Source organism: Aphelocoma coerulescens, chromosome 2 (assembly GCF_041296385.1).
Source record: "Aphelocoma coerulescens isolate FSJ_1873_10779 chromosome 2, UR_Acoe_1.0, whole genome shotgun sequence".
In the NCBI taxonomy this organism is placed as follows: domain Eukaryota; kingdom Metazoa; phylum Chordata; class Aves; order Passeriformes; family Corvidae; genus Aphelocoma; species Aphelocoma coerulescens.
This window is the reverse complement of record NC_091015.1, coordinates 47,056,787-47,335,171: the sequence shown is the minus strand read 5'-3', so window position 1 is coordinate 47,335,171 and position 278,385 is coordinate 47,056,787. Positions and strand designations below refer to the sequence as shown.

The 278,385-nt window shown below is 39.6% G+C and overlaps 1 protein-coding gene across 4 annotated transcripts; it reads right to left on the bottom strand.

Moving 5' to 3' along the window:
• Positions 1-60,402: 60,402 nt before the first annotated feature.
• Positions 60,403-277,726, bottom strand: LOC138106537 (ubiquitin-conjugating enzyme E2 E2). 4 transcript variants are annotated; one of them, XM_069007273.1, is made up of 6 exons: positions 277,642-277,726; positions 272,275-272,463; positions 264,135-264,185; positions 97,131-97,263; positions 83,195-83,342; positions 60,403-61,186 (listed from the first exon to the last, which is right to left on the bottom strand). In XM_069007273.1, the coding sequence occupies exons 2-6, from the start codon at positions 272,448-272,450 to the stop codon at positions 61,089-61,091; spliced, it is 606 nt and encodes a 201-aa protein (XP_068863374.1). In that variant the 5' UTR covers positions 272,451-272,463; positions 277,642-277,726; the 3' UTR covers positions 60,403-61,088. The 4 variants fall into 4 exon arrangements, with proteins under 4 accessions (XP_068863374.1, XP_068863375.1, XP_068863376.1 ...); XM_069007274.1 differs by lacking the exon at positions 277,642-277,726 and adding an exon at positions 277,556-277,611; XM_069007275.1 differs by lacking the exon at positions 277,642-277,726 and adding an exon at positions 276,675-276,977 and having other exon boundaries at positions 272,275-272,458.
• Positions 277,727-278,385: the final 659 nt, after the last annotated feature.

The window sequence follows — 278,385 nt, the reverse complement described above, 5'->3', positions numbered from 1 at the left end:
GGGGGTGAAACTCTTCAGGCTGGGGTCTGGTAGTGGGTGCCCGTGGCTTCTTTTGGGGTCAGCTGTCAGCCGGGATGCCTGGGGATGCTGAGCCCTTCCTCCATGGGACAGCAGCTTCGCACTTTGTGACTCAACACAAGGATCTGGTCATGGCACTGATCTTTCACCATTTATCTCCTGTAATCTTTGAGCCAGAGGTACCCCCAGAGTGGACATCCGTGCAGGGAGAGTCTTTTCCTCAGCAGCACCTCATTTCCCCATGGCCAATCCCCAATCTACCTGCACTCCCCAAATTTGCTGCCTCTTCTCCTGTTTGAGCCGTGCAGTGTGCTAGATATGTACACCCCAGTGCTACTGTGAGTGTCACCCTGACAACAGAAGGAATTCCACTGCAGTGTCACACTTAAATGGTCTTTGTGTGTGGGTTTTGATTTTGGGGCTTTTTTTTCTGCTACCCTTCTTCTTCAGTCTTTATTACCTCTGGTACCATGTATTAGGCCTCAGTGAACTGTCTTCCAAAAGCAATTTGCTAGCAGAGACAACCTGTCCAGTTTGACCTACAGGAATGACACTCGGGAAGCTATGGTCATCCTACCTTCTAGTAACTGTGGAGCTGTGGCGTCTCCACCATTGACCATGGCCCTGAAGACACATAATAAATGTCATGAAAACTGGCATTTAGGTAAAGGTGGGTGATCTGATTACTTCATGCCCCTCCCTGAAGAAACGGGGTCAGAATTCAGCTCCTGAAAACTTTGATGAGCCTCTCTGTCAACATTTTCCTAACTGACCCAGGGGGCTGTGGAGGATGGGGCTGGCAGTATGGTGCTATGTGTCAGGTGACAAATGCAGAATATGTGAGGACACAGAGCAAGGGGACCAGGCTTGACAAATTTCACTGCTTATATGGAATAGCTCTTTTAAAACAGAAAATCTTCATTTTCACCACAAAAAAAAACAAAACAAAACAAAACCAAAACCCTCCAGCCCTTTCCTGTCATCACAGGAAACCTTCAGCAAAGTCAAGTGAGACAACTGATATTAATAATGAAAGCCCTCCACTTCTGTAATAAGGGGCAGGGAAAATGTAAAGATTGCTACAAAATCACACAGGTGCTTTTGCTATATTATGTTACTAATCTTGGTAGGGGGTTATCTGTTGATTAACCTTTTCTGTAGCACACGATCCTTGGTAACCTTATTCAAAGTAATAATACGATAACCACTGGCAGCGGTTATTTACTTTGAAGCCTACCCAGAAATGCTTTTGCTGAAAGCACCTACTAATGTCAGCGCTCGAGCAGCTGTTACAGTGGCAACTCCCATTTTATGACTCACCTTCTAGGTCACGGCTAGGATCAGCAGTGGGCTGTTCTCCTGTGCTAGCCATGCCATACCCAGAGCACTGGAGAGAGAGGGAGCCAAGAGGCTGACTTCTATGCCCAAAAATGTTTTTGCAGCTTGCCGTGCTTCCATGCTTGGCCTCTCAGCTCTGCACAGACACGGAAAAATGGGAAGAGAGAGTAATACATGATTCTTTTCCCACCAAAAAGAGCAACCTCCTCCAATCAATCTTGTCCTGTCTTGGGAATTTTGACAAAACATCACCGATCTGCTTCTATTTCTTTCCTATAGTGTGTGCACTTTATTGGGTGAGCTTTCCTTCTTATCAGTGCTTCCTCTTCCTGTCTCCTTAGTTTGTTTTTTTTTTTTATTTTCTTGGCCAAGTTTTGCAAAGAACTTGCAGAAGAAAACTGACCCAGATTATTCATATTCCCTGTTCCCCACGCTTTTTTAATCGATGCCATTAGTTCAGTGTAGCAACTGAATAGGATTAGTCACTTTTCCCTCTGGATTGAGTTTGGAGGAGGCTGCAAAGATAGATGACTGGAATCGAGTTGCCTTTGGGGCTTTGAGCTTAATTCACAACAGAAGGTAGCCAGTTCAAATCGCTCTGAGTCTTCTGCTAAGGGAAGGTGACTTGGATTAGTTCTTTAGTACCATCTCAGTTCCAAATACATTTTCAGCAATATTTCTGACTGGTCTGTTTGGGTCTGAGCCAAATCTCCTTGTATTTCCAGCAATTCCAGTGAGTTTTGCATCAGACCTTTTGTGGGGAGCAGAAAGAAATGCTCATCTCTTTGGCTCTCCTAATACCAGCTTGCCGGTAATGTCGCACTTGCAAGTGACAGTGGCAAAGCAAGAAATATACTGATATCTCACACAGTCCTGTGATGACACACTTTGTCCTTTCTGTGTGACCCTGTCATAAAAGGTGAGGTGGCAAGGAAAAGTTACAATAAGCTCAGGACTTAGGATACAGCTATTTGAATAAAGCTAGACAGAAACTCTTCCAAAAGAGGAAGGAACTTCATTCAAATGAGATAAAACATAACAGAGAATACACAAGTGGCCTATTTGTGTGACATAAGGTAGTGAATTTACCCGTTGGTTTCCCGCTCGCAACTATCTTGCCATAACTTAATAATGCTGTCCAACTTCCCTTGCTGTAATTTTCTCACACAATACAGCTCTTAGTCCTTAGAATTATATCTTTTTCAGTTCCTTACAGAAGAATGGAAGGGTCCACAAGCAGAAAAAGACTTGTTTCATCTCCTTTTATTCCGGTACAAAAGAGGACTTAGTTGTGAAGGGAAGGTTTAGGTCTCATGGTCATTACCACTTAGGTTTGGTTCTGTTTGAGATCAGTCCTGGGACCTGAAGGCCTCGCTGAGAGACTGTCAGTGTGGACAGAAATACCTGAGATCTGTTTCATGTTTTTGCATTGTTAAAGTCCTGGCTGAACCCCTATAGACGTGGAGACTGGCTGGCAATTAATTCCAAAAGCTTAAGCAGAGAGGTATAGCTGCATGTAAGTGTACATATCTTCTGCCTCTACTGTGCTTCTTTTGTGCATCTCCCAGTATATGGTCTGGTTCATTTTGGTAATTGAAAAACTGGAAATGCTTAGATCAATTCAATTTCACAGCATCGTAAGAAGTTTCATGAGATGTATTTCCAGGGGCTCCTGCCTCACTTCCAGGTGATGAGATTGAGTCTTAAAATTGCTTTACCTTGAAGATACAATGATTCACTGCTTTCTCAGTTTGCCCAATCTATAGCTATTACTTAGCAATCAAGACTGAGAGATATATGGTGCTTCCCTTGTCTGTGTCTCTAGCATTGACTCCATATTTCTGATCTTCATTTTCCATCCTGTAAAAAAAGAGAATGATATCTGGAATTAGACTGATAGTATAGATAGAGGTGCACACTCAGACTTCACCCATAGCAACTCATTAGACTTTTTTGTCACTTCCTTTTTTGTACCTGATGGATTGATCTCCTTTTCTGCAGAATGCTGCCTCTCTGTTCTTCCAGTGGTCTCTGTGCTTCCTTTAGGCTTTGCAGTAGCTGGCTATGCTTTTCTTTGTAGAATCATACAATGGTTTGGTTGGAAGGCACCTTAAAGATCACCTAGTTCCAGCTCCCCTGCCATGGGCAGGGACACCTTCCACTGGAGCAGGTTTCTCAAAGCCCCATCTAGGTTCCCTGGATTGCTGTATTCCAGACTCTTTGACTTTTTCTCTTTTGGCAGTGCATGCTCCCCTAGTTCAGATGTCTTCCCTGTTTCTGCCTATTTTTTAGTTTACAGGAAATCTTGCTTTATTGATCATCATCAGCTTTCCATTTCTACATACCACTTTTCCTTGGCAGCAGTACTCAGGTTCTGAAGAGACTCAGACAGTGGAGGGATTATACTAGACTGAGCAGTAGATGGACTATCATCAAACAGTACTGCCATAGGAAAGATCCCAGGGTGATGGCATTCCTGTTGTCAAGAGCTCTGGAAGAGATGAAAGATGTGGGCCAACATGACCCAGACAAATGGACTGCTGGAAGTGATGGGTCAAACAGCAGCAAATGCACTGCTTTTCCCTCTCTTCTTTTGCTAGCATGCAGGAAAGTAAAACTTGACATTTAAACTTGTGTTTGCTTTTTATTTGTCACCACTAAGTGGCCAATGACAATGTCCACTGCTGGAGCAAATCCGTAGCTGAAGTACAGTTAGGTTATGACATGCCTATGCTGGCATAGCACCAGGTGTAGCCCAGTAAAAGCCAGTCTAAAAGACTGGTTTGCCAGCACAGACTGCACCTCCTGACGCTGCATTTTGTCTGTTCAACTGTAGTGCCTGCAGAGCCATCCAAGAGAACTTCTTCTGGTGTATGCTGAACCTTGGAGTGTCTCTGTCTTGAAACAAAATAGTCAGGTAGGAGAACTTCTGTGGATAGCTTATTAATAGTGTATGCTCACAGTTTATGCCTCTGCCTTTGATAATATCAGATGAAAAAGAACAGTATTTATCATATGGTCACTAGGATGTTACAGATTGACCATGGAATACATACCCTACAAAATCACTCAGTGTGGAGATGTCAGTCAATTGTACTAAATGGGCTGTTTAAAAACTCAGTAATACATGGACAAAGTAATTTTCCCAGTATTTGAGATAAAAGGGTTTCTCTCCTTATAAATAATATTTACACCTACAGTCCTTTCTTTCTGTGCTTTCAAATGTTTCTGAGTGTCACAGTAAGTGAATCTCTGGCTCACATGGGTTAGTACAAGAAATTCTGCTTTGCTTGCTCATACACTGAATTGGTGATACTCTAGTTTATTCTTTCTATTAAAAAATGAGAGATTTCCCATCTGCTCCAATTCTGTGGATTTCTAAATCCATGTGAGGAAAAAATCTACATGTCCTAACTTCTTAGAAAATGTATTTAGTGAGGATTTCAATTGAGTCTTTCAACCTCTGCTTCCTCATCTAACAAAGGTTCTTCTCAACAGAGAAGGATCAGGAGAGGTGTTCAGGGCTCAGTAATTTCACTCTGTGGCTTGACTACAGTTCAAGACTTCAATGGTCTTCAACTGCAGTTTTTCTCCCTAGGCCTTCTTATTATTAGAGCCCTTCAAAAGGAAGCAATGGAATCACTCAGACTTTTACAGATCCCTGATGCTGCATTCTCGGGAAACCAGTGTATTGCAATTCTTTTCTTCTCTTTTTGTCTGACCAGTACATGAAAGCAAAGAATAGAACATGCATCTGATTGTTAACCAGCACTTATATTTAACACCTGAATCATATAGTTTTTCATCTTTATTGAGTGGTAAAGTATTCTTCATTTCCCATGTAAATAATTAAAACAAAAAGGTGTAAGTTATTAAAAACTCCAGTGTTAGAGAGCCCTGAATTTCAAGACTTCTTGAACATTATTGTCTATTTTTTTTCTTCCTGATATAGGCCATGGTAACTCTTAGATTATACCAAAGGTTATAGAAGTGTTCACAGCATGGACTAAAGCCTCACACGTAACACTTTTTCATTATCCATTCTCACATTCATGTTCACCGAAGTTCCATGTAGCATATTCAACAATTGCTGACATGGAAATATAAGCTTAGGAAACCTAAACATTTCTGAGTACCTATAAAAGTCTTCTTTTTGTTGTTGTTAAATAACCTTGTGTTGTTTTGTTCTGTTCCCATATCCTCATAAAAGGTGTCTTTGAAACATGACTTCTTGCTAAGCTAAAGAGCATCATGTCTATGGCCTGAAGGGCAGCTAAATATTTCAGACTTTATCCACACAGACACATTTCACCCTTCACATCAATATGACCATACAGATACAGTTAAACAAGCATAACCCTATCTGTGAACTCCTGTCCCACCATTAAAATGCTGTCTCCAGTTCAATTAATAGCCTTTCCAGAGCAATATAAGTCAAAATTGGAAAAAGGCTCACTTCTAGAGTGTTCACACAAGGTACTGTATCAGTATAATTATATAACATTATATAATATAATAACCTCTTTGGTTGCACAGACATGCTTTGGGAAACTTTAACCGTGGTGTAATGAAGTTTCGTTGCCAATCTCTTCATTCAACATTTCTGCTAGAACTGGAACAGGAGGAGCTTCCTTTGGTGCTGTGTTTGCAACTCTTTCTCAAAGAATTCATTGCAGCTTTTCTACCCCTTTGACTTTTTCTTTGCTTTCTCTCTCCCAATAGCCTGAAGCACTTTCTTTCTCCATATTTGTATGACTCTGGGATTGTTTTTTACCTTTTCCATTTCTTCTTCCTTTTCTCTGTCTTTACTTAACTCTCTGCAAGTGGTTCCCTGAATTTTGGCCAGTATGTCCAGTCAGCCAAATTTTTTTCTCGCATCTTCTCCAAGAAGCCAAAGTGGTCAGTTAGTTCCTTTCCCCCATTCCTTCCCTAGTAAATGCCACTACACATGGTCCTTCTCCATATTTCCTGTTTCTTCCAGGCTTCCAGGCTGCTCCTTGAAGTGCCTTGTGACTGTCCATGGAAGCAGCTTTCTCTCGATGGATTAGTAACACAGCAAATGCTGTACAGCCTCACAGGTCCATGGAGGCCTATAGTTTGAGAGCCACTACCTATTGCATCTGTTGATGGGATAAAAATAGGAGCCCTTTGGACATGAACCTTTCATTCTTACAGCATAATTGGCTTTGGGCATTACCACAATATGAACAGGATGTAATAACGTAATTGCAGAATTTCAAGTCCTGTTTCAAGGGTTTTAACTTTTTTTTTTTTTTTTATAGAAATAAATCTATTTTAGTAAGACATCTCCCAGCCCAGAGACGTGTGTCTGGTAACAATCCAGTGGTGTGTGTGCTTAGAACAAAGCAGAACATCATGCCTCCTATCAAGAATACAATGTTCAAGGTGTCAGTGAAACTGCACAGCTCTGTGGCATTTTGGGTGGCAATCGTACCCCACCCTGGAAGGGTTTGTTTGCAAAACTGAGGTTGAAAAAAAATATAAAAGTCACTGAACAACAGATGTCAAGAGTACTTCCTCTGCTAGGTATAGTCAGAAGGAGAGTTGCTCTTTGAAGATTTTCACATAAATTGTTGTGTCCTCAAAAATGAAATTTGCATTTCAGATACCAGAATTTATGTATTGAAACTACAGGCAGTCTTTGCAGCGTAGGCTGGTATGAAAGGCATATTAATATGATTTTTTAAAAACAGCTAATAAGGAAATGGAGTATTACCATTTTTTCTAGGAATTTGTTGGCAAAGAACATGGAGAATTTTCAAACAGCAGAGACAGGACTAACACCTTTCCAATGTCACTTCTAAATTCTGCCATTAATTTTGCTTTAAATATCTGCTAATCTCAGAAGATGCCCGTTTACTTTTTGTCCATGTCACAGAAAGGTGACACTCACCCTTCTAAATACACAGTGTCACACAGGGCAAACAATGCAGTACTATCCTCTGCAATCTGGGAAACTGGGTTTATTTACCATGACAGTATTTCACCAGTTTACCTTTTATTTAAATTCATCAAGCCTCATGTACTGACTGATGAAGTCAACAAGATTCTTTTCAGTAGTTTAATCTGTTTCAAATCAAGCCATTGGATAGGAGCAGATTTTTAGAAGCAACTTATTAGTGGAAATGCTGCTGCTTTCTGCAACTCGAAGATTGCCATTGGGGAAATCCTTTAGTTGCCTTAACATCTGTGCTGTAGCTGTGTGTTGTGGATGTGTTACCCAGGTATTGTGGGTTTCTTTAATTTAACTGCCTTAATATCCATTCTGTTATGTTTTTTCCACTGCTGTGAAATATTATTTTCCCATCTTCCAGTTTCTGTGCTATTGGCAGCCCTTCCTCTGTGCTTATCAGAAAAGCAAGAGAGAGGACAGTGTCACACTTGAATGATTTTTTATAAGGTTGGGATATACTGTGGGTTTCACAATAAGACAGCCTGGCCAATGGAGTTTGTATATATAGATTTTTCAGTTTTGTTGCAGCTATGGGATTAGGCAGCACAGTAAAAGAAAAAAGTGAAGAGAGGGATTCTGACTTTGCCTTGGCATAACTCTATTGAGTTCAGCAGGCTTACTCCAGATTTACACTGGAATAAAGGGAGCTCAGAGTCAAGCCCAATAGATCAGTTTACAGTGCTTTTGGAGGCATCAATTTACTCAGCCAGCTGGAATATCTTACTCCCCTACTGCCAGGGATCTGGGACAATTCACAATTCTAATATATTTGTGGGCCTGCTCTTTGTGGTGTGTAGATGTGTTTCCTTAGTAGAATTAGGAATCTGTTTAACAAATTTCATACAGCAAACCCTTCCTTCTCTTATGCTGAGGGACAAAGTAGAAAATAAGATGCGCAGGGAATTTCCTGCCCCTGTAGAAAGACAAAAACCTAATGAGTGCTGCTGACCTGTAGCAGACCTGGATTTAGCCTTCCAGCCACTGCTCGCTTATGCAGCCCTCAGAAGCAAACTCAGACACAGGTCTGAGTGCTCTTGTTCATGGGGAATAGGATGCCAAGAGCCTGCTGTGAGGAGCCCTGTCCTGACTGATAGGATTTCTCCCACGCTGAGCAGAAGCTTTTCTCCCCTTCATTGGATGGATTTTGCTTCTTCTATTAAATGGCTTAATATGCTACCCTTGTTCCTAGTGGCACAGGCTTAAGCAAGCTTGGAGGTGTGGGCAAAAAGGCTGTTTGTTTCCTGTATCAGTGGCAGTTACATGAAGTAAACTTATATGTGTTGCTGTTTGTTTGGAGGTTTTTTTGACAGATTTTTCTTTTTTGTTTTGGTCCTCCCCAAGGTGTGAATTGCCACTTGGCAAAAAGTATCTGGACACTAGAATGTGTCATTTGGTGCCCTGCATGTTTACGTCCAAACCCCTGCCACTGATGACACAACATGCTGCAAGAACAAAAGTCTGTTGGCTGGAGCCTGAACTGGTTTCCTAATTCACACCTGTGCATTGGCAGACAAGCAGCCGTCAGTCACAGACTCTCGCGTATCCTGGTGTCTCGGTTTGAGACACTCTTATGGGCAGGGCTGGAAACATTTCTGAGTGCTCGTAGGAGGGGTTGGGTAGGAAAAAACAAAAGAATAAAAGTAAGAAACCAAAGGTAATGGATTTATAGGAGACAGGGCTGCAAGGGATATCAGGAAGCTGGATTGACTATACTTGTGTAATTCCTGACAGATGAGATTTAAAAGATAAATCTCTTTGAAATGCATTATGGCCACAGAGCCACAGATACAATTTGGTAGAAACAAATTACTCTCTGCATCTGCAAAATCTTAAAGCACCTTCCCAGAGTGGTAGACAGGAGTTTGAATTGCTGTACAAAAGTTGCTATCTCTTGTTTTATTTGAGTATGTATAAAGTATCTGTATAAAATATTTATCTACAGGATGGAGGAGTGTAGATGTGCATGATTTTTGTAACACTCTGACAAGAATTGGAATTTTCCTAGAGTAAGACTTGTGTAGCATGCTGAAATTGGGCTCATAACCAGCTTGTACAACTTTCAAGTTTATAGATGGATTTTGTGTTTAAGAAGTAGAAGTAAATAAAAACAGATTAAAAAAAAATTGACTACTATGCAGCTAAATCTTCTTTAGAAAGGTATCAAGGCCAGGTCTCCTCATTAGTTTCTTTCTTCATTAGTACTGGAAGAACAAAGAACAGCATTTACTCTATATTCTAAAGATTAATTGAAGTGGGGGGTGGAGCAGTGAAATTGAATTAGTAAATTATTAACCAATTTCTAAGTAATAAGAAATAATCTATTACAGAGGCTATCCCTCCATCTAGAGATTTGTCTTAAGCATTTGTCTTTAGGAGAGTTGGAAGGAATAAAGGGATACAGACTAGAGACAATCCATCAAGTCAGCTATTGGAACATGAATAATGAAGACCTTTGAACTTGGCAAATCTTCCAGATATCTCTCTCTTAACTGTGACTTACAGATTTTTCCAGGGTTGCTGCTTAATCTAATGGTTTCTTTTTAATTTTGCACCCCCCTGTTATTAAAAATGCTCCTGTTATAATCTCAGCATCTGACAACGAAAGCAGCAGTTAACAAGGCCTGAATCTGGCAGCGTGTCAGCTCAGGAACTCCCTCCAGCCTGCAAATACAACTCCACCCACTCACATTTTCAGAAGAGGAGCCTAGTGCCAAGGCAGCGCTGGCAAGGTGGCAACTGGGGAAGTGGAGGTTCTGGCTTCTTTGATTTCTGAAGCTGCCTATGAACAACCAGGTTCTTTCTTCCTTTTTGAGTCAAACCTCACTTTGATGGCTGGAAGGTTTCCTCATTGCCTGTTTCTAAGATTAAAACTCTGATTTAGTTTTAGAAACCAAAATAAGTAACACTAGTGTCCGACTGAAACCAGCAGACTTGCCTCGTGTAGTGTTCTGACTAAGAGGAAAGGTCTGGCTCTCACTAGGAATACTTCTGAATAGCCTTGTGGTTTAAAGGTGTTTTGAAGCAGCTCACGGGGGTGAGAATTTAATCTCTCCATCCCTCCTGGCTCCTGGCATATGGGATGTGCTTCCAGCATGTGTGGAAATATCGGGAAGGAGGAAAGGAAAAGGCTTTTGGGGTACTCAAAAGTACCTCCACCCACCCCAACTGCCCAATGGAGGTTATGGCTGTTCTAAATCCACCTGGTCCCCTGGTCTGGGAAGGGCTCAAGCCCTTACACTAGATGTAAATCTCTATTCCTCTCTGCCTGTATGGTGGTCTCCTTCTGCCCTGCTTCATATATGTATCTCTCAGCTCACAGCTGCAGCCCACAACACAGACAGTCTCTGCTCAGAAGTACAGATGTGTTTTGTCCCAAGGTCTAACTGTGCTCCACAGTTTATAGGGCCCAATGAATGGCCTTGATGGATTTTAGGGATGGGAGGGGGGAGGCCAGAATTTGGATTTTTTTTGGAAACCATCTACTCAGTGGTACCTGAGCTGTGCCAGATTTCTGTGGCGGGGCTGCAAACTGTGCAAACACACATTGCTGTCTCTCAGACTCTTGCTTAGGCTTTAGTGCAAGCCCACAAATAAAGTACTTCATTCTTTACTCCCACCTCCAGTGTTAAATGAATAGCTGCTTGACTCATTGTACTCTATGCAGAGCTTTAATGAATCACTTCAGCTCCAGGGGTGAGCCTCTCTCCCCAGCCTCCTTCCCTGTGTGTCAACGCCCCTGTCTCCTCCCTAGCCTGGTCCAATGGCTTAGACCATCTTCCATTCATTTCCAGGGCCTGCCAAGAGTAGGAAGTGGCAAGGACACAGGTAAAATTGTTCTGTGCCTGGGTTCATTTTCACCTCAAATGGTGCTCCTCTTGTTCCCTATTAGCCTACAAGAGGGGCCTGGGTCCAATTTCTCCCTTCTGCTCTTCCCTCCAAATGAGTGTTGGCTCTGGTTTGTTAACAAGGGACCAGCTACATACCTCAAGCAGCTGGTTCAAAGTTTCTTCAGAGTACACTCTACCTCTGAGAAACTGAGAGGAAGCTCTTGGACTTGTTCTGTTCAGCTTCACTGTGTAATTGGGCTCTAAACCACGTCAGACCCAGGGGTAGATCACAGTGATTGCCTGTTGTCTGGCAACACTGACTGGTAATGATTTCTCAGCAGAGCTTTCACTTGGAAAACTTAATTCCTTCTTAAAATGGTCTCACGACACTGTGCGAAGATGAGCTTCAGTAGCATCCACAGCAGATGCACTTCTGGGTCTGGCTCTCCCATCCCTCGTGCCTCATGCAAAGTTCTGCTCTTCCTCCTGCTGTACAGAGGCACACTGCATCTAGAATACATAGACAGGGAGAGCCTGCTGAAGAGTCAGAATTGTTCTGACTACAACGCATGTGGTGCTCTCTCTCAACACTAGTCTGCATTCACTCTTCCTCTGTGACTTGGGCAGGCTTGCAGTCTCTGAAAAATTCTGTTTTCTCCTTCTTATATCCCAAGCCCTTTGAGTTAAACCATTACAAAGGAAGATACAGAGATTGCAAAGAAACAAGGGATTTTCTTGTAATTTTAGCATTTATTTCCTTCTTAAAGATGGAGTTGTATAAAATAAGTGATGTCCTGGCAAAGGCTAGTGTTATGCTGTGCCAGACAATTTTATCACCCCAGCCCATGAAGGCTCTAGTGTACAACATAAAGCTGCTTTGCTTTCCAACATGCCAGTTTTTTCAGTGCCAGGCCTCCCTTGGCGGCGCCAAGGAGTTTTCCTTCAAAATCAGCCCCTCTTCAGCATCCTTCTGCCCTGCTCTCGGTACCACCGGTGCCGAGCCGGAGCCGCCCCGAGCAGAGCCGTGCGGGACGGCACCGTCTCGGCGACAGGAGGGGGAGCTCGCAGCGCGCCGGCTTTAATCGGAGACTTAATTTAGCAACGCTGCAAAATCACCACTGCGGCTGAGATGTCCACAGGGCCTTTCTCCACACCTCCTCCCCCACCCCCCGCAAAAACAAACTAAAAAAAAAAAGGGGGGGGGAATAAGGGGGGTTTATTTTGGGATTCAGGTTAGGATGGAGAATTAAACGAAATTAAAGGGGAATTGAGAAGCAATGCGGCAGCTGGGAAGTGATGGAGAGGGCGGATCTCCATATATATTTATGGTGCTAGCAGTGCTGAGTAAGATGCTCCCAGCGGTCAATAACACCTCTCCTCTGGCAGGCTGGGACAGCTTCACTGCTGGTGTAGGCTCCTCGGTTCAGCTGAGGGATCAAGGGTTGTGCCCACTTACACTAGCACTGAATTTACTTGTTTATGTGCTAGGAGCCCTGTGAAGGGAGCAAACCCCATGCCAGGGGAAAAGTCTTTGTTTCCAGAAGTGAGACAGAAAAGCATCAGCTACCAGTCTCAACATAAAATCATGAGACTCATCAAGCTCTCCTCTTGAGTATGAATTCAAGAAAAGGGTGCTCAAGTTTGTGCTGTTACATGGAGTAATAGGGGCAGAATTTGGGTTCATGAACAGACTTCCTGCCACCCCTTCTGGCCTGACCCAAGGCTCAGCCCAAGTCAATATCAAGCTTCTCGAAGTTAGGATGCTTTTCTTAAAAATTTATCTCAAACTTGGAGGCACCTCACTTTTCTTCTTTTGCGTTTGCTGTTTTTACTCTTTTCTCTGAGAAGTAAACTGAAGGCAGAATCTGGGGAAAATTCCTAACTTGTCAAAGCTCTTTCCTGAGGACATTTGTCCCCAAGAATGCAGAGGAAATTTCAGTTTTCGGAATGCATTTGTCCAGACAAAGCTAACATGAGTTTTTATGGAGCTAAGCCACAAGGAAAACCTGCGTTGGCTTCACAGCAGTGGTGAGAGCAGGTTTTCATGGTGGTGAGACCAAGCCCTGCCTGCCCTCGTGCACAGCCTGCTGGTGCAGTACTGCAGCTGAGCTTGTCTCTAAAGTGGGCAGTGGTTTTCCTAGTGCAGACAGCCCTGTGGAAAGTTAATCTCCTAATATTGTAGTGACAAATTGGAGAGGGATTTCTTTTATGGCCCCCCTAAGTGCCTGCATAATTCTCCTGTATAAAATCCATGAAAATTCCCAAATTTGATATCCCGCAATCTCTCATGAGGTGGTTTTTAAGGTAAAATATCCCCCTCCTTATCTATAAGCTCATGACCCTCATTATTAGTGCAAGCTAAGCCTATGACTAGTAAAAAAGAGCTTACCTCTTGACCTAGAGGAGAAAGAATCTAGAGAGATCAAAATATATAGTGCCAAATTAAATAATTTCCTGATGAGCTCTCACAGACAGAGGGTTGCATCTTCCCTTGCTGTGGAAAAGGAGCAGGTTCTCTGCAGGCACAGAAAGCTTTCCACAGATACAGCCCTGTGATACATTTAAACAGAATGAACCTCATTCTTAAACCTATCTAAAAATGTTAGTAGAATCATGAACACTGACCTTAAAATGAAAAATGATTTGCAACCTTTGCAGAGGTGTCTTTATCATAGTGCCATATTTTAAAGTATTTTATCCACTCAGCTACACAATCTTACCATTCATTTGCCGTTGTCATTTTACCTACAAAAGAGTTCACTTAATATCCCCCAAAGCAAGAGAAACGTAATGAGTATTACAAGAGGAAAATTATTACCAGTATATTATATAGAAAGGCTGTAAAGTTCAAACAGAGGGAGTTGTGTGTGCACGCCACGTTTCATGCAAATTACGCTTAATAGTTTAACGCTGCATTAGATTTTGCCTCCTGAATAAAAATGCATCTTTAGTTATTTTTCTAATAATCTATGTAACTTTGGGGAACTAATTAAGGCAAACCATTTCCAATGTGCCTGTTTAGCTGCCTATATCAAGTGGCCTGATTTTCAAAAGTGCTGACTACTGAAGCTATAGTAAATATTTTGCATCCCTCACTACCTGGTAATTTTTATGTGGTCAGTATAAATTTAGGATCCTTATGTCAGCTACCTATGTGATACTTGCGTTTTAATTATTCTAAGTGTAGGGCCATAGCTCACAGTAAGAAAATTAAATCTAAGAAACTTTTTTAGTAAGCTTATTTCTCTTTTACTTCCCCCCTTTTTCTCTAGAAAAGGATGCCAACCTATAAGACTTTCAATGTATAGGTGTTTCTGTAGCTGCAGGAAAATGCTGATATTGCTTCTTGATTGCAAAAGGAGCATGTGATACATAATTAATCCACATATGGACAAGGATGTCTTCCAAGAGTGGAAATGGAAAACTAATCTAGAGCACGTATGACACACTGGATCCAACACACATGCTTCCCTAGGACTTCTTGGCTGCTTCACATCTGGCTGTCTTGGAGTGCAGGCAGAGCTGCACAATGCTGCCTGCCTGCTTTCATGGAGATGATTGCTGGTCTGAAGCCTGGCTTTGCCTCCAAGGCTTCAGTTTCATCAGCTCAGTGAGTGCTACAGCACGGTTTATCTTGCCTGGACTAGGGTTTTGAATGTATTCATTTGCTTCCAGTGGACTAACACTATCCAAAATGAATGTTTTTAATCCTAAGCCTTTGACTTGATGCATATACAGGTTTTGTACTGATGTAACTAACAAAAGTGCTAACATAATTTTTTTAGTTTAGTTTTTTTTTTTTAAATCCAAGGACATATCCTACAGAAGAAAATCCCTGCTGGCAACTGACTTGAAAACTGCAAACCGAGACCTTATTTTGACTACTGATACAGATGCTGATTTCTCATTGACTTTAGCAGAGGATCTGCTTTAGAAAGAAGGGAGGTGTTATGTTCTATATCACCGTATTGGCTACTGGAAGCAGCTGTGCTTTCCAGTCACAGGGAGAATTATTGAGGTCTCAAACAGGATGCTGATGTTCCCATGACTGAGCACCTCTGGAAAGATTTAGATTTGGTTTCCCAGGAACTTACATCTTTCCTGAAAATGTAGATGAACAGGAAGACAAACTAATTCTTCATTCCTGGATGCCATATGTTATATAAAGATTTACAGAGCTGTTCATAGCAGGTGCTTTGGCTGTGCTGTTTATTGCTTCAATGAGAGACCAAGTAAGATTTTTATATTCCTCTCCCATAATATTTAATGAGCAATATTTATGCTTATGTCAGAGATATGCTTTGAGCCGTGATTATTGTCTGCAATTTTGCTGTCTAACACAATGTCCAACTTCAATACTCACTGTTACAAGGCATCATTACAAGTCAGTGGTCCTTGTCATCTGATCTTACAAAATGTAGAGAGTGGTTATGGTTTAGGAGGTCTGTGAATGTGAGTAGTGAATTATGAAACTGTTGAATTTTTGTGTCCTGAATCTGAAGAGCAGCCAACCAAAGCAACATACCTACAATATATATATATATGCACACTCATAAAAATGCACATGTGCACACACACAGGAACAGTACAGGTATGGAGACAAAAATTCAACCTGCACGTGGGTTCTGAATAAAATATAGTAAAATAAATCTCAACCTCATTGTCTCAAGAGCATCCCATAAATAGAAAAGTGCTCAGACATGTTTGACCCTGCTAGCAGGGTACCATGCATCAGCTTCTCTGTAATACCTCACTTGAAGTATCTGACTCATCATTCATGCTGCCTCCCTTTTACAACAGGCCAAGGGGATGGACACAATCTCCCATCTCATGAGATGCTCTTTGTTGGGCCCTGTATTGAAGGCAGGAGTCTGAGCTCTGTTTCTGAGGGAAAGAGATGAAACAAGACTAATTTAAAGGAAACATAAGGTACAAGACCTTGGTGGGGCCAAAACACTGTAAATGTATCAAGTGGAAATTTGCATCAGCTCAAGACAAGGACTGATGTACTTTGAAAACCAAGAGCCTTAATGAAACAGGGCATCATTTCTCTTTAAATATCTGTTATCTCTTACAGGTCAGATTCAATCAGCACTCCAAAATGCAATTGATAGGCAAAGACTGAAAAAGTACTTCAGGCTTCCCTCAAATATTCATCTTAGTAGAACTGTGTTCAAAGTACAAAACTTCCATTGATATCTTTGCAAAGAGGCTTTTAATCCTTCTCATGGAAAGGTGGAAAGAAAGGAAAGTAGAGAGTGAGCAACACTCATGCACAGGTTTGTGAGAAGGGGAGGGAGGGGGTTTAATGTCAGGGAAGTAGTCAAATCTGGGAAAAAACTATTGAAAAGGGCTTTCACAGTAGCTCTCTTGGGGAGAACAGTCCTTCAAGCAAGTTCTCTTGGGGCTGAATCACACAATTCATTAGAGACAATTGGTAGGTAAAATAGTAGCAATGATCTTTGAAAAAGAAAGTCCAATTTGCACTTCCCACTTTGTCATATGCTGTCAGGAAGTGTTACACAGTGCTATTAAACAGCCGTTGCTGTTCCTCTTAAAGACGGGTGATGTAATGCTGGTAGAGAGCCTTGCTGTCAGGAAATCTGTGAAGCGGGATGGAAATACCCCTGGCCCCCACCCCATAATACTGTGAAATCTTAGTTGCCCTGGCTTCCTTTCTGAATTCAAGAAATTCCATTTTGTTTCCTGGGGCATTCCTGGGCTGGATTTTAATATTTTTCTTGCAGAGACAGGTTCTGTCACCAGCAACTGTCACTTTGAATGGTTCCAGGTCTGGGTGAGGAGGCAGTGGAGAAACAGGAAAGAGGATGGTGGGACAGGAGATGATGGTCATTCAACTAATGAAAGCAGGTTTTTTAATAGCTAGTCCTAGTACTTCAGCATGGTTTTTTTTTGTCTGCCAATAGGCAACAGTTCTGCAGTGACATCTACACTCTGTTAGGAGATTTGGAAAGGAATTAAGACTGCACTTACTTTAAACAGGGTCTGACTAGCTCTTGTTGACATTCTCCTGATTGACGCCAGCATAGATGAGAAGAGAACCAGTCCTTAGGGCTTATAAAAAGCCTCCACATTACTAAACTAATATTTTTCATGTAATTAAAGCTGGCAGAGTGTTGGTGCTACCTCAGAGAGAACTGAATCAGTACCTAGTAACTTTGGTCCACATTCCTGCTATTTTTCAGGAAGTTGAACGACAATGAGAGGGGGAAGGAGGAGCTGTGATGGATGTGCGGCAAAAAGCACCAGAGTGCAAGAAGATGGGGGAAGAGGCAAGCAATTCCCTGCTTCAAAGCACCACCCAGCAAAGTAACTAACTCAGTGGTGCAGCTGAGGCTGTCAGCCCACATCTGAAGGAGATGGTTTGGATGGCTACACTGAGTTGTTCAGTGTTCACTCCACTGCATGAGCCCAGCTGGTGCTGTGAGGTTTGTATGGCTGTGTCATCATCAGTGCTGTCAATCCACCGCCAAACGGTCCCAGCCGGCAGAACGCTCCTCCCACTCAGAGTATCCTACCTGCAGCAGCTGGGGAATGCTTTTTGTTGCAAGGCACCACTAGGCACATGATGGGTGAGTCTCTCACTCGAGACGGACCTTGTGGGAAACTGCAGTGGAGAGCCTTGTTCTTTAACAAACTCAGCATCTCCTGGGTTTGTGTACCAAGAAGACATTTTTATGCCTGCATGCAGATAGTAGGTGTTACTTTGCAAGAGCTTGTATTTTAAGATCTCACAGTCATTAGTTGAAATGGACTGCCAATTCAGATGCTCCTTGCATCACACAGCTGCAAAGGAGCTGTTATTGGGACACCTTTACTGCTGATCCAGTCCAGCAGCAGACTGTGCAAGCTGGGACTCTTAAGAGGAAACAGCCAGGCTCAGTCCCACTGCCACTGAAGACAATGTCTATTTTCAGAGTGCAAGGGATCAAATGCCAGTGGGAAGAGCCAAGAATTTTCAGGCTTCTCAGAGGAATATTATGAACAAAGCAGAGTAAAAGCAAAGGTGTATAAAATGCCTTGACAGTGCCTTTTAAGAGAGTTGCCATGTGTTATTTTAGCCAAGCCTTTATTCATTTCTACTTAATGTTGTGTGTTAAAGTTCTCAAAGCTGCTGGCAATACTCAGTGGAATAATTTTAGAGCAACCTTAATAGAATGAGCAGAATAAAGGATTGTTCAAATATATTGTAGCAAGATAGCTTTTTAATAGAACAAGTTATTCAAAACACTGATGGCTAGGGCTTGTGAATGGAAAAAATCTCCCTTGAGTTTAATTACCCCCGCCTGTCTTTATTTCCTTCATATAATTCTAAACACTGTTCGCTTGTGCTGGATGTAGTCCAGTTGGAAAGTTGGTATTTGTTCAACGATGTGTCCTATTCACAGGCTGGAGGTCCAAACAGGATGTCTACAACCAACCACCCTATCTGACCTCCCACATAATGTAGGTTATGGCATTCCACCCCGCAAAACCTGCAGTGGAAGGAATTACTCTTTGCCGCTATTCCGGATTCAGGAAAGCATTTCTATTTAGAGCAGTCCTTAAGCACACACTTAACTTTAATGATATGCTTAATTCCCATTTAAATATGCAGTTAAGTGCAACTTTTGAGTTTGCACCTTTGTGAGAAAACATTATGGGGTCCAGTAACTTGGTCATACTGAAAAGTGTACTTTATGATTCCCAGAGCAAAGTTAAATCTGAGGAGTTTATTCAGAAAAGTCAGATGGCTTGCTGATGTGACTTCCAGAGAAGTCTGTTTTGTTTGGGGATTTTCAGGCCCATAGGGCTGCAGTGGTGTTGCCAGTTGCAGTATGAAACTGCACAGGAACTATAAGTGATATCCCTTTTCATTTCACTTACTAGAAAGGATATATGAATCAATAATATTTCATTAATTCAGTAACAACCTCTGTTAAACCTCTCAAAAGACAAGGAAGAAGAGAAGCTGATTTTGTCTTAATTTCCAAGGCTTTTTTCACTTGCTTGGGGAATGGAGAAAATCTCTGCTGCACCATAATACCTTACCTAATTGAGCTCTTAGATTAATGTTTAAACTTCATTTGCAAGTCCATTACCAAATCTAATCAGCTACAAAGGTACCATTAAGGAAAGGATTTTTTTTCAAATCCACTTCTAATTCACATTTCCCCTCACAACTGTCCAAGGCACTGGCAGTGGCTGCAAGTACTGTGTTGTAGATATTGTACTTATACCAGGAGGGAAAAAGAAACTACAGAATATTTTCAGTGGAGATAATAATACACAAAATTACATTAAGTTCATATGCTGGTATGAGCCAAAAAGGGATTGGTTAAATCTTGAATCTACTGAAATTTTCAGTTTTCAAAGGAAAACAATACTAATGTTCAGCCTCTTTTAAAGTGATGATACCACCTTTGAGAAGGTGTTAGATTGACTGCACTGAAGGCTTTTCCATAGATCTATTATCTGCAAGAGATGTGCAGCATTATCCACAGCTTCTTCCTGTGAACTGAAATCCTGGCACAGCCCAGAAGTTTCAGGTCTGCTTAATTTTCAGTGCTCTTGTAGTCTTCAGCCTTGTTGTTGATAAATGCTCTTCACATTCAAAGTGAAATGTTCCTTTTGAGCTGCACATCAGAACAGGACCACCAGCTTCTCAGTACTTGGGATAGCAGACAATATAAATGCTAACACACAGCTGACCTGACTAAAGCTGAATGGGTGATTTCAAGCCAAAGACTGTCTCTCCCATTACCTAATCCCTGAGACATCCAAACTCCCATCCTCATCAGCACTTAAAAAAAAAAAAAATCTGGATTTTATTTTTATAACTGTTCTCAGAAGATAAACAAAGCTGAAATGAAGATCTAGAAATGAGCAGTATGATATTATACAGACACCACTACCTTCAGGCAAATCAAAATTTTGCTGTTGTGTCTGTGTAATTGGGGAAACCTCTGCCTACCCAGGATGGTTGACCCAAACTTTAGAAGGGAGGGCTGTTCAGAGGTAGTTGCTAATAGTCAGGGGTTTAGTGACCTCTTCTAAATCTCCTGATGCATATATTAATTTCCTTATCCCTATGCACCCTTTGCAGCCTGCTTGCCCATCAGCCTAGTAATCTCTACAGAAAGCAGTGATTGGGAAGGAGTTTTGCAGAGTGCTGAGAAGAAAGTAACCCAGTTGCTACAGTAAAGATAATATCGTGCTGTGCTGGCTTACCCACTAAAACGAGGATGTCTTCTGCTGGTCAAAAGTTCTCTGATTATGGACAAGAGAGGCCTTTCCACGAGGCTTCTTGGCTTTAGAAGCACATAGCATAAAACTGTGGAAACTGTAAGGTCTCTCCCATCCTGTACCACTGGCCTGCTGTGTGCCCTTCGGCTTCTCTCTTATATCACTTGTCTGGTTTGACAAAAACAGGAATGATAATTGTTATATTATCACTTACCTATGTAGAGCACTTGGAGATCTGTGGATAAAAAAAGCACTGTGTAAGTACTTCTGCAATGATATGCTGCTGCCTTTCTGTCTCCCTGTGCAGGAAAGAACAAGAGCAAAGAACAAAAAGAGAAGCAGGTAAAAATGATTAATAAATATGCAGCCTATGATGGCCCCTCTCCCCAGATAAATGTAATAGTGACAATGAATGCAGAGGAGGAGAGGGGCCAGCGTATGGCAGAAATGAAAGTGTAGACAATGCCAGTATTATATCCACAGATCCTTGTCTCCATGGACTTCAGTTACCGCAGTGTGCTTGAAGCTGGTCAGAAGAATCCCCAGCAGAGGTATCTGACTACACGCCCTTAGCACAGGATCACTCTGCCTGCTTTAAACATGAAGTAAAAGGAGGGAGGAAGAGCCCCAGGGTTCAACGTCAACAAGATCTAAACTACTTGACATTCTCGTTCTGAAATGCCAGCTCTTAAATTATCAAGGCCTTTTTTCTTTCTTTTTTTCCCCCCCAAGTGCTCTGTATTTCCCCATGTAGCAGTGTGCAAACATTTTATCAGCAAATACCAAGGGGCTGGGGTGGGGGTGTGTGTGTGTGAAAAATCGGCTATCTTGAACTGATAAAGCAATTTGGCACAGACACAGCAGCCATCACTTTTAAATGGCTATGGGCTTTCCGAGGTTTAACAAGTTGCAGGGATAAAATTCTGGGGATTGACTGCTCTGAGGGTGAACGGGAAGCTGTGCTCACTCGCCCCATGACATTCCTGCTTGCTCCACTGCCTGTGTTACTGAGACTGTGCCCTAATGAAAGGGGTTATGCTGCTCTGCCGTATAGCAACAGTCCGTGACACTGTGCTAACAGCATGCTTGGGACCATTACTTAAGTGATAATCTCACTGCTCCTTTGTTTTATGAGGCAATAATCTGATTCCCATGTGCATAAAATGAGGCCAAAGGGTAAATAGTTTGTTATAATGAGGGAACAACATTAAGACTGATGAAAACTAGAGGTCAGTGTTATTATTTCTGTTATGACACCCATTCATTTAATAATCCTTCTGTTCATATCCTAACAGCAGGGACCATGTCCTGGCTTTTCAAGTCAGTATCTGTCCCCTAATAAAGGCAGATATTATCCTGCTGTCTCTCGTATCTAACTCAGCTCACTCTCGATATGGTTCCTCATTACAATCACATCTGAGAGACTCCCAACATGGCTGCATGGTGAAGGACTACTGGAGAAGGACCAGAGACACTAAAGAGACATTATCTGCATGGCCTCGAGGTATCGGTGGCAGGGAACTCATCACAGGTTTTCTGTTTCCCGATGAGCTTCCCACTTACAGGATTCTCCTTCCTTTCTGCTGCATCTTCCCCTCCCCCCAAAGTATCTACTATCTACTGGCAGTTTACCATTCCCAGCTGGGAAAATATTCCCAGTATGTGTTAGTACATCAGTGATGCATTTCTACAGATCTTTCTTTGTTTCTTTTTTTTTTATTATTATTTTTTCTTTTTTTTTTTAGAGAGAATAGGAGCATAGTTGTTATACTTAGAATGGACCTGAACATAGCAATATTACTGGGTGTTCTTAATCACAGAATAAAGTAAGCAGTGTCAGGCTTTCTGAATGGGAAAGCTTTCCATGTGTATGAAATGTATATAATGGTAAATATAGTTTTGTAAACCATCTAAATAAATAAAACATTTTTATACAGACACTTGTTATACAATCTGCAAGTATCCTTATTCTCTTGTCACCCAGTTAACCTCCTGTTAGGTAAATTCCTTCTTTGTCTTAATACTTGCATATATTCTTCTGCCTGTAGAGTGTATATATATATATATATATATGTAAATATATATATCTGTAATTATTATTACTGTTGCTATCATCATCATTATTATTACTTATGATCCTGTGCTGGCTAGCAGAGGCAATGTACTGGAGTAATGTACATGGAACAATAGGTACATCTCTTTTTTCACATCAGCTGTGGGCAAGAACATTATTATAAAAACAGATTGGTGATCGAAAACACCTGTCAATGAATAGGGGCCTTATTGTATGTTTTCTAACTCATTTAATGTACAATATTCGATATTACTGCCACTTACATTAAAAAAATCCTTACTGATAATAATAGTGAGAAAATTTGACTTAGAGTTCCAGTGAAATCAGAAGTAGAGTTGGCTCTAATGTTCCATATCCAAGATCTTTACTTTGCTTAAACATATTTTTTTCAGGTGGTCCTAAAGGCCAAGTTTTCAACAGGTTGGATGAAACAGAGAGGCAGGTAGGACAGACAAAAAGATCATTTTAGAAAAAACCATTTTTATTATAGGAGCTAAATGAAAACTTTTGGGATTAATTCCTTTCAGGTCTTCTAGAATATTGTCTCTTGCTTTTGGGGAAAATAGGAAAGCTGAAAAACCAGATTATTTGGTACTGGTATTGTGAAACTGAACTTTATGATGGAAGTCAACATTCTCCTAGTTGTGGAAAAGATACTGTGGAAAGTTGTGGAAAAGAATAATCAAAATCCGCAAAATATAAATTGCTGTGTGGTTTATTAAAAAAAAAAAAAATTCTACGGAGTGCAGAGTTTGAACTAATGCAGGTGGGCTTCCCAGGTGTGCATCCAGATCTATGCCAAAGTAGCAGAAGTCCATTCTATTGACCAGATGTGGACCAGAAAACTGCATAATGACTGACTGAATGTCAGTGAATCTGATAAAACTTCTACTCAAAAAACTCTGTGGAGACTCCCTCTAATTTCAATGGTCCTTGGACTGGGCTTAGTGGTAGCTATTTGTCACAGATAGTAATAGGAACCTCCAGATGATTTGTTTCATTTGCTAAGCAAATGAAGACATTTGTTTAAGCAAAAATTGAAAGCATAAATTTTGAGTTAAGAAAATAAAGAAAATTTGTTTTCCAAGCCTGTTGGTAGGAAAGAATTTAGCAATGGAAATTCTCACCCCTCAAAAATAAATTAATTTCTTGCCCTCTAATATTATTACTGAAGAGTAAGGTTATAACTAAAGTAGCAATCTTCTATTTATTAGAAGCATCCTCCACTCCTCCCAAGGTGCCAAAAGTACCAGTTCATCTTCTCCCAGTTGACAATATCCTGTAGTACCAGAATCCATTCCTTTAATTCACTGATGCACAGAAGTTAAGGTGAAAAAGGATCATTAGATATTTGGCATAGCCTCCTGTGCATCACAGACCATTAAATTCCTTGCAGTTATGTCTGTAATGATGCCAATAATTTGCATTTGGCAAAGGCACAGCCTGATTTAAAGATGCCATGAGACAAAGAATGACTTGTTCCTTTGATCATGTGTTCCAATGGTTGACCACCTTCACTGCAAAAAAAAAAAAAAACAACAAAACAAAACCCTTACTTTTTAAATTTGAACTTGCGTGGCCTTAGTTTCCAGCCATTAGTCCTTACTACAATCTTCTCCACTAGGCTGGGGAACCCTTCTATTTCAATTTCTGCCTACAACAAAGGTACTTTGTGCTATAATTCAGTGCCTTCAATATGCTTTGCAACAAGCTAAAACACTAAGCAGTCACATCTCTTGCTGCAAAGATTTCTCTCCTTTTGGATTTGTTTCAAATACCCTTTAAACCCATGGACACCAAAACCAGATGTTGTATTCCAATATAACTTGCCTCAGTGTTCTACCCAGAAAATCACTTCCTTAGTCCTACACAGTAATCATCAATTTGGAAGTCCCAGAGTAAGACTGCTCATGTTTTATCACACAATTGCCTTTGGAGTCCATGCTGAATGGCTCTTCTGCTATAATCATTTTCAGATCCATTCTTCTACAGGATGAAGTCTATAACTTTGGCTTGATTCCATACTGCTAAATGGATTGCTTTACATTTTACTGCATAAACCCACATTTTCTCAGAATGATCCAGGATTGCTAAGCTCTTGGTCAGTTTGTATGAGTGGTCTATACTAATAATTGTCTTGATGTCATCTACAAATTTTATTAGCAGTGATTTTATATTCATTTCCAGGGCATTAATTTAGAGATGTTGAATGCCCTTGATCCTAATGTTGATGCTTACAGAAACCCGACAGAAGCCCCTCAATACCATGTCACACAGTTATTATTTCTTTTTGAACTCTTAGTAGTGTGTTTCCCAGTCCACTGTAGGCTTACTCTGTGGAAATTGTATAATGTTAAATTTAAACAAAATGGCTTGAAGCACTATGTCAAACATATCAGCTGGTAAAAATAACTATGTAGCTATAACACATTCTGTTTGCTTGACCTGTTTTCCACAACGTCTGTTGATTGGCAATTATTATACTTTAGTCCTCCAATTCATTATTAATTGAGCCTTGTATCATCACTTTATTTTTTTTTTTTTCCCCATGGGATTGAAACCAGGCCAAACAGGCTATATATCATGTGGTGACCCTGGAACCTTGGGGTGATATCTGCTAATGACCAACACAACAGCTGTGCAATTTAATAGTCTGATACATATTCAAACCTAACACAGGGCAAACCTCATCTATAAACTGTATTCATGAAACTTCTGTAAAAGTGAGCTCTGTAGCAATTGAACTTACAGGTGCTCCTGAAGACCAGGCGCAGCTCACCATAAAATACCTGAGGACACAAGGTATTATTACAGATGTCTGGGGAGCCAGCCAGGACTGTGTCTTGTGTGGTCTTGAGATGCCTGGAGTGGCTAGCACAGGCCCAAGCTGCAAAACTGGGACAGACTGTCCTGCATCACACTGGGACCCCTTCCAGCATCCAAAGCAGGCAGGACCATGGGAGCATTCAGGTAGCTCTCTCTTCCCAATGACAAGAAGTTTTCTGCAGCTCCTCTCAGCATATGTTCAGGTGGGTTTTTCTGCCTCTGTACTGCTTGACACAGATGTGTATTAAGTATTTGCTGGCACCTTTCACAAGGGCTAATGTGATATTTTCTCTCTCTCTCACATTCATCCCAAAAATAAGTGACACAAAAAGCATTAAAAATAACAAGGTGCCTGAAGACATGAATGCCCTTAATAAACTGTATACACATCATAAGACATACAAGCAGTACTCACAGGCAGTATCTTTTGTCCTGTCCAATCTACAAGTCATTGCAATTCCGAGTCTCAATTTCCCCAATCTGTACCTACCCAATAAACAGCCATTAGCACCAGGTGTATTTTTACTCTGCGCTTGAAAACAAAAAAGTGGTGATAAAAATAGAAAATCTCCACTAGGAAACACACACTAACACTATTTAGTATTCTGAATAAAACTGAAACTTGCTGGAACCCTACAAGTATAGCTGATGTGCCAAGAGTACATCATGAGCCTCCCTGGGCTCAGTCAAGATTTTCCTGGTTTAGCTGGAAAGAGCAAAGCCTACTTTTTTTCTTATTACTTGTATTTATTCAACATGAGTATCCAATTAAAATTGCCTGGATCGGGACTCTGATTTGTCTGCAGTGCCACTGGTGGAGAAGCTCTAACTTGAAATTAGGCCTGAAGTGTGGTGGTAGGAACCCACCAAAAAGGTGTGCATGGAACACCTCCTGAGGGTATGTGTTGGTAGCAGGAATGTTGAAAGTACTACATGTAGCTCCACAGATGAAGGAAAAGAAAGCCCAGTGGTTCAGCCCAGGGGATTAGGAAACCATGTGTCTGATGATGAAGGGCCATGTTTTACAGTCAAATGACACAGACAGTGTATGATCCAGATGATGATGGACAGAACAGGATACTGAAAGACAATACTGTAGTCATCAGCCTTGCTACCGGAGGTGCTGTGAGCTTGCTTCTCCACTGCCAGTCTTGTTTGCATTAGGCAACACAGCTGTTTGTACTTTTAAAGAAAACAGAAGCAGCAGTATGGTATCGCAAGGTCAGCTGCAATCGTACGTGTTATTGGTGGCTATCTGGAAACACAGGAAACGACAATCTCTTTCCTCACACCAGCTCAGTGCTGCCTTCTTGTGTAGCAACAGCTTGCAGATGAGGAGCCGAGAGTGGGTTTATTTTCCTTCTCCTCCATGCAATTCTTTCATGACTTGTGCAGCCTTATGTCTTGAAGAGTAGCTCCTGCAAATTTCGTCCATTCCCATGAACTGTTCTGAAGGCAATTGAAGTGGAGGTGCCACTGTGGGAAGCACCATCCCTGCACCTTCTGCAGGTTTTAAAGGAGGTGTGGGACCAACAGTTCAGAGGATGGAGAAAGAAGTGGTGATGGCCTTCTCCAGTTCTTTCATGACTTGTCCAACACACACAGCAAGGATGACAGCAGGAACATCTACCCGGCAAGGTGTCGACCAGATCTACCTAGTGTTGGTCCTAACAGCAGGTTGTCCCCAAACAACAGAAATACCCTCCTGCCTCTGTTTCCCTGCCTCTATGGGAATCAATTCCTTGCAACAGATTAAAAAAAGTTTTAAGGCAGGATAGTCGCCCTTCTTTGATGGGTGGTACGTGGAGCCTTGCAGGTGTGACAGCTGCAGCTCCTGCTGAGTCACCTCTGTCCCCAGAGGTGAGGCAGGCAGCAGGTGCTGGTGCTGCTGGCGTGGGCAGCCCATGGTTTCTGTAGGTGTGCAGCCTGTGCAGGGACTGCTGCCACAAATTCTTTTCATGGGAGGGACAGGAAATGGTGTTTCTGTAGCGCAGTGGAAAGCAAACCATTCACTGCTGTCAGGGTTTCATATTCTCACAAATAAGATCTTTGTTTAGAAATGTGGCTTTGTAGCTCTGTGAGAACCAGTAGAGTTCCGCTTCCAGGAAAATATTAATGATTAACCATAAATAAGTAAAGAAGGATGAGATCTTTGTGGTGTCTGCTGAGAGATAGCAGTTATTTTGTCATAGCTGACAAAAATCCCAAGCCTGTGGCCTGTGAATGATTAGCTCAATCTTCCACTTACCCAAAACAAAGGCACATGTCACATAGCTATTCTCCAAATTTATCCAGAAAATTTCTTCCCTCCCTTCAGTACATAACCCTGGGAATTCTTACCCTGAACCTCCCCTTGCCCCCTGTAGCAGGTCAAGGGGCAAGGACTCAGATTTGCCTAGATTCAGTGAAACTGGACTGCAAAGTTTATTAATTTTTCAAAGGTAGGAATTATTATCCATTCTTCCTCCTTATTCCTCCTCCATCAGCACCAGCTGCTACAATGTGCATTGCCCTATAATACACTTTCTGTTGGATTCTGGTGCCCTCAGGTGCCCTTCTCCTCCCCCATCCTCCCAGATGAACACCTGTGAGAGGCAGATGGTACAGCTAATCCAAAATATATTTCTTGAGTCCATGTAGACAAGCTGCCAAGCTGCTGATTTTTTGGCACCATGCCTTGTGGCATCCATGGCTGGTGAGAGACGCAGATGCTGCCTGAAAACAGCTGAAGAGGAAATTCTCCCAGTGTCTCCAGAGGTCCAGGGAAGGCATCTGCTGCTGCTGCAGGGTTCGTGGGCAGACGTCCCACTGGAAACCTCGCTGGGAATGCCTCATGAGCAGGGCTTCTTCACTCATGTCTTAATCATCTCTTCCTCCAGCTCCTCTTCAATGGGCTCCATGGGCACTGCCTCGCCTTCTCACACTGAAGGGTGAGAGGCCACTTCTGGTTGGACATGGCAAAATGAGGAAATGTGTTTGCAGGGAGCTGGGAGCTGTTGTTTCTGCCTGCAGTGTACATGCACACTCAGAGACTCCAGCAACAGACATCTCTGTTCATTTATTTTCAGGAAAGATAAGCACTGGCACATATTTATGTCTGCCAGGGGTATATAATACTCACTCTCTTAACCACTGAGCTTTGTCAGAGTGGTTGCACAGGTAAGCAAGGGCAATTCCTCAGCAGCCATCACCCCCAGCCCTCTGAGCAGCAGTGACAGGGTCCCTGGGACAAACCACCACCAGTAGTGGCTCAACTCCTTCCTGATAGGAGAAGCACCTTTCCAATGTGTGATTGTGCCTGGGAAGTAGCCTGGTTCCCACATGAAGAAATGAGCTCTGGGGTAGGATTCATACCCAGGCACAGCCACAGCACCCCCCTTGACATTCAGATATTCATGAGGACCTATCACAACTGAAGCTGGAGGCCAGCAGTCATCAGGAAAAGGAGCTGAGAACAGTGCACCAGCACGTAAGGCCAATAAAGAGTATCAAAGAGCCAAGATACTATGCTCTTCCTATTGTGTGGGACTTCAGGGCAGCGTTAAGTCCTTGCACTACCTGGCTGGTTCTGAAAGGCACATTCTTATTGCCCAGGATCTGCCAAACACTTTGTGGACAGGAAGGAGAGCACAGTTCTTGCCTGAAGGGGGTAATGGTCATTGGCAGACTAATAGTGAGGAAAAGGAACAATTAAGATGAAAAAGGCATGTCAGTGTTGGAAAGTACGTGGTTTGCCCCAGTATATTTTGAGAAACTGGAAGAAAATGATAATTTTTTTTCCACTATTTATTCTTCACAAGTTCTATGGCCTTAAGACCTGTAACTCAGGGTCTAACCTCCTTCATTTCCAGTTTTCAATTATTTTATGCACATTTTGCAGAAAAATACCTCTTGCTCCTCCCCCAAAACCAGGGTACTACACCCAGCTCCTTAAAAACACAAGGGGACCTAACCCCACTGGGATCAAATAGGCTTAACCTGATTTAGGTGCCTACATACCTTTGAGGATCTAGGCTTTAATCAACTCATTTAGTGGGCTTCTGTGGTCAAAATGCACAAACAAGGTCTTAAAGCCAGTGGCTCTGAGACCCAGTGCAGAACAGGCTCTCCAAATCCAGACACCAAGGCACAGGGTTAGGGAAAGTCCCAGAAAGCAGTACTGAGATGGATGCAGGTATCCCATTTCTGAAGCAGAAACACTGTGTCTGCACTGGGTGATGTAGTAATGATCAAAAAGTGCCATGCAGTATGTGCAACAGACCCGCTTTCTGCATTCCCTGTAAGGCAGCCCCTCCTGCCTCTGTTTTCAGAAAGAATCTGATTTCTTGCTGAAGAGCAGGTGATCCAGAAGCAGGAAGGCACCATGGAGAATTTCAGCTGTGCCAACACAGTTTTGTGAAAATCCTTCTTCCCATTAAAGGACACGAGTAACAAATCAACATCAGCCACAAGGAACTTAGTATAGAGGCTGGAAGGAACTCACAGCTGTGACTGCTCTTGCTGCCTTACCACAGAGTGGAAAAGAAGCCACCTCTTAAAAATAATAATGCTGTTCTCATTACCACAGAGCTTGCACACCAAACCCACTCTACCACAGAATATAACTCTGCCAGATACTCTGTAAACAGAAAACAAAATCAAAAGGAAGAAAAAAGGTGCCTTTTGGCTGGAGAAGTTTAAAAGAAGAATAGATGTGCTATAAGCAACAAGAAGCAGTATTCCTGTTGCAGCAGCTCAACCACAATCAAGAGTGGGCTGTGTTTTTTGGTAAATTCTCATAAGAAGAGACAGGGAGAAATTTCAGTAGGAAAACAGATTGCTATTTCAGTAGTTTATGGGTAGCCTGTGGGTATGAAAATGTAAGTGATGAGGGCTAAACTGTACTATGCTATGAACTGTGGCAGTGCCAACCCCAAGGCTCGGTGAGGGCTCTGCTCTCCTGAACAGATGGCAGCTGAGCATGAGGACACAGACATGCATGGCAGCACCCAGCCTCTCCAGGAAGTCACTTATCTGCTTCCTTGCTCAGGAGGTCTGACACAGCCATATATACATGATTCATGCTTGGGTTGCTTTGTTGCAATGCAAACAGGTGTTACAAAAATTTGAGATAGTCCTCTATGCCTTTCACAGACGATCTTGGCTTTGATCATATAAGACACCAAAATTTTATATTATTTTATATTATTCAATATTTTACCGCTGATGGATCTCAGGAGCCTTTTCTAACAGTGGTATCGGGCTGGGGAACCATGGGTCCATGACTTAAAATAGTCCTAGACCAGAATAACAATTTTCACTGTGAGTTTATCTAGGAAAAGCCACTTCTTGGTATTATTACACAGAAGGGTTCACTGATACCAAGTTATGTGTGTGACCTTGGGAAACAAAGACAATTTAACAATGTCTAATCCAGGAACTGATTTCCACAATAATCAAGACAGGTGATAGTACCAGTAAATAGTAGCAGTTATCCATGGTGAGTCAAACTCCTGGATTCACTTTCTCGAAGAAATGTTGAATGAGCTAGAGATATGAATGGAGGCAAAGCACCAGGTCAAGAGCTGGCAGAGATGTCTGCTTCTCTGAGCTCCTCAGGCAGGACTGGGGTGTAGAAACTGTTTTGTAAGGATTGCAGCATTACATGAGGCAACAGAGAGCCCTTCTATCTAACCACAGCATGACCCTTCAGCCTTGCCTCCTGCACCTGAATACCCTTCACTTTAACCCACCACAGGGCACAGTTCACGGGGGTTGGTGTTTATCAGGTAGCAGTGGGCTTTGATACTGTAGCAATGTCTGCAGGATACATTAGAAGGGGCAGAGGGAGCTGGGATAACTGCAGCTTGAGTAATGGCAGTTCTTGGAGGAGCTGACACTTCTGTTTTATTCAAGAGGCACTTGCCAGGCCTAGGGCTGTGCTGTGTTTTGGCATATTTCTTAGATTGCTTCCCATTCAAGTCAGCACCAGCGTCCACTCCAGCCCTTCTCTTGCTCTAAATGGTGTGAGAATGCTCAGACCAACAGACCTGGAAAAGAGTAAATGGCAGCAGGCACCTTTCCCTGGGCACTTGTGGAAGCATCACTACACCTGACAGTACTCCAGGCTACTGCTGTCTCTAAGGACCCTACTCATTTTGAGGCTTCTAGCCCAACCCTCAACCCTTCTGACACAGCAGCTTGGATGAGAACCACCTGTTCCTTCAGATGCAGCCAAATCCTGCTGGACAGCCTGATCCCCTGCTTGCTGGGGTGGCAGGATTGCTCAAATTAGGAAGGTACCTGAAGACCAGTTTGGCACTTCTACAAATTCTGCAGAGTATTGATGCAGGAGCAATGCTGAACTTTTGAAATCAAGGAGAGCCGAGGACTAAGCCTAAAGAGACATTTTTAGAATGTAGATATCTTAAAAACATGTCCCATCTGCATTTTTGGGAAAATAACCTCCTTTCAAGATCATCCTCCATGGTTTCTTTTTCATTCTAGCAGTGCTCAGGGTGTTAGGTAAATGTCACAGCAGTGAAAAGTGAAAAGAGGCACTAGTGCAAATCATAATCAGGCCTGAGGATACAAATCCTCCCTCCAGGTACATCACTGTGACCCTGACTCCAGGGGGGCAGTGCTCCAAGCATAAAATGGGGAGTTCCCTAAGGTCAATATGGATTAGAAATTCAACTCAAGCCCCACACGGCTGCACTGTAACCAGCATGGGAATCCCTGCATACATATTCACCTTTTAGGTTAGCTTTCACTGTAATTAATTTCCTTTTATAATCTCCATTTCATGTTTACCAGCACCAGATTCTGAGCTGATGTAGATCAGCAGCCATCCATTGCTGTTGAGTGGCATTATTTCATAGCTGTTGAGGGGATGGCCCCTAGATATTAATTTTGCCTTTCTTCTCTCTCTTGACAGGAATAATCTCTTTTAGTATTTGAGACTAAATAAAAAATCACCCCTTGGATAGCTGAATCCTGTAATTCCCTCCTGGCCTCCACTTCTGCTTGCTGCTTATGGAAATGAAGAGTGCTGAGCACCTGGCAGGATCAGGCCCTTGGGAGGCTCAGTGGCTGTGCCAGCTCTCTAATTCTGGGGTAATGATAATAATCGGGCTTGCACTGAGTGTTGACATATATTTATTAATTGCAAGGTGCGGCTGGCTCTGCACTTTGCTAAGACAAACATTCACAGAACAATGTGCACTGAGGAGGCTGGAAGACGTCCAGCCATGTGTCAGCAGCAGCTGAGAGGGGAGGAAATTGCTAACTGTCCTGCACAAGGAGGCAGGGCACTCAAAATCCACCTGGAGATGGAAGGATCTCCTTTTCTTGAGCTCAGCTTTCCGTTTGGAGAAACCTTTCCTGTTTCACCACAAAGCCCCTGACCTTGCCGCGGCCCCAGCAGCTTGTGACACAAGACCAAGATGACACAATTGGAGCCAGGCTTCGTGCCAGGGCTGGCAGTGATTTAGTGATGTTCCTAGAGAGCAGGGGGAGGAAGGCCCTGGCCCACAAGCTGAAGGTTATTTGAGCAGAGTCATAAGTTTAAGGTAGGAATCACATGAATCCCAGAGCGGTAGGAAGGGAAAGAAGCCTGCCTGCCTCTGGAGTGGCTTATTCTACAGGCATAAAATGCTGCATGCTCAAGGGAGAAACAGCAATGAGACTAGGACAGAGAAGAGCTTTCATTCTTACTTCTGGTACTAAAATGATAAGTAACAAGTGACTACACTGAATTTATTTACTGCTCTGTAAATGGAGCCCAATGACTCACTCCTTTTAGTGCTTTCCTTTATCAGTGATGAAGTTACTCTCTCTTGTGAGCAACTACTTTCCTTCCTTTTCCTTCAGCCAAAGGATTTACATAGAGCAATACCAGATAAGCAAAGACAGTGCAAGACAGCTCACTGAGTTTATACCTCAGCTTTGGTTGAGTTATGCCTGGCAAAACTGCAGCTAGCTTGAATGTGTCTGTGGGCTCTTCCTCACTATGCCTCTTCCTGCTTTCCCACACAGCTGAGAGCACTTTGAAGCTGCACTTACTCATGTCACTTAGAGCAATTTTCAAAGTCCACTTAACTTATCTGCCCTGTCACAGCCGTGACCAGCCTGGCACTAATCAGGATGTTCGAGAAATATCAGCCAGTTACTCACAGTTGTCTGAATCAGCGAAGAGGAGAAACTTCCTTTCTCATTTTAAGTAGTTTCTATATGTCTAGAGACGTGTTACAGAAACAGAAACTATACCTGCTAAAATGCCAGCATTAATCCATTTGATGTATTTAAGTGCGGCTGTTTAACAGCAACATATCAAGTTAATGTGATACTGATGGAATAAGAAATGGCATCAGAGAGTTTCAAAAGATTTCTTATCACAAGGAAAAAAAAGGATTTTGACTTCCCATTTCATTTCTCAGTGAATGAGAACACCTTTGCTATTTACATTATTTACTGTTTACCATGGTAGAGTCACTACTGAAAATCAAAGTGATTTGCAGAGCCCTGCCAGTTCTTTTTATATCTCCTTTGCTGACTCAATAAACATCTGACACTCCAGGATTGTAACTAAGTGTACTGATTTTACCCTCATTGAAAACATCTTTCTAAGAGAAAGGAATTGTTCTGCTTCTGCTTAAAAATGTGATTTGTCTGGCGAAGCATTTGTAAAAGCTTTTCTCCCCCAATGTTACTGTGGCAATTGTAAGCAGTTAGGCATGTACAGTATCTTGAGAAGCTATGTGAAATCTTCTGATATGCAAATACACTGCTGTATACATGGCAAAGAAGAGGTTTGGGCACATTCACATGAAACGGAGTTGCAATAACAAACTATTCCCTTACATACCACTTTGAAATAAAACTTGATCTTGAAAAATGATGCAAAGTAAATATTCCACAAAGCCTGTGGTAGTAGGGAAATGGTTCTGAGTTCAGACCAGTTTGGCCCCAGGCTAGTTCTCTTTCTCCTGGTATAGCCACTCTTAAATAAAATAGAGGAGGATTGAAGCCAAGGAGCCTGAGCAAGGCACAGCAAGGGAAGATATTCTGGTAGCAGCTGGTGAGGACAGGGCATTTCACATCTCACCCATCACTTGGCAGAATCGAAGTGGAATTGGGTGTTAGGTAAATGTCACAGCAGTGAAAAGTGAAAAGAGGGTGGGTGTCCCTATGGGAAAAGGTGGCCTTCCAGTCTGAAGAGGACACATTGCATCTGGTCCATATCCACTCTTACATACAAATTCAGGCAGGGAAAAGACAATGGGAAACCAGAAAGAACAGTCTAACACAACACCACTCTGGTGTTCTTGGATGCCAGCCATAGGCGAGTCTTCCAGGTAAGCATGGAACACAAAGGAATTTATGAGCACATAAATCATAGGAGCTGAGGATGGGAAAGGCCACTGGAGGACTAGTCAATGCAGGCCTGTTTTCTACAGGGAATTTCCCAATTGACAGTTTAAAAAATTTCAAACAATAGGGCTTTAACTTTCCTTTGGAAGCAATTCAAGGTGGTTAGACACCTCTCTGAACCTTTCAGCATCTCGGTGTGTTTCATGCGACTAACACTATATAGATTCCTAGCAGCTCTTCCTGCAGGCCATTAGGTTCAGATTTCTTTTTTGCTGTTTATTCCAGGTTTATTCTATAACAAAGCAAACCCAGAAGTGGAGGTAGTCACTTCAGGCTTGCCTACACTGCTTGCTTCCCCATATTTCCTCTCAGGTAAACTGAGTCAACAGGAAGTGGTGGTGTAAAAGGTCCTTGGATGAACAATGTGGATTACAGTGAACTGGGGAAATGCATTAAAATAATGGAACAAGAAATGAATGTAGCATTGTTGTGGTGTGTCCGCAATGTGTTGCAGTTAACCATAATGTAGTCTGTGCAGCACGTCCCTAAGATTTGAGCCACTTCCACAAATTGCTCCTAAAAGCTAGGCTGAGTTTCAATAAGGCAGATCACATCTTCAAAACACCAAGCTTCACTGGTCTGCACTAGGGCAGGCTGTTCATCATAAGCTACTCCAACATAGATTCCCAAAGAGGAAAGAAAGGGCACACAGAAAGATTGAGGAAACCACCTCTGCCCCTTTCATCTAAGAGTAAGACTGTTAGAACAGGAAGAGAGACCTGCCTGTGCTTAAATTCCACTTTGTTTCCTCTGTAGAGATGAATAGAGTCTGTTGGCATTTTGCAATGACTGTGAGGAATTTCAGTGGTTAATTATATCCTCTGTTTCTTGTCTTGCTATCTCTATGCACATTCACACAAGTCCTAAAAGGAGTTTACTGTTCAAGTGCCTAGGCTCTGGGCCAGGAGCAGTGCCTAGATAGAATACTGTGAAACATCTCCTCATGTGCTGTGATAAAATGCTTGGGGACATACTATAAAGAGCTATGAGTATGCCTGCAAAGTCATGAAACGTTATGTCATCGGTCCTGTGAGCGCTGCAAGGTTGTGATCTCAGAGCAGGCTCTCAGCCAGAGTAAGAGAGTAACAAATCTAAATGGCATTAAGCATTCAAGGACTGTGTCACCATTAAATGGTTGTACATTTCAACTGGCTGTGCCAAGGGTGGGACAGAGGTGGTTGGACAAAATATGCAGGTTAGTGCAGTGGGAGAAGTGGGGGAGTAACGTGGTGGGTGACAGGAAGGAAAGGGTGAAAAGCAGGTGACAGCAGTAGTGGCATAGTGGCAGGACAGGGGGAGGCCAACAGAAAATTCCCAAGGCAGTGATGTACTTAACCATTTTTTCTTGCCCCGGGTTGGTCACTTGCTGTCGGTGTGTGAAAGGGAAGATGGAGGTGTGCCACTGTGGTGTGCCAGGTGAGAGTGAGGAAGTGGGGGAGGAAGGGGATTTGGAGTGTGATAGTTTAGCCACATCTGGAGGAAGACAGCTTGTGTTAGCCTATGGTTTGTTTGAATTGATCACCACCCTTCACCTTCCCTTTCACATCAGTCTCACCACCATTTATATTAAAATGCTAATAAAAAGTAAAGAAGGACAGACACTTCCTACTGAGGTCCCTCACCCTGGACTGGCAGTCTGCACATCCATGCTCGTGCACAATCTGCCCTCTCCACGCGTCTCTCCCTCCTGTGTTACAGGGAGATCCTTGATTACAAGCAGGGATGCTCTTGGGGCCCAGCCATGGAGGCTGTTCCCTGAAACCCTGGACAGGTGAGGGGAGAAGAGCAATACAGTTAGCTAAGATAGAAAGCAGTAAACACACTCAATGATGAAATGGAAGAAGGGACTTACCTCCTAGCTTCCCTCAATATACAATTCTCTGGCTAGGTCTCACCAGATACCCCACCAGTCCCAAAGTATTCAGCAGTCTTGACTAACCTGAAGCAATCATAATATAATATAGTTTAGTAGGAATGATCCATGCCAAAGCCCCCTCTCACCCATCAGAATTTGGCAGGTAGCACAAACCCTGCCAGAATCTGACTTCTTTCTTTACAAAGCACTTCACTTCCAAGCTCCTGATTGAGAGTTACAAGGTGCCCTGACATGTTCTTGCTCCAACAGTTCATTAGCTGTGTCTTTCAGCAATGATTGCTGTATTGAAGTATTTCTTCAGGGCTTCCTGGCTCTCCCAGGAGACAAGGAGATGCAGGATCAGCGGTGGGGCGGTGCATCAGGCAGTGCAGTTGTGTCCACAGCGGAGCTTTGCTGCTGATTCCAGCAGATTGCATGAGAGCATCTCATGAGAGCACTGCACTTGAGTGCAGTGCTGGCACTGAAACACAGGCTTGGCCATCTGGCTACGTGATTGCAAATGGATGTGCAGGTACTGATCCATTTTGGCATGACACAAAAGAAAGTGGGAGGGCAACTGGAGGCCAGTCAAACCAGCTGAGAAGCGTTAATCCTCACTCACAGCGCGCTATTAGTGAGCAGAGCTCAGACTCCAGTGTTCATACCCACTGGAAACTGCAATGTGTGGGTGCAGGGAATTTCAGTGAGGATAGAGCTGAGATTGCTGGGAGTCTTATGCCAATAGGCTCTGAGAGTAACAGCAAATGTGGGAGACAGGAGGTATGCTGTTAATTTCTGTGGGTTTCCTGAGACCAGGCCCTTCCTCTTGGCTTTTTGCCCTCCTCCCTGGTACTGGGACATAGCGAGTCCTTTGGAGCAAGTTCTGTCCCTTCAAATGGATGTGAACACAGTGGGTTGAAGATCTGGTTTGGATAACTTCATCTGCACACGAGTAAGTTCAAATATTAATAGTGAGGTCCTTTCTTGCTTAATTGTCAACCTGTACTAACCCCTCTGCCCGTGTATCTGTGTCACAGTGGCAGATAAATACGTGGCAGGAAAGGGTTAACTTGTTGGGGGGGCGGTGGTGGTTTGCAGGCAGAAGGGAGGAGCAGGGTAGTATTTCTGTATTAACATGCAGCTGGTTAATGCAGCTGAATAGCCCTGGCTCAGCTGTTACCTTTCTCAAAGCCAATGGCAAATGATGAAAAACCGTGGTAATATCTATTAAAAGTTTGTGGAAGGGGCCTGCTCAGTGGGAGCTTTTCCATCTCACATACAAGTGATGATTTAGAACAGAAAAAGATCCCCTCGAGGGGATTTTGTGAACCATGCAATGCTAATTAACTCCATTGTTGTATTTTGTTTTGAACATAAGAGTCCCTCTGGGATTGCAGCACTCTTTCCTCCTGCAATAGATTTCCATTTTGCACCACTGTATAAAATCTTCTCCACATCCCATCAGCAAAAGGGATTAACAATAGGGAGAAGCATATGTGCATAGTTTTATGGGGTTCTAGGGAAGAATGTCTCTCCCTTCACCTCCCAGATGCATTTTCAATGGGGGTCATTTTGTACATCCTTGCTTTCGCTGTTTCTTGAACCTTGAATTAAGAACAAGTGTACATCAGACACTGGGTAGCATCTCCCTTTGATCTTTAGCATATTCAAACCACTTCTAAACATGGTGTGCTGGAGTTTGTTTTAGTGGTTGGGCTGTTAGGGCAGAAATGCAAAAGTTAAAAAAAAACCAAAACCAAAACCCAGCCCTACCAAAAAAAATCAACAAAAGCTGTCAACACCAAGAGTGGAAGCACTGATGAATGAGTGATTTGCTCATATACAGAATATTCTGAAAGAAAAACAAGAGAATAAAAGCTCTCATCTGTTTGAAGTCCTCACTGGCTTGTGCCAACAATGTTCAGAAGAAATTTGACTCCCTCTGTGCTGGATCAGCTCTTCATTTTCTGGACTTCTGGTGTCCCACTTCAGTTTGCCCCAGCTGGTCCAGACCCTCTTCTCTTTGCTCACTCCTTTTGTATTGAGCAAAGTGGATCCTGACTGGCCCTGCTGCTCTGGCTATTACAATTTAGCAACAACTTCACTGAAGTCAGAACAAGGACAATAGCGAGATCTTTCAGGTGAAATCAAATGCCTTCTTAATTTTTTAGCTTCAGGCTCTGGCCTCCCTCCACTCTGAGAAAGCCCAGATCTTCATAGGGTGTCTTGGATATTCTCTTCTCTCCACTGCCTTATGTTTCAGCTCTGTACAGGCCAAAATTTAGAGTGTTGATTCCTGCTTTAGGCTATTCTGTGGTTTCATGGTAAGAAATACTTAGCAATCTGTCCCAAGGGAGAAGCTATTACTGGAGTCTCACTCATGTCTTCTGGATGGTACTGGAACTGCACTGGGAGCTATCTGCCCCCAGCTGTAATGGAAATATTGCATGAACTTGACCAAGAGAAGCAGGAATTTGCAAATATGAGACTTTTTTTGTGCACCTTATAACACTGTAAATTCTTAAGTCTTGACTCTTAATTCATTCTGGAATATATTTAATTATAATCAGGGCAATTTTTGACTCATCTGAATGAACTGAACAGATATTTAACATCATCTTCAGGAATGTAAATAACACAAGTCATAGAGGAGCCCAAGCACTACTGCCTTTGCACTCAAGACCCTGACAGCATGACTGCTGCCTCCAGACCCAGGTGGAACTGCTGTCAGTCGGAGACACTGCAGCTCAGCAGAGACCCTACCCTCCCACCACATCTTCAGTCAGCTAAGCACAGTCCTGTGTATATTAAACAGCTTTATCAGAGATCCTGTGGGGATGCTCATTGAAGCAACAGCCTCTGTGGCACTGGTACTAGACTGATGAAGTAAAAGTTTTCATGTAAAACTTCCCGTTCTCCCCACAACATCCCTCACTTCCCTGCCAATCCCTTTTTTTGCTTTCCAAAAGGAGGGGAGTCAATTAAAAATATCTATACTGCCTCTACCCCAAACCTTCCAGCAGCACCATTGCTTGATGGGTTTTCTCTTGGAATAGTGCATTCAGTGATCCCAGTAGAAGATGCTCCTGAGACCCCTCTTGTTCAGGTGTTATGATATTGTCTTACTCTGTAGGCTCTAGAGGGCTATTACCACATCAGTTGTACTTGTCTGGTGCTATACTGGTCTGCAGACCATGCTAGTGTGTGTAAAGCAACATACTGAAAGGATGAGAGTAATTCTTTCTGAAAATGCTGCCTAATCTTTTCTGCTTGAGTGTTACAGGTCCATCTAAATACATCTTTTTCTCCTTTTCTTTGCAGTGCCATTACAGAAATTGACAGAATCAAAAAGGCAAAATTCAAGGGGAGGGTCTTGCCATTCTAAAATCCTTACCTTATTTCAAACACATATAGTGTTGTAGTGACCTCAACATCTTCTCACCCACATCCGTAAAAAAGGTTTAACCCACTCAGCATGCAGAGAAGGAATGGTAAGAGCCATCCCATTTTTGAGAAGCATTTCCAGTGCAGGGCTCTCATCAGGATCAAATTTTTCAAATCCTGCTGCTTTTTTCACCCTTTATATAGCTACAAGGGAAAATTTCTGTGAACAGAAAACAATCCCACAAGTTATTTTTTTCTAGTCCACCCTCTAAGCTGATCTTCCTTTAGCGCTTGCTGACCACTGTCTTGTTAAGGAGCAGGAGGGGAGAGCAGTGAAGGCTCTGCCAGCATGGTCCTCATCATGCCAGCCTGACAAGTGTGCAGTGGGGACACCAAATACCATGGGAGGAACTGAGCCCCTTGTTGCCTCCTGAGATCAGAGTGAGCCACAGTGCAGTGAAGGTTTTCCACAGATACAGAGAGCATATTTTGGTTGGAGCTGCTCCTGCTCCTGGCACCACGGAGGCATCACGCTCCTCGCCCTTTCTCTCCCAGGCTAAGTATAGAAGACAGCTGAACTCCCAGAAGTTTCATTGCCACTTGGAGTTTTGCAGCACAGCTCTCAATGAGTAATCTCATCAGCCCAGGGAGGTGCCCACCAGCTTCTCTGGGGCTCTGCAAGAGGCTGCACATCCCCAGCGTGCAACCCATAGCTGGGCCTGCCCACCTTTGGTTTCCTTCTTTCAGCAGCAACATGGAAATATTTTTGTAGCTTCCGTGGTATGGATGCATAGTGCCAATGTCCATTTGTCCTCTGTAACTTGTGATTTTCCACACCCTGCTAGAATGAGTGAGAAGCAACTCTACTGCTACTTGAGCAGCTTTTGCATACTGTGAGGAAGAAGCTGTATGCACAGAAGGGGGCACAAGGAAGGTGGGAGCTTATTTCACAGCCCCTGAGCTTTCTTCCAGGTAGTTTCTGAGCTTTGCATTTCCATGTGAACATTTTTCCCTGTCAGACAGAAAAGAATGGAAAGACATCACGCCAAGCACAGGGTACTTACAAATATTATTTTAACGTGTCCCTGCTCTTCCCTATCTTGCCCTAATATTTGCTGTAGATAATTTTTAAAGCCTAAATAACATAGGCTTGTGATTGAACCGGCTTTTTCCAAGCTGAAATCCACCCCGTCCCTATGTAATTGCTTTGTCTCAGTTCCCCTTGTTAAATCCTCAGGAGAACAGGGCAGAGGTTCAACCTCCAAATCTCACAGCCAAGACAATCCCCAGTGGTCACCCCCATGTGCTTGGGGGTTCTGAGGTCTCCTGTATCACACCTCAATACATCCCTCTGCCTTCCTCTGTTCCTTTCCACTCCACCGTCACGAGTCAAACCCAGATTTTTTCCCCAGGAGAATAGGGGTGCCCTGCCTGGTGCTGGCAGCCCTATAGAGCTCCTCCAGGTCAGGTCCCTGAGGTGCCCAAAGTCTCCCACTCAGCCGCCAGCCAAGTGACAGGAGGCAGAGGCGGGTGTCACGCCAGGATGCATTTCAAAGCAAAAGAACCCTTGTTTCAAGTCTGTGCAACAACCTTTCTCCCAGAAGACTGGCGATAAAGCTTTTAAAATTAATTTGCATAATTGGATCTTTAGTTCTCTTTAAATGGAAACCAAAATGGCACTGTTCTCAACAAAAGAGACTTTCTCAAAAGCAAGGATTGGTTGCAAGGTGGAGATGTGTTACTGAGCTGAAACTAAGTCCAGATAAAAGATAATTAGGCAGACTGAACCAAATTCTGCTTACAGACAGAGGGGAAAGTCTGAGGTAACAGCATGGACTTCAGTAAAATGACTTCACATTCATGTCAGCATAACTGAGCCTTGGTCTGCAGTAACTGTTTTGAACACTGTGGTTGATTAGCAATCCTTTTCATTTATGTGGGGGTTTTTATTTCAAAAATGTATTAGATTAATAAACACTGCAGATATTTTTTTTATATTTGTGCAAAAGACCAAGACACCAATTGAGTCAATCTGGCTGTGGTCGTTTAATTCAGTGGAAATTTTGGCCCATGGAGATCCTATTAGGAGGGCTGTGCATAGAAAACCAGAAAGAGTTCAGCTAGTAAAAAGCCATTTTCATGTGCTTGTAAATGAAAAGCAACCTTTCTGTTGAAGAGCAATGTATTTTATCTCCCATCCCCCCCCGAATTACATGTGAAGCTTTATATGGTGTTTTTACCTTAAAATAAAATTTTTTAAAAAAAGGAATGCAAGTACATATAATCCACCACACTTGTTTCTGAAGAGCTGTTTTTATTGTTAAACATATCCAAATGGCAAGGTACAAACATGTTCTACAAGAGAGCTTGGTTTTCTCCCCCTGCTTGCAATAATTAATTATTTAATCAAATACAAAGAAACTCCACTGGTGTCCTCTTCTCACCAGGGCTGTTAGCTACCCAAAGCCTGGGCATCAGCTAAAGGCATATGGCCATGACCTCCTTAGCCTTTGCTTTGAAACAATCGTGAAATAGAAACAGAGGAGCTGAGGCAAGCTGGCAGAATACAAATGGAAGATCTCTGTGACTTGTCAGTCCTCCTGGACTCCATCACTGCTTGTGCCATGGAAACGCAGTCCAGGCAGCAGGAGCACACGGAAGCCCACAGCTAAATTCTGCTCATGAGTAGCCCGGTGTAAATCCAGAACAACACCAGCAGAGCCACTGGACTTAACTGGGATTTTCATCTGGCCAACCACAATGCCTGAAGAAGTACGACATAGCTGGACTGCTGTAGACACTGCCAGGAATAAAGCTGAGCTGTCAAGGTTAGTTGCAAGTACTGCTACTTCAATCAATTTTAAATAGTTTACAGCTTTCACAGGTATCAGTATTGCCCTTTTTTTGTGGGGGGATACTTTAAAAAAAAACATTGTAAGAATAAAAACTGTGCTGCTATAAATTAGAAAATCCTCATGAAATACAGCGAGAGCAACACATACCGCACTGTGGCACCAGGGATGTGATCTGTTTTAAGAAACACATGGCTTTATGTTTAATGAAGGGAGCCTGTTGAAGGATTGCAGACCAGGAGGGCACACTAGATTTGTTGTTTTATTAGGTTCTGGGTTATGTACTTCTCCTTTTGCTGTGTATCTGACAACATACGCCATTCCTCTCAAAACTGAATGGGCTGGGGGACGGAGGGCAGACAAAAATCATTTATGGAGGACTGGAGCATTTTATTTTCTACCTTTTGAGAAAAGTGTCAAGGAAAAAAACTGGTGTTATTTTGTCTAAACTAGAAACAGAAACAGATGGAAAGAAAAATGGAATTTAAGCAGATGGAGAAGAACAATCATTCTTCACAAGCACAGGGAAGGAATTGTTAGAAATACTTCAGTACACTCACCAACATCCAGTTCTTTGAAATCATGTCCTTTAGATGCAGCAAAAAATCTTCCAGAATATCAGGGCGAGATCTTGAAAATACTCCCTGGAGGATGAATTGGAGGCACTTTCCATCACACATAGGACAATTTGCACTTTATGGTGTCAGAAACTGCATGGCTATGATCAGACTGTGCTTACAGTTATGTGCTTCACGGTCCATTTCGAACTGCCTGAAACTAGGGAGTAAAGGGCACTGCTGGGGCTGGCATTTGCTGCCCCTCTTCATCCAGCACCATGCTAGGATGCTGCCAGAAGAGTCAGTCCTGAATTCCTCTCTAACATTGGCTGCCTGCAGGGAGGTGTCCTCACCACATTATTTGGATTTTGTGATCTGGCAACCAGTGCTGCTCCATTTCAAGTTTTCCTGGGTTCATTTCTCAGAAAACTGTTCTTTCCAGACGTGCCCCAGAAACCTCTTGATATCAGGTTAGCAAGTTTGCATATAGTTGTTTAGGAGTGAGATTTGAGGCAAAAAGTGATGAGCTGCAATCTGGGACTCAGGCACAGGAAGGGCTGGATCATCCCTTCCAGCAACAGCTCACATAGGTGTAACACGAGGCCATATGTCTAAAATGTGATTTAAAACACCCCTCAAGATATCCAGGCCCCCTGCCTGTACACTATGGAGCTGTCAGAATGGTCTCACAGAAAACATGAACAAAAGTGGGCTCCAAAATCCTTTTCCAACCCCAAACTTTAGCATTGGAGGTCAGCTGAAGGAAGGTTCACTTCTGCTTGTTTGAGTTTCATAGTCCCAGGCCAACTCCTGAAAGACATAGAAACTCTCCTTCAGCTTTTAATATGACAGCCTTCCACTTAAGACAATGATTCGAGATACACAGGGACTTGGGCTCATCTCCCTTCAAACTCAGAAAAGAGTTAGACCCATGCCTCCTAGAAATTTAAGGAATAGATGAGAGTGAGGACAGGGTATCCTTCTCTTGATAGTCTAGCACTGTGTGGAAATGAACGTGGACTCACAGAGTCACAGCTAAGCAGAAAGGAGCAGCAATCCCCATCTCCTCTCCTAGGTCACTGATTTGGGCAATGAGTGTGAATACAAATTGCTCTTCAGCTCTCCTCCACAACCCATATCCACACCTGAGCCTGGTCACCTCTTCGGCATATCATGGGTTTCATGCATTTGGTGCTTTGGTGCCAGCAGAGCACGTAACACTGGCAGGATTTTGCCTAGCAATGGATTTGGTTGGAGTATGTCAAGCTTGTTGCACTTATGGTACTGTGGTTCCATGACATCACCACCTCAGCTGGCAACACTTCCCACTCCCTTGTTGAGCCCCATTGGAGAACACCTTTTAAACTGGTATGAGTATTCTACACAGGCTCCAGAATATTAAGAGTTGGATTTTCTCACTCCCCCACAGTGCAAATACCCTTTTATTAGCTGCTAGAGCTACTAGATATGCTGATGACAATGTCATAACAAAGCTCTGTAGTTCGACTGACAGACCCCATATTTACAGCCTTCATAAGGCTCTGGAAATGGAAGATTTCCCCCTCACTATTGTTGCCAAGGAATAATCAGTGAAGAAGTTGGCCAGGCAGAAGTGTGGGGGTCCCCTCTCTGGCGCCCCAGGCTTCTCTCTGGCAGGGAATGTGTGCACCTTTCTGGTAGAGAGCTGCATGCAGCAGCACTGCAGAGATGGGTGTCCATCCCCTGGGATCACACATGGGGGAACACCCTTCACTTTTAGTGGTAGAGGCAGATTTCAGTTTTAAATCCATGCTACTTTTTTTATCATGAGCTCAGAATAATAAGCTGTGATACTTCGGTGAAAAAACCTAACACATTTTAACATTTCTGTGAAGACATTCAGAGAAAGTTCCAAGCCCATGGGGTCTGGTTTATAATTGCTGCCAGACTGATAAATCCTGGATACAGAGGCATCTATATAAAAAAAAAAACAAAAAAACACCTTCCAGTAGCACAGGGAAAGTGTGCAATACCAAGCTATCATCACCTTCTGATAGACAAAACATTTATAGTTTATTGTTAGGAGGACTCTGGCTACAAAGCCTTTCCCTGAGCCAGGGTAGACTGACCTTTTGCAGTAGGAACAATAAGGCAGCAAACATGGCTGAACTGTCAGAACTTCTGCAATAACCCCAAATCCTTTTTGATATGGGGAATCAAAAGCACACAGCTCTCCACCACCTCCTAATAATGCCCACGACCTCAACAGTGCCTTACCAACCTGCTACCTAGTTTGAGCACTAGGTGCAGCACTTGCTTCCTTGCAGCAGCCATTTGCTTTCCTCTGGGTAGGTTCTTAGGAATCTCACATCTAGTTCCCCAAGCATTAAGTAAGAGAGTTTTCATTTCCTATCATGCTATCCTAATGCAACCTGCCCAAGAAGCCTCATCGATATGACAGCAGCAAATAGCTTGACAACTTCCTCCTAAATAACATCCTCCCACTCTGCTTTGTGCTCTATGGCTCATTCCTCACTGGGTATTTTAGGAATGCTGTATGTGTAGTTGAAAGTATGTAGTCTTTAAGAGTCAAAGTGTATGGCCCTTACTCCTACCACCTTTTGAGGCACTGCTTAATAATGAAACAACTCAGAGAAGGCTCCAAACAAACCTGAAATGGGTACAATTGCTCTTCCCTCTGTAGTGCATATGTATATAAATACATATAAAATAATAGAAACATTTAGGTTGGAAAAGACCTTTAAGATCATTGAGTTCAACTGTTATCCCAGTGCCACCATGTTCACCACTAAACCATGTCCCTGAGTGTCACAGTCACATGCCTTTTGGATGCTTCAGGCTTCACAATTCCACCACTTCCCTGGGCAGCCTGTTTCAATGCCTGACCACCCTTTCAGTGAAGATATTTTTCCTAATATGTGTATATATACATATATATGTATAAACCCTGCTGCATCACATTAGGGAGTTTAGCAACTGGTCCTTGCACTGACCTAGCCTACCATAAAAGCAGCAATCCATTCAAATCTCTTGGTTAATTTGCATTAAAAGGAGACTTTTTTTATTTCATAGAAGTTCATTAATAGGGGGAGTGAAAAAGAAGAGAGAACTTAGGGAAAAAAATGAGAACAAGCCAAATAATGAATCATGGTGGGAAATTACCAGGCTTGAGTGGTGGACATGAAATGCAAGTCCACATTTAGAACATTGCCTAAGCATGTGTTCAGCTGTCAGCTCTAGGGGTGTTTAAAATCAAAAGGCACTTTAAGCTTTTTGGGTTTAACTGCTATTTAAATTGGTTTAAACTGTTATTTGGATATTTGAGTTCCACAGATCCCTAGAAGTCCCTAAGTACTCACTACATCAGTTTGCTCAGTGCCTTCCTTACACTCAAACCCCTTCTGGTGCTTCAGTCATTCCTCTGCCTACTTGGGGGGTCCTTTGCAAGATCATCCTGAGCCCAAATAATTTTGTTAAATAACTGGATATTACTCCTCTCCTTAGAAACTAAATGCAAACTCGATCCAAAGAGGATAGGAGTTCTTCCATGTGTCTTTGATTCAGGCAGTGAAATCCTAAGTACAAGGCAGGCTTCTCTGTTTCACATTTTTTGTTGGCAAAGTAGAAAATTCTCCATTCAGCACGCAGAATTGCTGCAGTTTGCTTAGACACCAAGTCTCCATCTGCTCTACCAGGGTTGTAAACCTCTTGGCTTGAGTCTGGCTTCTGCTAGTCCTTTACTTCTCTTGCCTTCTTTCCTTATCTGAGGGTAAGAAACAAACCATAGAATCATTTAGGTTGGAAAAGACCTCTAAGACCATTGAGTCCAACTGTAAACCCATCACTGCCACGTCCACCACTAAACCATGTCTGCAAAATGCACATTAAGTATTCAGTTCCTGTCTGCAAAAGGAATTCCAATTAAAATAAACAAAAATGCTGAATGAAAGTGAGGATAATAGCATTTTATTGCTGCACAGCAGGGCTGTGAAGGTAATTAAATATTCAGAGGTTGGAGTAAAGGGAGATGTATATGTTCCCTAGATAGATGCATTCATTTTCATTTTCATTTAAAAATATAAACCCAAAAGATGACTGTGACTGTACATGTTTCCCTCCTTCACCCTGGACAATTGAATCCATTTACCTGGAGTTTGATCAAGTTACAGCACAAAAAAAATCCTATTTAAAAACAAGGCCCTTCTCTTCCTCTTTTTACTCACATCTTAATGCTTTACAAAGCAAAACTCCAGACACTTTGTGAGTCACATATCACTACCAAATAAGTTGCAGTCATTGAACGGTGCCTCATAAAGGAGGCAGGAAACAGGAAAAGCTCAAAATAAAGCTGTTTGTAAATTAAAGAACTGAGGGGAAGAATGGATAGGAAATGAGTCCCTTATTTCTTCTTCAAAATTATTCTGATTAATGAGGAGAAAGATCAATAGCCTATCTGCAGCTGCCATGGGGAAGACAGGGTGAAGAGTGAATCCAGATCCAAGTATCCCCGTGGTGCCAACACATCACATTCTGCACAAGCTCGATATAATGAGCTGCAGGGTGAGATCTCATGCGACTGCACTACTTTACCTGTCTGTCCATTCAGTTCCTCATTACAGCTCAATGTGCTCAGTTACAGGGTACCAAAAGGAGAAATGTATGGCATAGATTTGTGAGTAGGCAGAGAAAGGATTGCTTTCATTCCTGTGGCACTGCTTTCCTCCTGCTGTAACAAGAGCCCCAGATGCTCCGGGCTTCCCCCTGCACTGCTGCGGCATGCAGCTCGGAAGTCATGTGTACGAATTTTTCCACAACACGTGGCAACATCCAGGCCCACAGCATACTGAAAGCAGCTAAACATTCCCACTGATGGTTTTGGAGTTTGTTTTTAAATCAACCCCTAAATGAAGCACCTCAGATATTGCTGCTTCCTTTATTAATGTTTGGTTTGAGGACTTCGTAATTATGTTTAGTAGCTTTTGTGGGCCAACAGATTCCAAGACAAAATGACCTGGCAGGGTGCTGAGGCCATTTCCACTGTTTTTGGAGCGCTGTGTAAGGACAGAATGACTGTTTTTTGGATGGAGACCCTGGGTGAAACAAGGCAAGGCATCATGCTCCCATCCACTTTGGCTTGCCCCAGAGACAGGGAGAAAGTACCCAGCACTATTTCATTAGGGTTTTGGCATGTCCTTTAATGGCGTTTGTGGTAGTTACAGGCACAAAGGAAGCATTTATCCCCGGTTGTTTTTCCCATCTGCAGCCATTCATTTGCAGATTTGCCCAGAGATCAATTCACACTGGCAAGAGAGATAAGAGGGACCCCTGACGCTGGACTTCAGAGATTACAGCAGCCAGGCTGCTCCAAGGGCAGTTGCAGAGCCGCAGAAGGGTGCTGTATTTTTGAGCATCCTCTAATATGAGCATCCCCTGACACATGCACCCCACGAACGCTATCACAGTCGACCTGCTTGCTCCAGGCTCTGCCGAGAGCTGATGGACACCAGAACTCAGATGCAGTTAGGGAGGGATTCCTCCTTTCTGCAGCAACTGGGTACAGACAAAGCAACACACAGAGAAAGGCTAGTGACAAAAATTTTTACCGATACACATTTGGAAGAGAAAACTTGGTTTCCATTGCCAGCTCTCCAGAAGACATGGTCTCCTTTTTGGCATAACCCTGCTCCAAACGGGGAGGCAATCAAAGGGATTTTAGCAGAAACCTCTTAGCAAGGGGCACTGCTCCCGCAGCCACAGGAGTGACTAGCAGTCAATGGGACACAGCTCTTAAAGAGCTGCCTCCCTGACTATAAATACTTTGAACATTTAAAAATGCTTAATGTGATGTTTGTGAAACCGAGGAAAGCAGCTATACAATGCTCATATTTAGATTCACTGAAGAAAATATTTTCATTTAGTACTTAACTGTATCCTTACACTTGGGTTTAAGCCACCCCTAAAATTGGCTCAGGCTGCCACAAAACAACAGCTTAAACCAATTTAATTGCTGTCTGCTGCAATCCCACCCGACTTCCCACTCCTGGATGCACATTCCCCATCTTCTTTCTTACGCCAAGTCTCTTGCTTGTCTAACCCTGGTCTGAGCCATTTGGGCATGCAAGCCAGACACACACCCTCGACACCTTAAAACCCACCCCTTTTCTACCGATTTAGCATGCTGGAGTGACTCGACACCAGGTCAGATGCACACTAGAGCCAGTGAAAAGAAAGGCGTGGAATTGCTCAATTGAGGCAGGGTGGGACCACGAGGTTCAGAAATATGACATCTCATCCCTGTAGTCCTGCTCCCTCCACCTCTGCCCAGCCCGTTTAATCCCATCCCGTGCTAAATTATCCAAAGTTTAACCTGACCCTCCTCCCTAGACACACACACACACACACACACACACACACACACACACACACGGTTTCTGCGAGGTCACTAAATTCACTCAGCTCAGCAAGAGTCCTTACCAGCATGGAAATGCATGACTGGAGGTGAGAAGGGCTTCTCCCTTTCAACATCAGGGAGCCATTAGATGATCTAAGCCGTGCTGTGGTGCTGTCAAGCCATATCCTCAGGCTTCTGCATGCATTTGAATCTCTGTTACCCTGAAATCCGGGCTACAGAATTAGAGACAAAGATTTAAAATGAAGAGAATCGAGGAGCTGAGCAATAACCATGCTTCCCAGGGAAGGGTCCCGCAACTTCGGCTGTTCCTCCCTGTAGCAGCTGTTCTACCTGGTCATTCTAATAGCCCTGTTTTAAGATAACGATACCAAGGACTAAGTCAGATCTTTCTGGAGGAGATGTAAGTCAATTTATGGGAAACTCAAAGACACTGAAGTAGCTGGAACCTAATAAAAATAAATGGAAAGGGAAAAAAAGAAGAAAAGAGAAGGGAAAAAAAGGAAAAGGAAAAAGAAAAGATAAAAAAAAAAGGCAAGAAAAAGCAAAGCCCTACAGCAAGAAGACAGCTGAGATTTCTGACAGGATACCCTTCACCCAGTCTGAATTTACCAGTGTTTTGTGACATAGACAGAGTCTTAAATATGAAGATAAGTGCTCATCTGTAAAGAAGTTTTCTCATACATTATGCAGCACCCTTTTCCATACTTCATATATATCTGTCTGTACCTATAAATAGAAAGGATGTCTCATGTACATTATCATATATTACAACTTCTGATGAGATGGTAAAGAAATAAACAAAGGAAGTAGTGTGCTTCACCAGGGCATGCAAACTCCACAGGGCTTTGGTTAGCCAGCATCAGGCAAACCAGTGCTGGAAATAGTACAAAAAACCTGTGGAAAAGCAAAAGAGTGGGAGAAAAGACAGTAAACCGATGGGTTTGCTGCATGTCAAACAAAAGACCAAGTAACCTTGTGAAGAGGCTAAAAGACCAAAAAGAATCTTAGTGTGCTTAAAACTGGAATATTGCACAAAGTGGCACGGCATTACTAGGGAGAACAGGCCAGAGCAGGTCTGCTGGGCAGCACTGGGAGGAAGAAGACAGGATCTGCAATTCTGAGGCCAAATTCAGAGTCAAACCCCAACTCTCAGCCTGAAAGAGATAGGGGCTAGAACTGCTAATTGCTTTCCTTTTTCAGAATGTGTCACCTCTGCATTGCTGGAGGATTTCTTCCTTCAAAAAGGAAGAAAAATCTTCATTCTCACACATTTTATGAACTGATGAAATATCTTCACAACTTGTTTTCATCAGTGTTTACTTGTTTAGTATTTCAGCTTGACCACTGTGCCTACGGGGCTAATGAGCTGTGACTGGCAATACAATTAAAGATAGATTTGATGGCATCCTGGCGGACAAAAGTGTTTTAATTAAACTGAAAGAAAATTGTTGTTTATGGGCCAGGAGCCCATACTGAATAGAAAAAAGTAAGCCTTTTGATAGGAAAAATCAGTGCCACATCTAAAGGATGGGGAAACTGAGGTTTAATTCTTGGCTCTAGCAGACTTCCAGCAGAGCCCATTATTTCAGGCCAAGGGCATGTTTTGACTTGTCTTCTGGAAAATGTGGAGAGTTCAGTCCCAGCCTCCCTGTAACTTTCTGGCTATTTTCACTAGGGAGGGCTGAGCAGAGCCCAAAGGAAGCTCCACACTGGTTAGAATCAGCGCCACTTCCTAGTTCTCCCCACAACTTCACTTAACTGTAAAACTCAGCTCAGTTGTTTAAAGGCCAAGCTAAATCTGAACCAGCCAGGGTTACATTAAAAACCACAAGATTTATAAAAAGCAGTTCTCTCTCTCACCCTGCTAAGGCTCAAAAAACTAGCAAAACTTACTTTGACTTTCCTAAGAGTAAAGTTAAAATTTCCAAGTTTGCTCTTTTAATCAACTTCAGTTACTTCTCACCAGCTCTGAAAATAGTATAGTTTTGAGCTTTGCTTGATTCATTGTGGAAGGAGATGGAAGGAGATTTTGGACAGAGAAAGAATGGTAATGAATCAGTTTCTCCAAGGCAGAATTATCACATATAGGGATTTCAAGGCCAGGTAGTCAGCTTCCCCTATTGAAGTTGTGCAACACGTTGCACTTAAATACTATATTATCACTTGCTTCACTTTGTCAGCTTTTACTGCTTGGTCTGAAAGTTCTCACTGGATGCCACAATCAAAAAGACACTTTTCCTGTTTTTATTCAAGGAGTTCCTTTTGTTTTAGCCTTGTCAGAAAAAAAAAAACCAAAAGAGGGAAAAAAAAGGAAAAAAAATGTTTAATATTAACAATGTATATACCTCCACAGCTGTAATGGTATAGTTTATATCTGGAGTCTGACAAAACAATGATGTGTGAAGTCTGTAAAAGACAAAAGAAAACTAAAGTTACAAGACTGACAGTGTAGCCCATCCGAGTTCACCATGAGTGAATGAGAAGTGTAGAGGCAGAGGCTGATTTACACAAGAACTGAAGTTGATTCAAGGCCACCATTACCTCCCAGTGATCATCTCTCTTACAATTTAGATTTAAAAGCTATGGTGCTTTGCAGGTCTCTTATAGCTTTGCAGTCTCTCATACTTTCTGTGGGTGTCCTTTAAGCTGCAGGTAAATCCATCCCATTTACAGTAAGCTTTCACCTGAAACAGAAAATACATCCTAAGGTTTTACCAACTGACATCTAACAACTGAGGCACCTCCTGGGGCTTCGGTTGCTGAAATGAAGCAGTGTTTTATTTTGCAAAAAGGCTCATACATAGAAATACTCATGATCCTTTTCCTCATGTGACATGAGAGGTCAGAAGCATTGGTACCTCCGGTCCACAACCTCAGATGACACTGTTGCCTAAATACACATTGAGAATACATGGTTTTAGTTGGAGTCAACTCAGGAGCAACAGGAACACGTTTAAGCTCAGAGAGCCAGTCTAAAAAACCCAAAAATGAAACTAAAAAAAATTGCAGCCAAATTTCAAAAAATAGAAACGGAATCATGCCATTAGGCAGCTCACTTTAACCTCAAGTAAAAGTCCTATTTACCCTGGCTCAACAACCAACTTTTTTGCTAGTCTTCTATGCATGACCTGGTCAGCATGGAAAGTCTTCACCCCTTACCCACTCTTCATCCAGCTTCCACCTCCAGGGCCGCCTGTTGTGGCCATCAGACCCAGAGGACAGGCCACAGAAAATCTCTGGAGCTCACTCCTCCACTTCCAGATCTCTTCCTCCTGGCAGAGCACAGCTGGTTAGAGCACCAGCCTGAACACATCATGTAGTAAATCAACACCTCTCTTTGCTTATGCTGCTAATGACACCCCAGATTACTAGCACTTAATTGAATTTACTTTTCAGTGTGTTTTTTTACATTTTGTTTTTCTATCAGCTGAGACAATAAAAATCAATTCCTGTAGGGCAATTTAATTTAGGTTTACATGGTGTTATATATTCAGATTTTCAGTTTTGCAACATTTGCGTGGCAAATCCATGCAGGACTGTTTTTTAAGTACTTCTGTGAAATTAAAGTAAAGCCAGACTGAGGGTAGACACTTAAACAAGCAAAATACTTAAAAACAAGTTAATATGAAGGAAAAACAATTTAAGGGAGAAATGTTATTTGGCCAGCTGAAGCAGATTGGTTAGAGAGATCTCATACATATGCAAGAAATACACTTCTGTGTATAAATATTTGGAGGACACAGATAATTAGGTTTTTTTCTGATGAGTTTTGTATTAGAATTGATACAAAATACCATTGAAATCTTCCCCCCTGGGCACAACTACCTACCATATAAAAGGTCTTGTTTGTGAAAAACATCTTCACATGCTAAGCTTTGTGGCTCAAGGATGGCTGTGCAGATCTACAGGTTGTGTGTAACTCACAGGGCATGAATTTAACCATGGAGCAGGCTGGTTGAGACTGTGCATGGGTCTTGTGGTCTGTCCCTCCTGCTCAGGAAGGGTGGAGCAGTGTGGTAGCTGCTGTAGGGAAAAGGGAAGTAATTTCAAGCAGTACTTAGCACCCTAACACTTCCCTGGAGAATGCCTGACTCTAATATATTTTACTTTTCCCAAATGATTTAATAAAGACCTGGAGATATTTTTTTTCTCCTTGCAGATGGGCTTTGCTGCTTTCTGGGAGCAGGAATGTTTATTTGGAGGAACAGGTCTTTAAAAGACAAGTATTTAGCATCGGGAAGTTCAGCCAGAGGAGTGATTTTTACTTTTGCAGATTTAAATATTTCTAATAACTTTAATCATTCTTATTCAACAGCATGTATGAATTAGGTAACTAACGTTTCTCTCTCAAGAGACAAGGCTAAAAATTTCAGGGCTATGTACTAGGTGTCTAGTGGAAGTGGCTTGTTCCCATTTTACCCTGGTGTAGTGCAACACTAGACAGAGAAAAGCTGCTCTGTACTTTGGGATAACCATCTATGACTATTTTGATCCTTAATTCACTTATTCAGACAAGTTTACTTCTGCTAAACCTACAGAAAGTTTCCACTGACATTTCCCCCTTTTTGAATTAATAAGTGCCTCACCATTAGTTCCTGTGAGTGTTATTTTTTTGATTTCACCTTCTGCACTGATGGAACCACCCTTCCCTTGTGGGCAGCACTGGAGATTGTTGTGCTTTCACCCACCACCACATTGTTGGGGGCACTTGAATGTTGAACCAAACCCTCTTTGGTCTTGGAGGTGCCAGCCTCTGTCCAGAGCAGGGATATGTGTATTAAAAATGCAACGATACACACAAATATCTGCTCCTGGGGGCTCAGCAGGGGAGAGGCAGAGACGAGAGGAAAGGAAAGGATGTACACATTGCTGGAGGAACTTCGTAGTGCATGAGTGCAGTGTTTATTTCTGTAATTATTTTTTGTTTCTTCTTGACATCTGACTGCATCTCTTGTCCTTCTGCCTCCAGCATTTCAGTGCCACTTCTGAAAATTAGACAGAGTGGTCACACCTTACAGCTCCAACCAGCACATTAGTGGGGCTCAAGTGACTACCAGCATTATTTGTTTGCAGACTTCACCCAATCTTTTATTCAAATCGAAAGGAAGAAGTTACAAATAGGATTATGTTTTTAAGACAAGTAAGTCCACACGTGCTACACTGCAAAAGAAACAGTCTTCTTCCTCTAGAAAATTATTGATCAAAGTTATTATAATCTGCATTTATTTTAAGTAGATAAAATGGCAAATGTACATGGTAATGAAATATAGTGTTTTATGATGTATATTATGAAATAGAAGAGAATGAGATTATTTCTTTAAGCCTATCAATTATTAAATTATCATTAAAATATATGTATATAAATAATTCTAAGAGACTTTCTGATTAGATTACCTTGATATGACAGAACACATTGTGATTATTCTTTGATGCTTTGCAATAGGGATTTAAATTCTAAGTAGATTACAGGAAGATTTTCTTTTGAAACAGCAGCAAGAGGTAATGGGTGGACAATACCTAATGAAGCAGAACAGGAAACAGAAGCGACTTTTTAATTGACTCAGTTAGTTTCCTGTGTAAAAGATGACGAACTTACCACCATACAGATTTTTTGGGGGAAGCTTCATTCAGTTAATTAGATATTCAACATTCAGGGCATTTAATACAAACCGTTCTGCTACTACTTGCAATATTGGAAGACCAAAGGAGAGTGCTGTTGTGAACTTTGAGATCAGGAGATCTGCAGAGAGAGGATTTGTACCTTAGTGTAAGTGCTGAGCACCAGGAGGATTACATGCTCTTCCACAAAAAGGAGAATAAAGCAGGTTTTCATCTCTCATTTTGCAAAGATGGCAGCAATCTCTAGTGCTGGGGTGGACTTTTTCCTTCTTCAGTGAGGTGTAGGAGCACCACACTGAGAGAGTGCTGGGCCAAAAGGAGCTTGCAGCAGAGGTGACTGGTGTTTGCTGGGCTAAACAAGGAATTTGGGTGCCTGAAGCCTGAGTGAAGAAGCAGATTAGGAAACGGGGAGCAGCAGAGAGGAGCAGGGATGAAGGCTGGATGTGGTCTAAAGGACAAAGGAAGCAGGATTTTTGCAGATCCTTGGCATTGAGCAGTGATTACTAGAGAAATGTTCACAGAGGTGTCTGAGAAATGTAAGCAGGAGAGTTTGAAGGTAGGCAAGCGCACAGCTCAGCTGTGCTATCAGCAAGGTGTTTCCAAAGCTGATGAGCAAAACACTTCCTTTGCCCCATTTATGACAAGTGAAGAAAGGAGCAGGGCTCTATTGAAATATGTGTGGTAGGAGCCCCATTCATGTGAAGAGGCTCCATTCAGGGCCTTACAAAGGGTATGAGTCAACTGCAAAGAAAGGAGGCATTTCACAGAAACTGAAGTGTGACCCTTTGTTTTGCCTGACCCCAAGGTCCTCAGTGACACAAAAGGGGACCCCAGCACTGATTCTGCAGCAACAAATGCCTGTTGTGAGTAAGTGTATTTGAGGAGCAGTGACAAAAAGAAATGACCCGAGGTTCTTGTTTCCAGCCCTTGTTTCCCAAGGGACTGTCAAGGAGGGAGTCCTGAGCGCAGCCTCACTAAGGTGAAGAGATGAGGGTGCTGGAAAGCTCTTCCTAGTGGATGCATTTCCCTTGAAAACCTCTCCCGAAATGCATGATCTGATCATCCACATGTACAATCAGGACACCTGGGTAGTGAAGTTTTTGGATTTCAATCTGCAAAGTCTATAGAAGTAAATGCACCTTTTATTCAGCTGTTACGTGAAGTGGGATTTTTCTAATTTAGGACTGGCAAGGGATTAGAGTGTTTTAGTAACCCTGTCTTTGTCTTAACCTTCCATTAGTCTATGACTACTTTCTTTCACAATCAAAGTACACATTAAAGGGATGTTTTGCTTTGCTCTTTTCATTATTCCAGAGAGCTGCAGTCCCTATTAAAGTTCATGATGGCATTAGGGTGCAGAATGATGGATTTAAAGGTATCATAAAACTCTTCCTGGTAAGTAGTAGTCCCCAAATATATTCCAGTTGTGACCAGAGAGAGGCTGCTGGAGGCATCCCAAGCAGCCATGCACTGGCGCTCTGCAGATCCTTTGAGCTGAGGAAATTCATTTGCATATGGATGCCATGCTAAGGAGGCCAGCCCGGATTTCATTACTGCTAATGATGTGTGTGGGACAAGTGATTTAGTTTATAGCCAGTGCCAGGCATGGCACAATGAGGAAGTATTTACTTCATGCAAAGCTCTTTCTTGCTTCTAAGACCTAAAATTCAGGGGATTTCAAGCAGCTCCAGTGTTACAGACCTGGTGTGTTCATGACCATGAACAGAGCTGTGACTGAGGCAAGGGAAGGAGGGAGAAGGAAGCATCAAGATGTAGTATTGATGCCATGGAGGAAAGGACAGGAGGAGAAATGAAGGGGAATGAAAAGCAGAAGAGAAGAAAGACCAACAGAGGATGGAAAAAACCAGCAGGGAGAACTGGCTGTGCAGGAGTTGTGGCTGCCAAGGCTGGACATTTGGACTTGGGAGGTGACAGAATTTTCACTGGGTCTTTGCTATAGTTTTCACAACTCAAAATGCAGGCAAGCACTTTGGGCCAGGGTAAGATGTAAGATCTTCAGAGACAAGTTTCTGAAAACTGGAAAGGAAAAAAAGGACCCCAGGATAACACTGGAGTTAGAGTAGCTGGGAGTTGCTGCATTGCCTGAAGGCATCTTCCTACTCCACCGGAGTCACCTCTGCTTTCCTGTTGTAATAGACATTGCCTCAGGCAAGGGGGATTGGAGAGGGGCCTAGGGGCAGATTCTTGGCATCTGCTTCAGGGGTCAAAGGGACTACTATGCTCAGGCAACTTCAGGAAGGGCTTTTTGAACTGGGATCAGTGTCTTGGGTGGCCTCTCAGCAGTGCGTAATAAATCCATCAAGCAGAAGAAAGGATCCAGAAAGAAGGAATGAGTGACTGAGGGGAGTAAATAAGAGGGATTAAGGCACACCATACCAGCAAGCTGAGAGTGTCTAGAGCATGCACTGCCCCCAGAGGATGTGTCAGGACAGAATTTAAAACGTTGAGAAGGCTTGGAGCAGGAACCCAATTCTGGGGTTCATGGGTCCTAACATCCCTTGTGCTTTATACTCTCCCTCTATCATTTCACAGGGTAGCAGGGAAGAAGGCCTGTGAGCTGCAGCCCATATCTTGGGCATGGGATATGACCATCCATCTGCAGCTCACAATATGAAAACCTGAACAATGGTCTTTCAAGAGGAATCACTCCTGCCTTATTCATGGCACAGCAGCTGGTTGTAATGAATTTCAACTGTTTGGCTGCAATCACCCACAATGCATGCAATCAAAAGGGTTATGGCCCTGGTCACTCCTTCAGCAGCCTGGAAATGCTATCTCCAAAAATACAGGATGGTTTTGGGAACCTTGATTTAAGCATTGTTGCTTTGCAGTTTTCTGAAGAGGGAAATCAGCTGGTCAGTTGGACAGGGGGATGTGAACACCACTTCAGTCATCTGTGAATGGGGAATGCAGTTTGGAGAGCTCCCTGATTTCTGCTCCGAGTTGAACTCAAAGGGAATGGAACAGTGACATTTAGCTGGGGTTACTAGAAATTAAATATTGTTTACTTGATATTGCAATTGAATTCAGAACAGCTGTAAGATGTCTGTAAAGAACAAGCCCCAGTTTTAGCATTTGTGTGTCCCTGAGAAAATACTGAGATTTGCTGAACTGATGGCCTTTGTATGTGGTTTTAGGCCAACTGTATGCTCTTGAATGTTTTAGTATGTGCAAGTAATTTGAAGATCTTCATACCCAGCTGTCTGGAAACAGCACACAGACTTCACCAACTAGTAGAAATTAGAAAGGTTATTTATCATAAAAGAAGAAGCACAAATCAGCTAAATTTAGAGAGGATCTGAAGAGCAAAGGTGAGACAAAATAACATGCCTTATTTCCTAGATCCAGGGGAAAAAAAAGGAGAAAAAGAGGTTATGCCAATGTGTTATTTTTACTGGGCCTCTATTGGCAGACAGAATTGTGTTGGGGATGGCTCATTTCTCCTCAGCAATAACAGCAGGTTTTAAATAATGCTTCATATTTCCCAGGTTTAGCAGATGAAGAAAAGTAATTACTTGGGAGGCAAATAGAGCAGATTTGCAAATAGAGGAGAATGTTTTATGGCCAGACTTGCAAAGATTTGGCTCCTGCAGATGCATCTGCTTTAATCAATGTGGGTTGATCCTGGCTGATTATTTTTTTGAGATCTTCATGGTTCTTAAGGCAGTAGTTTTATATTATCCAGGATAATGTGACTGTACAGCTTCACAAAGAAGGCAACTCACCTGAAATTTCAAACTGCACAGCTTTTGAACTGTAAGAACTTCTGGCTCAGAGAAGTCTGGGGTTTGTGTTTTGTTTTTGAAATGTCATTGTTCTTTCATGTCTGTATTTAGGACCCATTGGCCTCTAAATGTTGTATGGCTGGGTTTGTAAACACTTGGCTTCTACAGACACCAGAAGACTCTCTATTTGCTGTGATCAAGAGAATATGATTATTTCTTTGAGATCCCTGTGATTCTTGGGGTGGTAGTTATAGACCATCTACAACTACATCAATGTTCAGCTTTTCTTCATGAAGAGGGCAACTCACCAGCAGATTGAAGCTGAATGTCTGCTCAGTTTATTAGCAAATGGCTGAGAGAAAAACAAAAGAGCCTGGAAACGCTGAGCAATGCAGTGGTGGGTGTGGAGGCCCTGTGGTGTCACCTTGACTGCTTTAGATTTCATGACGATTGAATTAGGGTGGAGTGTGATGGGATTGGGTCTCCTTGTATGTTTATAGTGACCCTGTTGTAATGTATCTTCTTTAAGATAAGATCTTCTTTAAACATAAGAGGCAAGGAGAGAGGGGAGAGGGCAGGCAAGCACTGTATATAGCATCTGTAACGTTTAATTATATGAGACAGGGATTTTCCAAGATGCCTTGCAACACAAAGAACATTCAGCTATCAGCATCACACTATGTATTTTCTAAATCACAACACCCACACATTTCCTTAGCCAAGTAGAAGTTTTCCCTCTATGGCTGCATATCTAAAATTAGCCTGAAGGTCAAATCTGAATAGAAATACCCTTACCATTGAATGTGCTGGGAATGATTGGTGCAATGGGCTCAATTTTCCCATTGAAAACCTTCATTTATTTTTTTAAATAACAGTTACTTTTACAGTCAAAGAGCTTGGAGAAAGGCAAAATGAGGCCTGCTGTATAAAATCAACATCAATATTCTGCTTTCACTGCAAGGCTATTTTTATAGCCAACTATTTTAAATGTAACAAGATGGATATAGTGAAGCCACAGTGTAAAAGATGCAGCAAGAGGCTTCTGAATAGCAAGGCTGTGCACAGACAGGTGAAAGAAAGGCCTTGAAATTTGGAAGATGTTTGTATTTGAAGACAGATACAATGAAGAATTCTAAATTAAGGAATGCATTGATGAGAAGTGAATAGTTCAGGTCTAAAAATAGTTTTTTAACCTGCAGTTGTATTATGTGAGGACTAAGCAGTCTATGCTGCATAAATGCAAAAGCACCGTCTTGCAAGAAGTGCATTTATCAGCCACAGTGTTTTATTGAGTGCTTTAATAATACAAGTGTACATCAACTGATCCACAGTCAAAAGTGGCAGGTCCCTAAGAAATTTACAAGCACTTTTTTTTGTTTTTTAAGTAAATCAAAATACATATTAATTTGTTCAATGCAATAGCCTTTTGTGTGGGAAACAGAAGGCTAGTGATAAACACAGTCTTAGTAATGCACAGTGATTCTTGATTTTAAGCTTTTATACAAAACTTGTTCCCAGTAGCATGCACCCACCATTAAAGACTTCAGTACAAAAAAATAACCCTAAACACTACATTTAAGTAGAAACGAGATATAATTCTGAATTTGTTTGTTTTCCCCAAAACCACATGAAAGAAAAAAAAAAACCAACCCCACACATTAATACAAAGCTTTGTGATAAAGCTCTATACTATTACAGATCCAACATTCTTTGCACTGATAACCAAAATTCCCTGTCTACATTTGAGGGAAACAACTTTCAAGTTAACAGAACAAAAAAAACCCAGAACAAATAAAAATAAAAATAAAACAAACAAACAAAAAGAAGTAAGGACAACCTTTTGTCACAAAATGGTTCAAAATTTAATAAAAAATAAGAATGAAGGGAAGGGCTATTGATGCACTTAGTGAATGTGCTTGCACAGGTCCAGCAAATCCTAGAGGAGGTTCCTATGTGGCGTATCTCTTGGTCCACTGTCTGGCCATTCTGTCGTGCTCTGCTCTGTTAGTCATGTACTGAGTGGCAATGCTTCCAACCAGGGGGTCAGCTGAAAAGGAAACACAAACCGTGAAACACACGTCAGCCTTGGGAGGATGAAAAAGCTATTTTCAGATCCACATTCCTTCAGTTCTCTTAGGTCTAAATGCGACAACAAGGTGCCTACATATAAGAGCCTTGCTTTCAAAGCATGGATGGAAGAAGATCAGGGGGAAATGGACAGTAGTTAGCTATACATGTCTGATAAAGATACAACTGAAACAATTTTCCAAAGTTCTACATCACAAAAAAATGGTCCAATAATTTTATTTTGAGCTAAAATTCACCTTCAGGTGATGTAATTTATTTATGGTATTAGACTCCCACAAGTATATATATTCTCACCTAAGAATGAGATCTAATTCTATTATCAGGTTCAATTTTTTTTTTTTTTTAATACTTTTAGTTTCAAAGCATAAAGAAATATAAGGAATTAGGGCAGTAAGTACTATTTTGAATGCAACAGAAGTTAATTCCAAATTTTGGGAATTGTTATTTAATTTATGGGATCTTTCTGAGCATTCATATGGCCAGAATGCTGCATGATATGACCTCGATCTATGAATTACTTCACAAGTAATTAATCTAAACCAATCAGTCCCCTGAGAAAAACAGTCCAAGACAAGACATTCCCATGAGTGACTGTATTTCATCAACATTTTTCTCTTTCAGACAACATTTTCCTATTCTCACTTTAAGCAGACAAAATGTAAAGAGTTTTTCCCTTTTTTGAGGGGAACCCATACTCTTGATATTTCTGCTGCAACTTTCTGAGATTGTACCATACAAGTCCAGAGGCACGGATCCCACGCTTTTCCCTGACTTGGGACAGATGAATACGACTTCTTGTGAGCGCCAGGTAATGATCATCTTTTATTTGTCTGAAGATGGTGCCATTGAACAACATGAACATCAGCTTTGCTGGTACAGTTGTAATCTGAGGGTGGTGCTTGCACTATTAACCACCGAAATTCTCAGGACAAGATGTCAGGCCTTCTGTCAAGCAGATTAAATCTGGGCTTTTTTGTTTGGTTTTTGATGATAAGAGTTTATGATAGGGGAAGTACGTTGGCTTAGCCAAAAAATAGTTTGATTGGCTGACTGCCAACCTCAGCGAATAATAGTGAGTAATATCTCATGAAAAAAATTCTTTTGCTTTCCATGCATAACCTGCATTTTCAGGAAGAGCCTGTGATTTGAATGTTAAGTTTGCACCTTCTAAATTAGTAACACAAGTTACCACTGTGACTGTAGTGTACTACATCCCTGTAGTCTCAGTCCTGCAAACACTTACTGCGTGTGCTTACCTTTAATATCTTAATATATCCAGAGGAGGTCACTAAGGCCTCGACTTGATTATTTTTACATGCATGAGTGTAAAAGAAGCATATCTGGTCTAAGATAGATTTTAGAAGTTGTAGACTAGAAAGTATATCCCCTTTAACTCCTCAGCCAAGGAGAAAAACTGTGTAGGGGATTACCTGAGGGATTTTGTCCTGTGCAAATAGGAGGCTAACAATCTACAAGCACTTAAATAGCAAGAAGTTATTAGTGGCTGGAATGAGATTTGAGAAGCACTGCAGGGTAAATGGGGAACCTGGGCAATGGGAAAGGGCAACATTTCTCTTCACTTTAGATTTCCCTACATACCAACAGGGAAACCTTGTCGTAGTGTAATGGTAGCTTGGGGATGAGCCCGAGAGCACTGCTGCAAATTCCCACACCCTCCTCGGACACAATGCCCCTGTGCAAAGGAACACTTCCACAGACTCCTGGAGAAATGGAGACTAAGGGTTGAACTTGAAAGGAATCTCTGAAGCAAAATTTGAAGCATATCCTGGTTTTCATGCTTGTTGGGGAAGGTGGGGTTCGGCCTCTGAGGCATCTGGCTGGGAAGGGTTGCAAGAATATCACGGCATCACCATCTGGAATGCGGCAAGTTCTTACTGAGGTTTAGTGTGTATTTAAAGTGATGCCTCTGAGATCTTTATAAAACCTTGTATGAGTCAGTGAACAGTGATGTGCTGTAGTAAAGGTTTATCTAGTTCAAATCTGAAAGTGCAGGATGACTGTTTCTGTGAAAGCCTGTCTTTCACATTGGGAGCTGTAAATTAACTTCCTTGATAAACTACAAGGATACTGAGGATCACATCATCATCCCCAATCCTGCATGGTAATTAGAAAATTTGGTTTCCTAGTGTGGGGTTCCATCTATATCTCCTTTCAGAAGCAAGAAAATACTTCAACAGCATACATCTTTACAAGGCTTTGGAAGGTACAGGCTCTTCCCCCCACCTCCTCCTAGAATGGGAGGGTGTCTCCTTTCCTTTGGGGTGAGACAACGAGTGAGAAGAGTTCTTGGTAAGAAGGTGAGGAAATCTGTTGAAGCCCAGTAATGCAGAGAACTGGGCTGTTTATTTATCCACATGTTCAAGCCTTTGTCTCTGCAGTGTTTTGTTTGGCAGTTGAGAGAGTGGAGGTGATGGCCTGTAAGATGTCTGAGGTCTACAAAGCTTTTGTTGTAGGTGTGTAAATTCCTGCTGAGTGATCTAAGAATCAACTATCAGTCATCTCAGGTGCTTCCCCCAAGCCAGTGCCTCCCTCCATAGGTGTCTGCCTGTATGAAGCAGGACTGTGGAAGCAAAGAGAGGTCCTTTCTTGCTGTAGCATGAGCAGGACCAGCTGCACCCACAGCCAGCTGCCAAGCAAAGGCTACTGAAAGGTACTATCAGTAATTAGAGAAATGACATTGATTTTTTTCAATTTGGCTGTATGTTTTATTGGTTATAACAATATTGAATAAAAAACCAAACCCACAGTTTGGGAAAGCCACTTGCTCATTTGAGACTGCAAACTGAAGGAATAGAAAAATAGTTATTGACAGTGAGGCTCAGCTATTTCACATCTCTGTCAGAGGGTCTGGAGGTGTGTTATACGTAGATATTTATGAGGACTTCAAAAAGGACACTTCAGCAGGTGTTTGAAGAACTGGCTTATTTTAGCAGTTGCTGTGAAGCCATCAGGAGGCACAACTGCTTTGTTTGAGAAGCCAGGACAGCTGGCAAAGAGGGCCATTTAAACTTCAGACCAGAGCCACACAACCAGGGGCACACTGGCCAGTTTGAAGCAGCATGCCACATTTGTGCCACGGGATGTAAGGACAGTGTGAGAGCTCCAGAAATGCCATCGGGCTCTCCCTGCATCTGTGTGGGCAGCTCCAGCCAGCCAGCAGGCCCTAGGAGACACATCTCAACACTTCATGAGTCATGAGTCACCACTGCTGTGTAATTCGCCGTGACGGGCCATAACACTGAGATTACAAGATAAATTGAAGCATCTTAATTAAAACAATTAAAAGATTTAACTCCCAACATGCACAAGCCTTTTTTATGGGTATCCAAGTCCTACCAAATATCAAGTATGAGGAAGAAATCCTACAAAATACCAAGTATGAGGAGGAAATAATGGTCCCCATTTACCCCCCTAAGCTATGTAGCACATGGCTGAGCACCACCTGGTGCTCAGCTGGGCTGCACTGTTTAAGGGGTATTGTGAAATATCCATTAGTAAGGCCAAATATGTATTTATAAAACAACCACTGCATAAACTATCTAATTAAGAGATGAAAAGAAAAACCAGATCCCAAAATTCATAACATTTTCCCCTTGTTTCCATTTCTCACTACCAGCAAACTGTTTCTTATTTTCCATTTGTATATACCTGTGGTTTTACTGTTTCTGTAATTAGTAAACTACAGTAGTTCTCTCTCCTTTTTTTTTTTTCTTAAAGAAGTAGCATGATTCATCAATGAATCAGGATGCATTTCACAATTTGACTCTAAATGGGACTGTGTCCAAATGACAACAATAACCAGGGGATAAGAGTATAAAGCCATGCCAGAAATGTGTTACCCAACATAGTGAAAGAAATGAAAATAAACCCACAATAAATTAATAAAAACAGCATATCTATGCAACTCATGTCCTGGCAGGAGAAATGTACTCTTGGATCACCAGAACCATGGTGGCTGTCTTGAGAGCTGGGATGGCACCCTCTGTGCACAACTCCTTCCCTGTCCTGTGGGCTGGAATGGGCTTCCCAGCCTTTGGGGTGCTGGTGGCTGTGCCAGCCAGGATGAGGCAGGGTAACCTGTGATCCTGTGTGGCACTCAGCAGCACTGGACCCCGGGAGCAGGTTTGCAGGTGGCACTGGCTGTGATAGCCACATGTAGGGAGCACGGGAAGTCCTGTCCTGGCACACACCCTCAGCTCACCAGAAGAGCTGCTGCAACTCTGTGGACCTGGAAATCTTTAAGGCCTTGTAGTTTACTGTTCTTTCCAATCTCAGACTCTGAACTTCTAAAAACCCACCCCAGGATGCCTCTATAACCTTTAACTTATGTAAAGGAAATTTTTTATCCCATACTCTGATTAACGCCATGCAAAATATTAACACACTAGGAATTACAGCATCAAATCTTATGTTAGAGGACAGTGCACGAGCGACAAAAAATATAAAAAAGGCACCATCTTATACAGGCAAGGACAGGAGCTATGGTTCAGCAATGTAGTTTACAAGGAAAATGTCAATCAAAAGAACTGGACTATGAAAAAAATCTTTAGGATGATTTATTGGAAGACTGCAGCTGCTAAATCCCTCCTCACCTCACCATATGTAATCCTCATGTTACATCAGAATTCATGAAATTGCCCTGTATGTATGTGGTTTTGAAAGCTGGGTGAGCTGGAGCTTGTCCCTAGCTTAAAAAAAGGTCGGATGCACTGCTCTACAATACCTTGTCATCTTCTTTTGCAGCCACTTAATATGACTGTATAAGGAAGAACATTTGTGTCTCATGTCTGTTGTAAGGCTAATCAAATTTACAGTTCAATTCTAGGGAGTTAATGCTATTGGGGATTTGGATGAGCTGAGGTTCGGTCATTACAAAATTACAGCTGTGTTTAATGCCAGTTAAACTGCTTTATCATTCAGAAGACAGACTATAATTCTTCTTTAAAACTACTTTCCCCCCAAATAAATGAAAATATATTGCTACACTGTATTTTTCTCGGCTTGTATTTTTACAGCTATTTCTATGTCAGCAAATAGCAATTTCAGAGCAGAATTCATCTCCTGGGCTTTGCAATGCTCTTTTAAAAATACAGCAAACATACTCTAGTGAAATAAAAAATGGAGATGGTGTGTTTAACAGCTTGATTTCAATGTGCCTTCCCCATCAACCACACAATATGCAATGAAATTCCAATTGGTAATGCCAACATGGTTAAGGAGACACACATTTAGACTTAAAACGTACATTAGGGGTGTTTGTATGCATTTTATATATTTTATATGAGCATATATAAAGCAGAATTATATTTCCATTGCAGTATTTTGCAGTTTTAATAGAGAACAGCTGATGGAGCCAGTTATTACACCACCACAAGCGGGTTCTCAGAAAGACTTTTGGAGTACCTTAAAACCTAAAAAAACCACAGCCCTATGAAAATCTCACAGTTTCTTCAGCCAAATATTTAGAATGGACTTTTTTTCCTGGTCCAGGTTTAGATTCAGCTCTGTATCAGGTTGCAAAGAGTTGGGCTCCAGCTGAAGGGCAGAATTAAAGTGGAAGAATTCCCAAAAATTAGATGTAAGTTGCAAGGTCAGTCCTTCTCCTGAACTAAACAACTCCCTGCTCATGGCTGTGAGAGCATCCCATTGATAGGCTCTACAGAACTACCTGTACTAAACCACCAGTCAGCAAAAATTAAATGTTTCCTATTCTTTGGACAGGATGTGCGATAAGAAACAAATAAGTACTTTTTTAGTTATTTTAACTTCAGTGACACATTTAGAAGAGTTTTTGGTTTAGGTAACACTACTTTTTTTTGTTTGTTTCTTTTAGGACAGCCTCTCTTTCCAGATACACTGTGTTTGTTTTTCAATTAAAAAATGTGGAGTGCTTGAGCTTTTTTTTTATGGAAAAGTCAATGTGCTCTGTATGTCATCTACAGGATACCTGCTTTGGAGTCATCTTTATACAGCAGTACAGGCAGGACTGGTTACCCCAAAATCAAACCTCCCCAGAACAAAAGTTTATATTTCCAGTGACTACATTTTGTTTGGTGGTTTCATTGCAAATAGCAGTGCAGGACAGAATATATTTCCATACTAGCTTGCAGTGAAAGCCAAGATTTTTGAATCCAATTTTTGTAGCTTTTAATATTGTACCAACCTTTACTTCCCAAAAGGTAAACAAACAAACAAAAAAATTAGGATTGGGGCAACAGCAGAAACTAACACTTTACTGAAACACCAGTTTTCTTAACAGCAAATGCTGACAGCTTGATTCACACCAAAACCACCCTTAAACTTAATTTAAAAATTATTTAATATATAATTATACTTTCTTATGTTGTTTTCAGTGGTATCCAGGTTACTGTTATAAAAAGACCAGCCAGTGCAAACTGCAAAGGCAGTGTGAGCCATGCTATACCAAATATGTCACAGAACAATTTAGTACTCCAAGAGGAAGGGATTAAGAGAAGATGAATTGTTTGTGAGTAATTTTATTTATAGTGTCACTTTGCCTCGGGAAGTTTTCATAGTTAGCCACATATCACCTGTTTCAAACTCAGTGAACTCCTAGAAGACCATGTTAAGGATACTGCAAGTCTCGATATAGAAAATGAGATATGTGAAATGCATCATAGTGATCATAGAGCAGCAGTGCTGCTCTCTTTTTCTATCATTAATAATAATGCACAGACTGAGTAATTCTTTGGAAGCAGAGACAGGTGAAGTGGCACACTGAATTACTCTACTAACCTTTCACCTTTGAAAAGAGTGCTCAAACCCAGGGCACGAGTGAAAAGGAGTGCGGCAGCACTAATCCCTGTTTGTGCGGCAATAAAACAAGCTCGCGGTCGGGAGCCTGATCAACACACGCGCACGAACTGGAACAACAGCGTGATTCAAGGCAGAACAAAGGGTGGTAGCAGGGCTCTGAATTGCTTTACACAGCCTACAAGCTGAACTACAATTTATTCCTGACTTTCACAAAATCACAGTTTCAACTATCCACACAGAATAACCATCATCGGGGCTCTTTGAAAGCCATACAGAAGAATGGTAAAGTGATCAATAAATACTGTAGTAAAAAAGGAGAGCAAATAAAATTAATTGTTTCAGTAAAGAAAAACGGTTGTCACTAGAGGAGAAAGGAGCAAATTCTAGAAAGATGAAATGCCTACTAGGAAAAAAGTCAGTGAAGCTATATTAGTTTTAGAAACTATAGTTCACAGTAGAAACCATACAATATGACATAATCAAGTCAGCTTCTCATTTCAGGAACTAGTTTTGCAGGTATGCCTGGTCCCTCCTCAACATTCAATAGAAACATTTTAATGTATATAGAAAGAAAGTCAAGTGGTCTTACAGTGGTGCCTTAGCTTCCCATCTGTGAAGCTGGACTAAAGCTTTTCCATCACCCAGGCTAAAAACTGCAAGGTATCTGGATACTTTCATAAATGTGGCTGTACAGATGTATATCACAAAAAGACTGCTATCCATGACTTGACTCTAAATTTTGAGCTCTGTAGAACTGTCAGAAACACGTGACTGTTAAGTTTGCACAGTAATTGCAGTTACACAAACATTAAGGCATACGCAGTTTGGACTTGATTACTTGATGTCCAAATTGTTCTCTGGAGAAAAAAATGATACCTATCTTGAAAAATAAAAGAGCTCTGCAAATCTAGTTTAAGAAACATCCATTTACTAAAATATCCATTTTGTAAGCATGGAGGGAGAAATTCATTCCTCTCTCTAGACTTGTGTTTGATTGCTGTCAGGCTACCTACCACAGACCCGTGTGAAATATGAGGCTGCCTAAGAAAAAGATGTTTCAGAAATAAGGAGTATTATCTGGCCCAATTTTATTAACGCAGCTCTTAAAGGAAAGTGTTGGCAGTGATTCATCTCTGTATCTTGCCAAGGGAAATCATTCTTGTTTAAAGAGAAAGATTTTTTTTTCAGTCTTCAGTTTTTAGCAGGATTTCTATAAACTTCACTGGCTGACTGGGAGTTAGCTGAGACAATCACGGATCAGCGAGGTACAGTGTACTGATCTCGTAGAGTTGTCTTTAATTAAGGAAGAACATGCACCTATTAGAAGTGCCAATATGCTAGAACAATTAAAATTCTGAAATAACACACTTCACTTTGATGCTTGGATGCGTCTCAATATTAAAAGCACAGACACATTAGCAATGTATCTGTTCATAGTAAACTCAATTGAGAAGCAGTCGTTGTTATTAGAAAAAAATTAATAAAAAGGTGTTAGTAACTGTAGAACTTAATTTGAAAGACATTACATGGCATGTGGTTTGATAAAATTTGAAGAGGTTACAGCAATATGCATTTACCTTGTGGAAGATGGCTGTGAGTGGATAATAAGAAAACCACAGCCCTCGGATCTCAACATGCTGTCAAACAACCAAAATGCTGAGACCCATAACTAAACTGGCTTTTATTCACAGGGTCATAACTGTATTTTCAGAAAAGCACCACGGATGTGATTTTTTTGGTGTGTCTGAAGACTTGCTAAGGGAGGGATAGCTATTCTGTAGGAATGCTCATGTGTTTGGCATTTCTTCCATCTAAAGATAATGGAACCAGTTTTCTTCTGGATCTGTCCCTCCTTATTTCCCACTAATCACCTCCTCCAGGCAAAGGATTGACCTATGGGTCTTACACATCCTGAACAAAGAGTTTAACACCTAAGCAACGGTGGGTGGGTAAGGCTCTTCTGTGTGACCATGCTTTGTGTGGCCTTAGACATCCTATAATCACGTGTACCAAAAGTAGATTGCTCTGCAAGAAAACCAGGAGGTCCTATGGGACCCACTTACCCTGTGGATTCCCAGAGGACAGGAAGGGGAGGAGGTGTTACTGCATGGTCTGGTCTTTTAGACACTGAGCGAGAAATGAGTCCTAAAGCCATCGTCACTCTTAGAAGAGTGTTTAAATGTGAGCAATATCAAAAATCTTCAACTTAAACATACCCCTTTCAGGTCAGATGTAGGAGTCATCTGAATCCTGCTCATGAATCTATCCCTTTTTACCTTTATTGCAATTCATCTTTAGAAAATAGAAAAGCCTACATAAGTTATGAATGCTGCTTCTTTTGGCTTAATCTGATTTTCCCCTTCTTGTCCTATTAAATCTCATTATTAATTTGTCAAATTTAATCCAAATCTCATTATTAATTTGTCAAATTTAAATCCAAAACTGCTATTAAGAATCCCATAAAAATGTCAAAAGAATACAAGAGGCCTTTATTTACAAAAGGTGGGGTTAGTGAAGAATTTTATCCCTTCTAAAGGCCTACTAAATAAAACTCTTTCATAGCCCAGGGCCTGAAATCCCTTGGCAAGTTGAACATCCATTGGAACAGGAATAGGAACTTAGGTGTGCCTTGCATGAACACACCTCTTACTGTTACCCAGTAACACAAAAAACAGTCAGGCCTCTCCATTCCCTATACAGGCAGTGACTGAGGAATCAGCAGGTGAGTGAAAAAACAACCCCATTTTAGCAACCAACTGGACCATCCACTTCTAGATTAACTTCAGAACATGAATATAATTATGCCTAATTATGACCAGGCTCTAATAGGACTAAAAGGAAAAAACAGGTTAAACAAATAATTAGTACTCATCATGTAGGCAAGTTTTGCTCCTGGATTAGTTGCAATGAAGTTACATGGCAATGCTGAAAAAAGATTGAATTTGTGATATTTTACAGCAATCATTTCATATTTAGTAACAGTTAAAATAACTTTATTTGGAAATCTTATCTTTCCTGCCTGAGGGGTCACATTGACTCCACTGGCATGCCTGACTAAATGATAATCACTTTGCAAAATGATTTCAGGCATTGGCATAAAGAGTCCCAAGACTGAGCCGTAGAAACAAGCTATACAAGGTAGAGATGAAAAGACATGGAAGGTCATGAAGGAATTCCTTTTGCTAATATAATATTATGTCTTACAGTAAGTTCTACTTTCATGCCACTTTATACAGCCACTTTACCTAATCAATACTATAAAAACCCAAGCAATGAGGATTCCAGCCCTTGAGAATTTTCTGAAATCTAATTCATCTTGGAGTTGCAAATGCTCTACTCCACACATAGAAGGGCCTTTTTTAAAGCCTTGTACAGATGGAAAATTCTACAATTTCCTAATCAAAGCTGTATTTCTGTATCCCACATAAATGTGAAATCTTACAGTACAGCCCATTCTTAAATTTGGGACAACTGCACCATATATTTTGGTATTTAAGTAGCTGTCTATGACTCCATGTAATACACCTGAACTTAATTTGCTGTGAAAATAGGGATTCTGAAACACACACTGCATATAATTTGTTTTATTTGTTGCCTTTGATAGATCTGCAAAACTGTAAAAAACAAACAACTGTTTCCTCCTCCCCTGCTGAATAATGTAGAAAATTAGCCATGCAAAATAGGAGAGACATGTCTTGCAGCGGTGTAAATCATCTCTGAAGGTAGAATCTGAGTGACTCAGGAATACTAATTTCTGAAATCTTACTCAAGAAAGTGAGAGACTAAATGATTTAATAGCTCACATATCCAGGGTTATAAATTTCGCTTTTCAGGACTGACTCTACATTCTTATTGGGAATCTCTTGGCCAAATGTAGCAGGCTTCTTTTCAGGAGCTTAAAGAATGTGGAGCAGTGGGCTTTCTATGGTGAAACAAAAATAATTGTATTTTAAGAACAGGAAGAATCAGTCTTAAAAATAGTTGTGCTAATTAGGGTCCTGAGGGTGGTTCTTAGGCAGTTAGAAACGTATGGCAAGAAATTTGAAAATCTGTTCTTGCCTTCATGTTAAAAAAGGTACACAGGGAAAAAGAAAAACAACAAACACACAAAACAAACCCCCACTTGGTAAAATGGAACAAAGTCTAAATGAAAAATCTGGAGTACAAAGCTCAGCAGGACTGATGCCAGTTTACTCCATCTGAGATTTGAACTATTTGTACTAACTGGGAATAATGAATATTAGATTGAATTATTCTGAGATTAGAAAATTCATGTAATATCTATTTTTTTTGATTTTCTAGTTTTATTTATTTTTCCTTCAAATATATACAGTCCTATTAGTGAGAAAAATATATCCAGTAGAATGGGTTAAGCCTGGAAGTGATGTATCTATTTCATTACAAGGAAAAAATAATTATATATTTATATATATATATATAATATATATATATAATTCTATTGGCAGACAAAACCTGCATGAAACAAATAAAATACATTTAATAACTGTAAAAGAGTGTATTTTGAAAGGCCGTTTACTTTCTATCTTGGAACTCATTCAAATTAAGCTAGAAATCTATATATTACATATGAGAAATAACTAAGAGCTTTATTTAAATACTTTACATTGTTAAACATTTAATGTTGATGACTTACTTTGGTCTCAGTTCACACAAAGATTTATTATGCGTATGCACTAAATTACCTGTCTTCTCTCTGAGGTTATGGGCATAGAAAACCTCCACTGGTAGTATTTTAAATTACACATGTTTATTGGAAAGAAAATGAATTGTAACCTTTTGTATCTGTAGCATCCATCACTCATGCATTTTCTCAAGTACTTTTAATTTAATGATGGTTGAGCCTAAGCTTAAAGAAACTCTGTGTTTCTGGAGCAGAAATCAACAAACTTCTAAAAGCCCGGTATGTGTATTTATCATAGGGCTTTTATAAGTTTCATGCAAAAAAAAAAAAAACAAACCCAAAAGTCAAATGTATATTTTTCCAGCTTTACTTCCATTTTGTGATGACTGTATTTTATATGTTGTAGAAACACTTTTTGAGGAATAATAAAAATGAGGAACAGTTAAGTGTTGTGACAAGACTCCTTTTTCTTATGAGTGCCAGTTACATCCCTTTACATTTATTTCTTGTCACAGATGTACAAAGCCTCTTTACTGATTTGGATTTTAGTCAATCTCTGATTTAATCAGATGCCATTTAATAAACTGATGGTTGGGTATTATTATGTCTGAAGTTCAATTTTTCTCACATCTCCTTAAGCAAAAACAAATTAGGAACAGAAGCACTATTGAAAAGGACAAGAAATCATTAACAGCATGGTAAAACCTTTTCCATCTAAGGAATGGTTGAAATTTAAGGTGATTCCTTTGAGATGGAAGAAAAACACAAAATAAAATGTGACAGGTAATTTGGTAAAGAAGATTAAAAAAAAAAAAAAGTGGTCTTATCTTTTCCATAGTAAGAAAGGAACACAAACAAAACCCCAACACATTTAGCAAAAGTTAAAAGGAAGGAGATGCTTCATACACCAAATTGGTAAGCACACACAAAAAACACAGTGTAGGAATACTAGAAAGTGATTTAGGAACCTCAAAAATGAATTAGAAAACTTAATAGCCATGCACCACCTGAGCTACCACTGCAAAGGCTGTACTGCTCATGCTTCAGCACATAATCTGATTGTTAGCTGTGGCTAGGAGGGAATTTCCTCTTCTGTGTATTACTGTGTGAGTAAAGAAGTGCTTTGAGGGATTTTTACAGTTTTCTCTGACCCACTGAGGGATGAGCAGTTGCAGGCAATGTACCTGACTCAGTGAGTAGCACTGGTTTTCTGCTAGAGAATGTCTGTACTCCTTCTAGACATTATTCTTTGCAGAGATACATCAGAAAAAAAAAGAACAGGGTAAGTGTGTGTGTGACTGGCATCTGGAGCTATAGCTAATGACTGTATCATGCCTTGGATATCACAAAATCCAGATTTTATTTTAAAAAAGCAATCTCTACCATTTGCTTTCTAAATTACATAAACCCACCAATTTTCTTATGTAAATATTTCCAGACACTTTTCAGAAAAAAAAATGATTTAAACAGATTGTAGACTTCTGAAACCATAATGGGGGGTTTAAAACTAAGTATTTCTAAACAATCTTACTTCTATAGTTGTGTTAATCTTTTTAATGATGTCTTGTGAGCTTTGAATAGCCTAAATCTAAACACACTAAAAGCCTCTATGCTCACAAATAATGGTCTTCTACCCATAAGGTGTTGTCAAAGTGCAACTGAAAAGAGCAATGATTTAGGCCAACATCAATAGTAATCCTGATCCAAGCCTCCTCCCCCTGCACACATAATTAGGAGATATTCCAAGACATATTTTCCTGAGAACTACTAAAGGGATGACAGTTCACAAATGTTTTTCCTGCTGTTATAATAATCCCCACAGTCACGAGTTCATGTTGAGGGGACTTAGTCAACTGATAAGAACAAATCTTGTAACAGTTTCATCAGCTTTTCATGGCAAAGGAAATTAATTCTATTTCAATGCTTATCTATATGCAATTTTCATAATGTGCTGCTGCACTTCTTGCATTTACATCTGTTTAATCTCATGTTTATAGATCATGTCCACAGAGTTTAAGACATATAGGTGTACAAGTCTGCAAATATTTAAAGACCAGATGTATAGCAAGTCTCTTCCTGGCAGTGCTGAGAGGCTCCTAGTGAGACTTCAGATGCTTAAATCCCACGGGAAGTACTGAAAACCCTGCCAGCTGTCAGCCAGCAGCTTTAGGTGCCTAAATGCCTTTAACATATTGGTACTGCGTGTTCAGCTCAGAATATGAGAAACTGTGATTCAAACTATAGAATAGAAGTTAGTGTTGTATACACACTACGGCAGAACTGGTATAGCACAGAATCTTTTAAGGGAATCAGAAGAGAAAGCACTGATAAACTACCACGAATTTGTAAATATCAGCTCTAGATTCTGTGATATGATCAGTGTAAATATGTATATTTGCATATGTAGCAGGTTCTGCAGAACAGGGAGGGGAACATACAGTATTTCTAGACAAACAAGTACTTTCTTGAAAAAAGAACTTTGCTGCAGCTGATGGGATCACTTTGCTCATGTTTTTCCCAAGACAACCCCACCTTTGATAAAGTCTTTCTGCACTTACTGAGAGCAGAACAAAACCCATCAGTTTTATGCTGCATTTTCCTTTCATGCTCCCTTAGGACAACTTACTAGGATGGCCTTTATGCAGAACACCCATTTGCTCTGCTCCCAGCCCAGCAGCACTGAGGCAGCTACACTTTGTCTTTGCTAAGGCAGAGCCTCTGGAGTGAGCTCATTTCATTTGCAGACAACTCACGGCAGAGATGTAAAAACGAGCAGAAAGGTTATGTTGCAACTTAGAACAAACCAAAAAACATCACTCCCTGAATTGATTCCTCGGTGCTTTAACTTTCATTTACTGTGTGTTACTTGTTGCCATGCTTGAGTGACATGGCACAGAGTATTTTCCTGCTTCAGATACAAAGAAAGCATTTTCCATTGTGCTGAAACTGCCCACTTCCTGACAGAGTACAGTATACAAACTGAAGGGAAAAAACAGCTCCAAGCTAAAGATTATAAATAATCTCAGACAACAGAGCAATTTCATTGTTTACATGATCCACTGCTGCTTACAAAAAGGATATATGGGAAAATGAGATGGTTTTGTTGTACGTCTGATAGTACTGTGTTGTGACATTGCACCTGGTAGCCTGTGGGTGCCAGGAAAGAATCAAAGCAGCAGGGCTTAGCCAGCCTCATAAAATTGGACAAATTAATATGGTTTTACCAACTTAAAAGTATTTCAGTAGTTTTCCAGAATATTCATCACATTTGACAAATCTACTCAAATATGGATTATTAAAGAATATGTATAATTTTAATGAGTATTTATAATGAGTACTTATAATTTTCCTGTTTCTATAAGTCTTGACAAAAATGTTCAAGAAGGAAATAAATTTTCACTAGAAACCACAACAGCATATACTTGGGCGCAGGAAAGCCTAGGAGTCCTTTTTGATAAACTGAACAAAGCTGATAAGATGTTCAATGAGAAAGAAAAAAATCAGATTGGATTCTGAAGCAGTTTTTGATAGCAGCAAAACGTGCAGATCATGGCTTTAAGGAAAAAAATTACACGAATGAGGAAAATGAGAAGTGGCTCATCCCTTGAACTTGCTGTCATCCAGAGTTTCTAAATTCATTTCACAGCTGGGGGTGAGGGGAAAAGAAGGAATGATAATTGGGAAGTCTAAAAAATTGCAGGAGGAACATCTGATGTGAACCAGCACTGACAGAAAGCAGCCTCTGCTATGGGGAAGCACCAGATGAGGAGGAACACGGTACGGTACATGCTTCCTGATACATCGGGATATATGGAATAACGGAGAGAAGAGAACGTACATCCAGGCTGCTGAGTGGTGAGGAGCACGGACCTGTTCTTCATTACCCAGGGCTGGGGAGCTATTTTAAAGCTCAAACATGGAAGCCAAATAGCAGAGCTGTGACCACAGCCAAATTCCCACTCAGAGCCAAATGCTCCAGCATGGAACAGATTTTATTATTACAGCTATGTTACATTTTCCTTTATTAAGATGCCTTGGATTTATTTTTAAACTTTTTTTTTGGACAGGCTAGCGTTTTCAAGTATCTCAGTAATTCTGAAAATAGATATTTTTTTATTGATGTAGTGGACCTCTATTAGTGTATTAAAATGCTGGTATGGCTGGGGGTTTGCTGGCTGAAGAAGCAGAGTTATTCCTGTGGAACCTGATGCATCGGCACACACTCGGTTTGTAAGTGGCTGTGGCAATTCTGGCTCTTGGTGTCCCTGTGCCAGAGATGATCAGCCCGAAGCAGTGTCAGGAGCACACAGTGTGTCAGTGGGCATCAAAGTCTGGCAGCCTCATTCCAGCTCCTGGTGGGAGATGCATTTTCCTCAGAGGGCTTAAGTGAACCTACTTCCCTTTGTGTGGGGCGTGCAGAAGACAATTCTATGGGTATTGTATTGTACATTGGGTATTCCATGTATTTCTGTCAATACCTGTCAATACCTTATGCAAATTTGTAGAGATTGTGGAATTGCTATAAACAAACATTTGGATGAAGCTTAAGTTTCCCAAATGCCAACACAAATTAAAAATGTAGAGGTGCTCAAAACTTTCTAGACAGCAGATCTATCCATGTTGCAATTGGAGGTATGAACCCTGGCCAGAGAAATTCCAACAGTTGGCCTTGGGGATGGCTGCTGATGGCAAACCTGCCAAGGGACAGGGCAGTGGCATCGCAGCAGGACACCAATTTCCCTCCAAGAAGATATATTGCTGTCTGAAAGGGAAATGGGCTGAGAAATCGCTAATTCAGTTCCTTGCCTTGCATGTTGTCTGACTTAAATCTCCCACCTACTCCTGTTTTGCAAAGGTTCTGGAAACAGCAGCAATTCCAGCAGCTTTGTAGCAGGGTAAATACCATTCAGGCTTTTAGGGCTTTTAAGCTTATGTTGAAAAGTCACCCTCAAAAGTGCTGTTTTAGATCCCATTGAGGATCAAAGATATGCATTAAATTACACTATTGAATCCTTTTCTGCAAAAGATGACAGAACTGGGATTTTATACCCTCAGCAACAAGAGTACAGAACCTTGCACACCCTTAGGAAAATGATAAGGAAAAAAAAGAAAAAAGAAAAGAGAAAAGAAAAAAAAAAAGAATAATGTAATAACTGAATCCCATCTCTAAAGTTTCTTAAATACCAGCACCTTCATGCAGGTGTATGTACAGGTGTTAATATCTTTTGGCAGAAAATTTAGGCAGACCTAAATCATGCCAAACCACATGGATAATTTGCAATTGCAACAGAAAAAGAGCAATAGGATGTTATCCAAAATTGCCTGTTATACCTACTCTGTGATAAAAACAAAGACGTTTCTGGGGAAGATAAAGGCAAAATGTAAGGATGACTCATACGAAGAAAGCTTAAAAGCATGTCTCGTGTCCCTTAGTGAGACACTTAAAGCTTCCCATAACCTTAGGATCTTTGACTTTGCTTATCTATGCTTAGATAAATGTAAGTCATTAAAATGCACAGCCACATTACTTCATGTGGGTTAACAAAGTATGAAACCTTCTAGTAAATTCATGATTCATGGCAGTACTTGTAAAAAACAGCACATCCACTTCTAACCGGGGTACAATATATTTGAAAGTTACAATGTATGTTGCAGAGTTTTTTAACCTAAACAGTCCACTTTTCAGATGTGCTAAGCAAATGCAACTACAATACAAATTGATGGGTTTTGGATCAAAGTAATGCAGTGCTACTTGTCCAACTCATTTACTCTTGTAAGTACTTTTACTGTGAGGACACGCATGCTTCAGCCCCAAACTACGTTCACAGCAAACTTTACATGTAACACTAAACAAACCGCCTCACACTTTCTGGTTGAGTTTAAACAGTAATGAGACAAGCAGCTTGACACTGCTAATATAACATGTGACTGAAGTATCTGAGAGCAGAGCAACCAACTTGACTAATGCTGACCCCAGTGAAGTGGGTACTGCAGGAGTTGTTTGTGCATTTCGTCTGCCAGAGGTTAATGCTCTTTTCTAGCAAAAGCTTTTTCTTCCTTTTTGCTCTTCCTTTTTTTTCTCTTTTCCTTTTCCTCTTTTCCTTTCTCCACCATTTCACTCAATTGGTTTAAAAAGCAGACAAACAGTGAAAATGACAGGGCTAAGACAGAAATAACCTTCAGTGGGGCTGCCAAGTGAGATAGGCACATCCAACAGGGAGCAGTAAATATTTCCACCCGGATGACGGTGATGATGAGCAGGTTAGTCTGTCTAGCTGTGCCTCATGCCCCAATGAACTCCAAGAGTCAGGCGCATTCAGGAAGGATGAGTGCACTGAGGATGAGCAGGGGAACAGAAAGCCCCTCTTACAGAAGGAGGCTCCTAGACACAGGTCTGGTAGTGTGCAGCAAATAAAGACAATGAGGGAAGAGGATGGTTCTTTACTAGTACACCGGGAGTGAAAACCAGGAAAACAGTCACTTACGCTATAGGACAAGGCTTGCTTAAAACTGAGTGGGTATAAAATTCCTGTGAATCAGTTCAGGTTACGAATCAGGCAAAGGTTTCTAAAGAGCAAAGCAAGTGAGGCACTGTAGAGCCCTTCAGCAGTTACTCTGGCTACAGCTGCCATCCAAGTGTTCAGCCTACTGTTTGTGGGAAAGCAGTATTGTGGCTGCCCACATCTCAGTCTGCCACTCTCATCCTCTAAGTGCACCCCCTGGCACATCCCCATTGCAGAAGCTCACAGAAGGGTATGGCTGCCATGCAGGGAAGAGGGCCAGGAGCAGCAGCAAAGCATTTGGGTTCAGAATGTCAATTGAGGGATAAAATCCCCACTGACCGTAGAACTTGCATGTGGGAAAATTGGTAAGGAGCCAGAGCCAGAGGATGACACCAGAAGGGAAGAGGCTGGTGTGAGGGAGAGGTAGGCTTTGTTCTCATGCTCTAATCAAGGCTTAGCTGCGTGTTGTTAAGCAGACATGGTTCGATGTAAAGACTGTTCAGACCTTGGGATAATCAGGCCAGCCAAGTTCAGATTTTGAATGTGAAGAAGGAAGCCATGCAAAGAAAAATGTTGCAGTGTTATAATTTATTTTCTCTGAAGTATTTGCACATGACACTTTTCCTGGTGCTCAAGAACCTTTGGCAGGGCCAGGATGGCAATGATAAGTAAGAAAAATAAACATTCTAACCCAGATCAGCATCATCAGCTCTGTAACTATAAAAAATAATTCATTTGGTTAGCACTTCAAACTCAGGAAAATACAAAATCTCAGGGGCCATCTGCACTTGAAAGCTCTTTGGATTAAGGCAGTGTGGGAATTTACACTCCCCAGGCTCTGCTTGAACATTTAAAATATAGTTGACTTCTACTCCAAGCAAGACAGGTTTTCATAACTTAATACATTTTCAAAGTGGGGAGTGTCCACACATGGAGTTACTCTGAAATAACTAACTGCCCACATAGGCCAGCCCTAGCAGCTAACACTGCTGGAAGCAGGCATTTTCAGCACTCAAGCACAGAGCCTATAAACATTCACTCACTCACTCACTCGCTCACATGCTCTGTTTCACACAGGTGAATGTATCTGTCAGGTTTTGTGGGGTTGCTCATGCACATGTCAAAGTATTTACAGGACTGGAGCCCTGCTTTGGAGAAAGGGACATGTGCTGTGGCCTCGAGTGCCACTTAAAAGAAAAATACTAATCCCTGGACTGGATGCTAGTGTGGCCCATCCCTCTGACACATTTGGCTCTCTTGCACCTCCAGATAATGCACACATGTTCAGTCGTACACAAACCCTACGACACCCCTTCCCCCCATGAAAAAGTCAGCCAGCTGTTACAAAATTCAGGCATTTCATTAACACAGTTTACTGGCTGATACTGCCAAGCAAAACAGAGACAATCAATAATAACCAGCACTGAAGGGTCTGAGAGAGCTTATGAGTAAAGGATTGCATTAGTTGTTTAAAAAGGACAAACTTGCTCCTGCCTGGAGTGATAGGGAACAAAAGGCGGTGATGTATAACCAGGGAGGAAAGAGGCTTTTGTAGATTACTGTGTGAATGACAGGAGCGGCAGGAGCAAATACCTCTTTTCATTTGCTCAGCCTGCTGGAGAAGAATAGCAGCGCTTGCCAATGAAGCTGCAGCTGTGCTTCAGCGCCGTTTAATCACTGTGTATGACTGAGGGTTAATTAGCTGCCATTCTTACTCCTATTTGTTGTTCTAATGAAGATTTGCATAAATGTAAGAGTAGGGGGTAACTGATACTTGATTCTTCCCTTCAGAGGCTGGGGTGGAAGAGTCGCCCATCCTATGTGTTTATGTTTGTGGGAGACTCAGTGTTGCATTTCCGTTTGACCTGATCTGCTTCTGGCTGATGAATGGTGAAAAACAGAGTTCAAAGTTGCTTATCAAATCGAGACCCCTGTTGTGTTTCTGCCTTTAGAAAGGAGCAGACTAGTTAGATGAAGAGAGGACTGAGGGATTAGAAAATTACTCCCAGCTGACAGAGAGGAAAATACATATATGAATGTTTCTGCAGCTACTTTTGGGTACATATATGCAATATATTTCAATGATATATGTAACAGTGACGTATCTTTCTTTCTATCTATCCATCCATCCATACATTTGATGGCAAGTAACCAATAATTTTTTAATGATAAAATGTCTCAAAAAATAATGGGACAGGCAGCACAACTGCAACATATAAGCCAATATGATGAAAAGTAAGGATTTGTGTATTTCTGCAAACCTTCTGTTGTACGTCACTAACATTCAAAGTTCACTTTTAAATAAAAAGAGTACCTAGCACAAAACAGGCAATTTCCAAGGAAGGTGAAAACGACTCAGCAGTTCAAAAATACCTGCCATCAGTGCCTTGTGAGAGCACGATACAAATTAAGAAATTGCATTAATTCATCAAAAAAAGGAAAATGTTACCATGAAGCAGTGACAAAATCCAAAACTACTTCATAATTAAAGAGAAGATTTGCAAATGAAACATCATAAAATTGTTTTATTTACGAAGGCCAGTACAATACTTATGGTTGCTAACTGAAAGAGGCGAAATGGAAAAACTTCCCATTTTTGTTAACTTGTTGTACATGATAATACAGTATGGAGAACTGTTCTCAGTATTCCTCTTACACACTTGATATGCTAAAACTGTTGTCTGACAGCATCTGTGAAGATTTAAGATTGAGAGGGCAGAAGAAGTGAATTTCTAAATTTCAAATCACTGCTGGAAAGTGTCTGGCTTTCAAGATGACTGTATCCTTCCAAAGAGAGGTGACCACAAGAGAGCACGTATTTACTGCCCATTTCTCAATCTCTACACAGCTTTGCAGAGTCTCTAGCTCTTTATTTAGTCTCTAAGACACATGAGCAAACATTAATTTGGTTTTTTTTTTTTACACTTCTGTCATCTATCTGCCTGACTACCTACAAACATTTCTTCATATTTTTGGCCAAACACTAACAGAAATCAATCTTTCATAGATGCTAGCAGAGAGCATTCAATCCACCTGAAATAAATGTGCCTAAAATGGTAACATTCTATCACTCCAGCTCTTAGCTGAAAGGAATACCACAGGTCTCAGTGTTTTATACAGTAACAAACCCACATGAAAACAAAAGCAGTCAATCACATTTTTGCCCACTCTCACCCTAATTCTGAGTTTTGAAATATTTCAATATTTTATTACAGCTTTCGATTCAGCTCCTGATTACGCCAGAATCTCACATTCTGCCCTTTTCAAAGCAATTTTTAGCCCTTTAGGCAAATTAAAAATAATACTGAAATGTAGAATAAAAAACAAACCAGCAACAACTCTCATGACATATAAACAGATCACATAATTTTTATTCAACAATTCGTTAGTAATTTCTACATACTATGATTTTCCAAGGCTACAGTCAGAATTATGCATTGGTAAATAGGGTAAGAGAAAGTGGAAATTACAGATCTAGTGGTCAATGGCATAAAACAAATCTAAAAGAGCTGAGGGGAGAGGTTAAGTGCTATGCTAGTTAATAAGAATGACAGCTTGCTTTGAACACTCATGCTGACTGCCTAAGATATTGAATAAACCTCATTTAAACCAATTTTCATTATTTGTAGAGTCTGCGTTAGGCATCTATCATTGTCAGTGCTATTAATATTCTTTTCAGAGACCACATTATCAGCATATTTAAATGAAAGCTTTCCTTTTCAATATTTATTAACTCATTAATATTTCTTGGTAGTAATATCCTGGTTGTAATATCCAAATTAGTGCATACTAAGGTATTTTCTACTGATCAAACTTTCTGAATTTAAAAAAAAAAAAATTCTCCTAAAACTGCACTTGAGCTCCTGAAATTCTGCTTTCATTTTATACTATTTATATGAATGGCACTTAAAATTTACATTTTTGTATTTTTTTCAGTAGGTACCAGAAAACCAGAGCACATCTTAGTGAGCTGACCAAATGTGAACTACGAATGAACGAGGATACAAAAGTTAATTCGTCTTACCGGGGTTACAGTCTGTGAGGAGGGAGCAGATGGAGAGGAGTACTTTAGAAATGGTTAATGCTGGACTCCAGTTGTCTTTTAAAATGTCCAGGCAGATGACGCCTTGGCTGTTAATGTTACAGTGGTAGATCCTTGTCCGGAACGTTACCTGGAAAGGACAGCGTGTCTAAGTACAGCAGCGTTCAAGCCAATAATTACACAATCATTAAGCAATGAGAAATCATAGGAACAAACATTCTACTTTCCAGGCTGAAATGACAGTAGTTCTCTGCTCCTGCTGGTTAAAGACTGGGCAAGGCAAAATAAAGGAAATAAACTCTGCCTCCTGCATCTGTGGCCAGCAGTGAAACTGGTTTGTGCAGGCTGAGAATGGGACACATTTTCTGAGCTTCCTCTTGCCTTGGTCTCATCAATCTCATTCTTTTGTAGACAGCCAAAAAAAGCTATTCCAGCCCCTGATCTGGACAATGTTCATAACTCAGGTCCACAGCTCTTTCACACTTTGAAGGGAGTCAGAACAAGACAGATTATTCTACTGTCTTCATCTGTTCATCATTTGACACAATAGATTAAGCTGTAAAAAAAATGCAGAGGCATCACAGCAGTGACTCCTGAAAAAATTAAAGTGAAATATTTTTGAGAAAGGCTGCTCAGATAAAAGGCTTTTATTTCCAAATTTTAAGTTACATTTTTATCAGTAGGACTGTTTACAAAACTTTTTGGGGTTTTTTTGTCGTTTATTTTGATGATTTCTGTATCCATTTTATATCATCTTCCAGGTGATCCTATAGGTAACAAACCAAGGAGATTATTTTAGCCCAGAGTAATGTCCTTCTTCAGGTTGAAGACACAGGCTTTTTATTTTAGAAGAAGCTCAGCTATGAAAGTTGACTTCATAGCTCGGAATGGATACTGGGGCTACTGGATAAGAAGGGACAATGTGAAAAAAAACCCTCATGGAGTTAATCAAGGACTAATTTGTCCATCAGTTCTACCCAGATGACAAGTCCAACCAGCTGGTTTCAATGAGCTGTTCATAAAATCTAAAATCAAGACGCAGAACTTCAGACATCTACCTCACCAGCAACAGCCCTGCCAACAGAGGGGCTGGGCAGGCAGGAGACAGCAGCAGGCAAAGCACACCCTGACTCAGGGAGGAAGCTGTTGCTCTTCACTCCACTTGGACAGTGCTAATGTAAGCTGGGAGTGCTCACACATCCATCCCTGCCCTTCCACAGATAAACCTGTGTCTGGAGAGTAATGCAGACTGATGACAGGTGTGCTCCTCTTCTGATTTTCTCCATCATCAGAGATCTCAGTGATCTGAGTGGGATTATCAGGCCACTTAGCAAGCAGAAGAGAGAATACAAGTGAAATAATATGGTACCTGGTTTACTTCTATAAAAAAAAATATTTATAAAAAAATATAAATATATTTATAAAAATATTTACTAAAATATTAATTCTCTAGCACACTGGAAAATTCTGCCCTTTTGGATTAAATCAAGAAGCTTTGACAAAATAATGGAAACAAAAGGTAGTAGATTTATGATATTAAAACATTGCATTCAACAAGAAATACTTTTTTTGTAAGTACTTTTCCACATAAATCTGGAAAAATGCTTTTGGAGCCCATTGTCATGCACCAGTGAGTTCTGTACCAAAGAACCCAATAAGCAAGTTCATCAGTTTTTAAATGCATCTATATCTAAAGATACTGCTAATTAATAGGATAATCTGACAGTTTGCCCCTCCATACCCCACATATTTGTAGGTTCTTTCATTTTTTCTCTTTCACTTGTGGCGTTGCTTATTCTTTCCCAGCCTAAGTGCTTCACTTCTGTGACTTCTATGAGACTTTAAAATATTTCTGGCACAATGATCTCAATTAATCCAAATACTACAGCCAGATGATCTATTTTCTCCACCTCATTAGAAGCCCAAGCACATTCAGCATTTGGAGGGAAGGAAGTCTTCTCTGAGAGCAATAAAATTATTTATTTAAATAATTATCATTTGATGATAACATTAAATGTTTGTCTACAAAGGGAAGCTATTTTGAACAAGGAAGGTCACCAATGCACAAGCCATAGACTACTTTACACAAACTGCATGTCAAAAGTGTCTAGAGAGGGAGATGGTGTGGAGGACCATCCTGTGAATTGTAGATGCTCATTAATTCCCCAGGTAGATAAACTCCAGGAACTCTTGTACTCCAGTCAGAAGTACATCAGTGACTGCTTCCTAGCAGGATGTCCCAGGACTCAAGTAAACAGCTGCTTAATTTTAAGTATTGTATGCTAACTTTTCAGTGCACCGTTGAAATAAAGTTTATGCTTAAGTATTTTAACTCAACAAAGGTACTTTCCTATACCTCCATAATGAAAAATTTGAGTAAGATATGTGTGGTCTCACTAAATGTAGGGGAAACACTGAATCCATTGCACAGATTAGATTATATTCTCTAAAATATTTATGGACAGGTCAGTCTGAGCTTGTAACCTGCTTCAGAGAAGGTCATGAATCTGAGCGTGTATTTCAACGTGTAACTGTTTTGCCGCCAGCAGAGACAGCCACTGCCACACATTCCACTGCCTCAGCTGCTTCTGAAGCACTGAAGCAAGGACCCTGGGAATTTGGCAGGATTCAGAGCCACTGAGATGAATGGAGGTAAGTTCATGTCTTTCATGAACTGTTCAACACTCTACTGGCATCTCAGGCTACCTGGTGGATAAATGTACGTGGGGACTACACCTGTGTGCTGTTGGAAGGCTGTTTTGAGAAAAAGCTTAGACCTGAAACGTAGCATTTTTTCACTATAAGCACATATTAAACCTGTGACATTGAGAAAGGCAAGATAAGGCTTGCTGCTTACCACTGACAATGTCACCGACTTGCCAAACATGCCAGTGCACTTTAAAATGCCTGCCTAAGGCAGAGGCATTTTAAATATTTAAACAATCAACATACTAACTATTTTATAATGACAATACATTATATTTTATTAATTAATTTTAATATTGAAAAATCAATTCAGTTAATTAATGAAAAGAATCGCGGTGTTTAGAATTGCAAAAGCATCTGTATTAATGCCAGCCTTAGTATGCTGGAAACTGTGGCCTGAAGGAGGCAGGTAACAGAGCTCTTACCCCAAGGCAGCAGAGTACAAATGGGATGACACACTGCATTCCTCATCCACATATTGCCTCAAATTGTTGATAATGTGGGAAATGCTGACATGTAACTTTGTAGATGTTGTGCTTATCATACCTACATTATAAGGTTAGGCAGGGTCCTCCTATTACACATGTAGAGAGAAACCATGTGATAATACCATTCCAGGGGAACAGCATTTTCTTTATTATGGTCATATTTTTACCTTTGATGTCACTTAAACGTTTCCTCTAAATGGTGCACTCTAATTCCATTTATCCCCTAATGGAAACACCTAAACAATCCCATGCAGGGGCTCAAGGGAGTGTGTGGGTGTAAAGGCAAAGTTATCCTCAGACAATTGAATGGTAGAGAAGGAATTTATGAGTTTTCTTAACAATAAGTGTTCTCTATGGATTTATTTTCTTTCATTCTGGAATTTAAAGAGTGTACCTAATTTTTGTTGAATAGAAGTACAGGTCAGGAAAATGTGAACTCTGGGAAATAGGGAAAAATGGGACTAGCTTCTGAAAACTGTGAGTACTACAAACAAGCTTCCAAAAGGTAATGATAAGGAATTCATAGACAATCAGTTTTGGAAGTAAACAATAAACAACAATAAACTCATCTGTTTATCTATTGCTGAATGCCAAACATGTAAAGCTATGGCTGGCTGTTCACTGAGTAAGTTTTAGGACTGAAAAAAGACTGTTTTAAAATATAAATATAAAACTTGGAAAGAGGAAACGAAGATGGATTTCAGTTGAGTGATTGGAGGCAACTGGTTGAAGGCAAGATAAATTTCTGTATCTCAGATTGATTTTAAACATCAGTTTTGCAGCATGATGTGGTCTTAAAATAACTTACTATCTCTCTTTTGCATCAAAGTCTAAACCAAACAGTCACTATGGTTACGGGTATCCATGAATTGCTTAACCTTTGCCGTGGGACTCACGGAGAGGCATGTAAAAGCACCACGGCTCTGGTAGGGCTGGTCCCACAAACGTCTCATACACTTTCTGACTCCTCTGAATTCAGTTTCAATCTTCTTCAAAAACATATCAGGAGGAAGAATGATTCCCCAGTTTTACAAATTACATGCAAGGGGTTACAGTGTGCCCTCAGGGTTTGCTTTCGTCAGCCTGTTTGGGTTCAAACCCTCACCTCCTGTTTCTCAGTCACTGGAGCCTGGTGACTGTGTAAACAGAGAGGAAAGATTCCCAGAGCCAGCAAGAGAATAAACAAAAACAACCTCCTTTTGCTCAGCTAACACTGGAAGCAGAGCTGAGATCCCAGAGCTCTCATTCCTGCGATTTTGGAAAGTTCCTTTTAAGACCTTTAATTTCTTACAAGGATGGAATCCTGCATGCCTTCCTGAAATGAAATTTCTGTCTTCCTCAAATATTCCCCAGGAGTTCTGCTTTAATAAAACTGCAGTGGCACTACCTGAAGTGGAAGAAGTTGTACTGCATACAGAAAAGGTTATATATATATTAAAAAAATATGATGCCATTTATGATGATGTTCATAGAGCTCAGGAGAGAGTAAGTTGTTCCCATCTCAGTTTGTCAGACTTTATGAGAAATACATTTGTCTGCTCAGACAGAGAAAACAACAAGATTGGGCCTACACTCTTTAGTCATATGAGAAAAATACTCAAAACCAATCTAAATGAAAAATACATACAGCTCTGAATGATACAATGTTCATGCAATAACCTTTATATTAATTAGCACCCTTTACTTTCTTACAGAGTGCACTTCATTTATCTATGAGCTGAAGCTGCCTTTCTAAGACAGGGTGGACCATTTCCAGTTTGTTAGTACGGACTTGTAGCATGCACATGAACAATTGTCGAGATACTTAATGGTTTATCACAAAAAGTGCCTAATAAATGACTGACCGTATGATGCTCTCTATTAAAGAATACATTTTAAGTTTGTACCAAGAAATGAGCTTCATCCAGTTCTCAAAACACTAGCTTACATTTAATTTTAGTTGGTAAAAATCAGATATAGTTTATTTTATTGAAGGAAAATATATGGTATCTGCATTAGCAGGAAATAATAAACTGTGATTACTTTTGCTTGACCTACAGAAAAGTCTGATATGCCAACTGTGCTGTGCTTCTTTGGCAAAATGCACCATGTGAGACAGCAGCAGCCAAAAGTGGCAACAATTTAAATGGATAGAACAGCATCTACATGAGTTAACCTTTAATATTACTGAAAATGAAACAATATGCAATGTGAGTAACTATTCATTATATTCATGGTAATTATGAAGCTGAGTAACCACTGTCTCATTGAACACTGTTGCAGAGGAAAAAATATTGAATAAGCACAGCAGCACTAAGCATCTATATTATATAAATGCACTCATTTTGCACACAGATTTAACAGCAGGAAAAGTAAAAAGGGACTTTGATAATCTTTGATGTATCTAAAAGGGCAAATAAAAAAAAATCCTAAATGGTACAAAGTTTTCTGAAAACAAAGGAAGAGAAGGAGAGGACAAAGGAAATGGATTACTGTTTGGATTAGGGATGTTCAGAATAGAAACAAGATGGTAATATGTCAAGCATCAAAAGCTTTCTCTGACAAAGTTGTTTTTATAAAATGATTTCCATGTAATCAGCACAGTCCTTCTTACAATTAGTAGTTCCATATGGAAAGTCAGCAAAAAAGTTCTTTTATAGAGAGTGAGTTTTTTTAAGATTTACTGGCCATTTAATTTTTACAAAATAAATCCTCCCTTTTGAAGTTTAAAGCATGCAGGCTGTACTGTCCTGTGTGTACACTCCTTTCAGTTCACCAGAGTGCTTCTGCATTGTGCTCCAGGCACGAGATTTTATTCCTAGACTTTATTCTAAGAAACATGGGCCTTTTCTTCCTCACCCAATTCCAACAGCCTTTGGGTATTCAGGTACTCCCTACATGAGAAGTCCTATGCAGACTGACTCCAAAACTAGTAGTTTTTTGTCCTGATCAGTGCATCTGCTCTCATTTTATAGTAATGATGTGTATAAAATTCTTCCTCTCACATCTGTGTATATTTATCTGAGTGTGTAAAAGAGGATAGGAAACAACATTGACATATTATGTCCTTTTAGATCACATGGATTTTATGCAGCAGTAAAACATGCTTGGTACAGAAGAATTATGTAGCTTCTGAAATATCCAACAGACAAGACAAGTTGTCTTTCAAAAATATATTTGACAAGCAGTACGAAAACCACAGCTGTGAGGCAGAAGATATTCCCCATAAGATGCCTCTACAGACCCTCTTAAAGAGCTTCATGTACTTGGTATTCATAGGAAATTGGAAGAAATTATAAACCACCTAAGTCTTGGTGAAGGAGAACAGGAAGAGTTTAGTTGGATAGAGCTGTTTACATCAAGACTAAATAAATCAATAGAAGCTACTGATATAAATTAGTGTATTATAAACAGAGTGAATAAGGAGGCTATTCATTAGAAGAATCATGGGCAATTCAATTTGCCAATTACTAGAAGAATTATCAGATTAATGAACTTAAAGGAAATCTCAGAGATTTACATGGCGTTGCCTTATCAAATACATATTTTGCATTTATTCACAATAAAATGTAGTTATTGAGTCTCTCCTCAGCCTAACATATTTCTGCTCATATCTATGTCCTCTACTTTAAAACTCTCATTCTGACATTTTGAGAGACATTACAGTTTCTTAAGCAGCCACCAGGGTTTGACGTGTCCAGAGCCCTGTACCACTGCATGCTGGTTCAGCGTCGCCTGAAGACATCACAGACTCACAGAATGGTTTGGGTTGGAAGGGACCTTAAAGATCATCCAGTTCCAACCCTCCTGCCATGGGAAGGAACACCTTCCACTAGACCAGGTTTTTCAAAGCCCCATCCAACCTGGCCTTCAGCACTTCCAGCGGTGGGGCATCCCAGGGATGTGACCCATGGAAAAATCTGTTACAATTCAGGTGGTTCAAGCATGGGAACTGCACTCAGCAGCTCACATGCCTGGGAAGAGCTGCTCTGAGAAGAGCAGGATTTGAGCTGATCCTGCTGGCTCTGACAATGGTCTGCTGGTGGTAGGTTGTCCATTTCTCCCTCTCAAAGACTCCACTGCATCTGATTTCTGCCTGCAAACACCCAAAGACTTCACTTACTGGGAAAACCTGCCAACTCCATTTATTGTCATGGATGAAGGATTCCCGGGCTGTTCTCAGCAAGAAGATGCAAATAGAAAGGCTGGGTGAGAAGAACAAGGGAGCACGGAGGCACAGCAAAGGGGCTGTGGGAGGCAGTGCTGTGGGAATGTGGCGGGTGAGGCACTGCCACACCATCAGGAGGAGAAGGAGGATGGGGAGGGCAGGAGGATTTTTTCAGGCAGCTGAAAAAAGCTGTGAGCAGCACAGCACAGCACTGAGAGCTAATAGGATGTGGCAGAGGCTACGAGAGAAGTATGATGAGGCAAATGAATGTAAGGGGTAAGGCTGACAGGAGACCATTGCATTTGAAGGCTACCCTTATGATGGCAGTATCTGGGAAGGGGAGCAAGAGGAGGTAGACTGACGCCCTGCCTGCATCAGGGTGGCAGAGATGGTAAAATGGGGTTGATCAAATGGGCTGTACTTCAGGAGTTTTAGAGCTTCAAGGGTAAATTGTGTGGTAATTGTGATATATGCAATTTAAAGTGCACGTCTGCCTTCTAAGGTTCATTTTAACAATTTAGGTTAGGAATGCCAAGGAATGCTTATTTTTTTACATCTACTCTTGTAAGCACTGTTTTTCTATTACACTGCAGATAAAAGTGTCCTTAACAGGCAATCACATAGAAAACAAGTATGAATATGTAGAGTAGAAGCCAGGAACAAAAAGAATTGCCCCTCAGACATGAGGCTGAACTTACAAAATAGGTTGAAAGTGCCTACCACAGGAGAATTCCACACAAGGATATTTAGTGCATTGATATTAGTGCTATATCACAATTACATATAAAAAAACCTGAAGAGATGTTTAATATTGTCATTAACATCAGATTCTATAGATGCTGTGCACTATATTTAAAAAGGAAAGGTCCTCCCTTGCAGTCCAGTAGCTGATTTAAACCATTTAGGCTTTCAAGTGCTGAGAATGGTTTTTCAGACACTTGATAGGAGATTTACATGGTGGAAATAGAGCTTTCTGTTATTTTAATTTTGATTTAGAGGTGATTTAGCATATTGCAGCTTTCAAATCCTATGAACCATTTTTCAGTCAGCTGAGATTAAAGTCCCTAGCAAGATTAATTGTAGAGTTGGGATTAAGAGATTTTATAAATCACTCAAATTCAAAAATAAAGCTAGCAGAGTACTAGGATAATGATAGATATACCCATATTGTATCAGCCACAGCTAAATTGAATTGACACTGTAATAGACTGAAAGTAGTCAAATATGAGAGTTGAAGTTATTAATAAAGATTATTCTTGATGAAAATGCAGACACAACTGCACTGATAATTCCTGGGGGACAAGTTCTCTTGAAGAGCATTCATTTTTCTACAAACACCTGTACAAAAGACTGGTATGGCCTCCTGATCTGTCAAGGCTTCCTGCTCCAGAGGGACAGTATGCAGGATAATGAAATTATTGCCTTTCCTTCAGCTGTGTAGTGTACACAAAGTTGAGGTGTTAAATTTGTAGTGATGGCTAAATTTTAAAGGATCTCAAATCAAAACCTTGCATACTTGGGGAATTCACTGTTTTCTTATGTGGACTGAGGACAGAAATTGAGCTGAAATTCTTTCTGTCAGACCAGGCTGACTAAAAGATGTGATACCTCCCCTACTCAAATACATGTGAACATATACATACATAATCATACATGTACACCCACAGATACACACACCCCCACTCCCACAAGAGACATCTATGCATAGCTAGATCCCATTCAATACCCCAAAGAAGCTTTCCTCTGTTAAAGCCAAGGGGTGAACTGTCTGAATCCATTAAGGATTAAAAGAAGATAGCAGGAAAAAGAAATCTCAAAGGTATTTCTAAAAAAGGTATTTCTGAAAAAAATGCAAAATTATTTCCTTGGCAGGTCATCTAAGCATTTGTATTAATTTCTGCTCTGAACAGGGGACAGCTTTGTCTGTTTTTCAGCCCCCTACACTACAGGGGAGTTGCTGTACTTTTGGGCTGAGGTGAAACCTCATCTTGTGACCAAGACTGAAGCCTCAGCAGCATCTGGCCTTTAACAGAAAGTGAGCTCATGACCACAACTATGCCTCCCTTTGTGTGTTCCATACCTTCCTCTCATCTGGCATCTCATAAAACCAATGTAACACTGAGGATGTGCTGAGGGTGAGGAGAATGGCAATCGTGCAGCCTGCCTGCTGTCTTGCTGACTCAGCCAACGAGGTGCTCAGCTCATTTCTGCAGTGCTACAGCAGCTTCCTCACAGTGGAGGCAAGGAAATATTTTTAATTGATTAGAGCCTCCCAGAAAGCCAAAGCTAATTTGTGAGTTCTCAGATGAGCTCTTCTAAAAATCTTGTTTTCTGGTTGTAGAGCTAAATCAGAGTTAGGCTGGGCTGGCCCTCCATCACTCCTACTCAAGCTGAATTGGTCCCACAGAGATAAATGTTTTAGGGGAAGAACAACTCCTTCCTCTGCATGAGTGTGCTGCAATTGTGAGTGAAGCCAAATGCCATTGATTTATAAGGAAAGCAGAGCTGAAAAGGTCAATGACCTCTGGCTCAAAAAATTTGGAGTCCCGTTTCAAGGCATGCGACAAAGCTGAAATACTGAAACAGACTGACTTCAAAGGGGAAGAAATTAACAGTGTGAGAGCAAACTATACTCTGACTTACCACATGGTAAATTCTGTGATGGTGAAGAGTAACTGAATTTGATGCTATGCTTACAGTTTCACTTTGGAAAGACACTGACAGGTTAGGACAGACAAAAAGAAAATTATGGATCCATAGGGAAAAGACTTGTTGGTGCAGACTGGAAGGGAAACCTGATGACAGTGATGTGTTGCTATACAAAACTTGAAATGTGAACTGGACCACACAGTTGAAATAATGTGGACAATAGAGATAAAACTTAAAAATCTTAAGATTGTTGGAGGCTACAAAGGTGTAAAAATGGATAAAATACTTAAAAGTGAAAGTTTGGATGGAAACTTTTTCTTTGTTAAACAAAACTGAATGAAAGAGTGATTCACTTTCTTTTATGTGATAAAGGCAAAGTAGAAAAGCAGATTAACTATCTAGAAGAGCACATGAAAATTACGTTGTACATTTGTTAAAAAGAAAAACCAAAATATAGGTAGAACTTCTTAACTTCTTGTGCAAATGTAGTCTCTGTTGTTTATTTTAATTAATGTTTTCCAACATGCAACAGGGTGCCCAGTGATCAGAATAGGCATCAACAGTCTTTATAGAAGCAATCTGGATCCCTCAGAAAATACAAAGGACTTTGTGTATTACACATCAAACAGTGGTTACACCACAAATAGATTTTAATGACAGTAGTAAAAATAAAACACGCGTATCCAAAATCCATTTTTAATGTATTTTTCTTATTTTAAAAATTATTTTACCCTCCTCAAGATCCACATGCATGATAACGGAGTGCACAACATCTGCAAATAGATAAGGAAAAGGGATCTTTCTGCAGATTTTAACACACTGTGGATTAGGCCCCCTGTAGATTAGGCCCCTTAACAGTAACTATGTTATGTGACATGGGAATTTGCCTTTGGAACCTCAGGCTGGGTCAAGTAATTGTATCTGGGAAATACAGTTTCCGTTTCTTCCCAGGTTTTTTGTGGTCACATTTTTGGAAGATCAATTTTGACAGTACTCATTTAAATGTTTCCTTACTTCATAGTGAATCAGGGATGAAAATGGCCCACAGAAATCTCAGGAGGAAATTATAAATTCAATCATAGTGAAAAATGTGAATTAGACCTCTTCTGCTATGTTCTTACAGGGAGGTAATCTTGCCAACACTCAGGATACATTTTATGTCTTTCTCAGTACATTTCACAGTCTTGTACTTTATCCCTAGGTTTTTTTAAAATGATAGAGCCATAAGGAGTTAGAAAAACTAGAATATAATTACAAAAAAAATCTAAGGTGATCTCTGCCCATAACCGTAGAACCCATGATTCTGAGAATAGCACAAAATATCCCAAATTCCGTGGTGAAGTAGAAGAGATGCCAACACCCAGTGACACAGATAGCACCATAATGTGAGGCCATGTGTTATGTTCCATGTACTCAGTACCTTTCTTTTGCTAGAAATCAGCTTGAGGTGAACAAATTGAACTGCCCTTTCCCAGCAAGGCTGACTGGCAGCAGCTACCTTATGATAAGCAGTGGTCTTCCCATGCTGCTTTATTCAAGGGATTTCCCTAACTATTTTACCTATGAATGAGTTTCATAGGGTTTGGAACATAGGTGTAATGAAATAGCAACAGTTTGAGAGGTCATACAGCTGGACTCAAAAGAGGGGTCATTTAGAACTGTGGCTGAAGTGAATAGAATAGGAATCCATGTGTACAACACATGCTTATGACACAGTTATATCTGGCATTAGTACCCTGTGCACAGGCACTCATTAGTTTCCTACAGATGACAATTTCCCTCATCATAAATACTGGCCTTTTAGTAATACAATATGGCATCATCAATTCTCTTATCCTTTATCAAGCAGTACATTTTCAAATTATTTATATGCACACATTTCTTGCAATGACAACTGGCATCAAGATAAAGGCAGACAATAAAATCTATTACAAAGCAGGACAAGAACCACCTCTTCGCTTGACATTTCATTAATAAGCAATGCATAGCTGCATTACTCATGTCTCAAAATAACAGTTGCCAAACACAACTGAGTGCGGATTGGAAAAGACTTCACCTTGTGGTGAAATAGCAAACCGGACTTTCAACTTCTACTTTAAAAGGATGTCTACTGCATACACTGCCTCAAGACTCAACAGATTCAACAGAGAGAATGACAAAAGACATCCCTGTAACCTCTCTTTCAGACCTAGTTCTTAAGTTTTAGTTGTCTGAGAGAACTTCAAGTTCTATTTTATAGACCATACAGCCATTCTATCCCCTAAATAATATAATTTTAATTTTTTGGGGGGGACTGAATGCAACCGTTGCATGGCAGCTACTGCAAACAGACTAAGCCCAGGAAAGAAGTAAATAAATAGGGCCTGTTAAAACAGACCTGGTACAGCCAGTGGGCTGGGCTGGGGGGAGGAAGGAAGAGCAGGACAGGGGGAAGAACAGAACAGGACTGACCCCAGCTCAGCGTGCCCACAGCTTTAATTAACTGAAGGAGGAGTTATAAAGTTTCAAATTCTTTCTTCACTGTGTAACAACAGTTGCCTAAATCTTAAACTGTGCAGTCACTAAGGTGTACGACCCCTCTAAGGCCTCTCAGTGACCTCAAGGCTTCTCAGAACTAGAACACTTAAAAGTGGGAAACAAAGTTAGACAATCTCTAATACTGCTCCACTGACCCATCTTTAGGTTACTGGCTACCAATTTACAGAATGCCAAGTGCTTTGCATTCACATCGACTTCTCTCTCTTTTAATGCAATATCCTACTGCATTGACCAACATGGCACACTCATCCTTTCATAAATGTGCCAGACAGAAGGTAAATATTTTTGATCTCATAACTCCTTTCATGGGGCTCTTGCAGACACACTCTCCAGAGCGGCAAGGTGGAGAATTCAGCTCTTTTTACATTTTTTCATGGAAGACAGCCCCATAAATTTATTTGATTCTATTAAGAGTTATGCAGGATAAATTTTTCCTGGTTTCTGTTCCTACTAGTGAACATGTGTCTTAAGATTTGCACTCAGTTTTCCAGATAAGATGTTCCAAGTATCTTGTATCTGACATTGGTAATTCCTTCTCTCTGCAGGCCAGAGGATGCATTTTAGGAGGATGTTTGCCTTTTTTATAAACGCATTAGGCAGTTGGTTTGTAACAATCCTGTGATTATCCAATAAAGCCCCATTTTGATATCCTCCTCAGCAATTATTACTATTGGTTATAGATGATGCTCTGTACTGCCACATTCCACCCCATTTCTGTTTTTCCAGTCTTTTTAATGACTAGATTTTTAATGTTTGACATTTCAAGTTGATCATGGTAATGATCTGTCACCTTCATGTTATTGACACAGTTTGCTGTTTCTGGTTGGTATAAACAGCATTATAAAAAGAATCTTTAAGGAATTCTCTAAATCTCTGTCACTCCATTTTCTTGACTTTGGTGCCATATCTCCACATTCTTCCAGAAAATGGATGTAAAGCAATTACTTATAACTTCATAAAAATAGTGTATCTTACACCTACAGAAGCAATTTATATGGGGTAGTGAAATAGGTTCATAGTTTTGTCCAGACAGCCATATGTGTCTGGTGAATTATATGGGTCAACAGGAAAGATTAAGTATCTTCAGCTACTTATAAAGGGTGTAACTTAAATATAAGCGCTTTCATATTAGAAACAAATCCAAATTAAAAAAATAGCTACTGGAAATTATGCAACCTATAATAAATAAATCCATATCCATTCAGCTATACTGGCAGCATGCAAGCAAATTTTAGCCAGTTAAATTCTTTCTATCAAAAGATTCAAGTTTAAAAATTCATTATTGCTTTGAAAGTTTTATGTTTCATCCTAAAATGATATACCAACATAGACATTAAAAAATATCAGAAGGAGAAGACTCCTATCAGACTTTGAATATCCTTCTACTAACCTTGGGTGGTTTAAAAGGGTAGTCCGGTGAAAAGGTTATGTCAAGGAAGAAAACTCCACCTTCATATACAGACCCTGGAGGCCCCAGTATAGTTGACCTCCATTCATAAATGTTGTCTCCTTTGGGTCCAGCACTAAAATAGAAAACAAAAATATAACATAATAACCACATACAATCAAGGATATACTGCACCAGTTATACTCTACCAGCAGTACTGCTGGTTTTGCTGTAACACCAGAAACTAAAATTGTGTATCACATTCATTAAGTTAGTCCCCCATAGAACATGCATCTGATGTCCTAAGCTCTGTCAGAGAAATGATATATTCAGCCAGGAAGAAGTATTAAAATCACATCATAAATTATTCAAATAAGCACAGAAAAATTCCCAACTGTCTTATCTCAAATATTCTAGTGGGCAGATGTGAAGTACTTACAGTACAAGGATATAGAGACTTTGCTGAGGTGTCTTGTCACTGTCTTGCTTCACAAGCCATCCTATTTTCACCTACCTCCTCATCCACCTACCTCCTCAGTCAGTTGCAGTGTAATTACACACATTACACAGCACAGACTGTACTAAAGACTGAGCAGGGTACAAACAACCTCGCAGCTGCACTTGTTCCTAACCTAAGGTCTCCAATCACTAGCACAGTAGGCTGCTTTACCCTGCAATCATTGCCCTGTCTTAAAAATAATATAAACAGAAAGTGGGTTAAACTGTTGGATTATGTTAATTCAAAGTCCTTGGTTAAAAACATAGTGCTGAAATAATACTTAAAATGTAAAAAACATAATCCTGTATGAAACAGGAAAAATCTCTCACCTGTATGGTGAATTCCTGAAAAAAATGAAATTAAATACTAACTAATAGAAGTCCTTGGGCATGACTCTTCTAAAGCCAACACAGCCTCCTTTCATACAACATAATGCCTGTCCATACAAATACATATTTTACTCAGGATGCCCTCTCAAGGCATATGAAGACTTCTTTTCTGTTCCAGCCTGCTGATACCAGTCACTGATACAGGACCTGAATTTTAATTAGGATCAATTGGAATGGTGACTTCCAGATATCTGAATTATATATTTTAGAAGAAGTCAGTGCTGGTAGATATCTCAAGTAAGTGATGTGGCATTGTCTTAAGGCATTTCTTGTGAAACAATTCTCGTTATGTTTGCAATAAGGTTTCTGCAGCATACAGGGGTTTGTGGAATAACTCCATGTGTAGAACAGCTGAAAGCTCTTGGCTATGCTCCATGCCTCACAATGTACCCAAGGCATACAATTATTATACGACAGCATGTCATGTTCACTGCTCAACTATTCGTTTTGTTCACTGAAAGTTAATAAAACCCTCTTTCACCTGCAATTCCTTGGGCTCCCTTCATTAAAACTTCTGATTGCATGATTCCCTGCATACAGCTGCATGGCTTAGTCCTGTGCAGAGTACTTCATTAGTCATGGTACCTACATCCATTTTCTATAATAGCTGTTAATGCTTCTTGGCTTTCTAAACTACCTTGCTTTCTCAACAGTAATGGGTTACAGAGACTGTAACATTATGGAATGTTCATTTTCTAGCAGCCATAGTAACAAAACTAGCAATTGTTTTAAAGATAAAATCTGGCTTTTTAAGCGTCACAATAGCAGAAGTGTTGCCATCCATATTTCACAGTGTCGATAATACATCAGGTTGCTAGCTGCCAAACAAATTTAATGTACCTCGTTCTCAGTTTGCATTAACCTTTGAATAATAAAGCACAGCTGAGACTGCTGTAAGAAACAAACCAGAGAATGAATAATTAAAATCACCTCCACTGCCTTTAGAAAGACCAATCCTGAGTCAACAGGGAAGGTTTAATTGTCACTGAACTAGGCATTAAGGAGCTAATTGAACTCTTTATAAGCCCAAACAAATGCAGTCCTACATCAGTGGTAGGGTATATAACACTCATAGAAAATAACACCCCCCCCCAAAAAATTTAGGCAATTATTTCAAATAGAAAAGGCAAGAAGCAAGGCAAGTCTAAATCTTACACCAAAAAAAGTCTGTAATATGTGAAAGGAATCCCTTCTCATTTTCTGCAGGAAAATGTTCTAACACTTAAAGAAGCAATGCCTCAGTTGATGCCAGCAGGTTAAAATGGAAGTGCTATAAATGTCATTCCCAGAGAAATGGTTGGAAATAAGTAACAAAAGCTAGCCCTAGCTCTTTCAGAACTTATTTAGCCAGGAGGGGATGGTTGGGCCCTTTCTGGATTTGAGTGAGGCTCACTTTTTGATCAGAACTCTCTTTGACAGTGGCATTTTCATACTGTAAATTATTTTTATTTGTTTTGCCTATTTATTTAATTGCATTAACATTTGAAATGAGCAGTCATTAATTAGAATAGTTGGAAAACACTCCATCTGCCAGTTGAACTGTTTCGGCACGTCCAGCTACAAGCCCAGCCTGATCACATTCTGAGGATGCTGATTAACATTAATTGAAGGTTTTCTTTGCAAATGAGAGATGAAGCTTTATTAAGTATTATTATTAATTTGAAGAATAGCTTAAATTGTATGGAGTGTGGGAAGACTGCTGTTATTGACGCTGCCTGTTTGAGTGCTTGCTGGCAGCAGGGCTGTTCAGCCATGTGAAATACCAGCCCATGTGCACAGACAACAGCTGGTATTAAGGGCAACAGCATGCACAAGCATCACGGTTTTTCACTTGTGCATTAATAATACAAAAAGTTTGACAGGTGTATTATTTTTGTTGTCCTTCTTTCTTAATTGTTAAGCCTTTTATTTATCCACATTACTGGCAACCAGAACAGGCTTCACCAGAGAAAATTCCCATATGTGCAAGAGCTCAGCCAGAGCCGTATTCTATAAGGTTTAAAACGCAAGAGGATTTAATTACCCTTCTCTCTACATGGATATCTGCCCGACACACTGAAGCCCAAATGTTTTACATTCACTATGATTTATACTCCAGCTCTATTGAAGTTTGGCAACCAAACCACAGATCTCAAAGAAAGTGCACCAAACAGCTCAGTGCCTCAAGTTCTGTAATCTTAGGAAGGACGGATTCAGACGTGCACCCTCTCAGCAAAGGGCAGACTAAATCTGTCTTGAACTCAGCTGACCCAGGGACAGGGCACACACACACAGCGTGTGACCAACCTACTGCTACACCAGTTGTCTCCAAGGGAGAGATAACGGTGGCTGGGCAGCTCCAGGTGGAAGTGGATGAACTATAAGTTGGTTAGGGGGACAGGTCTGCTGTCAGACCAGCAGTGCAGCCTCCCTGTGTGACAGCCCAGTGACTCTGCAGGGTGGGGCAATCAAGGAACCAGCAGAGAGGTTGTAGTGTGGCTCTGGAACTGGTGTTCCCCATGTTTCCAGTGTTACCTCCCAGGTGGAATATGTAACATAGGACCAAGGAGGTGCAGCTGAGCCCCTGCAGACTTGAAGTTATCACTGGCTTGTCAAGAGCCAGCTCTCTGCTGCCATTATTCCCCTACAGCTGATGAGACACTCCACAGAATATTGTATTTTACCCACTGCAGAGGCTTTGCTCGGTGGAAGAGCTGGAATGGGGGATATGGGGCCAGTTTTCTTCCAGAATGACATCAATATGAGTGTATGAAATTCAGGACAAAAGAGTGAAAACATGTAAAACGGCTTCTTTTTATTTCACTCTCCTTTGCCTCTCCTGTATTTCAGTTCTGCCATGGCTTTCCACATACACACTTGCAGGTGAAATGTATGGGCATCAGTTACAGTTATCAGCAAAACACTTTAAATGCTACTAAAACTGAATTAATTTTGCTTTAAATATGCTTACCATATGGAGTATTTTCTATTCCCTCAAAATGTTTTAGGCAGCCAGCCACTTTAAAGTAGTGCTGCTAAAAACTGCTTGTCCAGTGCAATGCATTATAAACACCACGCTTTCCTTGCATTTACAATATCCTAAAATATTAAATGCAAAATAATGTAATAGGAGAGTTGTATGAAAACAACAGCACCCATGAGATATACCAGATGAAAACCTATCTGGAGAAATTATTAAAGTACAGTTGATTTTTAGCTGTCATTTGTATACAATTGTACTTAATTTCCAGAGAATAACTAAAAAAAGTGAAAATACAGAAAGTAAAAAAAAAAAAGAATATCTACCTTGGCTCTCAAGTAGTCATATCGAACAGATTAGTCAAAATAATGCTATTATTTTTAATCTAACTTATGTTTCTTGATGAGGGGTCACATGCTTTCCCAGTATCTATGACTGCAGGTAGCATAAACTCATAGTGTGCTTCTGGTAAGGTGGAAAATGAGGAGTATTTCAGTGTCTTCCCTTCCATTCTTGGTCTCCAAATCTTGCTGGTATCCACCAGTAACGTGGATACTCTTTAACACAAGGGAAAGGCCAGCCTGTAGCACAAAATGTGTAGGATTTTAACTTAAACTGTTTTCTAGATCTGATACATGAACAGTGCATGGCAGAGAAGTGATCGGGCCAAATAAAATAGGAAAGCCCATTGGTTGGAGGCCTTCCTGTTCCTCAGGACTCAGAAAGAAATGGAAAGATTCCCATGGAGTGTGTGAGTTTAAGTTCATTTTTATCCTCATCCTTTATAACAGGGAAGAATAAAGCAGAACCAGGATATCATACTAACATCCATGAACTCACTTTCCGTGGCATTGTCTATGGCAAGTCACTCCTACTATTGCATTATCTAATCTGAACTGCCTTAGCACACAGAAACACACATCAAAACCAGGGTTCCCCTGCCCTATGTGCAGTCTGTGGAGGATGCAGTCCCTCTCAACTGTCTTTGGCAACTTAACGACAGCAGAAAGAAGAAGGATACATGCAAGGCTCTTTCTCTTCCTTTTCTTTTATTGTGCAGAGCCTTGGCTTCAATGTTTAGGAATTTTCTCTCTGAGGAGAGAAGCTCGCTACAGAATGATCTCCATTTGCAAGTATTACAACACAGTTTCTTGCAATCTCATTTCTTGCACATCTAACAGATATGCAGGAGCAGGTCCTGCCTCTAGCTGCCTTCTGCGAATGCTTCTGGGAAGCCGCTTGCCTAGAGGGCAAAGTGGATACAAGAGTATTGGAAGATTGGCAAAATAATTTAAGAGCACCGCTGGTGAGGGGAGAAGATGGATGTGACAAACCAGAAGACTGCAGATTCATCTTGCAATGAGATACATCTCTTGAGAAGCAGGTATGAAGCCTCATTAAAATAAACCAAGTATACCCTCTGCTCTCTGTTTTGAACACAGTGCCAATACTAAAACTGGTTCTAAGCAAAAGTGTTGCTTTGGTCTGCACCACAGCTTGAGGCTGACCCTGTGCTCGGGGACAGCCATGAGACGAGCAGTGGGGCTGTGCTGGGGAAGTGGTTGCTGGATAATCTCAATCTGGGAAGAAGCAAATCAGCAGCAGCCATGCTGATGCATCGCCAGGTGACTCAGACCCACCTGCACACACCTCACCCAGCCCTACTCAACAAAATGCAAAAACAGTGCCATTGAGAAGCAGTGGCATCACAGTCCTGTGAGCCACTGCCATGCTTCTGTAACTTTGGAATGGATACAGACAATACTAGGATACAGACAGTGCCAGCAGTACAGGTTATCTGCTAAATTTCTTCTGCTCTTGTCCCAAAACTCTCTCCTCTCCAACCTGGAAGCCCACCTGATCCACCACCTCTTGAGCTTTATCACTCCCTTGTTACTGACTACTGTTCTTTGTAGTACATGTATTTTCGAGTTTCTGCCTGAGGGTGGTTTCTCCCCCACCCTCTCTCTGCAGGATGACAATTCATTGCTTCTTCATCATGGTGGATCCTTCCTCACTTCAGGTACGTGCAGATCCCACTCCTCCTAACACCCTGCTTCTTTTTCTCTCACCAAAAGCCATCAACACATCCTGCTATTTTTTCATCTCCTTCCAGAAATGAGGAGGGGGTGAAAAATGGTACAGAGGGCGTTTGTTACAGTACAGTAATTTTGTTTCCTTCCTTCCCTGGAAAATGAAGAGCAAGCAGAGCGGGAGCTGCAGCAACAGTGGCGTAGGGAAGGGAAAGGGAGTCACAGCTGCCTACCCAGATGCTACAGTGATATCAGGAGGTACTTTGGTAAATTTATGTAATAAACAGTTGCCACAGCAGCCAAAAGAATACACTTCTACAAAACAAAAACAAAGAGATTGCAGAGGGCACTGAGACTGCCTGTGGCAATGGCCACTGTTGCATGGTTAATAATACCTCTGCCATGAATAAAATTAGCAGGGTAGTCTCCAGGAAGTAAAATGAAAGAACAATTAAAGAAATAAACCCTTTCAGAATTAGAGATAAGTCCTTACTTGGGCTATAACATTGATGACTTAAATTTACCTCAAGAAATAAAGCCCCCATTTTTAGAATGCATAACATTTTTTAATGTCTTTTTTTTCCCCCTGAAAATCTGTTGAAAACCCCTAAAATCTTCCTTTTCACTTAATCAATTAATTAATTTATTAAAACTATCATAATCTCAATTCCTTCATCTAGATGGTGCAAAGAAGTGTCATTGTTAAAATGCTGGAAGATGCTCATGGTTCTTACTAGTCATAATCTAGACCAAACCTAGACATTTTTCAGCATTAAATTCAAGGCCCAAGAGATCTACTCTAAATTATCTAAGTAAATTAACTCTGTACTCTGAGTAAATTAACAATATATACATTTTAAAAGAGTTGTTCATTTCACTTTAAGTAGACTCAATAGTTAGTGAAAAAATCTTGTCCTACCATGACCTAACACTTGAATTTGGGTCTATGCTAGATCCAGTATTTTTGGTTGCCCTACAATATAAATGGGAATTTAGGTCTTCAATATGTTGGAATATCAGTACTTTTAGATGAGATAAGCATGCTTTTTGACTTGGTATCTTTCATTAGACTTAATTATTCATAATGGAAACTGAGGTTGAAGTCACTGGGCCACTTGTCACTCAGAAAGGCTTTGGCACAGAGAGACACATCAGACAAATCACTTGCACCACTTAGTTTCCATTGCACTGAGAGAATTCAGCTGAAAAATTTGAATCAGACTTTCTTCCAGTTCTTTCAGTTTTCTGATTGAGACCATCTTTCATTAAAAAACATTTTTTTTCCTAAGTACTTTTAGGCAAGCAAGGGAAGGAGGATATTAAGACATTTTTCTAACTCATGCTGCAATTCTTTCAAAGTGGTTATATCCTGCTCTTTTTATGTGCTTTTTATTGAAGCCAGTTACCATTTTAATGTACATTGTGGAATCAATATGTTTGTGGTATGCCTGATTGGAAGAACATATAGGAAAACTGATCCCAACGAGCTGCCAAAAGAGCTATAATGTATTACAGGGTATTGCTTGATATTGCTTCTTATTGAGACCACTGGAATTCAGTGTGGTACAGCATTTTTTAATTGTCAGTCTTCTGTAGTCTTAGCAAGGTATTTCTAGTGGTTCATTTATCACCCAAAGTGAGATGCAGTTTAACTTTGGGGCTTCCTGCCTCTTTCTTTCTTGCAAGAAACCTGCAGCACACCAAGTCAATGTGCCCAAAGTCTGTATGAGGCAAATCCTTTTTTCTTGTGATACATTTTATCTGCCCTCCTATCATGGGAGCCATTAAAAATTATTGGCTGAAGCTGTGAAACTGTGTTGTGTTTAAAATCAGCAAGTTTGGGCCACAGTATTAATAACAAGTAGATTAAGACCAAAGTAAGTATCACTTAGTTGATTTTGTTATTCACTTCTAAATAATATTGCTAAAAATTATTAAAAGTATCCTAGTACATTAGCAGACTGGTATTATTCAAAGAGTACTTTGATGCTTTTATTCTCCAAAGTCCTGTCCTCAGAGCATTCCTGAGATAGAAACCATCACGAAGAGAACTGCTTCTTAATGCACAAAATAGTTATTTATATTATACTATCTACAGCAATTTATTCACTGCAAACACCATTACACAGTGTATGATCACAGCATGCTGAGTATTCACAATGAGATTTTAAAAATGGCAATTTTGTTAAGTATTCTCCACTTTGTTCAGCTGAAGAAAATTGCATAAAACCCTTCACAGAAGGCTTGCCTTGCTCAGAGTAGGAAACAATCATTTGCCTCCTATTACACATCTATGGGCTCAATTTGCTTTTCCCACATCTTTTGTTTCTTTTTGTTTTAAAGTAATACCAGTAACCGAAGTTCCATTTTTTTTTAAACCACCAGAAATTGACTGTATAGTTTAAAAAAGATAAAATATTTTTCAGCCTGATTTGCCTCTATGAGAAATTATATCAAGCATGATTTGTAGCCCTATTTTAGTAAAAGAGAAAACCACAAGTAACTAGGAATGAAAAACACTACAGAAGAATGAATAGGCTGTCCTGGGACCTTCTAACATGACCTCCAACCTTTCAAGTTGCCAAGTGATATTATTTCCATGTTACTCCTAATTTGCTTTTCCTTGAGTTTTTTCTTTCCCAGGATTGTAATTTATTTTTCAAAATATAACTACTTTTTAATTTCACAACATTTCCCTTTGTTGACAACAGTTGTAATTTACCATTATCTCTTCTCTAAGTTAATCAGAATCCATGACATGCAACAGTGGGGTGGCACCACCAGGCACTGTATTTCTTAAATTTAAAATCTAATTTAAAAGGATGAGGTGACTAAGTGCAGACAGATAACACAAAAACCCCAGAGCAGCTGGAAGATTTAAGAGGTGTAGTAGGGAAGAAAGCAGTCTTTAAAACAGCATTGACTTTTTAGTTTCTGTGGAAACCTTAGAGGCAATACAGGAGAGAGAGCCAGACAGGACTAAAGCATAGCAGCTCAAACATACTAGAAAGACTTCTCGTGAATGGGTGGAACACACTGAAAGCTTTGGATTTGAAATGCATTTGATATGTTGATTTGATCACTTATAAAAAAATGACGGCAAATTCTCACTTTTTTATCAGAAATGATGAAAAATGACAAAAAAGTCACAGACAATGTGTTAGTGATGAATGGATCAACTGAACTTCAACTAACATGTCCTTCACTTTGAGATAATGGACTGCTGATTTCATGTCAGAAATTTTTTGAAGTCTTATCCAAAAAAGATCTTTACACTATCTTACTTTTAAAAATATTAGCATAAAAATACTCTGCAGTAGTCAGACACTTCAGTAACTGAGAATGATTTATACAGGATTATTTCTAATATATGTACATCATCCAGATTTTCTGATTATTATGAATACTACAAGCAAGGCAGTAGCATTGTTCAATGCCTTCATATTCCCTGCTCCTCAGAAAGCTGGTCTTCTAGCTGGTCCACTTGCCATTGAATCTTTCCCCAACTTGCAAATGATTTATCCAATGGCCTCTAAAGAAGTTAGATTTGTTCAGGACTCTAAGAGTCCTGTCTATAGGCAGTTGCCTAAATAAGAGCCTAGAAATTTTGAAACCTTATGCAACAAGATAATTTTTTATTCTGAAGGGGCCTGATTCTCAGATTTCCTTTTGTGACACTTTATAGAGACTTTACTTTTTACACATAGGCTGCTTGTAAACCTGTTCCAAAATATTAATGAGGGGAAGCAATGAGAAGCAAATTTAAAGAAGTGAATATTTACAGTCTATCTCAAACATACAATACAGCTGTATAACCAACAAGTTGTGTCCATTTTGTAAACAGAGGAACATGCTTAGATACAGACCCCCCTCAATTCAGTGGGAGATTCACGCATGTTTACACACTAAATACTTGCTTACACAAAGAAACAACTCTTTATTATGGCACAGATTAACTAACATGATGTTAAACACATTATAAAACAAGTCATTTCCTCCTGAGTAAACAAGCCTATAAAGCCAACAGGCACAGAAAAAGGAAATTTGATTCTGAAATCCATATACTTCAAAAGCAGATTCCTTTTATTTAGGCAATTTAGCTAAGAGGCTGTCTTATTTCTCCAGATCTCTGATAACAGAAGAAAACACACTTGGAAATTACCGGCAAATGGACACGTTTTCACAACCTTTTCCCTTCATTTGAAATTACTCTCTTACTTCAAATATGGAGACCTGCCATAGGTCCAAGGTGAAAGAAATCTTAAAATGTCTCAACCCTTGGTTGAGACTGATTGCCCCCACTGCAGCCCACACTTGTCAGAAGAAACCACCATTTACAGGCAGTTTTCTTAGCAGTGCGCGAGGTATGGACACTTTACACCACTAGACTGACTAGCCAAAATGAGGGGATGTGCCAGATTCAGACTGGGACCCAGGAATGTGTCTTCTGAGTCAACAGAATATTGTTAAGACTTTTTAATGTCACTGGGGTGAGGGGACTTATCCGGATACATGACAGCATAAACAGAAAATAAAATACAAAGGAATTTCTTGTTTTTCTATCAGGATCATTTTCTCCTAGGATCTTTTGGGAGAGTCTTTAGGGTTAAGGTTAGGAAGGAGCTTACATGGGAACAAGTCTTCTGTTCTGAGGTGGCTGGAATCCTCTCAAAATCAGACCTGGAGTTACCAAGTGAACTTGCTGCAACAGTCCCAAAAATGGTTATGCCACAGACTTCACTATTAGAACAGGATTGTTCCAATGTGTTTTTCACTAAAGGGGAGCTCATCTGGGACAACTGAGGCTACATTCTTCCCAGTACACACACCTCCATGGTGCTCAATGGATCAAAACTTTTGATTAGAAAACTATTCCCTATAAATGGCTTTGTTTCATTGCTGCCTGTATTTGAAAGCAGGATTGGAAAGTGGTCCTGGGAGGAATGATGGCAAAATTGGTTTAAGAAAAAAGGATGCATGTTTGTCATATAAAGGTCACAACGAAAGGGTATGGCTGGAAGGAGAAGTTCTCTGCCTCTGTTCTCAGGATGGGAAGGCAAACAGCCAGTGTGCAGGTACCTGCTGGTGAAAGCAGTCTTCACCTTAGAGCTGGAGCTGAGGAACTCAGAGCTCTGTAAAATTCCTCTCAAGGTTTCAGGTGACACTTTCACTGCTTTCATGGCCTCACGCATGATCTACATGAGAAATGACACCTTATCTAATGAAGAATCAACACTTCTAATTAGTAAGAGGGATCTAGCATTCTAATCTGTAAGTGATAATCAATGACTCTGTCATAGACGAATTAAACATCACATATATATGACAGGTTTTTTTATAACCACTGCGTATGTTCCCTACATCAAGATGAAATACCAACAACAGTTGAAATTGCCATTATAATTTCCTTGGCAACAACAACTTGGAATCCTTACTCACACAGATGTTTTCTGCATGATAAAAATTACATTTGTGTTGTTTTCCTTCCCATTTTCAGTTCCAGCTCATCTCCTTGGCTCAGCTGCCCGTGATACCTTCCCTCATCATTGTTTATTTACTCGTAATATTACTGGTTGTCTGCACTAAGTGACAAACAGCTGGTCTTTGAGTCAGAGCTACCACCACGAGGAGAACCCCAGAACACTACACTACTCCTGCAGAAATTCACAATGCAAAAATAACATGTGGCTTAACCTATGAACACTAGAGTTATATTACTTATCTTTATCATGAACTACTGCTATCTTTATTATCCTAATCACGCTGGCTTAAATCTTGTGTATTCCAAGCAAACAGCTGGAGCAAATGGCTATGAGCTACAGAAGTGTTCATCCTGTGGTCTCTGGTTCAGCCCTAGCCTAGATGGCTCCTGTCCAAGTTGTTTGTACTTGGAGACTCTTTGGTGGTCTGCATCTAATGAATAGGTTTTTTACAAATCCATCTCTCAGTGGACAAACATCCCAAGTCTTAAGAATATCACTGCTGATTCCAGCCTTGCTGGCAATGGATGGAGGAGGAAATACTCTGGCTACATGTGCCAGGTCTTGGTTGAGGCCCTGAGAATGCCATGGAACACATGGCAGACAGCTGTCTGTCTTAATGGGTTATTCACCCATTAATTAGGGATGTATCTGTACTAATTGCTGTAACGATCAGTCGGGTACTCCTCACAAACACCATACTTGGAGTCAGAGCTTTAGAAGAAAAATGCCCTGCTCTCTATTTTCTAATGCAATGGGAAGGTGTGGTGGAGAAAATTCAAGCCATATTACTGTTTAAATAACTTGGATACAAGCAAAGTCAGCAATGGTTCACCTGTACTGCTTGTGATAATTTTGTAGGAACCCAACTGCCTGATATAGACTTAAAATTTACCACTTTACATACTAAGAGGAAAAAGTGTTCCTCTGTCAGAACACACTGAATCACAACAATGTGCATATGTATTCTTGTCACAGTTTCTGCACTTTTACTGGTTTTGATGCGTTCAAAATAATCTTTTTTAAAATTAATGTACTTGCCAATTGTGCATTCTGGAAGGGAGAGCAGCTGTTTCCTCACAACTGTATGCATAGCCTTTTGAAGAGAATTTTGTTTATTAATAGTAATCTGTTTCTCATAGCTTTGCAATTTTTTAGATAATAGGGTAAAACACAATCTTCCTTTCATGTTCTCCGCATACTGAAGAGACAGATGCAATTGCAAGAGACTGCTTATGCTGAGGGCAAAACTTAGTACTGCTTAATGTGACTTAATGACTAAAAAATGTGTATCATTTATAGATGACAACTAGCACTCTGCTAAGTTGTTATTATTATGGTCAATGAGTATTCTTCCCTGCCGGTTAGTAAAAGGATTTGGAATGAAATCTGTTTTTATTTTACTTGTTCAAGTAGACACACTGAAAGCAACAGAACTACCCACATAAGTAACGCAAATGGGATTTAGTCTTTATTCCCAATCTTTTTCTAAACAGAAGCTCACATGTAACAATATATATATTGGCTTGAAACACAGAACTGGGAGAAAGGGAAAAAAATTCAGGACTGAAGAAAGGCTATTTTACAGCTACACAGACGTGTAAACACCTCCAGGAACTTTGCTTAATAAGGCCAGCTACTTTCAGCTATCACTCCACCGCCCGTGACAATCTTTGCATGAAAGCATTTCTTTCTCCCTCAGGCAACACTATCAAGTTAGTGCAGTCCCTCAAAATACATAAACGCTGTATTTAAAATTAAATGTATAGCAGATGGAGGACTGGAGCAGTGCTCTGGAAAGTACCCCTCTCACCCACCCAAAGGCACTCGGGTACACAAACAAACACCCCGGTGAAATGTGGCAAATGAGGCTGGAAAAAGGTCAGAATACAGGAACTTCCTGTAGATTTTAATTCATATCAAGACACACTCTTGTGTAGAAGATACCACAGGGTCCACAACTGAACTTGAATAACCTCAAAACATATGATGTACACAATGATGTACACGATGTATGAAGCACTCTTCCCCTTATGGAATACATCACTTGGCTTTTCCTAATGATACTGAATTGATTCACATGTTAATTTACCAAACTAGGTGTATCCAACCCCAAAACAGAGAAGCTGAGAGTGACACACAACTTTCCTGGGAAATGAAGGTTCCGTTCTGTGTGGTCAAGTGTTGCTCATGGTTTCAGTGGTATCAGGGATAAAACTCTCACTGACTTCAACACAATGCACAAAAGAGAACATTTTTGAACTGCTTATAAGGACACAAAATGTGCATGATGTTGTGCCTGCAATTTTAAAATCACCAATTTTTAGCGAGTCTTGTGGAAAAAAAAAAAGTCTTGTGTGTATAATTGTACATTGAAATTTATGTTGACCTACTTTAAAGTAGTAATTCAGTTTATCATGTTAGGAAAAATATTCTAAAATTGTAAGCTCAGATGATCAAAAAAACCCCACCCCAAACCTTCAAAATCAAAAAGCAGTGTTTGGTGGTTTGGTACCTGAAACCACCCAGCTTTGATCAAGGTTTTTTTGTTACAGCAATATTTCAGAATCACACAAAAATATGAACCAAACTTGTTGGTTGACTTCCATTCCCATGACTTTAGAGGGAGTCTGTGTTTGTGCAGAATGATTTAAATACAATTCTCTGACATTCTGAACTGAAATGTCTGTTCCTGTGTGAAATAAGAGAACTCAGTAACTTGGGAAGTCTATTAACTTGTGTGACAAATCTAGATGTATTATATTTTTGGTGTACATTTCATAAACTAACACTCCCTATTTAAATAATATTTCTATTTTTTTTGCATTTTTACACTTATTTTCAAGTAATTTCATCACTGATAGGGATTATTGTTGGGTTCAGGACTCAAATCTTACCGCAATATAGAAAAATGAAACACTTTTACATGAATACTTTCTCTGCAGAAGTAAAAGGTCAAACAGAGTAGCACTAGACAGGAGAAAATGAATTAGTAAACTGAAGGAAAGATAATCAGTCTGGTTTCAAGGTTAACTTTCTGGTTTTTATTGCAGTGAGATTTTTTCCTCTTCTTTTTCTGAACTTCTAAGAGCATGCCAATTCCATGTTCCAGATTGCTGTGCTATTGCAGCAGAAAATACACAAATAGACAAAATGTCTAAGAATCACACCACCTCACAGAAACCCACCCCTGCCCCTCAGTCACTCCCTCTGAAAAAAATCTACAGCAAAGAAATACCCTTTCTGTTGAAAATCAGGAAACTAAGGTCCTGGCAAACTGGCAGGTGAAGTATATTTATCTTCCCCAAAAACATGACTGTGTGAATAAGAGGTGCTTCCAAATGAGAGCAGTCGCTGCCTCCCCGGATGTGACTGTAAATACTGTGTTTAAATACAGAATCATAATATTTACAAACAGAAATTACACACAGCATGTCCTTCAAAATCTCTCTGCCATTGTCTAGAGCTTTTTGTGATAAACAAACTAGCATAAACAGTGGGTAGTAAAAGTGGTTTAAAAATAATTTTATTTTTTGCAAATGAAGCAGTATTAGCAAGAACCATTGCTCTTGTGTTGAAACTGCTGTCTTACTTCATTCCTTACTTTGGCTTCATAAACCAAATAAATACATTTTACTTCACAGATTGAGGAAAATCAGCAAATATCAGGGATTTTTTTACTTTGCAAGCTTTGGAGAGCTTATCTAAAATGTCCCTACATCTTAATGCATGAAAAACTTTATGTCTGAACTTTCACATATTTTAAAAAAATGACAGGAGAGATTTAATGAGGCAAGTGCATCAAATACAATTTAAATTGATGTTTTTCAACTTAGGCAAAGTAAGATTCACCAACAATGTTACTTAAAAGTTTTGCATTGACGTATCTCAAAAAAAAGCACATCCTTTTTTTCCTCCCTTTTCATCTCTGTTTTCCTATAATAGCCTCAAGTATTTTTCATTTGTCAGCTATAAAACATTATAGTTTTTCATTACATATGGCCTTGGCATACTTGTTATAGCTACCTAGAGTACATTTCAATACCAGAATACATTTCTCAGTTTAACACACTACTAATGAATCAAATAAAATCCAAGTGGTTTGGGGCTTCAGCTGACACTAACTTATTACCCCTGTAATCACATCACGAGCAGAAGTGGCTCTGTACCTTTTACTCCATGTTTGGGAAGCTGCAGTGAAACTCACCACAATATTCTTGCTCTGTGGTTTAAAATTACCTTCAAATCTCAGAAAATATATTTGCATGTACATTGGAAATTATTTTTTCAGGGGAGGTCGTATTATGCTAGCCAGCACAGATGCCCAAAAATCAACACCCAAAAAATGCATATTCAAATATACATCCCCAATTATTTTTCTGGCATTTTGAAGACAGTACTTCGCTTCATTAAAATACTTCCCTCCGGTCCTCCCCACCAGAGACTGACCCAGAACCAGAAACTCCTGACTGAGGAGTGGGGGCGGGCAGCTGTTCCCTTGCCAAATATATTTTCAAATCCTTTGACAACCCACGCTAGAGACACTCTTCATTCATTCAGTAACATTTCTTATACAGACACATGGAAGACAAAAGAGAACGGTTCGGAGCAACGCCCAGTCCTTTGCTGTGGGCTTCCCACACAAGGAAAAATACCTGGACTTGAGGGGTGAAGGAATAGTTTTATGAAGTTATTTCTCTGCAATCACACATAGCACAGCTGGCAATCATTGCTCTACAATAGTTAAAACTTAATAAGGCATTGCTGTAAATACTTTCTACGGGGTGACGCCAATGAAAATATTCCCAGTACTATAAAGAGGAGTCATTAATTATCTTCAGGTCTTACCAAATGTTAGGACCTAGTACTAAAAATACATATGGAGGTGAACAATAATATTTTGTGCACATGAACCTACTTAAGGACATAAGATGCTCACTACCCACGCTTCCAAGAAGAAGCTTACTGTTTTTGACAGCAAAGTGAAGAGTTATATTCTAGGGATTGAAATAAATTTCTTTTATAGCATTATTTTTCAGCCAGTACACTACCAGAAGGTACTAATAAGGAAGGCCTATCTAGTTCTCAATTACCCAAGGATGGTGTATCTCAGAAGAGCCTTAAGAATTTAGTTTTGGATTGTCACGGGGTATTTTTGCTTTTTGTCATTATAGAGCATGTGGTAAGTACTCACAGCAGGCACAGAATACAGGACTTGTTATCAGCTCATAGAAATGTTATAATCAGGTTTTCATCTGTTCAGCAGAAGTTCAAAACCAGGATGTCTCATGTTGAACATCTGTACCTGCTGTACCACACGACAGTGGGAAACAGGTTTTAGAGCTGGAGGTGAAGAGACCCAACCTCCTCACACAACACCTTAGTGTGCTGGTCTGTCGCAATTGACTCTTTTTAACTACAGAAGTAGGTTCAGCCTCACTGCAATACATCCTGCAGGGAGAGGAAAATGAGAAAACCGACTGTGGTACCTCTAATGAGTAGAATACTTCAGCACATATTCAGATTCACTGTTTATAAGGAATCTATTTACTTTAAGACAGGCAAGCAAAATCTCTGTCAATGGGTAGAATAAACACTATTTAGAGTGGAACCATTTGTAACATACTTTAATTGGCAATTTTCCCTTGATGACTAATATAGCATCTTTCATATGAGGATTCTGCTGGTCTGTGATTTTCTGTCCCTGTATTAAGAGATATGAAAACCGATGCACAAAATACATTCTCTTAATAAAAGAGCTTAGAACAATACATCCATTATCAGGGATCACACTTGTTTTCTGTAACCAGATGAATGCAACCAGAGTGAGAAAGTAAGGCAAAATCCCACCACCACCAAAAAAAACTGACCAAAAAACCAGCATATTTGCCTCAGAACAGATGGGAGTACGAAATTGTATTTAATTTCATTCTTTCCATTTTAAAAAGGCTTTTATATGCTCTGTTTCTTCTTCCTTAAATTGGGCAGTACCTGTCCCTCGAGGGTCTGTACTGGGACCAGAACTATTTGATATCTTCATCAATGACACAGACAGTGAAATTGAGTGCAGCCTCAGCAGGTCTGTGGATGGCACCAGGCTGAGAGATGTAGTTGGTATGTTTGAGGGAAGGGATGTCATCTAGAGGACCTTGACAGGCAATGTTTTAAACTGAAAGAGGGTAGATAGAGATTGGATATAAGGAAGAATGCTTTTTAAGAGGGTGCTGAGACCCTGGAATAGGTTGTCCAGAGAAGTTGCCAATGCCCCATCACTGAAGTGTTCAAGGTCCAGTTGGATGAGGCACTGAGAAACCTCATGTGATGAAAGATGGCCTGGCCCATGCACCTGTTTGGACTAGATGATCTTTAAAGGTCCCTTTCAGCCTGAGCTGTTCTGTGGTTCTCTGAGTCTACCACGTTATATCATATTAAAAAATACACTGGACAATCATAACACATCATACTCTATGAGGACACACGTTTCCATGATTTCATTTTCACTAGAACAAGCACCTACTTTTCTTTACGTTCCCCAGTGTGCTCTTATCAGATCATACACTCTTTCAAGAGTTTTTCAGTACCAACTAGAGCTGCTTGTAGCAGAATGAAAAAATACCCCCCCCCTCTCCTAACACATGCATATGTAAAAAAACCTCTCATAAATTAAAGTAATGGGACAAACATTGTCATGACACGATTCAGATCTGTACTGGCTTACTGAGGACTAAACTTGGCTGAGGAAGATCATTAGGAAAACAAAAGGCTAGAGAAATAATTTTTTTATATTATGGAAGTGGACTGTAGAAGCTCACAACAGAGTAAAAATGTAAATAGCTGAATAAAGATAATTACACAAAACTCTGTCCCAAGATCAGCATGGTCAGAATGTGATCCAATTTAAAGAAACACACATTACCAGAGAAAAAAAAAGAATAAAATAAAAATTCTCCCAGATTCAATGCAAAAGACATTTTCCCCTTAGAGAAAACTGCATAAAAAGCTTCCTCTCTTCAGAGGAGGCAACAGAATGGAAGGGAATGAAAAGAGGCAGTAAAAGCTCTGCATTTCCAAACATTATTCAAGGTTAGAAAAGGAAAATGTTTCATTACAAGGAAAAAGACAAATCTGATCAAAGTCAGTCAACTCACTTATTTATATCTCAGCAAACACCTTGGGTCTGCATTTTGTCAATCTGTAGAAAGCAAAAGATTTTTCTGACCTCATAAATTGGCAAGAAATGGGTTGTGTACCGATCTACTCAGCTCAGGAGATACTTGGCACCATGTATCCTGGCTCTCACAGAACCAAATACACATACCATAAGGGCGACTGCTACAGAGTTTCTGAAAGTCAAGAGGAAAAAGCCTCATTTAAGCCACTGGAATGTCACAGTGGTGTCATGCTTACCCTGGGCTAACTGCCTAACACAGCTGAAGATAGTTCCACTGAATACTACGAGGGTCACAGCCCTGAACACGGCAGAGCTGGGGTATAGCAAGGCAGGACTTCTAAAAAATTGTCAGTAATGTCATGCTAAAATGTTATGGGGAGATGGCACCTTGTTTGCTGCCTGGAAGTTTCGTTCAGCTTCCCAGTCACTTGGTGTGCAGATGTCACCACCAAAAAGCTGCGATATAGTGATGTATTGGTATGGAGACATCTGAAGAGAACAACATGTCTAAACACACAGGAGGGACTGAATTTGATCTGTTAGTATATATTCACATTTACCTTCCTTGGGAATAACTTACTACATTAATAGGAAATAAAGAGTTTATTCATTAGGCTAAATGATTTTACAGTATCATATTCATTCACTCAGCTAAGTATGAATGCTGGCAAGGTCTACATATGAATTATATTCTTGGTCTAGACTGCAGACAGTATTTACTCTTTATTAAATTATGTTAAATTCTTTAAAAATATGTATCTTGTAGAAACTTCTTCTAAAATTTTCATTCTAAAGTTTAAAACTGTGGAGTCTCTAGCCCATATTGAGACTGGGTCTCTCTTTCACACACACACACACACACAAATCCTGAAGCAAACCTGTCAGACCTGTGGCTATGGATATGTGGCTAGGAAGAGAGCTTCTCTCACGTATTGTTTCTAAAATCAGTACAACTATTTTATATCTTCCATATGCGTTACCTCTTCAGAACATACCTAACCTGAGACTCCTTTTCAGATTAACTTGGTTTTCTGTATCCTGATGTTTTCCTTTAAATAAATATTAGCATGGCCAATTGGCTCCACTACATTACTGCAACCTCTGGAGTGGGCAGGACTGGCCACTGAGCACATGCTGTGACAGCTACCCTTTTAAGCAAAATAAAAGGCTGCCAGAGAAGATGCACCTGGTTTTTATTTAAGATTTCAAATTACCTCTTCAATGGTTTCTGCTTGCTGACAAGCAAATGCATGACCTAGGAATCAACAGCTAGAATTACCTATTTGCTGAAAGTGTGTATTTGCTGACTTAATGTGTTTACCATTTATCACATACACCAAGGAGCTGACAAATACAATCTTCTTGTCCTTAGTAATTTTGTGGAGCAAGAAATAACTCAGTTCATTCTTCTTCCTTACTTTACTTGTTCCTAACTATGGTACTGTGCCAAAAAAAAACCTCACAGCCATTTCCCTTCTCTAACACACAAAGTCAAAGTAAATTTCCAGCTGTCAAATGAAATGCAACGTTGATTAGGAATGCAATATATTTGAAACATTTGACCTTTAAAGCACAAAAATCTTGCATCTGAAATACAGTTTGTCACATATCCACAAAGCCATATCTAACCAGGAAACATAGTTGTTAAAGCTGATTAATGATGACTTTGCAGTGTCATGATTTTTGTATATATGTGTGATTGTCCTAACTTTGTGAAAGGAACACTGCCAAGTGCTTGATTTACAAATGTGTTTTACTTTTAAACTGCTATCCTCCTATGGAATGATGTCATATATAAACCACTTATTTTAACTAAGATCTGGGATTTTACCTTCAAACTGATGAAGTGCATCAAAGAAAACAACTGAGAGCTTGACACTGAAATACACTCTAAATCTTTCCAGTTTCATGGTATTAATAATTGCTGTGTCACAAGTCATCAAACTCTTAATTTCATTCACATTATTTAGAAACTCATTCCCTGAAATCCAAGTTCTAGAAAGACCTTAAAATTCTTTTCCCATGCTGAAACAAACTGATTCATGTGCTCAGATATTCTCTATTGTGTGTCTAACAATAAGAAGCACAAAAATCCCAAAATATGGGATATGAGAAACCTTTAGTTATGTACTGTTCTATCACTTAATTTCAACTCATCTCCTCATTCTAGTAAGTGTGGAGTCAAACTCTACCCCTACAAAGGAAGGCTTGTTCAGACCTTATGTTTCAGAGGTTACTGCAGCAGTTAGCTCTACCCAGGACTTTCTGCATGGTTCCTGGGGGAAAAATAAAGGTGTGAAAAAGGGGAAAGACTACTGATATGCACAAGTTCTTCAGTTCTTCCCCTGGTGTTACAGGAAATATATGAAATTCTGGCTATGATGGTAAAAAATAAAGCAGGCAAATCCTTCTTACAAAGCCTATTATGCCAACAATAGACTGAATATTATTCCCACTGAACTACCCAAGTTGGTAGTAGAGGCTTCCCAGTAAACTGTAGGATATTTGGAACATATTCTGGGATTCAGATTCTCCTCTTAGAGAATAAAAGCATTTACTTTTCTTCCCAATCCTGCTTTAACAAGGCTGGAAAGAACTTTGCACTGATTCTAATAAAAAATAAGCTCCTTCCAAACCTAGTTTTGTATTTTGTTTGGTTGAATGCACAAAAACACTCGCCAGTAGAGGGGGTATAGCTCAACCATTTCTCGTGCTAGAAGGAGCTGTCACAATATGAAGGAGAGGACAATATGAAAAAGAACAGGTTGTGCAAATTTACATGCCTTTAGAAAGAGAAGCTGCAAGGGGAGAAGAGCTTCTGGAATGCACCAGGAAAAAGCAGTAGGAAAACAAATATTCATTCCAGGCTTTTAGCATTTTAATATAAGCCAACCAAAAGACAGAAAAAATCATCAGTACCTTCAACTGATTTCAGACTAAACCATCTTCTGCTAAGTGTTTTAACAACAGTGTAAATATCCTACTTATTTTGAATATAGAAATTCTGTGTGTCAAAAAATTCCAGAAATAGACCCAAGCATCATGCAATTCAATGAGTTTCAGCATTACAGCAATGTAAGATGTTGATGTATTCTCCTGGAGAAATTACGGGCAAAAAACTTAATACTGTTATGTGAGTCCAAGCTAGCTGAACTGGAACAGTTGTACAACACTCTGCTATGTCCCCATGGGTAACAGTGAGTTCTGGTGAGGAAAATTCCCTCCCAAAAAAGGGAGGAACACACCTCAAGGTTAGACAGGAGATGTGTTTTTATGCTGCAGAATCCCTGGCTATCATCAAACTAACTGCAACTAGCAAAAGGGAAATTTTTCAGACTTCCAAAATATATGTCTGAAGAATGCTGACAAATATATGAGCTGCCACTGACAAGCAAGTTCAGGCTCAAACTACCAAACCAATCTCTTATTTAAGAAGCCGGGGGTTTTGAGTAACTATATTAGGCATTTTTATGTGAAGACCTCACAAATACCCGGGGGTTTTGAGTAACTATATTAGGCATTTTTATGTGAAGACCTCACAAATACCTTTGAGGCCAAGGTGTGGTTGCCCAGCACTTCCCAAAATAGACTCTTAGTTCATGACTCAAGAAACCTCTTTAGTAAGTGCTTAATTACTAACCCAAATGAATATATGTTATTCTGAGCTTTAAAGTCAGACTCCGGAAGTGGCGGCACCCAACGCAGGAAACCCTTTTTGAGTTTGCTCCAGCCCTGTAAGTGAAGCAGGCCTTGCAGAGCCTTGCCAGAACGATCCTGGTCAGGTATGAATTCTGCCAAAGCTTTGTAACACTTCAGAGAAATACCCATCTTTCTCAGACTTCAACTGTACAGTAGTTTAAAATAAAAGAACAATGTTCTATGATGTCCTAGCAAGTTAAAAGGCTTTGTTACAGACCAGAGCAATTCATGTTTAAAAAGCAAAATACCCTGATGCTACATGTCAAACTAGTCCTATATTCTAAAAGTGAAATAAATTCCAGTATTGAGTCTTACAGTTCATGGCTTTAAAGGGGTGTAATTCAGGACAGCATTAGTTCTGTTGTCAACACTCAGTTTGAATACATAAAACCAGTATTACATGGGCAACCATGCACATCTGCTTTAGTCACATAAATGTGAGGGGGTTTATATACATAAATTTTGTGTAATATAGGCATCTATCAGTTAAAGAAGCAAAGTGTACCTGTGCTACGTAGTTCACTTTGTCTCTGTTAATGATATTCAAGGCAACCCCAAGAGGTTTTTGTACAGGCCACACATGCATGTGATGATTGTCAACGTGATCCAAACGTACTTAGAAATAATTTTGCCCATAGGAGAGGGTCTTTGCCCAGAATACACGGCACAGACACTACTCAGCTAAAGGCCTGTAAGTCTATTCTATCCTCAGAGAAACCAGAGGAAGAAAGAAGAGAGAGAAAGAAAGAAATGGGAGAAAATACTGCACTAAAGAACTGAATTATTTATTTTCTTGTACTAGGCTAAACAGATACAAGTCCTGCCTGAGAGTCTCTCTTAATCTTTCCAGTTGTTCCATTTTTCCCTTAATCTTTTGTAATTGCAATATTCTTAGATAGTCCTTGCCACTTCACCCAAAAAAAGGTCATGCAATTTTCTGGACTTAAAATGTGTATTCATATTAAATTCTTTTCAAATGCCAGGAGGCTAATTATATAATTAATGGCAAATCTGATGTTGAATGAGTTAATTTTGTTCACCTCAGCGTGGGTAACACCTAAATTTGAAATTTCCTCTCAAACTGTTAATTAATTTTTCTAATACAGACCATAATTCTCTCAAGTGAGGGAAACTGAAAGGAAACATGCTTTGATCCCAGGAGCTGCACTGCCTAACAAACTTATAGGGTCAACACTGAATGGAGGAACATCTATTTCCTTTGTAATTAAAGCAATAGGGAGACCCATGGCCAGCTTGCTGCAAAAGCTTTCCGTGACAGTTTCTGGAAAAAGCTGGGGGTAATCGGTTCAAAGGACGTGTCCTGGCTTTAGGGTCTCTGGCTGTACTCATACCAGTCTGTACTGAAATCTGAGAGATCTGGGTTCAGATCCCAACTGTCAGAGGCTCCTGGGTCATCAAACAGGGCAGAAGAGTCAATTAATTTCATTATGTCTCATTTCCAGCTGTAACATGAAGATATAAAGCTCCTCTATGAGAGGGGGAGGAGAGGGAGAACAATCACTTACAAAAATATTTAAGAATGAGCAACTGAAATCCTTCCCTATGAAAAAATAATTTAAAAAAAAAAGCAAAAAGACCTCTTTTAAATTAATTAAGAGAAAAAAGATATCAGTATATACACATATATTTCCAGCAAAGTAACCTGATTTATTGGAAAAAAAAATTTGAGTCAAAATGAAAAAAAAGGGAATGAATGGCAAATTTCACCCAGTTCTGCTAATTTAGGATTACTCGTAAGTACAAGGATTTGAAAGAAATAAATCTGTAATTATACTGAGACTTTGTTTCACACACAGGCTGCAGTTTCCTGAATAACTTCACCTTATTTACCACTACTGAGAGCAGCAGTCCTGCCCTCCCTGTTGTCCATGATTGTGTGCTCCAGCTCTCTTGTTTGTGCTGGCATCAGTGCTCGGGCAGCTGCGCAGCTGGACGAAAATTAATCTGACTACGGAAAAAAAGGGTTTTTTTTTTAGCTAAAGCAGCTCCCTGAACTGACAAGCCGTGTGCTGATACAGAGAGAGGCAGCAATGAATGGCAGACGGATAAAGGAGAGCGAGGGACAAACTCTTTCAGTGACCCCAGGGACTTAAATAGGCTTAAATCCATCATGAAACCACTTCCTCACCCTTATCCCCACTGGTCAGAGGATCCTTTTCTATTTTTGGTGGGGGAGAGCATCTTCGCACAGACAGAAGGCTAAGGAGTTACCTCCCACAGATACTGCCTGTACACACATAGGAAATACACAGATATTCAAGACAATTTGTCCTGGAGAAAACAAAGGTAAATGACATTTACCATGGGGCAGACTCTGGCCATGGCCAGCTATCACCAGAGCATTGCATGTGCTTGGCTTACGTCCCTTTTGTAATATGCATTTTTATTTAGCAGAAAATACACAGTAACTCAACATAGTAAGTCCACAAATAATGTCAGGAACAGTTTTATTTGACTCAAAGTAACGATGCAAAAGGGATCATACATCTGACTTAATGAGGGAAAAAAAAAAAAAGTGGTTTTGGTCCATAAAAAATGATTTGTCCAGGGAAGCATTCTAGAAGTAACAATCTAAATATTCCTACAAGGGATACCCAGTATTATAATTACGGAACTTGTAACATTTTCTCCTTCTGTGTGTCTCTGACTGAGTACTGATCTTAATACAAACATCATTTGGATAATCTCATACTTAGTTCTGAAAAGGCTTACTTCCTAAAATTCAATTTTGACAATAAATGTTTATTCCTAGTAAAAAATTTCACTTCTCTGATTCTGGTGAGAACTTAAAAAAAGGGTCCCTAGTGACATTGGCTGTATACTCCTTGCAGATTTATAAAATATTTTGCAACAGAAGTATTGTAGGAAGTAAAGTATCATTTTACTGAATGTCAAAGCCTAACTCAGTAATATCTTTAATTTTTAATGATGCAAATACCACATTGATACTTCATCCTTGTCTTGATTACATTTCTAATACTCTTTCATGAGCAGCTTAAAAACAACAGAGTAAGAACAATGTCTTTATGTGATTTAAAAGCACCAACAACTGAAATGAATCTTCTGTGTAGTCATGCCTAAATTGATTAAATAGATCCAGATCTTAGGAAAGTTCTGTAATTATACTTCAATTACTACCCAAGCTTTAAAAAAAAAATAAGTAAGAGGAAAAAATGCTAGAAGTTATCAGATGCCTCATCTTCCTTGTTATTACATTAAATGTGCAATTTTAAAAGACATAGTATGTTAAAAGACACCAATAAGGAGTTCTTCATTTATGCTAAGTGAGCTGATCATTTTCTAATGATGAAAGTATTTCTCTGAGCAGGAACACTTAAATAGAAATATTCACAATCTTCTTCTCCAGCTAATTAAAAGCACTTGGTCTGATTAAATGCAAAAGTCTGAACAATGTTTTCCATCCCTATCCTTCCCCATCCCATAATAAATCAGTGCTCTTGAGTGAGCTGAGGCTCTTGGTATAAGTACTGACCCTAAACTAATTTTATTTTTATTATTTTAAGAGTTCTTAAAAAATATTAGCTCAAGTGAAAAATGAAGGCAAGAAGTCTTTGCATAAAGGCCTAACAGATGCTGCCAGCACAACACTTTAATGAATGACCACTTCCACAGAATGAAAGAGATAACATTTTGTGCCATTCAGTAATTGGAAGGGAACAAGCTGCCTCCCTCCACAAGATCTGTGCTCTTCCTACACCTCACATAGAAACTTGTCCTGTGGCTCAGGGAACCAGGGCAAGCTACAGGAGCTGGTATAGACAGACAGCAAGCCCTCCACACCTCTCAAGTCCCCTGTGGGTTCCCCTTCTACTGATGGTCGTCCAGTGGCGATCTGGCAACTGTGGCTGCATGGCTGCTGTCACCTGGTGCTGGTGCTTCCCTCCTGGCACAGCACCGGGTCAGATGGTGCTGGTGGCATGCGGGAGTTGGGCTCCCCACCCTGGCATTCCCGGGCTGCCGAGCAGGCAGCCAGCTCAGCCTTGCCGCCTCCTCCTCCCTTCTTTCTATCTCTAACCTCTGCTCAGCAGCAGCTGGAAGGTTTTAGGAGCCCTTGAATGGCTCTTCTCTGGCAGTCATTTCTATAAATTGGGCTGGTAACCTGGCAGACCACAAGCAACTTGCCTGGAATTAAGGCTAACTGTAAGACTACACTATGGTCTAAAACACAGAAAATTACAGGATATTAAAAAAAAAAAAAAAGAATAAAAGACATTGCCCTCCCTCCTCCCCACCCTTCTCCCCCACCCTCTCTCTGCTTCATGAGTACCAGGCTAGGGCTGAGGTGAATGTGGTTGAATTAATATACTACCTACGCTTTTCCCACTTTTATTAAATTAATTTACCTGGTTAACTTTTTTAGTTGTAAAAAAATTAACCAAGCCCTGCTACAAAGAACAGTATTGCTGTTTAAACTATCAATAAACAGACCTTTTAAAACAGTTTTGTTTCAGGTAATAGTGTTTGTAAACATATCTGAGAGCTGTAATTCATTCTCTTAATGTAAAAATAAAAATGTTTGTAAATATATTGTTTTAATTTTTTTAAATGCTACTACTGTAAATATTAAAGAAGCCAGAGTAAGACACCTTTTAGTACTTACAATACTGTTTGCTGCTAAATTTTTTGTGTTACGAAAAACCTTTTTGTTCAAAAGCTAAGAATTATGTGTACAATATATTTTCAAAGGAAGCCCTAGTCTGTATGAACAAAACACCACACCACCAATTTAGCTCTCTGCAAAAATAGATGTCTAAAGATCATAGTCTGCTAATGAAATATTTTTTTAATTTTGCCCGTGGAGTTCCCATTCACATTATGCAGCCTGAGAGATGATTGAGACACAAGAAATATGATAATTATTACTTTTCATAAAAGACAGAAAGCATAGCTGTAAGATTACCTTCTAAAATGCCTCCAGCTATCTGAATTCAGAGTAGCACCTTAACAAGGGCAGAAGGTAACACCTCACAGTATCAGAGGCTTCGAGGGAAAGACAGGAGTTCAAAGGAAAATAGCACCTTCTCATTCTTAAACCTGCAGCCTAAAAAGTTTAAGGTAATTGTACCACTAACAGACCATGTTTAATCTTTGAAAGTACATTTGACAGATCAAACACACAAGGTGTAAATTACCAGTAATGTCAGCAATCTTTCCATTTAACTATCAGTGTATCAAACCACAAACTCAAAGAACACAACAATAACTCGAAGATAGGAATCTAAGGAGACTCAGCCTGTATATTTATTTGGTTCTCAAGTACATGGTTAAGCTGCAAGAGACAAATATGTTTGGTTTTCTCAGCAGTAACAGGGATATAAAAAGAGGTATATGCAAGAACTAGAACACCGAGTGCCAGAACAATTACATTTCCCAAATACTGCAGGTACAGAGCCAGATGCAAAAGAGTATTGTGAGCTGGAACACTCACATGAAGGGAATGACTGAGGGTTATTTCAGTGCGCCTACTGGAAAAAGATCAAAGCCCAAAGGCTGATCTCAGTTGTGCTTCAGTCTGCTCTGCCTGGCTGATCATGACTTTGAGGGAAGAATGGGACCATGTGAAGTATGGAGATGAGTAGTGCTGGAACACCTGGCTACATCTTCTGTACTTCAGAGAGCATCCATTGGCATTAAAACCTTGGGATGTGAGTGTAATATTTTTGAAAAGGTTCTGTGGAATCTTATGTAAGCCTGGGAATCTGGCCTGGTCTAAACCTGACAATTGCAAAGAATTTACTCACATGTACATTATTTTGGTACCAAGACATTTCTACTTGTAAAAGGCTTCATAAGAGTTTAATGATAACTGTAACAGTGTAATTATTTCCTTTGCTGAAAAAAAAAATACACGAACATAAAGAACCTCTGTATCAGAATAAATGAACTACATGATGACAACTGTTTTAAATACATGTATGGATTTAATTAAAGTGATAACATTTTATAATGTAAATAACACAAAACCAATCAATTATAACCAGTCATAATTTTCACTGTAACAAAAATAGTAAAACCAGGCAGTAAAATCATGTGCTATTTCAATTACTACTACTTCTGGTTTTCCTGATGTTGAAGCATTTCACACAATTGGTTTTCCTGATGTTGAAGCATTTCCCACAATTACTGCATTTTCAGTGCTCAGTGTTAAAGTCTACATGGGAGAATCAAGACCATACAGCAATGTGTTATTATTCTTCCTTCTTTTTCTTTCCCATGAAGTCTCTTTGTGAAACAGGATTCTCTGAAATTGTTTCTTATCAATCAGAGCCCATGGTTTGCCATCTATACATCACACCCTGTGTAAGGTTGCTACTGCAACTTTGTTTACATTTTTCACACCACACTACACATCTACAAAGTCTACATTACCATCTAACCAAACACTGTTTCCATTAAAATGGATGGGATAGCATCTCTCTTGCCTGCTTTTCTTCTTACAACAGAACAGTGCCACATATAACTTGAGGCCAGTTTATTACTGGATGACTGAGGATGTCTTCTGCAGCAGCAGGAGATGAGCATGTGTTTGGCATTATACGTAAGAAGGGATATGGGTCCAGCAATACTGAGGGTTGTTACTTCTCATCCTAAATGCCTGAAGTCCACACTAAGCCTCTCAGGACTGGCGTAGGTGCCTGAGGTCCCTGCCTGTGGGAGAATAGGATGCCTCAGAAAGGAATCCAGAGCAGAGTGAAAGGTTGAGCCAGGAGCTGTTGAAACTAGCCAAGAAAAACACCAAGGGAAGGGTGTGCCTCAAATTCTTCTCCTTTTGCAGCTTAGGTATCTTTTTTTTTTTTTTTATGGCCTGTAAGGCAGTGCTTATGTCAGCTAGGGTTTCAGCACCCCAAATCCACCCTAACTTGTTCAGGTGCTGCACTTCCTCCTTTTACAAACAAAACACAATAGGTACCCACTCCTTAAATACTGCTGGAGGGTCAGAATACAGACAATGTGGAATTAACTCCTGCTTTAATTCCTTCTCTAGCTTGACATAGCTCAAACCTACACTTCTCACTTCCCAGCAGAATGCTCCAACCCTATTATGCTGGGGAAAACCCAGGGCTGGGAGAGAAAAAGGGGTCACTGGCCCCTTTCTGCCTAAATTGTGCCAGTGCTGCAATGAAACCAATTTACTTAGTTACAGCAAAAGGTAAATTACAGTAGTCTGTTGCTTTTTGGACTAAAGTTTGAAGTCTATTGCTTTTTAAATTGTATTTCCCATTACTCTCATATTCCTATTCCCTTGCTATATAACAGTCTCTTGGGATTCTTCACACTTCTATTTAAATTTCAGGTACACACTGCTTAGCAGTGACATTCACTTAGCTCTCCACTTAATAAATAACCATATATAATTGAACATTTTTGTAAGTATTAAACATAGAACATATTTATTGTTAAAATTTAAAATCTTTAGTTATAGGCTTGGAGCCAGTGAATGACACTGTTCACACTGAAATAAAATGAAAGGATTACAACATGGAATGCTTATGTTTAGAAATGGGTAGTTTGCAATTCCAGAAAATAGGTAATTTACAAAGTTTAAAATAAAATGCATAATTGCATTGTTCTAAGCACTGAGGGACTGAACAAAAGGCTTCCGCTTTCTTATCAGCATCAATTATGGCATGAGTGTGAATAATATGAATTGTGATTGAATCATTACTAACCATTTTTGCATAATTTTCCACTTTCACTTCACCAATATAACACTTTTACAAAAGATGAAATTATATTTCTTCTAAGAGCCATAAAGAAAAACCACAGAGCTTGATCTGTGACAATTATCAAGAAGATACAGATGATCTCTCCATCCCTAACAATAGTAGCTAATAGCACTTCTGTATTTTATTTTCTAGCCATCATCCCTCACACAAAGGTTTTCACCTCAGTTTTGATGAAGGTAGAGTTGGGACCACACTACACATCTTTTTTTCTTCTGCAATCTCTTAAGGTAGTCCTTCTTACGCTTTCAAGACAGTCAGAATTTGGGGACCAGGTCTGCCACACAAACTGGCTGCCAGCCATTTGCTTGCTCTTTAGAGAAGACACGGTAGTTGTCAAAAGAGAAGCTGGCTTGCTTTTGCCCTGTGTTACAGGGTTATACCCAGTTGCACAGAAAATTGGATAGCATCTGGTGGGAGGACAGAAATTGTGGCTCTACGTGTGTGAGAGACATAAGCAGGCTGGGCTCTGCAGCCTGTTAATGTAGGGGATGGGGGAAGAGTGATCAATCCTCTGTTAATTACGGAGCCAGCAGATCGTTCAGCAGCTAATATTTCTTTTGTCTGGAAGGTGACTTGAAACAGTGACAGCAAAGTATGATTACCATATAAACACTATACATTTCCATACCTTTCAAAGATAAGCCCTAATTTGGACCAGGAAAAAGATGTGATTAAAAGAAACTTGCACTTGAAGCATGTGATAATCAATCATCCAGAAAAAAAAGTTTGATTATATGTATTGTGTTACTTAAGTGCTCTTTGAAGGCAGATGAGATGAAACGTATGTTTAAATATGTCAAACGTTCAAGCAGTATTTTAAACAGCAGTTGTACAATGAGATGACTTAAGGGATGGGCTCATGGCACTGCAGACTTGGGCCCTTATTTCTATATGGAATACACTGAGATGCTGGAGTTTGGGTCACATAAATCAATCCACATATGCTCATGTGGGAACCAGGGACTAAAGGACTTGTTACACTTTCAAGTGAAAATATTGTTTTTTACAAAAGTCATTTAACACAGTGAAGGAACCCACAGAATACACCAGGAAGAAATGCAACACTGTGTTTGATAAGGATTTCTCTCCCTCTTTTTGCAGATACCTCTCCAAGGATCATATTTTGTGAGGTATTCTTTAGGAGTGCCTAGATTGGTAAAAAAGCTTTTAGTTTTTTCTGTCCTCTGATATTTGTAACTTCTGTCACATATCAAATTAATATTTGATTAAAAATATGCACTACTGATGCACATAAATCATTACACAAAATTTAATGAAGGACAATGCAGATGTTTGACTGCAAAGAGCTGCTATAGATCTTTCAAGGAACCCTGGAAAGTAGAGGGGCACTGAGATTTATCAGGTTCTTACTTGTGGAGGCGTCTTCATTTGAATGAAACTAAGTGAAGCACGAAGTAACGATATGTGAGACAAAAACCCCATGTGTTATTAGTAGAAGAGTTTTTTCTATCACATAAAAAATGAGTGACAGGTGTAAGCCAGTAACAAAAAAAAAATCAATCAAGAAAAAGTTGCATGGTTACTTAATCACCTTCCAAAAGATGTTTTATATGAAGGCTCCAAATTTCTTTACACGATGCAGGAGGCTAAATAAAGCAGCCTAGGTGAACAGTCACACTTTTGGCACTCCTTCTAAACATTAAGTTAACTGTGTTAAGATGAAACCAAAGCCCTGCCCAGTAATAATGCTTGAAGATGCTGCATAGTCAATTCCAACATACCAAAAGAGAAAAAAAATCAGTCTCTAAGAAACTTGCAGAAGAGTTATGTCCTGCTTTACAACTCAACAAGGATAGTAGAAGGAGTGCCTGATGATCGGAATAACTGCATAAACAAACCCACTGATAATCAGTCAAGTTTACAGATAAATTAGCATGGCTTTCCTGGGGAATTTAATTGCTTCAAAAGCTCAAATTAGAGCAGATGGCTGTAGGATGCTCTCCTTTACAGACCTGTGCTACCAAATGTGCAGTTAAAATATAACTTACTTATTCTACACCCTTCATTTAGGTGGATCTACTTAGGAGTTGGATGGATTACCCCTGAACCTCCAGAGAGTGACATGGGGTCTTATTGGCCAGACTGCTGCCCCACATATCTGGGCTCTGTGGTACTATTCAAATGAAATGAACCCTTCTTAACCTTCCCCATGTTTAGTTCTTCTGTTTAGCATTTGACTCTGAGCTTTGCTTCCCTATTGTCTCACGATGCTCGTGTGGTTTTATGCAGACCTGCCCATCTGCAGCATGGCATTCTTGTAGAACATCTTTCATAGGCTGGGATGAATGGCTGTCACACAAATTGGAAGGCTTTTTGTGGAGGACACCCCTTATGACACTGCTTCCCGCTACTGTCTGTGCACACTTCTGATATCACAGCCAAGACATGTAATTCTGTATTCAGAAGCTATGTGAGAAGCTTTTCTCAGCTGTAAGGATTCACCCATTCCTTGAACTTGTAAAAGTATTTGTTTCTCTAAACCACATTTTTCCAAACAATTACTTAAAGCAGACACTTTAGATATTGCTGTGGCCATTATTAAATCTTTGCTTGAAGATGCTGGCTAACAGCTTCATCCCACCACCAACCCCACTAGCATGTGCAGCCAGAAATACCTAACTACATAAAGACACCTACAATATCAGTAGTCCATGAAGATCTCTCCCTCTCCATGTATTGTCATCACCCTCATAGGACTTGGGATGGGGCAGGCATGTATGTGCCATGACCCTTCATCCTCCACATTGCTGAGCAGTCCATGGGAATCCAGGGAGGCACAGTACAGCGAAGTGAATTCATGTGGTCACTTGGTCTCTTCAGCCTGGAGGAGACTGAGGGGAGACCTCACTGCAGTTACAACTTCCTCACAAACGGAAGTGGAAGGGCAGGCACTGATCTCGTCTCTCTGGTGACCAGTGGCAGGACCTGAGGAAATGGCCTGATGCTGTGTCAGAGGAGGTTTGGATTGAATATTAGGAAAAGTCTTTTCACCCAACCCAGAGGGTGGTTGGGCACTGGAACAGGCTTCCCAGGGAAGTGGTCACAGCACCAAGCCTGACAAAGTCCAAGAAGCACACGGACAACACTCTCAGACACATGGTGTGATTCTGTGCAGGGCCAGGAGCTGGATTTGATGATGCTCATAGGTCCATTCCTACTCAGCATATTCTATCATTCTGTGAAAGGTAGTGCAAAAAACATGCCACACTTATGTAATACTTCTTCTGGAATAGCCTTTGATAATATTAAAAACAATTGCCCCGAATTTCCTCATCACTGTTTTCTTCTATGGACACCATGCCATACCAGAATGTAATGTGGGTTTTCTTAATATCCATTTTTTCCCCTAAGTTTTTAACTGTAGTGCTCAATAAATATTCAAGTACCAGCATGGAGTGGATTATTGCTAACATGTTGCAGGAAAATTGCACAGTGCTAAAGTTTGCAATAAAAATAAGCAGAACGCCCACTGTTAATACACTGTAGTTAAGTGTATTAGCTGTTTTCAAAAGCATTAACTCCCACACAAATAGCAATGCTATTTTGTCCAATATATTATTATCAGACAGTGAAAATCAGCTGGGGACTATCTAAAGCCTTTATGCCCACATGTATTAAAATAAAATTGCTTCACAAAATTAGGAAATTGTGTGGGGACACCACTTAAGATTTTACCAGGTGTAAACAAAATAATAATAACAATAATAAATTATGAAATTACACACTGCTCGTACAAATGACTCTTCCCTTTCCCCACCTGATATTCAGAATCATTGAAAAGAAAATATTTGTTTCTCCACCTCTCATTTTTTATTGTATTTTCTGTCTCATCAGCTGATAAGATTTTGTAATTTTTGAGCTCTGTACTTTTTACTTCACCAGAGTGGGAAAACTAATATTGGATAATAATGGCACACAAGAAGAAGCAATTGTTAATGATCCTAATGCGGCAGTGTAAGCTCTTCACGAATCTACTGATTATCCTTTTGTTTCTACTTCCTCTTCATCTGTCTCAGCAGTGACATCATGAAAATAATACTAATTTGCACCCAGATTCTCAAAGTGGTTTGCAAATATTAATTAATTGCAAACCTAATTATGCCTCTGAGACAGATTTTATGTTCCCACTGTTCTCTGGAGACCCACGTGCCTCTTTCCTCGAAGCATATTTCTCCTCCTTACAGGGCCATTCAAACCCCCCTGAAATTAAGGGGAGAAAAAAGAAAAAAAAATATTGGGCAGTAGAGGGGAGGGAGAGAAGAGGCTAGTGGGGGAGAGAGAGAGAAAAGAGGAAAGAGAGATGAAACAAAGCCCTCATATTTTACTCTGTGCTCTACCTACCTGAATCTGGAAAAATGATGTGTTTTCATGGCATTTTCTGTTAGCAGTAATATTAAAGCCAACTAAATTTTCTCCTGAGGTACTGTTATGTGGCCCAAAGTATAAATATTACTAAAATGGCAAAAAGCTGTGTTTCAATTTTACACATTTGTTAGATGATGACAGTCATATAGCACCCAGCAAGCTCTGCTTCACACGTGGCCGTGGGTTTGGGCTGAGCTGCAGGTGCAGTGTCACACCATCGGGGTGCTGTCACAGAACAGGTGTAAACCCTGCTGCCACATCCCCTTTTTGGGGTCTTACTGTCACAAGCTCACATAACAAGTTTTCCACGGCAACAGGAAAACATTTGACAATGCATTTTCTAGGAAGCTACTGACACATTTTCTTCCTTTTAGGGAAGCTTACTTTGGTAAAAGGCCAGAATGTGTCCCCCTTGGAATAAATATTACAAGAAATGCTTTTTTCACACCCCTTCTCACTATGGTGATCTTATTTCTTTCTCAGAAAATCATTCATCACTCTGAGGGACAAAAATATGGAAAATACCTTTTTCCTCACTGACGTCATAGATAGTCAGGTAATTCTTGCCTGCAAGCACTATTCTTTTGACTTCAAAAATTAAGAAAGAATTATGTCAACCTTAAAAAAGCTGCCATTTAAGTCTCATCCCCTTAGAATAGGAGAAAGTAGAAGAACAGGCTAATTAGAGCCAATGAAACAATTAGCTTCAAAACCCTGATTGTCACCAAAATATATCTTTGCCCTAATGGAAATATACATGCTTCCATAATATAGGGGGTTTACCAAAGGAACAAAAATACTATGCAGTTCTCCAAATGCCTTACCAAAATTAAATGTTTCTCCTGTGAACAGCACACAGACTGATGAAGAGAAATACAACAATTAGAGCTCAAGTGAAGTTCAGGACATTGCAAGAGTGCATCTGGGATGACAAGTTTAAGATATTTTCTTTACAATTCAAGTAATTTAAAGTGTTTGGAATCACCTGTCCTGACTAGCAGAATGCAAATACATGAATATCCTTTGAAAACAACAGTCTTACTTTTTGTTTCCTTCATCTAATAGCCTTAAAGTGCACTGCATAGAGGCCAAAAAGACTTACAAATAATTTATTAAATTAATCCTACCAAAAAGCACACTCCATAATGAGTATCTGACTTTTAAAATGAAAGCAACATCTTGGAAATTTTGGTTAAATTTAGTACTTTGGTTTACTCATTTTGTTCCTGAGAAGAGTAATTGAGGAGATGACAGTGGTTTTGTTCCTCCTAGCATTTCTACATTTTGGAATACAAAACTATGGATGTTTAAGAGGTGAAATTCATAGAACAGGAAAAGCTGAGTGCATTGAAGGATTCAATAACATAAGAAGATAAAACAAAAGAACTTGTAGCTTTTTCACCCAATCATCCTATATATCTCCAAACCCATTTTTTAAATAAAAAACAACCTACAGACTTATAAATCAGAATGTAATTCTAAGAAATTGAAAGCCTGAGATTTGAAGCTGTAGGAGAGCTGCAGAAAGGGAACTGTAATATTCTGGCAATGATCTCTGGAGCAGCAGATGGCAGGAGAAACTCTGTCTCTTACCTTTATTCACCATATGCCATTTGACTGATTAAAATGTATTTATGTAGCAAAAAAATATTATAAAACAACACACATAACTATAGCTCTTTAGTGCACATCATCCCACTCATTTTTTTTGGTGTTGTGGTAATCCATCTGCAAACTTCATGCACTTTTGTCCAGGTTTTCTCCTCCCTGCATGCAGTTACTTTATGTTTCCCTATAAAATAACATGCACCTCAAACTGTTAAAGCTGTGATCTTCCTACCTGGCTGAGTAAAATCAGCTGATACTAGGAGATGAGGAAAGACCTCAGGACTGGGGCACTTCAAAAGGTCTTGGAAAATTCAACAGGTGGCAAATTTCTCTCTCAGCAAGAACTGGTAGTGCCAGACAGTGCCTTTTCTTTTGAGAATGAGTTTCTTCTATTTTGCTTGATTTTATCACCACAACGGCCAGTCAGGTGAGCAACAGATCAGCTCTCCATGCACTTTATACATCCTTATGCAATAGCTTTACCAGTACCCCACTCTTCCTGCCCCAGCCATCCAGGACACCACAGCACACGTCAGTAAGACAACAGCTGCTGAGAGTCAAGAGAGAAGTGGATGTGAGTCACAGCTTTGAGTTAACACTGCTGGTGATGTGCTCTAACTTGCCTTAATCAACATGCAGTCACTCACTTATCCAAACTCTGCTGAGCCTCACAGCGCATGCCTGTGGTTGCTGCTTTTGAGCTTGGTCCTGGCACATGGGCTGGGCACAGTGTCCCCTCTGGAGTTCTTCCTGGTAGGTCTGTTACCCATAAAAATGGCAATACTCTGTAAGAAAACTGAATAGCCTGTAGATTGGAGCTGAAGTTCAATCTGCTTCATTCTGACCTGATTTTCTCATTTTCCTGAGTAAGGCAAGGATCATTCCCACCTTGCAGATGGAGGCTCTGCTGGTGCCAGGTACAGCCTGGAGTCAACTGGGCCAGGCTTGGTAGGTACAAGTGGATATGGGAAGACTGACTGAAAACTAGAGCCCATCAGGACTAATGCAGGAGGAAGGCAGCAGGCCACAAGTGGTGTGCGAGAGTTACATCAGCTACCCATGCAGCTGGATTTATTTAAAGCAGGCAAAACCTCACTCTGAAATTAGTGAGCTAAGACCTCTCTGCAAACAACAGAATCAGCAAACTGGGAATGACTGGTTCCAATGACTGCACTGATGGAGAACTCCTCAGTCTGACTTGAGTGGGGATTTACCATCTGCATCAGTCGACAACTGCACCATTGTTAACAACTGTTTTGAATAGCTTTGGGCCATTATTCTTTACCTTGATATCTTCCCAGACTGGGAATAATTCCTTCCTTCATCTACACAGTTACTCTGAAAGTATTTATAGATGATAATTAGGTCCCTTCCTTCCATCCTACTGAGTTTCCTCTAGGCTGTAGGACTGACTTACCACTTGGTATGTTATCCTATCCTTCAATCTTACTTCTATTTAGAATAAAAAAGCAGCTTCAGATATATAGACAATCAGAACCGCTTCTAATGTTGCAGGATCATTTACAAACAATGGAAAATAAAGTCTAAAAAGAGAAAGTGACGTAAAGTAGCTCTTTCTCCCCATTCAAAACATTCTCTTGATGGGATCTGTGACTATTCATTATATAGCTTGAGATTTTTGTTAGTTAACACCAGTAAAATACACAAAAGAAAAAATAATAAAGGTTTTAATAACATTCAGCAATGAACTCAGTGAAGCTTCTGCTCGTTATTAAATCAGCTGTGGACTTTTTAAAAAAAATTCCAAATTACTTAAGACATACGATTGAAATGGTGAAACATAATGTCTTGCTAAAATGTCTTCAAGGACACAGATAACTTCAACTACACACAGATCTTGTTTCTTAATTCCAATGTTATTAATTCTCCTTCCTCTATGACTGCAAGTAATAAACCAGATTCTTATTTTACCTAGCTCTGGATTAAAAGTGGAGCATTCTCCTTGAAAATCACAATGCTAAATGATGGCCTAAAGTATCCCGATTAAAGTATTTCCAGTAGCAGCATTTTATGGGTTTTTTTTAGGGATTTGGAATCAAATAAAACTTTGACATCATACATAACACTAAGAAAAATTTATAAGAGGTGTACTAATCTGAAACAGATACTTAAAAGCTGGATTAAAATTTCCCTGGTACACAGAAACCAACACAAAGTAGCAAAACTAATCAGACTGTCCCTATAAAAAGTTCTTCATTTTTATTTAACACTGCCAATTTTCAGGCTATTCATAAACTATTTTTACCCTCCCTATTTCAACAAATGAAATCAGACCTCTTTTCATGCTGTCTAGAAGTTAATTTGTTGATAAATTATTATTAACTATCTTCAAAAGTAGAAAACACTATTTTATTTGCACACATCTGGTAATGATATTCCTGGCTGTAGGCAAACGAAATGAGAGTTGGACAAGGTATGTTAGTGAACTGAGTTCTATATTTACAAATAATACTAAGCTAAAACTGGAGCAAAGTGTTATTTCATTAGAGTTATGAAAAATCAAAAATGCTACTAAAATGTTTTATTCGATCCTTTGGAAACTGAAGTAGGGATTCTTGTGATCTCTAGTGATACAATAAATAATATCAAATTAGGCATTAAACTGAAACAACAAACACATTCTAGTTGAATGAAGGAATAAATAATGAGAAATCTCTTTTGTTACGGAAAATATGGAAAAGGCCCTCATTATCTTTTTTTTTAGATCTAGCAAATATAACACCCTGCATTCAGGTTTGTTTCCCTGTCTCCATGTTGTAAGACATGACATTATTTCAGTGAGATTTACCCTGGACAAGTCACAGACAGATTCCCAATCCACTTAAACTATTAACTCCATGGATTACATGTGTTACGTGAAAAAAAAACCAAACCAAACCAAAACTGAGCCCTTCTGCACATAATTAAAGTATTATTTTTAAAAGCCTCTGATAGTTTTATCAAGAGGGAGAAGAATAAGTCTCAGAGTAGATCAGTTTTGTATATAAGGGTCTTTATCCCATGTAATAACAAATATGTTAGAGTAGGGTAGTATTATATGTATTCTTCCTAAAAATTATCAACAGTTTGTTTTTATACTTCTTGTAAATCAACCAACTATCCAACTAAGACCTTCCTCTTAGCTATCACAGTTTGGAATATTTATCTATTAGTTTCTGATGACCTGTACAGCATTTAATTGATTTCATTATTTTGTACAGACATATTGTATGGCTGTAACACTCCACACGCTGTAAGTCTACTTATCTATATGACTTATTTGTGAATTCAAGAGTAATTGTACTATATCCAATGTAATTATAATGCAAATTGCTAATTTGCTAGCAAATTTATATAACATCCTAACTTCACTAAAGTCAGGTAAATACTACTTAATTCCCCCTGTGACAGCAAAAACAGTGCAAAGACTCATCCAATAGAAGTCTGTTCCCACCAGTTTCAAGTAGGTCACCCGAATAAAGCCCATTTCTCAGGATTTGCAAAGGCAACAAGGATTTTATCATAATATTTAGAATTAAACTGATTATCTTTAGAAATCTCCCCAAATCCTTCCAGCTAGTTATATGAGAATGTTGTTACGTTGTCTTTCCTCCATGGATGACCACAATAACTTGTTTCTGGGTTTTTTTCACAGTTTAGAAGAACCTACAGTGCTTTAGTTAGTTTGCTTGTGTTGCTTTAAATGAAACACTGCCTTGGGCTAAGGAACTTCTCTTCATGACAACACAAGGTTACAAAAATTAGTGCAGATAGTAGAAACCAGATTAAGCCTGTGTTAATCTAAATACTAGACTGCAGATTTCCACCATTAGATATTTCTTTATGCATTTATCCCAATGAAAACAAATGATTATCAATCATCTCCATTTTTCCTGGAGAACAGATGACACTCAGTGTAATCAACCCAAACTTGTTATTCACACAAATCCTCCAAGAACAATGGTAATGTTGTCACTACAAGTGCAATATTAGTTATGTGTCCTGAACTGAGTTATAACCACCAGGCAAGCACAGAGAACGTTCCTGAGAAGTTTGTATCACAGTGGAGACCAGCTGTGAAGGCAGAAGGTGGAGCTCTAGCTTGTGTGAGGTTACTGAGTAGGGGTCTGTTGTCACTGAATGGGGCCAGGATACAGGTATGGGAGAGGGGAGGAAGGTGAAGGGAAAACCAGGGAGGACAGCTATGCCTCTGAAAGAATCTGGCTAGGAACTTGTGTAACTTGGATCATATGAGGCTCAAACATATCTGGATTCAGTGAACAGCAAACGAAACAGCTGAGATAAAGAAAAAAGATAGCAGTTTATTTCTCTGTAAAATTGAAATTTTGACAGTAAGGTTCTAGACTCTTGCAACTGAAAATTGTGTAAAATTTAATTAACATTCCTAAGCCCAAAACACTGATTTGTAATAAACTTTATATGTTTTATGTAACTTTTAGGGAAGATTTTCATATAAGCTTTTATGTATAGTTCTACTGCTTCTCATTATTATATTAATATAGAATGATAATTACTGGAAACCAAGTAATTAAAAACTGTGCCTGAAAAGTGTCTTATTTGCATCTCATTTTAATCCTGTTTCAGTCTATTTGTTAAGCATTTTTTCCTAGCTTATATCCTTTATTTGTCCCCAAAATATTTTAAAATAATCTAGGAAAAAACAAACAAACAACAGAAAACTACATGGAAAAAAACAGGCAGATTAAAAAAAAAAAAAAAATAGACTCAACATCAGCTAAGATATGAGAAATTTCAAGCACTCAACAAACTTTTGCAGCAAGAGGTCCATTGCTTAGGTTTGACTGAAGGCTACTCCTTGCCATCAACCACTTGATCTGCATCTCTTTTACCACTTCTGGACTGAGTAAACAATCTTTTCAGGAATGAAATTAATTTTGCATGAAACAAACCAGTTCACAATATTTAAGTTATATAGTGTCACTTTATTAAATGAATCAGCTGCAGTTTCTTCCTTCAACTAGTCTACTACAGAAAACCCCACTTCTTCTTACATGAAGATGTTTTTATGTAGTACCATGGACATCAGACCAAAGGAAATATCTGCTGCCAGATGATTACCTCTCCTTAAAAGTTAAATTATTTATTTGTATCTTCTATGATATCCTGCATTTTTTCTCCTAAATCCTTTAAGATCAGCTAAAAAAGAAGTAATTTAAACTTATTGTGGTTATTTTCATTTGTGGCACAACCATGCAACTGTTTTAGAGGTAGGTATTTAAATTTTCTTTTTTGTTATAAAAAAAAACCCCATCTGACTTCTGTTATTACTGCAAATGTGCTTAATTTCTTGTAATGTCAAGTGACCAAATTGGTTGTGGTTAGTCTGAACTAGCAACACTGTTTCCTTCTGATGACTCTGTACTAGACGTTGTTACGAAGTGCTTGTATTTTTCTCTTTTTCTGATTCTTAATTTATATAAGTGAAAAGGTAACAACTGTAATTAAATTGATCATGGTGTCTTCCATATATGTGCGTATTGCTCATAAGTTTTACATCCACCCATACAGCAAGCATGAGGAAAACTACCTTAATTTCTTTAGTGATCAGAAGTGATAAAAATGTGTTGTAATCTCAAAAATGAAACATACCATTGAAGGTAAATTTTCCAAACAAAACATTAGGTTACATGAAGCCCTGTTTTTGCAAGTATATGGTTTATTAGCTCATGATATCAAGGTCTGAACAACACAGATATTGTAAAATGAAAATCTGTCTCTAGACAGGTGCTAACTCTTTCATCTCACTGGTATCTTGCAAAGTGTCGTTTAACAATTAAAGTAGCATTTGCAAAGTCATACCAACTATTGATTTGAATATGGCCAAATCCAGCACTTGGAAACATTAACACAATCATTACAATATTATACAACCTTATGTTTGCTCAAAAAAATTAGGATAAGCTTGCTTTTCACTGGAGTGGGGCCTAAAAAGCCTTTCTTAGTGCATCATTCAGTACCGAAGCAGGCATGGGTAGGGTACCTTGGGTTGGAGTGCATCTCCATCAGACACGGTCAAAGAACTCTGAAGATAACTAGCAGGGCTGAATATATAACCCATGGGACATTAGGCTAAAACATATTCTGTTTCCTGAAATGGCAGCTGTACTCTTGAAAATACTAAATCAGCATAAAGATTGAAATAGTCAAAATTACTGACAGCTCAAACTGAAGCCGCATTAACTTTTATTTTGTTTGCACTTAACTGGGCAATAATTTTGAAGATTTCATTTTATTAAGTATCTTGGGAAATGGTCTTTAACTTTCTCTGTAATGATGGGAATACAATCAAACGTAGTAAAAAAATACATCTAAGAAATTTAAAATTTTTTCTGCAATATCTCACTGCAACAACTGAAGTACTTCTGGTGTGAGAAACCAAAGTTTCACAGAACGAAACACAGAGCTCTAGGTACATGTTTCTTTCAAATTGCATTTAGCACTTCTGGGTAAATGCATTGAGTTAAATGGATCAGAAATGCAGAGCTCAATATCAATTTATTCTCTTTAAAAATTATTTATTTCAGCCATTCTCTACATATTTCCTGCTTGCTTCTGAAAACCCATCATCTTTCCTCTCCTGATACTTAGAAACTTATTTACATCATGATCCTTGTGAAATTAAACAGTTGTATTACAGATTTTCCTGCAAAAAGAAGCTTTATTAAATGAAATTGCTTCAAAATACCAGTGTGCCAGAAACGTAAAACTCTGCTTTGTGAAATGTAGATACTTCATATCCTACTGATGAAGCCAGTAGCTTCCTGAAGCTTTTAGTAGTAGTTGGAATTGAAGCAGAGCTTGCAGAGCAAAGTTTTCAGGTTATTGAAGCAATAGGGCTCTTTGGTGCAGATTCTTTAAGATATTCAGGCATTGATGGCCAAGGTAATTTCAGCAACAATATTCTGTTTTCAAAAATGATGCATGCAGAAATGAAAAAGATGTGAAAAATGACACAAGCCCAACCTCACTGAACACTACAAACCTTTGCTGCTAAAATACTGTGTAAAAAATTAGCAAGGCTAAAGAACAGCAGGACTACAGATTTTTAAAACACGACATCTTACTTCAGAGAAGGGATTACAGTATCTGAACAACAGAGTTCATTGCTTAAGAAATTGTGTAGCCACAACAAGGAACAAGACAACTCCACAAAATAAAAACCTGTGCATGCATAGACATGGAAGTAAATAACTGTGTTTAAGATGCCTAGATTTAGTGCCTATGTCTCTCAGTCTCCTCGATAATTTCTTTTTTATTGGATTGTTTCTTTTTTTTCCCAATACTTCTTAATGAACACAGCTGTTATGGAAGTCATATTTGCTATCTGGTTATGTATTTTGCCTTCTCACTGTAGGCAAGCACGCAAAGCTACAGAGATGGGTGTCTTTGTTGTAGTCCCCGGGAATCCTAGTTCCCCTCAGCTTCCAAAATACGTGCTGCTGAGAATGATTTTTTCTCAAGCATCCGACTAAGTAGGGTTGACTGACATCTTCACAATTCTAACTCCAAATATTTATATGATGTATATCCTCTTGCTAACACCAACTTATCACAGGGTAGTCAAATAGGTTTAGTACCTCATCTGTCCAGTAATTAGAGCTAAACACACTGATCTCACCAAATCCACAAGAGCTGCTGATTACTTTTCATTGAGCAATGGCAAGAGATCCAAATCAAAGACCAAGGTTCCTTTAGGTAATACAGTCATTGTATTTAATGAAAACATGGTCCCAGTCCAAAAAGGTAACACAGTGTTTTTCTACACAAGCAAGTAGTGAATCATACCAATCTGAGTAAATCTCAGTGTAAATGAATCCAAAGAATCCAGTGCACTTATAGGCTAATGGAATTTGAAGGAAGAAAGGATTACAGAAACTACATCAAATGCATTTTAAGCACTGCTTTACACATGTCCATTAAACTGACGAAGGCAACACATGAAGTTGCAGGATTGCTCCGACAATCTTTGAAAATCTGACCCACTACACACATCATCCATAGAGAAAACACAATGATATACATATCAAAGGAACTCGTTTTTCCTGACCATATTGTATTCCTCATAAACAATAGTCACTCCTGTGCTCCTAAGGCTCGCATTATGACAATTTCTTCCCTTTGGTAAAGAGGCGACAGGTCCTGGCAAACAGATGAAACATTACACTGCTACTTTAGTTGAAACTATCACTTCTGATATACCTATGATTTCCTTTTCCCAATATATAAGTGAAATTCAGGATCATAGGCATGGACCTTTTTCTCAAAATTTGAAGAACTGGACTTTTTGTGGTTTCCCTTGACCACATGGTGGAATTTGATTAGGAATAAACAGCTACCCCAAAATGTATTTTTATGAGTCCATGAAACTACGAAAGTATTTCTCAGCCTGCTTAATAAAACAACTGTTAACCAGCAAAAGAAGACAGCTGTTACGACACCACTGTGGTTGGAAAAATGACTAAGTCAAAACAATAGTTTTTCTTCCGAGTTTTACTCTCTGAATGAGTTCACAATTGAGTTTTGCAGCAAGACTACATTTTTTTTACCACACTTTATTCATTGGCACTGCAGCATCAGCACAGGTGTGAGAGACCAGGAGCACAACTATTATCACCTCATATTTTAACAAGTAGGTGGCAACCATCCCCCAATCTGTCTTTGAACTAAGCAACATGAAGATGAGGAGAATGCTTTGAAGTGTTATTATCTTCTCTGCTACATCCCACAGAAACAGTTCATGAGAATTTCCACGGGAAGGGTGTAGTAAATATAAGAATTGTTTATAAACTGACTACACAATTTCCTAATTAAGTAAAAGTTGGCCATTCTGAATTTTTGAGTACTGGTTTTTATACATTTACAAACAATACCCTTGCCTCGCCCCTTTCCTGCCTTTCCAAATGTTTTATTAGGCTATCTTCAGTTGTCTTTTTCTTTTGGCCACCCAGACAGAGTGGTAGTGTAAACCTGGCAAATGTTCAGGCTGCATGGGTAAGCTTTTAAAGCTTAAGTTCTATAAATAACTTTGGTAAGTTATAATAACTGAATTTTTATAAATGACATAGGAACATCCAATGTAAGGAAAAAGACAGCACAAAAATTGGCAGATAAATGCCACATTTATTTTTTAACAAGAATTAACTTGCAGATCTGCTTTTAGGAGATCAAGGAATTCTACTGTTTTACAAGCTTAAAAAAGTAGATGCACACAAAAGAAGGGAAACATGATTAATCTGATTCTCTTCTTCTACCTTTTTTCATTCATCTTTCAATGCAAAGCACTGTCCCCCCAGTACGGCTGTTCATTTGCTTTCTAAATATGCAGGACTAGATAACCAGAATAAGTGACCTTAAATGTTTGAAATAATACTGTGACAGAGAAGGGCTCACCAGGTTTACAAATCTGAATTATTTTCACTCAGCCTTTTGCTGTGTGATAATATCTACAGATTGACTTGGAAATCCACGATGGCAGATGCTATGCACACAAGTAAGATGAATTGCTTCATCTTCCAGGGTTTATGGTTAGTTTTGAAGTTAATGGTTGGTCTTTCTGGTCCTTATGAAAAAAGTCGAAGCTCAAATGAAAGAGGCATTAAAGTTTCAAGAGCTATGAAAATGAAAACATTCCTCCATAATATTTACTGTCATTGCTATATTATTTAAATCTTTTGTTTATTACTTGATTGGACTTCTAAGGCTTTACTGATTCTCTCAGGGTTAAGAACTATGCACATTTTCTCCCAACAGCTTGGGCTCAAATCATTATGTTCCACCTGTCCATATGAATATTACATAACCATATGTGATTTTTTTTTTTCCTTCACTTCTATTTCCCTCTATCCCTTGGGACAGATAATCTTAAATAAATCTGGATAGAAAACTGAGAATGAATAATACTACTTCTCTTCAGTAGAGTAAGACTTCCTTACAAAAAAGCAAAACAAACCGCTCCCCAGTATTTTTTTCCTGTTGCTGTACAGTGCAGTTTGGACAAGGTCACCCTGGGATTTCTCCCTCTGCAAAGTGACAGCAAGGAGGTAATGACAAGCATAAGGAAAACATAATAAAGCAGCCATCCAGCTTTCTGGATTTTAAAGGATCTGCCTACCCTGGCAGGATGGATCTTTCTCTCTTCTGCAGTAGCACCGATCTAAACCAAGTATATGAGGCATACATCTGAATATGGAAAGGGCAATTTCTGTATATAGCTGTTAAAAAAATATTAGCCAAATGGCTGTAAAAGCATCAGGTGAGCTCAGTGTCTTTAAAGATGATATAGTATCTGCAGTTTATAGCATCCTATAATCCAGTTCTTAAACTATGAAATATTTAGTTCTCTAATAAGATCTCAAGGCCATAGTTATCTATTAATTAATCCATTTTAATACCTTGATTTGTGAGATAAGGAAAAAACCCCATTGCTTGCTTGTGTCATGTGATACCACGAGCTTAATTAAAGCTGTTTAAAAATAAAATCCATTTGATGCCATAAAAGTGCCAGGTGTACAAGTCATTATCTCAGGAGAGAAAAGCACATTTCACTGGCCATAAAAGCTAAATTTTTTTAATACCATCACCAATAAACCTTTCAGTTAATCTGAAAATGCAGAGTGCTTGTAAAAGGTAAGCACAATGAAAGTATTATCTCAGACAATGTTTTTTCTAATGAACAAAAATGTAAAATGGACTGCAAGGGACCTCCCAGCATTGACTGAGCATAAACAGCTGGAGAATGCGGCTACCGCGTGGGTCTGTACATTGTGGAGAGTCAGTTTAAATAACCCAGCCGTTTATCGGTTCTTCCAGAGCAATCTTACACTCTTAACATGTATTAAGGGAAAAATAGCGGTATCCCAGCCCTTTCCGTAAAAAGCAACTTGGGATACTCAGTGAAGAATGATGGTAAGAACTCAAAGTCTGTTAGAATAGGTAATAAGTCTAAAGCAATTACTACCTGCTACGGAAACACTCTATTGATTTGGCCACTTAAGTTTGATAAATGGGTATCATATAGCAGAAACCATAAGAAGGAAGAAGCTCATAATCCTGGCACTGAATCTTAATTTATTGCAAGAATGTCAAAGTCAATATTTAAAAAAAAACACCCAACCCCAGTATTTGTGATAATGCAGGCTGCTTTCAAATGACACCCTCTTCCCCCCAGCACAGCAAAATGTCACAACCATTAATGTTTCATTATAAACTGCTTTTTTCATCAGAGAAGTTGCAATATACACCACACAATTGTCTGCAATCTGGAACACAGGAATAATACTTGCTATACTTATCAATTAAGATAATTTTAGAATCTTTCATATCATCTACTGGCAACAACCACATTCATGTGCCATTAGTATTTTCACATCATCAGTTTACTTCTCCCTCTGTGATTTATTATGTAGGATTCACATGGCTTAAGGACTGCACCACAGAAATGGTGATGAAAATGCTCTGTACGTAGAAGAAACTTGTTTCAAACTCTAACATCCTGTTGAAATACTCTGCCTTATTATTGGTTTAAGTAGTTAATACCTGTAAAAACCATTCTAAAATGTATATAATCAAATCACTCTTGGATACAGTTTCATACTTAAAGAATTTCCACAAATCTGCAGAGAACTTTTAGGACAGCAGTATGTAAAACCAGAATAAGTAAAGAATTCCTAAACCTTTATGAAAAAAAGAGATTTACTCCCCCAAAAGGCACTAGAAAGTTTCTAGATCATGAGTAGACAAGCTCAGGATGGAAATGATGTGAACGTGCACTGAAACAGAACATTCAAACAAATTGGCTAAAGGTATGGGTCCTACATCTGTGCAAACTTCTGGTTCAGCTGCTAATTTAACAACATCCCAAAATTTCCACCAAAGGTTTTTCATTCACATAATGGCCATGATTGAGGAATATATATTCATGATTTAAATAGGTGTTTCCAATACTCTCCTCCACAAATCAGTTCCATAATCAACACTATTCAATAAAATTCATTACCAAGCTGAAAGGTGATTTCTGATAAAACCACAGAGTGCCTCAAGGACTGGTGAAAAGTAAATGCAGTCAACAGGGCTTGTCCATAAGGCTTAGTGACAGGAAGAGAGGAACCCAAAGCTCATGAAAACCTAACAGGAATAAATAAGCATTCCCAGCATACTGCAGTGCATTTACAAGAGATACTGGAAAATCTGGAGAGATGAAAGGAAAAGAAACAGAGAGTCAAGGCCTGGAAAGTCATGAAAGAGATAAACTGCTGACTCTAAAGATAGCTTATTTAGCAAATCAAAATGCAGTATGTTCATGACAGCTAAAGCCAGATTAATTAAAATCAGAAATAAACAAAGAATTTTTAGTAGTGAAACTGATAATTCATTGGAATCAGTTGCCAGAGGAAGTGGCAGATTTTTTTGATGTCTTTCAGTCATAAAAAAACCCCTTTCTGGAGGACCAAGCGTGAGATCAATCCCGTGGTTAGGGGTAGAAATGAGGGGCTGTGATAAACAGGAGGTTACTCTGGCTCTCAGTGTCCTCTGTCCTATGAATCTAAGAAAGTGAAAACCAGACAGCAACAGCATAATATTCTCCTGTATCCTTTCATTTCATAGTTATAATTTAAGGTATTGACCCTATTTTCCTCTGGAGAGAAATGGATCAATAGAACAGGCTCACAAAAAGAAAATTAAGTTTGGCTCTAAAATTGGTAACTACATCTTCTAAAAGTAACAACCTGGATTCTGTGTTCTGACTGAGAATGTATTCTACAAACAGTTGTAAAGTTTGATAAAACAGGAAGAGATATGAAACCTAGGGCCTGATATTTTCAGGTAACTTGATGCAAACTCAGGGGATTTTAAGATCTATCATGAATGCAGTGAAACTATTGTATGCACTGTTTACACTTGCTAGATGAGCAAAAAGAACCTAACTTCAGACTGGTCATTGAGCCAGGGAATTATTTCAGAGTGGTTGTGACCCCCATAACCAAACCAGCAGTCCTTTGGTACAGGCTCCAAAGGAGGTAAATGTCTGAGCCACAGCCAGGCCAAGAACTCCTGTAGGACACCCACAGAGAAGCAGAGTGAGACAGTGAGCATACATACGAACTTGGAACACCCATTGTCCGATCAACACATGAACAGCGCGTGGCTTTTCACGACTCGTTTGCCAAGGAACAAATAAAGATCACATAGTTCAAAATACCACAGATCTTTGGATAAGTCTAATTGGAGTTCCCCCATACATTGCAACCAGACTGCATGCCAGATGACTCTCCTCTTGAGCTGAGACCCCTCTCAAGGTCTGAGACTAACAGATCCTTCCTTAACCAAGGCAGTGAGATCTTTTTTTTCCAAGACATCCTCAGTAAGTGACTAACAGCATGCTGGATTAACGGAACACATGTGGTTAATTCCATTAGATATAAACTGCTGTCCAAGTCCGAGACTAAGACTGGAAGTCGGTGCACCCAAACTCCAGCAGGAGTTTAGAAAATCAGGGGGCATATTCTGAACTCTGTGACTTGTTGAGAGGGTCTCCTTTATCCTTTTGCATCTCTGGTCTCTGCGCAAATAATTCCACCTCAATTCTAACTCACTTTTCCTTTGTATGTTTCATCCATGCAATAGAATGAACCTTGCCATCAAACCTTGCTAAGCGGCACTACTACAACATCCTATTAGAACCACTTTTACTAATGCCTTTAATGATCTAAATCGCTCAGTTGTGACAATGGTGCATAACATGAAGTTGCCCTGAGAACTGGTAAACAAGTACTCAAAATGAGAGAGAGGAAGAACGGCCAGATAGAGCAGTGAGGTATTTTTTCCACTGCTAGTCAAAGGTCAGTAATTACACAGAAAATCTGTAAGCAATGTCACACAGCAGGTGAGGAAGGAAATGCAATATGATTAAGAGTTCTGTTTAGGCACACTGTTTGAAAGGCCTGTCTGTTTGTCACTTCAGATAAAGTTGTTGAGGATATCACACTACAGAAAGGCCCTTCTAGAAAAATATTCTTCTGATTTGTATCTAAAGATTAGTGTTCCATATGCCTGTACTGAGAACACGATCATTAGAATTTCCGTGCCATTAATGAGTCTTGTAAACTCATCATCTTATGCATCAATTTTACTGCTGCTCTTCCACACAGATTAGCAGGAGGGAGACCACTGCACAAGAGACTTCAGATGCAAAGTGACATTTTGACCAAGCCCGTGGAGAGCACTGGGGCAGCCACCACTCTGTGACATCACAGGCCAGCCAGAGGAGTAAGTGGAACTCAAAGCTATGTCCCAACAACGGTTCCATTTCTTCCCAGAAGGGCATAAAACTGTATCAAGCTGCTTGAACAACCCTTGTAATTATAGATATATTCAAAGTGAGATGCGCAGTGCACGTACTTTACCCTAAAGCTATGCATGCTGATTTGTGTGTCAGAAATGCTGATGTTTAAAAGTACCTTATCTGTAACTGAAGGCACCAGATAATCAAAAATTTAGATGAGACTTTTTTACTGAAAGGGAGATGAATTTCCATACTCATTTCAGGACCTGAAAAATACATTTCACTTTTAAAAAGAAAAGAATCCCACAACACCTTTATGAAATTTCTGTGGATTTTTTTCTTACAAGCGCAACACGGAATAGATTCTTCCATTAGAGTGCTTTAGTAAAGGAAAAAAATGGACTGACTTTTGCCTAAATAGTTTGTCCATAGTTTCAAATGGTTTTCCTAGCAGGCTGATTTAAGGCTCACTGAAGCTCATCTGATTCTTTCCTGTTCAGTACAAGGAAGTTTGAATCCAGCCTTTCCCAATTTTGTTGCGTACTTTTGTCCTGTAACATTCTTAACCAGAACACAAAGCATTGTTTAACTGTCATTTAGATTATTTTCTTGATAACACTCTGCCTTTTATATTGAATATATCCTGGTATTTGGTGCAACTGATGCACTCTATGATACTTAAAAGATATTTTAAAAGTTTGTTGGACGATTTCTTCGTTCAGATATTTTGCTTAGGATTTTTCTCTTTCTGCAGGACAAAGTAGATCATATTCTTCATAGGAATTCCTTTACTTCCATTCCCTACTATGTCAGCAGTGGCTTTCAAAAATTATTTTTACATGACTGCAGCTTCTCTCTTTAAACATATGATCTTCACTGTCAAATGGGAAAGGTGACTGAAATAGCACAGACTTACTCTCATGGCTATTATGCTATTTTTTCATGGTTGGAAGTGTTGTAATGTTCAAGGGAGCAATTAAAATTGTTCCGCTGTGTAGTAATAAAGAATATGATTCTCAATTCAAGCACCAGCCAAGAAGGTTTTATAAACTAAGAGAACACTGAATGTTTCGGTTTTATATGCTCTGCAAATATTTACTCTGAAAATAATAAACTTCATTATAGTTTCAGAATTCTAGCAAAGAAAGTCAAAATAATTAAAACTTAGAAGGCGAAACATTTGAGCAGCGAGACAAAAAATCTGTAAATATAAATAATACTGTTTTACAACTGATCAACATTTTCTTTCAGGAATATTTTAATTTTATATCACATACCACAAAATATACTTGGTTTCAGTGGCTTCACCAACCTCTTCAACACTGCATTTTTCTACTTAGAGAAACAAATTTAATCCTATTTCTCCTATTATATATTTATGTTTACAAAAATATTGAACCCATGAGAGTTATATTTCTAGGATTCAATTTCAGTACTTGAAACAGCACTGATTCAAAGGCTTTTATAGAAATAATATGTGAAAGCATTTCAATGAAACAGAACTGCTTTAGGTTTTCCCTTCAGTCCCTTCATGACACACTTAACAGTGTTTCTCACACTTTCAAAGACATCTGGTCTCCTAAGGAAAATATAGACAAAAACTGTAAAAATAAAGAATTTTGACAGGTACCAAAGAAAAGTGCAGTAACATTAACACATGGCAAATGGTACCTCTTGACTATGCACAAATCCTTTTGCAAGAAACACGGTAAGAGGTTAATATAACTTGTAACACCATCCTTTCCTCTTCACCTTTTAATTATTCCCAAGCTCTCAATTTTATACAATTGCTAAGCAAACGTCTCTCCAGCTTGGCATTACATGCACACCTGGGACCAGATATTCCAGAAAACTACTCTGGGCAGAGCCAGCAGGGCTGCAAAAGACCTTTATTCTGAACCATGCAACTCATACACATTAAACCCAAAACTAACTGCAATGTCAATGAGATGAAAGATGTCAGTGGACACAGATAACAGGGAAGTTAAGGATACATCAAAAGCTGCAGTGGCATCAACTGGTGTAATGTGGTTGAGCTGTGTCATATTTCTCCAGTAAAACTCTTTCTGTCTCCTGTTTTACATGTATGTTGTAATGACCTGCAAGTTTTAGTTTCTTACCCATAAAACTAGAAACATACTAAGAACACTGCTAGTGTAAGTCAGACTTGACATAAAATCTACACAGGCTACCCTGGAACCACAGAGTCTAATAACTCACATATTACATTTTGCTCTGAAGAGATGAAGCTGCACGGTTCAGAGTTATCTCAGTTAATTAAATCCTCCACCAATCTAATTTTGTCCGTTTTATAAAAGTAATTCTGTTCTTCGATGTAACCGTGTCTCAGAAGGAGCAAAGTGGGCACGGAGCACACTGACACTGGGATCCTGGATCACTTTTCTTATGGTAGATATTCCTTCAGCAAGGCACTCAACATATGCCTTTATATAAATAAGCAAGTCCTCCAGCATATGCTGAACATCTATAGAGATAATTTATGCATCCTGCTCAAGGCACCCCCTGCCTGGGGCTGGCAGAGAGATCCAAATCTCAGGCACCTTCACAGAACTGTACATACTTGAACTGCTCTCTCCCACTTGGGTGACAGAGAAGAAAAGGGAACAGCCCAAGGAATGCCACTAGTTGTTTTGCTCTGTTGTCTTTAAATTTGTGGAGCAAGAATCCCTTGCAGCGAGTGTGCACTGAAATATGCAAAGGGATGAAGAGGTATTACACAGTAAAGAAAAAAACTTGAGGCAATTTTCTTTCCGGTATTTTAGTACTATTATGCTTTGATATAATGTTACATAAATGAGACTTTTGGAGAAGTATCTTTCCATGTAAATAAGAGGTAGCATTCTGAAGAGATTAATTCCTATTAAAAATTTTAAATATAAATGTGAGGGTATCAACAGAAGGGTCTAAAGACAGCCATAGCCATACTGACAGTACATATAAATTACTACTACAGAGTCAGCACACTGCATTGTAGCTTTGGCAGAGAGCTCAGAATTCCTGAACCCTGGCCCAGGGGATCAAAAGGTGAAGGTCTGAACATCTGGCTGATGGTGGGAGAGAAGATAGTTTAAGTTTCCATTCTCTTCAAGCTGGCTAATATGTCAAGCTGCATTTTCAGCACAGTAATTGATCTCTTGATTAAAACAAAGTGTTCCAGATTTCAAGGGGAAAAAAAAGTGCAATCCTCCACATATAAAAAAGGGAGACTATTTTTAAAAAGTTTGGAACTCTCATGGTATACAAATCTTCTATCTTTAACCACACTCAATTTGAAAATGAAAATGAACTTTTCTGAGATTGTGTACAGTTTTTTTATTTAAGCCTTTGAGGTAAATTTTATAGGTATTCTTTGCTTCAAAACCATTCAAGAATAGCATTATTTTTGCATACTAAAGTAGCTTTGTTTAGTGTTCATAAAAGGCACAGAGCAAACTCAAACTGAATGTACAGTAGTGCAATTTCACACCATCTTTTTATCAATTTTTCAGTGGGTCAATTTAACAGTAGGGGAGCAAGTAACACCTATAACAAAAAAATCCAGTGGTAATGAAATAACCATAGTCTTTCATGTTTTCCTTTATAATATGTTGTGTGCGTACACAGAAAGTGTTACTCTGTCATTTGAGAAATAACTGCTAGACAGAAGTGTCAAAATAGTCACTGCCTAAACCAAAATAGTATCTAATTTTCCTTCAAGCAAAACAGACAAGAGATGTATGAAATCTAATATCCTGCGCTGTGGTGAAGGCTAAAGTGGGATGGGGAAAAGAAAGCATTTAACAACCTTTAACAATATAATTAGAATTAAAAATAGAGGAGAGTTGGCATACAAATAAAATCCAAGAGCTAGACTAATCACTAAGACCACAGCTGGAACAGCAAGGACAACAAAGATCTGTGTCTCTGACATTCTTCATAAAGCTATGCTGTCTAAAATTTTTTATCCAAGGATCCCATGCTTTCTGAGACATGCCCTACCATTATGCAGAGGGCAACCAAAGCAGTACATGGTCCTTTGACTTCTCTAGGGTCATGTAACCAACCAGCTTAAGAAAAGACAAATGTATCCCATATCTCTCCTTGCCTGCTCCTATGCTCTCAGGTTGTGTGCCACTCTACCCCACCTTTCAACTCATTTCAGTTTGCTTAAACTCCTCTGTCAGGACAGCCAGTGTGAATTCTTTGGAGTATAGAGCTACTGAAAGTGAGCTTCAGAGCCTCAAACACACTTAGGCAGCCAAAGACAGCGTAAGTAACACAGAAAAGTGAAAATAACAAAATAAATCCTAAATAATGGGCTAGATTAGGTACTGCTGTTGGAATTTTGAGCCTTCCTGGACTCTTTCCTCACTGGCTGTTTCAGAGTTGATGGAACTCTTCCAAAGTCTACATTAATTTCCCACACTTACCAAAGCCAAAGAAAGACAGCAATGAGAAGAAAATTTTATTTTTTAAATACTGCAGTATTCAAATGGCATAGCAAACGCAAGGGAATTGGCTCTGCACTTCTCAGGCTTACTCAGGCTGGCAGCAATGAAAGTTTCAAACTGGGCATAAAAGGGATGATTTCATCTGAGATGTGACAAAATGTAGAGAAGGGTATACCTACTGAAAGAAATATTTTGGTCTTGTGTGCACTGTTCTGGTCTTGGGGTGTCTTTGTTTTTGTCGGGTTTTTATTTTTATTTTTAAGAAAGTGAAGCTCTCAGAGAGATGTTTTCTTACAGAGGTTTTTTTTTAAGGGATAACTGTGATAAGAGGGCTTTCTACTTTCTACATTACTAAGATCTCTCGGTTTGATTTATTCAACTCTTTTATTCTAACCTTCAAATGACTTCTGCAGTCTCTTTTGCACAGTCTCAATAGAAGAAATGGAAAGCCTCACAAATAAAAACAAACAGTCACAAGATGAAACTGAAAATTTGGAACTCAAGTCTCTTGGCCTGTAAATGGCATGAAAACTCAGCCTTCCTTATCCTTGGAGACTCATTTGTAAAGCTACAAATCACAGGAAAAATCTTCAAGATGAAATATGAAAAATTATAACCAAAAAGAATTGCTTAACACATGCATAAGAGTATGACCTGAGCAGTAATGCTGTGATTTTATTACATTTACCACATTTTTATTACATTTACCACCTGAGTAAGAGCTTGTCTTTGAGGAAAATATATTCTCTCAAAAGACATAGCTATAATTACAACTCCTTTGAAATGAATGTTATACAAGTCCTTAGAAAGCGTTACACGCAGCTAAACAATTTCTTCAGCTAATATACAACAGCACCTGTAAGCCCCCTGGTACATGCTGCATCAAAACACGAATTGCATGTTGCATCTCTTCATGAATTTATCCTAAAATTTAGTATCTCTTTGGGAATGATTCTCTCTTTACTTTGTTCCTTCTACATGCATAAATACTACCAGAGAGAGAAATGTGGGTGGATATCCTTGGAGTAGATGAACACCTGTTATCCATAGCTTTGGTAAAACTTCTGTAATAAAAGACTTCAGTTATGTGAAAAACTTTGCATCACTCTATCCTGCCTATGCAAACATGTCTTGGTAACTGATCTTTCACTATAAACTGTTACACTTCTGTTATTTTTAGTTAACTCTGAGCAGGATGCCCTCAGGAGCCACAAGCTGCAGTTATAATTGCAGCTACACTTTTGAATATATCTCTTCGTGTCTACAATGGTTTACACTGACCATCAAACAAAAGATATAAACTGAGATTTCTCATATGCTTCAAGAGAGCACTGTGACCTCCATAGGGAGCGAGTTCAGAGGAGGGCCTGGAACACCTCTCTTCTCTCTCAGACTGAGAGACCTGGGGTTGTTCAGACTGGAGAAGTGAAGGCTCTGGGGAGACCTCAGAGCACCCTCCAGTACCTAAAGGGGCGACAAGAGAGCTGTGAGGCACCTTTCACAAGGGCAGGGGGTGGTAAGACAAGGGGTGATGGCTTTAAACTAGAAGGCAGATTTAGATTAGATATTAGGAGGAACTTCTTTCCTGTGAGCGGGGTGGGGCACTGCAATAGGCTGCCCAGAGAAGTTGTGGATACTTCATCTCTGGAAGTTTCAGGCCAGGCTGGCTGGGGCTTTCCACCTGGTCTAGTGGAAGGCATCTCTGTTCATGGCATGGGGAGTCGACTTTAAGGCCCCTTCCAACCCAAACCACTCTGTGTTCTACAAATATAATTCCATCTTTATTGTTGGCTTTGCTTTTTCTTTATTTAGTACTGTCCAGCTGCCTAGAAAATGCACGCCCTCACATAATCCTTGTCTGCTTTTGGGGAGTCCACCACCTCTTCTGACCTTTCCCACTGAGTACCTACCTACTCCTTCAACAGGCGGCTGCAAAGCTCTCGATTCTTGGCAGATGTGGCAAGAATTCATTTTTACATTATATAATGATCTAAAAATGCATCTTACTGGTTGCTTCAAATCAGCTGATACTTCACAAAATAAATTGTGTGGGCTATGCTGTGGGGAGTCTTGAAGAATCAAGAGCAGTAATTCTTGAAAAATGCAGAGACAAGTTGCAATACTTCAGATTTTTAAGTACTTTTGGGGATTTTCAGTCTTCTCTCCTATCATGCAACTTTTACATTATACCATAAGCATTTTTTCAGTTCTTAAAAAATGACCACATTAAGTATGTGTACTTCTATTTTGCACATGTAAAAATCTTTGCTATATTGATGTATAGGTCATTAGCAGTGTTTTATGGCACCCAGCCCATTCCAAACCCTGAGAGGAGAACTGGTGCTTTCTGAAAAGATGCTGTGGTCCAACACAGCCAAACCCTTCAGACACACAGTCAGGATCCATCACTTCTCCTGCACATGGACAAAATCTCTCACATCCTTCTTTTAGCCTGGCATGTACTTGTAAACAAACCACTCCCCTTAATGAAATGCAGATAAAATGCGGAAGTGAAGCATATAATAAGTATTAAATACAAAGCTATTTCAAGTAAAATACTCCCAAATCTAAATTAAATCCTACAATAGTTCCAAGCTCTTTACAGCAGCTACACACACACACTGCACTCTCTTTTACACCCTTCATGTGGACCACACAGAGTATTTTGATAAGAAAGTTCCTATCTGAACCAGATACCTCCTCCTCTACAGATTTGGGAAAAATCAAGCCTTGGTTACATCTTCAGAGGGAGCTTTCCTCACCCTCTTCAGCCCCAGTTTCTGTAGTCTCCTCATCCATGCTGTGCTGCTAAAGAAATCCCTGGGTAAATACGATCCCAGTGGGAGAACATGTGCAACAGTGAGTTGTGCAGCACCAGCCAACACAGATAAATCACATACTCCAGGTGAACAAAAATATTTGCAAGACAGCCTCAAATGAAGGTAGCTAATGTACTGGCTTGTAACCCTGATGATTCTGAGTATAAGCCCATTACTAGCTCCTACTATGTTGATTTATTTTCCACATTTGCCTACCCCAGTATCCTAGGACTTTCTTTCAGAGGGCACAGTTGGAGACTAAGGAAAATGCCCACGAAGCAGGACCCAACATGATTAATTAATTCTAATTTCATTCCCAGCTGGAGAGTGGTAATTTGATTGATATTGGGTTAAAGTCAAAATTAGAAGTAGCTCTGACCTCTGAAATGTTACATGTGCAATTTTTGCTAAATCAGGACCCAAATCTCTATGAGTTGGACACATGTTGTATGACAGATACGTCTCACAACTGATGCATTACTTAAAACACACGCAGCAAAAAATACGGTTAAGTATTTCAGTAAAGCTTAAGTAACAACCACAAAACACCAGAAAAATACTGTAAAATACTCATAAGGGCTTGGTTCAAATAACAGAAGCAAGAAATTAGGGTTGAGGCTTGGAACTGTCAGAAAATCCCTTAGAGCCATGTGAATTTCAGGGGATTAAACGATGGTTCCAGGCTAAACTTTGAATTTGGGGGCATCTATCATGATGAAACATGTCCTCAACAGTATTTAATACTAATCACATGTGAAAGTGTTGATGTTTTTAGTTGCACAACATCACATAAACAAAACCGACCATGAGTAAATCTGATGTTTTAATTCATGAAATGGCAACTGGAAATCCCGCTTCGCTTATGCACCTGACCTTGCTATGCCCGTGCTGTCTCTCTGCAAAACTGCTGAATGCTAATTTTTTAGCACGTTGTCCTTCAAGTGCTGCTTTAAGCCCCCCTGCTCCAGGAACAGATGAAGCGAGCTGCCAACAAGCTGCAGCACTGGAACCCACACAATGTGGTTAACAAACAGCCTTCTGTGAAACCACAAAGCCCAGCTAAGTCTCTGATTAAGTCAAGCGAAATCAGTATTGTTACGCCAGGATTACATTTATATCCAACTTAAGTTTTAGGCATCTCTATCTATTGAAACACAGATGTCTTGAAAAAAATTTTTACTCTGCCTATGAAAATATTAGACAAAGCTAAGCCTGGCGTTGGAGAAAAATTGTAGAAGGGGAACAAAGCAGTAATTAACCCCTAGGACTTGCACTTCCATTTTCTCCCCCTCCACTGCTGACTTTGAAAATCTTTCTGTTATTAAAGGAATGACAAAGTTTCTAGTCCATTAACCACCAGCTTGTGGACACCAAGAGGCAGACAGGAGAAGGTGCATTAAAATTAGATTTTTTTCGGGAAAGAAAAAAAAGAAAAGGTGACATAACTGTACAGAAAGGATGCTGATATCAGATCAACTCATAATCTGAAGCTTTTAGAAATATTTAAATGTCTGTAGCTTTACAGGACTCAGGCTTTGGAGACTTCTTGTTAACCAAGACTTCTTTCTGCAGTATTTCTTCCTTTTTTAGCCCAACAAGATAAAACATATTATTTGAAATGTTTGAAAAATAATTTAGAACCATTTCTTAATATCTGTACAATAAAGCTGATAAAGCGAGCTGTGCCGAATTTTATAATTTAAATGTTATTCTAACACTTTACTGATTCAGTGTGGAACATGATGTATCTATCAATACTAAATTTTACTACCAGATGCAGTAGAATATTTAATTTGCAAAAATGCTGTTCATTTTCATGGCTTTATCTTATATATTTAGTTCAGCTTTCTATATTGAAAAATACATTTTTAAGGGACAGCATCTTACAAATAACCAGATTAATGCTCTACCAATTTAATACGCTCACTAAGAACAGTAGTTCTCATAACAATCAACTAGCTCTTTGAATCCTCTTTGGGAAGTTAAAAAGACATTATTTCCATTCCTAAGATCTTTGCTATTACTCTCTCCAGACACAGACTTGCTCATAATATTAGCTATCAGGAGATTAACATAATGTGCTAAAAGGCTAATAAAATCTTTTACATGTTTTGTATTTATTATTTGAGAATTTCTACTTTCTCTCTTTATCAACAGAGTGCTGTGATAAAGATTTGGAGAGAGGTTCTATGAATTGTCTTAAATTTGAAATGGAAGATTAAACTAGATCTGTATTCAGTTATAATCTGACACCAAAGAATCTTCTTCTTGAGCTCCCTGTGTGGAAATAGAAATTCCTGTGAGGTAATAATGTTCCTGATATCTGATAGAGGAGAGAGGGAGAGAACAAGAACTGTTCTTCTGCCCCCCAAGCCAATTTACACAAGCACAGCCCTGAAATGCCCAAGCTCCATTTCCTGCTTCAGTCAAGGAGTGATTATTTATACAAATTCAAGCAGTTCCCCAAGGACACAGCAAGAGTGCACCTCCCTGGAATATGCCACAGCACAGGATTTCCCCAGACATCTTCACAGGAACAGGAAAGTGCAGATTCAAGCCTACTCCGGCCATAAAGGAAACTGCACGAGCCCTTCCTGCATCTGGATGCATTTCTCCCTCTTAAGGGATGAAAATAATACCAGTTCTTTTTACTCTTTTATACATATACTCCTTCATATTTTGCTTTTCTTACAAATTCGTGGGGGCAATTTTGAAAATGTTTGAAATTTTTAAAGAAAAAATGAAAGGAAATAAAAAGAAAATTAAAGAATCTGAAAACTTGCATTTCAAGCTTCTCCCTCTGCCTCCCCAAACTCTTCTCCAACTAACATTTTTTGTTTGGGTGTGAAATTACAGATTCCCAGTGATATTTCCCACTGTATTAACTTCTGCATCAAACATTTTTGAGTGGTTGCATTCCCTGCATATCAGGGTATAAACACTACAAGTTTCATCTTAAAGTTCAAGCTTAGGACTATTTTCATGTAAATGACCAAATATGGTTTTGTCTCTCATTTACAAAGAAGCTGCATTCCATGCAGTTACATTTACACAAACCTACAAAAAAGTCCATGACTACAGCTTTCTGGATGCTAATTCCAAAGCTCAATGCTTTAGAGAATCCAACTAGAGCACAAGCAAGGGGTCTTACATGACCCAGGAGATTAAATTCAGAAAACCCAATAGGGTCTCAACCTATAGCTCGAGATAAGTTTCAACTATTAAGTTGGCTTTTCCATTATTTCCTTTGCAGATTAACTACTTAAGGAAGTCTGCTTTTTCCAAGAAGAGCAGACTATTGCTCTATCAGATGCAAAGACATCCTTGGCCACTCTCCCTGCCTTAGATACCAAGAGTTTCACAGCAGCTCTTGGATGATTAAAAGAGCCATAAGCAATTGCTGTTTTTCAGACTGCCCTAATTAACCCTGACTCCCCTTGCTGCAACTTTTACCTTTGTGATCCACAGATCCAAGAAAGCACTTCCAACCCCCTTCCACACCTTCAGAAGTATCTTTAAAAGGTGGCAGCTCCTAGTGTCATTCCCCTCAAATTAATCTAAGTAGCTTCATGGGGATATCGCTTGGTCTTGTGATGCCAGTGTTCTATTACTCCAGGACTGAAATTCCCACATCAAAATGCAATTTTGGGAAGAACCACTTTCAACCTCTGCAGTATCTTTCTTTCACAAGGACACAAAGCTACCCAAGATGGAGAGAATCACCTTCTGCCTCCCCACTCTTTGCAGTAGTTGCTCAAATAGGAAGAAGCTCACAGATCTCTTTCCCCTTCTCTTTATGAAAGCAGATTAGAGCAGGACACATTTTTTGTTCCTTGCACAGAGCTGAATAGAGAAAAAACCATCAGCTGGATCCAAGCAGCTCAAACCCAGTGCTGACAGCAAGAATGTTGCCGCTTTTCTCAGTGTGAGACAAGCACAACCTGGCAGATTAATATTCAGACAGTACTTACCCAGTGAAGCTACAGACCAAGGGGCACTTATCTAACAACTTCTCCTCTTGCATCAATAAACATCAGAGGTTGTTCATGCACAGAACAGACAGTTTTTTTCCATGAAAAGATTAATGTTACTAATTTAGTCGCATGTTTCTTCAACTTGTTAAATTCTATGAGGCACTTACACAGATGCATACAAATATGCCATTTACACATCAACAAAGGACTAAAGCAATTACAGAGCATTTTTAAGTGTTACGGCACATACTGTATTATGCACGTGAGGAACAATATATCAATCTCACTGTTCTCCTAGTTGAATATAAATGTAATATCTGTATAATCCAACCATTCATATCTCAGGCGAATACTGTAATTACTTACTTTGCTTATGTTGCTCTGCAATATCCTACAGCAGGATGGTATCCCTTACAACAAAAACTATAGGCATTTATAAACACCAGCCTTGAAATACATATAGTATGATTTGAGGAACAATTCTTAACTTAAACTGCAAGACATGTATGGGAATATCACCTGCCAGATTATTTCAGGGGAAAAAGAGCCTGGAATACTGCAGAACATTACATAAGACATACTCATCACCACTGTGGCTGTGGAGAAATAAGGCAAAAGGAACTGCTTCAGGAGATGCAACTAAAGAACTCAGTAACAGTATCATATATAGGCAAAAGTAAGCAAAAAAAGAACCACCCAGCATTCAAAGAATCCTAATTAAGTTAAAAAATCAAGTGCTTGGAAGATCATGAATGTCAGTTTTATTGTCTTCTGTGCACTTGTGTTTTCTACCCATTGTGCAGTTGTCTTCTGTACTGCATAAAGACAAATTACCCATCTCACCACTTTATTTACACAAACATACAAAAGAATTATCCCAAGTACTTCTTTGTTCACATTTTCAATGTATGGTTATCTGAATTTATTCTGCATTTACCACTAATTGACATGAATGTCTCATATTCACTGACTTAATGATAATCTAAGGACTTTTAGAGATAAGGGCACGGAAGAAAACATAAAACATAAAAAATACATGTACAACCCCAGAAGCATTTCTCACTTTCTATTTTCTTTTCTCTCTCTCGAGTGGATTGGAATTGAAGTAGAGTAAGGATTTACTAAAGACACTCACTGTTCTGCTAAGATGAATCATTTCACCTCACTCTCAAACCTAATTAGCAATATGTTAGCGGGTGGAGAGAACAGATAACAGGCATCTAATCTGCCAAATGCTGCATCCACAGAGGCCCATTTATCTAACCTGCGTGGTGTTTGGTGAAAATCTGGACAGATTGCTGGGCCCTTAGAGAAGACGGCCTTTGTATCAGACATGACCTTGCAATTTCTGAAACACTGGCTTTTAAGTTTCAAGTAGTGAGTATTTGGGTATAAAACACTGAGCTCTGAGGTAACATGAAAAACTGATTCACAGCGATGCATGTTATATCTATTAAAAAAAAAATCACCATTTAGAAGCCACTTACTACCATTACCTCATGAAGGTGACTAATCTCATCCAAAAATACTGGGTTTATAGTTTGGGACTTGCTTTTTTTAATATTCTAGGTAATGACCTTAGGATAAAAATAAAGATACACTAATACATTTTCTTGAGGATACAAAGTCAGTAGGCAGAGTCTTCCTAGAGAAGGAGGATTTGAATGTCCTGTGGGAAGAAATGCATGATCTTGAAGACCCCAGAAACAGAACTGGGTTGAAAGTAACAGTCCAAAAGGCACATAGGACTAATAGCAAGAATTCCTGGTATATACTGGGAGCTCATTAGTTGGAAACAGCAGCCTATTTTAGTCAGTCACAGGATGACTATGAGCCACTTAATTGAATCTGACCATGAAAAGGGCAAGGCAAGATATTTTCATAAAGAACAGGGAGTATTCATACCATTGTATAGCCTGTACCGAGACCTCATCTGAAGTATTTTGTACCATTTCAGTTACCCATGTTCAAAATAAAGACTTCAAATTTGAATAGGTGCTGAACAGGACTGTTATAGAGATCAAACATAAACCTATCTTATAGGAGGACACTGAAGGGGCTTGTTTTTTTCATGCTGAAAAATGCAGCCCAGGAAGAAGGATGATTGCTTGCAGCAAAAGCACTGGGGACAAAAGATTTGCTAAATCTATGAGAGAATGTTTGTGTTAGAACAAATGGATAGAAACTGGTTATGAATAAATTAAGGATGGAAACTCAGAGGAGGTTTGTAATCATTACAGGAATGTGGCCCTACAACAACATTCTGAAAGGAGAGACTGGGGTAAAAAAACATGGGTGGAAATGGGTGAAACCTAACCAGTCTATGAAAAAGACTGTATGATGTTGCACACCATGACTTCTAAAGTTACTTAAAATACAGAGTTTCTATGGGCTTAGCTGAAAGACTGTCATGTCTGTATAGAGCCAACTGCAGATACAAGTAGCACAGACCATACAGAGACTGAATTTATTTTAAACAGAGTTTTTCATTCTGAACTATATTTATACTTCAAAACAGCCAACTGTAAAACCTTAATGAAGCACAATTGCCCAGTCATATTTTCAGTACCTACAGCAGAATTATGGTGATGCAGTTCAAGATCACATTCGATGTCACAAGCTATCTGTGTCTAAGGAGAACAAGTTGGAAGTGCTCTGCATCCAGCGGGCATGCTTGGCTTTTAAATCTGATATCCTGTTTGAAGCAGCCAGCCCATCTCAGGAAAAATTAAGACCATAAAAAAGAAGTCATCTTAACCTGTACAACAGAGGATGCTAATAGCGAGGACAATGACCTCTGGATATTTATTCTCTATTTAGTTAGTTGTCTACTAAATAAGGCCACAAAATAAACCAAAAGTGAGACAAAAAAAAAAGTCTCTCAGTATGATATATGATAATCAATGATTCCATATTAAATCATTATCATCCATTTACTCTTGCTTAAGCAGTTACAGCAAGGGCACTTACCGTCTCTCATAATCCAAGCTAAGCAATCCATATATAATTAAAATCTGATGAATGCCCATTTCCAGTACTACTTGGTTTTGTCTCACTAGCATAGTTTTCTGTGGTTTTCTCTGTTCTTGCCATATAAAAGTTGCTCCAGATAAAATATGGTATCTCAAGATAGAAATAGTTTCACACAATTCTTGAATGGAGAAAGTTGTTGAGTTAGGAGCAATAATATGGGAGGGAGAAAGAAGCCTCATGACCTCCTGTAATAGTAAGATTACTAAATGAGCATTTCCATAATACTGACTGAACCTTCCAACTATTTAAAGATGTGAAGAGTTACCATCACAATGGTTAAAAGGCATGTTAGTCAATGTTCAAATTCAGACACCATTAGGGAACCACCTCCTCGTGTGGAAGAAGATTCATGGCAGCCTGAGCAATTTCTCAAGACACATTTCTCTACAAAAAGAGTTGTTCAAACTGTTGTGCTGTCTGTACAACACTTACATGAACACAACAGGAAAAGATAAGCACTCAATAATTTAGTGTAACAACAATATAATTCCTTCTAAAACAGCACATTGGAAACACTCTGATTTTAACTCTATGGAAAGAGCTTGTTATCTCATTATTAAGGCCTGCCAGAATAAAGTAAGTAATGACACAAAAGCTAGAGTTCTTAATATTAATTCAAATGTAAATTTTCAGCAAAATTAATCTCTACTCAAAGAGTAATTCCTCTTTGTTAGAAGAAGATACAGCATTTTTCATACAGCACAAAACACTTTGATTCCTGTTATAAATGTGAAGTGAAGCTATTCAGGCAAAGCCAGTCAGTACCTCCAGAATGTAAAGTCACATCACAGAGCTTCAGAACACTCTTTGAAGGCAGGAACATTTGGAGCTTTACCCAGAACAGAACTGCATATACACAGCCTGTACCTCTCTTACTGGCAGACTGATGCTTCCATTCATCAGAAACATTGCAAAATACTAAATTATTAAGCAAACATTAAACATATAACTAAATAATATGCAATGTCTTCATAGATGAAGCCTTCAATGACTATCTGAGCTAAAGGCATGTGTCTCTTAAAAAAGAAGGCAAATCATATCAGCTATACAATCCAGTGACAAATATAATTATTTTTATATACTTAATAATCTGTGTATATGATGACGTTTCCTAATACACACAGGGGTATAAAGAACTGCGATTCTGAAGCGTTAGTTTTACTCATACGTAATGAGATCAAATTGTTACATTGGACAAAATATGATTGACTTTGTTAGATTTGCTTAACTAAGGAAACTACAGGATCATGTTAAATACATGCTTGCCTATAAAGAATTAAACTGTAAACTCACAGTAGTAGAGATTCACTCTAAACTCCAAATTACTTTGCAATTGCAAGGGTCAAGTGATATCCTAGAATCATTACACTTTTGCCACACTGTCTTGGCAACTTACTAATACAAACATGAAACACATTCACTTGACACAGTGATTGATGAAAATACTAATAGTATTCAGCTTTCTTACAAGAAAAATTACTCTGTCTCTTCAGGCAAGCCAGAGTTTCTTTTACGAAACTGAGTAATCCCAAAGTTGTTTTACAGGTTACAATCAACATTAAAGGATCCCTCTACATTTAAAACTACCCAAACCCCAAATATTATGTGAACAATGAATATAAAGAAAACTTGCCTCTTCCTGATATGTCTTATATCCTCCAAAATTGTTGCTACTATAATCTAATGTCCTGTCAGATGCAGATGTCCTCTACAACTGCCCTCTGCTTCAATCCAATACTGTCAGTATCTCTTCACTAATCCTCAACCCACCCAGCTCACACCTTGCAGCTTTTGTTCAGTTTTCCTCCAAATAATTTTGGGCAGGAGTACCCAAATGTGTGTGCACAGATTGGCTAGATATTGAATATGGGACAAATTAACTTGATTTTGTCAAGTTTGTCCTGCGGACCTTCCCTAGGCAGAAGGGTGGGGGCAGATGTGGTGAGAAAAGCTCAGCAACAGCTCTGCTGAACTGTTGCTTTTCCTGAAACTTGAAAAACAGACTACTGACCACACAGGGAGGCAGAAAAAGAGTGAACATCTCATTTAATGAGAAAAATACAATATACAGCTTACAATTATCCAGGCCAACTCAAAGAAGCAGAAGAATTTCTAAGAACGATAAGCTGTATTTATTTTGCCATTTGTGGTCAAAACGACTTAGCCCTGCTAACTTAATTTACATTTATTTCTTATCTGTGCTTATTTTTTTTCTTCTCCAGCCTGAGCTTTTTTTCCCATTTTAATTTTAAGGCACAGCAGGGTTCCTGTCCTGTTCCTAATAGCTCTCACTGACAAAAGAACACATGCCCATAATAAAATAGGGAAAAAATTATAAGCAGAAAGCAACCAAACCAAAACAAACCAGCACCCAAGCATGCACCTATCTATCAGCTGGGGAATTCTCGTCGACTTCATCTGTGGCTAGCTTTTTCTTTGGCAGCTTTCTGTCCCCTCAAAAAGCACCAAGCTCAACTAAAACGTGGCTAAGTATGTTCAGCATTAATTTCACTTTCTGTTAGTTTTAAGTAGCTAATAGCAGGATGTTTCCATAGAGATGCCAGGGACCTCTGCAGTGGTCCAAGGAATGATGTTTCATCCACTTGAGGAATTGGTCCAAGAAGAGTCAAGTTGAAGTCCCTAAAACAGGGGTGCTCCAAACAAATTGAAGCAAAAGGACAGTCTCTCATTATACCACAGGCAAGCAAGATCCCAAAAGAGCTCCTAGTTCAGCTGTGCTCCAGAAGAGAGGACTTCTCTACAAAGGAAGATTCTCTGCATCCTCCTGAAATTTTAAGTTCTGCTCTTGTGTTTATGCAGCACAATATAAAACCACAAAACAAACCAGAAAACACAGGGATCTGCCAGGCCAGGGAGCAGCTCTGTGGAAAGGGCCTGGGGGTGCTGGTGGACAAGCTCAATCTGAGTGAACAATGGGCTGCTGCAACAGAGAACCAGCAGGATGCTGGGCTGCATCTGCAGGAGTGTCACCACCAGAAACAAAGAAGTTGTTATCCCACTCCACTCAGCACTTGTCAGGCCACACCTGAAATTCTGTGTTCAGTTTTGGTCCCTGCTATACAAAAGCGATGTGGACAGGCTGGAAAAGGTCCAGTGAAAGGCCACAACTGAGCAAAGGACTGGGCAGGCTGCCATATGATGAAAGACTGAGAGAACTGTACTTTTTGAGAGAAGAAGGCTTTAGGGAGACCTTATCACCATGTTCCAGTATTTAAAGGGTGGCTACAAAGAAGATGGAGACTTCCTTTTTACAAGGAGTCACTTTGAAAAGACAAGGGGAGACTCCAGTTACAAGCGGAAAACTTTTCACAATGAGAATCATCAGCCATTGCAATAATCTCTCCAGGGAATAAGGGGTGAATTCCCCAACACTGGACAATTTTAAGGTTCAGGTGGACAAAGTGCTGGGACATCTTGTCTAGACTGTGCTTTTGCCAAGAAAGCCTGGACCAGGTGATCCTTGAGGTCCCTTTCCACTCAGTGTTCTGCAATTGTACGAATACAGCTACAGTAGATCAAACAGGGTCGTTTCTGCATTCTGCACTACACTACTGTATATCCATACTACCCAAAGAGCTCGGAAGTTTATAATGCAGCACTACAGACTGACACACACACACAAAAAACGTGTTTGTAAGTGAAATGTATCTACCCTTCTGTAAAATTCCACGGTGCATCATCTACATCAGCCATTTTTTCAGTCAGCCACTATAAAAGCACAAATCTTGACCAACTTGAAACACCTGCACTTGAAATTCCATGTCAGCAACAAGTTGATAACACAAGAGGAAAGGAGTAATTCATATTAATAAACAATGTAATGGAGCTGATACAATGTGTGGCTATTGTTCTTTCGAGTTGCTTTACGAATATCTACATAAATTAAATGCTCCTTTTTTCATTATCAAATCTCCGAGGTTATGATGTGCTGTATTTTATTAGTTCAACAGTCTCATTCAAATAGTAGCTATCTAACACGATCCTTGCAATTAGTACCTTATGTACATTCTTGAACCAAATTCCTCCTCTGGGATTTAAAGAAAACCCAGGGTCTCAGGAGTCTCTCTTGTAATTCAGCTACACACTACACTTTTACAGCTATGCAAATTAGCTGCAAGGAAAGCTGTGATGTACAGCAAAGCGAGAGATCTGAAAATTAAAATCCTGCAGGAGAGAAAATATTTAAAATTTCCTTTACATTTTTTCTTTTGTTTGGCTAATCCCTAAAGGCATTAGGGCAGCATGTTCCATCTTGAAAGTCCCTGTAGAATCATGTACTACTGAGCATAACTACAAATGTGATGCTTTGAGCAGCCAGATAATGGTTTTTAATTGGCTCATCACTGCAGCTTCAGCCCAAAAGCACAAAAATGAATTTAGAACCAATATTAACAGGTGATAATTAAATTATGGGGTCTGCATGCTTAATATATTGGAATAAGGCAGATGAGGCAACAAAGGCCATTTAGTTTAATAATGGAAATCAGTATCTACCTTAAGTACTATTTTATAGCACATTAGCAATGGTTGATTAGTGTTAAATCATAAAGTAAATTTTGTTTTCTTACTGAAGCTTTTTACACTTGTTTTTCACTTTACCTGTGTATTAGTGTGCTTGCTAAACTAAGGATGTCCATTTAAACCATTGCAAATGAGCAAAACACATAAACAAACCAAATTAATTAATAGTGATGATTTGAGTACTTTAGTTCCTAAATAAGAAATTTACTTGAATAAGCTATTTAATACTCCTTAATATTAAAGCATACATAGACTGAATGAGTACAGCGGGAAACTGTTTTGAATAAAACAGTACTAGTAAAAATATTCAATCATTAAGTCAGCAAGTCCATAACCCAGATTTCCCATTCTTCTTCGGTGAAGCAGAACTACCTGGGTGCACTGTTCTTACCACTGTAAGAAACAATGCCATGTACAGATTAACCCTGCACTTCATCAAAGCAACAAAAACAAACTTTGATAATGTCTCAGCATCACTTCAACTAAAAAAAAAGAAAATGCTGGTTTATGGATGGGGGTTTTTTTTGTTTTGTTTTGGTTTTTTCTTTATTTTATTTTATTTTATTTTATTTTATTTTATTTTATTTTATTTTATTTTATTTTATTTTATTTTATTTTATTTTATTTTATTTTATTTTATTTTATTTTCCATGCCTTTACACCTCAGGAAACAGGCAGGCTTTGATTTTCCCCATCTTCTTTACACAGACTCCACTATATGCCTTTTTCTCCACCTCCACTCTTTTCACCATTCAATTTACCTTATCTAATGCAGCACTATCTCTTCAATCTTGCAAAACTCTGTGTCTCCAAATTAAAGTTTTCATTCTGCTTGCCTTTCTGCTGCTTGCCTTTTCTGCAGCCTATCGTGTCAACTTGTTCTTTCCCTTTACACCAGAGTGCTAGGGTTCCTTTTTCTACTCTTATGTCTGACTCTTTGGCTTGAGCTCAGCAATCAGCTTCCCCTCTTTCTACTCACTCTCAGTAAGTAAGAGCTATCAAGTGCTTTAGGAAGAAACTCAGTTTTTCTGTGAGATTTTTCCCCTTTTGTGAAGTCTCTCAATTCCAATTCTCTCTCCCTGCTCGAGCTTAGTTTTGATCAGCATTTGTAACTTTCATGCTCTTGAGGATTTTCCATGTTCAGTCTCCATCTGAAATAACCCTCTTCAAAACCTAGCCATTCACTCTCTCTTACTTTCTTTTACTGCCTTTTAACTTCTTCTAACATCTTTCACCTGGATGGACATATATGAATTCTGTTCCTTCCTATTAAAAAAAAAAAAAAAACAAAAAAAATGCACCAAACCCATAAAAATGGTCCATGAATCTTTAGAGTGAAGCAGCCATAAAGTTAATATGAAGTTACCCATTCCTTCTAGTGAACCAGGGAACATACATAAATTAAGCCATGGAGGGGAAATATGGAGGTGTAACCACCTGTTTAGGCAGCTCTGCATGAAGCTATTCAGAAGCTTGGGTACCTGACTCTGTGAATAAAAGCACATACTGAGCTTGAAGGATTGAAATTATCTGCGGACCATGAACCACAAGGTTATCGCTGGCCCTCAGGGAATATATTCCATAACTCTTTTCAAAGGTGCATGGTTTATTAATACATACTTTTAATATCCTAAGTAGCGAAGTCAGATTTCTTGTAAAATGCAGAAGCCGGAGGTAAGAAGGTGGAAATGGCACTTCAGAATGTGAAAATCAAAGACTTCAAGAAATTGCCTACGAGTCAAACGTGATCTGCAGAAAATTCATGTGACATCACTGCCACCCTACTATTGTTAATGTTAAATTCCAGTGGAGCACCATGAAGCAATGAAGACTGTAAAAAGATTAGATAACTGAACCAAAGAAACATTTTGTTTTTTCTTAAACCCTGAAACCAACAAAACCTAACAAAAACCCCCAAGACACAAACTCATTTAATACTGGAAGTCAATTTTTATATCCAAACAATATGAAATCGTTGCAACATCTGGGATTTTCACCACAACCAAAGTAAAAGAAATGCTTAATGTGCTTGATGAAGTTGTGGTGAAGGCTAAGGGATTGAACAGACCTTTAATTAAAATTAAGTTTGTCAGTTGTATAAAAAAAGTTAGATACACACGTGATTGTAACACATCCTCATGGCTCTAAATTGTTACACTCGCCCAATGAATTTTACAGCTAAGATTTTACCATATATGAGCCCAGTGATATTGCCTTATTTTAATGTACATCGTCCCAAGAGAGCGCTCATAATATTCTGTTTTGTACCACCATTTATCATATTTATAACACGCTTTTTGCAGACAATCTATTTTAGATCTGTTTTAGAGATTTATTTTTTATTGATAATATTTCTTATATATCTGCATGTAATGCCACTTGATTTTACTATCGTGAGTTCATCTTGATTTTATTATCATGAGTTCAACTTTATAGGCCTTAAAGGGAGAATAAAATGATAAGGAATATATTTCAATAATCTATGAAAATTATTAAAATGTATTCCCTATAAGTCATGGTACTACAGTTTTAACATCCAGTAACTCACAACCTACTGTGAATTGAAAGAAACGTCTTGCAATATCAGAAAACAGAATTTCCAGCTCTACTGATTAAGCTTTTAGTGGCTCAGAAAATATTTTCTCTTAGGTCACTGACTAAAGCAAAATAAGACAAAAGCATTTTAGATTTTGTTTTTCTAAATGTGTATGGTGCAGAGGAAAATAAATTTCTATTTTGCAGGGTGATATTTCCACATAACAGTGAGCCCAAATCAAAATGAATAGAGACGAGAATGAAGATGAGGCAGGTAAACAGGCATTGTAAATGAAATTCATCTGATGGTTCTGCAGTCTGTCACAAAAATTCCACTGTCAAGCACACAATGTATGCACAATGCATATCCCATGTACTGAACTTCCTTCAAAAACATGGTAATATTCAACACTGAGATGGCATTTGCATCCCACATGCAGAGAAATAGAGCAGAGAAAAATAATTCTAAAAGAGTATTTATGTGTCTTTCAAAATTAAACAGTAAAAGCTTAGAAACAATGTTCATTAAAGAACCTTCAGCTACTGCTTAAGAAATTTGTTTCAACTTCCAGCAGTGTAATGGAAAGGTCTTTCAATGAAACTACTCTGCAGTCATTGTGCCATTCATACGCAGAGTACCTTACATACTACCGTGGTCTTTTGTGACCCAGAAAGAATTAACAGCATTATGGGGCCAGTAATACTTATGTGAAGTGACAGCAACACAGAACTTACTGAATTCTTCTGCAGTTTTCATTGATTTTGACAGCAGTGTCATCTATGCTACTGAGAGAGAAACTAGTTGTCCCATGGCTTTTAAAATGCACTTTTTTTCTGTGTAGAAGTCTTAAACACACAAAAAATGTTAAATCAGCATTGCCAACTCCAAGTACTCAAATAAAAATGATAAAGTAATAATATGTATCCATTTATTTAACTTAATTACTAACTTTTAGACACACATTCTTTTGGTTTTCTCCAAAACCATAAGAATTAGACATCTTATTCTTCTCAAGCAAAGGCTGAGTTTTTTAACATGCATGCACACCTCCTAAAGCACTGCACATGCACACACACAAGAAGGATGAGAGTCCCAATAAAACTTCAAGACTTGTCAACATTGTCTATACATGCACATATCTTCTCCAAACAGAAACCATATAATAAAGCTAAATAGTAGTAGACCTTAAAAAACAAAACAAAACAAAAACAAAAGTTAAAAAAAAAAAAACAGGCCAGGAGTTGTAGCAAGCAAGATTAAATCAATAACAAATCAAGTGTCAAATAATGTGAAGTGTTGTCAGTTCTCAAGTCTAGCAAATGTGGTTCCTCTCAAATGCTGTGGCAAGTGTCTCAGGTTGTTCACAAATTCATATGATTGAATGCATTCTTTGGGCTTGCTATTCAGAAAATATGTTTTTAATTTAGAGTCAGATGTGGTGAAATGCCACACTCAGAATTTCTGCTTCTTCTGTGTCTGGAGCTCACAGAAATGAAAAGAGCCCGGGCAGACCTCAGTTTGCATGGAAGTACCTGTGAGCAGAGGCAACATTTGGCCACCCATGAAAACAGCACGTGGGATAATACAGTTGACTTTTCAGGGGACAAGAGTGCTCCCAAAGCCCTTTAGTTTTGACCTCTTTACTGCAGACTTAGCTTCACAGGATCTTCCATGCAACACTGCTCAGAATCCAGGGAGATCCCAAACCTCCCACAGAGCCCTCCGGCAGCAAATGCTGCAGCCAACAAAACCTTGGAGGGAAGAGTGAGCAACTACAAGGAGATGAAAGCAGCAAAGAGAAGAAGAGCTGAAGGATATATTTAGATAAACAGTTCACAGATGAAGCATCATAGTACAGACTCAAGGCCATGTATCTCACCTGCTTTTTGTTTAATGCACTGATCTTGCTGCACACTGCAAACCATTTCCTTTGTGCAGCTTGTTATTCAGCTATTAATAACCTGAAACTCAAATTCCTCTTCTATTATTGCCTAGTATTACTATTATTGATTTATATGACACTGCCAGACAGAGAATTTGACAGAGCTGATTTCAATGGAAGTTTTTATCAGAATGACAGTATATAATTATAAAATAAAACAGAAGTTTTAATTTTAAAACATTAAACAAATGGAAAATGAAGTATTCACACTTACAAAAATAAAGAAGACTGCAGTTATTGCATCAAACCTTTAACAATCATTACACTTTTAAGTTTAGAAATGGAGAATCCCTGGCAGCAAAATGTGTGAAGACAGAATGTTTATTTATTAGTGTTATTTTTAAAAGGATGTTCCAAGTCAAACTCGACAGCTTGTTTACAGTGGGGTCCTGCCCAAGGGTGGCTTGAAAGATATTAAACAGGCACACACCGACAATATCATGTTACTGCACAAGATACAAGTTTGCCTATGGCTTGATTTTACCACAACTGCTTTAATGATTTCTTATTTATATTTCAGGAAGCACTAATCTGTTTTACCTTACACTCCCTCTAAAAAAGAAATGCAAGACAAAACTCTTCAGGTATACAAATAGATCTAAAATACGCACATGTACTTACATTTCTAGCTGAATCAACTAGTGCATTAACATGCATACAATCCATGTTAATTGTCTTGTGACGTTTGCAGATGTCGAATTTATTCATAGAACATTAGCTTTTTCATATCTCTGATAATTTTAATGAAAACCAAGAATTTTTGCAGATTTCTCAATTTTCAAAATAGGTCTTAAAAGGATGGTGATTTCATCACAGAATAATGTTTGATAGTCCCTCCCAGCATAAAGTTTTGGAAAAGGAACAGCTTTGAGAAGGGATGAATTTCCTGCAGGCAGTGCTCTTGGTAACATCATTTAGGGGAGAGTTATGTCAGAAATATGGCAGCTGTTTCTGACGCTAGGAACATCAAGCTGGAAACTGAGAGTGGACTAAAGAGAAATTACCATGACAAACCTGACATTTAATAATTACTTTAATTTACAAAAACTTGTCTTCAAGGAATATTTAAGTCATCACACAAGCATTTTCCCTATCTTACAAATAAAGAGTTTTCTTGAGAGTTTCAACACTAATTCTCAATAGGAAAAAGAAAAAAAATACTTCCCAGAAGATGCCCCCCTGACTCCAGGGCCTCCAATCTAAAGTGGCCTCAACCTTAAGTAATGTTAGAGCTGCAAGTTCTTAGCCATGTTTAGCTGAGCAGCATTTGGCTGAGCAGAGCTTACTTGAGGTTGATTATTAAAACCTCAAGTGGAATGAAGGGAATACTTCATTCCAACACCCAGCCACATGTGCTTGCTGAACCTTCAGACAGGACACAGGCAAAATACCTCCTAAAATATCAAGTTTAATATTAGTACTTTCTAATTTTTTGAGGTGGGGTTATGCGAAACCAAAATTCAATTAATGTAGATGATGTTACAGGTGACATATGCCAGGTAATTTTTGTGTGTCCATATGGTACACATAGCTGCAGCATTCAAAATGGGTGTCTACAGAAGAGAAAAAGTGGAAAGGAAATCAAATATCAGAACTTCTAAACTACCGAACCAGAATTTCCTCTTTTACTGCTGCACATCTAGAAATAATAGATGAGATATGCAATATAAACTCTATAGGACTTGAAAATAAAATACATATATGAAGCTACAGACAGTGCCAATTATATTAAAAGACATGCAACAATGAATGCTGTGTATATAAGGAGTAAACTGAAACTTTTCAGACAAAATTTAGCCCTAAATTACTTTTTAATCAGCATTACTGACATAAATTGGAATACACAGGTATAAACTGAAGCATAATCTAGCCCCTTGTAGCTATGTCTGGGTTTTTCATTTGAAGCAGAATCTAATTTGCAATATTAAAATAGCATTATCAGTCATTTATGCAACATAGCAGTCAATTTACCACCCCTCCCAACCCAATAATAATGTTTACCAAAGAATTAGACAATCCAAGCTTAAAAAATGAGTTTTGAATTCTAGATCAATTTGTCAAGACAGTAATTTCTACTTAGACAATAACAAAGAGGTTTCCTGAATTACTGTTTAATGTTGGCATTTAAGATGGAGCAATCTTTTACAGTGCACTGGAAGTTTACACTGAAAACATGGCCTGACATGCCTCCATTTCATGGTATGCGGGCACTTGTTCTCATTTTTTTCCCTGCTTTTTTTGTTCCTGCCTCCAGTTTGCTAGTGCAGGGAATCAATCTAGCTCAAAAATAACCTTAATATGGTTTTTTTTTTTTTTACCCTGTAACTTGGCTTAGGTCCCTGATCTGGTTCACTGCATGGCTGCACAAATACTTCTACCAACACAACCAAGGAGCTACAAGGACTGTGTAAGCCTGAACTGCAGCCAAAACCAATTACATGTCAACTATGGTCTACATTTGAGCAGACAATTTTAATGTATTAGATGTAAGGGATGTTGAGAGGTCTGTAAATGTTATGATTACCAGCTAGCTGATAACAATGATTTATGGTGGCTGCAGTGAGAAGAGTGTAATGGGTTAATTCAAGTGCTTTATTTAAAGGGGTTGGGTACAACAACTTCATATGGGTCCACTCGAGAAAACAGATGTCACTGAGTTTTAAGTTTTACAACTGTAAATGTTTCATATATGTGAACTTCTCAAGTCTGTGTGAGTTCTAATATAGACCATGCCAGAAGAACCCCAGGAACAAGGACTTGTACAAAGACTTTGAGAATGAATAAAATGTCCAGACTTCAGAGAGGCTGATGGTGAACAGTGCAGTGCTGGAGAACAATGACACCTTTCCCAAAGCTTTTTGCCTTTTTTTTCCCCCCTGATCACAGTTCCAAACTGCTCTCCTTAGTATTTGGTGGGCAAGATGCCAGGGTAGAAAAATAACCCTTTACTAAACTAACAGAATCAAAAACAAACAAAGAAACCAAAAAAACCACAAAAAACCAAACCCCAACAAAACCAAAAAGCTCACCCAATTGCAAGCTTATGCCTTACTACCACGTACTAAAGAATCCACACAAAAAGAGTGGTTAATATTACTACCTACAGTCTTTCTGTCATTCATTTCTCTAAAAAAAAAAAAAAAGGGAAAGAAAGAACACAAAGCAAATTACTTGTTCTTCACAATTTCTTCTGGTGTGTACCTGCTGTTGGGTCTAAAATGCTGTTAGGTCTAAATATGGAGGAGTTTCATACAAGTTAGTATATAGAGACTAGTTTACTTTGCAATTAGTGGCTAAGGACATCAAGAGAACAAGTAATTTAGGCACCTGCTCTGTGAAATTGCCTTTTGGATGTATCTTTCTTTTCATTTGTTCTAGGGAATGACAAAAGCGTAACCTACTCGAGGAAGGTTTTACACTAGTTCTACCCATCACCATGTCACCATGTGCTCTGTTGTGGAGCAAATGTAGTCAGGTTAGAATCATGTCACAGTCAGCAATTTAAAATAATCTTAGGAAACAAAATAAGGAAAGGAATCACGGGCTCATTCCCCTTGACACAGAGATCAGCCTCCTCTCCAGAGAGAACAATGTATGGCTGCTCTGTGGATCTCAGGCACCGAGCAAGTCCATGCAGGTGGCTGTGAGCTGAGGGTGTGAAATTGCAGCGCTTGTACAAGGCGAGGTGTCAGGAAATTTGCAAATTCACAGCCTCAGCTCCTGTGCCTGGGGGCCAAAGCCCTGTGAAGCCAAGAGGACACAGCGCCGTGCAAGGCGTGTCACCTCTCCAGCACCGCCCGCTCCGGCAGCACAACGCAGCACTGGAGCAGGATCTGCTCGGGTCACAGCTGACGCTCCCAGACTCCAGGTATTGTTAACTGCAATTGCTCTGCTGGCTGCGGATGACAGCAGTGGACCTGAAGAGAGTTCTTTCCTTTTATAAATTCTATCTGTAGTGTGCTTTTGAAAGATAGTATTTCCTTAATCTAAAATGATCAGAGGTAGTACATCTCTGTTAGTTTCAAACGTGAGAGCCAAGATTCATGACACCATAGTTTAATGCTGCTCTTATCAGAAACCTGCAGAGATTAGAAACTCTAAGAAAAACATTGATGGACGTTTTCAGGCTTTCTGGATTAGTTTGGCATTAACTACCAGTGGCTTGCTTTCTTTGACAACTCCTTTATAATTGGGCACAGATGGATGCAAATACACTACAAACACAGTGAGATTTTCTTTAATCATTAATTTTCACTTAATTTGCCAGATGGCTTTGGTTTCTAGTATACACTTAATTTGCTGTTGTGTCATTTGCAGAGTAAGTTTTACTTTTTTTTGGTTAAAGTTTGATGTCTCCTGAAATCTTGATTTTGTTATCATTTTCCAACCTCTTTCTAAAACCTAAAGAAGATGAATTAGTCTATTTGATTCTTTTAATTTCTTGTAAGCACTTCAATTTTCCCAGTCAGAAACAAAGACTTTAACACTACCAATAAAGTTTTAATGCTTAAAGTTAAAATTTCCCAAGCTCATGTATAAAACGTGACGGTAATGCTTGTGCATTGTTCATGAAAATAGGGCATGTTCATTCACACATTTGCATCACTTTTCCTACCTACTCTTCTCTCTGCCTTGTCTCACACTGTAATTGTTGATTTCACACCCCTTTGAGAAAGTATTTGAAAGGAAAAATTAAATATTCTGTTCAGAAAAAAAGTGTTTCTTAAACCTGCGCTTTAACTACAGTTAGGGTTGACTTCAGAAATGATTTGTGTTTCATGTGAATTCATTTCTAAGGCTATATTTATTTGTCAGGTATGCCAAGATGCTCCTTTATAAGCTTTTCATCAAGTCCTCTTTAACCAGAATGGTAAGATGCTACTGGTTTTTTTGGTTAAAAAAGGAGATGGCTATTAAGTATGTGGAAAACCTTTTTCTGATTTTGAGTTAGGTGTACTGGAGTTTCTTGCCTTTTTATAGCCCAAGATTTACTCTGAGCTCTGTTACCATACATCCCCAAGGACAACGTTCTGTGAGAAATGCGTTGGACGCCAGGGAGGGCAGCATACCAACAGCTTCTCATCATAGGTAAAAACAGCAGAATCTTTTAAGTGTCAAGTCTCTGATAAGCAAAAGGATTAAAGGCAATGCTAAATTTGAACCTGAGAATTTTCCTGCCATTTATACAGCCTTCGTTTGTTCTTAGTGACTGTTTCTTCAATGAGGCACTGATGAGACTGTCTGAAGGTCATGTTATGCTTTCTGCTGATGCACTGGATGTAACATTATGCTGAACTGATGAATGAAGGCAGAAAGAAGAATGGAGAAAGTGTTAAATGGATATGAAATGGAATATTCAGAAAACAGCCCCAGGCAATCAGAACAGGGCAGTGATGAGTGAACAAAAGAACAAGGTTATCTACTCTCATATGTTAAAAATTCTCAGGGGGCTCTGTGTCAACCTTTAAAAAAACAAACCAGAACAATACAGCAACAGAAACAAGAAAGGAAGAAAGGGAAAAAAAAAAAAATCCCCATTTCTTTCCTGTCTGGAAATGTTACTTTATCTTCCGTTGCAGCAATGGATGCCTTTACAAGAACAAAAGGGAATGAACAGGAGGTATAATTAGACTTTCCAACACTTAAACAGTTACAAAAATCTTTTGTTTTTCCCCTGAAGAAAGATGATTCAAGTTTCTTAGTACATGGTATTTAACCTAAATAATACAGGGAGCAATGCAACTACAGCAAAGGCGGAGAGCCAAGATTCTTTTTACATAAAACTGGTAGGCAAAGTCATTTTGTAGAGCAGTTTGCCAGCTTAGGGATACAGGCAGCTCTCAAAGTGAAGAAGTCATCTAACAATATCAAAACATCGAGTGTGCCTTTCCACTGAGATTCCCAAGACTTCTACTGAAAATTCCCCCTTGATGTGGACTCATATTTATAGGAAAACAAACTCTCTTCTGATGAGTTAGAGTAACAGCTATGAATCCAAGTTTCTACTGCTTTTCATACAATTCCTATTTTTTCCAGTTTCTTTCTGACAAAAATGAAAATCACACCAAGAAAACACTCCTAATATAATAACTGCTATTAAAATTCCAGTAAAATGCTTCAGATCTGCAAATTATTACTTCTGTAAAATTTAAATAATACATCAGAAGTTTCCAAATGCTGTTAAGGAAAAAAAAAAGAAAAACACTTGTTTGTAGAATCCAAATGTTAGAGGCAGCTTTATCAGTTGTACTACTCAAACTATGTCCTGCAGAAAACGCACGGGATCCTTTTGAAATCAATGGAAGCTCCACATGCAGAACTGAGAAGGGGTTTTGGCATCACACTGCAACTGATGGCAAATGTTTACGTCATTTTAGTCCCATCTGATACATTCATGGCAGATATGGATTTCAAGGTAGGTATAAATCAAGGATAATGAGAACGAGGTGTGACACTTCAAAGAAAGGGATTAATACATATTAAGAAATGCACAACTGAAATTAAGTAGTTTGGCCTTTCTTTTTAATTAAGAGAGAAAATTGAAGGCTCAGCAAACTAAACAGAATTTTTATTTGACTAATATTAGCTTTAAATGGAACGTGTTGTTAGCAATGGCATTTTAAGAAAAGGGAAAAAACAGAGTTAGTGAGGCTTAAAAACAGCAAGGGAGTAGAATACGTTCCAGTAAGAAAGCATATGAATCACAGAGAACTGCTTTCTGTTATAGCAACAGGATCAATTAGATCTGCAACAGCTGAAAACCATTAACTGCTGCTGGCTGCTGTTAGCGTAATGGGTTTTTTTCTGCTCCTTATTCTGGTGTCAGTTTATCACTTTACTACCCAAACAGTTCTGCCTGAAGCTCTGGTAATCTTAAATATAGAATTGTTAAGAACAAAAGAAAACCTTCCAGCATACAAATTGAAGTATTAAATATTACTAACCTTTTTATAGATTAAACACAGCTTCAGCTGCCAGAATTGTTCAGTGCAGTGTCAGAGATGTCTTTGTTTTATGTTTTAATTTTTTTTTATTTTGTGAGAGGTAGATACAGTCACCTAATGTTAGTCAATTTAATTAATTTCTAGCCAGCCATGTAAGGGGGAAAAAAATGGGGCAAGAAAAGCTTCGATAGAGCAGCCAGCAACAGCACTTCTTCTTTCTTCTCCTACTTTATGGAGAACAACCAAAATTAAGTTAGTCAGACCCCTGTTCTTCTCATTGTCTCAGGGTTCCTGCACTGCAACATCATGGTCCTTGCTGTCCACAAAGTTCTGTACTGCCTGGGCTTGGTCTTTCCTCTTTCCAATCAGCAGCACATCACCTTCTCCAAAACCATGCCATCTTTGCAAACAGTTTATCTACAGCACAATATTCCTGATTTTGAGAAGAAAAAAAAAAAGGTATGTCTTTTACTATATTTTCATTTAAATATTCATAGCATAACACTCAAAGTGACAGGCGGTCTTCTAGATGAGGTTTGTTTTCTGCTCATTAATGGCTCAACCTCAGGCAGCATTATTTCTGTAACTTGTCAACTTGGTTTTCTCAGCTCAGTGCTATTCCCTTTCTTCATCATCTTGGTGGCTGCTTTTACAGGCTTTCAAATTGTTGAGTGGGAAATATCAGGAACACTGCTTACACCGTGGGCTAAATTAATGCCTCTTGTATGAGGAGCCATGTAAGCACGTGTTAGATTTTTTTTTGTAGTGGGTGGTAGGGGAAATGAAATGCCAACACTGATTTATGTTCTCAGGGTTCAACTGAGAGATAAGCCTGTCTGCTGCAAACAATGAGGTGTGGTTAAGAGATCCATAAGATAGTACTAAACCAATGAGAAACATTTGCACAGGACATTCAGACACTAGGTTGACCAGGGTCTTCTAAGTAAAGCAGACCCCAGCTTTGATGAAGAGTTGGTGCTAATGGTTGTGTCTGTCGGGCCTTCACAGTTTAGATTCCTACACTGCCTGCAGTTTTAGAGTAAGTCACCAGCAGTTTGCACAGACCTCTGGTGGCCAACACCAGTGTGCTTGCATGACTGCCTGCAAAAGGGATGTGTTTAACACCCGTCTCTCTGTCCTGGGCACGGTTATATCATGACCCCCACTGACTAGAGGGGCAATAAAAACCTTTTGTTTTCTTTATCATCTTAATCAAAATTCTCTTCTTCCTATCCTTGTGCTTAGGACACAGGCCCCTCTGTGGCTAGGATGGGATCGAGAAGTACAAACAGCTGAGGTGCACTTTCAAACCCTTAATAGATATGTATTTAAAGCGATATCCCACGGCCTCTCCTCCACTGCATCACTTGCCTGCTTGGCATCATCAGAATATCTGAGCACCTGTAACTCAGCAGAAATTGCATGAAATTATAGGAAATCATGATGCCAAGAGCCACCTGTAAGCAAGAAGAGGAAACTGGTGATGAAAGACGCCACCTTATCCTTTTGTGCATGATTAATGACATACAAATAATAAGAAAAAATGTCAATATTTCATAATAATTTATACAGCAACTAACCCATATTTCTTTAGTTGTCCTAACTTACATTCAAACTTAAAACGCTATAGCTTTCCAATTCAAAGCCATTTAGTATTTGCCTGTGTCTTAGAAAGGAAAACACTTAGAGAAAGTCCCTATGCAGCTGAGGGAATGGGGTGGAGGGCAGACAAGGTGTCGATGAACAATAACGCCTAAGGATGAGTTAAACAGCAAATTCTGTTTTTACCTTGGATGTACAGTTGTGTTAATTATAAAGTGTACATTTACAGTAGCCAGCCTGGAGTGTGAGCAATGTTACGTTTTGTTTTTCTACACAAGATGGATTTTTTATAAAAATGGGAGAGCGCTTCAAAACTTTTAACATTTATCTCTCAGAACTAAGTGCACAAGCCAGTCCTGTAAAGAGGGACCTGTTCTTTCTCTTTTCTTCCTTGTTCTTACCAGGATCAGAATAGAAGATCTAATAGGGCTATGAAGATGGTGAAGGATCTTGAGGGGAAGACATATGAAGAGCAGCTGAAGTCACTTGGTCTGTTCAGCCTGGAGAAGAGGAAACTGAGAGGAGACCTCACTGCAGTTACAACTTCCTCATGAGGGGAAGGCACTGATCTTTTTTCTCTGGTGACCAGTGACAGGACCCAAGGGAATGGCCTGAAGCTGTGTCAGGGGAGGTTTAAGTTGGATATTAGGAAATGATTCTTCACCCAGAGGGTGTTTGGGCACTGGAACAGGCTCCCCAGGGAAACGGTCACAGCACCAAGCCTGACAGAGTTCAAGAAGCATTTGGACAACATTCTCAGGCACATGGTGTGACTCTTGGGACTGTCTGGTGGAGGGCCAGGAGTTAGACTAAGTTAGATCCTTGTGGGTCCTTTCCAACGCATGATATTCTCTAATTCCATGAAGAACTTTGTTTGGTAAAAGCTATTTTAAGATTTACGATGGTTTAGCAAAATATTTCTCAAGTAAAATATTTTGAAAGCATCTTGTTTGTGAAGCGGAGTGCAAGAAAGAAATAAAGCAAGTGCAAGCAAAAAACATTTTCTCAGGAGAGAGTGTTTGAATTCCAGTCCTGACCTTAATCTCCCTGGCAGCTCATGGACTAATGCTGCCCAGGTTAGAGAGTGGTGATGACTGCTGATTGCTCTCAGTACAAGGAAAGAGACATTACAATGCTATTATGGACTTTTCACCCTCCTTCCAGCCTCAGTTAACATCCATTGACTGACTAATCTGGTAAACTATACAACTTGATCAGCTATTTTGTATGACCACTAGATTAGGGTAAAACCAGGACTGCTTTGGAACTTGCAGAGTTGGAATCCTTCCACATACAGCCTTTCAAGGGCTGAAACAAACTGTGCTGCCAAGATAACCACAGTGTAGCCTGAATAATAAGAAAGTATTTTGGACATGAATTTAATTTCAAGTTCATAATTAAGCTTTAATGAAAGTTACTCTTCAGGGAGAAATCCAGGCTTTGGGCCACTATAGTGCTGCCCTACCCGTGCAAAGTTTTATATCACTGTAATTTTAGCTTACAGTATTGATATAGGGTCTGATTAAAACCTGTACTGTACATAAAAGAAAGAAATCACATTCAGGTCCTTGCTAACTGTTCATGTAACCAGCAATTTCTGTTAGAAATTTGTATGGGAAAATCATCTTATGTTTGCCACTTTCAAAAAATCTTGTATCTTCCCTCAAAAGCAGACAGTTTTTACTCTGAATAACATGTCAAATTTTACATTCCCATAGCAAAGAACTTACTAAAAGGTAGTAGAATCCACTGTGTGAAACATAAGAAAGATAATTTTTTTTAAATGAAGGAAGGGAGAATTGGTTCATTTGATTAAAGGGAGCACTCAGGGACATGGTACTTGAATTTATCATTCTTTGGCAGTGGTAATTTTGCCATCCTTTCTAGAAGAGCAGAGCAAAGGATCTGCACAAGTAAAATTTCTCTCCTTGCATCCAAAAGATTATAATGTGAAAGTAAAAAGAGACAAGCTTGTTGAGGAAGGGAGAAATTACAACTTAACAAGGAGGCAGCCCACAGCTGTCACTCAGGAACCAGACTGGAAAATGTTCTGGTATCATTTTCTAAAATGTTTATTTTTGTAAAACTGAGAGTAATTTCAGTGTCTAAAATACCAGATACCAATAACAGAAATAAAGGATTAAACAACAGTTTTTTATGGGACCTAAAAAAATACCATTTTCAGGAGTAAATTCACCTTGTTACATTCATCTACTTCTATGTTTGAAATCTATGCTTCAAATTTAAATGTAAATGGATTAAGCACAATGCTGAAGACCTTCTAAGCATTTATAGGAAAGGAACACTTATCTTGGCTTTCAGTGTATTTATAGGATTTAAAAAGTCACCTGCAATCATAAAAGATTTTCTAAGCTGTACTCTGAGACAGTTGTGTGAAATACCTTCATTCATAACAATGGAACTTTTATTTCAAAACTTGATGGTATTATTTAGTTTTAGTATACACTTCATGAAGTACCTTGTGTCAAAAAACCCCTGTGAACTTCACAAACTATCACCTGGCATTTCTCTCCTGTAAAATAAATACTATGCCAAGAGTGTCCTTACGAATTCCATCCTTTGCCTGTTAGGCAAGCAGGAGGATTTCTTGCAGATAAGATCAGCGAGTGTGGGGGGCCCTGCTGCAAACACTGTCTCTTCTGTGAGATGAAGCTTTTTTGAAGAGAATGGTTTTGCAGGCGTTTTCTCTAACCTCATGTGGTCAGTCAGGGATGTTCTTTTTGCATGGACAGTGTGTTGGTGGAGAACCTTCATCCCCACTTCTCACATGCTTTTTCTTGGATGTTGTCTGAGTAAAAATGAGTAATTTCACTGTTGATCACTTTATTAAAGCTGCCATCTGAAATAAAGTATATGCATATTTGCAAGGCTCCAGATTTAAAGAGAGAAAGCTATAGGGAGAGAAAGGAAAGTGCTTCCTTGCCTTGGAGCTTACACCAGTGTCTTGGATAGGATACAGCACCTCATCAGCAAGGGAGCTGCTTCCACACACTCTTAACTGCTTCCCAAAACCAAGAGGTTTTGCCATTGGAATTATGCCTGGTGGTGGCACAGTATTTTCCACCTTATGACTTAAACTATGACAGTGGCAGAACTTGAAAGCATAAATCAGCTTGAATGCCATGAATGTGATCCAAGTAATGGCTTATTTCTTCTCTCTTTTCTTTTTTTTTAAATTTTTTTTTTAAAAATTGGCTCAAAGGCTTTGTTCTAATAGTAATAGTCATCAGAAAAGTAGAATAGCCTGATGATTACTCTGTTTTTTAACAGATGACTCATCCTTTGATGAATCTTGAGGGAAAAGAGCACTGGGTTTCTTGTCTTTCCTGGAGTAGCTTCAGGCCTTTGTGAGTCAAGCCTCATGCACTGAGAAAGACAAATCTACAATGTTTACCACTGTGTTAGTAATGAGCATGCTGCGCATCGGCGAGCACACATTTGTTCTTGAGTCATGTATTTAAAACATATTACATCAGCAAACATTAGACGATTAGCAGCTCTTAATTGTAGTTTAATTTCTTACCTTTTCCTGTAACTTTTAAAATGCTATCAGAAACAAAAGTGGTTTCAGTGCTTCAGAGTTGTTCCACATTGTATCAATGCACCAAACAGATGTGTCAGAAACCTAGTTAAAATGTTTTACAATTTCTTCACTGGCCTACAAAGGGATTAAACAGCCAAGCCAAAAAGCCTTTAATGAAAATGCTACAATGACTTCACAATAGTTTCACAACAAACGTAGGTATTCATAGATTTTCTGTGCACTAAGAGCACAACAGAAGGTTGGTCCAGGTAAGAAGTTTGGTTTAAGATGACAGTTCAGTGGGCACACAACACAGAGTACAGCTGCACTACTGCTCTCTCGACAGTCTACGCAGACTCAAATATGGTTGTTAAGTACAAGGGAACCCAGCTTTTTACAGTGAGGAGCTGCCTGGACTAATGAGGCTCTGACATATGCAAGCCACTTTTGTGATTCAGTTCTGTAATACGAATGTTCCTTTTAAGATGTGTGCTGCACGCATGATCACAGCAAAACAGACGCATGAGACAAAAAGTGAGGAAATGAGGGGAGAAAAGCTTTCTCGGTCATTTTAAGTTTCTACCATTACATTTGATTTTTCAGCCCCAATACCTCCAAGAGTCCCAAATCCTTTTTTCTGTATTATGCTTTACACCAATCTACTAAATTATTGAAATTTAATTATATTGAGTGCATATTTCAGTTGTAGTGGAATTTTTCCGCATATCTGCATGTACTAGTGACCACTAAAGTCTGCTATATTCTTGTAGAACTTTTTTTGTAGAATATTTCAGTTGCTGTTTTGCTTGCTTGCCAACTCACTTCTTAAAGATGACAAATTAAAAAACAGAAGCCACAGCCATAAATCTGTCAGGATCTTATTGTTATCTAGGCTTTAAAAACCAGACAGGGAAGTGTCTGAAAATGTTTTTTCACATGAAATATTATTGGAAGAAAATCTATACGGCTTTCACTGTTCTAGCATCACTGCATATGAAAAATTTCAGGAAATGTATCTTTACAACCACCCTGCAAGATAGGGAAACATTCCATTTCTATTTTACACATAGGCAATTAAAACATACCAAGACTAAGTAACAGGCCCTATTATAAATGAATGTGGAACTGAACTTTGTCTCCCAAATCGCACAAGCCTAATTGCTTCCTTGACTAGAGATAGATAGCAGGCAGCCTACCCAAAGGTGTATATTAGTGTTTAACTGTAGAAATCACATTTCACACAGATTTAACAATTCTTCAACTATGTTTCCCCATCAACTTAACTCACTCCTGACAACAACCCAAACCTATGAACAAAGCCAACCAAAACGACCTCAACTATGAATCAAAGGTACAAACTGATCACACAATAACTCAAAAGGAAGATGTTAGCCTTTCCACATAATAACTTAAAACAAGGATGTTAGCCTTTCTAAATGACTGAATTGGGAGTTCAAGTTCAGAACACATCCTTTGCCTGTTCCCTCAAAAATGATGTTAAGTAGGTAAATATTCCACTTGCTAACATCCAGTTTATCAGTTATCTATGTTGTTCTGTAAGAATAACCCTTGTTGGTCATTACCACTCCCCCAATCACCCGTGTGAGTCATACACTGTGCAAGTAATTTTACTCCTATCAGCTTACTGATTAAAATGTTATGCAGTGCGGAGTGAAGAACTTACACCTCCAGGATCCCAATAGAAAACGTGCCTGGTTTACAGGTGTATTGACATCCCTTTGTTTGCCAATTTCTAATTCAGTTAGAAAGCCTGAAAGATTGATCTTGTATCATTATTTTTATATAAAAATGTTAAGACAGTGCTATGTCAGGCCTTACAGAATTCTGCATATCTCATAGTAACAATATTAGCTCTCCTCGGCCAAAGTTTTAATCTAATAAAGATGGATGCACAGTTAAATAAATATGGATTGGCATTACACCTCTCTCCTTTATTTCTGTATCAATGGAGAGTTGCACTTCATTACTTCACCTACAAATGATGTCAAGGGCAGGCTATAATCACATCCATAATTTTTGTTAACATTGCTTATAGACAAGAGTAAGATATTGAATTCCAGTAAAATTAAAAAGAGGGGGAAAAGAGAAAGAACTTAGGTTGACTTCTTATTCTGACCTAGTTTCCACGTTTCTCCAGGAAGTTATGACATACCTCACACAAGGACAACAGGGCAAGATTTTACTTGTTATCAAAGTAATTTCAGATGCTGTATTTGCCAAAATGGTGCAAGGAATTGTCTGAAGAGGGAGGAAAGAAAGAAGAAAGGGGAGGAGTACAGGGGAAAGAGGGAGGACAACAACTTATTTTAAATTCTCTCTTCCAATGTGTCATAGGTTAGCAAGCATAGTCCCGGAAGGGATGTCCTTGCTAAGGGGTGCTTACAGCTTCCTCTGGGACCTGATAGAACCTATCAGCTGGCCAGTTTGAATATGGACAATTCTTTAAGCCACTTAAAGTTGTGACCGCCTCTGTGATACACACTTAAGAATAGACAAACTCCCACCTCAGCTCTCTCTCGTTTCCGGCGCTGGGACAGGTGGCTGCAGGCCCCGTGCAGGGGCCAGCGGGCCCGGCCAGGCCCTGCTTGGGCCAGGCCGGGCCGGGCCACGGCCAGCCTGGAGCCATGGGCCTGTTCCAGCCATGGAACCCCCCCCCCCACTGCCTTGCCGTGGGCAGCCGGAGCGGCTCGGAACCCCCCCCCTCTCCACTGCGGCCGAGATTCAGCAAAACGGCACCTCTGTCCGGCAGAGGTCAGGTGACCAACTGCGATAAGCCACATTTCAGCTGTAAGGCCGAGGTGAGATTAACCCTTTTATTGCTGTGAAGAGCTGAAAATCTGAGGGAAGAGAGAGAGGAGATGCTTAAAGCTGAAAGTCTGTTGTGAAGCTATGATATATCAGAGTATCCTGTTGTAATTTCATGAAGATATGGGGGGTGGAGTGTTCAACTCATAAGCAGAAGCACCTGCGCTGAGATAGGCAGATGCTGACGCAGCTGTAATTTCATGAGAAGTTTGGACAGAGAGAGATGAACCAGATGAACCAGATGAGGACTTTTTGCTCCAAAGAGGAAAGGAGAAAAACCTCAATTCCTAGAGATGCTTCCAAAGATAGTCTTAAAGATGAAGATGACCCTTTGCTCCCAGGGAAGGAGAAGGGCCTCTGTTTTTGTTTCTGAACAGCTCAACCTTAAAATTGTACCCCAGAAAACTTTCAAGAGTGGACCCTCGAAAGCAGTTGCGGGAAAAGCTGCAAGTCGGGGGAAGGGACTCACATCGCAAGCAGAGAGACTCCTCTTCCTAAATGGACTGAACAATATTTGGAAGTGGGTGGCTGTCTCGGTGTGATACTGTTTTCATAGCATGAGCAAAAAGAGACTTCTCTTTCTAAATGGACTGAACCAGGTTATTATGGAAGTGGTAAACAGACTGAACATCTTAAGGGTTGTCTTTACATTGTCAGTGGGAGACGGGAGGAAGGTGGGGGGAGGAGGAGAGTTCTAAAGGTGGTATAATTTTTTTTCTTTTCTTTTCTTCTTTTAGGTCTGTTAATAAACTTCTTTATATTCATTCAAGTTGGTGCCTGCTTTGCATTTCTCCTAATTCTTATCTCACAGAAGATAAACAGTAATGAGTATTTTAGACCAAACCACTACACTAAATTGGTGTTTCCGCCCGGTTACAAACCCAACCCGCGACAAAATGGTGGAGAATGCGGGCAATTGATGAGATCTGTGAGATAAAGCTTAATTAGGAGGAATACTGGGCAAAGCAAGTATTAGGTCATAAGTTAAGTAGCATGATAGTGAGAAACTTATATTGTAATTGTACTGAACTACCTAGGGGTGGAATATAGCAGAAGTTGAATGTAATTTTAATAATAATTCTTAAATGTGTCTTCACAGAGGCGAGGGGTGGAGAATGTCATAAGTTAGCAAGCATAGTCCCGGAAGGGATGTCCTTGCTAAGGGGTGCTTACAGCTTCCTCTGGGACCTGATAGAACCTATCAGCTGGCCAGTTTGAATATGGACAATTCTTTAAGCCACTTAAAGTTGTGACCGCCTCTGTGATACACACTTAAGAATAGACAAACTCCCACCTCAGCTCTCTCTCGTTTCCGGCGCTGGGACAGGTGGCTGCAGGCCCCGTGCGGGGGCCAGCAGGCCTGGCCAGGCCCTGCTTGGGCCAGGCCGGGCCGGGCCACGGCCAGCCTGGAGCCATGAGCCTGTTCCAGCCGTGGAACCCCCCCCACTGCCTTGCCGTGGGCAGCCGGAGCGGCTCGGAACCCCCCCCCTCTCCACTGCGGCCGAGATTCAGCAAAACGGCCCCGCTGTCCGGCAGAGGCCAGGTGACCAACAGCGATAAGCCACATTCCAGCTGTAAGGCCGAGGTGAGATTAACCCTTTTATTGCTGTGAAGAGCTGAAAATCTGAGGGAAGAGAGAGAGGAGATGCTTAAAGCTGAAAGTCTGTTGTGAAGCTATGATATATCAGAGTATCCTGTTGTAATTTCATGAAGATATGGGGGGTGGAGTGTTCAACTCATAAGCAGAAGCACCTGCGCTGAGATAGGCAGATGCTGACGCAGCTGTAATTTCATGAGAAGTTTGGACAGAGAGAGATGAACCAGATGAACCAGATGAGGACTTTTTGCTCCAAAGAGGAAAGGAGAAAAACCTCAATTCCTAGAGATGCTTCCAAAGATAGTCTTAAAGATGAAGATGACCCTTTGCTCCCAGGGAAGGAGAAGGGCCTCTGTTTTTGTTTCTGAACAGCTCAACCTTAAAATTGTACCCCAGAAAACTTTCAAGAGTGGACCCTCGAAAGCAGTTGCGGGAAAAGCTGCAAGTCGGGGGAAGGGACTCACATCGCAAGCAGAGAGACTCCTCTTCCTAAATGGACTGAACAATATTTGGAAGTGGGTGGCTGTCTCGGTGTGATACTGTTTTCATAGCATGAGCAAAAAGAGACTTCTCTTTCTAAATGGACTGAACCAGGTTATTATGGAAGTGGTAAACAGACTGAACATCTTAAGGGTTGTCTTTACATTGTCAGTGGGAGACGGGAGGAAGGTGGGGGGAGGAGGAGAGTTCTAAAGGTGGTATAATTTTTTTTCTTTTCTTTTCTTCTTTTAGGTCTGTTAATAAACTTCTTTATATTCATTCAAGTTGGTGCCTGCTTTGCATTTCTCCTAATTCTTATCTCACAGAAGATAAACAGTAATGAGTATTTTAGACCAAACCACTACACTAAATTGGTGTTTCCGCCCGGTTACAAACCCAACCCGCGACAAAATGGTGGAGAATGCGGGCAATTGATGAGATCTGTGAGATAAAGCTTAATTAGGAGGAATACTGGGCAAAGCAAGTATTAGGTCATAAGTTAAGTAGCATGATAGTGAGAAACTTATATTGTAATTGTACTGAACTACCTAGGGGTGGAATATAGCAGAAGTTGAATGTAATTTTAATAATAATTCTTAAATGTGTCTTCACAGAGGCGAGGGGTGGAGAATGTCATAAGTTAGCAAGCATAGTCCCGGAAGGGATGTCCTTGCTAAGGGGTGCTTACAGCTTCCTCTGGGACCTGATAGAACCTATCAGCTGGCCAGTTTGAATATGGACAATTCTTTAAGCCACTTAAAGTTGTGACCGCCTCTGTGATACACACTTAAGAATAGACAAACTCCCACCTCAGCTCTCTCTCGTTTCCGGCGCTGGGACAGGTGGCTGCAGGCCCCGTGCGGGGGCCAGCAGGCCTGGCCAGGCCCTGCTTGGGCCAGGCCGGGCCGGGCCACGGCCAGCCTGGAGCCATGAGCCTGTTCCAGCCGTGGAACCCCCCCCACTGCCTTGCCGTGGGCAGCCGGAGCGGCTCGGAACCCCCCCCCTCTCCACTGCGGCCGAGATTCAGCAAAACGGCCCCGCTGTCCGGCAGAGGCCAGGTGACCAACAGCGATAAGCCACATTCCAGCTGTAAGGCCGAGGTGAGATTAACCCTTTTATTGCTGTGAAGAGCTGAAAATCTGAGGGAAGAGAGAGAGGAGATGCTTAAAGCTGAAAGTCTGTTGTGAAGCTATGATATATCAGAGTATCCTGTTGTAATTTCATGAAGATATGGGGGGTGGAGTGTTCAACTCATAAGCAGAAGCACCTGCGCTGAGATAGGCAGATGCTGACGCAGCTGTAATTTCATGAGAAGTTTGGACAGAGAGAGATGAACCAGATGAACCAGATGAGGACTTTTTGCTCCAAAGAGGAAAGGAGAAAAACCTCAATTCCTAGAGATGCTTCCAAAGATAGTCTTAAAGATGAAGATGACCCTTTGCTCCCAGGGAAGGAGAAGGGCCTCTGTTTTTGTTTCTGAACAGCTCAACCTTAAAATTGTACCCCAGAAAACTTTCAAGAGTGGACCCTCGAAAGCAGTTGCGGGAAAAGCTGCAAGTCGGGGGAAGGGACTCACATCGCAAGCAGAGAGACTCCTCTTCCTAAATGGACTGAACAATATTTGGAAGTGGGTGGCTGTCTCGGTGTGATACTGTTTTCATAGCATGAGCAAAAAGAGACTTCTCTTTCTAAATGGACTGAACCAGGTTATTATGGAAGTGGTAAACAGACTGAACATCTTAAGGGTTGTCTTTACATTGTCAGTGGGAGACGGGAGGAAGGTGGGGGGAGGAGGAGAGTTCTAAAGGTGGTATAATTTTTTTTCTTTTCTTTTCTTCTTTTAGGTCTGTTAATAAACTTCTTTATATTCATTCAAGTTGGTGCCTGCTTTGCATTTCTCCTAATTCTTATCTCACAGAAGATAAACAGTAATGAGTATTTTAAACCAAACCACTACACTAAATTGGTGTTTCCGCCCGGTTACAAACCCAACCCGCGACACCATGGAAGCAGAAACACCTCTCAGGCTTCAGGAGTTCAGCTGTAGGCTGACTGGTCTCGCCATCTGTGACCTTGCAGAGCACTCCCATGGCATTAACATTAAAAGTTTGCTAAAGTGGAGAAATTTCAAATGACTGAAACTCATTTGTGCACTTACTCATTTTAAGTGAATACAAAGTCTTTTTTTCAAACTTGTTAATCTTAGACATGAATCTTATTTCCCTCCCTTTTTGAATATGGTTTCTAAATCAAGATTCATGTAGGAAGCAAGGACTGTATTTGCAATGTATTTTAATTCTCCACATTCTGATGTGTACAATTCCCAGTTATGTCTTGGTTGCACCCAGGCCGTGGAAGAGAAGACCCAGCTGCGTATTCTAGAACAACTCTATAGAAGAGTAAGGTTAACACCTTGAAGAAACTTAAGACAGCCTTCAAATTGGCCATGTATGCAAAACACACAGGATCTACAAACTCCTCTATGCAGGAGAAATAATCAGGCCTACTTGTGTTAAACAGAAGATAAAGAAAATACTTACAAGGATATGATTACAAGGAATGTGAGCAGATTGTCGTCTTTCATTCAGAGTCTTATCACAGAAAAGAGGATATACTAGATGTAAAGTTGTATTTGGCTAGACTTAGACTGTCTGAATGAATATAAGCCACCGTTTCAGTTTATTTAATTTAGAAAGCCGGTCAAAGTGCTGCTTTCAGCTACCTATTAATATTGAAAGGATCTTCTGGTTATTACAGTTATACTCCAAAATGTCTTCAAAGCAGTACAACTACACAAAATCGTATGCCTCGCTGAACAAAAAGAATGATGACTAAACAATTTTTTAAAGACTTTAGAGTGCAAAAAGATCATTAATAACACTAGACTAAAAAATAACCAATTTACCCTTCCATGATATTTTTACCTGAATGTATCTGAAAAACTTCACACTAATGGGAAAGAAATATTTCCTTTAGAAATAAATTCTCCCTGATCCTCTCTCTTCCCTCCTACCCTGGTTGAGAACATCTTTTTCCTCCATATAGCAAGTCCTAATAAAATTATTAACCAAAGAGTAAAAAATTCTGGAAACACTATTTTAATTATGATCTAACAAAAATAATGATAGCATTAAATTTAACCTCACACAATTAAAAAAGACTGATCATTTTTTAATTTGAGAGATCAGAGATTAAAATGGGGAACAACAAAAGTCAAATTCTAGCAAAATTGTGTTTCCCATTTTAAACCATTTATTCTGTAATACTTTGAGCTCCTGCTACTCAATTTCATTATGTCCTTCTGCCATTTGTTCATACTTTATTTACAGTGATGTTAAAAGGAGCATAAAAAGCTAGAATAGTTCCAAAGTAGAGGTTGATAAACACTGTTGCAAATGGTGTAAGTCAGACTCTTTACATTACAAGTTGGTATTAGGCTCCAGTTTTGAAAAGTCGTATACACTGTGAAAACTAAAGAGGACTAAGTAGAGTGTGCAAAGTTAAGCAAGGTGCCTGAGTTTTTGTAGGAGTACAACCTTATTACTACATTAGGTGGGGTTTGCTTATTTCTAAGGACTAGAGGGTTACTACAAACTCCGTTTTGGCTTTCTCCAGATGAGATTCACTATGATGAGATAGCCATAATGTTCCTCTTCATCACACCACAACATGATTTTGGGGTTATTTTCACGGGAGGGGAGAGAGAGAGAGAGAGAGAGAAGTGAGTATTATTTCAGCTAATTATTATTAGCTAATCAAAATGGAAATTCCCAGGCTATTTGCCATTTACATTATAAGTGGATTGCTCTGTGGAGAGAAAAACTGACAATCATTCAATATTCTTGTAATAATGCTGTAAATATTTATTTGATAACAGCTATAGTCTCATTTGTTCAATTTATAACTAATCAATAGCAATAATTTAATGTTTTGCAGTAAGGAATTCTATTAAGAAAGCGCTGTTTTGTGTAGGATGACAAAGGCTATCTGTTCACAAATTAATGCTTTGCTTCAGAATTAAACATCAAGAGTTGTCCTCCAAACAAGGACAGATTTGATGGGGAGACTGAGGGGAGTACAACACAGCCCACGTGCTCTAGGCAATTTCCCCATCTGTATTATGGATGCATCTAGCCCTGTCCAACCCCAAACACTCTCTGTCTGAAAAAAATAATAGAACACTGAGCTAAGTGACTTCAAGCTTGTTTGCTTATTACAGGTGCAACAAAACCTCACAATCTCTAAAGTATGTTATTTCAGACAACAGAATGAGCCTTGTTGGACAAGAATGGAGTAAAATCCATCTAATTTAGTAACTATAGAATTGTGAAGAACTTAGAAAGGGCTTCAAAATAAATATTCACACTTTCATTGGACTGAAAGGACTTGATTTGACTGTGTATTAGGTTTGAGTGGTACAGTTTTGGTAGTGGGGCATACAGGGAGGGTTCTGTGAGAAGCTGCTAGATGCTTCCCCACATCTGACAGTGCCAGTGCCAGCCAGCTCCAGGACAGATCTGCTGCTGGTCAAGGCTGAGCCCATCAGGAAGGTGGTAGTACCGCTGGGATACCAGACTTAAGAAGGGCTCCACACTGAAGCAGGGGAACACTGTGAAGAGTTCTCCCACTGAGGAGGAAGGAGTGGCACAGACAACGTGTGATGAAATGAATGCAGCCCCCATTCCCTGTTCCTCTGAACCACTGCGGGAAGGAGGCAGAGAAAATCAGGATTGGTCAAGCTGAGCTCAGGAAGAATAGAGGGAGGGTGGAAGGTGTTTTTAACATGTAGTTTAGTTTCTCATTGCCCTGCTCTGATCTGATTGGTAATAAACTCAGTTAATTTCCCCAAGTTGAGTCTGTTTTGCCTGTGATGGTAATTGGTGAGTGATCTCTCCCTGTTCTTCGTTATATTCTTTCCCTTGTCCAGTTGAGGAAGTAAGTGATAGAGCAGCTTGGTGGGGGTCTGGCATCAAGCCAGGTTCAATCCACCACAGACTGTTTATACATTGCTGCTTATAGTGCTAATTTTCAATCTATCATCACAGCATCTAACAAATACAAAGAAAAACTATTTTCTTCATATATTTGCACTGACAAAACACTTAAATACATTATCTGAAGCAAGCTATTACTTAAGCATTAAACTAATGAGACAGTCAAAATACTGGAAAATTATAATCTCATCACAAATCAGATCACAATGTATCTCAGCTAATTAGCAGAAGAAAAGCAGTAATAAATTACTTGTATTTCTCATTGGCCACTAAATCGGCTTTCAACGTATTTTAACCAGTACTAAATATGAAACCACTGCTTCTTACTAACAAAGAGTTGCTAAAATACCAAATTTCTACTGTTTTTAAGTGTTTCTTTTTGGAAAGCCCTATAGAAAATAACAAAGCTTTTTCTGTAGGGGAAGCAATGGATGTTTTCTGAACATATGGCATTAGCAGCATTTATCTAACATACCTAAAAATATGTGCTGATATATAATGGCTGAAGACATAAAGACACTACAGATAACATTTCCCAAGCACTTCAAGCCCAAACTCAAGGGCAGGTCCCCAAGGCATCATGAATATTCACTCAAAGTTCAGGTCTAGGACAAGGCTGGTAGCTTGGCAATTCCCAGAGGAAGGACTGTGTTTCTCATACCTTCCCATACAGCGGGTTCTCAAATCAAATTATGACTAAACTTCTGCTCAGTCCAACATCTGGAGATAATCCAGGGAGTTCACTTTCACCAGCTGTCCTGTGTAAGTATTTGTCTCATTCCATGGCTGTAGATCGGTGCGATGACCTGATTACCTCCTTGTTATTCCATAATACAAATTTCCAGCCTTCCATTCTCATTTACTGCTTTTTACGTGATGGTGCAGAAAATGAGGCAGTAGTCTTTCAGGAGTTAAATAACCAGAGCATGACTGCTGCTTTCTGTGACATTCACCCACTGAAAAACTGCACTGCTATGGATGAAAGCACTAAACAGCACTTTTTGGTGAATTCAGGGAAGGTGAATGAATAACAGTTAATGTTAATCCCGATGCTGGGAACAAAAGTATCTATGGATTTTATTCACTCTACAGGGTAAATAAGCAGGTCAGTGACACATACTTCTTACACAGACAAAATATCGTTTGAGAACCAGAATGTTCAGAGGAAGGACATTAGTATCTTAAAAAACCAAGTGAAAGTGCTTGTGGTAGAGAAAGAGCAAGAGAAAATGTTATCACACTGCATCACTGTCACTTCTTTTGCTGTTCAGCTTCACGTTGTTTTTCATGGGAACAACTGCCACACTGAGCTGCACTCAGGAAAGTCCCTAACCTGTGAATATCCGTGTGTCAGGACAAACTGAGACTGGTGAGAGAAGAACAAAGACGATGACTATTACTTTTAAGCAAAGGGAATGGAAGCATTTTATGAGTTGAGTCAGAGCACTGACACACTTTCCAATTCAGGCATGCTCCCTCCCCCACCACTTTCTACACAGACTCATTCACAAAACAACAATAAATAAGTCAAAAGCAAACCCAAAAAACCGCTCAGTTATTAATTCAGAGTTGCAACTGCTTCCTGAAATTAACTAAAATAGCCAGACTTGCCACCTTCATCCTTGTTAGTTTGGGTCTCCCTCCCCTGTACCACAGTCTTTCCTTAATTTGCTTTCTTTTCAGTCACTTCTACTCCAAGCACCCCCAAAAGTCTCCAAAGTGGGTTTATTTTCCTTTTCTTCTTGGAATAGCACTGATACGCCCCAGAAGACTTTATTTGCATCTGTAAACCACAAAGACCCTTCAAAGGGTCAGCAGCGGATGGGGAATGAATGGTGGTTGGGGAACTCTGAAGAGGTGAGTGGCGCTGAAAGCAGAGAAGCCATTGGAACAGATGATTCAGCATAGGAGAAAATACTTATTTTAGGCTTTTAAGCTGTGCTGGAAAGGGTACGGTTGCCCCCTGCAAAGGAGTTCCCTGGGGAACAGCTCATTGTACTAGCAGTGGGAAACACGAAGGCAGGGGAAGTATGAGCTCAGATGCAGAGACAATGAGCACAGGGCTCCTTCCAGAGTGACTCATCCAGCCTGTGGGACAGAGGAAACCGATCACTCCATAAATCAGCATCTTTTGCTAACTATCCAAGCAGTGGTACTTGGCAGTGGGGAAAGCAGCTGTTCACTCCTTCTAACAGCTCGTGGGATAGTGCTGGGAAATGGCAGTCAAATAGAGGTTCTGGGGAGATGACATTTGGTGACAAGCCGACAGGGAAATAGTACAATAAGATATATAAAGGAATTCATTTGAATTTGCATAAATAATAGGGAATGGGACCCAGAGTATTCCAGTAACACTAAAGTTCTGCTACAGCAAAGGCAATTTTCTCCAACTTGCGGGCCACTCATGATTTTTCTTGTAAGAGTTAATTTTTACATAATTTATGTGCCAGTAGTGCAGTTTTTTCATAACAAAACCCTATCTAACATTTAATAGAAAGGAGAGAGCAATTTTAAAAAAACATGTTGGTTTGGGTTTTTTTCCCCCACAAAGTTATTAGATTTTAGGTAGTAAAATTACATGCAAACTATTTGGAAAAAAGTCCCCAGTATGTATTTCTCAGCGTCATTACTTTTACATTTAGTGTGTTAGCACTAAAGAGTCTGCAGGGAGGAATCCCTTTCCTGATGAGCACTGGTGTCCTGCCTTGAAAACCTAAAGAGCTTCTCTTCTTATGGAAGGCAAGTAACACACCAGAACATGGAATTAAGTGATGCACCAAATATTACATTTGTTTCACTATTAATTAATCAGAGCCAGTGGTTTGAGAGTAAGATATTGTACTGGAATGTGCTACGTTCAGCTTGTCTTACAGTCTAGTGTTTAGGAATGTGTCTTCTGAGTAGCGTCTCTCATCCCTCTCTAGCCCCACAAGGATTTGGGGGGAAAAAGTAATGTTTATTCTATTCTGGTTGACCTTACTATTATCTACTCAAAAACATCAAGGATACAATGTAAAGCAGCATACGAGTCTTCAATTATATTAACCAAACAAATCTGATGCAGATAGCTGAGCCACCAAAGCTCCTCCTAGATGATGAGCATCAGCTCCTCTCGAGCTGACCTACCACCTCCAGCTGCCTGTAGAGCCCTGCAACTCACCTACATGTGCAACAGTGTCTGGGAAGAACCAGGGCTACCAGTACCTGGAGTTCACCACTTCTTCAACCATCAGGAGGACCCAGGTGCCAGCTGGTCCTGTTTGACCACCTTTGATCTCATGTTACACATGGGAGCTGAAGCAAAGGACAAGTGGGTCTTGTACTACAGAAAAGTTTTGAAAATCAGAAATTTTCTCCCTCCCAAACTCTTAACAGGCAGCCATAAAAATAATTAAAGGAAAAAAAAGAAAAAAAAGAAAAAAAAAAAGAAAAAAAGAGAAGAGCAAGAGGTTAGTTTGCAAGCAATGTTATTCCTCAGAGAAATCCATTCATCCATTCATCCAGAGGTGACTAAACATTCTGAAAACCATTTGGCTGGTTTTCTGCTGGAGAAAGGCAAAGAAGGATAGGCAAAAGAAGAGATTACTTTATCCTCTCCTCTTCTCTTCTTTTCTCTGGGAAATACAATTCCCTTCTGTTGGGGTCTCCCCCCCCTGCCATGGAGCCCTGGGAGAGGGGCCCTGGGGGGGAGACACGGGGTTTCCCTGCCCCTGGTCAGCCTCGTTCCCCAGTGGTTGTTTTGTGTTCCCCTGTGTGGGAAGGACCCTCGGGTCCTGTGATTGAGCAGTTCCTCGGCAGAGCCCCGGCCATGCAGCTGGTGAAATAAACATCTCTGAAACATCTAGCAAGAATCCGTCCATATATTTCCTTTCCACGGGACTCCTGGTTTGATATATGCTTGTTACAGTAATCCCCGCTGTAACACCTTCAAAGAATTGAGATAACCCACCAAAACTAGTCACTGCTCTTTCAGAAACAGAAGCCTATGGCTAACGATTCCAAGCCATTTCACTTTTGAATAACTGCATTTACAGATAAATAAAGAACAACTGTGTGTTGATGTCCCATCTCTGAAACCAAGAGAAGCACTCCTAATATGAACATTGAAATATCTATTCTTTTTTCAGGAAAAAAAAAATCATAAGGCTGCCTTTTTCAAGAAAGACAGCTCATAAAATCATTGAGAAATCTTTCTTCTGCTGGATAAAACACTTCTTCAGCTTTGACAATCTGAAAAAACTCTAGCTGTTACAGTAAGCACAAAATAAAATGAAAAAATAACCCTGAAACAAACAATCTTACTTTTAGCCTTTCACACATTCTCAATTTCTCCTACCAAGAGCAGAACAGCCTTGAGAGGATGAGCAGCAGTGTCTGAAACCATGGAAACTGTAGTTTGCCTGTTTTTCTTAAGAGTTGGGCAACAGGCCCTGTCTAAAATCTAGTTTCCACAAGGTTTTGCAATTAGAGAAGTCAAGTATGAATGCAGCAAGTTAGGGAACAAAAATAAACAGCATTTCATACTTAATCCTAAAAGTTTCTAAGTTATTATGAAAGTCTTTTCAGAACCACCCTTTGAGACTCAGATTATTGGATCATCATCTCAATTCTAGCCAAGAATGCTTGCAACTTAAAGAAAAGCATGAAAATACCAGTGTGACACAGGTATTTTTCAAGACAGAATTTATACACCTTCTTTTTTGGTAATTTCACTGTTCTCCCTTTACTCAGAATTTTTAGAGGATGCAACAATGTAGAGGACTTATCTTTTCATATACATACACACCTTAGAGTCAGCTTAACAGATCTTTAGGTCTGTTGAATATATAGGTGCAGTTTAGTAAAGATGCTAAGATTCCCAGTTCATTTACATTCCTTAGCTGACCAGACCTTAAGTGCAAAACCTTAAATTTTTCACTTTTACTCCACAAAAACTTACCAGACATGGTGAAGGACATGTTTGTTTTCTCTTTTCTTTTAAACAAAGCAACATCTTCAGGAGAAAAACTGTTCCCAGACTCCAAATATGAGCAAAGATCCAGGACCAACGAGAGAGACTCGCATTCAAACACTGACCTACTTCCTATTATAGCTTTCCTCATAGCTGAAGAACACACAGTGCTTCCTTAGTAAAACTGAAATGGTGTGGCATATGCTTCTGTAGACAAATAAAATGCTGACAGGCAATGCAGTAAACTGAGCCACACCACTTTTTCCTCCTGTGAAAGCCCTTTAAACATCGGTATTACATTATTCACTCGAATAATGACTGAGTACTTTATAAATGGGACAGAAAGTCAATTATTCTACACAATGCACCATCACAAGCAAGACTGTAAGATCGATGTGCCCATAGCCTATTTTACAAATACTTTAACAAAAAAACAAACAAGAGAATTAAGTTCATAGCTTCTTAACACTTTCCAGAGCTGGTAATGTATGTACTGTAACTCACAAAGGCTATTTATAGAGGCGTGTTTCTGCACAGCATTCCTAGAAAATCGTTTCTATTAACCCTCGGATACCATGTTTGTTGAAGCCCTGAGGATGTGTTACAATTAAAAATTGGTGTGAAATTTGAATTTCAACACTGTTTTTTATTACCCAGACATAAAATGCTGGTTGACACTTTGTGACTAAGATGAAACACTGAGGATCATTTGATTAAAACCAACAAAAGAGCAATAAAAGCCATCAGTCCTAAGTACCCCAGTCTTAAATACACACTGGGAGACCCCAGTCACCCAGATGTGTATCAGGCATACTTGTTGAGAACCCCAACAGCATGGCTTTGACTTGCAAACATGCAAATTTAAAAGATCAGAATTCATTTAAAAGCAAAGCAGTATAGGTTTAACATGATCTTTTCTTTTCTTCAGCATTTTGGAAATGAACACAATTGCTAGCATTTGTTGCCTCAGTTTTTTATAAATACAATGTTTGGGATGTGTTTTGTAAAGCAGAGCATGCCTCAGTTGTGCTATGAAAAATAACACAAGTTCTATGTGAGATCCATTTGCTCGTTTATCCTAATTATTACAGTAAAACATGTTTATTGTTTTGTTGCCTATATACAACATATTAAATCTACTTACAGTTGCTAAATTTAGGATTATCCCTAGATGAGCATATTAAGCTTGAAACTGAAATGATTCTAGAATATGCTACCAAATCTCTTTAAGTAACTGAAATGTATATTCATTAAATATGCTGTTCCAATGGATTACTCCTCTATTTTAAAGAAATTAATTAATAAAATATATGCATTAGTGTTTAGGGGTGCAACAACTACAGCTAATTAAAGAAACCTTCCCAATAGCTTCTTTCTACAAAATCACACCAGCCTTCTAAAGCTAGACACAGCATAGTTAATTGCATTTAGCAAAGAAACATGCCAGAGGGACGTTTTTTGTTATCCTTCTAAAAATACTCTGTGCTAAATATTTTTGCCACATACTTAAATTTCATTGTCTAAAACTACAGTATGGTACAGTAAAAATACTGCCTGCTATATTTAGGAAATTTCATTGAATAGTTCAACAAAATAGTTTATAAAAATCTGCAATAGCATTCTCTGCTGTACTGTACTAAGCTTGCACTTAGTCTTGCGTATTAAAGAAAAGGTAGCACTGAATCAAATTCTTCCTCAATAATTAAGGAAAGAGAAAGGGACAAATGCATTTGAAAATAGAAAGTAATAAAAAAGACTAACAAATTTATGCAAAATTAATTTCAATATTATTCAAATTCTTGAATACAAAAGATATTCCAACAACTCTGGGCACAATGTATTTTCTCTAACATGAACACTTGTGTCCAACAGTGAGGCTACACCAAAGTTTCTTCTGCAAAGGTTACCAGAGTGGATTATTGATATATCAACTTTCTCATATGGAAGCCCAAGTAGAAGCCAAGAGTGAAAATCTGTCACAAGAGCATATGAAATCCCAGACTATATTACTGATTCAATGCTCTGATACCAATAATTAACAGTGAGAACCTGCAGAACGTACTGCTTGATCAGCACAGGTAATGAATTATAATTACAGAAGTATACTTAAAAAGCATTGGTGACAATGACTAGGTAATTTCCATTTATACTCTAAAGAGTTTAATTAGTAATTTGAACCTCAACCACATCCTCTTCAACATTGACAAACTGCAGCTATTATGTAGTAAGGTTGGGGAAGAGGAGCAGGCTGTTTGCACCTGTAAATTTTAACTCCCCTTGGGACTGTACTGACAAATGTTGGGAGTGAGTCCTGTTTTACACTAGGGTTAGCCCAGAAGAAACAACCCTGGCTTAGCTGGTTATAAACATGCAAAATGAAACCCATAATAGGCAGGCCCAAGTATGTAATCAGTGTGTTTGCTGCGATATAGTGGTATTTCTAAAATATGCACCTAGACATTAATATATAAATATGAGATAGAATCTGCTTTAGAAATTCAGTGTAGTTGTATAAATCAGAAGTTAAGAGAAGCAGATAATCCAGCCATTATTACATTCAGAAGCATTTCAGAAGGTGAAAATATAATCTGTTCAGGAAATACAGAATTTAGTTTAGTTTTAAAAACACCCACAGGGAAACCGATGATAAAAAGCAAGAACAAGTTTCAACTGAGTAGATGCAGATTTCATCACAGAAACAGATTCACTACATGCAAACATTGTAGGTGGTTGTAGATTAGTATTTAGGGAATGTGCCTTTTTAGGGTTTGTGTTCCAAATGTTTTATGTCTTCTTTTTCCCACTAATCAATGTATTTGTAAAATAGATAATTTGCAATTAACTTCACATCTTATTGTTTCTTCATAACTAACAAATAATAACTGTTCTGGGAAAAAATGTGCACAGGCACACCTGGTAGTATGATTCATGTGAGAACCAGAGAATGACTTAGAATCACCGGCATCTCTAACTACCCTGGTGGCCCTAGTAGGTTTGGAAACCACTCAGGAAAATTTAAAGTTGGGGAATCCCATCAGCATCATGCTGTCAAAGAGCTATAATTTCTATAACAAAATCTGTCAGGGACCAATTCTAAGTGCAGCGGTTCCAATGCAAAATGAGTTCGGAGTCAAGTTGCAGGTGGTGCAACTTTTGATGGCAAGAATAACTGAATTTATATGTCTGAAGAGAAAAGGTAACACTATATTTACACACAGCATGACAGTATTATTTATTCGGTTTTTAGAAGTATGTAACTTGGACTTGACTCTACTCTGAAATCAGAGAAGAAAAAAACAAATGTGTGCACTGATAGTGAACTGTCAGTAGATAGTCCTGATTCTACAACTTCCAATAGTCTATGTTACATGATTATAAATCTCAATGAAATAGTCTGACCACTTTTGTTGTTTCAAAGGAAATTAAGCAACAGTCACAGCCATGTGGAAAACCATGACTCAGAATAAAGTAAGAGAAACAGTTCTTTTTATATATCAATTTTACTTTTATATATTTGGCTTGAAATACTACATAGCCATGTTATAATATCTGACACCCTGTCCCACTGAAAGCACCTTTCTTTCTGAATTCTGATGACAGGAGATGAGACAGTGTCTAACAGAATTGAATACCACATCAGCAAAGAACTCCATTTTTACAGCTCCTGGGTTTTATGGAGCAGTAGTGAGAGCTTTGTAAAAAAGTTTTAAATGTTAAGCATCAGCATCCAAAAATAAATGCTCATCTATTCAGAAACAATAACCAAAAAAAGCTTTAAGAAGAAAAATCATTTAAAGGTTTATTTTTAAACAGCTATTTTTAAAGTGAGCAGCCTTGACATCAGAACATTCTTCTGCCATCATAAGAAAAGGGAGTTTAATTTTGAGGGATCAAGCTGCTTGCTTTACTTTGAGTTCGTAATTCTTCCTTTCTAAACTTAAGAAAAGCTACCAGAGTGTAACTGCTCAGTGGTAATTGACTTAAACATCTAGAGAAAATAACAATTAAAAAGGTATAAAGGGCTTCTCACTGTACAAATACATTAAAATAGGTAAATATAAATTCTGAACAAATGAATTTTTAATACATTCACTCTTTGAAAAGAACTCTTTTATTCTGTGTACACAAGTGTCACAAACTGTTTATGAAAACAACTGTTCTGAAAAGTAAATAAGATGGTGGCAAAGAGTGTGTTGTGTCCTACTTCTGTGGCTTATCCAATAGTCAGTAATTCACTTCTGCACTTTGTGGTTTCACTGCTGCAGCTCAAGTACCACAGTGTGTGGATTGAAGGGTGACCTTCAGAAAGACAATGTATCCCAATAACTTATTTCAATGTCCATAATATCCAAATATGGATGGACAATAGCATGTGATGACATATGTCAACCATAGGAGAGAAGTTTAATGAAGCAGGACATGCTGTGCCATAAGGAAATCTGGCTTCCATTTCTAGCTCTGATACAGCTTTTCTTTATGTGACAAATAATTTCATCGGCCTAAATTGCTTTTCCCACAGTTTAAATGAGATAATATTTGTTTACTTTTCCAGATTCTGTGAGAATTAATTTATTCATACTTGGGAAGGCATTTCAAACTTGTAAAATGGGACCCTCAGCTGGGCCTGAGCATAACACTATCCTGTAGACTGGGAATACTTCTTGTCAACAGCAAACAGTTAGGATCAGATTTGTTTACAGCAATTTGAAACCCCTTTCATGCAACTTCTGCCGCAAGTAATAACAGAAAATGTTTATTCCTGGTAAAATGACATTAGCAGTCTTAATTATATGTGAACCCACAAAACCAGTAACCAAATTAAGTATACTGCACTAAATTTATGGTACTTTCGTGGTCACTAGGACAAATATCACAGGTTTTTATAACATCTAGAGAATTTCTCATTCTACCACCAATCCCTACCTCATCCCTTCAGTCCCAGAGGTCTTTTATTACCTTCTTGGTAAAAACTTACAGCTCAGTTGTAACTGCTCAAACAGTGTCCCCTCCCCCGCAACGGCCTGAGTGTAAGCTATGAGTAGTAAAATATAAAAATACACATAACATTTTAAAACTCAACAGACCAAGGCTAACAAGATTAAGTAAAAAAAAAATATATATATATTTTTTGTGGCACATTGTGGAAACGGAACCTGAGCCTGAATTATTGTCAGAAAAAACTGTCTCAACACATTCACTAGGGACTGGGCAGACCACAAAGGTTCCTTACATGCATATTCCATCAACCAAAAGGAAGATGGATTTGCTCATTAAGTCACAAGTAAGTTATCAGTAACTGAGCTCTCAAAAAACCAGAAATTAAAATGACGACCTTTGAAACACCTAGTTTAACAGCAGCTAAAGAGTAAGAACCATACAAAGAGGCTTAGTGTCACGGCAGCAATTTTACAGAATCTAATAGTGTGAATGGCCAAGCCACTTCTCCTCATATCACAGTTAGGTGCTGCTAAGAGAGACAGTTTAATCCTAGATTAAATTTTATTCCAAATAATTGGAAGAAAGCTCTTGATAACAGTCTTGCATTCCTGGCAAGAATCCAGATGGTCTCAGGTAAAGTATTTATCATTCATACAGCACTTCCACCATCTATTTAGCAGAAAGCATGACTATTTTAATCAGCAAAGATTGTATTCCTATACCAGCAATATTACATTCACTTATTTAGAAGCTGAAACTAATGTAAGTTGGTATGATTTAATAAGGAACCATATGGTCTTCTTGTAAAAATATAATCTAAATATTTGTATATACAGTCTTTAAGAAAACCAACTAATTTTGAAAACAAACAAACAAATGTACCTCAAACAAAATTTCCATTTTTTTTGTCTCCAATCAGGGGCTTCTAGAAGAATTGAGATAATTCAAATCAATTTACTCCTATTTTCATGATCTTTTAAGGCCTTGCTTTTGCCAATGATTAACAGCACATACAGGGATAGATCAGTTTGTGTTCCTTATATGTTTATCTTTCTCAATCCACAAATGAAGACTAAGGAAGAGAAATAGCTACAGTTCTAGTGTGCATGGGTTTTAGCCCAGTTGCCAGGAAATATGAGTTCAAAACTGTTACTGCAATTCACTATTCTTCCTAAAATAGTAAATGACAGGAATTGTCAAAAGAACAAAGTGCTCACTGAAAAAGGCCAGCTCTGGTGCAAAGCCAATGCTGTTAAATTATGGAGTGGCAGTAATGAAGCACAGATTGTCACCTGTTGCAATTCTAGCCTCAAAAACTGAAAACAATTAATTAATTCTAAATTAAAAATGGATATTCTAGTCATTGAAGAGTGTTGCAAATACATATGCCACTGAAAACACAAAGAAAAACGTCAGCATGAGATCCTACAAAATGCTGCTGCTTTAGGAAAAAAATGGTGTTTCTTCAGAAAGAAAGAAGGGCCGTGAGCAGCAGAGCTGTCACAAGGTATATTAGTCTAACTGCTGAAAAGGACTGAGTGACAAAAAAATAAACAATCAATCAACCCTTTCTACAAACTTCAGAGAGCCCCAACAGAGACCATGATGATGGATGTATCTATTTTTTTTTGTCTAAAATGAAGACCAACAAATCCTACACAGCTGTCCTTATGCTGTCCAATGTCCTTCAGTTAGGTTAAAAAATATTTTGAATTCTGTATTATACTAATGGTGACACAGCTGGCAGCACAAAGTCCTCTCAAATTCAGACAACCAAGGAAGCTGACCTCTGTGAGATGTCCTGCTTTGAAATATCATTAGATAAATCTAATACTCCCAAAATGAAAAGATACTTTCACACCTAATTATCCTCAGAGTACTTTTTAAAATGTTTATCTTACTTAGCTAAGAGTATTAAAATTCTGAAGAAAATAAATATTTGGCAGTATATTAATTATGCTCACAGAATGTGAAGGGACAACCTTTATCTGAAGGATGATGCTGGACATCCTTCACTGTTTTGTGAAGAAGCAGCTGCAGAATAACTCACCATGTACCTTGAATTTAACCTGCACAGACTCATTCCATAGGGAAATAAACTCAAGGGATCCATATAACAATGAAGGTGGCCAAGGGCCTGATCATAAAAGCTGGAGAGGATTCAGTTTAAGCAGCACACTCATTCAACTCACTGTCCTTCCCTTCCATTATGTTTTCTATGGCTTTTCTCTACCATTAGTCCAAGTTATTGCCAGGAAGTAATAAAAACAACGAAGGACCTGAAAATCCTGCAGTTCTCTTGCCTTGGATTCTGAACAGAGAGAGAGATTTTCATTTTAATTCTCTGAAGTAGATTTTACATAGAACTTCAAACACTTAATTTAGAGTTATTTGGCAACATTAAATGCTTAACCTGCGCCTAACAGAAAATGTCCAAAGCACGGTCTTGGTGTTTCAAAGAAAAAGGAGTAATTTAGAGAAAATACTAGAAATTTCTTACATTCTGGAGAGGTTTTTTTTTTAGGATCTGGTAATGCTGGGTAGCAGGGATTAACCTGAAGATTTTCCTCATTAAATCTCCTGCTTCTGGAAATTCTATCACTTACAGAGCTCTGTCACCTAGTAGCACCCTCCTCTCCCCATCCTGTCAAAAACACTGTATGCTCAAAAGAAACCTCAGATGATTTAGATAATTTTAATTCTTTCTAAAAATTTCCAGATCCTTATCCACTCTAACAGATATAAATTGTCCTTAGTTTTAAGGGCTGTACATGCTGGCGAATTATGTTTTGCAACAAGGAAGAAAAATAAGATAAATGTGCCATCATTTTGGTGCTTTCCTTCTTAAGAGTGTATCTATCTGAAGAAGACCATATTGATGTATTTTTCTTTGTTTCTTAATGTAAAATACATCAGCTATTTTCTCCAAAAAAAAATACTAGTACATCAGCAGCCAAACTCTCATGCACAACCTAGATGCAACAAATTCTTATAGAGGCAATAAAGGTGAAGCAAAAAATCAGGAGCATATTTCAGTTTTAAACTTTTGTTGGTTACTACATATGACAAGGTTTTGAATCAGAACAAAAATAGTAACCATTTCTTGTTCTGTTAGAACAACAAACTCCTAAACAATGATATGTTTTCTGAGTGCTTGAGCCAGTGATACCATCAGCTGAGGATCTGATGACTCAGAACACTGTCAATTTTGTCTGCTGACATAGTGAAGCTCACTACCCTATGTCACAACTTCTGAGTAGTTTATCTACAGTAAGCCCAAAGAATGCTAACTTTTTTATTAAAAATTAATAGCCATGCCTAAATATTTAGGAAGAAACGTCAAGTTTCAAACACACTGGAATATTTCTCACCATTGAAAATCAACCCTACAGCTGGTGGCAATATAAATTCACTACCTAATGTAGAATTACTTGCATGAAGGACGTCATACAGAAAGCAGTGGGTCTGGGCTGACCCATCTGAGCAACTGCTGCCTTGTCCCAGTCACAGCTGCTCAAGAGGTTTCGCTGGCTGCAGCAGAGGGACATGAGGGAGCCCAGCTGCTCCTCTGCCTCACAGAGCACCGCAGCTCCCGCTGGAAACCACGGCTCACTTATGGCATGTGCCTCCCTGCAAGGAGCTGCGTCTCGTTTCAGCCACACAGCCAGCCTAGCAGAAGGCCAGTGCAGAATCTGGGAGCAAAAGCACATTGCCTGCTTCTCTTTCCTAGGCAAGCCAAAGAAGGAATGATTCTACCTTAGGTCATCAGAGAGCTGTGGATAAAAATGGAGATGCCCTCCTCCAGCACCCTGAGTTCTGCCAGCCTCTGGGTTTCAGCAGTATTGGCTCTGCCCTTACGGGGTAGCTCTGTGGGTTATGTCCTTAGTGTAACTTGAATTTCTTATATTTTTTGTGCAAAAAGTAAGACTAAACATGGCACAGAAAATATGTCAAAATAAATGTTGTGGTCTCTTAACCTTTTGGTAAGAGAAGTATGTTCAAGTCTCAGGCTGCAAACCACGAGCATCACTGTAATGTATGCTTCACTGATATATGTGGTATTCTCTCTATGCATCACTTTTTATTGTAGCTGGGGAAAGGAAGAGGAGGAAGCTAAAGAAACCCATTAAAAAAAGAAAAAAGCATAATTCTTTTAGCTGCTGATTTTCCTGACAATTACTAATGAAATACTTCACGGTCCTGTTCTTTTTATGTAAAATGTACTCCCAAATACAACCTATTTCTTCTTCAGCCTTCTCATTTATTTTATACACATGGACAATTGCACACTTATATCTTTCTGGTGCCTTACCAGTTTCTCTATCAGACCAATTTATGATGAAAAGCAAGGTTGTTGAGATAACAGGGATGGGGAAGACTGTCAGACAGGTATGAATAGTTTATCTACCCTTTCACACTTCCCTTCATCTGCCCACCCCAATCTCCCTCTCCCTCTTCTAATCTTTGTTTCTCTTAAAAAATAAATGTCACACATTTCTTATTAGGTTGTATAGAAAGAAACTTACCTTTGCACATCCACTTGTCTCAGAATACTCTCTTCCACAATGATAAACTGACAAATGATGAGCCTAACTTGTAAGGAATTTTCCTGCCCCTTTTATAGTATGGATCTGCGTTCTGCCTTTCATCACCTCTAGCCTCCACCGGCGTCAAAAATGATTGATTGGCTGTTGAAATATTAATACTTTCATATCCTTTTCCATTTTGGTATTTTGAACTGATGTAAAATGAGATCACTGTCCAATACTGTAGGTGACACATGACACAAACTGTCACATCTTCTGTTTTCCTACCTCTCTAATCAATTGTTCAAGCATGTAGCTCTTCCATCTGGACTTGAGAACTGAAGCTCCCCTTCAGATGGAGAGGACACATTCTACAGCTCTTCTAATTAATTCCCTTCATTCTTTGCAAATTTTTGCCAGATAAAGCCACCACTAAACAAACTCAACTACCGCTTCTCAAAGATCACTCAGACGCCTGCCATTATTTTAGATATGCTGGTTTCTCTAGACCAGATCAAAATAAAACCCCATCTCTTTAAATACCTGACAGCTCATACCTAGCAATTAGCCCCGCATCCTTCCTTTTCCTCTCCAAGCACTACCCTCACCTCCTCATTATGCAAAGTGATAGTTAAGGCAATGTATTTTTATTTGGGTATTCTAGTTCTTTGTATTTGAATCATATCTGAATGCTTTCTTTGTCACTGGCCCATGACTTACATTTTCCCACCATTCATGAACTATATTCCTATTTAGGATCTGATCATATCAAATTTCTTCATTGCACCTTCTATTTCTCTGACCTTTTTCCTTTTCATTTCTTTAGCAAAAGAGTTTACCACATTCAAAACTGCTTAGAGTGCACCTGCAAGGATCAGTTTCCTAAGTTCTCTGACTTAGCATGTAATCCTCTTTATCATAAGTTCCCCCCATTAACACTGGCTCCTCCACCTTATTAAATACAAACTATTCGTCTTCACTTCATGCCCTATTTCCACTTGACCATTACTCATCACCTCTTATCTTCAACTGGCTGATATTACTTCCCTCCATCATTCACTTGTAAAACTCTGAATTGCCACCTGCCTAGGGTGGTGGTCCATGCTTACACTTACCTGACACTGTGGTAAAGAATGTTAACACTATGGCATCCATTGAGGATTGCCATACAGATGTAGTAAAACAGATCTCAACCTAATTAAAAAAAATAAAATCAAATTGGCTGTTCCATGCCCATTGCCTGGCTAATCTGTCCTATTCTTCTTTTTTTTTCAGATATGGTGTTCCAGCCACTGCTGGCAATCATCACTAATCATTTAAATCTTTCCATTTTCTTTTGCATGATAGGCAGGTATGCTGTAATTGATTAGGTGACAGCCTGTGCTTACATGAGTATGAGTTCATTACATCTTACTCATTCACCAACATCAACATTAGTTGCTTTTATTATGAAGCTTTTTCAATTGAAAAAAAGACAAGCTGTTTTCCCTTAAGAATTTGAAACTCACGTTGTAACTGATAGCAAAATTTTAAACCGCTTTTAAATCTTGCATGTAACACTCTATAACATTCTAGAGGGTTATGTTCACAATAGACTATTACTGTGTCTGTAGTCTATTATTTTGAAATACTTTAAAAGATTTTCATAACATATTCTACTATACTGCCTGCAGCAGTATCTCAAAATCCCTTCTTCTTTCAATCTTGACTTACTTTTTCATTACAATTCCCACTCAGACTTACACCTTTGCATAAGGAAGTGGTTTCAATGATCTTTTCATTTGTTACCTCCAGCCTGGACTACTGCAATTCACACAAGCAAAGGCAGCAGGAGGCCTGCATGGATAAACACATAACTCCTGCCAAAACTGAAGCACAGAAAGGAAGTATGCAGGAAGTGGAAGCAGGGTTGAGATGACCCAGGAGAAATATGGGGCTTGCAGGAATGGAGTCAGAAAAGCCAAAGCAACCCAGAACTGAGTTTTGTGCAGGCACGTGGAAGGTGAGAAGGGATTCTACATGAGCAGCAAAGGGAAGACAAACACAAATGTGCACCTGCTGCTGAATGGACACAGTCCCTGGTCACAAAGGATATGGGAAAGGCTGAGGTACTTAATGTCTTCTTTTGCTTCAGTAAGGCACGTAATACCTGCCTTCAGGAATCTGAAGCTCCTGCAACCAGGGGGTGTTCCAGTTTGGCCAAATTTAGAAATATATCCTCTGAGAGAAGGCAGGTTACAACCACCCCTCCCCCCACCAGGTTCGGGAAAAAATAAATTTTCCTCGACAGAAAGTGAAGAGGTAAAAACTATTTAACAAACACACAGGAAAAGGATAATGATGCTAAATAATAAAACCTCTTGCTCTGCTGAGAGAAACCTGGGAAAATTTCAGAGTCCTTCCATAGATCTCTCTCTCCCCCTCCTTGGAGCTGGGATGGGGTGGTGGGCCCTCCTCCAGGGCCAAGGCCTCGGTGGAAATTCCTCCCAATGTATTCTGATGTTGAAACAGTCCAGCAGAGAAAAAAAAAGGAAAAATACCAAAGTCCCAGGAAAACAAAAGTTCAACTCTCCGTCTCTCTCTGGAGAAAGAAAAAAGGAGCTGAAAAACTGGCCAAAAGCAAGCAGGCTGCTTTCCCCACTCTAGCTCTGCTGCGGCAGCTGAACACAGAGCCGTCGCTATCTCTGTGTCATTGAAAACATGAAAACAAACTGCTTAGAAAGTTCCCTCAGTTTTGTCTCTTTCCCCTCTCAGGTTCAGTTTAAAGGCACAGAAAGGCACAAAATTATTTTCTGGGCATGGGGCAGCGATAGGATACACATCACAAAGTCACCCCAAGACATTGGGAAGTGTGGAGCAATGAAGACTTTCTCACTGGAGACTGATGGGGTTAAGGAACACCTAAGATGGACACACACAGGTACATGGGACCAGACAGGATGCAGTAAAGCGTGCTGAGGGAGCTGGCTGATGTCCTCTCAAGTCCACTCTCAAAATTGTCTTTAAAAAGTCACAGCAACTGTGAGAGGTTCCTGATGACTGGAAGAAAGCAAGGTGAACTCCTATCTCCAAGCTTCAAGAAGGCCAAGAAGGAGGATCCAGGGAACCACAAGCAGGTCAACCTCACCTTGATCCCACCTGAACACATGAAAACACTTTTCTATTACCATGGGGGTGGTGTAACACGGCAACAGCTTGCACAGAGACACTGTAGAATCTCCATCTTTGGAGATACTCAACTAACTGGACACAACCTGCTCTAGCTAATCCTGCTCAGAGCAGAAAAGTTGGACTAGATGATCTTCAGAGTCACAAATATGAAAACTACTTTTCCAGATCACCTTTCTATATACTCATCCTGAATTCTCTATCTACCATTAGATGCTACTGGGTTTAATTTGCCAAATCTTACACCAAGTGTCCTTCTGTCTAAAGCTCTCAGTGGACCTGACCCTGGCTTCAAAGGAATCTGCTTCTACCAGAACAAAACATGTTTTGTCCAGCAAACGCAGCACAAAACATGGGACAGCAAGTGAACACATTTACAGTGGCCAGAATCTGGAAAAACCTTGCAAATCAAACCAGTTTAAAAATGTCTTGTAAGTTTCAAAACACAGCAGATAATTGCTCCTCAGGCTACAGCTTTCCTAACATTATGAAGAATTTATACAAAAGAATACTTTTACTTACATATGTACCGGAAAAATGTATTCAGAATTAGAAAAAACACCACTTCATGAGAAAACCTGCTGGTATTCCAAAACTACTTAAACTGCAGTACGGAAGCAGCCAGAAGGTACTTTAAGGGATTTGATGCTGCCTGCTGGCAAACAACTATCATGGTGGAACAGAAGCCAGTACGGGCTCCAGAGCCGGCAGCTCTGAAATTAACACTGCAAGATTCTATCTTCTTCATCAAGGCAGATTTTGCCTGACTCAGAAATCTGGGTTTGTTTTCAAATAAAGCATTAAAAAAGAAGGGCAAAAATGTTAATCAAGAAACTTTAATCCCATAGCCAAAGAATACTATGTGGATTAATCATTTCTGTTCCCATGTGTTTGTTGTTTCTGTCAGGGACAGGAGAGTTAACCGCGTATTTGGGCAAATACAGTGAGCACGTGACAGTTGCAATGCTCTAAGAGGCAACGCATGTTATGACCTTGTTTCAGACTAAGACTTGGATCCAGACAGCTGATTTAACACTGCTACAATGAACAACATGGATAATTTCCTGCTTTGTCTTAGGTAGCAGAAACTGGCAGCTATCTGCAGCATGAATCACAGATTTTACAGCATTTCAATCCGGGGGCATAGAAACTGCAGCGAGTACGACTGAGCTTTCTTTCGCCTTTTATAAAGCCTTGAAAATGACTGTAAATATTTTTCAGTAAATAGATAACTAACACTATTGTTATTTAATAGGCCTGTTTTCAGACAGTTATTTTTGATTTGTATACCCACATTTTTCTTTAGAGTTAAATCAGATGTACAAAAGAAATCAGTATTGAAATAATGTAACATAATAGAGCCAACACAAAGCCAATAAGAACAGATACGGTGACATTACACTTCAACAGCAGACAAAATAACAGCCTCCATAAGAATGATTTAGGAGTCTAAAAGGATGTGGTATTTCTTAAAAACAAAACAAACTCCCCAGTTCCCTGACAGAAAAACCTATTAATATTTAATGTAATATTCTCCAGGCTTCTCTTTTGTTGAACTGCTAAACTTTTACAAAACCAAATTAATATTTTCAGTGAAATAAAAGTTGTCTCTATTACTCTCCTAGACACTTAAAAAAGTCCAAATGAAATTGGCAGCTGTGTAAAAAACCTCATTTAATTTTCACAAAAGCTTTTAAGTACTGTTGCAGTGAGAAATCAATATTACCTAGCTGACATAATGGTGAAATAGTTAGGTACAAAGCAAAAAAATATAAGTGCAATCAAAGTAAATGAACTGTGATCATACCAGCAGGCCTAACAAAATTAGCTTTAATCTTGAGAATATTTGTGAAGTGTATATGCAATTTTTCATGATAAAATTTCACTTACGGTTCAAGGCATACCAACAAAACACTTTTTGATAGGTACACAAAACAGTTTGATTGAAATTATCTCCCAAGTGAACTTACAATAGAAAGCAGATAAACTTCACAACCAAACCGAATGCTTTTGTCTAAAATTCTGGTTTCACATCTGCTTATTAAGACTGTCTCCTGAGTGAATTAATTAGCATTAAGGAACCACACACATTGTATCCAGTCTCATGAATAATAGCTTTGAAAATAACCCTTCAGGTACCTTGGCAGACATGGCAAAATTAGTGTTTAATATTTCTCCACTGAACTAATTAGCATGAACAAAAAATATGAAATGCAGGATTTGTAAAAATATTTTCTTATGAAATCAGACATAATTATAGCCTTTTTCAGGTATGTGTGCCTTTTAAAATGGTACTTAATCTCTCTTCTCATATATGAAAAAAGGGAAATAATATCAGGACCTATAAAGCTTTTCTCATATCAATGAGCCTCAGAAAACTCATCTGTATTTAATGCAATATTCCCTTTGCATTTGTCACTGAGAACATATTTATAGTACAGAAGTTGCAAGAAATTAGAGACTGAAAAAATATTTCCTATCCATTATTCACTACAGTTTCCATGTGTCAGTAATTTCAAGTGTCACCAAATAATTTTGTGTCTGTTAGAACCAAACTGACCTTCTTGATTCCCTCTTTTATTGTTTTGCAACATAACATAATCATGCTGGCTAACTACCTTGCCATTATATTAATGTTTTAAATAAAACTATTTCTTTGCTTAAGACTAATGATAGGCATTTATTCTCCAACAAAGTAGAGTGGCCATCACAGCAACAAAAACCCACCACAGCCCTGTGCATATTCTTTGATTTTTTGACTCTTCACTTTGCCCACCTGACGAGCCACCTGCCAGCAGAGCTCTGTAGTGGAGCACCTGGAACCCTCAAGACTATCAGACAAGCGACCACTTTCCTCCTTTATAAGTGTTCCTACTTCAGTAGGGACTATATAAATCCTCAGGAAAACATTTTTTTGAGAGCAAGATCCACTAAGAAAGAGATTTTGGCAATGGAGGTAGAAAATATGCTACCACACACAAAAAAAAGACCACCACAGGTAGTAAACTGATGAGAAAAAAGAGACTGACAAATACAGGAAATATATGGAATATCCTTGGAAAAGGTTTGTCTTTGCAAGCAAGGTGACACATACCTTACTAGAGTAACTATCTGCTAGCTATAAATGCCAGTAAAGAGAAAATGGAGTAATTAAGGTAGCCACAAACACAATACAGAATAAATGTGGGAAAGGAAAACATGGCTTTTTCTGGTTTTGGAAGTACCTATTCTTGGTGTTTGTTAAATACAATATTCCACCTGGAGTAAATGTAAGACGGAAAGATACCTAATATGAAAAAGAAATGTTACCTTACAGAGCAGAGGAGATAAAAAGCTACTGTATTTGCAGAAGGTGTTATTCTGGTGTTAATGTAATGTAATATAACTGGGAAGCAGATAACAGGATGAAGGATGAAAATTCCAAACTCTCAAAACCTTCTGTCTCTTCTGATTATTGCTCACATTTCAGTAAAGCTTTTATTTTGAGAAGGTGGGGGGCAGGGGGGAAAAAGGAAGGCCAAAAATCAAAAAAGGCAACACAGCAAAAGAAGAATTTAACTTTCAAAAATTGCAAAATCATCTACTTTTCATTTTTGCAACAGATTCCATAAACCTTGCCAAATCCTGTGCTTAGTTAAAAACAGAACAAGCTAAAATAGATGCTGGAAACCAGGCAAGATAGCACAAAAATGAAGCCAAACAATGAATTCATATAAAATCATGGGATATGCTTTGTGAACTGTGGAATAACTCAGGATGATTTATCACCAAAATAAAGTTAGTCTTTCTAGAACATGCAGAATAATAGTGGTTACTGGTACTGAGGTGGCAGAATTGAACTTTCTCAGTGGTTATCTTTTGTGCTTAAGGGAAAATGTTTGCAGTAGCTCATGCGGGCTATCAAGCACCTCATTGTACTCTGATATTCCATGACAGCAGAGTTTAAACTAATCCTTGTGAGTGTGCTTGATGTTAAATTTTATTACTGCTATCAACCTGACATTAGCATTGCCATGAGGCTCTTTGAGATTTTGTGGACTATGCTCTGTATAGCTAATCCAAGATGGTACATTAAAACTTTACAGTTTTTATGGCAATAAATTATAAGAGAAAAGAAATTCGAATAGAAAGTAAGCTTAAGGTATGAGACACTTTCTGTGTTTTACTTACTCCCTCTTTTGCCATTTTTTTTCCTATACTAACTTGCTTACAGATTTTTTTTTTTTTTTTTTTTGCAGTAAAACTGAGCTTGCTTCTCAAAAAAGAATGAAAAGCAAACCTAAAAAGATATCCTTCTTTCTACAAACTTCTGGAAGCTGGCACTGTTGGTAACCACAGAAGACCCATTCACACAGGCAGTCCTGACGAGCTCTGCACAGCACTGGGTCATTCCACTGGGATGATGCAAACCCGCCTCAGCTGCCCTGCCTGTTTGCAGGTGGTTAAGAAAGGAGCTTGCCCGTCTCCAGAAATACGGTGGAGAGAAGGAAACCTCAAATGTGAAGTGCTGCACAAGACAGCCTAGACATGCCTCTGCATTCATACGCACAAAACGCCTCCTGGTTGATTTTAGCATTTGTTGTATACTGGGATTTATGTAGCATACTTTGGGAGCACTGTCATGATTTTGTTCCACTCCCACTCAAGCCAACAAACGTGAAGGCTTAGGCCTCAATTAAGTAAATATTTTCTACAACTTCTATTTTAACTACATTGTCTAAGTTAACAATTCGTTTCCTGCTGAAGGACTGATTACTTGCGGCTGTGCAAGGCAACACAATACAGGTTTGCCCTCTCAGAAACCTCAGAGGATCAATTCATAAAAGTTTGTCCCCAAAATACTAATCAGAAAAATCCCAGAAATATGGGTTTGATTTCATTCACCAAAGTTAGTATTTCAGGAAAAAGCCATCTACTGATGACATGCAAAAATCGAACATGGCTCTCAAGTTGTAGAGGCTCCTATGGTCAGTAATATTCTATTTCACCAATTAATCCACCAAACTTCCACTGGTGGTTAATGTGAGCAGAGCAATATTGAATGTACTCTCATTTCTACCTATGAGCATACCTGAGCCAGCCTAGGTCACAATCTTGTTCCTGACAGTGACCTAAAGGGACATGCACAGAAGAGATCACAGCAGGGTCACTATAGAAAGACCATTTTCCAGTGCTTTCCATTCTGCAACCAAAGGACCTCCTGCAGCTAAGGCAAACATGGCTTCTTCATGCATCATGGATGTAGCAAGAATTTATCTTCTGGGCACTTTTTCAGTTTCTCCTCAAGTCCATGTGAAGTTTCAGCAGCTACAGCAACTGTCAGAAAGGACTTCCCTAGCTTAAATAGGTATTCTGTGAAACCCTCCATAAATGAGTCAGCAGCTAATTTCACAAGTTAGTATGACAGCCTGACTCTTTGAATTAAATTCCAGAAGACAGAGGGTAACAGGTTTCTTCAATTCTGACCACAGTTGTGATTATGAAACCCACTTCAAATGGCCCTAAAACCCCACATATTAATATAAACAAATAATTTCACTTTTCTTGGGTCACAATCTCTGATGTGGATCTGTTGAAAATGAGTAGCACTTTCGTGATTTTTTTTTTTATGTGAGCTAGATCCAAGACAAATTGAAATCTTGGAAACATCTCAAAATACACAGTAAACCCCATATATTTCTCCATCTGATGAACATGAGAAACATGAAGGAAAGTTTTAAACTTGGAGACTGACACAAAAAGAAGACTATATAGGGTTAATATTTTGGTGTATACAGCAGCCAGTGGGTGAATAGTCTTGCAAAAAACTGAGAATACAGCCAAAGCATGAGTAATTGCATAATGGCTTCACTATTTACCTTATTCATTTATTTATTCACTCTGCACTGAAAGCATGAATGTTGCCTAATTATTAAGAAAACAAGGAGACAAGCAGTATACAACACCAGTTGATTATATTTTATATATCCAGTTGCATTCTTTACATAAATATAAATTGCTTAATTGGGTAATTCAGTAGACCTTAATGTGCCATTGCTTGCAAAGGTGATCAACAGGAACCTTCTTGGCAATTATCTGACAGAAAAACAAAACAGGCTGCAGATGAAACATTAATCACTTCCATTTATCCTTTTGTCCTGTCCATGTTGAGGGGAAACCACTAGGCAGTTAAATACAATGCTCTAACTTAAAAATGTCTTTGTTCAGGTTAGGCTTTGAAATACTTAGGTACATTCTTGTTGTCAACTCTGCACAACAGCTTCTTTCTTCTACAAAACTGCACTTACATATGCAGAACAGAATGTATACTAGGGAAAAATTATTAGCAGGAGTATCTTATGTATTAAAACAATCAACTGTCCTGGGGTGATGTTATGAAGCCGCTGTATTCTTTGACCATCTGCTCAATGCCCAAGGACGCTGTGCCTTCAAGACAGACCCGGGGGACCACAGGACCTGAGTGTGGGCCAGTTTAACGCCCGGGCCCAATGGCTCGCGGGCTCTGGGGCTCAGGAGGGAGTGTGCCGGGAGCGCTGTGCTGCTTTTTGGGTTTTTTGTGTTCCAGATAGCTGGAAAAAGGTTCTGTTGTTTTTTTTTCTTGTTCTTTTCCCCTTCCCTTCCCCTTGCCTCACTGCCTCCCTTCTCTCCTCGCTGGTCTGGGGAGCCTGTGGGCTGGCCCCAGTGGGCCTGTGGGGTGGCCCTGGCTGGTCCGAGTCTGTGTGTCTGTTCCCTCTCTGAGACTTTGTTGTATTTTGAGGGTTTTTTTCCTGCTCTACCCTGTTTTGTTTGTGTGTTAATAAACAGTTTGTTTTTTTCCACTTTCACTTGCTGCGACCCACTTGTCTTATTGGTGGAGGAAAAGGGTAGGCCCTTTTCCCTTCGGAGGAGACACTCATTCTGGAGTGTTTCCTCCTGAAGTTTTGTCTCCAAAACTGAGACATAAATTTGGCGCCCAACTTAAGGGGCACATGAAAGTGGAAAAAAAAAAAACCAAACCATTTTGGATTGAATCACTTTTGTATTGAGGTACAGCAGTTAAGACCATGCTGTTTGATTTATTAATTTTTCTGTGGAACCTAGCCATAAGTACATGTCCACAGCTATGGGCAGTCGAGTCCCTGGCTTACACTTTTTATAAGTCAGGAATAAGAATCAGGACTGCCATTTTGATATGCTTGGTGTTGCTGATTTCTCGAAGTTTGGCTGAAGTAATAGAAACCATTGAGAATGTGTATGTCATGTTGTTTTTACATTCTGGCCTTCGTAGTTTCCTTTTGGAATGTATTAGCAATTATACCCAGTTTGTTAGGGGAAAAGCAGAGGATGATAATTCCCAGCCTTTCATCTCCTTCTTCCCTTCAGCTCTGGCACGTCACCTTTTGAAAGTGTCCAGTTTCCCCTGGATGTTAAAGATACCACCTTCTTACTATGTTATCTAGCAGAGTTTCTCTGTGTGGTCTCCAGCTTGTTTAAAATAAGGGCAGAGATTTCCAGAGGGGTTGCCCAGACACCTGCCCCAGTTGTAGAAAATCCTAAGTGGTGTGGGGTATGGGAGGACACAGGCCAGACCCTGAAGCAGTTTTCTGACCTAGTAGCCTGGAACTTCCCCCCTGAAGAAATTCAGAATCCAGCTGAGGTGGGGAAGTATCTGAAGGAAAGCTGCAATAACAACATGGATGAAAAGAAAAAGCTCATTGCCATACGCTGGGCCCTGGCTAACGCTTACCACATGCTGCTAGATACTGTAGGGCAGAAGATACAGCCAGAGGAACAGGAGAATAAGCCTGCAGTGCCAGACATGTTGGAGCTCCAATACGAGCTAGAGTCCAAAGCAACAAAATGGTACACCACCATTGACATTGCAAATGCATTTTTCTCCATTCCTCTGGCAGCAGAGTGCAGGCCTCAGTTTGCTTTCACCTGGAGGGGTGTGCAGTACACCTGGAACCGGCTGCCCCACGGGTGGAAGCATAGTCCCACCTTTTGTCATGGACTAATCCAGATGGCACTGGAAAAGGGTGAGGCTCCAGAACATCTCCAGTACATTGATGATATCATTGTGTGGGGGACCACAACATCGGAGGTATTTAGGAAAGGAGAGAAGATCATCCAGATTCTCCTGGAAGCTGGCTTTGCCATCAAAAAGAACAAAGTCAAGGGACCTGTCCGAGAGATTCAATTCCTGGGGGTGAAGTGGCAAGACAAGACGATGTCAGATTCCCACTGAGGTCATCAATAAAATCATGGCGATGTAATTTATGTCTCGGTTTTGGAGACAAAACTTCAGGAGGAAACACTCCAGAATGAGTGTCTCCTCCGAAGGGAAAAGGGCCTTCCCTTTTCCTCCACCAATAAGACAAGTGGGTCACAGCAAGTGAAAGTGGAAAAAACAAACTGTTTATCAACACACAAACAAAACAGGGTAGAACAGGAAAAAAAACCCTCAAAATACAACAAAGTCCCAGAGAAGGAACAGACACGTGGGCTCGGACCAGCCGGGGCCACCCCGCGGGCCCACTGAGGCGAACCCACAGGTTCCCTGGACTAGTGAGGAGGGAAGGGAGGCAGTGAGGCAAGGGGAAGGAAAGGGGAAAAGAACAAGAAAAAAACTGAACAGAAGCTTTCCCAGCTAGCCAGAACACAAAAGGAACCCAAAAAGCAGCACAGCGCTCCCGGCACACTCCCTCCCGAGCCCTGCTGAGCCCCCGAGCCTTTGGGCACAGCCCTTAAACTGCCTCACACTTGGTCCTGTGGCCCCGGCCCTGGGTCTGTCTTAAAGGCACAGCATCCTTGGGCATTGAGCGGAGAGTTAAGGAATAAAGTGGCTTCATAACATCACCCCAGGACATCACTTAAGTTTAAAAAGACCTCAAACTAATAGCATTTTATGACAGCAGATGGTCTGATGACATGGCCTGGCTGTGGACACCAAGTGTAGCACGGGATCAAGAACTGAACATAGCAGAGAAACGATGCACTTTCCCATCAGGACAAAATGAGGAAGGCAGTTGTCCATACAGCAGTAGTAGACTGCCTGAACCATTTTAGCCTTGTGCTAATAGTTTTCGAAATGTCTTTGCTTATTTATCATTACAGATGAAGGAACAGTGCAATGATGCAGCCAACCAGGAGCAATGAAGTTGAGAACGTGTATGCCTGAACATCAAGGCCCTGGTATGACAGCAAAACTTTCAGAGCAAATGAAATTACTGAAACCATGCAATTTATCCACTTCTTTTTTTCCTATTTTGATTAGTAACTTTCTGCCATGTTTGTTGTGAACCAGAATGCTTTTGCCATCTCTGAGGGATACAGATATTCTCCTTACTTTTCTGTTCTTGGAAAAAGTCTGTATTCTAGCAAAGGCACATACATTTCCTAACTTGTATTCATTTTTCTGCAAATACGAAGTCTGGACTTGGGCCTAATAATACCAAATGGCTAAAGGCCAGAAAATTACATGTGTCATTTTTTGTAAATGCATGTTGTCAAGTAAATACCTACCTCTAACAGAGTATCAGAGGTAAATTCCTAGTGAAGATACAGCTGCCTATCTTTAACAAATGAGCTTAGGTATATTTACTATGAAGAGCCTGAGACAAAGTCATCCATAGCTGTCTGACCACCTATCAATGCCAGAGGAAAACAGGGCGTACTTCTACATACTGACTCCTGCATTTTAGAGCAGAGCATCGTGGTGAACAAATAATTTTTATCAAAGAGGAGCCCTCTCCCATGTAGTAAGTGCCAGCAGAGAGATCATAAGCATCTGGGGATGGTAACACCTTAAGCTGTTGCACTACAAGCTGCCAGAACTCATTTGTCAGAGTCCAGAGGCAGCAGGAAGCTGCCGTCATCTCCCCAGATGCGGGTCAGGAGAGATGTGCACAATTCCGCGGGCCTGAGGGATGCACCGTCCTTTTCAAGGCTTTTTCCCCTTCAACCTCTTGGCTTTCAATGTCAGTTGTAACTAAATGCAAAAGTCAAAGATTAAGCCCCAGTAAAAGGGTTTCTTGCAGCCAGAATCCCACCTCCGCCCTTAAGATAGAAAAGGAAATCTAATGCAGTCTGTAATAAGCCTCTCATCTCTTCCCTCAGAGCTATTTTAATTAATTTTCATGAAGCAGAGCTGGTTTTAAGGAACCAGCTGGGAGCAGACTGCTGCCCAGCAGCAGGGCACCTCTTCCCCATCACCGGTCCTGAGCCAGGAAAGGGACCAAGCCCTGCAGCACTGCTGGAGCCCAGGAGCTGCCAGCGGGGAAGACAGCTCCAACTGAACCAGCCGGGAAACACCTACCATCAGCTTGCAGCAGTCCACCAAACTGTGTAAAACAGCATCTGAAAAGTCCCCAAACAGATTTATGAAAATGTAATGTACAGGTGCAAATATTTCAGAGGAACTAAAGTCAAAATCTCAGTAAATGTTCTAGTCTTTTGATAGGTTGCATACACATTTTTTAAAAAAAATCAATACCTGTTTAGAATTCTCTGAGAAAAGCAGAGGAATTATAGCAGATTTATTGCCAGAATTCAAAGGATATCCAACTCAGATCCAGAAAGACTGTCTGTCATGCTACCGGGCAAGTAGGACAGATTTGCTTCCTTATCATAAATAGAACAGTAAATTAAAATGACAGTATTTTAAATGTGAATTTTGTCAAACACACTTTAAATTATAGGGAGCATCCACAAGCTCTATTCTGAAGTTAAACCCACATAAGCAAAGATAAAAAGAAGAGAACATAAAATACTTCCACTCTACCTGTCTTATTTTTTAAACTATTTACCCTGTAAATCCATACCCTTAAATCAGTTGAATTTACACATTAGAGATTTAGCAAGTACTAGATGTTTAAAGGTCTGTTTCACTAACACCGCAAGACACATATACAGAGAGGTTCCCTGCTTTTGCTACCCTAATACCTTCATGAAAAAACAGGAGGAAGCAACTGAATGACTGATCTGAGGTCTGGTAAAAATATATCACCTTTAAATTACACCACTTCACGTCATTGTATTTTTATTTGACAAAGGGTACCTACTGCTAAAATAGCATCTTCAGAGATGATTGTGCAGAGACAGTAACTGAACAAATACCTGACAAATGATGAGAAGTTGGATTGTTTGATGTAATAAAGCTGCCAGCTACAATTTGGTAATACAAAGCTAAAAAAAAGGCCTGCAGCTTGCAACAGAGCAGATTAATATGGAGGTGAATTAGCAAAGCCAGTTTTGCTACAAACTACAGCTAATAGCTAGAGTTAACTAGCATAGCAAGTACAGCTAGTGCCTTTTTATCTACGTGCAATAAATGCATCAGGAAATGAGCTGCTGAGATACAGCATATATATGTGCACACATATACACGTGCACACAATTATCAACCCTAAGAATGGACCACTGAAAGGGAGCTTACCATTCTTGGCTCTCTACTCCAATGGATGACTTTAATACCACCCAGAAGTGATGGCATTGCCAGTGTACAGGCTCTGCAGTGCACCTGCTCAGGGTAGCAGAGTAGCAGCACACAGGAACAGTTCCTTTTCTACTCTACATCTCTCCATCCCAAAAAACATGTCTGGAATCTAATCTGACCTACAAGAGGTGTCAAGCCCCTGTCCTAGCCTTCTTTTTGTACCAGGCAGCTAAAATCAGAGGTCAAAATCACTATAAATACATTTCTACCACAGGGACCACTGGGTAGGAGAGCAGCTTTATAGTCAATATTAAGTCCTTTTCCTCTAACAAGGTGGGCAGAATTTGCAGGCAGTCAAAACAAGCCATATCTATTCTGTCAGGGGCAACAGTTTTGCTTAAAAAAAAAAAAAAAGTTAATAGGAAGAAAAATAAATGTCTGGATTGGAAAATGATGGAATCAAGAAACTTCAGTGAGAATTTGTAAAGAGTAACTGAAGGTTTAAAGAAAAAGTTATTTTTAATAAATGTGTTACTTTGGGGATTGAAGAACGGATAGAAACCCCCATTTATGCAGCACACTACTGCAGAATGATGCATATACATCACTACAGCAGAAATAGCTATACAGGAATTGCCTGTATTGAGAAATTATGTAAACATACTACACTTCATGTGAAGTCATTTTTTGTTTGTTATTTTTGCTTACTACTTGAGGAGTGATTCCAGACAATTAAAATTTGGTGCGTTGCCTGACATTTTGTGATTTGTATTAGAAACAGTAAAATCTTCATTGATTAGTTAAGCAAAAAGCCAGCACCCTGCAGTACCAAATGGTGTCATATTGAAACTAAGGGAACACATGATTTATCAGGTGAGCCATCTCTTTTATATTTCTAATCCAATCCAACTCCAATTTCACTTCTGAAGTACAGGCAAAGTTAGAAAGGCCTGCTTAATAATCTTGAAAGGTGCAATAATCCAAAAAATTGCAACAAATTCAGGAGAGAAATGATTGTGCAAATAGCCTTTCCACAGAACTAGATAGTTTCACATGGGAATGAGAGAGCACAGAAAACTACACCACCAAGCTAGGTCCACATCTGGAGGCTCTCCTAGTCTGTGTTACTCCTCTGCTTGCTGCCCTTTGTTTATACCCACTACTTCCATGTTCCAGTCTGGTGCTGTGAAAGCTGTAGGCTTGGTGAGAAGGGGTGACAAAAGTCATTGCACTCAGAATGGTCTTGTGCATGGAATCTTCTTTCAAGTAAGAGAGGAGAACTACATTATGCCAGTTATGAAAATTCTTTCTCTAACTATTATATCACAGACTCACAGAATGGTTTGGGTTGGAAGGGACCTTAAAGATCATCCAGTTCCTACTCCCCTGCCATGGACAGGGACACCTTTCACTGCACCAGGTTGCTGTTCAACCCTGTCCAACCATCCAGGGATGTGGCATCTATTACCTCTAAGGGCAACCTGCTCCAGTGTTTCACCATGCCCATCATAACAATTTCTTCCTTACACGTAGTCTGAATCTACACTCTTAGTTTAAGACTATTACGCCTTTAAGCCCCCTGTACTTACTGAAAGGCCACAATAAAATCTCCATAGAGCTTTCTCTTCTCCAGGCTAAACACCCCAAGTCTCTCAGTGTTTCCACATGGGAGAGGTGTTTCAACCCTCTGATCATCTTTGTAGCCCGCCTCTGGACCCGCTTCAACAGGTCCTTGTCTTTCCCCTGTGCAGTATTCCAGTACATCCTATATACATTTTTCCATTTTTGTTACATTGTAGTAACATGCAGCAATACTGGATAATTCAAAATGACATTTCCGCTTGTCTGCATCAGTTCCCACCGAATGAAATCTAAGTGCTACTATAAATACACAGTTATGTTTTTAATATTGTCTCTGAAAGTATGACAGAATCCAATTATCTAAGTATGGCAACAGGGACTTTGGTCCTTTGGTTAGATTGCTTCTCTCAAAAGCACTAATTCTGCAACCCCTGTTTGTTCTGGCAGTCAGTTTTCAATCCAATCATTTAGAGAATATACATTCACATAGGTTGAGTTCAGGCATAAAAACTGCAATACAAACATGGAATTGCTGCATCACATTTTGAAACTAAGTGCATAAATGTGGCCTTTGACACCAGATAACTATTCAGATACTATATTGAGAGTTTGAACAATCCTTTGCAAAACTGGCAATGCAATTTTTTTACATTTGTTTGTTCCCTATTACCTTGTTTGATTTTTGTGATATACTTAATTCAAGACAGTCATAAAACAAATTCTACTTTACAACAGTGCTTAAACCTTTACCTGAGACTAAGCTTAACAAGAAGCAAGAAAAATAATGGTATACTCAATAGAATACCTCCAATTATTGATTGCAAGAACATAGCTTTAAAAAATGGTACATTTAACACATTAACTAGGACACCTTTACTGTTATCTTGAAATCCAGTTGAATCATCAGCAGTATGACTTGCACAAAGATTAAACTTAACACTTCACTTTTGAAACAACTGATTTTAGTGTGCTTAGCATACGTAAGAAAAGAAGTTGATGTAATAAGGAGGAGCTTGTTCCATATGAAGGCACTGCTACATCACTAGACAAACAGATTTGCCTAGTGATGCAGCAGTTTGTTGCCTTCTACTATAATGCTTATGCTAATTATTATACTCCCAAGACATTTCATATGATGAAAATTGGATAAAATCTTGTATGGACTGGTGGCCAAGGCGTGGTTTCTATATCTGGAACAAATGTACGAGGTAATGAAGCTTCTTGAAGTGAGCAATTTGAGAAGAATATAAGCCATTGGCTCAACCACAGCCTGTAAAAACCTGCCTAGAGATGAAGCTGCATGGGCTTTTACTGGAGGTTGAACGCTACCTTAAGGACCCTGGCATGGCTTCACATTCCTCTGATACTATAGTCATGAGCAGAGAAAAATGTTGGGATGCTAAGGGTACTCTGAGAAAAGCATAGAGAATGTACTTCCATCAGCTTGTTAGAACTTCTTTGCTTGCAGCTGGGACTGTGTGCTCTGGCCTTTGGCACTGATTCATCCTCTCTGGCATGTCTCCTGTAGACATGAGCTCTACCTGAAAATCCTTCAAGGAAAGACAACCTCAGGTGATGTTTCACAGATGCTTCAGCAGCCCTTAGCACATTTTTCCAGAGCTTCATCCTTGTGGATGCTGCATTTATGGCTCATCTCTCAAGATATGCACACAAAAAAGTTACATAAATTGATATTCTGGGCACCACATGGAGTCCTCTGCCTGTATTTTAAGCAGGACAGGATATGCACAGCTCTACACATATCAGTGAAACACCCAGTTCACCACTTCCCTGCCGGTTTCACACTATTTACTAATTGAATAATTTTAAGGTTCAGTCTATATAACACATTGTTTTTTCATTTCGCTTCTCTTCTTGCTGTCAGTTTTTGTGGAGGTTTGCCATGCAATTACAAGCACTCATCTGCAAGGAAAACATTCCTATCTGTTCTTTTCTTTTGTCCAAGCTTTTTCTGCCTCCTGTTTCTTCCAAGATCTATTTTTGTAGCAGAGTCCCCTGACTAGCCTAACTGAGCAATCAATACTTGCTTTTGTTATTTCTCCCCAAGGACAAACTTGAAAAGTTGATTTGTACAAGGTAACTGACATCCTTTTGGCTACTGATAATCCATCTGAAACGGGATCAAAGTTTTTAAGCTAAACCAAGGCAACTTCACCCTCCTCCAAAGCTTAATAAAGGTATCCATCACCAAAATTTATCCTGACGCTGTCTTGCAGTTTTTAGCTGAACAGGGATGCAAAATGCAGCAGGGGATGCACCCTGCTCTCCTATGAATCTGTTAGTGAAAGTTGCATGCTGACCCAGAGAGGCCTGGCAACCCTCAGTACTGAGCAGAATAACAATCCTTAGGATTCCCACAGTAGCCTAGAAAGTCGAAGCAGAACAATTTTCTGGGAAAATAATTAAATGGAAACTTTAAATTACTGAAAATGTTTTCTCCATTGTTGACATGCTTATTTATAAGATTTGTACATAAAATGGTATCAAAGAAATTAATTTTGGAAATTAATTTTTCCTAAAAGGCATCCTGGCAACCCTGAATACTGCCAATGGTTTGAGCAAAAATACCATAAAGGGTAATGATGTGATTGATAAGCAACTCTTAACATTCAAAGCCTCAAACAGTACAATTTTGGTATTTAAAATGTTTAATTGAAAAAGTACTTGAATTAGGCTAAAATATACTATGTAGATGCTCTAGCTGTCTAACACTGTTTAAGCATCTGTAGAGGTTACTTTTTGGTTTTATTAGCGTGTCTTTCAGTGTGTAAAAAATTAAATTAACATTTTCAGATGATTACTTAAATCTTTGTTTATTTTCTTCAGTATTTAAAATAACAGCATATAAAAACTGAGCACTGTACTTGTGAAAGTAAAATAGCTGCAATATGAAATTACATAATAACTATGTTACATACAGTACACTGCTTAGAATTGTCTGTGACTGAATACGCTCATTTAACATAAATGGTTGATTAAAATAGGATCCCACTCAAGAATTCTAGAAATCTGACCTGGAACTTCACAGAGCTGCAAGTAAGCCAGCAGAGATTTGACTTAAATAGGAATACACAAAAATAAGAGAAGTGATGTATATATTAGACATGCTACCTGCAGTGTTCGTCCTGCTGAACTCTAAGTCCTGCTTGGTAGTTTTAAGTCCTACTGCAGTTTTTAGTCCTGCTACAGTTTTCATTCTCTTCAAGCACTTTACTGGTGTAGATTTGGAACAACTGACATCGATATGACAACCAGTCACCCATGCCTATCTCTCCCTGAATCCTTGCCTAGCTCCATCATAATGGTGGCAGCTTGCTGGATGGACGCAGTTTTCAGTTTTATAAGAACTCTCAGAAAGCCCAAGTTGGTTACACACAAAGAGAAGTCCTCACTCTCTCCCTAAGCATTTGCAACCATCCTCTCCTATTAGCTGTTTATTTAGTGCCACAGTTGCAATCTTTCAGCCAAAAAGCTCTGTACAGCTCTAAGAGCAGATCAGCTCACCCTCTTTGAGAGTCAGCTACCCAAGTAAATGTCCTAGCCACTGAAGGGAGGAATTAATTATTTAGTTGAGGTAAAATGCCACCAAATTCTTGATACATTTTCCCAGGAGGGGAACAATTTAGCCCTTTTTATGATAATACAACATAACTCAAATGTCCTTCTTGCAAAGTTAATGGATATAGCATGCCTTCACTGACACTGCAAGCCATTTTCTCTGTCCTTTTTTTAATAAAGCTTGAAGAATACAGGTTTTTTTTAGATACCAGGACAGAACTCTTCTAATCTGTGGTGACATTCTTCCCAAGGATCAGTAAAAATGTGAACAGATGCACAATCGATTTTGCTCTCCCATACATTAATGGATTTTCAATAGTATTCTACAAAACAATTAACAGCTTCTTTATTCCAAATCAAAATTAGCATTTTAGCTTCAAGATTGCCACACTACTAAACTAAAAGTAATGTCCTCCCACTCTGAAAGCAGAAACATTTTCACTTTTGTTCAGTGCCCAAAGTTGAGGAACAATGTTTGACACAGTAACGATTGCTTCTTTGTTTCACAACTTTAATGTGGATTAAAGTGTTTTAAAAAGAATATTTTAATTAACAATCCTGATACAATGATCTGACCCAAATTATTACATTCAAATTATTTTAGAGTTATAGTTCATAGCAAAAGGAAAACCTTTTCTTTTCATGCAAGACTACTCCCACAAGAAGCAGATTGTCAGTGTATCTCTAATTGTATTTGCTTCAATATTGGAGTAAAAATGCTACTTTTTTTAAAGGAGTGGTGATCTATTCTACACATCTCCAGCATGCTGAGTTCACTATAAGATATCTATTGATGAGAGCTGTTTGCTCTCATCCTTTGTCCTTTCATATTCAGTTATTATTTTTTCCCCCTGGATCTTACACAAGAGATTATTGTTGCCTTCTCTGACAATTACAAGCTTTGTCATCAGATATAAAGTTCTGCTATTTTTAAGACACTAAATAAATTGAGCCCACCATCCTACTAGAAAGTGTATGATCTTTTATTTGGGATTACATTTCCAGGATTTAGTTGTCCCATCTTTGAGTCCCAACTCAATTGCCTAGAACAAAATTTGATGGTCCATGGCAACATGGCTGTAAAAACCCACTCTTCTGAACAGCAGTGACAAGTGGAAAATGGTTTATAACCACTTTGTCATCTAACCCAATAATAGTTTTTATGAAAAATAATTATGTTTTGCAGCAAAAGAAGCTTCCTCTCTTTCTAGGGTAAAAATGCAATTTTCCAATTATGAACTTAATAACCAACTGTAAACCAGTAAGGCTGTATTCCCAAGCCTAAAGAAAATTCTATCTGGCTGCATACAGCAGCAGAATGAAAATTACCCTTTTTTTTTAAACTTGTGATTCTTTTCTTCAGCCATACGCCCAAACCAAACGAGCAATAAGTAAGTGACTCTCACTCTACCAGTGGAAAAAAAACCAAACAGAAAAGCTTATCATGAATAGTAGCAATGACTCATTGGAAAAAGATAACTCAGGATAACCCAGATAACCCTGGGGAACTGTGTGAAAGACTAAAAATCCCTTTCTAAAGCAAAAGCAGGGAGGCTGCAAAAGCAAGCGATCTAATCCTAGCATTCAGCCTCACAAGCTCCAAAATACTTTGGACAGCCTGTTCCTTCCAGCTGCTAGAGGCAAGTGGAGCTTCAAATTCATAAGATACTTGGTGTTCAAAGACTGATACAGAAGGCATAAACCCTTTTGAAAAAATCTAAGCAGTAAGGAAGAAAAATCTTTAACTGTGCAGTTCCCTAAAATTTCTTTTTGGCACAGGTAATGCATTATCTTTCAGTAATTTTAAGGAGTGGGCTAGTTATTAGCATACTTTAAGTTCTTTCTTGCAACAACTGAATTCACTGTTCTAACACTGACTTGTTTTTTTTCTAATTTATCCGTGCTGGTAAAGCAGTTTATTTTTTTTCTCCAGAGCAGGTGATATTCATGGGGACATGGAGCAAAACATCTACCAGCAAGCAGAGGACCTGAGGAATCAATCTTTGTGTCCCATACATCACTTTATGAAGTAAAGTCCTTTCAGAGAATATGTTCTTTCTTCTGCGTTACCGATAACAACCAAATCCCCATTAAAATACACTGGCCTATCTGAACCTCCCCAGTGTAGCTTCCTGTGCTAAACTGAATAACTCTGATGTGACAAAAATACCACACAGATACTAGCTGAGGAGACAGTAAACAGTCAGGGCTATTCAAGGCTATCATGAACAAGGAAAAAAATGGAAATACATATTTAGGTATAGCATTGCATAAGACTGTGTGAAATATATGTGTAAAAGATTTGTTTGAATCACTACTGTTATTTTTGTGAGGTATTTTTTATTTTGCTTTTGTTTTTGTAAATCTGGAGACTCGGTTTGATCCACAAACCAGTTTAATTAGGCCTTAAGACATGAAACAACAAATGAGAACTGTAAATAACACATTTTCAAATAAATACATACAAGTATACCCCATAGGGCTCCCAGAACACCAGACTGGTAACAATTTTATCTATCATAACAGCGGCACAGAACACTTTCTGTCACACGCAAGGAAAGTAATCTGTAAAACGATGTCATTCAAAAGCAGTTTCAAAACACCTCAACGATCTGCAAGGCAGCCCCAGAGGTACTACACTTACAAAGGACAGCTGCGAAATGAAAAAAATCACAATAACAAAAGCACAACAAGAATAAAAAAAAATTTATGTATATTTTTATAATCTGCTGCCTTTCTGGGCAATTGCTACTTAAATATACACTGTCATAAATTACATGACTGCCAGATGCCAGCGTCTACTGCAATGTTAGTAACATTCTGCTTAAACATTTGCCTGTTCTCAGAAGCACTTCCTCTTTGTACCTGACATATTCATCAACTTACTATCTTTCCCACCTCCCTCCCCCTCAAATATGCAGAAATACTGGAGAACTATCAACACTTTTGATGGCTTTTACTGCATCTTATTGAAATGGCAATATTTTTGAATGGCTCAAATGCTACTTTGATTTGTTTGAATGTATGTTATTGTTGACTCTCTTCCACCTCTGCTATAGTGATCAGTGCTCATCTATCAATGCTCAGGTCTCCAACAGCCCTTTCCTGTATAATTACAAATACATTCAAAATAATATCTCTTTGCTTGCTTACACTATATAAATGAAATTCTCTGTCACATACATAATGAAGTGCACACAGTTGTCACTGCCTGAGATGCTTCCATTATAAGCTCAGCAAAGCAGCAGGAACGTTGCAGCAGATGTAATATCAGCTCAGTAATCACCACTACCATTTGGAGTGAGAAGTTTGGTATTCTGGGAAAAAAATTAGATTTCTATAAAGTAATTCATATATTTCATTATGATTTTATTATTTATGATCACTTTTAATAATTTCCTCACCTAACTTCCAACCAACAATTTTATTCTGTTTAAGCAATGATCACAGAATCATAGAACGCTCTGATTGGAAGGGACCTCAAAGATCACCTAGTTCCAACCCCCTTGCCATGGGCAGGGACACCTCCCACTGGACCAGGTTGCTTGGAGCCCCATCCAACCTCGCCTTGGAGAGGTGGACATGAACCTCTATGAACCTGAAGATATGTCAGACCATCAAAACACAGATGAGGATTTTTCCAAGCTGCAGTCAACTGCATCATTTCCTCTTCGGCAAAGCTCACTTGTGCAGCACCTCTTACCAGAGTCTGAGACAGAAACAAAAAATACCAGACAGGGCACTAAAGACTCTACAAATTAGAGACTAACTTACTCTTCCAATTATGAATTAAGCAATGTGAAAGACTGTTTATAAAGAATTTTCCACAAAATCTGAAAAAAAATTTCTGATGAAGAAATGATTGTTCAAACACAGCTCAGTCTACTATATCAGCTATGGGATGTCAGTCATCTAAGACCCGTAATCTGGAAGATGTCATGGGGAGAGGAAGAAGAGAGAAGGTCATACTCTTCCAATCTGCTTGCAATATAAGAAATGCAGAAAATGAAATGGCAGGGCTTTAGGCTCAGTTGGAAAAGGAGGAGTTGAAACAGTCTAGCAGCAACCTGTAAAATCAAGTCTTGGTGCTCTGCGACTTCACATTTATATTCATAACCTGAAGTAAACTAAATCATCATTGATAACAATTACAGCTTCAATAGAGATGGGAGAAATGGAAAATCCTGAACTGCCTAGGTAAAACAACCTGAACTTCTTGATAAGATCAATACAAGCAAATAGCAGCTTTGGAATATAAAGAAACACAAAGTCTTACATGCAAGACACAAAAATGCAGACAGTACACTCAGAATAACAATGAAATTTTATTTGGGAAGGAAGACTCAATAATGTGCCACAAAAAAACAGCTGAACATAGGTACCTTACACAACAGTAGTCAAAACCTAAAAAGCTTACTGTAGAACAAGAGCACTCCAGGAACTAGAATTATTTTGCTTTCAAATAGGAAGTTACAGCAAAACACAAAGCAAGGACACTTAATGAAAAACACAGTGTAGCAACAGCAGAATCAGTGTTTACCTACACTTAAAAAACCCCAAAAACCAACCCAGATTACAATTCACCCGAGGGATAACTGAGACAAGTAGTCAAGGACTATGCTTGTCCCCTTCATTAATTTGTTTCAATCAAAAGTCAGTCTTTTCAAGAAGACGTGCTTTAGTTCAAACGAGCAAGAACTCGGAAAATCTTAATGTCATGCGATAGGCAGAAGGTCACACTTGATGATCACAGTTGTCCCTTCTGACCTATTGATCGATGAATGAATGTTACATTAACATCTTTGAAGCCTGAATTTTATTTATTAATACTGCGAGGATTCTGCATGAAATAAAACTAAAGCAATGTGTCATAATATGGCATTTGACTTGAAAAGGACAAAGCAGGAAACCCAACTATCATTACTTTGTCACATACACAAATGCTTAAAACTGTAGCTACAAAATATTTTAATTATTTTTCTGCTTAAGTCATTGAGTCCCAAATGATTTATCGTTCTTTGAATCCTAAAAGAAATATCTGTATTTAAGATACACTCCCATTAACCACCAAAGGAGAATCTGAAGATCATTGGTATTTGGCACTGGGTGAAAACAGAAAATTTGGTAAAGCACAATCCAAAAGAGATCTGAGACTGTGAGCAATGTGTAAGTTTCACTTCTCTTTGCATTAGTACTAGAAATAATGATAATTTTTATGGTATATTTTTTAGTTTCAAGATTAATACAGCTTATAAAAGAAGTTCAATATTACTCCCTGATGTATTACTATTCTGCCAGTGTACAGCTGCCAACAGTAGTTAAATCTGATTAAAGCCCCCTGCTGAGTTAATCAATCTGATAATGTCAGACATTATTAAGGAAGCATACATGATACGGTCACACTGTCTATTATCAGTGGCATGTACACCAGTGCCTTTGTCTTCACAGAGCACTGAAGCTACTTAAAACAGATAAGCATAAAAAGGATAAAAGGAATTATAAACTTTCAGTCTCAAGCATTTTTATGCTAATTCCTGCTAAAATACAGCTATTTAATACAGGATACCTTTATTTATTTTAGGGGTTTGGGGAATAACCAAAAAAATGAATATTTTAGAGCAATGAAGTGCAGCTTAAGAACACTTTACGTCATTCTGAACAATGCAAACACATTTCTAAGTCAGTCTTTTTGTATTAGAATAAATTCATTTTACAGAAGTTGTTGTCTCAGTTTGAGCTATATTCATGCACAAAAAACACAGGTCTTCCAAACACTACATACTACTTGACCTACTCAGAAGTCAGCAGACATTACTTCAATGCTGTCATTACACTAATACACCCTAATGCTGAAATCATGTGCGTTTCAAAGGGAGCTGCTTCTTTTCTGTTTACATTATATTAAGAAGAAAAGTCATATGTATTTACATTGAGCTGCATTTGGTCTTTGGATGTCAGCACTATCAGCAAAAGTATCTATCATTAGCTCTAATGCTAATCAGCCCCTCAACAGATGAAGGTGTAACATCCAACCCAGCACAGTCCCTTTGCAAAGCACATGAAACACTGCAGAGGACAGAAGGACACCCCGTGTTGTTTCAGAATGACACACAGCACACATGCAGGGGCCTGGGGGAAAATAAGGGCAAAAGAAAGGGGACCAATGAAACACAAATTGCAGCTCTAAGGAATCAGTAACTGTAGGTAGCATAAAAGATAGACTGAGACAAACTCCTCCCCTAGGACTGGTGGAAAAGCAATTCCTATAGTGGCTTAGGATCCAACAAAAGTTGGAAGGTGATCCCAATTCTACCTAAAGACAATTTCCTAGGTACCCAGTGCCAGAGTCCCAAATAAATACATGTAATGAAATCTATTTGACTGTTCCTGATTTGGTTGAGTACTGTAACATCAGTTACATACTGCTATCTCTTTTATTGACATCCCCTATGAATCTAATGATCATTCCAGAATGAAAGAATCAGTGGCTTGCAGGACACCTACACCTGAGAATCATAAATGTAGGCCAGATCTACATCTTCTAGCCAAGAAACAGACTGCTTAAATTGTTGTTTGGATTGGTGGGGTTTATTTTTATGGGGTTTTTTTTTGGTTGGGGGGCAGGGGATGGACAGACAGAGACTATTATATCACAAATGTGAAGACCAAGTATATATAGTTTTGTAGAAGTTCTATATAGTATCTTTCTACCCCTCTAGAAGTAGAAATTCTTTAAAGTGTTATGTAATGTACATGCAGTAGTATTCATATTTGGTCAATCCAGGTTCCCCAAAATTTAAAGCAATAGCTTGTCTAGGAACAAGCTCTCAGTTTTGGTCCAGGGCAACATAGTATCTACAGACCAGTCTGAAACATATCCACATGTTTATAAATAACAGGCGCTTCTCATAACTACAAATCACAAAAACAGAATTTAGCAGCACAATATTTCTTTTTCCACTACCTTTTCTTTTACAAGGTTTTTGTGTCCCATGTTTGTTTCCTAATATTTAGCAGAACTTCAATTAAAGTATTTTTTTCCCCTTCTTTCACTTAATAATTAAAGAGAAAAAACCCAAAATGCTGCTTAACTGATAAACTCTAGTTCAAGAACTGAGATGAAACAGGTATTTCCAGTTACAAGTGTCAGAGAAAGGCTAAAGCATAAGATTTTTCAAAGACTGCAACTTATGTTCAATCAAGGACATCCAATCCTTTACATACTGTATTTTAAAAGAAAGGGCAGATTTAGCCAAAGTTAGTTCTTTGAAGAATAGTAACAATGTTTTCAAAACTTGCTACAATTTTAAAAGAAACAGAAGCAAACCAGGTTTTTAGTGTTACAGAGAATCCTAATTTTCTCTTTCTCCCCTGCCCTCACAACCTCCAAAACCCCCAAACTGGAGATCAACTGGTAAAAACAGGAAGCAAAAGGACAGTGCCAGTAAGCAACAGTTTATCATGGGTTTGTGCCTCAGCGCTGAGTTCCCATGGGGATTCTCTAATGCCTGAGTTGTATTTGCATATTAATATTCCCACTGGGCAAAAGAATCTTCTTTATTAGTCATCTGATTTTTCAGGAACTTCATATGAATTCAGTGTCTCTGAAATCTCTTTCCTTCTGTCAGCCTTGGCTGAAATTTGGCCACTGAGGGTAGGGGACAGTACTGAGAAGGAAGAAGCAGCAGACAGGATTGACAGGCATACACAGGCAAACTGCATGTCACAAGCTGCACGTCACAAGAACACTTACCTAAAACCACAGCATCTGAGCAAGACAATAAAAATACACACTCTACACAGACCAAAAGTAGGTAAAGAAATTTGGAATTGAGAAGACTCCTAAGTTTAACACCAGTAAAATTGGCCCACTCACAAGAGAGAGACTTAAATAGCAAGCATAATCTGAAATTCCAATTTCCTTAATAATAATAAGCACCTTGCTCTCTCTTCTTCCTTCTCCAGAATGCACCAACCACTACGATATAATACAGTTTCATTTTGATTCTCTGTTCTACTTTTAAATGCGGTCTATTCTAACTAACGTCACACAGCTGTATGACTCGGAAGGTGAATATTAATTCAACATACCTGACAGCTAAACTATCAACAACTGCAGGTTTGCACATATGCTCAGATGCAGGGGAAGTATGCTATTAATTCCACTCAAGCTTTTAGGAAAGTATGGAAATTGTGACAGAGGGCACTTTTATCTCCTTGGCTACAGCATATAAAAGGTATGTCATTTATCTGTTGATCCAGAAAGATACTGCACTGTCTTGTCAAAAAGATAGCTGAAGAACTTACAGAGTGATCACAGTTCTGCAGGAATTAATATCCTCCCATCCTTGTTGACCAAAGAAATCTTGAATCTTGCCTGAATCAGGCACTTCACTGACAGTCAACTGCTTTACCAGAAACCAACCCTGAGACTACAGCCCCTCACAAAAGCACACCTTTTCTTAAAATTATTGCCTGCATATACAGCTCTATCAGATTTCTGAAGGCTGAAGTTCAAAGACAAACTCCATACCACTGAAAGAATGCCAGTCAGCTCACTGTCCTCCCACAGCACCTGGTATTTGGCAGCCTGAGGCACATAGCAAGACAGAAAGTACCATGAAAATTGTCTGCTCTAGCTCTTTCCAAAACAGCAGATCCCTTAGTATTGGAGGTACTTCCAAAACTCAGTTTCCCTCTTAATATTAAATGCGTCCCTAAATAGGAAATTCTGCCTATCCAAAGGAAGTGGAGAAGTGTGTTTTGACCCTTTGTGTTGCTTGTGAGCTTATACACTGGAGAAACTGTTGGAAGAAATTGGCTCTCTTGTTTTCCAGATGATCTGTTGAATATGTGATGAAAGGGAACATGTTGCCCCCTGGCCACTGGCACACGAAAGGAATGGCTGCAAGGATTACAAGTGGGCTCTGCGCCATATGGTGTGTAGGCTTATTGTAGGAATTTAGCATTTTTTAGACTCCTACTTTCCTGTCAAATTGGTTGAAATTAGCCACTGAGCTTCCTCTCTGAAGACTTCGGAAGCAACACGGTGATTGCATAATTTTTTGCCATTGAAAAATCAGATTAAAAAATTATATAAAAATAACATAAAAGCTATATATCTGATCATCATAAAGAAAAGAAGAAGTAATTATAGGAGGTGCTTTCACAAACTGAGATATTTATTGGAAGCTGTAGCTTCCAATAAATGAGCTTAGCATTACAGCAATGAGCATATATTACAGCATGCAAGCTTACTGCTATGAAGGTTTAAAATAGAGTTCAGAAGCTAAGACAGTTTAAGCCACATAGTAGTACTCCATTATCCTTCCAGAGAATGGTACAGAGTACATATGACTGCCATACAAAAACATAATCTTATTTGCTATTTAGCTATTTCTGGAAACCCAATACTATATTAGGATGTCTGCAAATATTACAAATGCTGTTTTGTGAATGAAACAATACATCAAGTAAAATAATATAGTACTGCGGTCTATACCTGATGAAAGGCTTCCAGCCTCCAGACAGTTGTATCAGAAATGAATTTATTTTAAATGTATAATGTATAATTTAAATGTATAATATGTTCATGTTTTATTGATACTCAGTCTGGAGAGGATATAAATTGTCAATCGGGATTGTAGACAAAACTGAATGAGCACAGACAGGTGTGGAGGGGGGCATTAAACAGGGCACAGTTCCTTATCCACTGATGCAAACAGCACATGCTTGGCACTTCATTTCAGTTGAAAAAGTTTCATGTAGCAATCAACAATATTATCTATCCACCTGTACTAGTGTTCTGAATTCTTTTAATGGACCTTTAATTGTCTACCAAAATACCTTCCCACACTGTTCCCCATCAAAAGGTGAAGTTCAGCTCCACAGACCCTAAAATCAAGCTTGTCTTGGTTTTAACAGGGGTTTTGCAATATGCCCTACTATTCTGCATCCCTAACGGTGAAGGGAGGTAATCAAGCCATCTATTCATTCAGACTACAAAAAGGTATATACTGGCTGTGCACTAACTTTCTGGCCTCTGCTGGAACACACACAGGCACAAGTTTAAAGCTATGAACAGGAGTAATTTCTGGAGCATGCTATGGCCTTATACAATCATTTAAGGCCAACTTGGCAACTGAAGATTTCTTGATTAATGTATGATGTGTAACAATTGCAGCATGTATGCTCTTGTTGCAGGCAGCTTATAGATGCCAGGCATAAAGATTACTCTCCTTTGAAAAGAGTTTGGCCAAATGAAAAAAAAAAAACAAAACAAACCACCAACCATAACACCAACCACAAAACAAACAAAAAAACTCCCCCACAAACCTAACAAAGAAAAGAAAACAACAAAGAAAACCAAACCATCCCAAAAATAAACACACAAAAGTAGAGGCATACGTCAACATGAGGGACAGCACAGAGCAATTGACAGCCATTGTATTATTCTCTATTATCAATGCTTGGGAGATGCTCAGGAGAAGAAAATATCATACAGTGGGAAGGAAAGTGGACAGCAGTTTAATATCAAGCACACAGGTAGCTTAATTATACCAGGGAAGACCACATGATGTCCAGACTTACAAGCACCAAAGCAGCAGACTTGACTTGACATCTGTGTGGTATCACAGAGAGTGTTTGAGGGGAACAGGTGCCCATGGCTCTTAAAGAGTATTGACAGTGGAGGAAGGGCTGGGAGAGATCAAGGGGCAGGTTTTATGAGTTAGGCTGAAAGTGCCAATCTGCATGCTCTGGAGTGTTCCTAGCACTATTCCCTGGGCTACTGATGAGATCACAGTGAAGAAACTGGTGTAGGGAAGAGCTCAAATGTATTTTGAGAGGAATAACTTCTGGACTGAATAGAGTTCATACTGGTACAGGAGTCATGGGGGAAGGGAGCAAGGGGGATAATCAATCCATGTGCAACCTTCTGAGATATGGAAGAAGCCACACTTGCCACTCCATGTGCTCGTGCAGCGTCTCTCTTTTATTTCATGTGGAAAAAAACCCTAAAAGAATGTTAAGATTCTTCTCTAGACTATGACCAAATGCTAAAAGTAGTAATAATATATTCTCTCTCAAAGAAAAGAAAGTTTGTTTGACTTGCAATTACATTCTATTATCACTGACTGATCTGTTTTAGGTTAGGGGAAAGGCTGGTATGGCAGAGATAATATTTACCACGTTCCAGCCATATTCAAGGGCTTGGTGAACCCTGAAACAAAAGTGATAAAGAGAAACAGAAATCTGCAAGGAAGAACAAGTAAGAAATACAGTGCATAGAAATGGTCTGTTCCTCTCCCCAGACACATTTAAATACAGAAACATACAACATTTTGATTACTGGACATACAGAAACATATGTTAGTACAATCAACCAGAATTCCTCTTAGGACTGAAGATGACTAAAGAGTGAAAAAGACTCTAAGATGTTGAGGCATGAACTACAACTGAGGCAAAAAAGAGATAAAGAAAAAAATCAAAACAGGCAGTTAGGCAGAATCAGCCAAAGATAGTAGTCCTTATGTCAAGCATAGACACAGAGAAGAACAAATTTTATTAGAATACCTTAATTTATTGACCATGGCTTCTTACTACAAAGCATTCATCAAAATTATCAGAGTCAAATAAGCCTTTTCTTACCACAGGAAATGATAAATAGCTTGATTTTGCAATGGTAAATACAAGTGTAATTTTCTTTTAAAGCTGAACTACAAGAAAATTAGGCAGTATGAAATTAAGTAATTAATAAGAGATTCTCACACTCTCCATTTCTACACTCTCCATGTAGTAAATAAATAAATAAAATCAGGAACACTGACACTGGGGCTATGCAACTAGCACTGGTTATTTCAGGCACACAAAGTTTAATAACTGCCTTCTGAGCATGTTTTTGGTCTGCACACAGTAAGAGGACAAATATGCTGAGTGATGGTCAATAGCTCAAATTCAATTTTAACCTGTGGTAAGAAGTGACAAGATTGATAGTAATGTGCCATCCATTCTCATCAGTCACACTCAGTCCTCAGACTTCTATTATTCACAAATCCTGCTATACAATCAAAGAGAGAGAACTACTGAATTATTTATTAAAACTGACACCATCAATTATGCTCCCATATAAAAAGTCACCAAGCAGCCATTTAAAGAATTAGAGTGTACATTTTGGTAACTTTTGACCAGGTTAACAACCATTCTAGTTGGAAGTTCTTAGACATTTTATATCTGAGAAGTTAAACTTGAAAAAGCAGCATTTTCTGCCACTACAAAGTGAAGTCTTGTATTTCTGGCCCACAAAACCCTCCAATACTTCCTTGATCTTTTTTTTCTTCCCCTCCCCCATATCACCTTTTGACGTAATCAGAAAAGCTTGCAGAGGCACACCTAAAGCGATAGCCTTGGAGTAGTGTTTCCATGCTGGAAGGTCAGCAACAGTGACCAGCATCAATGCCAAGAGCCCCAGAAAATTAAATGGGGTACAGGTGCTATACCTTGGCAACCAGCTGGACTCACACACCAAACTTCTGCTCTCTTGGTACAAGCAAGGCATGCAGTTGCCTTGTTCCTTTTCAGCACACGAAGTCCCTTTTAATTTACACATGATTTTCATGAAATTTCTATCACCTTTTAACATTAAATGTTATTAAGTTCATGTTTTAGGAGACGTGAATAACTATATTATTGCTGTGCAGAAATTCCAAAATACTAACACAACACTGCATTCAGAAGAGTGGGTTACATTCCCAAAACATCCTGTCTAGACAATTATGCAAAACCATGGCCCACTGAGGTATTTCCCAGCATAACCTGGTGGCCCTTGCTCTGAGTCAAGACAGCTCAAACACAGCTATGAAAGTCACTCTTTCAATAGCACCCAGCAGAAAGTGGGGAAACCTGTAAATAATCTAATAGACAAATGGTATGTAACCCCTCATATATATGCCCAGCACGGAAAGGTGCCTAGATTTGCAGAGTTTCTGTTTGGGATGGTGTACAGGACAAAGACTGTACCTATAATAGTAAATTAAACATGCCAGGACTGTCTGCTGGCACTAAGGCCAGCTGGCTCAGAACAGCCTGTGTCCATACTCCCTTACCCTTCAAAGTGTACAACTGTTGGACGGGAATCTCTTTCTTCTTTGCCTCCCTTCTCCTAAGGCACACTCAGAATTTGTTCAGGAGAATACTGGAGGATGATGTACAAAGCCTTTCCAGATGGTTCTAATAAGTTAGTAATATTAATAACAACAGTTCCAAAATGCATTCTGGAGTTGATAACTTTGTTCATATAAACCTGAGTGACATGGCCAGAGGGCTCATGCCCCTTTGTAACAAGCAGGGGAAGAACACAAACAGATAAACAAAGGGAGGTAAGTGAAGGGTCTAGGACAAACCATGAACCACCACAAGGGATGGACATCTTGTTACCAAAAATATTAAATAGCTAATTTTCATAGTACTTAGGAAGAAAGAACAGAAGCTATCAGAGCCAGAAAGACGCTCTCAGCTTCAGGTACCCAAAATATTTTTTGTTTGTCTCAATGCTATTGCTATTTTAGGTAATTACCATTACAAGGAGTACTTTTCCCAAATTCTGCTGCAAAAAATCTACAGACTAAATACAACTACAATTCAGTGGTTGATCTAGATACAAATTTTTGCCACTTATAACCCAGTGAAGTCCCCATGAATACCCTCAGTTTTCTCCCTAATTTCAACATTTATCCAGATTACTTGGTTAATACAGTCTCTTTTAGTTTCTGTGGTATGAAAAGGCCACTGCTGTGTCACATGCTCTATTACTGGCATTTTTAATGACTAACAGGTTCACCAACCACAAGGTATAAATAAAAGTTTTTTGCTTAAACATATGACTACTTACAACATGAGTGTTTATACAAGAACAAACTGGCAGCAGAGGTGCTCTTGTTAAATTTATCCTCTGGATCGGTTACTTCAAATTGGATAGCAATTTAAAAGCTATTTTCAAAAGCTTTTTCAGGACTATTTATTTCTTACATGAGGAATCATGTGGCTGTTTAGGAAAGAAAGTATCTCTTTTAAACTGTACTTGGATCCTCAGCAACAGGACATCCCCCTCCTATTGCTACCCTTACATAAAACAATCTTGAAGTTTCTCTGCTTGCTCTCACTAAACTGTAATTAAATAATAAAATTTTACTTTAATAATAAAATTACTGCAGCAAGCCACTCAAGTGAAAGTCAGAAGCATTAACACTTAAGGCTTCAATTTAAGAGAACCAAGGCTTCACAGTATGGAAGGGACCAAATTGTCCACAAATGAAATTAAAATGGTTTATAAAATTAATGGACAGCAAGAAACAACTGGGGTTTTTTTACATAAACATTTGATCAAGTTGAAGGAAGAAAAAACAAAACCCACCAAAACTATGCAAAAACTGTATTCCAGATTGATCAATATACTCAAGCTTAATGCATAGACCTTCAAAGAGTCTCTTTGAGATCTCAGGTTAGGTTTTGGTTTGCGGTTTTTTAAAACAAAAATTCTAAACCAGAAGAAACATTGTTTAAAAAAACCCAAGTTCATAAATTTTTAAATTTTATTCTTAAACTTTGTAAACCTTTAAAGAAATTTCAACACCAAATTACATGTATATGGTATTAACCCACATGCACTTATTTGACAGACTTTCAGATTATTTGTCAAGAAAAAAGTCACCACATAAATATTTTTTTAATGTGGTCTATATGCTGAACTAATGCCTCCCAACCTTTTAGCTATACATCCCTCAGATAATTTCTTCTTTGGTGAAAGATGCTTCTATTTTCCATCTCAGGAAAGCCACTCCTGCCTCTTAAGAATCATCTTCTGAAACTCAGTACAGTGGCCTGTGACATGACTGCAACGAGCCAATACAGGTCCAGACTTTTTATTAGTGTATTCAATGCTAGTTCTTTATGTAACCTACACAGCGCTCAATGTGTCATCAGCAAGGCCTTTTTTTGAAGACTGAATACCACTGCAAGGCAATTAAAATTTAAGTGTATCTTTTACTCCCTTTTTGTTGATCTATTTAGTTACTACTTTTAGAAGAAAATGAAAGGACCAGAATGTTTACTGCTCTGATATAAAAGAATATTTTGAGTAGTAAGTGCGGGGGTTATTTAAACTATTTACTACCATTCTGGCATGCCAGGGAAAGAGCACTAGTGCAGACAGGGATCCTCCTTCATGCAGACCAGGAGCCACACCACTGCTAACAACAGAGGGTTGGGAATTCTGCAGGATGGCTCTCAGGTTAAGTGTTGATCGATCTCTTCCTATACTTGGTGTTGGATGTGTCTGAGTATGTGAAACAGGTTATATGTTTAGGGGGGATTTCAGCTGCATCTATTTAGAAAGTCTTAAGCTGCTGGGTGGCTCGATTTTTATTCAAAAGGAAATGCAAAGGAGTCCAGTAGCTTCCAAGTGTGTAAAAAAACTCCAACTAAATTGTTCGGTATAAAAAAAAGAGTTCTTCAAGACTGTATATACACTTCAGTAAAACAAGCAAGTGGAAGCACTTAACAGTATTAAACTTCGCTGTTATTAAAAGACAACAGTCAGCCAATTTCATTTATTCAAAGTCTAAATATAAAACAGTGCAATCCAGGTGATAAAAATAGTTGCATGCTGCTCAAATGAAGTGGTTCTATAAAATTTTCAATCAAAGATTTAATTAGTGAATTTAAATGTCAGGCCAAAAATTAAGTCATTTCAAAAAGGGCAAAAGTTGTACACATCCCCTCCATGGCTTCTCTAAGTTCAAGCTCCAGTTTCAATCAGTTACCTGCAAACACAAGCCATATTCTGCTCTAACAAGAAACACTGTACCTGGTTTATTAAGGTATAACAAAAGCAAAATTTGCAATGAACATGTTTATATGTTACATACAGGCGAACTCACAGTATGTGAGCCAACCACCACACACTGTCTGTTTTCAAACTGCATCCCACCTTCATTGTTTCAGTGCACAAGAAGGATAGAAACTGAAACTTAGGTTCTTTTAATGACCGACTCAAAAAAATGCTGGACTATTTATGCTTTTCAACAAGAAAAACAAACCCAACCTCAAAATACCAAACAAATTACATTTTAATTATCACAGAATTCCAGAACCAGCAGAGGTTGGCAAGGTCCTCTGGAGGACACCTTCCCCAAACCCCCAGCTCAAGTAGGGCCACCTCCAGTCAGTTGCCCTGGACTGTGTCCGTGTTTGAGTAACTCTGAGGACTGAGACTCCACAACCTCCCTGGGAAAGCTGTGCCAGTGCTTGGTCAACCTCACAGTGATAAAAGTGTTTTCTGATGTTCAGACAGAGCCTCCTGTGTTTCACTTTGTGCTTGTTGCTTCTTGCCCTGTCACTGAGCACATCTGAAAAAAGCCTTCACCTTACACCTTCTCAGTACTTATACTTCACTTGTGTAAGATTCTCCTCTCTACAGAATTTCATTTTACAGAAGCTGTACAGCAGATGCCATCAGAAATGATGCTGTACAACATATGTTTATCTTGCCTCCAAAAATATCTTTTGGGTTAAGGTAAGTTTCCTGTCCAATAAAATCATTGAAACCAATAAAATTTGAAGAGGCAAAGAAGTTAGCTACAATTAGTTGACATTTCCCCAACACACTACTTAGGTTTTGGACTTTCTGGGATTTTTTCCTTCAGGAAGAACTAAGGAATAAAGAAGCAAAATGGACACCAGCTGAAGGCTTGCCTATATATAAACCTTCACTGTTGAAGAAAAACACATAATTTAAGACTACTTTTAGTTAAAACAGTCAAAAAGTTGAAAGAACACTTAGAAACAGGATTTACATTGATTCAGTTTAAAATCAATAGACTTAATATAACCCTAAATAAGACAGAAACTGAAGAATTAAAAAAAAAAAAAAAATCTATCTGGACACATCTTAATTAAAATCAGTTTAAAACTAATTCAACCAATTCATCAGCTTTTGTAGCCTGCATATTTAGAAAGAGCTGATGACTCAAGTCACTGTATCAGGGGTATGAAAGAACACGTAGCAGAAGCTGGAAGAGCATAAGTCTTGCAAGCCAACTGTTTTGCTAAAGGGTGAGTGAAATGGGCAAAATTAATCTGTAAATTCAGCAGAAGATTTAGGGCTGAATGGCATTTACTCTTGAGAAACGGATACTACAACACATATAAGCAGCATATTTTCCTTTTTCTATTTAATAGACAAGCATTTTTTTGGGTTTTTTTGTTTAATTTTTTATTTTAAAACTTGCTTCCAACAAATTCAGCAAAGATTGAAAAGCAGTAACAGCAACTACTATGCAATTGAGTCTTCTCCCCATTACTTAGCACACTGCACTGCTATTTCCAATTCCATTTCATGTCAATCGATACACTGCCAGAAAGAATGCCTATTTTGTAGCCTTTGTAACTGCTACAATATAAATGCTGAAGTTACTTATCTTTGATAACCATCTGATTAAACATTTTATTGTTCAAAAACAATTGTCTTTCTGCCAGACATTTTTTCCCCTTTTCATATTTGCATTAAGCAAGCTCTAATCAGTTTGGCAGTTTGTACAACATGTAGCATTCACCACACTTCTACAACACATCCATTTATTCCAGAAAAAAAAACCCTTTCCTCTATTTTTTCCTTAGTAACTCAGTGTAAATGGCTACTAAAATCTGACATTATCAGTGCCCCTTATGATAAGAAAAATGAAAGCATATCCTGAAGTAAATTAATAACCCAGCTAGACGGCTTCTGTAGTTGGACAGACTCACATCACTGTGCTACTTACTAATCATCTCCGTGTGTTTTCTCTTTGAAACATTTCTTCTATCGCTGAGCTATAACAAACAAACCATGTATGGCTGATTATGCCACTGCACTGACAATTACGAGTTGTCCCTTTTCCATTTTGCCTGTTAAAATCTGCATTAGTCATGTGGAAAGCTACTAAGCCATACAGAATCTAAAAATGTTACAGGAATGTATGGAAGTGTTTAGGACCGAAAACAAGGCATTTAAGCACCTATATGTTTCTTAGCCACAGGACTATAATGCATATGAAATAACAAACTTAACAAACAAGTGGTCTCTTGCCAGTTAAGTACTAAACTGTCCTTCTACAAAGAAATAATATCCAAACACCTTAGCCAGGAATTTATGAATTGTCATGGAAAAAATCATTCCCTTGACATAAACCCCTAATGCAAGTTTATTTTTACTTCTTCAAGTCTTAAAAGTAACAATTCCATCATTTTACTGTGCTTTGTACAAATTTTTGACATATTTATAATATAGTCTGTCTAGTAGAGTTACATCAGTTATTAATTTAGTCCAGAAATTGCATCAAATTAACATCCTAAATAATTTTTAAAAACCCAAACAAATGGAACCCACCCACTTCACTGGAATATTAGCAACAAACAAATCACTAAACATAGATTGGACGTTTTCATGTGAATCAGAAAAAAGTCAGTTTGACAGTGCAGGAAAGAACAGCAATGTGAGTATAAAGACGTTTACTGCTGTACCAAAATTAACTAAAAGTTCTCAAGGCTATGAGACACTTTAAACCAGTAATTTTCAAACAGCACAGGAGGTAAAAACGAATCCTATCAGGAGGTAGCAGGTGGAATGAAGGGCACGCATTCATTGCAATTAAAATCTTTGAAACCCACAGTAAAACCTTAATCTTGAATACTCTAGGATGAAAGGGGTTATGTAAATTGAGCAAAGTCAGTCCCAGATTTTGGGACAGGCCCATTGTTTTCTGGGATATAGAACTGCATTGTTGCACACAGCTGACCATCTCCCTTAAAAAGCTGTGCAGCTACCAGGAATACAAACAAATCCAACCTTCTAATTTATAGCAGTATTTGCATGTTTCTGCACTCTTTCTTTGGGTGCTGCTTACAATTTCCCAAACCCAAAGGTAAAAAATTAAAGTTATCTTTAAAATCACCATGAGATACATGGAGCATGGAACAGCCCTAGGAACTCACAAGTCCTGGTACAGATTGCAAACTCCTCAGGTGTGCCGATAAGGTCAGGTCAGAGTGCAAAAGGAGTCACATACAAGGTAACAGTACAACTGCTACAAGTAACCACCAACATAAGAGAATTAGGATGTGTTGAGGAACTCTAGTTTAAAGTATTTCCCTTCGGCACTGGGGGAGGAGGAACCCACTCCTGGGAAGTTCTGTAAATACTCAGCATGTTTTTACTACAGTGTCCATTACTGGTATTTATACCCAGCGATGACCTCATGCATTAGCACAATGAATAAACATGAGAGGGGGAAAAAAAATAAAGTATTTTGGTTGTGTATTTATCAGCGTTTGGGCTCATTTAAATACTACTTGAATAACAATTATCTTTCTTAGCTGAGCACAGCATCAGGTTGGCAGACTGTGCTTCACTTCTTCTCAAAGTGACAATTAACCTTGATATCAGTCTGCAAAGTGCTCTGTACTGAGAGCAGAATAAAATTATCATTATCATATAAATCATAAAGATTCTGAAACTGAGATAGCTGTCATCCCTCAGCTGTTTGTATTCAGTAAGGAGCAAGCAGGTTGTTGTAGAACATCGTCAGAATGCATCATCCTACAGCCACCACATTGTGGGCTTTTGAGGCTGCATTTGTAGCTACCTGAAAACATAAGCCCCACATGTATGCCAAAAGACTCACAGTTAATATACATTATTAATTAAATATCACTTAGGGAGTTTTGTGATGCAGAAGGCCATTATATTCGAATCATGAATTTAAATCTGATTTACACTACAGTAATTCCAGACACAAATGAGATTTTCAAGTTGATTATGTGATGCCTATCAGCTAGACAGTATCCCATATCAATGATAATCATGATCACCTGACCTTATTCTTCCAAGACTACAGTTTACAAACAAACAAAGTAACAACAACAAAAAAACCCCAAATTAACTTGCTTAATGCTGGATCAAAATTCAAAACAGTCCTCTTGCATTGATGCTTAATCACCCTGTTGACAGACTGTCGAGAAATGTACTCAGACAGTTAGAACTGTAGTAGTTATGTCCACAACAGCTCATTGAAATCCCATACAATGTAAATACTTCTTCCCTTCTAGGCTGCCTGGACATGCAGGGAAGGAAGAAAATTGAGTCATCTTCTCTAAAAATTTCCCACCTTCAAACATGTAATGACAAGTGACTGTGAAAATGTTTACAGCCATTTTTGATATGACACTTCATTTTTGTAATGTGCACACTGTGTGTCAAAGTGTTTTACTGTTCTTGCTGCTACCAACAGGACATTGCTGTGAATAAGACATGGCAGTGAAGCAAGCCCTCTTTTAGAAATATTTTATAGACTGACAGGTCTTATTTTATGTGTAACAGAACACAAATAAACCAACAGCCAATTATGTGGAAGGGCACCTTGGGTGCTGGGTTTTTACCCCCAACTAGAGCCAACTACTTTCTCTGAGCCAAACTACAGCAGATCTCACACAAGTACCTCAGGAAAGGGAGACAAAGAACCTGCTCTTTGTACCCGTGGCACAAAGTGACTCCAGGGATCGTTTTTGGCAGGCAATGTGGCAGATTGTATGCAGGAGACACAAGAAGCCACAGTTGTGCTTCTGATCCAGCCAGCAATTTGAGTTCTCTGAGAGGTGCAGTGCCAAGAAGTGCACTGCCACGAAGTATTTTGAATGAGCAAGCCCAAGTGTGTCCCATGATGCCTGCTGCAGAGAAATGAACATACTCCACTGTAACATGGAGCAAGGCTAATTTTTCTGCTGTAATCAAAAGCCAGACATTCTTCCAAGAAAGGTTCAGTCATAAATGCCCTGCTTTTCAAGCTATCCAATAAAGTCTGAAATAATGGGAAGATCCATTTTCACACTAGTGACTCACTCAAAATTACTGTGGACCGCTCAAGCCCAGTTAACTCCAGCCAACAGCTTAACCTAGAACATTTAATGAATCCCATCCATGGTTACTTCATGCTGCTGCAAAACCTGGCACTGTGTTTACCATAGCGATTCTGAAACCAATATTCCCATTAATCCACCCTGGCTGCAAGCCCCAAATTTAGAAGTTGTTTTTTTTTTTTAAATCCCTGGTTTGAAACCCTAAATGCCACAGCTATGAGCTTAGCAATCAATTATTTATATCAACAAATCTGAAATTGCATACTAGGTAGAAATCTAATTTTTCAGTCCTAAACTTCTCTGAAAATTAAATGTGCTACATTCCAGCCATCTTCTCTGGAAGGGTTATAACATGCCTAATTTTGTGGGCAATACATATATGTATCCTGTTTATGCTATCTAAGATAGCAAATAATGAGACTGTAGAGAATTTTAAAATTCTCTGGATCATATCTAAGGTAAAATGACCATACAGTTGACACCATATAGTTATCCCAAGCATACTTTAATTATCTTTAAAAAATATTTATCTATTTAGCTCAGAAGTATAAAATCCTAAATACTGCCTTCTTATGTGTAAATAGACTAATCATAAACCAGTGTAATAACACACTTAAAAATAAAAGCCACTTTGGAATTAAAACACCTTAAAGTGCAAAATCCAGTGTGTTACCATAGGTTTTATACATTACTCACAGAATTATGATATATGCAGAAGATACTGCACTGCTGTCATAGAGAGAACAGAATCTCCTCTGACAATTTTAAAGTTATAATAGAAAGGATAAAAATCTCTATTAGATTTATCATGTGCGTCTTCGGTGCTGTTTACCGCCAATACCTCCCAAACGAAAGTTAAATCAAACATCAGCTAATCCTGCAGAAGTAAAAAGCCCTCCTCCCCCAAAAACCAATGTGTACTGAAAATGAGGCAATCATTTTGAAAGAATGAAATTATTCACTATTTCTCCACTGAATAACAACATTATTTTCTGATAAAGACATTTCACTATGAAGTCACTGCTGAATTTTATACAAAAAGACTGCCTACAGCAAGATAATCCAGAATAAATGCCTTTAAAAGCTTTAAAATTCTTAGAGGCTATAGGAAGCTCCAAATTCCATAAAAGTTACAGTAAGATATAAATAATTTTAAAACCCAATACAACAGTAACACCCAAACCAGAAAAAACCTTCAGAAATTTAAGCTTTAAGTTGTCAACTGTGTAGTTACTCCAAAAGTAATTGCTGTAACTGTGTACAATTTATTCTTCAAATATAACTCAATCTACTAAATTGAACACAAACCCTTGTATTTCAGTCTTACTTACAGAATCACCATCTTGGCCTCCACAATATTTACAACATTAAAAGGCTACAAGTGTCATGAAAGCATATTATCACTCACCTATAGCCCTCTCTAGGCACAGTATGCATCTCAAATTAATAAAGGCCACATAAATATGGCTTTTGTGCCAACAGACAGTAAATTACATATTTGACTACACATTTCTCCCTAAAAAAAACCCCAGAATGTTAACATTAATCAGAGGAAACTTCAGATTCTGGCATACATTTGACTACCACATAAAAGGTAATATTTAAGATACATAATGCCTTACCACACAAACACGAGCTGCCATATGTGAGGCACTGCTAAGCATGGTTTCTATTAAGCCAATACACAGTAACTGGCTCCTTTCCAAGCAACATGGAAGTATTTAAAAACCTTGTTTAATCCAATTCCACAGCCTTGAAACAAAAATAAATTAAACTGTTGCAAGAACTGTTAAAATGAAAAATTAAAGGCATGTAAATAAGTGGAAAAAAAATTGTCAGAGAAAATGAAAACAAAGATTATTTCAAGTAGATATCTTAATTGTAATTAGTAACATTCGGCATGTTTATGATATGATTCAAAGCTGCAGCCAATTAGATACCCCAAAAAGCTTGTAACAAAGCTGCAAATGTGTAACTACAGCATAAATAAGTTTTATTGCACACCAAGAAAACAGCACCCAGATCAATTTCATAGTTTCTTTCCAAAGTGCTGCAAAGCATGCTCTATTACTAGTTCATGACTTTTTAGTCCTGAGCTGCAGCTTTTCTACCAGGAGATTTTGGAAAACAATTTCATGAAATTCAGTCTACTAATTGTTAATCTGTACACATTCCATATATACCAAGAGCAAAAGAAAAATTACAGCATTGCTTTAGACTGTCATGACTATGCCAAAAAACCCAAAACAGAACCAGCAAAAACAAAAAGTCAACACAAGCAAACAATACCCCCCCCCCCAAAAAAAAAAAAAAAAGTGCACCAGAAGTTAATAGCTGTTAAAAAAAGCTGCACAGTTGTGGTACTGCAAATGAGAAAGACTGATTTTTTTAAAAATAGATTTCCAAGGAGACAGGAAAACACTATTTTTTTTTTGAAAGGAGTAAGAAGTACACATTAGCATTCAGGAAATAACATGACTTTGTGAGATGCTCTTTTAAAGTTTTCTTTAAAAAGATCTAAGTATTACAGAGAGGAGCAGAATTCAAATTCTGCTCAAATGTGGTTTACTGAAGACAACAGTATTAGGCACTTAGGAGATTGTGCCATTTATTTAAGAAAACAAATACTTCATTATGCTGTCAGTCCTAACCAACAGACAAAATATCTTCCATTCCCTCATTTATTCAATAATGAGTAAATTACTAAAGGGTAATGAGCTGCTAATAAAAGTGTGTTTTTTACATGATTATCATGAAATGGCAGTGTCTGCTTGTTCAGTACAATAGTACCTACTATGGTCACACTTTCAATTAATTCTCCTCTATCAACTTTCTGTAAAGAAATTGATCCTTACATAGTTTTCATACTAGACATTAGTCTACATTTAGGGGAAAAAAAAAGGAGAAAAACCCCACAGAAATAGCTAACTACATATAAAATCCACACATTCAGGTATTTCTTTGCAAAGTCTCCTAGCAATGATGTAAAGTCTCAGTCAAGGCGGTTTTGCTTCCCTTGCTGGCAAGCAATGATTGCTTATTTAACACACTTATTTTAGGGGTTGTGGGGTGAGGGGTTTTTTTATGTGTGTGTGTGTTTTATGAGGGCTTTATTGAAGAGATTACAAAAATATGCATATAAAACATCAGTTTTATAATGTAAATCAAAATCTGGCTCATAAGAAAAACAAAAAGCAAAACAAGCAAAAAATCTCCCCCCCTAAACCAACACCTTTCTTTAGCTATTTAGGAGAAGGCAAAAGAAATGTCTATGAAAGTTGGCCTGAAAAATTCTGGAGGTGAAAGCACTGGAGATTGCTCTTGTGCAGTGTAGGAGACTGACTTACAAAGACCAGCTGCAACGCAATATTGAACTGCTGGAAGAGAATTTCTCTGTTCAGAATTCCCCAAACTAAAAGCATCAGTGTTTCATTTTACCCTTTATACAGTTCTTCACACCACCTTCCCAAACTTAGAATTTAAGCTGGAGATTTAGTTACCTTCCACACTAAGCATATTGCAAATGTCAAGGAATCCTCCCATGTCTATCACAGGCTGCTTTTTGAGCACTTTTCTGCCCTTTCCTGGTTCAAGGAACTTGCAATCATCGTGACCTCTCCTTATGCCCCAAAATCATCTCCCTGCTTCAGCTGTGCCATAGGATGTGCTCTGACATCTCCCTGACCTTCCAAACCTGCACTCACACAGTGCTTGCTGAAGTACTCTCATTTTTCTCTAACACTAGTTTCTCTTTTCTCCTCCTCCTGGGAGAGAAGTCATCATTCAGAACCTGGGAGAACTGGCAGAAATCATGTGGAGGTATTGTTATGCTGGGAGGTATTAATGGATGTTGTCAGACAGTTCCTTACATCGTCATCACTGAGTGAAGTTGCCAGACCTGGCAGGCAGCCAGTGGCAGGTTCCCTTTGCAGCCTTTCTTTTTTTATTTCCTCTCCTGCCTTCATGAAAGTTGCTAACATTTCAAGCCACCAATGGCTACAATATATCCTGAAGCTTTTGAGGGTTGCATGTAATCAATCCTAAAATCACCGCACAACCACAAGCAATAATGCAATCAAGCAGATATTGAAAACTCAGTTTATTCAATGAAAACAAAAAAGTTCAGTGCTCTCTAATAATGTTTCATATCAAACCTAGATTTTCAAAGATATCAGATCACTAAAAAAATTTCAGAGGGCCTTTCAAGTACACTGCATCTTGACACATGGAAGATCCACAAAAAGAAACATCTGTATCATTTTTGAAAAACAGATGCTTTGTAAAAAATATGACATTGAAAGGTCACTTTTACCGTGAAAATAAACAGGTATTTTTTAAGAAATGTTTTAATATAGTTACATACTTCAGAGCTTAAAGCCCAAATTATGGTTCTACACTGTCTTAATAGAAAATAACTAAAGGAATTTAAAGTTTACATATTAAAAAGTAACCTGACACTTTTCATCCAAGGTACTTCAAGGTACCAAGGTAATAAAATCTAAAAACCCCACCAGCTAAAAAAACTGGCAATCTAATTCAAGTGATAAAATACAGTACGGTTGCTATTATAAAATATAATCCCAGTTTGATTGTTAACTTGCATATCTCTGGGACATGCTTCTTGCTGCTTTTGAAGCAGAAAGTGACTCAAAAGTAAAAAGTAAAGCAGTTGCAGTACTCAAATTTTTCAACCATCCTTATCCTCAATTGTTGATACACCATGGATTTAAAACCAACAGGATTCTGCACCCTAGTATCAACCACTTCTATGCTTATCTTTTTGATTGAGTTTTGCTATTTGCTGTAAATTCTAAAGAGACCTTTGTAAATTCAAAGGTATATACAATGTTCTGTGCCACATGTTCTCAAGAAACTTATAGAGGACAAGTAGCAGATCAAAATAAGTCTATACAGGCAGAAGGTAAACTCCACGAGTTACACAATGGGAAGGGAGCCTGAATTCACAGGCTGGAAATGTTCATGAAGAAAAATGTTCAGAGAAAGCATTTCTTACCCCAGTTTTTCATCCTGCTCACACATTAGCATCGCATTCATCACAGCCATGTGCCTGTGGCAACAGACTGATGCCTCCTTAAGTCAAACAATCAAAATCACTGAGCACAACTGCAGGGTAGATACTTGCTGTACCTGCTGCTCCAGGTCCCTCCACTTCTCCCCCTCTGCATTTTAGAGCAAGGCTGACCATCTTCTCCCTCCCAGTCTTTCCCTGATACTGTGCTCCCATTTGTTTTCTGTTCCTGAAACTTGTGCCATCTCTTTAGCTTTAAAGTAGCACTAGGTAGGAGTTTTAAACAGGTGGCCTGGAGAATAGTAATTGAAATTGCTGGAATTCACATAATCCCATGGAGTGGTAAAGATCTGTACCGGTTTGGCCAAATTTAGAAATATATACTCTGAGAGAAGGCACAACCACCCCTCCCCCACCAGGTTCGGGAAAAAAAATAAATTTTCCTCGAAGGAAAGTGAAGAAGATAAAACTATTTATTTAACAAACACACGGGAAAGGAAAATGAGGTTAAATGGTAAAATCTTTTGCTGTGGAGGAAAAAACCTGGGAAAGCGTTAGAGTCCTTCCTTTGGTCTCCTCGGAGCCGGGGCTTGGCCCAGGGCCAGGCCCTCTGTGCCCGACGAAAAGTCCTCCCGATGTGCTCTGAGGCTGAAAAGCAGTCCAGTAGCAAAGGGAGAAAAATCCGGAATTCCAGAGAAGGAAAAGCAAAGTCCAGCTCTCAGTCTCTCTCCGGAGAACCAGAAACTGAAACAACTGGCCAAAAGCTGACTGGAACACAGCAAGCCGGGTGCTTCCTCACTCCCCTGCCGCGGCTGGGAAGAAAAAAACCTCCTATCTTTAAGTGACCTTGAACAAGCTGCAAACTGCTTTGAGAAAGTTTTGCTCAGTTTTTTTCTTCTCCCTCTCAGGCTCAGTTTAGAGGCACAGAAAGGCACAAAAATTAATTCCTGGGCATAGGCAGCGATATGGGATACACATCATAACGTCACCCCAAGACATTCCACCCCTTATCCCATATTGTTGGCTCAATGCCCAAACTAAGATATTCTAATTCTACACACACATTAATACATATATATATATACACAGCTATATATGAACAGTGACAGTGACAATCAGCAAGCAGGGGTATACAAGCATTTCACACTACAATCAGATCTCCCTGTGGTACACAACGTGTTGTTCCATCTTTCTTCATTACCCACCATGTGCAACCAGGTCCCTGGGCGAAGACAACCCCACGGGTGGGTTTGTCTGTACTCGAGGCAGATTTTACCCACACAGTCTTTCCTAACAGACCTCTGACATGCACTACTGGGACCTTATCTCCATCTGTTGTATGCAGGGATTCAGATTGGGCTGGACCAGCTCTATTGGTGGAACCTCGGGTGTTAACTAACCAGGTGGCCTTTGCTAGATGCTGTTCCCAATTTTTGAAAGTTCCCCCACCTAGTGCCTTCAAAGTGGTTTTCAACAATCCATTACACCGTTCCACTTTGCCTGCAGCTGGTGCATGGTAAGGGATGTGGTACACCCACTCAATGCCATGTTCTCTAGCCCAGGTGTTAATAAGGCTGTTCTTAAAATGAGTCCCATTATCAGATTCAATTCTCTCAGGGGTACCATGCCTCCAAAGGACTTGCTTTTCGAGGCCCAGGATGGTGTTCCGGGCTGTAGCATGAGGCACAGGGTAGGTCTCCAGCCATCCAGTGGTGGCTTCTACCATTGTGAGCACATGGCGCTTGCCTTGGCGGGTTTGAGGCAGTGTGATGTAATCAATCTGCCAGGCCTCCCCATACTTGTATTTGGACCACCGCCCACCATACCACAGGGGCTTCACCCGCTTGGCCTGCTTGATCGCAGCGCATGTCTCACAGTCATGGATGACCTGGGAGATACTGTCCATGGTTAGATTCACCCCTCGGTCTCGTGCCCACTTATAGGTGGCATTTCTGCCCTGATGGCCTGAGGCATCATGGGCCCATCGAGCTAGGAACAACTCTCCCTTGTGTTTCCAGTCCAAGTCTACCTGTGACACTTCTATCTTTGCAGCCTGATCTACCTGCTTGTTGTTTTGGTGTTCTTCATTAGCCCTACTCTTGGGGACATGAGCATCTACATGGCGGACTTTCACAACCAGCTTTCTTACTCGGGCAGCAATGTTTTTCCACTCTTCAGCAGCCCAGATTGGTTTTCCCCTACGCTGCCAATTAGCTTTTTCCCACTTCTCTAACCATCCCCACAGAGCATTGGCTACCATCCATGAATCAGTGTAGAGGTAGAGCTTTGGCCACTTCTCTCTTTCAGCAATGTCCAGGGCTAGTTGAACAGCTTTGAGTTCAGCGAGTTGGCTTGATCCACCTTCTCCCTCAGTAGCTTCTGCAACTCGTCGTGTGGGACTCCATACGGCTGCTTTCCACTTTCGTTTCATCCCTACGATGCGACAAGAACCGTCGGTGAAAAGAGCGTAGCGTGTGTCTTCTGATGGCAGTTGGTTGTACGGTGGAGCTTCTTCAGCACGTGTCACTTGTTCTTCTTCATCAGCGAGACCAAAGTTTTCACCTTCAGGCCAATTTGTGATTATTTCCAAAATCCCAGGGCGATTCAGTTTTCCAATACAGGCGCGCTGTGTGATGAGAGCAATCCATTTGCTCCATGTGGCATTGGTGGCGTGGTGGGTAGAGGGAACCTCTGCTTTGAACATCCACCCCAGCACTGGTAGTCGGGGTGCCAAGAGGAGTTGTGCCTCAGTTCCAATTACCTGTGAGGCGGCTTTGATTCCTTCATAGGCTGCCAGGATTTCCTTCTCTGTGGGAGTGTAGTTGGCTTCAGACCCTCTGTAGCTTCGGCTCCAAAACCCCAGTGGTCGACCACGAGTCTCACCAGACACCTTCTGCCAGAGGCTCCAGGACAGGCCATGGCTCCCAGCTGCAGAGTAGAGCACGTTCTTCACTTCGGGTCCTGTCCTAACTGGGCCAAGGGCTACCGCATGAGCGATTTCCTGCTTGATTTGGGTGAAAGCTTGTTGCTGCTCGGGGCCCCAGTGGAAATCGTTCTTCTTGCGGGTAACCAGGTAGAGAGGACTCACAATCTGGCTGTACTCGGGAATGTGCATCCTCCAAAAGCCTATGGCACCTAGGAAAGCTTGTGTTTCCTTCTTGTTGGTTGGTGGAGACATTGCAGTGATCTTATTGATGACCTCAACAGGAATCTGACGTCGTCCATCTTGCCACTTTACTCCCAGGAACTGGATCTCTCGGGCAGGTCCCTTGACTTTGCTCTTCTTGATGGCGAAACCAGCTTCCAGGAGAATCCGGATAACTTTCTCTCCTTTCTCAAACACTTCTGCTGCAGTGTTCCCCCACACAATGATGTCATCAATGTACTGCAGATGTTCTGGAGCCTCACCCTTTTCTAGTGCAGTCTGGATTAGTCCATGGCAGATGGTGGGACTGTGCTTCCACCCCTGGGGCAGTCGGTTCCAGGTGTACTGCACACCTCTCCAGGTGAAAGCAAACTGAGGCCTGCACTCTGCTGCCAGAGGAATGGAGAAAAATGCATTGGCAATGTCAATAGTGGCATACCACTTCGCTGCTTTGGACTCCAGCTCATACTGGAGCTCCAACATGTCCGGCACAGCAGCACTCAGTGGTGGAGTCACTTCATTCAAGGCACGATAGTCCACAGTCAATCTCCATTCTCCTTCAGATTTGCGCACAGGCCAAATGGGGCTGTTGAAGGGTGAGTGGGTCTTGCTGACCACCCCTTGGCTCTCCAGCTCACGGATCATCTTGTGGATGGGGATCACAGCATCTCGAGTTGTCCGGTACTGTCGGCGATGCACTGTCGAGGTGGCAATTGGTACTTTTTGTTCTTCCACCTTCAGAAGGCCGACTGCAGACGGGTTCTCTGATAGCCCTGGCAAAGTGTTCAATTGCTTACTGCCCTCTGTCTCCACAGCAGCTATTCCAAAAGCCCACTTGAGTCCCTTTGGGTCTCTAAAATACCCGTTCCGGAGGAAGTCTATGCCCAAAATGCACGGGGCCTGTGGGCCAGTCACAATGAGGTGCTTCTTCCACTCAGTTCCAGTCAGGCTCACCTCAGCTTCCACCAAGGTCAAATTTTGTGATCCACCCGTTACACCAGAAATAGAAACAGATTCTACCCCCACATGCTGCGATGGAATTATTGTACACTGCGCACCAGTGTCAACCAAGGCATCATATTTTTGTGGTTCTGATGTACCAGGCCAACGAATCCACACAGTCCAAAAAACACGGTTTTCCCTGACCTCTACCTGGCTAGAGGCAGGGCCCCTCTATGCCTGGTTATCCTTCTTTCCCTGGGCCTGTATCTTAGAGGTTCCTTCATGGGAATTGGACATGCCATCGTCTTTTCCATCATTTCCGGCAGTTTGGCTACAGGCAACTGGTGCTACTTCCTTTTTGGTAGATCCTCCTTTCTGAGACTTGCGCTCCTTCAATTCACGCACTCGTGCTGCCAGAGCAGAAGTGGGTTGTCCACCCCACTTCCTCATGTTTTCCCCACTGTCACACAGGAAATCCCACAGCTCACTTCGTGGGATGTGCCTTCTCTCTGGGGAACGTCCGCGGAGAAGGCACTCTTTAATCTCCTGGAGACTCTTCTCCATCTTATCTTCCATTCTCTTCACATGTGTTTCCACAGCTGCGATCCTTGCATGTGTTGGGCCATGCACAGAGTCTGCATATGCTCGGAGCTTCACTGCCATATCCTTCACAGTCTCATTTGCACCGTAGTCCGGTTTCATTATTGCTAAAGCAGAAGCGTATTCTGGTGGCCCAAGTTGTATGAGTTTTCGCCACATGTATGGAATAACTCTGGCCCGGTCTGGACTCCTCAATCCTGGGTCATTTGCGAAGACAACCTCTACCACCCCTAGTTCTCTCAGGCGTTGGATCCCTTGCTCTATGGTCTTCCACGGGGTTTGCTGCATGTAGAGATCATCTCCACACATATATCTTTCAATCACGCCTGTCAAAACTCGTCTCCAGACACTGGTAGAGTCAGTCCCCCTTTTCATCGCTTGGTCAATCACTGGATCATGTGACAGGGATCCCAAATGCCTCGCTTCAGCACCATCCAGCATCACATCATCACCTGCCGCATCCCAAATACGGACCATCCAACTTATTATGGATTCATCAGACCGTCGGGTGTAATCCTTTCTTAGGCTGTGAAGGTCCTTTATGGACATGGACTCAGTAATGGTTTCTGTGCCTGAGTCAGTTGGTGGTTTTGAGGTTCCTTCCCCTGCATCTTTTGAGGTTCCTTCCCCTCCATTATCCTCATCTTTCACTGGGCGATCAGTTTTGGTTATGTGCTTTTTCCTTGTAACAGGAGCCACTGTCAGTGGCTTAGACTCTCCATCTGGTTTGGGCTTGCTGTCTGGTTTATCTGCAGCCTGAGTGACTGGGGTATCTGCAGGCTTTGCTGATTGATCTTCCTGCCTCTCTACCCTTACCGGCTGCAGTGTGCGATAGGCATATGCCAAAACCCAACATATTGCAAGGAGCTTGTTCGTATTAGAATTGTCATTGTATTTCTCTTTCAGATATTTCGCCACCTCAGCTGGTTTCTGAACTTGTTCAGGGGAGAAATTGCAAACCATTGGGTCAGAGAATTTCTTCAGGATTAGGCCTATATCCTCCCATTCCCCACACCACTCAGGATGCTCCACCTCTGGGTCAGGTGTCTCATCAGTCACCCTGGAAATCTGAGCTCTTATTCTAGACAAGCTGCAAACCACATAGAGGAAGATTACCAGATTAAATACCAGGAGGGTGGTCTCTTTAACATCCAGGGGAAACTGAACACTCTCAAAAGAAAACCTATCAAATTTAAAGGGAAGGGAAACCCCGACTCCTCCTCCTCTAACAATCTGGGTGCAGTTACTAATAAATTCCCAAAACAGGCTACTGAAGCTAGGACTGGGGTTAGGAGGGAGAAACCATTTATCATACACACTTTGAACAGATGCCTGTACCTCTGTCAACTTCTTATAAATCATTATCACCGAGCACAGCAAAATAGAAATCCGAATTCGTGTCCCTGCTCTGCAAAAATTCCTTATCAAGGATAAGATCGGACCAAGTTGTGGATAGGCAAATAAGCCTAGGGACCAGAAAGGCACTAGCACCTTAAACAAGCCTACGGACCAGAAATACATGAATATATCAAGCCAGAGAAATGTTATGAACTCAACCAACATGATGACTATTTTACTCCAGCACAGAATAAGTAAAAACAAACCAAAATGTAATTAGCACAGGTTTTTCACTTTCCTTCGAGCCACACGGTTGGGCGCCACTAAATTTGTACCGGTTTGGCCAAATTTAGAAATATATACTCTGAGAGAAGGCACAACCACCCCTCCCCCACCAGGTTCGGGAAAAAAAATAAATTTTCCTCGAAGGAAAGTGAAGAAGATAAAACTATTTATTTAACAAACACACGGGAAAGGAAAATGAGGTTAAATGGTAAAATCTTTTGCTGTGGAGGAAAAAACCTGGGAAAGCGTTAGAGTCCTTCCTTTGGTCTCCTCGGAGCCGGGGCTTGGCCCAGGGCCAGGCCCTCTGTGCCCGACGAAAAGTCCTCCCGATGTGCTCTGAGGCTGAAAAGCAGTCCAGTAGCAAAGGGAGAAAAATCCGGAATTCCAGAGAAGGAAAAGCAAAGTCCAGCTCTCAGTCTCTCTCCGGAGAACCAGAAACTGAAACAACTGGCCAAAAGCTGACTGGAACACAGCAAGTCGGGTGCTTCCTCACTCCCCTGCCGCGGCTGGGAAGAAAAAAACCTCCTATCTTTAAGTGACCTTGAACAAGCTGCAAACTGCTTTGAGAAAGTTTTGCTCAGTTTTTTTCTTCTCCCTCTCAGGCTCAGTTTAGAGGCACAGAAAGGCACAAAAATTAATTCCTGGGCATAGGCAGCGATATGGGATACACATCATAACGTCACCCCAAGACAAGATCCCAGCCTCAACACTTCAGCAAAAACAGAGTCAAAGCAGTATTAAACAGAAATGCTGGACTCCATACAGTCATTATTAACACAAGAGATATCCACGAGGCACACTGATCTCTTTCCCTGAGCCACACTGAAAATTTTGCCAATACACTTGGCTCTTCTTGACATTGTCCCAAAAAGAACTGCTTTAAGTATTATCAGTGTGATTAGTTTTCACAAGCAAAATACTTATCACAAGCAAAATGCTAGAATCACGTTGGTTGCTTATCAATTTTGCAGATAGTATAAAAAGGAAGGAGTTAACATAATGATTCCAAACAAATGGAAGAGATAAGACTACATGCAGGGTTTTAAACTGATTGTTCTGAAATGAGAGTCATTCTGTCCACTAAGCTGCACAGTCCTTAACAGTGTATTTCTGAGCCTCAAAAGCATTACCTATATTGCTAGAGGGTAAAAGAAATGAAATGTAAAAAACATAATAAATAATACATAGAAAAATATAAATTAAAAAAAATACACAGAAAAGAGAAGAATGGTGAAAAGTACCCTAGAGATCACCAAAAGAAAACATGAAGGAGAAGATAGGTAATATCAGTGACTTAACAGGAAAATTTTGAGCAGTTGCTCCAAGTGGTGTCCACAGAGAGCTGCTATTCACTTCATGCTGGCTCTCCTTGTTTCCAGCTGCTAAGTTCACATTGAAAGAAGCTAAAAATACATTAAATACTTTCAAAATATTATTTTCCCATGAAAGCAATTGGTATAAGCTGCCACAGAGATGTTGTTCTCTTGCCAGTGAGAAGGGAAATAGTATACAAGGAGTTGTATTCTACAAAATCTTTTGTCTTATACACAATGCAGACAAAAATATGGAAAAGTTTGAAAAGGCATTATTTTAGCTACAATAATTTCCAACTACTCCCCTCTTTCAGCAAGCCAATATAGGAAAATGACACTTAAATATGAGGATCCTATCACCTGTGAGAAAAGCTATACTCTGTGCTACTCAGGAGCATAATATGAGAGCCATTTCTAGCAATCAAGTTTAGATATTTCAGTGAGAGGGGAAAAAAAGACTAGAGTGGCAAATGTCTACAATTTAGGCATGTATCTCCTGACAAACTGAAATTTCACAATGCTGCGGATTTAAAACATAAATGTACCTGCTTCACGTTCAGGACTGTCCTTGACAGTAAATTCAGCTCAATACAAAAGTAAAATGGGGGGAGGGATGGGACAACACATACTGAGAACCATCCAGCTCTTTCTGTTAAATGTGAAGTACAGCAGGCTTTTTTATGGCATGCCTTCCTCCAAAAATAGCAATGATTACACTGTTCAACTGCCACACCCCCCTCCTCAGCCTGACTTTTTTACATGTAAAACATTATACATTTTCAGTCCTGAGGAAAAAGCTTAAGTTTGTAGAGCCAAGAGGACTCTCTCCATCACCCAGTACCCAAACTACAGAAAAGGAACACCTAGGGAGGCAACTCTAATTTCTTATAGTATTAAATCTCCTTTTAAAGCCAAAGTGACAGATTTTGTAAGAACTCTGAAACCCGCAGCTTTCCAGAGTTTTGGAAAGACGCTCCAAGTCCCAGCAGTGATAATCTGCCAAGGCACATTTGTGAGCAAGACTTTTTTTGTCTTCCAGACAAACACAAAGATTATACAGTCTACTCCCTTCACAGGGTTGAGGCAGGGGAAACGTTAAGATCACAGCTGCTGCAGCAGTGGAAGCTGCAGCTGCCTTGGAGCTTGTAGCCTACCATGCGATTGTGGGATGCTACTGTGCTACACATCCTGTTCCATTTGGGGCTTTTCTCATGAATGGGAGAAACCTGAAGCTTCGGCTGGCTGTAGTTAATAAAAAGTCTTGCAAATCCTCTTGCAATATTCCACCTAAGTTCCAATTCAGCTCAATAGCCTTCCTATCAGAACTTCCTAAGTAGCTGCTTAAGATAGCTGTATTCTTGAATAATACTTTCTTCACACCTTCTATGACATTTAGTTTTCAGAATTATCACATCCCTATTGCCCAGTCACGATTTATCTTTTATATGAAAGAGTACACACAGTGAAGGCAAGATGGAATCGCAACCATTTCAAGTAGCCTACATCTGGAATGAAATTATCTTTATGAAATATGGTTGGGCTTTTTAATAGAAAAAGCTAACATGTCTTTTAATGATGACCTAAATTTCACTAAAACCAGGAAAGGATGTATCGATCCTTTAGGGTAACATATACCGTACAAAAGCTCAGCTTTCCTCATTATTCTGAAGAATCATGCCTGGCTGATGTATTTATTTTGCAATGTTTAACATAACAGAAAGCAGATGAAGTTCAAAAATGAACTTCAGAAAAATGAAAGATGAAAACACTGTTTAGACGATGTCAACAAAGCATAAAACTAAATGAAGTGATTCTGTATTGACTATAAAAACATATTTGCTAATAGTAAAGTCACTAACGGTTATCTATCAAGATCACAACATGAAGTAATTCTGCATCTTAAGAACTGTGTAAAAGCAGCAGATACATGAAGTTAGATGTAATTTTGTGATTTTGCAAAACAGCATCATGGAGTGCACTTTACTGCTATTTTATCATTAGTGTAAATAATTCAACAAACCCAGGAAACCTCCAGTTCACTCGTTTTTTTTTAAATTGCAAGTCACCAAAGGGCTTTCGACCAAGACAGCCAAAGCTTAGTTTACACTTGCTAGCAAAAAAAAAAAAAAAAAATCAAATATAATAGTATCTTGTATACTGAAACAACTGCTTTGTTATAAAGAGAAGGCCTCAGAAAACTAGAAAAAATGACACCGCTGTAAAAACCTGTAAGCCTTTTACTCTCAGTTCAAAGATTTAAGCATTCTTCTACAACAGACTGAAGTTTCATATTCATCTCAGCATATCAATCCACTAATAGGCATCAGTCATCAACACCGAAGTAAAATCTGCCACATGAAACAGCTTTGATGTGATTGAAGACACACACAGTCGTAAGCATGACAGAACAGCTTAGCTATTAAAATGTTTTATCTAGCAAAAAACTGTTTGTCCTAATTGACTGAAATACTCTTCGAATGCTATTATTGTGAAGCTACTTCACTAAGCAGCACTTGGGTACATAGCCACTTGACTTACATCTTGAGATCCAGCACAACCACATCAAATCTTGTTAGAATATTTTCTTACACATACTTTTGCCAAGAGACCAAAACAATAAAGCTGACTGTCATTTTTACTACCAGTTGCTTAGTTAATTCGATACTGAAACATACTGGGATTCATTACACAAGCTGCATGCAATCAGCCATTTCTATCAATCTTCCTTCTTAGTGCATGAACAGAATGAAACCGACTAACCACATCAGTTGAAATGGGTTGGCAGGACTAGGTGGAAGTTATTCTGCACTGAGCCCAACCTCTCACCACGAGAGGTGCAGTGGCAGGGACTCCTTTAAACAGCAATGTGCAGCCCTGGCCCATCTCCAACACTGACCATACATCAAGCTGACAGATAAGAAGCCCAAGACAGCAATCTGAAAACAACTATATACAGCCCCAGCCACTAGACAGTGAGGGCTTCAAGGTCTACCTCATCATTCATTTCAAAGCCAATTTTAAACACACCAGAAGTAAACATACCTGACAAAGAAAACCCTCAAAAAAAACCCCAAAAACCAAACCAAAAAAAACCTCCACAACAAAACAAAAAACTCAAACCAAATCAAACAAGCACATAACCATTATCAGAAAGTCTCTATGAGGATACACTCTAATTCAGGAAGTGTCCACTGAATATGGCAATTGATTGCCACAAACGCAGTCAGAAAATTACTAACAGTTTGTGTCTACAACATTTTCCTTTCTTCATTATATTCACAGGGTGTTAACAACTTGGAAGAGAAAGGAATCAAATACACCAAGCAACTGCCACTAAGATTACATTTTACAGAACCAAACAAAATACTATTGATTTAATATCTCAAATGAAGGGTGATTTGATATTTGTCCTGTATTGATTAATGCATCATAGAGTTCATCCATTTATGCCACTACTTTGGTTACCAGAAAGTATGTCATATCAATTCCTTATATGTAGGCAACATATTATCTATCAGCTCTTACTCCAAAATTACTAAATAATCAGCACAAAGGAATAGCTAAAATTTACCCCAGTCCCCTATGCAATTTCCATAGCTCCATACATTTCATTTCCATATTCCAAATGAATAAAATCCAGGTAAACTTACCTACAGTTTGGAGGAGGGTCTAATGTAATTTCTGCAAGTTCTTTCTGAATTCTTAAGAGGGGAAAAAAAAAAAAAAGATATTATTAGGACTTCTTGACTTCTTTTTTAATCTGTTTCTTTCAACTTTATGAACATTTCTACAGAAATCGATAGTAACAAAATATAATTCTTAGAACTTCTGATTGAAACCTGATGCTATAACGTTTCATGAAACTGTGCAAGAACATGTAGAAGTAAAAATCAAATCGTTTCTGAGAAATGAACCTCCAATATGGAACAAATGCCTTGAGCAGCCACCTAGAAAATCACACATTTTCCATAGGTCAGGATTCTCAGCTCCTTTGCTCACTTACACAATTACTAAATGTCTCATATACCCTCCTCCTCTATTTTCCCTCTGACTATATGTCTTATAGTTCTTGCCCTCCCAAATATTTAGCTTCTTAATGTATATTGTACTGGCAGGGGAAAACCCCCCAGCTCAAAGGAAAGTTGCCCAGAGTAAGCCCACCCAGGGCTTCACAACCTCCAACATATTGGTGGGCTGATACCAGGTTCCCCCAAAGGGAAGTGCTCCAGCTCCCTGGTCAGCCTAGGGACCTGCTGCTGGACTTGCTCTGGTATCTGCCTTCTTTTCACTGAGGGGACAAAACTGTAAATGTTATCCCAGATACAGTCTAATGAAAGCTGAGTAAAGACAGATAAATCTCTTTCATCTGCCTATGGACTATGCTTCTGTTAATACTTCCCAGGAGGCAGCCCAGCCTTTGTTGCTGCCTCACACTGAGCTTGCTGTCTGCCAAGGCCCCCATATCCTTCTGAGCAGAGATGGTCCCCAGTATGTATCTGTACAAGGGGTAAGTCCTCTCCATGTACATGGTGTTCATTTGTCCCTTGTGAATTTCGTGAGTTCTGTCAACCCTCCCCTGCAGCCTGGCCAGATCCCTCTGAGCCTTGGCCCTGCGTGTACAAACTGCTTGCCATCTGAAAACTTCTCAGTGCACTCTGCTATTTCCTCCAGGTCACCAATAAGGACATTACAGGCATCCTGCCAGAGTGCTTCCCCCAGGGACAGCAACTTCGTTGTTAAGGATTTCTGGATATTCCCAGGCTGACGCTTCCCAGCCAAGTCCTTCAATACCTGATCTCTGCCACAGCTGGCAATGGGGGGTTCTTTTCCCTTACACCAGCATCTGCATGAGAGCCAGTATCTTGACCTCTGAAGAAATTAAGTATGCAGAATAGGATACAGAGTTCCCAAAGGAACTTGTAGGAGTTTACAGTTCCCAAAGACTTGCCAGAGTATGATGCCATAAGCAGGACTGCGAATGCCACCTTCCCTATAAACTATGTCCAAGGCTTTTTTTATAGGTTACTTCAGCTCAAAAACATGAACATTTAGAAGGAGGAAGGAAAAGAAAAACAATTCAATATATCCTCAGCATTCTCTTTGTGCCTTCTCCTTCACAACATTTCATGCACAGAGCAGACTGCTACTCCTATTATTCCCTAAACTAAAAAAGAAATAATAACACAATAATACCACTCAAAACCCTGAGATAGGTGCTCAAGCCACAAGCCAAAGGTTCAGGCCTGACCTACACATATCTTGTTAAAAATGATTGCTATCTATTTTGCATATAAATACAGGTAAAGAAAATGGCTTACCAAAATAAGCATTCAGGTATATTGGCATATATAACATAAAAATGAGCAGTTTAATTCTTTATATAATGTTACAATCCAAACACAATCTTATATGTTAAGGAGTCTCACAGCCACTATCAAAATTCCCCTTATGCCACTATAAATTGATTTTACAGCTATAACGAATAAATGAACCAACAGCAGTAGAAGAACTGGCCTGAACCAGAAACTCAAGCCTTTATCATTCACATTCTGAAATAATTAGCACATATGTGGGCAAGATTTGTAGGCAGAGGTAATAATCATTTATTAAGACCTGATGAGATCATTGAAAAGATAAAAATACTCTTCCAGATGCTTAGATTTCCTTCTAGCTTCTATGCATATAAATACAGGCAAAGTAAATGGCTCATCAAAATAAGCATTCAGGTGGCATATATAATATAAAATGCACCTGCATGTACCAACTGCTCCCACCCAACTTGGTGTCATCTGAAAACTTTAGAGTACACTCTGCCATATCCTCTAGGTCACCCACAGAGACATTACAGGCATCCTGCCAGAGTTTTAACTCCAGGGAGAGCAATTTTGTTGTTACGGATTTCTGGACACTGATGCTTCCAAGTCAAGTCCTTGAATATCTGATCTCTGCCACAGCTGGGTGTATATAGCCTACATACAGAGCTGGTGTGTACCCTACATACACACAAACACACACAGTTACTTCTGTAGAGGGGGAACAATTTGATCTTTACTTGCATTTTCTACTCATTGAGATGTTTGTATCACCAGCACATAGAATTCCTCCAATAAATATCATACCCTTCTTATAAAAATACAGGCACAGTCTGCTTAATCAAGCACAAAATCATTGTAGTAACACTGAAAGTCACCCCATTTTTAAATTAGCGAAGTTTAAGCACAACAAAAATGTTTTTAAACAGCCCATTTAAACAATCCCAACAAATCACAACTTTTAGAAGGGAGATATTGTAACTGTGGGAATGCTTAAAATATTTCTTCTGTATATTAAAAACTTCTGCCATGATTTTGAAATTTATACTGTCACAAATTCAAACTACAGAAAACCTAGGTTGCATGGAAACTTCAATTTTGTGATTTATGAGCTGTTTTGCTTTTCCAGCCTTTTGTGAAGTTGCAGAATGATGGCACTTTATTATAGTCAGACATCATTCCTTTGCTTTACATACAGTCGTAAAAGCAGTTAATATTTCATGGCATTAGAGTAAGTATGAGGCATGTCAAGAATGGATTGACAACATCAGCAACTTCAGTCCTAGATCAAAAATTTTACATTCTTCCTCCTAAATCCTAACCCACGTTCCTTACATTTTGAAAACAAAATGTAATTTTGTAATTGTAAAATTTCTCCATCTGTTCTAGCTCAACCCAAAACTTGTAATGCCAAGAGCACCAACATGGCCCTTTATCAATCTATTCTGTGATTGAGCAGACAAGGACAAACTGCCTTTCTGCTTCAAAACATAAAAATTGATCAGATGGCACTGTCTATTGATGTTCAAAAGACATCATTGTTCTTGCAAACATCTAAGATAAAGAGACGTTTCATTCATGATTATTTTTATACAAACAAGATAAACATATTAATGCAATACTGTCCATCAATTGCTCCTCAGCAAGCTGTCCATGTTTATTCTCCTACTCTGTGGTGTCCCAAACTAAAATTAATTTATACACCTTACATTTCTTTTGTTGAAACCTTAATTTACCTTGCATTCATGCTGAGAGCTCATTCATAAACAGTTTCTGTAGAACAGCTGACACGCAATAGCTTGTTCACATGTCACAGCATTCAAAGTTACAATTAAATCATGGACAGCATCCCAGAGAGCCTTGCACTGATAGAGACCTCCAGTGTGCAAGCTGCCCTTTGTCTGCACGTGCTCTGGCACTTGTTTCATATCCCCATGGAGTTGCCCTCAGAATCTGCCACAGGAGAGGACGTGCCTCATTTCCTTCACTGACCACAGAGGATTCACCGCAAGAATATGCGGCCTCTGGCAACAAAACACTTTTTTCAGGGTCCTTTCTGGCATCTGTTTCTTAGGATTTTCTGCCTCAATAACAGTTATGTTTAGCTGTGTCAAAGAGGAAAAGCCCTTGAAATTCAAAATTATATATATCCAGTTTATATTTAAAGTAATGACATTACGGTTTAGTACATATTGGGAAATGAGGTGATGGCAGGGGGTAAGGCCCTTGCTAGTAATCAAAGCCCTGGGCTGCACACATAAGACATTTAATTTGCAATGTCAGATCTAGTAAGTTTTGTTTGGTCTTAGAGAAGTCATTTGACTCTTCTCTCTCATATATATACACACACACATCTATATTAAAAAGAAATCACTCCATTTTACTAAGAGAAAAGAACAAACACAGTTGCCTTCCAGTAACAGTGCAAAGGTTAATCTACTCGTAAATTCAGAAGCATGAAAGTACATCTTGGATTTCAAATATTATTAATTCTCACAGGCACATATTTACTACTGTACCAAGCCTAAAGGGACTGAGTGTTGTTTCCTTCATGAAACAGTTAAAAGTTCTCTAAAGCTAAGAGAGACGTGAACAACTTAGAGGATTTCCCAACATTATCAATAGGAAAAGAAATAAAATAAAGGACTATATGAAAATAAGTTATTTTTACCATATCCACTTTTCTAAACTACAGGTCTCTCTACCCATAAAAGCCACATGAATCAATAGCCTATACCGAAGAACATACTACTTAGAAAATACTTAAAAATGCAGTCACTGGTATGTATTTCAATACTAAATGAATTGTGACTGAGGAGGAAATTGATCTAAAGATAGTTAGATTCATACTGAAGGAAAAGAATATTCTCGTCCAGTTACTAAAAGATGGATAAAAGACAAGGATACTTCTTTCAAGAAAAAGCACTCCATATTTTGCCGTCATATTCAACATGCTAAATATCATTTCCGGATTCCTTAAAAATAGTGCTGTGATAAACCTCTCAGGAAAAAAAAGGTGGAGGGGGGGAGAGAGGGGGAAAGGAAAAATGCTCAGTTTTACTTTGTTGAATTTCGAACCAATTTAATCTAGCACTTATTTGCTCCTCCTTAAGGCTGCAAGTTCTTTGAACAATGAAAAGATTACAGCTAAAGTTGTACAGTTCACAATTCATTGTAGGCACAGATATTTATTAAAAAATGTCAGGATTGGACATTAAGGTTGACAGATTTTTCAACCAGCAACGTCGGGAGCCAAGCAAAACAATACATTTATTTGTTGAGCTACTATGTCAGCCAAGAATGGTTACACTTCTCTCAATCCAAAGGTCATGCTAAGATTTGCTACTTAAGAGGTAACAAGATGCCTGCTGTTTTCAAGGACAGCAATTCAATTCCATGTCTGAACTGTAATTGTGATATGCAGTGAGTTTCTCAATCTTGACATGTTGGGTAAGAAAGGTTGCTATTTAAGGTGATGCCCTCTGGGTGAGGAAAATTGAAGGACCGGTACACTGCACGACATATGCTGTAAGCTATTACACCTGTATAGCAGCTAGCCCTAAAGTATTAACAGAGAAGGACAGCATGTGATGGCATTCTGCCTTCTTGATGCCAGCCACAGCAATGCTAACAGAAGAAACTCCATATCTTAATACCAAAAATCTTACTCAAATAGAAATTTAAGTGGTTTCACATAGCCTCTGTAATCAGATCACTTTGGAAAGCAGTTAAGCTGCATGAACAGCATATTCATACATAAGACACAGGAGCAGTTTACTTTTACACAACCAAAAGTCTGCACACTGCCAAATCTTGATTTATATAAAACCTCATGCTACTGAAAATTCTTTAAATCTAACTGACTACATAAACATACTAATAAAAAGCAAACCAGGGGTTTTCCAAATAGAAATGCATGAGCCTTCATTCATATCCAGTAGGTATCATAAATGCAATCCAAAAATACTGTGACTGCAATTCCATATGAATAAAAAAGATTTCCAAGTGAGAAAATCTGATTTCCAAACTCAGGCTAGAATCGTCTGTAGTCTGTGAGTTTAGCTCCAGTGAACCTGCTGGTGTTTGATGCTTTTAACAGGAATTAAGGAATCCTGACCACAGCCACAACTGCACTACACTCTGTTGTTTGAGCATTCTGCTGATTTTAGCAGAATTGATTTCTTTCACTATAATGAAGGTACCAGAGTAAAGCCTTATTAATCCTGCACTATTTCTCATTTCTATTGAACTAAAATATTACTATGAAGATATTTTATATGGACAGTTTCTGTAATACTTATCACATATTGAGGACTCTAAGACATTTTTCTTTCCTTTATGCCACTCCTCTCCTTTTTAGACTCTACTTTAATTTCTGATTTACCTTTCTTGAGATACTACTGATTTAATAAAAAAGCAAAGAAACAAAACCTTTACTATGAAAACCTGGCCAGATTAGAGAAGGTACAATCCCAATTTTAACACAATGACAAACTACAGAATACTCACAAACAAAAAACCAAACCTGCCCCCCCCCCAAAAAACCCTCAAAACAATGATACTAATAAAAAAACCCATTACTAGAAAAACTCTTTCTGTAGTCCTTCCAGAAAGTGCTATGACAACCAGCACTCCTAAAATACGTTTCTTTTCAAAAATACTGTACACATATCTACAGAACTACTGTAAGTCATGTCAGCTTTTAAATTGTATAATCAAATGTATATTTCTAAAATGTATAATCAATATTACTACACATGTGAAACTAGCTTTAGAGTCTAACTGGCAAATGTACTGATGTCAGCAACTGATGGCATAATTAGTTTCAGCAGAACCATAAGCAGATATGATTAAACTTTAAAAGGTTTAAGTAATTTTATCGCTGTAAAATGCTTGTTGATAAAAGCTCTAAGCTTTGAAGATACAAAGCTACGATTAATAGACCAATTTCTGACATATCATTATTAATTTTTTAATAGGATAGTGTCCACAGGCCCTTGTCAGAATTGTAGCATCATTACGCCAGGCATTGTACAAAGTTCAGAATACACAGACTGCTTTCTAAAGATGCTGGAAACTGTTTTTATGACCTTAAAAGTCATGAATAATCCAGTATTCCTAATATTTAAAAAATAATAATAGCAGGAAGCAGACGAAAGAGAAGACCAGAAACCATAACAGCTGTGAGGATTAACTACATGAATAACATCATGGTTTGTAGTGAAAGCTGGGTGGATTTTTTTTCCCTTCTTCTCATGAAAGGAAACATAAGCAAGTTTTGCTGGCCATTCTGTAAGTGGTATGACCAGGTAATCTCCTAATAGTGTCATAGTAGGAAATGGGTGTCCAGAAAGTATTTCTCCAGGGAATTAGAACTGAAGAAAAGCTAGCTATAAGGAAGGTATCTATAGCAGAAGAAAAGCATGACAGTACCTCACTGGAAACACAAAAGATACTTTAGTTCAGAAAAGGATGTAATTGGTAAGGGACACATTAAGACAAAACAAAGACTTGAATCCTGAAGAGATGTACACACACGTTTATATATTGTTATTTACAGACTCTGACCACATGCATATGTTATAAATTATGGCAGTAAGGGCTCAATGCTTCTCCTTTACCACAGCACCACAGTGGTACAACTCCAGTCTTTTGTAGTTTACACAGCCTTGGATTAGTAAAGAAACAAGATCTGGGAATTCTGCATCAGGACAGTCTGCAGAGTGGGTCTCTTGTCAGATTATTTTATGAGTGCTTTTTAACTTCAATTACTATAATCCCATTTGCCCAGACTAACAGCCCTACATTTACTAGCAAAGCAACACTAAGCTGTAAATTCCTTCTGTCTGGTCCAAGCAAGACAATCGTTATCTGGAGATGGACATGATAGCATAGAATAATTTAAATAGCTGTTCTACAAACCAACCTTTCATCTCAAACAGAAAAGGGAAGGAAAAGAAATGGGTATTAAAACAGATCACAGTTTAAAGTAATGAAACCAACATGCATTTGTTGTTCACTCAAGTATTTCTGACCTGACCATCTGGGAAAAAAAAAGGCAGTACTTCACAGCAATAGGTATTACAGTAGTCCTAACATGCTGAGTTACTGAACTGTCTGAAATGTTTATGGCTAATTAACTGTAAGTTACACTGACAAGTTTCAACATCAGTCATACATACAAATACAGAGATATATTTTATAAGGCTACAAAACTGTCTGAGTTTTATTAGCAATAAAAAAATGTCAGCTTTTATCATGCAAGCAACTATTAAAACCACGTGAAAGAGGCAAACTGACAAAGAAAGGAAAAAGTATACAGATCTCATTATTGTGACCAGTTTCAAAAGGCTATTACACTGATACAGTAGTGTTATAATGAAACAATCAGAAAATTAATATACTGAGTCAATACACACATCTGATGCTCAGCTGAGAGAAGAGAAAGGAAAATAAACAACCAGGAAGAACACCGTACCTTTTAGCACTAGTTGACAATTTAGCAGCTGTTTTGCTTGATATTTTCCCCTCTTTTTTCTTGGGTTGAACTTGCTCCCTTTCTTGTTCCTGCTGAACACCTTCACGCTGATCTCCATCAGAACTGCCTCCACTAGTGCTTGGACTATCATCCACTCTCTGCCCCTCTGTAGACATGGCAGATGCTGCACTGAATGAAGACAAACAACTAAAGTTAGCTTTTCAAGAAGAATGCTACCAGCTCAAATCTACCATAGTTTGTTGAAAACAGAGTTATTACTATCTTAGGAATCTCTGTTATCCCATATGAAATAAATCTGTGGGTTCATTTCAAGTCTACAGTGTGGGTTTCCACATTACAAAATCCACATCTTGGCATGCTTGATGGAAACACAGAACTAAAAAGCTCTAACACAGGACTGTTTGTATTTACTAAAACAGTAAGCACGTTGGTAGAGTATACAAGGAAGTTTTTTCCTGACAAATATCATCCAAGCAACATGAGGCAGCAAAGCTGTTAGAGAACATGAGCAGCAAGAAATCTCAGTATATTTCAGAAGTCAAGTTAGTCAAGTGCTTTATTCGCACACTTCTGATACTAGTTAGCTATTTTAATTTCTTACTTCATTTTAAATAGTATAACAATATGCCGACAGATGAGGAATTACAAGCCCACTGTTACAGCTGTCATGACTTCTCAAACTCTCAAACTATTCTAATGAAGGGCAGATGTCCATGAAAAACTCTTACTGAATTAGCATATGTAGTGTCACTGAATGATTTAAAAAAAAAAAAAACAAAAAACCAAAAACAAACAAAAAACCCAAACCAACAAAACCAAAGCAAAACAAAACCAAGCTGAAAGCCAGGTCTTTCCTTTAACTCTGAATCTGTAGCTTATATACCTATGTTATATATATCCCTCTCTAGAGATTTTTAATAAAAAGCACACAGGCCCAAACGTTACTTGCTTACACCCACGCAATCCCATATATCTGGGTGGTTTTCTGATCAAATCTGTCTGAATCAAGAATTTGCTCTTTCTTACACAAAGAGTTTCAAATTGCTGCGAACTTCGACTCGCTTTTCCTCCTACCTATGTACAGACATCATCACAATTAAGAACAAAACTATTCACCTTGACTATTATATGTTTTAAGACTCGCTCAAGGGAGAATAATGAGATTTCAGGCTCAGATTCAACCATGCTTGTTCTGTGGATTAAACAAAGTTCATCTCCCTGTACATATTTATGGAAAGAGACAGCAAAGGTAAAGTAAATTAATATCAATGCCAACAGGGTTAAGTTGAAAAGGATGCTTTTTAAAAAGGTGTAATTGTTCTAGTTGCAGAATAGAAGTAAATTCAGTCCTATACTGAAAAACCTTTACCAAGATCTAATTCTATCAAATAGTACACACTATGAAGTAGAAGAAATAATCTCTTCGGGCCTCCTTGACACATTTAACTAACTTTAGGAGGCAGTACGTGTTTTTTGTCTAATGTGTGAGCTATACTGAAAAAGAATTCTGGAAGTATGGCATCCCTTCAAAATGTTTAGACATTAAAAGACATAGCAAGCAATATCAAGTGGTAGATATGTGACTAAGGTTTCCTTTAACTATCTTAAGTGGCATTTTTTATTTTATAACAGAAAATAATATTTCCATATATAAATATAAATAAATACACAACACCTAGCCTGCTCATTAAGGTAACTGAAATAATGCACAGTTTCTGCCCTAAAACTAAAATACAAAAATTGTCCATTCCTAGCAAACAATTTCTCCTATAGTACAGCTACCACAATATATTTAACATAGTTTGTAAATTTACACAGGCTGATGTTCAGATATTTAAATCCTGGTTGTCAGATTTCAAGGTAAAAGCTGCAGAACACTTAGAGGTAATAAACAACAAAAGTATCACATTTTGATAAGTCAAAATATGCAACTATAATGCAATTTTGGTAATAAGTACCCACTTTCGTTGCTTCTACATAAAGTTAAAATACAACTTCATCTCTTTTTAGAACACTTTTGTTTGTCTTTATTTGCCCTAGATTTTACTTCTGAACTTTGCTTAATACATCTCATTTTGAAGAGAAAAATTCTCTTTTCACAATGTACATAGGCTTTAACACTGCAGACTAGAAAGTAAAAAGCCTATTTAACAATGCTTATATGCATAGGACATCCGCTATGAATAATCTTGGCTATAAATATTACTATTATCCAAAAAACAACTGTATTCACTTCATAAGTTCAGATACTATCCAGCAGACAAACACCGTAACAGTAGCCCAGAGCATATAATTACTGTAACATGTAATGCAAGCATTTACAGGAGGAAAATGCTTAAATCTGTCATTTGATGTCTGGCTAGGTTCTGGGGAGGGGGAGAGGTTGGTTTTGGCTTTTTTCCTTTCTCCTTCTCTCCCTGTTCCCCCTTCTGACATCCAGGCAATTCTTTCTATTCCCTCTCCTCACAATATCTGCAATTTCAGGAAGTTTTGTTCGAGGGATGCTCAATATTTCAGTAGAAGTGTGTTTTAAGGGGCCTGAAATTAGACACTTCAAAAGGGGTCAAACTTAAAAGACACACAAACATATGAACAAATAAGAGAATGGGGGAAAAAAATCAACTGAGGGGATGACACTGTGAAGAAAACATTTTGCTGCCACTAACACAGACAGAAATACAAGATACTCCTTGAATCTGAAGAGCCATAAGGTGTTTGCAACTGTCACACAGAGCAAGAGGGAAGACACACGATGTCCAGGTTCCCGGCTGCCAGACTATTCTACGTTCAGACGAGGGTTGCTAACCTCCCTGCTGTTGTGCAGAGAAAAATGAGCAGAGGGGACAGAGGAAGAACTGAAAGCGGACTTAAAAGTCTCTCCCTTAACGTGAGATGCATCAGCACAGAGACAGATTACAAGTGTAACTACGACTATCAATTCGAAGTGAGGTGTCCAAAATATTTTGCTTTTGTCAGATATATCCACTGGCACCTTCCCCTTCCTCCTCAAAATAAAAACAAACCCGAAACAACAACAACAAAAATAAACAAACCGACAACAACAACAAAAAAGACAAAAATACCCAAACCACCAGTCATGATCACACATCACACCCCATCAAAAAAAAAAAAAAAAAAAAAAAAAAAAAAATTCCACCAGTCGGGGACACCAAGATCCTGGCAACGTGCAGATGGGTCGCAAGGGCGGCAGAGCTAGTGATGATGTCTTTCTAAAGCGGTCGTAATTTCCTATAAGCCAAGATAAATTGAATCTTTCTGCAGAGTCCACTACGAGCAGCAACGGCAGCAGCCGCCTTACTTCATCTTCATTAGAAACCATAAAGGGCAAAAAGACCACAACACCGCAGGACGGAGGCAGAAAGAATCCAGGTTGTGGCCGGGGAGGGTCCGTCACTGAGAGGGTCACCCGGAGGGATGGGACGGGACAGGACGGCAGCCCCGGGCTCCCACGGCCGTGAGTGGGCACACGCGCGACTCTCCCGTAGGGAAGCCCCCGCCGTACGGGAACGGGTGGGGGCCCTGAGCATCCCCAGAATCACATACATCCCGCTCTCCCACGGCCGGGCGGGCGGCGGCCGGGCCACGGTGAGAAGTAGGAGACAACCGAGGATAAGAGGAGGAGGAGGAGACTGCGAGAGGAAGACGTCGGGGGCACATGAGGGAAGGGAGAGGGATGGGCTGCGGGGCTCCTCGGGGCGCTCCGGGGTGAGGGAGGGGTGTGTAGTCCTTTTCCCGAGGGGCTCCAGCCCGAGGTGGCCACCGCTGCGTCGGGGGATGTGGGGATAGCGCATCCCGGGAGGCTCGACTGTGGTGGGGGGCAGGGGGTACCCCGGCGCGCGAGCGACCCAGGGGCGCAGCGAGTGCCACGGGGACCATGCGGAGCAGGACCAGAGGGGCGGTGGGGAGCGGGGGCGGTCGCTGCTCCCGCCCGCAGCAGGGCGAGCAGGACAAATGGACACGGAAGAGTTGCTGAAAGGGTGTGGGGGTGCTGAGGAGCAATGGAGGCTGGATGGAGCCTGGGGGAGCGGGGAGTGCCGGCAGAGATGCCGAGGTGGCCGGGGGCGGCGGGGGGGGGCGGCCGGGACGGTTGCTAAGAAAGGACACGGCCGAGGATGACAAGGGGGGGAAGGGGGTACCAGGCAGCACCAGGGAGATGCGGAGAGGGGAGGGAAGATGAAGGATAAAGGTAGAGACCGAGGGTCGCAGATAAACGTGGGAGAGAGGGTGCTGCCGTGGGGGAGGGATGGCGAGCGACGCGGGGGTAGGAGCCCTGCGGGGGGGAGGGGAGGCAGACGGGGAGCTCAGCCGGGGCAGAGGTAGGTGTACCCCGGGAGAGACGGGGAGAAAGCCGCTGCTACCTGCAGGCGAGCGCAGGTCTCTCTCGCTGGTGCCGGGTACAGGCTGCGGGACAATCCGTCGCGGTCGCCCCGACTCCGGCCGGGCGCGGGGCTGGAAAGGGGCTGCAGCCACTCACTGAGTCATGAGCCCGCTCCCCCGCGCTCCTCGCTCTCGCCTTCCTCTCCCCTTTCCCGTCTCTCCCGAGCAGCAGCGAGCGGCGGCCGCTGCTGCTTCTCCCTCCGCCGCCGCTCCTGCCCCCGCTGCCCGGAGAGAAGTGAAGCCGCTGCCGCGCGCGCGCGCGCACCCCCGCCTCCGCGCGCGCGCGCCCCCACCCGTCCGCCCGGCGCCGCGCGCGCGCGCGCGCCCGCCAGCCAATTATGCCGGGCGCTCGCGGCCGCCGAGGGAGGGGCGGGAAGGGCGGGGGCGCGCGCGCGCGATTTCGGAGGGGGGGGAAGTGACGGGATGGGGGGCGCGGGCGGGCGCGTGCCCGCGGGGGCTGGCGGAGGCTGCGCGCCGCCGGGCAGGGGGGAGGGGCGAGAGGCGGCGGCGGGAGCGCGCGTTAAAGGGAAGCACTTCGGGGGGGGGGGGCTGGGCGGGGTCAGCGGGGCAGAGGAAGAAGGAGGAAGCGGGAGGGGATGGGGCGAGTGGGGACGCTCGTCCGGGGATTCGGGTGGGATGGAGGTGAGGGTGCCCGGCCTTTCTCCCTGCCGTTGCCGCGGGCCCCCACGCGAAAGTCTGGGGGGCGGGAGGGGCGGGCCGGGACAGGGCAGGGGACGGCGGAGGCTGGTATCAACTTTCTTGGCTCTTCTCGTCTTTTTCGGCTCCTTTGTTCCCCTCGCCAGTCGCCCCCTCCTCCGCCCCCCCCCCCCCCCCCCCGGTCCTGCCGGCCCGCCGCCCGCACCTCCCCAGTGCCTTTGTCTCCGCGGAGTCGGAGGGAGCAGCCGGAGGGGACGCGGCCGATGCCCCGGGCGGGGAGGGACGCGGTACCTGGGGAGGGGCGGTGCGAGGGCACGCGGTGCCTCCGCCGGCGTGCAGGGAGGGCCCAGGCCCTTGGCACTTGGTGGCCGCACTTTGTGTTACCGTGGTAGTTTCGACCACTGCGTGGCATTAGCACGGCTGGGTGGCACAAACCGCCCCCGGGCACTGGTGGCACCGGGTGACGTGCAGCATCCCAGCTGGAGATAGGCGCTGTCGCCTGACTGTGGCCAGGTAAATGAACCTCACCTCCCACGCAGGCAGGCATTGCCTCTGTGGAAAGCATCGCAGTCAGGAATGGGAGAGGCCAAGGCAGAGCCGCACTTAAATGTTAGTTGTTTGGTGGGAATATTAACCTGGAACAAAACAAACCTCCAGAAGAACTGGCTGTCAGGTAACCCCGGCTGGGCTGGCCGAGTGAGATGCTTCTGTCCCTGTGCCGACCCTGCTGCTTTAATCTTTACATAATATGCTTAGCTGTGTTATGTAAACTTCTATCACCTCAAACCTTTCTTCCTCTAACAGTGAAATATACCAGCCAAGGGTAAAGGGGTAATGGCAAGTTACAATGTTTTCTCTCTTTTAACAACTACAGGGAATTTAAAAAATCAAATGTGTTCTCACCATTCCACATGTAGGAGGAAAAGTTTCTCCCTGCTTGAGCTGTGAAGTATTGTATTTTTTCTGACTTATGGTTGAGGTGTAGGTGGAGTCAGTGCCATCAAACATGCAGAAGTTGAGAATTTGAAGAATTAC

Coding starts and splice junctions, on each gene's coding strand:
- LOC138106537 (XM_069007273.1), bottom strand. CDS start 272,450: ATGTCTACAGAGGGGCAGAGAGTGGATGATAGTCCAAGCACTAGTGGA. Junction 264,186..272,274: donor TTGTCAACTAGTGCTAAAAG/GTACGGTGTTCT, acceptor TCCCCTCTTAAG/AATTCAGAAAGAACTTGCAG. Junction 61,187..83,194: donor CCTCACAGACTGTAACCCCG/GTAAGACGAATT, acceptor TTTCCTTTTCAG/CTGACCCCCTGGTTGGAAGC.